General features: G+C 44.8%; 1 protein-coding gene and 1 long non-coding RNA gene across 3 annotated transcripts; one reads left to right on the top strand and one right to left on the bottom strand.

Moving 5' to 3' along the window:
• Window positions 1-331: 331 nt before the first annotated feature.
• Window positions 332-180,518, bottom strand: PAPPA (pappalysin 1). Of its 2 annotated transcripts, XM_054848962.1 has the most exons (23): window positions 180,098-180,518; window positions 153,561-154,629; window positions 128,111-128,256; window positions 123,321-123,614; window positions 119,091-119,283; window positions 112,455-112,576; window positions 106,415-106,922; window positions 89,195-89,323; window positions 87,494-87,585; window positions 74,886-75,082; window positions 56,551-56,664; window positions 56,008-56,143; window positions 52,161-52,374; window positions 42,896-43,064; window positions 36,341-36,524; window positions 33,540-33,750; window positions 32,760-32,931; window positions 29,294-29,441; window positions 26,492-26,601; window positions 19,781-19,852; window positions 15,872-15,970; window positions 3,929-4,032; window positions 332-3,507 (listed from the first exon to the last, which is right to left on the bottom strand). In XM_054848962.1, the coding sequence occupies exons 1-23, from the start codon at window positions 180,492-180,494 to the stop codon at window positions 3,450-3,452; spliced, it is 4,938 nt and encodes a 1,645-aa protein (XP_054704937.1). In that variant the 5' UTR covers window positions 180,495-180,518; the 3' UTR covers window positions 332-3,449. The 2 variants fall into 2 exon arrangements, with proteins under 2 accessions (XP_054704937.1, XP_054704938.1); XM_054848963.1 differs by having other exon boundaries at window positions 332-4,032.
• A 19,181-nt stretch (window positions 180,519-199,699) lies between these two features.
• Window positions 199,700-201,799, top strand: LOC129215568 (uncharacterized). Its single transcript, XR_008580030.1, has 3 exons — window positions 199,700-199,837; window positions 201,045-201,118; window positions 201,666-201,799. It is a non-coding gene; the product is annotated as an uncharacterized LOC129215568 (long non-coding RNA).
• Window positions 201,800-243,793: the final 41,994 nt, after the last annotated feature.

Raw genomic sequence — 243,793 nt, 5'->3', positions numbered from 1 at the left:
GAAAAAATACCTTAGCCTTAGTTCCTGGACTTATCACAAAGCACGAGGAAAACAAAACCAATGTTATAAAACCTCACGGTACTTCTAGGGAAATCTACACTTAAGTAACTAGCTCTCTACTCAGCTGGCAGAATCAGTGTTTTCCTTTCAAACACACAAAAATAGGCTTTGCTCTTCTCGGATTTGGATTATGTGGGTTTTCTTGTCTCCTTTTCTTATGTTGTTTTTTTTTTTTTTTCTTTTTCTTTTCTTCCTCTCTGTAAAGCCTCACTTGTTATTTTTTTCCCCCACTTGAATCAGTTGCAGCAAGAAACTTTTGTTGGCTATTGGGTTTTCTTTTTTTCTTTTTTTTTTTCCCTTTTTTTTTTCTTTTTTTCTTAAACACAGGTAAAACCTAGAACGAACCGACAGTTACAACCAAGTGAAACCGAAACCGGAAGGGAGGTAGCTGGAACCCGACTCCAAGAGTCCTCTGGTGCCATCCTCTTTTCTCAGCCTGGAGGGGACAGCAGAAGATGCAAGAAAAGCAGGAGGACACCAGCTCAGCCCGTCTGCGAGAGGGTGGGGAGGGAGAGGGGTAGCAGCTGATAGGAGTTTCCCACCCCACTGTGCACCATTGACCACTTTCTGCTCCAGCTTTCCCTCCCGCTGGCCATGGACACCACCACAGGAGGCAGGCTGGTGGCCCCAGGTAGGGTGTAGCCTTGGCTCACTGTCTGTGATAGAGAAGATCTTGGCACTGATGTGACCTGGAATTGATGAGCAGCTAAATTTCATCAGCTTGGGCAACCGCTCCTGTTCCCCGAAGCTTCTTGTTTGATGTTGTCCTACACTACTGGCTTGGTGGGTGGAGGTGGTGAGTAATGTCCTTCTCACTCCCACCCAATGGCCATCACATCACGGATGGTCTTTCCTAGGGCCTCCACTGGGCATTTGAGGCCCCTACAGTGGTAGAAGCTGCAAGGCCATCCAGCTGGCCTTGCTCCAGGGCGGGGGCACAGGGGACAGGAGCTGGCCACGTGTCCATGCCCAACAGCTCCCTCCTCTGCACTCCCTGGGAGCATGGAGCAGCACCTGAAACGCAGAGGGCAAAGCTTTGCCCCGGTGGGAAAAAAATGGCATTGGATTTAACACGACTCAGAGCAGAACTTCTTCTGCTCCTGGTTCTGTCAGCCCCGTTGGAGAAGATGGAGAGTGCCAACACACAGCTGGAAAAAAAATCAAATAGCAGCATGGAAAGCCTGCCCATGGGAAAGGGAGTTGGGTCGCCCCTGGACTGCATGAGTGAAGCTGCGGTGTGAGGTTGGGCTGGAAAGAGGCTACCATCTCCCCTGAGCTGAGAAGGACTCCAACTTGCTAAGCAGAGCCTGGCCCTGGCCGGGCACAGGAGCTCAGCAGGCCCTAAGCTCCTGGGAGCCCACAGCAGCAGGTGACAATAATGCTTATACCGACCTGTGTCTCCTGGGCAATGTCCTAGGTGGGAAAAGCGGGTGGAAAATCTCCTCCGTGCTGAGCTGCATAATTGAGAAGGGGATTTTGCAAACTGAGCTGCCACAAGGACGCATGCAGGACCTGAACTGGGGCTCCCTGCTAGGGCGAAACCCAGGCAGGGTGGAGAGGGGATCATGCCAAGATGTCTCAGGCATTGAGGACATGATGCGTTAGCAGTCTGAAAGGCTTTTGAGGTTGTGAGCTCTTCTGATGGGCTGGATGGCACGTGAACAAACTGCCAACACAAAAGGGGCGGAGAAAGGTACCTGAAGGAAGCAACCTTTTCACAATTATTTACTTCCACTGATAATTAGGTGCCAAGGGACAAAAGTGAAAGTTTTGCCCAGGCCCAGTTTTTGCCAATGATGTTCTCTACACTGGAGGACGTTCAGCCTAACTCCGTGGAAGGAGCCCTGATCCCACTGCACCTCCCTGTCCTGTACCCCTCACCTGCACAGCTCTGAGCGAGGCCTTCCCCAGGAATAACTAGGAGCTTCACAACAGAGCGCTCCTCACCTTCTTATTACAATCACCTCTCCAGGCCTCTAAATTTTCGTTCTTGAAATTCATCTCTGAACAGAAACAACCCCAACAGTGGGCGACAAGAGCCTGGCTCCTTGCACCTACAACACCGTCAGTTTTCCATTTCTAGTTCTCCCACCCATTTTTAAATCCATCTCCATGAGCTAAATGACCACCCTTCTGCCTTGTTCCAGTGCCTAAACATTCAATCAAGCAGGAGTAGGAAAAAGTCTTTCCAACCTGCCTTTACCCAGTAGATTGTACAAGTCAGGAGAGTCCCAAGGAACAGACAGACTTAACACTGGAAGGACGTTCTTTTGGATGTGTGTTCTTTCTAGCAGGAGCCTGTAGCAGCAGAAGACAAGCCCAAGCCGCACTGGGATTTTCATGGGATGGGTTGTAGCAGCAGCACTAGATGCACTGGGCACCTCAGTGACTCAATGTGATGAACCCTATGATGAAATGAGTCCCTAAGGGTCTGGCACAACACGTGCCCCCCTGGACTGAAACAGGAGGATGGAGCTATACAAAAGGGAAGTATGGGGTCTGCTGCAGCTAATGCCCTTCCTTCTCGAAGATTACAAGCAGCTAAGCTCCTGGTCTATCAAAGGTGTCCAACCCACTGGCCTGGCAGCTTAATACTGATGAAAATGGGCAAAATTCTAATACTGTCTCCTGCAGTCCTTTCCCCACGGCATGTGCCTCCTCCTCCTCTTCCCATCTCCTCAGAAAACAGGAGCATGAAGAGGTTGTTAGATATATACCACCATAAGAGGGGGGTGGAGGAGGTCTAGAGAACCACTTGGCTGGGTGGAGACCAGAAAGCAGATTCCTTTGGCTGGCTGGTGTCCTGTTTTCTTGCCCCAATGCTGAGGAAGAGACCAGAGGGTTTGAAAGGCAGGTTGTAGGTAAGCTTTAAGGCAGACTGTTTGGTTGCATGGGGTTGTTTTCACCCTGTCCTGACACAGCAAGGAAACAAGTTGTATGGGACATAGCAGCAGGAGTAGCAGCAGCAGACATGCTCAAATGACAAGTGCGGGGGCGAGTTATCCTCTCTGCTCCTCAGAAGCCATCATCTACGTTCCTGGATGCCAGTCCTTAGACTCCCCACTCCCTGACTCCACCATGGGACCACCTGCCCACCTCCACACAGAAACATCCCAGCAGCCCTGCAGCTTCTGGACAGGCTGCAAGTGGGCTTTTTGTTGGCTTTTTGAGGGCAGGGGGAGAAGGAGGAGCTGTACAGAAAGGCCACTGCAGTCTGCTGAGCTCCCTGGCTGGAAGTAGCATTCCTGTGAGGAGCAGATGCATCCCACATCTCGAGCTGGCTGGGCGTCTGGCAAGTCACTTGCCAAGAGGCACAGCCCTGTGGAGATCCCACCCCAACCTTAGTGCTCCGAGCATGCGATACCTTGGCATTCAGCATCAGAAAAGGCTCAGCTTGGAGTCCTCCAAGAGCACAGCCTCTTCCATGAACGGTCTGAGTTGTGAGTACTGGAGAGGGGAAAGTGTTTTTGCGTTGATCATAATCTCTCACTCTTTCTCTCTTTCTCTACTTATTTCTATAAATATGTGTACATAAATAGCTTGTTTCTCGCCTTGAATCTAGATATGAACTGTTCAAATTAGGTGGGCATAACATGCTGTTTTGATACATGAAAGTCTTCTCGACTTGACTCTTGGTTGGTTGTTTCTTGTCATCACTATTTAAGATATAGTTAATACATAAACCCCTACTTTGAGTTCTCCTTGGACAAAAATTAAAGGCAGACTGGTTGAATTCTAAGGGTCCCTGGTGCAGAAATGCCATCCAGTTGAGCAGCTAAATGTTAAAAACGATACCAAAAGGGATGTGGTGTCTCTCCTAGCCTGCCTTGAGCAGTGTGGTCCTCCATTTCACGTCACTTGGCATTACCCAAGACTGAAGCCACGGAGGTCTTTCTGATTGTGCTCTTGGGCGTTGGGGTCCCGGCAAGCACACTCTCCTTGTAGGTCACAGGACATAGGGAAGGGAGTAACCTGGGGAAGGAAACCCAAGACACAAAGTTATGAAGGTAGGAACACACCTACAGCACCCTAAGGAACAAACAAGACCTCTAGAGTCATATCTTCAGAGATCAGCTGCAGTCTTAGGCTATGTTATTTTTATTTTCAGTGATTTATTTTAGTGCTGAGCTGGTGGTGCACTGGAGGCCTCAGGTGAGCTACCTGTCCATAAGAAAGGCTGCAAAAAGTGTAAAGAAGAACCTGTTGAACTCATGCAGTTACTGGTCAGTGGATCCTCCCTTAACAGTTCACATCAAGCACATGAACATAGCTGGCTGAGGAGGCGTGTACTTCTCAGGCTGGGACTTTTTGGGGTACTTACCCACAATGCCTGGATCACATTATGCTGCCAACACCTTCTGAAAAGCTATCCTTCCCCCAAAGGCTACAAACCCTAAATGACAGCAAAGTTACAAACCCCTCATCTCACATGACCAACTCAAATGATCACCAAACGCTATGGGGTCCAGTAGGTCCCAACTCCAGCCTCCTCGTAGCACTCCTATCCACCTCCAGCTTGGGGTTTGGTGAACCCTACTCCTGGGCCATAATCTCCCCTCTGTAGGTACCACTTTGTGGTAGGGTGCTGCTGCCGTGCCTAAATCCATTTGTGCATTTAACTATGAATGTTCTTGGTTTCAGTTCCTCAGGGCAGGAACTGGACCTAGCAGATCAGTGAAGCTGCAGTCCAGCAGAGACACTTCTCTAAATACCTGCTGTGTTTAAGGTCAAGAGATGCAGCTACTGGGCACTGAGGAACAGCAAAGGAATGCAAGTGAGAGACTGCTACGTGCATGATCTGTCATCTGTCCATGATCTCTCTGGAGAAGCGTGGGAAGGAGCTGAAACAATAGCCTGCAGTGCCTGGCTAGCAGAAGTTGATTTTGGCCTATTACATCATAGTATTTACACAAAGGAAAGGGGGTGGCAGTGGAACAGTGTCTTGCTTGCCCTAAAGTGAATTCCCAAGAATTTCTCCCATCTGCACAGACTGAGCCAATGACCTCATTCCCCTCCTTTACACTCCTTCCAAGACAGTGCCACAACCTGTTCAAACGTTCCCGGTAAGGGCTGCACGTGCGTGCTCCGTCTGCTTCCCTTGGCTGTGCTGCCACATGTTTGCTCTCTCTTTCATAAACCCTTTTCTCCAGGCTATGAAGCCTGGGTCTGCCTGTTCCCTATGTATCACCAACAGCACATCTAGGAATGTGGACCAAGCACGGTGCATGAACACATAGCTGTCATTTCCACCTAGACCTTCCATACGTGTCCCTGCACGTCCATCTCTAGCATGCCTTTCTCCTGACGCACACAAGAACGGGATGGAGGGGTGTGGATCTTTATTTCACAACCGGGGAGCCTAAGGCAGGGACATGCTGACAGAGACATTAAATAGCCAACGCTCATCACCAAATTGGGGTTTAGAGAGCCGCCTCCTCTTGCTTTTGACTTCATTCCCAGAAGACCTGACCCTCCAGGTAGAATAGGGTGATGATTCTTCATCAAGTCATGGTCTTGGTGACTTATGAGCTAAATAACCTACCAGTGAATAATCGGAATCTACAGCTGTGCAAATGTGGAGGTTGCAAAGAGAAGAGATAGTCCAAAAAGTTAAAAGCAAATGAATTCAAATAATTGGAAACTAAAGAAGTTTATAAACTGCAGAAAACAATAGGAGCTTAAGGGTCACTTGATCCAACACAAGCCAGCCAGAGCAGGGCTGTCTCATATCACAGTGTTATGAATATTCTTAGATAGGAAAAAAGAGAAGTCTGCAAACAATGGGGTTTGGGGAGGAGGCTGAGGAGGGGTTGTTTAATGACTGAATTAAAATACTGGAAAGAAAAAAAGAAAAGATACACCAAAAAAAAATTGACTTTTTTTGTTCAATGCAGAAGGAAACATTTTGGTTTAGATTATCCGTTACACTTCAGGTTTGACCTTTCCCTCCAAGACATACAAATAAAAAAGACTACTTCAGAGCAAACATTATGTCTTGAAATAAAAACTTATTTCACTTAGAAAACGCTCAAACAAAACATTTAAATATGTCTGGAGTTTTCCCCTATTTTTATTTTTTATCCTGAATCACTCGGTTCAATCTGGATTTGGCAATGATTTTGACTTAAAAAGTCCTCCCCATTATACAACAAAGCTACTGGTTGGAGGCGAGACCTGGGAACCTGATTCTTTCATTTGTCTTGATCAAGCTTTTTCCTCTCCCTGGCCTGGATTCACTGCGTTTGTCTGTAACAGTCTAACAAAGGCGATTAAGTGGTCCCTGCAGTCAAAGGAGAGAGACAGGCTCACGGAGAAGGTGGATACACATTTTGCATTGAACACAGGACAACCACGCACCAAACTCAAGCATTTCAGGAAAGTGGCTGAAATTAGCCATGACGTCCTACTGCACTTTGTCTCTGCTGCTGTCCATGCGTAAGTGGAACAGTGAAAAGTGCTGCAGGCACAGAGATCCCATAACTGCTACCATTTCACGTGCAGGAACATCAAAGCCAAGAGTGAAAACCTTGCACGACTGTGTCTCCAAACTACCAGCTCACGTTCCCCATGCCTATTCTGGGGGCTGTGCTGAAATAGTGGCCTTAGAAACCCAAAATGGCATTAGTTTGACGTTGCCTTGAAGTGATACGAAGTGATCTACCTTCTTCATTCCCTCTCCTCCCATTTCTCCATCTGAGTCCCTCGTTCTCCCCTTTGCTTTCTTACAGGTCGCTGTAAGTGTGTGCTCAGCACTGCAGCAACCTTAACAAAAGGCGTATGTAAGAGACTAGATCACTGCTACATTGCAGCCAATTTCTGGGGAGAGGGAGACACTAAAGGAGAAATGTCTTGTTGCCTGATGTCCTCTAGAAACTCTCCAGTCTCCTAAGAGCAGTCTCTCTCAAGCTTTCTCTCTGGGGCAGAGCTGTGGCCCCAAGAGCAGACAGTTTCATGGCTCAGCGGCAGTCACAGCAGTGGGCAGCCTAGGTGCAAGAGGGTTTCTTCCTCATCGGATTAGCCTTATGCACTTTATGTCCCTTACGGAGGTTTTTTTTTTTATGCAATTTGATTTTTACAGTGCTATTGTCCAGATAGATTAATTGTTTTGTCTTATGGCAGTGAGCTTCAGAGATCAGTTTTCTATTATGTGAAAAGGCAGTGATTTCTATGGGTAATGAGCACACCCACAGTCATTAGACAAGACAAAATTCTCAAAACACTTAGCAGTAATACAGGGTTTCCACTTTAAACAACATCTACAACAGATACACATTTGAGTTCCCCAAGGATCTGATTTCTGCAGGTATTTAGGGAATCAAATCCACACATAGCATCTACCATAAAACCCCTTGGAAGACGGACTGTCTTCTGCCTTGGGCTCGCACAGTGATAGCCCTCTGGAGTACAGAGCCATGAATAAAGCTGCTGGATGTGCTAGAAATAGTAAATGCTGAACCTTTTTCTGAATGATAGCCCATTTAGGTGGGGAGCCCAGATATACATACTCCAAGATTAACTGCTGCTTTTCTTTTTAAATAGGTCTGTGAAAGCCCAACTTATTAGCAGAATATATGACCTGCACTGAAATTTCCAGATATACCCATTGTAAAGCCAGTCTTAAAGAATCAGCTCTTCTTCCTTCCACCCGCCAAGTCCTGCGTTCACTCTACATCTATCTCCCCTTGTAGAAAACCTGGCTTATATCTAGGATGGCGGGGAGAAAAAGCTAAAAACTAAGCTTAGGGCCTGGCTGGGTCATTTGATGAAGTAGTGCAGGATATTGTCTCCTCAGACTAACTAAAATAGGTTCAAAAAGGCACCACTGAAGAACACACTCCACATGCCTACACGCACCCCCTACACACACACGCATCTCCTGGAGATGATCCAGGACAGAGCCACAGTGTGGATCGACAGCACTCAGGGGAGCGTGGGTCACACCTGAACCACACTGGACCACAGACTCTCTATCTTCAAGAGAAAACAGACACAACCTAAATCACACCTGTCACCCCAGGAGTGTGCACTGCATGACACACCATGCTCTGAACCTAAAGGTGAAACTGCAGCAGGCGTAGGCTTATGGGCTAGGCAGGAGGCTAGCATGGACTCTAGGGTGTAATGCACTGGAGATCTGAGACACCTCCACCTCAACCAACTCACCACCCATGCTGCACAGCGTATGAACCCGTACTTCCATTCTCCACAATGGTATGGGAGCCCCAAGCATCCTCTCCCACACTAGGTGATGAGACCTTGGATAAAACCCAAGCTCCCTCTTGGAAACAGGGCAGTATTTGTCCTTAATGCCATGCTCTGGACTGTGGGAACAAAGACGACGACACAACAGACCAGTGCAGAACTGGGATCTTGGTCATGAAATGAGTGAGAGGCCACAAATCCTCGCTCCACGGCACCTATCTAAAGAGGCTGGTGACATCCCAAGACAGATCCCTGCTGAGAAAGGCCAGTCTATAGGGAACTGGTGGGAATGTTGACAGGAGAAATCCCAGACAGGTACAGGGAGGGATGGGAAAGAGTTCTGCCAAGGGTTGGAGCTCATCCCTCACGCAGGCTCGTATCAGGTTGACCTGCTGTACCTCCCACCCAGCACACTTAGGCTGGTTCACAGCAGCACCAGGGCAGGCAGAATCGGGCCCGGGGAAGGGCTCTGGTTGGAGGCAGGGGCAGGAAGCAGGGAAGGAGGGCTGCAAAGTGTTGGGAAACAGCCTGTTGTTAGATTTCAGCCTTGAAGTGTTTGCAAAATCTCCCAGACAAGCCTAACTGGAAGTATGAAGGCCCTGCTGCAGACAGAGCCTCTGCGGGCGAACACGGCGTGTCGAGATAAGCGTGGCAGGCTGTGCTGAGTGTCACAGCCCTGCGCCTCCCGAGACCCTCGCAGCTCAAACGCAGGGGAGTATTTTGTTCCCTGACAAGGCCCTTGTGGGAGAAAAATGCATCTTGTAAGGGTCTTCTCAGTAGTTTTTGGCATTTAGGTCACCAGGGCTGTTTTGAGATAACGGAAGAAGAGCGAGCCCCTTTTTAACTCTGGGGGCTGGTACGCAGGTTCACACCTAGGGCACCGCTCCGGAGGGCCTGGGAAAGGTGAAGATGAAGCTCGCAGGAAACCTCCTCTCCGTGCAGCATGTACCGTTTTAAAGGCATGAATTTTTGTTAACTGCCCTGCCACAAATCGGGCTTTTCCCTGCTGAAGCCAGCAAACATGATGTAACAGGACGTAGCTCACAACAACAGGACGTAGAACCCAACAGATGCTCCTCTCTCTCCATCGGGTATAAATCGGGAGCAGCCTCACCAGAACCGGTGGAAGCGGGATGGCCCAAAGCCAGCAGGGATCCCCGGGAAAGCCCTGCCCGCACAGATCCCTGCATCCCCGCCTGCCCGCTGAGCGGAGCGAGGGAGCCAGTTTGCCAAACCACACGGAGCTCAGTTGCTCAGCAATCAGCTGCGCTTCCTACCCTCGTGCTACTGATTGTGCAAACATGAATGTAATTAGTCTAAATAATCACCAAAGATTTAATAGGAGCCAGACCACCCAGAGGCCAAATAGCTGGCGGTGGAGCAGGGAAGGTTTGTTCGCTGGTTTTTGTAACACTTGCTAATGAAGTGAGGTCGGATGGCAAAGCAAACACCCTCCACTAGCATGTCCCCTGAGAACGCTGTATGTTGTGGGAAGCCCCATGTCCCGTGAAGCCAAGAACGTTCTCTCAGGATAGGCAACATGTGCTACTACCATCGCTGCTTTTAATTTATCGCCGCCTGGAAAGCCTCCCTGAACGATTATGAAACCAAGCTCTGAGCCCCAAAATAAGCTCCCATCCCAACCAACCATGACTGAAAACGCTCCTCACATGGCAAACAGCTAGCCACCGAGGCTGACACCAACAGCTCGTGGGTAAGTAAGTTCACCCGTATGCCTGGGTGAACCGGCGTGCTTGGAGCACGCAGCAGCGCTCAAGCGCTTCCGGAGGCATGAAGCAACACTCCGCATTGTATCCTTCCTTCTTCCGTGCTCACCCACCATTCATTGTATCTCGACAGCTAATTATAGAGCTGACAAACACACCCAGCTGGGGACATTCAAGTTGTTGGGAGCAGCATCGTGGCAGGAACATCAATTCTTCTGGATAAGCAGAATTTCCTCAGCCGGGGTGGTCACTTAGGCTGCTAATTGCACGAACTGCCTCAAAACCATGTTCCGCCGATAGAGCAAGACCTGAGATTCCCCAAGACAGGTTTGTGTTGCAGTTACAGAACTACAACAAGGCTCTCATTTCTCCAAAATACCAAGAAGTGGTTATTTTTGTTTTCTTAGGGGTAGGAGTGCAGCAGACCCCCCCCTTTCCAGGGAGACAGGGACAGTCTTTGGAAATCCCTGCTGGAGCCAGCAGCAGCCCCTTAGTTCAAAGCTCCTTTCTTTAGGCCTTGAATTCTCGGCCATAAAGTCTCTGAAGAGGTTTTGATAACTTGCCTATCTTTTAGATAAGCAAAGCTTTGGAGGAATCCCCCACGGTCCTCTATCTACCGCAAGTCCTCATTTGTTTTCCGCCGAGGCACTTGCTGGTTTTCCTCTCCAAGGTGTCGGACAGAAATGTCAAGAGGCTGAAGGGGCAGCATTTGAGATGGGAATTTTTGCCAGGATGATTTTTCTTTTTCTTTTCTAAGTGCTATGGGGCAAAGCCGTTGAGGGACAACCTGGGTGATAACTGAATAAGACAGGTTTTTCTCACGGGAGCAATAGGTTTACTCCTTACGCGATGAAAAGGAAAGGCAGAGAGGAAAGACAGATGAAAGGTCACCCTTTCAAACGGTTTAAGATGGGGCAAATTTAAAATGGCAAATTCTATTTAAATTTGCAGGGACCAGGCTGCAGGATCTTCAGATAAGCAAATCTGAGATCCGAGTCTGGAACAAAGTACATAAGCAGAGCCTAAAGAGAGACATTTCTGATTTCTGCAAGGTCTTTCTCGACAGCCTTGTCCAGGTAAAACCTGTAAAAGGGAAGGGGAAGAGAAAAGAAGTGGAGAACAGCGATGGGAGAGAAGATTTCCTGAAATGAATCGGAAAGAAACAGCCATAATCTCTCTCCCTGAAACACCACACACCCTAGGAGCTCCTTGCAGGCGGCCGCCAGCCAAGAGACAGCCAGTTATGCCCAGGTTATTTATTTTTCTCACTTTAGCAGTGTCACGTATTTAATGTTTTAAAAAATAGTACCTTCTTTTATCTGTGGCAGGATACAAAGCAAGAAGCAGCTTCCTAGAGCAGCCAGGCAGAAGGGAGCTGGCAACCTGTGCTGGGTCAGGAGGGTAGGAAGATTAAAGGGAGATGGGATTTTGCTTTGTCCTTCACGGAAGACTTTATCCCCTCCAGATACACAACAGAAGCTTTCTCTCCCTTGGAGGTTGGCCGGCAATGGCCTTCCTGTCTCTCAAAGCTGCTCCTGGGTCAGGCACAGGGCAAGCTGTGAGCAGCACAGCCCCGTCCTCTGCCCCGACTGCAAACCCTGCCGCCGGCGCCCTGCTCGCCCACGCAGCCCACCTGCCCGGGGCCGCACCGTCAGGCGCCGCAGGGCGCGTGTCCCTGCTTCCCTGGGTGGCACTCCTCCCCGCGCCAGCCCTGGCTTCTCGCCCGCTGCACGGGGACGCTGATCAATTAGTGCACAACAAATAATTAAGCTGATGAATGTCTCTTTTTCCCACTCGCTGACTGCAGTTGCCTCGAATTTATGCCCAGAATATGACTGAATTTATTCATTGCCGTTTGTAGCATTCAAAAGAGGTCTTTAATGATTTCTTTTAAGCTCTCTAGCCTGATTGTGAATAGTGCTGGGCAAATACTCATTATTTCCTATCTAGGCAGCAGCGCTGATTAGTCGGCGGTTGGTCAGATAAGTCACATCGCGCCGTTCCCCTCTCGCTGCAGAAATGCACAAGGTCGTTTGCTGCTAATGCTCAAATGCAAAGGCAAAATGTGGCCTACGCAAATGCTGCATGGAAGTCTCTTGTGCATTTTCAGGGCAACAAAACAGGAGCATGCAAAATCTCACATGAAGTAAAAGGGCTCAGAATTAAAGTGAATATGGGCTGACTAATTTTGCTTTCACGCAGCCTGGTTCACAGCATTGTGTGCAGCTGAAAGTGCTTTTGAGAGGGTAGTGGGATTGCAGTGAAATTTAAGTCTTGACAGTTTGTGGACATCAAAGATCTGAAGCCAGCTCTTACTTGACTGTTAACTCCTGAATCTTCACATGATGCAATGTTAATCTTCAGCCCTTTCCTAAAATAATGTGTGGAGTTGCTATGTTCTGTTAAATGTGAACCATGTGTCACCTCAGCAATGGCTGCAACGGTGAAAAGATGATAAATCTAAAGCTTGTAAAATGTCCTGTGACATTTTGGGAGAAAAACAGGTGTTGCATAAATGTTAGACATTTATGGGTAAACTTGCAGGGGCTTTAAAAGACTGACACATCTGCCACATAGTATGTAACCCTGAAAGAAAAGGAGCAAAGGAGTCTCTTTCATGTGCCTCGCTCTTTCTACAACCGTATGAAAATACATCCTCATCTGGTATTGGAATTAACAGAGCTGGACTCGCCCCTCCCTATGTCTCCTCCAGGTTTTTGGCTTTTACACCCAATGTGTATTTTAAAACTGTGCCTTTTTAAGTAGGTGGCAAACTGTGCTGGAAGGGTTTGGTATGCGGAGTATTTTTATTCAGCTCCCTTTTCTCTCACCTTTCATTGTTTTTCCCTTTGGAATATCTCCTGTAACGCTCCACTCATAAACCTCTTCAAAGGGAGGGCTGTATTTGAACAGCCTTGCCTGAAATCTGGTCTCAGTCAAAGGCCTCAGACGGGAAAATAACTCGCAGAGCCGAGACCCGCGGCCCCACGGCTGCTGCTGCAGGTGTCGGCAGCCGCTTTGCAGGCAGGGAGGTGCTGCCTGCCGCCTCTTCGGCTTTGACGCCGTGGCCCTGCCGGCTGGGTTATTATTCCCCCCTTTACCCTATAAATGCAATAAACTGGGACTTAGCATCTTGCTTTTGGCATGGAAGGTTCAAGGAGAAGGTGGTTTTCTCACTCCTCCCGAGTGCCTTGTTCAGCTCCCGAGATGTTGTTGGCGTTTTGGGAGAGACAAGATTTTGGAAGCTGAATGCGTGCCGAGGAAGCGATGGGCTCTGTGGTTCAGCCCTCAAACCGTGTGATCTCTAGGATGGGAGTTTCTAAAGTACAAACTAGGACAAGTCTAATTCCCCCGGTCTCAAAGATACAGCTCCCAGTGAAGTCAGTGGAAGCAGACTTAGCTCTAAAAAGCTACAAAACCTCCCCCTCCATGGGGGAAATGCATCAGACGTGTGACCAGCTGCCTGTCTCTGAACTGCTTGCTCTTTGCATTGGGCAGTTTTAGCACAGAAACCAGTAACCGACTGGGCTACAAAGCCCTTTCCCCCTCTTGGGTGGTCGCTTCGTTTCTGGGTGGCAGCGAAGCAGCAGATATTTTGAGTGTGACTTGCCTTGCTGGTAAGTGCTCACGACTCTGTGCAGATCCCACTCTGTCTCAACTCCCTGCCCAGCAATAAATTCTGCTCCCAAACCTTAATCCTATCCCTCTCCCCCTCAATTTGGCACTCACATCCCTTGTGTTTCAGTCCCGTCCCTGCTCCAGCAGTAAGTTTTGCCCTTAGCTCCTGTCCTGATAGGGCTGGTTTGGGTCAGTCCCCTCCCGGCCACCTCACTTCCATTCCTCTAGCACCTCTTGGGATTTTTCATCCCCTGTTCTCAAGCCCGGAGGCAGCAAGATGAAGTTTCCCAGGCAGGCTGTTGTAGGAGGAGAAGACCTACGCCATGCTGAGCTACCAGCTCTGCCCTCCCAGCAGCGGCCAACAAGCACGCTGTGCCTGCCCTTGGGCTGCTCCTCCCAAGGAGGTGGAAAATGAGCCAGAGACAGGAATCTCTTCTTGGAGACGACAGTGAAGATGAGCCGCTGCCTGTCACCCCGCTCTTCTCTGCAGTGGTCGTTTCAGCAGGGAGCCCCGTACGGGCTCTCCATGCCCTGCTCCACCCTTGGGAACAGAGAAGCTCACCTGCCCGTGCTTCCCTCCCAGCACGTGGCTTGCAGGGACACTTGCAAAAGAAACACAACAATTCAGGGGAAAATTTGTCAAAAAAAGTACAGTTAGGAAAACTATCTCTTCCTCACCTCCTACACAGTGGAGAAATGAACTCTTTCTACTTGCCAAGACATGTCCACTTCCCTTCCCCAGTGTTCCCAGATCGGACAGAGACAGCCCACGGTGCTGTACGGGTAAGAGATCTTTGGCTGAACCAAGGAAAAGAAGCCTCCAGCCAAAGCTGTTTTAGAAAGGACTTTTCCCTGCAGACATGTCAGCAGGCCCTCAGCCGAGGTAGAGAGGACCTTCTTCCTCAGGTGGGTGAACTGCATGATGACATATGCTGAGCCCAAGGTCCCTCTGTCTGTTCTTGAGTTTTGTTATTTATTAATATATTTCTCATACTTAAAATAGCTGGATTTTCTTCATTCTGATCTATGCTCAAATCCTGAAGACAAGATAAAAAGCTCACATGGCAGAGGCTAAAATAGTTGCTCCTTTCTTTGGGAAACAAGTTCAAAATCTGTCCTGGCTGGAAACATGAAATGTACTGCTCCAAACCACAAGCTCCATCGCTCCAATCACTGTCTCTACCAGTGGCCAGAAATGGGCGTTAAAGAAGCATAAAAAAAAGGGGGATGTGTGGAGGGATCCTACCCCAGGCTCAAGCAGTCAATGGTTTAGATATTCCTGACCCAGAAACTGCATCCAGATCAATGTTTAATAGCCACTGACGGAGCTAAGCTCCATGAATGTGCCTATTCTCTTTTTTTCTTCAAGTGTATTGTTGTTCCTAATAACACTCTGTGGCAACGTATCCTGTCAGTCACATACACATCGTGTGCATAAGCACTTTCTTTCATTTGTTTGGATCCTACTTCCAGGTAATTACCATTTCACCCCTCATTGCTGTGCGGTAAAAAACTGGATTTTATTTCCCTAAGCATCCTCCCTGCATTAAATAATGTTTTCATAAATCTCTGCCACTAACCATGCCCCCTGTCTCTTTTGCAAGATTTGCAGGTCGTGGTCTATGTGGTCCCTGTGCAGAAGATACGTCAGGTCTCTGCTCAGCCCTGCTGCCCTGCTCCACACTCCTCTGTCCCACTCTGTCCTTCTGGAGATGGGATGGTCAGCGAGCCACGCATATGTGGGTACACACGGATCCAAGCACAGACCTACAATGATGCTTTCGTGTTGCTCTCTGTTCTTTTCCTAATGACTCCTAACCTTTAGCTTCCCCTCTGAGCACTGAGGGTGGACACCAGGACAGGCAAATACACCCTTCTCAGCGTTTCTGTGCAAAGGTCTCCTGAGCAGTAGGTGCAGCTTTGCTGATGAACATGCCCCGGGGTTCTGGAGGGAGCCAGCCCTTGCCTATAGAGAAGCCAGGGTTTATTTACATGGAGAATGAATGAATGCCTCTGACTACTTTATTTAAGAACCTTCCTTGCACAGGTATAAGGCAGGTTATGATGGGAAATGCACATGCACATCAAGAGAGAACTTCAGAATGAACCAACAAGAACTCAGTGCCTATGGTGAGCTGATGCCTGGACTGAAGGTCCTTCTGAGACCTTGGATTGCCCCTATTCTAGAAAAAATAAAATTTTCCCCGGCACAAAGCAGCACTCACCAAGGAGTTCCCAGTGAAAAGAGGAAGCAGCATCCCTACCTTTTTGGTCTTGACTGTTGAGGCACAGCAGTCCCCACCATCATAGTTGCAGAAGGCTCGGTTGTTGATGGAGTCGCAGTAGTTGTCCCCCATGAAAGGCTGAAAAAGGAAAAAGCAGAAAAAGACTGAGAATGTGGACATGGATAAAACCTGTAACAATACGTCAGAAGGAAAACACGAACATTACCAACTGCCCTGAAAAGCAAGAGATAATTATTTCCTTCTCCCTTCAAAGCAGACAGAAAAAGAAGGACACTCGATGGAAGGGAAATGAGCCCTTGTTGGCTTTTCACATCCCACATAAGATGATGCTTCTGGAATATTAATTTGACTAGGCCCAGAGATAGCATCGAGGCATCTAAAATTGTGGCACTTTTGATAATTTTAAGCTAACCTTCCAAAACAATGTGGGATAAGAAGAAGGTTATGTATAGCAGCAAAACTAGCTTGCTTTTAATAGCTGTACTTCCCACCACAGTTCTAACTATGCAACAAGTGTCAGCATTGAGGGCACGAAACATATCACAGAGAGAAACGGAAGTGGTGTGAGCTCAGCACAGGGACCACGTGCTCTCATTCTCCGACCAGCAGTGACTGTGCGTGACCTTGGTCATGACACGTCATCTCCCTCCGCTCCACAGCTCAGAGCTGGGCTAATGGCAATTATTCAGAGGGACCTTGTGGAGAGCTATTAAGTAAAATTCATAAATCACCTTGAAAAAGAAAATGCGGTCACTACTCTGTGCAATGTGATCACAAGTCAATGTGCTGCACAGGACCGGAATAATAATCGCGATTCTGAGGAAAAGGCTTGAAGTCTGATTTTTCATTACACGTTGGAGCTCTCTTGGTCAGCAAGTACAGAAGTCTTTCCTGGAAGTGAAAACTGCCCATGCCAGGTATGAGAAACCCAGGCAGCTCTGAAAGCTCGGAAAAATGGATGATGCTCAGCAGAGAGCAGAATCATATCTCTGTAACGCTTCTTACACACTCCGGCTCATGGGGCCATTCCCATTTTATCTGCTCTTTGGAAAATTCATTTATTCTGCACCGTGAGCAACACACCAGGGACTTTCCAACAAGAAGGCATCATTGCAGAGTGGGTGGGGAGGCTTGTGGAGGTTTCCTGGGAGGATTTTGCAGCAGATGCAGTACTGGAATCTCCCTGATGATAGATACCTGAAGAACCAGCAGTGAGAGCTCGCCGTGCTCTCCCCAGGCAGAGCCATGGCCATGCTCATCAGTAATGAAATGGACGCTGCAGAGCAGTGCAGATGCAGGCTTTCACTGCTGATGTTTTGCAAATTTAATTATTTCTATCAGGGTACAGGAAATCCAGGCAACGATGGCAATATCAGACCAGAGCAGGACTACCAGGAGGTGACTTGTTTAGTTACACGCAAATACTACAAACGCTGACAAGGCAATCAGAGTTACTAGGTGAGGCTCCTGTCCCTGTAAACTGGCTTAACTCCATTGACTTCCACAGAGATTCACTTATTTATACAGGCAAGGACTTTGACTCGCAAATGCCCTTCCAATTTAATTAATATGCTAAGAATTAAAAGGGAATGATTTATAAGTAGATGGAGAGATATTTTGATGCCAATCGGGTCATATTCAAAACCACGAACTTTGCCCAACCTCCCAAGACATTCTGTAGGCTTCTCCATGTTTCCCTTGTATTGCCCGGCTGTGCCTGCTTGTCAAGAAAGGCTTGCCTTTAATTTCCCATGCCTATGCCTGTACTCGACACCTATAAACACTGGAAAATCAGGAAAAGAAAAAGAATTTGCCTTTCACTCGTGTTGGCACAGAGTAGGCACGTTAGTCCTTTGGAGGAAAAGAATGGAACAAATAGCATCTAGGCAGTTTGGTACAAAACCCTCACTTGGGAGACCTTGGAGGCCTGGCTGTGGAGTGTGAGGTCTCCATAGGTCTTCATGCAGATCTTAGTGCTCCCATGGTTTTGGAGGACTATACAGGTAGTCCAGAGGGACTAGTTTTCCACTGAAACACCTACATTAGCTGCCGAGAAGGATGGGGCTGACTCATAAACTCCAGCCACTAGGGAGCGACAAAAAATCACATTGCAGCAGCAGTCTGGGTTACCACTGTGAGCACCAAGAGCAAAATAACGCCCCGCTCACGGCCTTCTATTCAGGGACCCCCCCCTAATGCTAAGGATATTAATACATTAGGGAATGTATCAGCTTAACCGCCCGGTATTATTGACCTACTGGCTTATTAGCCCGTTTCCATAGTCATGAAAAAAGGCTTGGCAAAGACGGCATTTCTTCTGAAATCTTAATGCCAGAGAACGAGCACTGGCCCATTCGTGGATCCTGGAAGCATCATGCTCGAAAAATGATGCTAGAGGCCATTATCAATTGTCTGGGCAAAGCCTTCCAAGATGATAGATTGCGATGCAGTGACACTGCTGAATGAATGATGAAAAGAAGAAAGTTCCTATTGATGCAGAGGGGTCTGGCAATTAACAATGATGGAAGGGAAGAAAATGCTGAGAGAAAGCATGTCAGTAATAATGGCTTCTGGTAAATTATTACATCATTGCAAAGTTTGCCTCAGTAACAACTATCCTTAAACAGCAGGAGAATGGATACCCAATGGTGCATCAGCACCTGAATGGCATTTCTTAATGGTCCCTGGATGTTATTTTAGCTCTCTTTGGAGAATAGGGGCGCCTAGCCAGCCTGCATGAATGTAATGTGTGAGATGGCTTATGACATTCAAAGCACTGACAGCAGAATGCTTTTCATTTAGGGAACAACTAGACAAACTATTACATTGTTGGAGAGTTATTACCCTCTTGGGCCCAACATTTGTATGCGAAGGAAACCTGTCTTTCACTTCAAGACAAATCACATCACGCAGCAATGTGGTCTGGAGTTTCGTGTCAGATTTAGGAGTTCTGTGCCATGTTCTGCCACCCTGGGAAAATAACTTCAATGCGCTTGTAAAATTGGGTTACTGGGTGCTGAGAGCGCAGTCAGTGCTCCAGAAAGTCAGGAGATGTGGGGTCGAGACACAGCTCTTCCACTGCCCGCCCACATAACCAAAGCAGCCATCTATCCCTCTGCCTGTGAGCTACCCCATTCCTAAATAATGGGCGTGCGGCTTCCCAGCCTTACAGAGGTGCACAAGGACTGACTTCTTGACACAGGGGAGATTCTCACGGGCTGGCGTGATGGAAACCGCATGAGTGCCATGACCCAGAGAGAGGTGCTCCAGCCTTGTTTAACCACTGGAAGTATCTTAAGACTTCTCAGACTTTTCAAAGACTGTTGCCAGCACAAACAAAATAATTGCTTTTTTCAAATAACACACAAGACATTTTTACACAAGTAAAAATCATATCACAGCTGAAACGTAACTGCATTTTTCTGTTGGGGTTTTTTTTTGGTTCAGACAGAGATGCACAGTGGAGGGATGTGTGATTTACTCACTGTCCAGCTGTACTGTCCACCCAGTGCTATCATTTCTGCCTCTGGCTTTCCTAAAGTTTATCTGCACACACCAAAGCCTGAAGCCTAGCTGGGCTTGGAAAGAATTGGCCCTCTAATAAGATGTCAAAACAACTGAAAGTTTTTGCAACTTCCCAGAAATTCCCAGATCCTGGGAAATTCTGACAGTCTACCAATGTACTTGAGCCACTTGATCATTTAACTCCTGCGAGAGTCACCCAACCATCGGCTCTAGGAAAACCACCAGTTCCACCACTGAGTGTCAGAGCTGATGCAGGAGATGACAGTCTGGTTGGTAGGATAGTCAGGGCAAAAGCCTGCTTGCCCCACTTGAAAACCAGCATTGACAGCTCAGGTGACTGCAGTGACTGTTACCGTAACATCTAGGAGAGCAAGCACCACCTGAGCTAACGCCAAAGCTCACCTCGCAGCCTTTGACACAATGAATCAGGGAAGGGTGAGGGTACCACTTGAGTCCCGCCGTGCAGACAACGCTCTGGAGGGGAGAAGAAAAAAAACCAAAACAGGTTAAGACAAAGAAATCAGTGTAGAGAAAGTCAGCGTGCTGGCTCCTATGGCTCTCCTGTACTTAACCAATGAAGTTCAGTTCCTAACACCTCTTGTGTTCTCAGGACCTGGCTGTCCTCCAGGTATTTACAAGAAGTGTTGGACTTGACACTTGCAATAACAGAACATTTGAGATTAAAATAATATTTAAGGTTCTCCTAAAATGTCACGTCCAATATTTCACTTATGGTGGGGGGACGTGGCAGGGAAAGGCAAGGGCACAGGTCCACCGTCTTGCTCTTGGGTAGGGGGGAGACATTTTAGCAATTAATTGAGGGATTTCTTCGGTGCTGCAAAACATTGTTCTCTTTTGCTACCCATCATATCTATGCTTCTTGAAGATGCTAAAGGGGGACTTTCAGATACATTTTCGCACCATCCTTTAGATCTTAAATGGAAGCACCTCCCACTACATGCCTTCAGAATAACCCCCAGAAATGACAGCATCATCTGCTACATTATATGAGCTTTATAATAATTTCTATATTTATAATAAATTCTGAAGTGCTTAGTTTTGGGCAAAAAAGATGAACAGCCTACTCAATGACGACACATCCAGGGTGGCCATTGTTTACCTATAGACATGGAAACTTAGATTTTAAGAGTGGATGAAAAATTTGGCCAGTCGGTGGAGACGGTGATTCAATACCATGGAGATCTAGGAGACAGGACTCCCATCCGTTCACCAGGACATCAGGCACAACGTTCATTTTGGGTTATGGTCCACGGATGAAACACTACGATGTCCAGTTGGGCAAGATAAACCCACAGGCACTTGCCCAAGGGCAGGGGTCGGGGTTGGATGGAGGCCTGGGGAAGGAAGGGATTAACATTTGGGAAGACCTGATGCACTAGCCATCCCTTCCCCTGTTTATTTGAGGGCTAATTTAATCCATCTGCAGGGGAACCTCAGCATGTTTTTACAGTTTCTGTCATTTGAGGCTTACCTGGCGTGTGCTAGAAAAAGGACTTTTATACTATCTGACTTGGGCTGTTTATCTTTCCGATGCTCTCGGATTTTCCACTATTAGTCAAGCCCGGCTTGCCCCACCTGCCTCGCAACAGGGCCCGTCTGTGTGAGCGGAGAAGCGGCCGGGCGAGGGGGGAGGACGTTGTTTATCCCCCGGGAGGGAGGCTGCAAGGTGCGGGAGCCCTGCGGTGTCAGGCATTCCCCAGCACGCTCTTGACAGACAGCTGGAGATTTCCAGGCTGTTGCCTGCCACAAATGGTGAGATTCCCCCCCCCCCCCCCCTTCTGTTTATTGCACTTCAGAGGGAGAAGAAAGGAAACTTTTCTAGGTTTCAAAATAAACAAGGCCAGTCAACAGACTGGGAGGGGGGAGAGGAAAGGAAGCAGTTCAAGAGTATTCAAACCCAAGAATTAAACCAAAGTAGAAAAACTCAGGCATTTGCCTCCCGTATCCAAGGCTGGCCAGACAATAAGTAGAAGTGCACTTCCAAAGAGCATCTCACATTCCCCTGGTAAGAAGCATCAATATTTACAAAACCTCTTGATATGTGTGAATGTGTGTGAGCATTTGGAGCTAACAAAAGGAGTCAAATAGCCCTGAAACAGGCTCTTAAGAAAGGAGGTTTCCAAGTGAGAGCAATCCCTTGCAGGAGATGCACTGACTACTTTCCTGACTCCCCCCAGTATTAAAAACCCAGCACCCTCCCTTAGAGAAATGGATGGAAGGCCAAGTCTTTGCTAGGACGATGCTCTCCACAGAGCTCTTGCTCAAGGTCATCTCGATTCCAAGGGCTGCACAGCCTTTGGCTGGACAGTCTCCAGGGAAAGGGAGTGCAGCCTCGGGCCGCTCTCCATAGCGTAGGAAAGCCAGTTGACCTTCTGCTAGATTAATCACTGGGTCAGTGGGACATTCGCATTGCTCTGGAGTGGTACCTGCCAACGGCTTAGTCCAGTTACTTCGCCCTCTTCTCAGATGATTCTTTGCTAGGCTAGCGGAGACCATTAGAGCCGCTCCAGCTGAATTCAATTCTTCTAACATTCACGGAGCTGGAAGCAGAGTATGCTCAGGGAAGGGCCCTCAGCCATGGCCCTGACTCCTGCTGCTCTTCCAAACCCTGAATTCCCACCACCCAGCCTGTCTGTACCCTCAAGCTGCTGCTGTGATGTGTGTGGTGCAACGGGACGGGAGAGAGGTTGTTCACCGAGGGAGAGCCTGGGTTGGAAAGTTAAGAAACTGGGGATGATTCAGGCTGCTGGGCATCATTCCTGCCTCTTGCGGTGCTACCAGGCACAAAGGTGCCACAGGGTGCTGCGTGGGGCAACTGAGATAAACAAATGTATAAAAAGCAAGCAAGGAAGGGTATAGGCGGCAGTACCGCGGGACGTGACCAGGATCTGATGGCATCTGTGCAGACAGAAAGGAAGGCAGACTTAGAAGGCCAACAAAGGACGCAATAAGAGGTGGATGGAAGGACCATATCCAACACGTGCCAGGCAGTTCACAGGGGATAAAGCCCATCTGGCTGCTGCCTCTGCGAGCCCCATCCCTTCCCCGTGCTGCCACGTGCTCCAAGCCGCTGCGGTGACATATGCCGCCCTCATGGCCCCGGCTCCCCTCGTGCATCGGCTTCTGCAGCACAGCTGCCCTCACACACGGGCCATGCTGCGCAGCCGGGTGTATTGACTTTGGTCCTGTCCCCATCCCAGAAACGCCATCCAGCTACATCTGCGGTTTGGTGGCTGTGACTCCATCTGCTGCGAAGGGAGAGCAAGCCGGGATGCACTCCCACAGTAGGTAACAAAGAGCCAAGAAAGCAAACCAAGCTGTCATTTTCTCCTTGTGAGGGAAGACCTAGTGCCTCCGGTCACGGCGCTTCCCTCCCACGGTGGGACTAACGCAATGATGTCAACCATTTGTGGGCTGCGGAGGGGATTAGGTTTCCCCAGGAGAGGTGGGTGGAGAGCTCTCCTCCACCTTAGATGGGTCAAGTGTCCCCCAGGGCTAAAGCCCAGGGACTGGCATCTACTGGTCTCAGCTAAGTCTCTCCTCCGGCACTAAACGAACATGACAATTAACCATGGGCTTAATGTTGTGGTGGTGAGGGGATCGGCCGTTGCTGCCAAGGGAGGGGAGACGCGGCGCTTTGCGGCTGCTTCCTCCTGTAGCTACAGATGGGCTGGGAAGTCCTGCCCTTCCGGGCGCTGAATCGCCGCAATGCAACAAGTCATTTCACCGCTCCGCGACTCAGTTTCCCTGCCTGCAAAGCGAGCCCAACGCTCACAGAAAGAGGGAAGGGGAAGGAAGGAGGAGAACTGCAACGCTTAAATGAATAGGGGACTATTTAAGGAGAATTCCCTTTAATGACTTCTGGACATCCAAATTCCCAGTGCATATGGGAAAACACATCACCAGCAGTAGGGCAGCGTCCCAGGCGTGCGGAGGGGCCACGGCCACACTCAGCCCCACCGGCAGGCAGAGCCGCGGCGTGCCGACCCTTTCAAGGCTATCCCGTGCACGCACGTGCTTGCACGGTATTTGGCCTGTTCCTGCTCAGCACAAAGGCAAGGACCCGAACTCAGAAAACCTCAGAAATTAGGTGTCTGCCCTGTTTCTCTGCAGTCGGTGGGAGAGAGCTGTCAAGCTGTCTTTCTGAGACATTTTTTCTCTCCACTGCCTGCATAGTCAGCCTTGGCAGCTCGATCTATAGGTGTCTTCAACAGCTCGCCGCCCCTCGCACGCGCACAGCAAATGGGAAATCATGGGAACAGCAATGGCTGCTCCAAACGCGGCCTGCTGCACAACAACGGACACGCAGGTTTCAGGTGAATTTTTTTTTTTGTCCTGCTGAAAATACTAATTTCGAAGACTCTGCTAACGTGCACTGATTTCAGCAAACTGTTTCAGACCCCACAAAGCAACTCGGCCTAACCCAATTCTGAAAAACACAGTAATATTTAGACATTTTTCAAAATGAAATATATGTTGTTGTTGTTGTTCCTTTGAGAGGGCATTTTTTTTCATTTTTCATTAAACAAAAAGTTTAAAAAAAATCCTTGGAAATGAAATGCTAAGTTATGTTCAAACCAACATGTTTTTTTCTCCAATTTTTTGGTTCACCAAAAATCACAACAACAACAAAGTCACTTTGATTAGGAGAAAACATTTTTTTTTTTAATTTGACAGAACTTCCAGCGAACCGAAAAATCAAGTGATTTGCACAGCTCTGCTCTGAACAACCCCCAGAGGAGGGATGGTTCCCTCTTCCCATTTTGCTTCCATAACAGCTGTTGCTTGAGCAGCTACACACAATTTTTATTTTTTTTTCTTGCCAGGTCTCCGTGTCTTTTCTCTGTGTCTGTTCTCTCAAAGGTACGCTCCAGAGATCGATCCTGCCTTTATCTGCTTCTCATACTGCACTCATTTGTACGTTACTTGTGCCTGAAATTAAGTAACTAAAAGTGTTTCCTTTGCGTCATTCAAGTACTTTGAGATCCACAAAGACTTGCCGTGTAAATGCAACCAGCTGCTTGCTTTACTCGTATGGCACAACAGCAAGCTGTCACTGACCATAAATAGAGACACGTATTATTAATGATATAATACACATTGCCATGGGGACCTTCCCCTGAGGCACCCCCGTCCCGTCTCTCCAGGGTCTCCCCAGTCCCACCAGCAGCAGCATTTCCCGCGGTGGCCCCTGCGAGGCCCCGCTCCCCATGGGTGACATCCCCTTATCTGGAGAGTTGAATCAGATGGATGTTTTACAGCTACCAAAAAAACCCCCTCCAGCATCATCCCGCTGGCCTCCTACAGGCTGCTCTCCATCTCCCAACGCAAGTTTTCACCCTCTAGTTACAAAGCATTTGTGGGGTCGAACTTGTATCTGCTCACAGCCTAACGCTCTTGCAGGATCCTCACCATCAGGGCAAAAAAAGGTCTTATTTACCACTGTACTCTTGGAAACCATGATTTCTCCTCCATCTCTCACTCCCCTCATCTCCCCCTGTACTACTATATGTTTTCCCTGCTGCCTAATGAGCCCTCCAGAGACCTGCAGGTATAAAACTCGTTACAGCTCCCTCTGCATACCCGCATCAATAAACGAAGGAGCACAGCAGAGAGCGGGAGGGAAGCTGTCACTTTATTTCACCATGAATTACAAAACCACTTTAAAGTCTAGCACTCGGGAAAGGGCCAGTGAGAAATTGCCCCTAATGCAGAGATTGGGGTTTTCTTTATGTTTCATGCCAGAAACTTGGCAAAGCCTAGGCTTAGGCAGAAATATAATCTCGGCATCTGAAATGCATGGGAAGCAGGGAAGGACACTGAGAGCTTTTCGTATGCTCTGGACTTAGGTTCCCCACCTAAAAATCCCTTTCCGGGATTTATTCTATTTATTCCGTGTGAAATAGGGAAATATAAAGTGGCAGAGATTTTTGGAGCGACTCGCTATCCACAGCCGAGGCCAGATTTCAAAAATCCCAAACCGTGGGTACATCTTTAGAGAAGCAAACAGACTGTCAAAGCTGCTCAGGACATGCTGGGGCTGTGTCGGCTGCTCGTTTTCCTCCTAAATGGAGTTCAAGTGTGTAAAACGGAGTCCTGCAAAGCCGGGGCCAAGTACGTAAAAGCCGACAGCATTTGCTCAAGCACCATCAGCAACCTGCACCCTGGTGACACGTGATGTGCCAGTGTCTTCCGACATGCACGTGAGCACGTCCCGACAAACGTCTACACCTGCAGAAATACCGCGTGGGCACAAGCGCCCGGTTACACGCATTTCTAGGCAGGAGGGCACGTTTGTGTAGATAGCTTGAGGGTTTTCGGAAAGAGGCAGATGAGCGTGTCTCCCACTGCCATCCCAGTGCAGGCACGAAACCAAGCAGCTATTTGCCAGCGGCTTGTGCGTGCAGGGGTGAGCGCGCGTGCAAGGCGCTGTACACGGGTGTGCACGTCCCCATCAGGGCAGACCGATGCCGGCATGTGCTGGAGGACGCACAGGACTGTGAGCGGTTAATGCTGCCTGTGCGTTTGCAGCAGGCAGGAGGAAGAAGCGGTGACCTCTGGAAGGGGCTGTGCTGAGCAGGCATCTCTGCCATGCGGGCGAAGGGGCGGGGGGAGGACTCAGCCAGCTCTGCTGGTTCGGGAAATGAAACACCCTCTGTATCAGCTTCTTTTGTCATCCAAAAGCAGCGCAGAAATATCCAGCCCTGCCACCCAAAGAATGCAAAACACCGAGCAGGAGGAAGACAATAAAAGCTGGCCAGTGCCCTTTCTCTGACTGTCCGTCACATCTTCCTGTGTAGTGAATCATGTTTCCAGATCGGACCCGCTGTATGTGGATCTGAGCACGCTGATTTGGGGCCTTTACCTTGAACTGACTTTCACAGGGTAATCACAGAGAGAAAGCAACTTGGAGAGGAAGCCACCATGTTACCAGAACAACACGCAACGACACAACAAAAATCAGGAATTCTTTTCTAAAAGGCACATTCTCCATGCATTCCCCTCATTGAATGAACCACGGGTAACGCTGTTCACGCACTGCACGTGAACATGCAACGAGGGATATAGTTAGCGAAATCCTCAGGCACTGACCTTCACTCTCTGAGGGTTCATCCAGTGCTGGATGTCTTGCACGGTCTCGTTCACGCGCAGGAGGATGGGCTCGTGACTGTGATCCAGACATGAGGTGGTACACTCCGCGCCTGCACGAAACACAGAGAGGATAAAGCTAAAGGATAAAGCAAGCAGCTTCTGACCCTTTCAGCATCCTTCCAGCTGAAGGACAGGATTAGGGCTCGTTTTTCCTAAATTGCAATTAGCAGTCAAGCATAACTATCACATATCTTCTAGCCACACATGAAATGCTGAGTACAACCCTGCATCTCAGCAGGAGATCGTGGGGGTGGCAGATATTCCAGGGCCTTTTTGTACGAGCTGCATATCTAAGTATTTCTCTGGCTATTAACTCCAAGAAGGGGGTCAGGTTTTGCACTTTTGGATCATTAGAAAACGTGAACATTTTTCCATTTCAACTGCTCTTTCAAGCAATGGGGCTGATCGAGCAGAGGCTGTGGAACTCATCTCACCTATGACATGACAAAAACCTACCGTTTGATCTGTCAAATTTACAGTCCTTCAATAACAATCTTTCGGAGGGCGACCAAGCCTAATGATACTGCAGACGAGCTATCACCTCGGTCCCACAGTCAATAAGAAGTACGCAGAGAGGTAATGATGGCTTTGTTCACACATAAACCTGCTTTTTCTCTGATTAACTGTCATGCCCAGTGGGAATCCTGTCCTTTCTTTATTAAAACATGCTGCGATACTCTGCAGCAATATCCCAGAGCCCTGTGGTGACACAACCGTAAGCCCTAGTGTGTTGGACCATTACCATTTCCCCCCTGGAAAATCACTCTTGAATGGCACAGCTGCTGCAAACATGTCATTAGGATTTCTGCACTCCAATCAGCGCTGGGGGAGGAATTAATCTCCGCACTGGTTTGGAGAGCTGAACCTTTGGCTCAACACACACCTCAGCCTGGAAGGGCAGATTAGGTGTCTGAGGAATTACCGAAGGTGTGTGGGATTCATAGTGACCACGACTGGATGCTATTATTTTCCCCACCTGCTTCTGCCTTCGTACGTACTCCCACATGGAGGAGTGAGCAGGCGCAGAGCAGACCCAGGCTGCTGAGCCAGCGAGACGGGGAACGCTTGGGGTTAGTTTTGCTTTCCCAGCGCACACGGTAGTGGCTCCGCGGACCCGCTGGATGAGGCCCATTGACACCAACCCCATTGCGAGTGAGTCGCAGAGAGCGCTTTCTTGGAAGGACATCGATCAGGCTTCCAAAAACACAAAAAAGAGAAGAAAACCCCAACAACCTGATCCCAAAAGGTGGTGCTGGACGAGCCTAACAAAGTGTGTGGTATGTCTCCATCTGCTGAGGATAAGAGCCAACGGCCGCTGTGCCCTCGCCGAGCTCTTCCTCCCTCTCCAGCAAGAGCCACACTCTCGTGGAGGATCTGGCCCATGAATCCCTCTCCTCCATGACGGCTGCGTGGTCCCATGCCAGGATCAGGCCCACCAGACCTTGCATCTGGGCTCGGCACCTGCTGACAGCCACCCCGGCAGGGCTGGGAGAGGACCGAGGGCTGGCAGGCACCCGCTGCGAGGGCAGCTACAGACCCTCCTGCTTCCAGCACTGGGATGCTCCCTCCAAACTAGGAACTGGTGTTTCTCTCCTTGCAAAAACCTGGCCGGCCCTGGGAGGTAACCTCATCTCAAGGGTAAAACGCCTCGCCACATTAAGAGTCGCCGCAGCCTGCTTGCCCTCCCGCGCTCCACCACGCTATTTACGCTTACGGAAAGGAGCGGGTCGGAATTGTTTTGATATATGATCTGTAATTGGCATCATTACAGAGCGGTGATCTCATCCAGGTCGTGTTCTCCTCCCCAGGGAGGGAACACAAGGAGGCTCGTGGTCCCTCGCATGGCTGCAATATAATGAGGGAGCCGCGCAACGAGGAAATTTCTCCAAGTTCAAAGGGACAGGCGGAGGGAGGAGGGGGCTGGCAGGGGCTGGGAGCGGGGCTGCAGGAAGGGGCCTCGCGGGTCTGTGTGTGCTGTGGCCAGTGCAGCTCCCGTTGCAGCCCTTACAGCAGGGAGACCTCAAAAACGGGGGCTGAAAATACAATACGGTGTACAATTCAGTGTGTAGTCTATCCCTCCCTCTGCCTGGGTGACACGAGGCAAAGCTGAGCGCAGGAAGTCATCACCCCTTGCAGAGTGACCAGGCACCCCAGAAGGAAGGGAGAAAACATACTCTTACAACAGCTCCTAAACAACTGTCATACCAAAAGGGATGCTCAGCTGGTCTCACATTCTTTCTGGAGAGACCTGAATTACCCTGGTGCTGCGCTTCCCTGCCAGCTTCCTGCCTTTCAACCTCTGGGGTGTGCATGAGTGCATGTGGTTGAAGGAGAGGGACATTACAAAAGCGTAAGAGCAAATGCAGGTACAGTCTCTCCCTGGACTGGATGTGTTTCTGGCATAGTCTGGTGTGCTGGCTGCCCATTAAAACCAGCTGGCCAAGAAGGGACATGATGAAACTGGAAGCGCTGCAAGGAGCAGGCAATCAGAGCATGTTACATGATGCCTGGCCTCTCAATGCTTCACATTTCCTCAGAGCAGTTCCCTGCAGCGCCTCCCACAGCAGCCTCTCACTCAGGCAAACAGGTCCACAGGAGAAGGTGACTTCAAGGACGGCAGGTTCCTTCCTTCCTCCCTCTTGTTCCCATCCTCTTCCCCGTCTCCTGTCCCCACTCACTGCTCCCCGCTCCTGGCTGAGCTGCATCTCCCATGGCAGAGGGCCGGGGCTGATGCTCACAAACCTATGCCGTAGCCGCTGGCGCACTGCAGCTTCAGGTGGCTGTTGAGCTGCGAGGGCAGCGCGCACTGGCCCTGCATTTCCCTGCAGAGGTGAAAGGAGCCGCTCCAGGTGCCATCCTTCCGGCAGTGAATCACATTGCTTCCACGGCCCTGGGAATGAGAGAAGGAGATAACGAGGATGGTCACAAAAACAACAGCAAGGACAGGCTGAGAAACGAGGAGCGGGCAGAGCTGAGCTGGGAGCAAAGTTCTGCTGGAGATGGAAGAGCCTCCGGCTGGGACTGCCAGTCCTGGGGGGGCAAGAAGGAGTTTTCTTCCAAAGACTGAAAAAAGGAAACCTGCGTTGCAGACAGACACACACACGCCTCTTCTGTGCCCACTCCAGTTGCGATAAAGGTGCATTCACCCCAATCGCTCTTCTTTCTTGTTGTTGAGAGGTTTGTGCTGAACACAGACAACCTCTTCCCTCTTCTCATTTTCTAACTAGTTGCATCATCTTTGTCTCGAAAAAGAAAGAATCCCCAATGGCCATCTGAAGGAGGAAGGAAAGCAGGACACGAGCAGGGATGCTTAGCAGGGCAGAACGTGCTCTTTAGAGCTTGGCTGCCTTGAGTGACAGCGAGCGAAGAGGCTGGGACAGACACACACAGAGGCAGGTGGAAAGGAGAAAAAAAAAATCCTCTGGTGTGGGAATGGGCAAGGAATAGAATATGACATTTCTCTTATAGAAAAGATTCTCTGTATGATACTGAAGAATGAATACCAAAGTCCAAGGGGAAATATCATGCCCTTTAGAAACAACAAAGGAGTGCACAGGCAATCTTTTGTCAGATCTATCCTCGTGGCATTGGGGATTTCTGCGCAAGCTGTTCTGTGGGATCTGCGAGCCTAACTGCCATGGGGTAATGTGGGACATTCAACAGGAGGATGTCTGGTGTGGCTGGGCTTCAAACCTCCCGTGGGGGCCTTGCTGAGTGGGAGAACCACGCAGGATCTCTGCTTCTCCTCACCGGTTTTACATGCCAGGCATGTTGCCTGCAATCTGCCCACCCTGCTCTTGAAGATTGTGCTGGATATCTCTGGGGATCCTTTAGCGTGCTGTCTATGCTGGGATCCCAGCAGGGCTGCCGAGCTTTTCTTAAGAGCTCTTCCCCACGACCAAAAACCGTTGTTGCACAGGGATCTGCACGAGCCCCTGGTACCGGCGTGGAAGGTTGTGCAGCCTTCAGCGTTAAGTCTTGTCCCTAATATCCTAATGGTTTTTTTTACTCAGCTTTGTTGATGAACACAATGTTTAGTGAGATGCAAAGTGGCCTTATCGGCAGACTACTGTGTGGGACCGGCTTCCCCTTCTCCAGACATCTGGCCATTGCCAGAAGTAATAAGAAAATCATATGAAAGGATAATGGACCAGATGGACTCAGGGTGTGATCCAGCTTGGCAACTCTCACCTGAGGGCCAGTTTGGCAGAGACCGATTAATTTAGATCTGACTGTTCATATGATTTGTGCACAATATTCAGAAATGGAAGACCCTTGCTCTGGGTGCCAGGGGAGGTACCTGCTTAAATGACCATTACGTTCCTGGTGATTAAGAGATGCCATATGTACAGCTGAGTAATGATCTTTCAGCATGGTGACAAATTCAGGAAGAGATCGCTAAGTGATAATTGAGCACAATTTGCTGGTTTAGCAAGTGTGGAGCACTTCCATTGCAATTTGCATGCCAGGGTTCAAGCATGATTTTTAAAGGTGAGCCATGAAACCTGATTTATGTTCCCGAAGCTGGCTGTGCTTGAGGGTACTATTGTATAGTTTCTGCAATGTACTCAGAGATCCCAGGATATCCATTGCTATAGTAACATACTGTCCATCATTCCCTGACCTGCAAAATCTCTTGTGAAAATCCCTGCTGGGTTTCTTGCTTGGATGCAACGTGCATTATCACCTTATATAGCTGAGAGAGACTTAGTGGGGTTTAATCCTTAAATAATTAACACCTCTCAAGTGGTTCTGGCTTGTGCCAGGAGTCCTCCCTCTTTTTCTGTAGTTTATTTTCTGGCATATCTGGAAATACCTTTCGCTGCAAATCCCTTTCTCAAGATGTTATCTGCTCCTTTGCTCAAGGTGCTTTCGCAGCTGAACAGTCACTACGCTCTTCCTCACAGTGAATAAAGACGTAGCTTTCCCGAGCTCGCTTCATTATTGCTGTAACCCTCACTCCACTGCTTGCTCCTCTTCACATCCAGCTCGTTGAAAAGCAAACACAAACCCCTTACACCAGTTGTAATTACCCTGGTGGTCCCAGTTTCCCCGCGCTGGTAGCAATGACACGCGTCTTCAGCCACGCTGACCAGTCTGAGCAAACTGGTGGATGCACAAAGCCACAGAGCTCCCACCCAAAGTGCGCCCACGCGTGCAACTTCTCATTTCACGAGGCTCATCACCTCAGGTAAGTCTCATACAAGGAAGCCTTTTCCAGGTGCCCTGATGTGAAACCCCAGGGCTCTGCCTGTTGTCCCTGTGAAGAGGGCAGGCCAACCTGGCAGGGAAAGGGAGCAGCGATTGGCTTTTAAAGTTTGGAGCAGGTATCAGAGGTGTCTTGCAGATCACTGGCCCTAGGACAGAGTTGGTCCCTTTTTAATATGCCCACAGAATCTGGCATGATATTAAAAGGCCTTTGACAGAGCACTCCCTGCTCTCTGCAGTGCGTGCAGTAGCAGCAGCTTCTACATCCCCACTTTCTCTTCCCAAGCGTATTAAGCAGCAGCAGCACTTCTGGGAGAAGTTACTTATCTCATAGACTATAATTACCTCTGGAGAGGAAAACTAAGCATTTCAAACAAGACACTAAAGGCCAGACCTTCTCGTATCAGTGAACACACCTCCTAGGAAGTCAAAGGCAACAGGCTGATCTATGCCAGATGAGGATCTGACCCCTGGTGCCAAATGACACCTTCACAGCCAGAAAAACATGAAAGTTTAGAGACAGTTCACCTGAATAGTTGTAATCCTATAAAGTTAAATTATCATATGGCACACATACATATAATGATAATGAGAAAAAGAATTGGAGAGAAAAGCAAGGTAAAACGGAATGAACAACCAGGACAAGTGCGAGTAACTCATATCGCCCTTACTTTCATTCACTATTCCTTATTTTCTAGCTAGATCAACAGAGCCACTGAGGCAGATTTTTCAGCCACTTATTGTCCGGAAACAGTAAGTCACTCACTGCTAGTCCTCTACGGGTAATATTTAATACCATTACTACTATCATAAAAAAGTGTTTCCAGGCTCTTTGCAGTAGCTGTCTCCCTCTAATTGTGTATTTCCCTGCTCCGTTTCTCTGTCTCTGGTTTCAGAAGAGCTCAATGGCACTCGGCCCCTCCAAGATCAGGGTCCTTAGGGAACATATGATAAAACCACACTTGTAAGGGCTGAGATAATTTTGATAAGAGAGACTCACCGACTGATTGTCATCATCTTCGCACTTGATCCGGCACTCGCTGTTGAACTGGAAGCCGTTGGAGCACTGGTAGAGCCCATGGAACTTGGAAGGTGGAGGGTCACAGGTAACAGGCACGCAAGCGCCCGGCAGCCACGTGCCATCTTGTGTGCACTGGATCTTAAAGGCTCGCCTTTTCGTGCAGAAAAAAACAAGACCATTTAGTGAGTGGCTGAGTCAGCTAAGAGCCTCTTAAGCCTCTGAGCTCTGCTAGCAGGTTGCAGGGGATGGGTGTGCTTGAGCTTTTAACACTTGGGGAACAAGTCGTGAATCTGCGTCATGAAGTCTCTGAGCAAAAATAACGATTATTTGCAAAGCCAACATTGAGCTGCCCAGCCTAAACTCCTCTTTTGGCCTTGGACACATCTCCCAAAAACTCCGCTTCCCAGGCTTGTGGCCTGTGGTTGGTTTGAAGTGGGTTTGTGCAGAGTCAGAAGTACACGATAGCCCTAACCCTTTCCTGCAGAGTTTCAAAGGGGACTCCCCAGCCTGCATATCAAAGGGGTATTTCTAAGGTAAGGTCTGTTTTTCGAGCGCTGGTTAGGATTCTCAAAGAAGCCTAAGTGAGCTAGGTGCCTAAATCCCCTTGAAACTGCACAACTACCTGCATGAAGGAATTGCTCAGTGATATTCCCTACAGCACATATGTTCTGTTACAAACAGCCCATCTCTTGCCCAAAATCACTTTAACTCCTGGCTTTCTGAATCATGCTGACTGCATGGCACTACTCTTTCACGTACTTTCTTGCTTTTCTGGAGGATCCAGGGACATGGTAACCTGGTTTGCATTTGTACTTGCAAAACGAGCCCACTTTGTGCTTATCTTCTCGGCAACGAGTAGTCTGGAGATCTGCGTTAGGGACGATGGAGGGTGCTCGACACATCAGCTCACACAGGGCCTCCGGGAAGGACCACAGCCCATCCTCCATGCAGGTCAAGTTGCTGTTGTTTCCTGAGAAGAACAGTGAGCAAAGTTAACAATGTTCAACAGGACTATTTTTTTTTTTTTTAAAATGTCATTACACCCATAATATATCAAAAGCCACCTCAGTTGGTTTGACAAATTCAACTGTGTATGTCCTATGCATTTTCTCTTTCTAGATGACGGCATTAAATCATTAAGGACTCTGTTTTCAGATGACAGGCAGACAGTGCTTATTTCAGGAAATGCTACAGCATAGGGGAAACCACACGGGCTTTGTATTTTGTTCTTCTCTGAAAGGAAGCTTGCTTCATACATCAACCCCCTCCTCTTCAAAGTCATGGCATTAACAGAGGGTTTGTGCCATTACATTCTTCATTCTGCTTCTGTGTTATATCTTTTCCCTGAATCTGTCCTTTTTATTCCAATTTTGAGCCTTTTGGAGCAGCATCTGTTAGTATTAGAGTCACTACTCCAACACAATGAGGAGCCATTCTCAGCTGGGGACTCTCAGTCCTTGGGGACTACTGTGATAAATACGATTCATAATACTCATTAGAGACTCATTTTCCTTAGGAAGCTTTCTTGGCCAGCACGTCAAAGGTAAAAGGTACAACAGATCTATTTGCCTCTCCTATGACCTACTTGACTTCAGAAGGTTAAGCTAAAAGTAGCCTAGTCTTAGTGTATTTTACATTCTTTGTTATTTTATACTGTATGTTGAAAAGGAATAAGCTTTTCCTAAGAAACAAAACGCAGCTATGAGCCACTAACCCTCCAAAAATCCCTAATACTCTATTGAAATCCCCGAGCATTGCTGCAGGAACTCTACTCAACCCACAAGGCATATTTTCAACAGTAAGCCAACTTCGGAGTTATCCAAAATAACACTGACAAACTGCTAACCCCTGAGCAATGCCATCTCTCCGAGAGGGAAGGAAGACAGCCGGGGCATGAGGCTGGAATTCAAAGAAGAAGAAAACAAAAGGCTCTGGAGGGCTCAGGAAGGTATGTGGAGGAGCCCTCCTGCCCTACCCACAAAGATAAGAGAAGCCACATTAAATCAGCCCTGGCTTTCTCTCTCCCCTCCCCAACTGCAGATGATTGCAGAGGTATTTTGTGCAGAAGGGAGCTCTTTTCTAGAGCACCAGCATGCGCCTCTGCTCTGACTCATGCAGCAGCTCTGCAGACCAGCCGTGGTGATATCATACTTGCCACTGCAAAGTGATAAGCTGTGACATTACCAACAGTGGCTGTCATGACGTCAGTGATTGAATTAGGCATGAGTCATTCGAACGCCATTCTCCAGAAGCTTAGTGGCAACATCTATTAGTCATCACCGATGGCTGTACACCAAATGGTGCCTTTACCTCACAGCTCACAGAGTTTCTGGACGAAAGTGAGGTGATGCCACACACCACAGCCGCACCCCCTGACCTGGGGGCTGGTTATCATCCCTCCAGCTACCCCTGCCGGAGTCATCAGCTGAAGCTCTTCCTGGTCATGATGAATACTGTTATTTTCACTGTCCCCTCAAAAAAATTCCAGGCATTTTCAATGAAAAAACCACCTCTTGTTGAAGATGACCCTCTGAGTGTATGAACACAAAAAGGGAATTCTTTGATAACAATCTCCCCTTTGAGCAGTCTTAACTTTCACTGTGTGTTGGCTGCTTGTGGTTACCCGCCTAAGTCGGAATTAAAAGCATTAAGCAATTTGGTTATACATGAAGAAATCACCACATCCTTTCACTGAAATGAAGCCTCTTCTGGGTTTTGCAATGAATCCTAGCAGAAAAGGTGATACCGCATGTAAAAAAAAAGCTTATACAGCAGTTGTACCTGAGTTGACAACAGCAGTTAAGATCACTCCACTGCAAGATGACAAGTTAATTTGGCTCTAATGTTCCTTCAAATTAATAATGATATCTTTTCTTGTTTCCTGAGGACCAGATCAAAAAGGGTAATGTGCCAGTGAGCAGAAGAGTTGATGGTGCTGAGATGATGATGGGGATGCTAGCAGAAAAGCAGCAGGGAAGAAGATGGGGGAGAAAAGGAAAGGCAGCAGGCGTGTGTGTTATTTTTAAGAAAAAAAAAAATTGTAGAGAGTCCCAAGCAAGAAGAGGAGAGAAAGGCCAGAGGTAGAGCAAGATGAGTGTGGAAAAGGAGAGAGGTGATGGGTGGATTAGGAAAAACAGTGATGGGGAACTGTGCCACTGGGACCTGGGACTTTTCAGTCTTCTCCTGCCTTTCCAAATACATGGAGGAGGCACAGAAGGGAACAGCCACAGAAAACAGAGAGGCATGGGAAAGAAGATGAGAGAGTTCAATTTGATTTATCCCCATGACTTTTCCATGTTTTGGTTGTATGGAAGCAATATTCACTGTCATTACTGCCTGGCCAGCCGTGATCAAGGAAAGGTCAAAGGAAGGTAATAGAGAGATGCAAAGGAACTTAACTTCTAGTATAAATAAACCTTTCCATAGAGTCTCATAATTCTTCATACTTAAAATATCATTAATAATTCTAAAACAACAGCAACAGTAACATATATTACTAGGAACAGTGTGTGTTAGCTGTGCAGCTATCCCCAGGTCACTGCACAGACACCCTCCCATACCTTTCAGAAGAGCAGGAGGTCGGCAAGTGAAGGAGCATTTCTTGCCAAAGGTGGTCCCCTCGCTGCAGTTGAAGGTGGCTGGGTAGACATGGTACTGGTCTGGGACACCGCAGTCCACAGGCTCACAGGTCACCTGCTTGTTCCACTTCCCATCTGTGCAAGTCATGGTGATGCTGGACTCCATCTGGAAAAAGACGCATGCCTACAGCCACCACAGCCAGCAAGGGAGACACCAAAACCATTTCAAGCCTAGTAACAGCCATTATTTTGGCTCTCAAGTTAAGCAAAACTGGGCCTGAGCACTACCATCATCTGCCCTGTGATCAGAACAGAGCGTGCAAGTCTGAGCAGTTCGGAGCTGACAGCTATCCGCGATCCCTGTCACCTTGGCAGTGACATAGCCACTCCAAAGGGATCCCCATGTACTTCTGAGCAGTCAAACTCACTCTTGGGCTTGAAGTAAAAGCCAGCCTGACATGAATCCATTCGGGACTCCTATTCAAGGCTCTCCCGAGAGGCGTCAGTCACCCTTGGACCGGGGTACCAAGGGAGGTGGCCTGGGCCATGTCAACATTGCGTTTGGACACTGACAGCTGCTGTTATGGCTTCTACTGTGCGAGTGCCCCGAGGCTCCAAATGAAATCAGGGCCCTGCTGCCCTGGCACCGGGGACACGCATGCCTGCGAGACAGACTTTTTCCTGGAGGAGTCTGCAACGGACAGACCCAAGAGCATCCTGCCCATACGTTCACCTGGCACTTGAGAGGTCGAATACAGAGTCAGTGCCTGTGCTCTGACTTCCCTAATGTCACTCTGCCATCATAGCTACACAGAAGCTTTGAGATTTGAGGAATAATCCAAACAATGCAGCAGACTGAAATCCTGCAGTGGTAGGGAGAGAGGGAAAAAAAAAGGGGCGGGGGGAGGTAAAGGAGCCACCCATCCAAAGCTAAGACGAAGAATTTACTGGTTGACCGAAGGACAAACAGATGTTGGCAAAGAGAACAGAATAAACAACATATCCACTTTCTAAGTAAAAAGGGAAAAATATTAAAAACTAGAAGTGAAAAATCTGAAAGTAGGATTCTTCCCTCCATACCCGAATCAAAAGAGGGACAGAAGAAAAAGAAATGTGAGAAACCCAAACACAAGAAGGGGAAGATACCAGAGAGGAATCTGACCAAGCCGTACAGCAGGACTCCTCTGCCTCCGGGGAATATTTTATTCAGGACTGGTACGCTCACAGGAGATTTGCACCGACGACCATTGATCTGGGTTTATAAAAGAAAAGGGAATTTTTCTAGCACACATCAAAGGGACCTGGATTCCCTTTTTGCAAAAACACCCTAATGGTTTCAACAGAAGTTCAGACCTGTCTCCCTTTGATATATGGTTGCATTCAGAATGGAAAAAGCAGTCCCAGAGCTGAGAAACTGGACACTTCCCAAGTGGGCACAAAACCCCTTTTCTAGACCGTGGAGTTTATTTAAACAGGGAGCACTGCTGATGGAAAAAAATGTCTTTTCTACAAATTTAGAGTAGCACATTCTGGGATTCTCGGAGCGCTCAGGTGAAGTGACACTCTGTGTTCTCATTCCCAACCATTTTGCTCCCCAGTGGCTATTAATTCTGCCTTTGGTGCTTATCAGACTATCTGCACCATTAAAAGGTATATACATTCTGTAGAAAGTTGATGACTTGAAGATGCCTATGCTTCCAGGAAGTTGCGCTGTGACGGCCACAGGAGAAGCGATGATAGAGCATACCTCCATGCCTATGTAACACATACACACAGCAGCATCACCACCACCTTCGCGCTCCAGCCTGGGCTGCTCCAGCATTCAGCAAAGCCTCCGTTTCCCTTTACAGATGCTATCATCAAATAACACTCCAGCACCGTGGTGGCTGGGCACCTCGACAGCAGGAGGTTAAAACATAAACCCAAGCTATTGATGTCAGGGGCTATCCAAACGTTATGGAAAAGACATGGGGCTTACGCTGTATCTTGCTGGATGCTGGATCCATGCTGAGCACAGGGAAAATCTATCAGTGATAGGAGATTCAACTCCAAGAATTCAATTATTAGCGTCGGTGTGATCTAGTTTAGGAATAAATGACTGTTACTACGAGCTGATACTGGCTGCTGAGACACAGTATGGTGCACAAGGGAGTTTCTCTAACGACAGGGTTGCACATCAGATGTACCTCTACAGAACACCAAATAAACAGTGCAAATTCAGAATCCAGAAGATAACACAAAAATTTAAACAGAGGTAATATCTGTGCATGACAGTCACACCTCACAGAAAATGGGCGACAACGTTTTGCTCAAGCTAACACTTGTGAGAGTATTTCAGCTGCCACTGTGGTCTGAAAGGTGCAGGACACTACAGCCTGCTGGAAATGCAATGTGCCTGGGGTCACCCCTCCCTGGAAGGGATCCCTCATTAGACCTGTACTCCCACTGCGCTTTATTTCTGCCCCTGTTCTAGACCTTGATGTGAAAAAAACCAATTAGTCTCTCCATGTTTTCACCTCTGGGTTTTTCCCCATGGTACGTTTCCAACAAAACCACTAACCAAATCTGGAAGAGTCACCTTCTTCCAGACCCGTATGGCTTTTCCTCTTCCTGGCATACTGGCAAGGCCATTCCCACGCAGAGAAGCTGTGCCCATGTGAGTAGGACCCTGGCTTCTCAGCTTTTTCCAGTAATTTGTTCCACACTTTGTATGATGGAAGCTGAGGTTTTCAAGGTCAGACATAATAATGGCATATTTTAGAGTATGTCTGTCATGTCATCGATTCAAGCAATAGGAGCACACGCATTTCTGCAGCAGAACATAACAGAGAACATTCCCCGCAATGGAGACAAAGACTAGTGACTTTGATTGAAAGCACAGAGGACAACCCTAACATGGAAATTATCACAGACGGCACCCACCAGCTTTCAGCTTCTCCCTCTTGCAATGTCCCACCCGAAGGTGGGATCACTGCAGGGCAGGACCCCAGGCTGCTGAGCAGGAGCCCGGCTCTCCCCACCACCACGCTGCACCTCGGGGTATTTCCAATCGACAGCCTGAGCAGTGCCGCCTTAGGATCCGACACTGGGTCTTTGTGGCAGCATCTGCATCTCCCAGCCGAAGCCTGAGCAGGCACGTGCCTGTTTCGCCTGTCTGATCCGACAAGGTCACCCAGCTCACAGCAGTCCATACGAAGCACTTGGCTTTCTCATCTGGTTTATTAGCTGTCACTTTGGGCACTTTGTGCTGCTTTGACTGGCATCACAGCAACCGCTTCCCTTCATGTCCTGCCTTCCAAAAGAGGCTTACGCAAGGAGGGAGGGCGGGCGGGGAGGAGAAAAGAGGCAAAAAAAAAAAAAAAAAAAAGGGCCTCCAAAGATACAGTGTGCAGTACAGTGAAGAGGATGCAAACTTAAACAAATCTGGTGCCAAAAAGATTTGTTTCTTGGGACTTTTAACAGCCTGGGAGAATTCATGTCTCCTTCCTGCTGCCCAAGATCCCAGCCGGCTCCTTCTTCAAGCGATGCTTCACGTGTGAAGTTTCCTCTCCTTAAAAATGAACAGCTGTGCCCTCCCCTCTAAGTATTCTTCCACTTCTGCCCACTACTGTGCCTCTAATTGAACCCACATGAGCCGCGCTTTCTTTTCCTGGCATGATTGATGATGCCTTTGCACAACATTAGGGAGCTGCTGGGTTTTAAATAACACCTCTTGACCAGAGCAGCAGTGGTGGTAGCTTCAAGGAGAGATGACAACATGTAAGTGAATGAGCGGGGGCTTTCAGCGAAGGACAAGGGGGAGTAAAGCTGTGAAAGACAAAGGGAGGAAAGGGGGAGATGAGAAGAAAGAGCGATGGGGTTGTCAGGGGGGTGGGAAGAAATTGGGGGGAAATGAAAACATCCCGAGATCATCTTTGTTGTGAGAAAGATACATGAAAGATTTCGCTCCATCGCTATGCAAACCCTTTTTTGTTGTTGTTGCCGAAGTCCCTAAATGAGGATGAGAGAGAGCCCAAGGGTCTGTAAACAGCTCAGCTTTTTTTTATTTGCAAACAGCGAACAGTTTCTACTGTACATAGTGCTGACGGTTTTTAGGATTTGGTGATTTTATGGAGTTTTAACAGAATTTGGGAATGGGAGCTTCTCAGAGAGCAGAGATGAATGAATTTTTTTGCCCTAAGACTGATTAAAATGGTGGCTTCAGAAGACACAGAGGCCAAAAAGTGCAGAAACTGTTAAGAAGATTTTCAAAGACCCTTTAGATGTAAAAGATTGATTTGAAATGTGACTTGTGCCCCTACATCTCTGAGGTGCTTTTGAAAATTTTGCTTTTAATTCTCTGTTCACCCTTTCTTTCTGCCTTTCAGTGAAATACGGAAGACAAATGTGGTTCAGATGCTAAACCGGTGTGTTTTCACCGGTCTGTCCATCATCTTCATCAGCACGCAGTGGTCATGGGCCACTGATATTCAGTCTGCTCTTTGAGACATGGCACCTCACCTCAGACTCCTTCCTACCTAAGAGTGTGAAACATCAGCATGTGCAAAGCTATTTTCCTTCCTCCTCTTCCTCATGCAACCCTCCCACTGTCAGTTATATGAGAAAAAAAATAGCTCTAGACCCTCAAATCAGTCAAACGAACAAAACATCCAACGATAAACGACAACAGTGAAACAACCACCAGCTTTGTGCAAGGTTCCTCAATCACGGCAGAAAGTCCCTCTGACCACAGATAACAGCCCACACACCCTATCTCATCTCCAACGGCTTGTGATCCGAAGAGGAGCTGAAGCTGGGAAGCAATTGTGGGAGGAGCACAATGCAATTCAATTCAATACAACACAAGGAATCCAAACCACGGATTCCGGATTTTCTTGGATAATTCATTTCTTGCCTACATGTTCCACAAGTTCTGGCTTGAAGCACCTGACACGAAGAAATAAAACAAGACGATAGTGAAAGAAACTGTCCGTTCCTTTTCAACAGATCTCCAAAGCACATGAATAAACTTTTAAAGCACGTGTTTAATGTGCTTAGCTGAACATGGATATCTTTAAGATGCTCCACTCCTTCCCTGATTTGAACAATGAATGCACGGCACTGAGCAAAACAAAGCCATCGGCCTCAGGGTTTTTATCCGTGGAAAAAAGACGACAAAGTGCAATAGTAGACCAGGGTGAGAGGAAGCATGTTGTAATAAGCAGTGAATCACATTAACTAGGGGTGCTAAAATCCTCCGCTCCTGTCATATGAGTCTGATCAAGGCTCTGAAACCAAACTTCTCAGAGCAAAACCATATACAGTTGGTTGAGCCTCCCCAAAAGGTACTTCCTGCATTTAAATAACACGGAGCTGGTGAAACATGTTTAGGCTGTTTTATTTGGTTTGGGATTCCTGTGTGCTCAATGTACAGATCCCTTCCAACTATTTCCTGGTTCAGCCATTCAGGCTCGTTTGAGAACTTGTTTTCTGTTCTGTAAAAATGCTCAGCTGGAGCTGGGGTTCTGGTGCTGATGCCAATTAGGATGGAAGAGGCCCAGCTCATGGGGTCCTCTATTTGTTTTGTAATTGAGTTGAAAGGGCTGACTCATTCCCCTCCCCTCCGTCTCTCCCCTCCGCGAGCTGATGAAGAACACAGTATTTCACAAATACAGACAGGCTGCTGAGCACGCCTGCCCGCCCCAGCCCTCCCCGGCCCCAGATGTGTGCGCTGCCCCGACAACACGCGAGAAGGTGCCGATGGGGGAAGCTGGATCCGGCAGAATTAGAGGCGAGAGCACAAACCGAGGTGCCTGCCCTGCACCCGCGTACCCCATGCGCCCTGCTCCCAACGGCACGCCGAGGCTGGGCCGTGCCGCACCTTGTCCACCTCTCCCAGCACCAAGGACCTGCGTTTTTTTAATGTTTAAAGAAATTGATAGTTTTCCTCAATAGCCCACTCACTGCATCAAGACGTGCTGCTTCTGTAGGACCGGATTAAGATGGGGAGCACTCCCTGACCCACCGGGGTAGGTTTTCGGTGCTTTGTTTGGAAGCAAAAAGGTTTGGGTGCTTTTTCTGCCCCCTTGATACCATGTATTTCTGCAGTGTCAGGGTGTGGCTGGGAGCAGATGGACTGAAACATTGCAAAGGAGTTAAGACATTGTTAACCTCAACCCGAGGAATAAAATAAAAATTAGGTATTTTGCCCAGAAACTGGTTGTGCAAAAACCCCAAACACCTCACCCCCAAAAAAACAACGCAAGAAACACTGTTTAGCTGAGTAGAGCCAGTGAGATCAGAGAAGGCCTGAACACATATTTAAACCTTTTGGGTTGAAAATTTCTAAATTTGGGAAGCATCTGAGCTTTGCTCACTGTCAGTACCTCTTCCTACAGAGTCAGATGGCTCCTGTTCTGATGGGAAGTATTTGGATAAAGCCTTGTCCCAAGGCTGAGCTGAGATTTTGGGGTTTAGGCTGGGTTATTTCTCAATTTCTCCACATCTGGTTGCTCATCCCTGTCTTGTGGGTCATCGTACCAAAACAGCAAAACAAACCTGGCTCTTGCTGAGATCGTCGTCTCGCTGGACTTGCAAAATGTAGCCCGTCTTGCAGCTCACGTTGCACTGGGCACCATTGTACCACCCGCCGCCGGAGCAGTTCAGCAGCGCGTTCTCGATCTCCAGCTTTTGGCAGTCGGTGGCTTCGCAGGAGTAGTGGACGCAGCTAGGTGGGAAACAAGAAGTGGTATTTTTATTCAATTCATTTAATTCATTCCACAAGAGCAAGCGCGTCTGACTGACAAACTCATCGCTTGTCAGGCAGCAGGTACACAGACTGAACCTGGCTCGGCAAAGGGCTCCTCACCAATGCGCACACCTTCTACTCGTGTCTTCTGAAGGACAGGGACAGTGGCAACAGTGATGACAATGAAAGCACATTACAGTTCTTGTGGCAAAAGGGAAGAGCCTGCCAATTCTGCAGAATTACTTTCTGTTCTGCAATATTCAACTGCACTGTTGCCTTCCTATTCCTGTACCAACATCCATCCATCCGTCCATCCATCCCTTCCACAAGAGCACTCTCCCTCCAAGAGCAGTCCTTATGCCCCATCCAAATTTTAAATCTCAGCTCAATTCAGGAGTGCCCGATACTGCTAGTGATAAGTGTGCATGTGTGTACGTGTGAGGAAGGGATTTTGTGATAGACACTCTTATCTTTGGGAAACTCGATTGAGATCAACACATTCATTTTATTCCACTTCATGAGGAACACCAAACATCAGCTGTGTAGCTGCGCTGATAAGCTCTTATCAAGCTCAGCAGCATGCTGTCATTTCAGATCTCTCCAGTTGTTATCCTGCCATCCATAAAATGTTTCCCCGGATGGAAACTCTCTGCTCTCCCTACAGTGAATTATTGTAACATTTAGCACAACTTGTAAAAAGAGGTTTTTGTTTTATTTTGGTGTACACAGAAATGTCTGGTTGACACAAAATCTCTCACCATCTCTGATGACCTGAATCAAACATTATAGCACATGTTCAAATGTCCATATGGGACAGTGCCTCAGCTAAAGGGCAATGAAAAAGGGCTGAGTCTTAAAGCACGTGCAAAGACATTTTGCTGGATTAGCGACAAAATTTCTGGGGTTAAGGATTCCTACAAGGTGATACACCTCTGCTGAAAATTAAACTGAATTTAAATTAAATACAGTTGAATTAATTCTGAGGAAGGAAAACCTTGACTTCTTTCAATGATCTACGTGGGTAGGGAAGAACCTGAAACACCGAAAGTTATAGAAAGAAGGAAAACAATGCATCAATACACATATTTTGAAATGGATTACAAGTAAGCTATTCCCATCTCCTAGAAAAAGGAGTTAACAGCCACCAAAACACCGTCCACCTTAGTAAGCACAGGACTTAGCATGTACGTGGTGTTTTGCTGGGTTCAAAGCATTGTGCAGACATTATCTAATTAATTTTCATGACACTCCTGTGAGACACCTGGGCTGGTATTGTTATCCCCATGTTACTGATAGAGAAGCACATCTGCACATGTCTCTACTGAGCTCTAGATCAGATTAAACGACAGTATTATGTACCTCCGCAACTCATTTCTCTGTCCCAGACTAGTGCTATATGGGAAGTGCCCGCTGCTTGTAATTTAAGGTTGCTTGTTCAGTGGCAGCCCTTCCCTGGAGTGCGATGAGCCATAAACAATTTCTACGTTCAGAAAGACCTTATTTCCCCATTGTGCACAAAGTATTGCCGCTGGCAGGACTGAGGAAGGAGAATTCCACCTCTGTGTTGGCCAGCTCGATACCCTTGTATGCAGCAAACAGCGCCTTGTCTGTCAGCATGACAACCGTGATGTTCATTACTTCTGCAGAACGGATGATCTTCTGCCAGAGCTGACCTACACAGAGCGATCCTGCCTTCCGTAGGATCCCCTGCCGCCACACCAAGGGTTTCACGCGTGTTTTCCGGCCACTGCAACTCACGGCCTGACATACAAATTTAACCTGCCATTGATTTCAGTTTGCACCGATCAATATGACTGTGGATGAGATGGTGGAAGAACAAGCAGACAGTATATCCTAGTGCCCAGCTGGTCTTCTCTTGCAGAGAAGTGAGGTGAGGAGAACAGCCGTGTGCAATTGTAAAATCCTCACATGAATCACCCAGGAGTGTGAACCACAGACCCCCTCTGTTTCGGCAGCCTCACATACTGCAGCTCCCGGAGTGGAGCAGTACCTTACTATTGACCTCACGGCACTGCTAGTTAAGTAAGTCACTAATTAACATTAGCGAGAATATCTGAACACAGATGTCGAGTGAGAGCGTAACGATGAACGACATCTTGTCGAATCCTCCCTACGTGCCCCAGTTACACCTACCCATGACGGCTAACCATCACTTTGCTCCCCTCCGATTTCAGACGGTGAGGCTGCAATACGAGTTCCTCCCGTGCCAGGGCTCCAGTGACGAGGAAGTTGACTCATTGAGGAAAAAAGCGAGCACCATTGCCAAGCCATTCTCAGAAGTACACATTGCGAACCTTGACTGCCCATTGCAAAACTCCCACAGAATCTGAAAACTTTTTTTTGCACTAAAGTTGGAAAAATAAAATAATAGCAGACCTATTTCATTTAATATCTTACGCGAATCAATGTGCTACACATCAATGCAGCACTGAATTCAGCCTTGAATGGCTTCAGAGGGAAGGATGAGCTTAAGAAAACCTTTGCAATTTGCACAAAGGGAAATCTGAAGGAATGTCACCGCAGTAAGTGGCATCGCTTTTCAATTCCATCAATGTAAAGGAGCAAAAGAATCTGGTTTCTTGAGTTCATATCAGGACACCAGATGCGCGAGCCTGGGCTTAAAAGTCCTGCAGAACTGAAACACCACAGACAAAGGCATTAAGAAACACTTATTGTGATGTTCTTCTTTCTGTTTACAAGTCCCCTTGTGGTCTTCTTAAATGGCCAGGGAACATTTTTAGCCACCCCCTCCAGGCTCCAGATTATGCCTTGGTTAGCAGATCATCTGGGCAGCTCGCTCTGTCTGTAACTCTATATGAATGACTTCAGTGACAAACAATACAACCATTCACTTTTTGCAAAAAAACAACCACTGCCACCAAATGTTTCCAATTTAAATATTTCTGGTTCTCTAGCTACTGGTTCCAATTTGGTATCAGCTACTGTCAGCCGTAAATCCCAATGAATTTTGAAGTCACGATCCTGAATTGAGTTCTGCAAATGCAGAATTAAGGAGGAGAAATTAGTATCTCCAAGTAGGAAGTTTAGACAAAGAATCCATCGCATCCATATTGCAGAATTGTGGGTTACAGAAGCTCTTGCATGGGTATTGCCATTTAACAGTGGTTAATCATCACATGCTCCAGAAACTATGCATTCCATGGAAAAGAAACAATATGGAGTATCTGAGAATGAAATCACTGGTACTTTAACTCATGTTGATTCCTGGCATAGGACAGCTTATCCCATTTCCACGCAATCAAAACTGGGTGACTTCATCAAAACTGCCTATTTCAAACCATCCCTGGTCTCTCCTAACTCCCCAACTGCACCTGGGAATTGCTTGTCAGAGTACGAGCTGGTCTGGACAAAAGCTATGCAAGGGACCCAAGGACCACTCTAATGATTTACTGATAAATATATAACGAGCAAGGGGCAGTGCCTGACTGCTTATTTTACTAGGTCCACCTCAGGATTCACCTGTTCCTGTTCTTGCCCTGGCAGCGCATGATTTCCTAAAGCCACATTTTCACACCAAAGTGAGTGCGAGGAGCAGTGGATTTCTTGCACACGTTCCACTGCTTGCAGCGTGTTAAAAATACAGATCGAGGCAGATCGTGTCAACCATGTAAAAAGCCCTGAACTGAGTTAGCTTCATATGTAGGCTGAAGTTCCGAGCCAGTTCTTACTTTATTCAAATCCATTCTGCCCATCCCTAATCTAAATGAGCTCAGTCATTAGCCTCTGAATCTTCATTTCTCTGTGCCAATATTGGCCCCAATTCAGCAAGGCACTTAAATATGTGCTTAACTTCAAAAGCACGGTTAAGTCCCACTGATAGATCTGACTATAGGGGGATGTAAGCAAATAGCTGAGGGCTTTGCTAAATCGGGGTCTTAGTGACACAATCCTAGAAACATTTGTATTTTAACATGTTTATAGAGAATTATAACAATTAAGTGGAACTCTTCCTTCCTCACATAAAAACAATCCAGGACTTCCTCTTTCGAAAAGCTTAGAGCAGCCAAACTTTCTTTTCCTAACCCTTGGGTCAAGCGTTTTTCCAAGAACTCATCTTAACATAGCGCCCTAATTATTTGTTTCCTTCATGATAGCTCTGACACCCATATATGCACAGGTGAGCATAAAAGCTCCTGGTATCCGCTTGTTATGAGAAGAGCCACACCGTTATCTACTGTACATAGGAAAGACTTCCTTTTCCACAGGCCAGGCCTGCCTGGGCTGCAGTTCTGAAGCATACTTCGGTTTTGCTCTACACCATCATACAGACAACTCACACACGTGCAGCCTTCTGAGGGTTTTGCTAACAGATTTCTCCTTACAATGGGTTGGTCTTCTCCTCTGCAGAGATTCCTCTAAAGGCAAGAGCAGATTCTCTCTCTCTAATCCAAATATATATGCAGCACTTTGAAAAGCAAAGGCTGCTAGCCACATGCCTTGTTGTAGAAATAAAAAAAAGTATGAACTGGAAAGGTGGCAATGAATTTATCTTCTCCAGTCTTTGGCTAAAACACATTGGTCTCCTTGTACTAACATAAAATCTCAAAGAACATCTGCCCAAATCCTTGGGGCTGGATGGGGACTGGTGAACCTGTGCTGACGTGTCACTGGAAGAAGGCCCAAGCCCTTTCCTTTTAAGTGTTTGCCTTCAAACCTGGTCCATGACAGTGACCAAAAGAGGAGCATCACCTATCGCCTTCAGCGATCTCACCGCAGGACTGTTGGGCCTGACTCTGATGGCGATCACAGCAAAACCCTAATTCAAACTGATAGGGTCAGGAATGAGGATAAACCCAGCGATTTACATAAAACACTTGATCCAACCCCAGGTAAGGAGAGGTACGGGCCAGCACATCCCCACCACGGTCCCCACCGCTGGGAGGGCAACATTCTTCCTGAGGACTGGCTCTGCCTTCAGCCTGCCTGCACCCCGTTGTGTGAGAAACTGCTGCCCGGGGGGGTCCATCTTGAACCGATAAAGCTCTCCGAGCCCCTTCGCCCTGCCAGCCTGGACGCGGGACGGTGTGCCTGGGCGTTAGCAGCCCTGCAGGTCTCCCCGCCAGAGTCTGTCCAGGCGAACGAAGAAAACACATCGCCTTCCATTTTAATAAAAGCCAAATGATGCCGTTTGCCAATTACCAAAATGGGGCAAAGGTTAAAAACCCATTGAATTATAACACATGTCACGGACCAAAGCTTCTATGATTAACAGTTCTGTGAGAAATTCATTAATTTCACCAGAAGCAAGCTGACAGAGATTGCGCTTAATGACAGAACACAGGGCAGGGGAAAGGCGGCCGAATTGAGAAAGAGAAAGCTGCATTAAATCACAAAAAATGAGACGAGGAAACCTTTGGGTTTTTTCTCCCTTATAAAAAGGTAAAAAAAATAACCGGAGTTATAAAGGGCGGTTGCATTTGTTCCGCTGCTGAAGATTTATCTTCATCATTTCTTGTTGGGGAAGCTGACAGCAGGACAGAACAAGACAAAGAGAAGAGCTGGAGTGGGCTACGTCTCCCTGGGGCTTTTTTGGGGCAGCAAAGGGTGAAGCTGGGAGGACGGTCCTCCACGGGGGCCAGGGCGAGGGCAGGCCGAGGACATGTTGGCCAGGAGTGGGTCTTGGTCTACAGTGCTGGTCCCCCCCAGCTGTCAATCTCCCCTGCAGAAGCAATTTTGCAGCCAGAACAGTGAGTTCATGCAAAGATTTAACCAAACAAAGAAAAGAAGCATTTTTTTTCTACGCTAACTAGAAAGCACAAGGAGCAGCACAACGTGGGCTGTGCACGCCGGGAGCCACAGGCAGGCAGAGCCCACTCCAGGGGAGGGGAGACTTATCTCTGTTACGAACACGGAGTTAATGGAGGATTAGAAAGCTGGAAACTCCTGAAATCCACAATTCTGACAGCTGAATTGGGGTGTCCACCTAGGTTTTCACATCTCCCGTCTGAAGTTTGCAGGAGAGGAGCAAATGGCACCACGCAGGATGGAGGAGGGGATGGGTCTCGTGAACGTGGCAGGGAAATGCCACCGAGGAAAAGCAGCACTTCACACGGCCTGCCTTGCCGGGGATGGAGACCCCCAGCTGATGGCTCTTACACGGTGAAAAGGACAAAAACCTGATTTCTGAGGAAGCCCTGTCAAAGGCAGCCCCAATGCACCAGGCTTTCTTGCTGCTCGAGTGACTGCGAGGTGGGAAATTATACCCCTGTTTCTGCACACCCAATTTCACCGTCCACTCCACAAGGCTAAATAGGAAATAATAAAAGTATAATAATTTGAGCTATAAAGCACAAGGGAAGAACTAGCTGGGCCATTATATCTGGTCTAAGGATGCAATGTGAAAATAAAGCGTGTTGTTTTTACAGCACATCTCCAGCAGTGAGGTAAACTTTTGCTGAAAACAAAAAAAGAGCTGCAGCAGAAAAACCAACAACCGGAAAAATACAACTGGAAAGTACAGACTATTTTTTTTCAAATCCTCTATAAATGTCTTCAGAAGGATGGAATGGATTTTCAAAAGAGCTAACGATGACTGAGAGCAACTACCTATAAAGTTCAATGGGACTTTTGCATTTAAGCTCCTTTTTCTTTTCTAAAATATTAACTGTAATACATATTTTAAAAAAGAAGAGTGAGTGCATGTTTTATTTTCAGTTATTAAGTTGTCACTAACCCATGGGAGTGATCCATTCACCCTCAAAATAAAAGCTGTGCTAACTTTTAAGAGCTGATATATTTCTTTTCCCTCACATATTTAAAATCTGCACCCTTGCCTAGAAGTGTCTGTATCTGGCTATAAATCCTCTCCAACCAAAATAATTCTCCTTGAAGAGAGAGAAATAATATCTCTTGTAGAGAGAAGCCAAAAAAGCAGGCAAAAATATCCATGTTGACCTAAGGAAAATGAAAGCGGTAAAATTGATGCTTACACATAGGAAGGAAAGTTCCTTTAAAAATTAAATGAATATTTTAAAAATCATCTGAGGCAAATGCAACCAGTGGGGAAAGAGGAGAAGGGAAGGGTCGGCACTGTGGGACTGGCACTCACAGGGAGTCTGATGGGGAGACCGTGAACACAGAAGGCAGAAGACCCACATCCAGCTTCTGAACTGGTTAAGAACAGATTTTAAAAATCCCTCTTTCTACGTTCTTCCTGGATTGGGTAAAATAACAAAAGAAAAAGATGGCAGGTGACGGCAAATGTGTCACCTATTTCCTGGCCGCGCAACTTAATGCACAACTTTCTCTACATCTTGGATACCTGAACTGCTTAGAGTTTCTTGTACAGAAGAAGAAAGTCACCCAAAACGATCCCACCGCAAGGCAAATTGGAGATTTTCCACTACAGCACCGTCATCAATGGAAAAAAATCCCACTGATTTCAACTGGCTTTGGATCAGGGCTGTATTTCAGAGAGTTTCCAGTTTCTTGACTGACATGGGAAACTTTATGATCAATCCAGCGTTGTAACCTGCAAGACCTAAAACGTTACTTTGAACGAGCGAGGCTCTGACGGAAGTTTTTGAGAGCACGGGGCTGAGATGGTTCAGTGCATCACGGAAACAAAACAACGCAAAAAAAATTCAAGAAGGGAAAAAAAAAAAAGAGGCAAACAGCGGGTGATTCTTCTTCAAGAGATTTCTAAAGGTTAGTTTGCAGGGCTGCAGAGGCTCACTGAAGCTTTGCCTAAGGGGAAAGCATTTTTTATTAAGGAAATAACTTTCTAAACACAGAGCACTTCTAATTTCATAAGTGAACAAATGGTTCAATTCCTACTGAAAACTTGAGAGGGAGGAATGCGGCCCTGCGTCTCAGCCCTCTCGAGCTCCCTGTCGCTTCTCACCATCTCCTTCCAGTGGGTCTTTCTCGCTCTTTTTCTGTCCCGCTCCTACACTGGGATTTGGCCAAACTTCCACAACTAGATTTCACATCTGAAACTTGATCCTGCTGTCTTTGGGCCTCTGAATTTATACAACCTATTGCACAGAATGATCAGACTCCTTGAATCTAGGTCAGAACGCACTGACTGGATTGATTTAGCTATAGATATACTCTTTTTTTATTTTATTTTCCCTTCCCTCTCCCCCTTTCTCACCCTCCCCCCTTCGCTGGAATAAAAGCAGGTCCTAAAACCAAGCCAGAACATTATCAAAAAACCTGAGAGCCTGCTTAGGAGGCTGAGCAGAGGTTTGCTGGGGTATGCAACTTGTTTTACTATTGCTGCCGCTATGGTATGACGACTGCTCACAACTTTGAATTCACAAAGGGAAAAAAAAAAATTATTCTTTCAGGGGTTTTGCTAAATTCTCCCCTCTTCTTTTCACTGCCTCGCTGAAAGGATCCATGAAGCTGCCGCACCAGAGGCCACGAAAGGTCACAATCTCTGTGGGATGCTGTAAAGCAGAGACTGAGAGGGGTTGGTGGTGATCTATTGATGTGTCTGTAATAACAACAAGAATAAAACGGTAGCCATAAACCTTTCATCCTGGGGGGTCCCACAGAGCTTTTCAGAACGTGGGCCGGATCCGGAGAGGTACTGAGGGCCCTTACCCAGCCATAAAAGCACCATGGATGCTGGTGGCCAAGCACCCGCCGCATGGGGCCGAGCACCTTGCAGGATCCGGCCCCTCCGGGGCACAAGCATCACTTTGTCTCCGCACGACCGTTTCCGTGGGAGGTCCCTGTAGCACTTTAGCAGCACAAAACAGTTTAGATCAAGGCTGGCAGCGTGAGTGGCGAAAACGATGCCGTACTGGGGAATGTATGGAGAGTTAACTGGCCCCAATTCCAAGCTTGGGATAAAGGAGGGAGGAGAAAGGAAGAGGAAATAATTCACTAACAGTATACCATGCGGGTTAAATGTCCCATCCATCCTGATCAATGAGAACACTGCCGGTTTTTTACCAGCGACACAAAAGGGTCAGCAGGGTTCAGCTCCTGTGCCCCTCCTGCCTCCTCTTAACCCCCGGCGCAGGCGGGCGGCGCGGGGGGCGGTGGGTGGCGAGGCAGAAGGAAGCAAGCTGACAGGCTCACCTCTGCTCCGCCGGGCTGTAGGTCTGTCCTCGCTGGCAGCTGCTGATGGTGATGGGGTCGAAGTTGTGGAAGGAACGCAGGGCCACCCCGGAGATGGCCACAAACTGGGAGCTGAAGCTAATGAGGACAGCCTGGGTGTGATAAAAAGGGTGACTGAGGTCATGGATGACGGGGATAATCAGGGGATTGTTCCTGCAGCTCAGGACGTGGACACCTGCCAGAGGAGAGACAAGATCAGAGGAAGGGTCAGACTTAACACAATCGCTTCCCGAAGCCGTGGGCACTTCAGAAGCATTTCACCCATAGGAACGACCCTATAGAGCTGAAAAGTTATGGTAAGCTGCCTGGAGGGGCTTCCCAAATCGCTCTGGAGAGCTTAGCTGAGAAGTATATCCCTCCAGACAGCTGAAGAAAGGCTGCCATTCTCTCCGCAAGCGCAGCAGGCTCTCAGAGCAGTTTCTTTAGACCACAGCTACGTTTCTATTGTGCTCTGTTAAATCAGGAGCAACCATCACGGAGGAAGCGGAGTCGCACTATTGTAAAACCGGTTTGAGAGGACAGTTGGAGCCTTTATACCGCGCATCAAACGGTGCCGGCAGGCTGGGTGGCTTTGTGCACCACGGGCAGTGCACCAGTGGCTTGTTTGTAGCTATGCATGTCATTAGCACTCAGCGTAAAACTTTTTTGTATGAGTTCTACACTAAATGTGCCCAGTTTTGATTTTTTTTGATGGTTTTCAGCCTTAGGGTATCTTGTGCTCTGTTAAAAAAGGCAAAGATGGTTCTGGAGAGAGAAACGAGGGTGATGGACCCACTGAGGATTTTACAGGTGATCTCATCTGAGAAGAAAATAATTGTGTCTCGGGAAAATAAAAGTGTCTCAAGAGATGGACGTGCACAGAAGCACTAGAGAGGTGACAAGGAAACTTAATCTCTTTTCTTCAGCAGAGGAGGCACTCGGTGATAGTCGGGAAGAAATTCCCACCTTCAGGTAGAGGCAACCTGAATTCAAATGGGCCAAGTCCATCTCAGGGGTAACTCAAAGGACAGACAGCTGTCAGCTGGCCTCAAAATTCATTAATTGAGATTCACGGCCTGACAGCTGACTGCAAAGCCCTGCCTCCGCGGCTCCGTGGCATCGCTCCGAGGATCAGCTTGGCTCCAGCTCCATTCGCTTCACTGGAGCTCCCCCAGCAACGGCTTTGGCCCAGGCCCTTTGGCTACCCTGATACACTTACGAATTTGAAAATAAAATAAATTCTATTTGCATGTTTAACTGGCTCAGGGATTTCTATTATTATTATTATTATTTTCCAGGTCAGGTTTCTTGACTCAAAAGGGAAGGAATAAAAAAGTTTTCATTTTTCTCCTTAGAAAGTGATTTCCTGTGAATTAAGACAGACTTCTGACCACTCTCTTTAAACACCTATCTCCCACCCTCTACTTTAAAAGAAATCTTCCTGTAATAAAAAATATAAAATAAAAAAGCAAACGTCTTCTTGTTTTGGTCTTTACCTGACCCTGAAATAACCTCCCTGTCTACTTGCCTACCACAGGTCTTTTGATATCAGCTCCTTGTGGAACGGTGCACGTTTCTCACTTACAAACAGGTGCAGTTAATACTCAAAATTCCAGGTTCCCAAATTCCTTGGAAGTTTCTGCCTTCTCTGATGGAAAGCCAAGAAAGACCTTATCATATGAGGCTGTTTATTCACTTCCATTTCATTCCTCACACTCAGGTGGTGTGCACAACAAAACAGACCCTCAGAGCTGTTCTCCATTTGCTGGTGCTTTCTGACTCCAACAAGCTAAACGGGGGCTGAACAGGTCGGGTTCATTTAACTAACCCACCTTCATTAGCAGAAAACCACTCAAGATAGTAGACATGCCCATGGCAGGGCAGATAGAGCTGTCTCCATGCTTGCCCCTGTTTCTGTAGTTCTGTATCCACCTATTCAAGCCTCAACAGTTCTTGCAAAGTACCCAGCAGCTGAGCCCCGCGTCTCCAATAGCTCCGAACTAACAGCGCTGAGGTGTTTGGCACGCCAACCTTTCCATCTTCTGCTGGGACTCAGAAGGAGCTTCTCATTATCTTCTGAGAGTCCACGTGATGAAAGCTTGTTCTGATGAAGTTGGGAAACTGCACTTCTGGATAGACTGCATTTTGCTCGTGGGAGTGTCTTTATCACGCAGAGGACTGATCAAGCTTTAAATTATGGTTACTTCCTTTTGGAGGTACTTTTAGTTTGCCACTAATTTCTGCTTATGGCTGGCTGACTGACCATCTGCAGTCAATCCTGCGCCCAGTGCATGCCAAAGTTTGCATCTCAGCTGCAGTTTCTAGCTTGCCACTGTGATAATTCAAACACATCAAATACAGTCTCCAGGAAAAGGACTTAATGCCGCACCCAGAAGTCAGACAAAACAGGGATTGGGAGCTCTGCCGGAGTGAGAACTGCTGGGTAGCTTACCTACACCTCTCCTCTGCTCCAGGCCAGCCTCTTCTGAAAAGGTCAGAGGGGCTTTTCCATGATGAAGGCAGCATTTCGGCTGTGAAGATCTCCAGTTGTCAGTCTGAGCCATGCCAAATTCATGTTGCAACTTCATCGAGGATTTCAAAACCTAACCCTCAGTTTCCTCTTTGCTCCTCTTTCTTGTTCTCTTTCTCTCACAATCTGTCTGTCTGTCTGTCTCTATAAAATGTCGCATGAAGTATTTGTTGGCATGCTTGTGTCTCCATCATTTATTTCTCAAAGGGAAAGAGCTATGTGCCACTGTTTTGCGAAAGGAGGATAAGACTAATCCAGGGGCTCTGGCAAACTGGGAGCTATCCTGACTCAACCTGCAGAACTTGCTACGAATTTCGGTTTGTTCTCGGACAGCAGACACCACGCATATGTTCCTTCTTTTCCTCCACACGCCACCAAATAATATATTACCCTGGACAGTCATCCAACACCTGTCACTTGTGCGTGTCCCTTCTTCTCATCACTAGTAGGAAGTTCATTTGAGTTTCAGCTTGTCAAAATTGCAAGGTTATGGTAAAAGAGAAAGCTGGGGGAAGGGGATTATGTTTCCTTAAAAACTGCTCTCAGAATAACACGGCCAGCTTTCCTCCTTGTGGAAAAAAGGGCAGGGGAGAGCTGGAAAGGGACTATGCAAGTCCTACCCTGACATGGACTTGGGAGCTAGGGTGAGCTCCTTGGTCCTGGAGCTTAAATGCAGCCAGAATCAATTCACCAGACACAACTTGCCCAGGTTCAGGGACCTGTGCTCAGGGTACAGACAAAAATGGTCTATCCTGGCACTTCAGCACAGCTAGCAGGTCCACAGCCTCTGTCAGGGACATCTGCTTGAGGCCGTGCAAGCAGCCTGCAAGGGCCCTGGTGTTAGACCTTATCAGACCTGAAATACTTTGCATGAGAAGTTTTGGCCATTAAACAGCTGTGGAAACCTCCCTGCAAGCGGGTGTAGAGAACCGACCAACGACACCCTGCGAAGCCGAAGCGTTTGCTTCGCTCCCTGCTACCAGCAGTTCATCTGTATCACTGTCAATGTCTCTCCAGGGAGGTGCCGTGCAAGAAGCATTGGAATAGTGCTTATTTTCATGACTAAAGAGGATCTAATCACTTCTGAACATACAGTGAACAGGTATAGAGAAATGTCTGTATAAAATGATGCAGCATTTTCAACAAACTCTAGTGAAACTCAGGTTTTGTAGCATTAAGCAAGCACTTTTTTTGTCTGATCCTGGAAAAACTGAGCAGGAGTATTGGTCAGTTTGTGAATGGGGGTACCAACAGATTAAGCAAGCAATAAAGAGGGAGTTTAACAAAATACAGTCTTACCAAGATCATGGCTTTGCTCTTTGGTGTCAAACAGCTGTACACCGATGGTCTCCTGCTTCTGATCCAGGTAATAGGTCCCATCAGTGACCAAGTGAACTAGGACTGCCGCAGCTACCATAGGCTGGGAAAAATAAGCCTGCGAAAACAAAAGCCCCACAAAGGCTGACGTGGAGAACTGTGGTGGGCTTTAAAAAAACCAAACGTCAGTCCAGGACTTTTAAAATAACAGTTCCCATCCCAGGTCACACAGAAGTCTTCTCTTCCAATTTCTCCTACACAAACTAGATCAACTCGAGTCAAACAGCCCTGCAGCTGGAGGCTGCAACCTCTCAGAAACTCAATAGCCTTGTTACAGGAGGGGACACCACCTCTGACTCTCTACGCAGTGCTCAGAGGCTTCATTTTGCTATTTTGCACTAAACACACTTCAAAGAAAGGAGCAGCTTGGCCCCGGGAAGGCTGTCCCATGATATTTTGCCTGTTGGAGAAACTTTGTACAGGCAGGCAAAGAGAAGACTTCTGAATGACATGTGTGCTTCCTACCTTCAGCCAGAAAATGGTCTGTGTCATGTGGGAGTACTGGAAGTTGGCCGTGCAGGGATACCAGGCATGCTGAGAGACGCCATCGTTCAAGTCAATCACCTTAGTTCGACACATCTGCGGGAGAAAAAAGAAACACCAAAACAGACGTAGATGACAGTAAGGAAGGATTATGACTGTTTAAAGTGGGGAAAAAAGTCCAGGTGCACTGCTAGAATAAAATAACACACAATAATGACGTTTCTAAATACCATGACATTATTCAAAAGTGAAGTTTCCAGGTTTTCCACCTCAATAAGAAAAACTGAAACATGCAGAGGAGCTAAAGACTCACAGCAGCTGGATGGCAGCCAACAGTTTCCTCGTAATTTGGTACGAGGTCTTTGACAGCATTCAGAACAACTTCGCTCCCACCCAAATGGACCACGACTCTTCCCACTGGAGTCAAAGTGACAATCACTTCTGAACATACCAACTCACAGCACAGAGAGCCTGCAGATGCTCTCCACAGTACTCAATGTCCTACTTAAACCTGCATGTTGCTGTAACCCCAGGGAAGCCACAGATGGCCATGTAAACTTGGAAGCAAGTGTAGCCAGGAAAGGCCTGTCTCTACAACCCAATTCAAACAAACTAGTTTCTTGTTTTGTTAACTAGTTTCTGTAAGTGGAATCACCTTCTTCCTACACCTACAGCACTTTCCACGGCAGGCAGCAGTGGGATTATAAGCAAACTGCTCTTTTCAATAAAGAACAAGTAGATGAATCCCAAGTGCTGGCTTGGATGAAAAGTTCAAAGAAGAAAATGCCTGAATTTAAGTACCAGAGAGCCCTGCCGTGCTGTCAGTAGGTAAGATGTGAAATGCCAAGAATGGTGGGATTTACCCTGAAACCACACTGCTCAGCGTAGCTGCTTCAAAAAAGAAACGTGCATGACCATAGCCTTCATTCCCCCAACAAACATGAGACAGGAAATGCCCACCATACAAAAGGCTACAACCGCATCAGAAGGATGCTTCCAGCTGAGGCTCTCGGAGCATCTGAAGGGTCTAAGATTCACAACACTTTGGTGAACCCAGTGACTGTCATTACCAGAGTCATGGGGACAGAAGAAATTCCTTGTGGTCACACAGTACAGTGGCAGTGGAGCTACGAATGTAACCCAAGAGGCCAACCCACCTCCAGCAGTTGTGCTAGCCACAGGAGAGCCTAGGACTGGTCACAAGGACCACCTGTGCTACGGGCTAACTGGAGCTGTGCGCTCTTGGGGACAGTATTTGATTTCTTTCCAAGACCAGAGCCTGAACTGAGCAATCAGGTGGTGTGTGTTGTCAGTAAAGCCATTCCCATAAGCAATTTCCCTGATTATTAAAACAAAAAGAAAACTCTGAAGTGAAACAAGACAATTAACAGAGATGGCTTTAACCATTCAAAATCCTATGCCCGCTCAGTAATTCTGCACAGAACTGTCCTCTTGGTCTCGGCAGGCAAAGCCTGGGCAATGCAAAGAGAGCCTGGGATGCCTGGGAATGAGAAACCAGATTGGCTAAAAGTGAGGTAATCACCTCTATAATCTGAGTCCCTCAAGATCCAGCACTGAGGAATCTATGGGCAAAACATAAATCAGCTTTAATGGGCTGGAAGAAGATTTTTAGTTTACTTTTTAAAACAACTGGGACCAAGCTTCATTGAGGCTAGCCAGTGGATAGTGTTACATTTTACAGCAGAGCAAGGCTTTACATAAACTATCTTTGGCATTTGAAATCCGGGCCAGCAATTCGACATGTACCATTTCGCAATTCTCCCTTCTTGCATTTTCAGCAGCCTGTCTCTTGTTGGGAGCATGGTTTTTATTTTAATACCTCTCCAGCTAGGGAATTTATCTTACCCACATCTGCAGTTTATATGGTCGGAGAGCTCTTTGACATGAACAAAGGTCTCATTACTTTTATATGATTTTGTTCTTATTCTTATATCTCCTCCTGCTCTATTGGTCCAAAAAAGTGGTTGAAAGAAACAAAAGTCCTGACATTAGGTGCATTTTAAGTGCCAATTAATGGATGAGTGAAAACCTGTATTAAGAAATCACCCAGACCTTCACCAGAAGTTTGAATCAAACCCAAAATAAACCCTTTCTGAGGTGGGTTGGAAATCTCTGATAATTTTTAAATGCCTTGTTTGATTTGTGTGTGTGTGAACTTTAGCACTTTCTGCTTCTGCCTGAGAATATTAGCAAAAATCTTAACATTGCATAAAGAGCCTGTGTTTGAGACATGTGCACCCGAGGCGTGCAGACGCAGTAGACTGGCCTGGTTTGAACAGGTTAGATAAGCGTCCTCCTGCTGAGGCGGATCCATTGCTACTCAGACAAATGTTTCAAAGTGGTACTGGGGTAAAAAGTTCTTTTAGGAGAAGAGAATAATTGAGAAGTGCGGGAAAAGGCTAACAGACACAACACTAGGAGTGGCTACAAGAGCCTCTTCTATGCTAGCTGCTATCTAGTAAACTTAGCTAATGGCAAAAAAAGTTCTTGAAGATTTTGTAATAAAAATCCGATAGGATAAACGGTCCCTATCACCTACAGACTCCACCATCTCAAAAGGCACACGTGGTAAATACATCCCCTTTTCAATTCTACCCAGTTGTTGAGTGTCACAGCACAGCTGCAAAGTCTGAGAACCATTTGCTGGGAAAGTCTTTCACACCTCTGCTTTTAAGGCATCCCTAGAAGATGGCAGCAGCATGAAGGCACTTACTACTGCAGTACCACCACTTTTAAGCTACAAGTTCCAATGGCCTGGAAGACAGAACATCATCTCTCCTCACGGCTACAAATTCACAGGAATTCACACTGATGAGAAATGAATTATTTCCTAACATCCTCTGGTTTGCTACAGTGATGCAAAACAGCAGCTAAAAGCACCTGACAGCTGTGGAGGGAAGAAGGGATAGATGTACTTTTCATTTCAGGGTGTTACCAAACACCGAAGTATTTGCTTTGAAGAATGACAGCATCACGCAGGACTCAAAACTTCGCTCACTGGGGCTTATCCGGGTTCTCAGACCCACACAGCAACTGGGATCCACAGGAGCTTAGTGTCAGCTCCAAAGTATTCGGGGACTATTTGTGTCTTCTTACTGGAAGTCCATGTCGTACCCCTCCCTAGGAAGCTGCTTTCAATTAAAAGAGCTGATGTCTGTTCCTCTCGGAGGTTCTAATCCAGCTCGCCTCCCACCCACACATTTTGTACACAAACATCAAGAGACAGAATGAAGAAGGCCAGAGAGCACTGTGGGATCTTCCCACAAGAGGGAATGCCTGGAGGATTCCCTTTGACTGATTTATACAACCTCTTGTCAATCACAGGGACAACATGTTCTTCAAACCGCCTCTCCTGTTTTCCTTCTCTTACTCAAGGGGACCAAGGAATGTGTCAGTAGAAAGGGAAAAGTGATATATCGGGAGCACTTAGTTCATTGCCACATCTAAAACGCATTTACTATTGCAATCAACTCCATTTCCTCATAACGTTTTCCTTCAAAGTAATACGGGAAAATTTGCTGAAGAGCAAATTTTGGAAGGCACCCTTGTGAATGATTCCCAGCCATCCCACGACTGCAGGCAATGTTAAGTTGTGTTGACGGGCTCCTGTTGCAGATGAACTACAGGTTGAGGATCACTGGTCCCGTGGACTGGGCACTGGACTCAACCAGACCATGCCCAGTGCACGGCACCATTACAGCCTTCTGGGCAGCCCTTGGCTTCTCCAGGCCTGAGGCCCCATCTGTAAGACGAGATATTGTCACACGGGTATCCTGAGGGTAAAAGCCATTAGCCACAAAAAGGTGCTCAGATGTTACAAAGAGAAGGGACAAACAAGCACATACATGTGTGAAGGACATACCTCCCCACAGGAGTGGGTTAAACACAAACAGATGCCATCCCACTTGGTCCTTCCCATCGAGCGAGCACAGCCAGACACCACAGGCTTTGCATACACTGGTGGTTCTCGTCTCTCACATTGTAACATCAAAATAATTCTAAATGCAGACAGGCAAAGCTGCTATTTAAACTAGGATGCTGCCCTACTCAGCTCTGGCATACGGCTGATGCCGCGGTTGGAGTGGACGTGCCTGTCTGCATGCCCACAGGCGGCTGTAAACAGAGCAAATCTCCAGTGTGCAGATCTGTCTGCTCCCAAAATCCCATCTGTTGTGCCATGGTGGGGCTTCCTCCAGACCAGTTTTCAAGCTAAGTATGGCTGCGAAGGGCCATCGCGAGCACTTGGCCATCAGGCTGCAGGGAGCAACCTCCTTCTGGGGGAGCTGGGTGGAAGTGGCTATCGTGCCCCAAACGCGAGGCTGCTGCCTCTGCCGCCCTCCTTTCTACCAGGGACCGTGCTGCTGCCACTTCTGCACTGAGACAGACAATGCTGCAGGTTTCCGGGACGAAACGGGCTATATACTCTGTCCCATTTGCAAAACAGCAAGCACAGAACGAGCAGGAACAGGATCTATTGGTAAAACCCACAGTACCATCTATTTGTGGAGCACACAACATCCTGAGTGAGGTTGTACGAGTGCACGGAAATACTCAAGGACTGACATGAAACCTGTGGAGGCACAAACAGGACACGTTCTGTTGTTTGAAGATCCAGCGAAAGAACAGATTTCAACCATAATACTGAAACGTAATTAATCTACAATTTTTAGCCGACTGCTCTGCAGAATGTTATTTATATTTAACTCAACCCATGCCAGAGAATCCCAACCATGACATAAGCAGCATTTTAACACATCCCTTAGATGAAAACTTTCTCTTTCTCCACTGCCAGACATGGGGGGCTGGCAGTCACCCAGACCTTTTATTCTTAAATATGTTACTGTTCTTGCAGACCTAAGGTTAATCTTACCCAAGGATTAGAAACTATGGTGCAGTTGCTAAATATCAGAAAGGTTCCTGCTTGTTTATTGCCCAATATTATAAGGCAGCTTGACTGCCACATGGACACCACCCAGTTTGCCAACTGCAGCACAGACCTCCAATCTGTTCTGAAAGCTGTTGCACTGTTCTTCTCATTTAGGCTGGGAATTGGGTTGGAGTTACAGAAAAAATGAAATTGCCCACATTAGTGAGCGCTGAACCGGTAAAAAGGCCACCATTTGGGTACCAACAAACACCTCAAAAATCAGCCAATTTCTACGATCATTTCAAACCTCAGGAGCCCACAGAGCTCAGATGGATATTGTACACACAGGCTTACTCAAGGGACATCAGAACTTTTGCTCTGGGTTTTCTTCTAGATTCTGGTCAGAAACGCTTTAGTCTCTTTACTGGTGTTCTGGATTTGTCCTGTCAGAAGATTTAACAGTTGTCTGCCCAACTATGAAAGTCAGCATTGGGTCATTTCAAGTTGGCCTCTAAAACTTTGGGAAAGCATTCAAAGTTACTTTTTCCAAACTGGTACATATATTATTCTTTTTATGTGCGCTAACAATGAGTTTAAAATACTCTGTTGTTGTAAAAATAAAACCAAAACCAAATCTGAGATTCAGCAGCATAGGTTAGAAGCATAAGATGATGAGAGAAAGTTGTGTCGTCCCTCTTTCAATAGCCTTGTTACCCTCCCTTACCTCTGATGCTCATAAACTGCAGCTTCTACTCCAAACCTCTCCTTGTTCTCTGTGTCTGTAACACAGTTCTACTAAGTTTCTAAGTTTTGTGCTCTTTGTCTGCTTTTGCCTGTTTTCAATGGGTTAAAGGTCTGATGGCAAAAGATGAAAAACTGCAGCATGTCCTGCTCCAGGACAAAGGCATGCAGGCAGGTGATCAACAGAAAAGCTTTATCAACTGGAAGCTGATAAAACTTCTGGGGTAACGCACTGATGCTATATTACTCCCAGATTCAGTTGGCTCAGAAGTAAGAGGAAATCTCATCTGTCAGTTTTACCCGTGTAATGAAGAACAGGATTTGGCTGTGGGATTGGGAAGCAGATTACGTCTCCTGCAGGATGAAATAAAGCCCCGTTGCCAGTTGCAATGTCCAGTCTCAGCACAGCCACTTCCCCTTTGAATGTGAAGCAGCCAACGGTGTCTGGACCTTGCAGACTTAGTATTCCATTAGCATGTTGCTACAGCTTGCTTAGCACAGAGCCCCAGTTTTCAGCTGAAGGTTTGGCTGGGTTTTTTTGTAATTGGAAAGTGACCTTTATGTCTATGAAAATACCGCAGCTGATATGACATGGCATCAATAGTTCGTTTGCAGTGTGACATGATGATAAATTCCCTTACTTTACAATAAGAATGAGAGCGTTCCTTTGCAAAGGGAAATTTCCTTGGGTAGAGTTTTGGATGTAACACAGGGCTGTGATTCAGAAATGAGTGGGAGATGCAAAGGCTATTTTGTTTTGTCATATAAGTTGGTTTAGTTTCAGGAAAGCAAATAGCAGCTACAGGGATTTCCATTAGATGATTGCATGTGTATTCAATGTGTGTTATTAACTTTAGCTTTCTCAAAAAATGCAGTTATTTCACTTCTAAAGAGTCTGTTTGAACAATGTATTTCAAATTTTAAATCATGCAGACCTGCATTCTTTGAGCTTTCCTTTGAATTTCTGTTATCTCCAGATTCAAAGCAAACTTCATTTAAAACCAGTGAGTTCAAATCAAAATCACATAAAACCATAAACTTCACATGGTATACCTGAAAAAACTAAATCAGTTCTGACTGGCCCTATCCCAAACCGACATCAGCTTTGACATCCAGCCAGGTGTAATCAAAATATCTAGGATGCTAGCTGGACCTGTGGAAAAAAACAGTATGGAGTTTTGATTTTACAACAAAAGCCTAACCAGATGATTTTTGCACGGTTCAAAGGATCACCCCAAAGACATCAGTTGAGACGAGGCCAGAAACTACAGAAAAAAGAGTGAGAAAAATAAGAAATAATTATGCTAATGGGATTTAATCATCAACTTGACTTTTGCACAAGCCCAAAAGTAAGCACCAGCATTTGGAGCTCACCATTGCAATTTGTAGGTGCCCTTGCTTCTTTTGCCATTCAGCAACGCACGCTGAAAGGATGCGAAAGGAAGCGATGGCTCCAAGTGCACAGCCATGCAGAATACAGTCTCATATGAAGCGCATGAAAGCGTAACCGAGCAATTTGCCACGTGCTCCTGTTTATTCATATCAGATGTTTGCTATTTCTTCAACACAGCAGTAGGACATAAAGGTGCTGCTCTCAAACAGCAGCATCTTCCACCCCAGCACTGCCAGGATCTTACCTAGGAGGCATAATTCTTAGAAATAGCCCTGAATTGCATTCTGCTATTATGTTCAAATTCACAAATACGTCTACCAGTAGAAATAGCAGCCAAATGCAACCCGTTAGACAGACAGCATAAAGACACAGCGCCCAAACACCTTATACATTTAGTTTTGCAAACATCAGCCTCGTTAGAGCTAAATGACATTTTCAATCCACAGCAAAAGCTCCTTCTACAACTTCCGCATTGCTGCTCGCAAAAGTGTGAAGGCATTATAGACTGATAAGTGCTTTAACAGACTGTATATCCATCCACTGGAGAGCGAGGTTAAACAAATACAGTAGCCAGAACATTATTGTTGGCTGCGCACTCGGGTTCCCAAACTGCCTGTCTCTAACTTGAACCAGCTAGGTCCACTACAGCAAAGCTTGCGTATAACTGCGGGCCAAGGCTGGCCGTGGGGGTGCTGCGGCAAAGGAAAACAATCCCATCCCATAAGCTTTTACCACTGATGAGTAGAGCGAAAGCACGTTGTTGGTTTTTTTTTTTTCCCCTTCGACTGGAGCGTTTTGTTTGGGAGCAGCTGGCACCAGAAAATCAAACTGTCAAAGGCAGAATGTGCACCACACTTTAGGAGGATCTTAAATATATTTTTATTATTATATTAGTGGGTCCGACTCACTGGATTCATTGTAGTTTTGCTGGTTTGGCACTACTGCAAGGCAAAGCAGGATTGAGCTTGTTACAACCCCTTTGGTAACATCCCTTCCTTCCTTCCCAAAGCTGGTCCTATAAATTTCCTTGGACAAAGCAAGCACACAGCTAGTTAGAGAAAACCCAAAAGCAACAACAACAAATCCCTAGAGAACTTCAGCTCGATGAGGAGTTCTCCATCAGAATAACACACTGGCTGAGGTGGACAGAGATGCTTAGAAGCACTTGGGCAACATTTCTGATCAGAAGAGAGACAAATAGGGGAAAAAAAAAAATGAAGCCACATCTTTTGCAGCTATCAAATTGGAAAAAACCCGCAACGCTTTCATTTCCAGCACAGTAGGAGTAGACCGTAACTACCGCCCCACCTTCCCCGAACTGCCCCAAGTGCACACGGGGCCCAGGAGCAGCTTCCGCGAGATGTGAGACAAGGCAGGTGCTACCACGAGCTCCAAAGATCGCTCGCTAAGCTTCGCCTGCGGCTGAAGCAAACAGCCGTGCAGTGGTTAATGTCAGCTCTGACCACATGATCACATTCAGGAAAGGTCACAAGAGTGATTTTTCATTTAAAAACATCTGTGTGTTTAAAGAACAAAACTTTCTCATGTGCAGAAAACCAGGGGTTTCCAGCGCTTTTATTTCCAGAGTTAAAGTCATGCTTTTCAGCTTTGTTTAGGGTTATGGACCATGTAAACATGCTGTGTAAACCACACGCAACCCTCATCACACAGCGTTTCCACATGCAAGGACAATTGGGGGTGCAAATCTCTCTCACCCTGGCTCCTTTTCCCTCTCCAAGCTGCTCAGCTTCCCACACCGCACTCCCAGCGAGCCAGCCAGACACCCAGTTGTTGTCCTTCCCTATATGAAGACGTACACATGCCTCTAATCCTAAGGGTGTAAGTCTGCTCCGGGCTGTCAACAGGCCTTAATTGGATACATCCAGGGAGATGATACATTGGGAAGAGGCCCTGAATTTAATAGCGAGAGGGAAGGCTGCGGCCGGGCTCCCAGGGAGCGCGCGGGGGGGGGCACGGAGGAGAGCTACCATGTGCCGTCCCGGGGAGCCGACTACGGTTACACCTCGGCAGTCAAAGCCTTTCGGTTTCCCATCCAACTAGGCAGCCCTACGTCAGCGTGCGTTAATTAAGATTAAAAACCTGTGGCTTGTTTTTCTTAATACCTGAAGGCAGAGCTTGTGGTATGCAAATCAGAAGGTTCCTCCTTGCTTCACCAGACTTTTCCCACTGAAACTGCAGAGTAACGAAACCGCTGCCGCGCAAACAAATTCCTCTGAATGAGTTGGCCCACCCGGGGAAAGTCCGTAGAGCAGCAGCCAGTTGCCTCCTCCAGCTCACGCGCATCTGCACCCAAGGAAAGGTTTGGTTGCAGGTGTCTGGGGAAGCCCGTCGCTTCCCTCTAGCCTCAGAACAGCCCTGGTTGCTCCGATAAACCTCAAAGTCCAACAAATTACACCAAGAGAGCACTTGGAGCATTTAATCCTTGATGTCCCAGGCTAGTAGGGCAGTTCACAGAGACTCTCAGCCGCTCCCAAAAGAAGTTACTGGGGCGATTAAAGTACGAGCATCATCTGTGAGAGGAAGCTCACAGCTCCTTCAGCCTCACTGCCTCCCAGGAGCAGGCTCCAGGAGGACGGACTGGGAGCACAGGGGATGGAGGAACCCACAGTTTCTAAGGTTCAGCCTTTCCCACCAGAAACCACCACTGGGAATTAGTTAAATTTCCATACAGCGACGCTCTTCTCTTCCAGCAGGTAAGGGTCACAGTGTGAACACAGCGCAGTGCACCAGGAACAGATCTGCTCTGCTAGAAGGGCAGATTTTTCAAAGATATTTGAATGGAGAAAGGTGGAAAGAAGGTCATCTCTACCCTGTGCTTCAGCTTTCCCTCTCTGAAAAGAGACTTGTCTTCTCTGGGAGAGATGATACAAGGGTTAATCACCAAAAAATGGGACAATAAGATCCACTGCCCTAAGCGCTAAGCATAAGGATTTTGGCCCAATGACCAATTTTGGCTAAGCAGAACTTGATGTTCCCCTGAAATGAGGGCTTCTCCCAGTGAGTAGGTACATGCACAGACAGATAAGAGCCCTGATCATGCCAATAACCATCTCCTGGCACCCATTACAGTTTGCAGCCAGACCCTGAGGCTACGGTGGAAACCCAGGTCCGGGGGAGGTGCGTACTGATAGCAGGGGGAGCTGGGCCCAATTACCAGATGGGTGAATCACGTCGTCTTATCAGATTCACCACTGAAATGACCTCAGAGGAAACAGTGATCCTCCAACTTTACAGGCAGTATTTCCAAAAATGAGCACAGATTTGGGGTTCCTCAACAGTTAAGCCTCCAACTAAGGCAGCACGATTCAGGAGAGATTTAGAGCAGCTCAAGAGTTTATCCAAATGGTCTCTCCAGTTTTGGGTTCTTTTCCTTTTTAAAGCAGATACTTATTTGCAGGTGGGGATAGAGAGAGTGACTCGAGAGACCTTCAGGACAGTGCTGGGTAAGCACCATCCTCCAAAAACCATGCCTTTTAGAGACATCTCAAGATGAACACCCTAAAATTCATTGGCATGCAAAATACGAGGTCTCTTATGACAATGTGGACTAAAATGCCTACAGTTCTCCGAACAAGCAGTGCAGACAATCCTTCATTTAAAAGAAAAAATAAATTCTCTGCTCCTGGCATGAGAAAGTTTACTTTCAGGCTTAAAGAAATGATTGTGTGGTTTTGGGGATGGCATTCCGTTCTGCTGAAGAATAGCACCCTGCCTGCCTGTATATCTGTGGCTTTGTAGCTACATTACAATCCTGGAGAGCTCTGTTTACATATTTTACATGTTTTCTTGTGCAGAACATGAAACCAAATTACATAGTAAAGGCCATTACGGCTTCGCTCTTGCACCCTTTTCCGCCCTCTCCTTCCGATCACTTGTTTTAATTCTATCCAAAATAATCGACTGGGTATTTTTAACTGCGCTTGACTGACTGGCAACGCTTCAGGCAGGTTTATTCGCTCTTGCACAGGGAAATCATGCAAAAGCTGGTGAGCTACATGCCAGTGGGGTAGGGAAAAGACGGCCAGGGCGGGGGTGGGATGAGAAATGCCGAGGACCCTTCATGCATGAACAAAGCAGACGTGTCGATGCATTTATGCAAAATCATTCTGCTCTGAATGGAGAGGGACCCAAGACAAACAACCCGGATGGGATGCAGGAGAGCTATCCCACGCTTACGGCTGGACATGCTCTGCATCTAAAGGCTTGTGAGCAGCAAGAGCAGACGGAGAGACTGGCAGGTTGAGGGGCAAGGGCCGAGGAGGGGGGTCTCCTTTCAGAAGAGTGCATGCTAACGAGCACTGCCGCTGTCGTGGGGTCCGGCTTTCCAGGTCGCTGATGCCGGGGGGGTCCAACTGTTTTCTATTACCGCATATAATCTGGGTAGGTGGCTGGATGTACAGCTGATATGATCATAAAATGACAAGTTACTTCCTAAAGAAGCACATAATCATTATTATCCAAGACAATATTCCTTTCTTGCCTTTCTTCTCGCCTCTAGCAACAACAAACGGCATGGAATTCTGCTCTTGTTTCGTTAGTGGTAAACGTCTCCTGGTCCTAGGAAGACCGGACCAATTTCCGGCACCTGAGGATTTTTGGTTTGACCTTCATCTCTGAAAAGGTCAGATTGAACCTCTCTAAGAGTACCGATGGCTGCTTTGCTCTCTGCATCATCCTTTGTTTCTTTTATCTATTTTCTGTACAGTACACAAAGGGAACACAGTGTACCAGCCCCTGGTACTCACTGTTCTGTTTCCCTTAGATGACTTGCATATGTGCTCTTGAAAAATTATTCTAAAAACTAAAGGGGGAGGGGAGTGGAAAGAAAAAAATATCCCTTGAGTGTTTGGCAAAATTGCTTGGAATCTCCTCTGACATCTCATTGTGTTCTCTCTGTCCTCCCCTTACACAAATCAGCCAGAGGCTATGACATCAGCCATGGGGTCTGCTGGTTTACTGCTGCCAGGAGCAGAGCAGCACTGGAAGATGTGGGGATGGAGGGCTGAGAGGGAGGGAATCGCTGTCGGTCCTAGCAGGGAGCAGGCAGCCAGGTGATGGGCAGCATCCTCTCTTCTCTAGCCAGCTCTGAGTCGACTTTAAGGGTAACGCTCTTTCTCAGCCATCTCTCTGCAACTGAGTCTTTTTCAAGCCAGCCTACCTAGAAATCCCATTTCTCATTTTATTTTGCTTCAGAGACTTCCCCAGAACACTGAGATCATTCCTGAGGAGCCGTGGCACTGATGTTAGCACACATCTTTGTAGCATCCCTCACCTTCATGTGGGCCCTTCATAGGGACCACCTCCTCCAACGAGGCAAAGCAGCAATGCAAACATGCGAATAAGGACCAGTGGAGTTCCTTTGGCAGAAAGGTTGCAAAATCCAGCTTTCCCAGCAAGAACAGGTGGGAAACGAGGTTTCTAGCCATTAAAGCAAGGAGTTGGTGGGACAGTACTGGGAATGAACAGCCAAACTGTGCCAGGATAAAGGCTGACTAATTCACGAACGGGATGATGTGAGGTCGCTGACAGAGCTAACATGCAGACTTAATGACCCCAAACCCCTTCCAGGTCCCTGCTCCCAGACAGTGACTCTCAGCAGGCCCTGAACAGTTGTTTTTTTATCCAATATATGAACATTTCCCTTTCAAGACGTCCTGAATTTCCTAGTCCTGGGGAGGTCTAGGCTCAATAGTGCCCAGTGCCTGCAACATCTCTGAAGGATATTGAGGTTTAATCCTCAAAGCTTTCTATGCTTCCATTTCCACCTCTCTCAAATGGAACAGAAACCAAGCAGTGCAGCTGTGATAAGGCTTAATTAATCCCTGTACATTGAAAAAATATCAAAAATATCATCACTTAAGCCAAGGAAGGAGCATTCCAGCCTGAATTTGCCTGACGGTCAGGGCCAGGCTCGTGATGCAATTCTCCAGCCTTCAGGCAAAAGACCAAATTGGCTGGTCTGTAGGATCCGGGGGAAGGCTGAAATAAAGACGAAGTTTTGGACCCCCTTGAACTAACTTTAGACTTGGAGACTCTGTAACCTAAGCTGAAGCCTTTTGGTGGATCAGCCAGTACTGGAAATGAGCTCAGACGCGTACAGCAAACCTACATTCCTCTTGTGACAGCCTGCGCACAGTGTCCAGTTCATCTTTTTCCAGAACTGGTCTCTGATCGTTCATGGTTCCTCCATTAACGGTTTTTCTTAGTGGGATTCTGCCCTCATCCTCCAGAGATTAGCGGTTCAAAGACTGACTTGGCTATAAATAACAAAGACATTTGCAAAGCAAATCATCTTATTAAAAATGGGGACTTTTTTATCCCTCCAACCACAACAAAACTCTTACCGTTGAAGAGCAACAGGACTTGGCTGTGAATTGGGAAGTTCAAAAAGGGCCACTTGCAGAGCCAACAGACAGACACCCTCCCTCTTCTCAGCAAGATCACCCCAAAGGAAAGGAATGGCTTCTCCATTAAAAGTTGCAGGTTTCCTCTCTTCCCAATCCTGTTCAAGATTACTCTATTTGTTGGCTTTGCTGGATCTTTGGGGAATTATCTTCAGTGTTGTATTTATTAGACAGAATAAAACTGTGTGGCAGAGAACTTCATCATCTTTCTCTTCCATTTTGTTATGGTATTTTCTTACCACTCTCGGAGCCCTTGCTCTACCATGCTATTTCTTCTAGTATTCAGAATATTTCTGTGCTCCTGTCTTCTCCTTTTGTGGGCAATTTCAGACATACTCCAATTCTAGACATCTTTCTGCTGCTGGTGGAAGAATAGGTTTGTTGCAGCGAGTCTGGATGAGTGCAATTGTGGGAACTGTAATGGGGGCAGGAGGGGGCCTCTGTTTGTGGGAAAGATGTAATAAGAATCCTCTTCCACAACATCTTACTCCACAGCAGCCCCTGTGGGGTACCCAGAGGAGAACAGGGTGTGTTTGTCAGTCCGGGAATAAAAACGAATCCCAGGATCTGTCTGTGCCCAGCAGCCTCGGGAAACAATCCCCTTTTGGTTAACTGTGCCTGAGCTGTGTGGCTTTTTCCATACAGGGGAAAACCAGGCTCGGACAATGGCATAGGGACAAAAAAAAATAATTTTTTATATATATATGTGTGTATATATATATGGTTACTTGGTCTAAACAACTTCTGCACAACTGGGAAGAAATGCAATGAAAGCTAATGAAAGCTAAAGGCAACGCACACCCCAGCTTCCAAGTCCTGAGCACACATTGCCATGGCAGGAGTAACAAGGTTAGCAATAAGCCACCTAAAGATCCATTAGCCCCTTCTTATAATACTCTATTATAAAGGCCCAAAGGGAAACTGCAGATGAATCAGTTCTCCAAAAGCAGGAGTGCCACCAGCAAGAGGAAGGAAGAAACGGCATCTCCAGCCTCCCACGGTTGGTCTGCACCCGTCTGCCTCTGCTCCTGTCGCCCAAGCCACGGAGCGACCCTCCCAAAACAGGCCTGTCAGAGGTTTCCTCCAAAGGCACATCTGTATAGAAAAGACACTTTAGCAAAATATCCAAACCCTTCATGCTCAGTACAGCCTACTCTAGAAAGAGAGACTAACATTTAAGCTAATGCACTCATCCCAGTGAAAACTCTGGCAAAACAAAATTGGCGTGCAATGAGAGCACGGAGCTTGAGTCGACTAAGGTCAGTGCGAGACCCTGATTTCTTGAACCTTACAGGACAGTCAACCTTTTACAGTGACCTAATCCACACCGCACGTGCCTACCTAACACTCCTCACCGATGCAGCTTCACCAGTGATGATAAAACAGTTGGCTTTTTAAACTCAGGCACTGTCAAGCCCAAGCGTGCTTAACTTGGTGTCAGGAGGCCATGTCCTACCCCCTCCTTCTGGTAACGTCGACCCTAGCTGGGTACAAACTGGTCAGGGAAATAAGTCGCTGGGAACTTCCAACACAGAAAAAATTGCAGCTATTCACAAAACAGATCAGCTGAAGCACCCTTTGTCTGTTTATGCCTACTGGATCTGTCCTTCAGCTAGTATAAATCTGCCCAGCGCTACTGCCTTTTTGTAGTCTTTGCCAGCATACACCAGCTGATGACTTAATGCTAGCATCAATAATTGTTAGCACAAGAAAGGCCCCGAGAAATAAACAGTGCTGTAGAAAACCCCACACAACCAGTACATCAACACTGATAATTTTTCACACACAGCGGATGGCAAGGAGAGGCTGTTTACAAACTCACAGCAAGAGCGATAGGGAAAAGAGCAGCCCAAGAGCGTGCAAAGCCCTTATTGCCGAATTCCTCCTGCAGCTGACAACAGGTACTGAGCAGCGTCTGCTTCAAGATCTGCGGAGGATGCCAGATTAGAAATCAAACTGTAAAAATACCCTGCATCGGTGCTCACATTTCTGTGCTGGTGCAATGTTGCTGACTGGTCCTCTTTGGCTCTAAATATGATGCTGTCAGTACTGAGAATATTTCTTAATCAGCACTGAAGAGTGGCTGCCAGGAAAGTAGAAGTGGCTGTCTATCACTCTTGCTTCTGCAGAAAGAGCGATTGTTTAAAGGGAGGGGGGCTGTTTGACCTTTCCATTTTTCAAATGTGTATCTCTTCGCCAAGACTGTGTCATTCTTTGTAAGCATTTGTTGTTCAAAACAAACCTTATACTGTGAACTTTTTTTTTTTTTCTTGCTTAGTATGTTGCCGTTCAGCAGCCTCATACTAACAAGTAAGGAACCAGCATGTAAGATCCGTCTCAAAATAAAAATCAAGTGCGGGCACCCTACTTCTAAGGAACAACCAACTCTGCAGAACCCGGCAATGTCTTAGGTGAACCAAGCAAACAAGTGTGGGGTGGTCAGTCCGCAGAAGCAACCCTACAATAACAAGCAGCGTGCTCCGGTTTGTGCTCATCAATGATGCTCCAACAGCACACAAGTGCACAAGCAGATATTGCTGGGAAACACCACAGTAACAAACCAACCTGCAATGCCTACTCCTCAGCGACAGCCTAGGCAAAACTATGACAGTCATGCAGAGAAATGGGTGTTGAGATATCTGAGGATAAGAAACATTTTAAATCATGAAGGACATGCTTAAAATGCTTTAAAGCACCTTGAGAGAGCTGGGGCAATTATAAGAAACGGGGATGGCTAACAAACAGGCAGCTTATGTATTCTGTATATCACTGTGCACCGCACTCAAACATATCTTTCATGGCATTCTTGATGAGAAGCCAACACAAATGCCACTCCGATTAATCAGGAAACTACCCAGCAACAACACGAAAAGTTTGCACAACACCAACAAGCACACAACCTACTCCGAAAGATATCTGGGTGAGGAAAGGTGCTCCTTTCATCAATACAAAAACCCCCTAAGGCTCAATGCTTGTGCAGATAATGAAGCCAAACATGTTTACACACCAGTGATCATTACATGCAGTGATTAGAGGAGATCTTAGGTTAATTTTCATCTCCGCTAGCTAACAGACTGATGACCTGCTGCCCCACCTAACCTCTCCGGAGTGACAAGTCAGGTGCTTTCACAAGCCGACGAGGCTGTCTTGTTCCTGGGGAAAACAAAGACTTTCTCAACATATATGATTAAAAAGGTCAATGAACCCCATGCACTCAAACTGGTGTAATAGGACCAGCTGAGCTAAAGCAAAAATTCCTTTTGCTGGAAGTAAATAGCACACTGTTATCTCCCCAGGGGCCAGGCAATAACAGGAGGCATGTTCCCATTCACTCTGCCAGTGTGCGATATGCTAGTGCTCTGCCTATAAATACAACAGCGGGTTTTTTTCTTTTTTTTTTAACAAGGTTGTGACAACTTCATCTCATCTGGGTACATCGAACATGCTTGAATTGTGGCTACACAGCGGGGCTTTCTGCTGCGTGCGCGCGGTGGTTGTTTCTTCCACCACAGGACCATATGTTACCTACTGCATGGCGTGGCTGCGTTTCTACCAGTGCATCAGGAGGAAATCAGGGCAGCTCTCCGTAGCGGCTGCACGGGGACAGAGTGCTTGGGGACATGCACATAAACCAGCAGCCTAACTGGAGACAGTGGGCTCTGGACTGTACTACAGCACAGGGAGCTCGACCGAGAAAAGTTACGAAGGCACTGGTAGGGGTCCAGAGGAAAGTTCCTTTTACAGTGTGAAATAATAAATGAGAACATGACAAAAAGGCAACACTGGGCTCGGGATTCTGTCTTGGTACTATGCCAGCTAACCACGCTTCGTGCATTTAAAACTGACCTGGTCATTAATTTGTTACAGACTTGTGCAATGTGAACAAGGCCAAGTCTCTTGGATAAAGATGTTTTCTCTTGCAAGCCAACTGGAAATGCTTAGCGTTTACTATTCACGGAGAAATCTGCTTGTCATATCTGTGACACGGCATTCCTCTCTGCACTGCCCACTCAAGACACCTCCCAGATAATTAGACTCTAAGAACAACTTTGCTGCATCAAACCAACAGTCCACCTAATCCACTGCTCTGTCTCTAGCAGGGACAACGGTGGATGCCGAAGGAGGGGTATACAAAGCAGCTTTTCTATATGATGAGCCTTTCCCTGCTGTATCCTCTAAAACCCCCACAATAAGCAATGTGGGCTTTCCTGAGGCAGTGGGTTGCATCTGGACTGTTGCATCTGCATCATGTACAGCTCTGTTTTCCAGGCATTTATCTAAAGTCTTTGAACTCATTTGGATGTAATTCTCTCAAGGAGACAAAAGGTAAAGTTATGGTAACTGGAGCTATTTATGTTACAAAGGAGACATGTAAGAAGGGGGTTAAAGCTAATGAATGGCTTTGGGAATGGACAGGACCTTTCTCAGAATAGAACAATAGGGTGCTTTTATGAAACTGGGAGACAGAAAACACAAAACTATTAAAAAAGACAGAACACTCTTTTGTATTATTCGGCATTAGCCTTCAGAACTCATCGCCACAAGATAGTACCCTGTGCTAGCTGCAGAAAGCCTGCCTAGTCTTTTAGGTGATGATAGTTAGTCGAGGTGACTCCTACACAGTTTATTCAATCAAACAAGCCACAACTTCAGCCAGTTTTTAGTTGGATGATTGGAACTGATTTCCAACTCATCACTACTAACCAGGCTCAGAAAGAAACTGCTGTCAGGAGCCTTCCTTGGTGAAGCGGTGAGTTAACAGGCAGGGGTTACAGCACACGTGAACACTGACCGTCTAGCTAAGCTCATGAATGTTGCTCCTTGCTGGACTTCGCTTTCCAGGAGAGGACAGGGAGTGTGCTTTCCTTACCTGGGATGCTGCTGGCTGACCGATGACCACCCACCCTGGACACTGCTGGTCACTGTGATGCGAGACGGAGACGTTGGAAGCCCACTGATCGAGGAAGCCTTTGGGAGTGTAAACGCCACAGTCTTTGATGCTGGTCATTTGCTCAAATTCCTCACATACTCCATCACCATCGTGGAAATAGCACCTGCTGGGTTCATCTGCCAGGAGAAAGCAGAGAAGAGAAATCACAAAGGATTGTGATGGCACATGTCTGTAATTTAGTTGCTAGGACCTGATAACATCAGTGGTCACGTACCTGCTGGACCAGGTCGCTGGGAAGTGAAAGCATTGGTCACTTCTAGGCAACAGCAAGGTGATTTTAAGAAAGCCGAGCAACAATAATCAACTTTTGTAGTGGGCATCTCCCCCAAGATATTTCCTAATGTAAGGGATTTTCTGCTTATTTTCATCTCTCTCCATTTAAAAGGATGGAAACAGAAGAAAGCAGAGATAGAAAATACATAGAGAGACAATGTGGGTGTCGGCATAATTCCACCAACTTGGATGGAAAAATCCCAACAGAGGGTCTGGTCCACAACGTTTCCCTTTTCGTTTTTAAAAGATATCTGCAAAACGACAACAGCAACTGTGAATTTAGGGATGGCGAAAACTGCCAAATTCACAGCCATAGTGACCAACGGGCCAAACAGATCTGTTTATCCCAAGAGCAGATCCAGTATACATAGTGTGAGGGTAAGCTTGCCACATACACACACGGCTTCAACCAACATGACTCAGATTTGACCTGAAAGGATCAAAAGCAACAGGAGACTTTATTATCCTTGTCCATTTATTCTGTGGCTTCTCTAATGAGACTGCCAACAAAGATGCCAAATTTTTGAGGTTGTTTCTGTAACACTGGCCCATTAAAAACTGAACGGAGATCCATCTACTCTTTTCAAACAGACTGCATAGCAATAATGACTTTCAGTCATTAGAGTACTCTGTGAAATGGAAACCTTTGACCTGTTGGTATCCTATTTTGTATTGTATTATCATTGCCGGTCCCCAGAGGTATCCAGTTCTGACAGCCTGTTGTATTTTTGTCTGGCAAATAACCCTGCTGAAAAAACGGTAGGAAATTAGCCAGAGCTGCTAGCTGGACTGATGGAAACAATCCCTAAGGAGAGTCCTGTCGGTAGCATTGGACTATCTTGAGCTAGGTGTCAGAAAATCCAACGGCTGCTCAATTTTGAGCTACTTCCAAACTACTAAATCCCCTGTTTATTTTTCCTCCTAGTTTGCACAGTGAAATACCATCATGAGCCAGAAAAAAAATCAGTTTATTGCAATTCAATTATTTAATGACCTTCACTCCTTTTCCCCTCCCTTCCTCCCAATCCCCTGTGCAAAATTCCAGGTCCTTAAGAGAGTGTGAGTTTGAAAGAATGGAGAAGTCTATCAGGGAAGAATGTCATTATGGTTTCATTTCATCATGACCTCTGTGGCCAACTCGTGTACGTGGATAAGTGTGGGGAACTGTCTATCTACTGGGCCAGTACTCCGAGCTGGCGAAAAGGAGCCAGTGTCAATCTGGAAGCCGTTCAGCTGTGCGAGTGCAGCTCTGTGTCTGAGCGAATATTCCTGGGGTGGCCAAACTTCTTGACCCTACATGTCACATCTTAAAATCTTCATATGGCCGGGAGCCACCAAACATATACCACACACCTCGAAAGGCTCAGAGGAGGAGCGCTTGGGAGAATGCTTCACAGCCGAAAGATGACAATGGCTCCCCGGGGTGTCCCATAACTCCACGGCGGGAGGGGGCTAGGGTGGATGTGCAGATGGGCCCTAAGGCACCCCAGCAGGGCTGGCCCCAGGAGCCCAGCTGCCTCGCCCCCTCCCACGGCCGGATTGCCCAACAGCCCTGATGCCAGCAGGGCCTTGCTACTCATCTAATACTGACCCAGCTGGGAACGTGTGCTTGAACTGCTCACGAACCGTACGTGCCCTGAGAGTTTGGACATCCCTGCAACGTACCTTGTTTCTCTGCAGGGATTATTAGTGCTGGCACAGTGCTACGCCAGCGTGGCTCGCTCATCCCTGGGAGAGACACGCCATGGAGACCAGCTCTTGGTTCCCTCACCTTATCCTTCTGCATCTCTCCTGCAGGCCAGCTCTCTGCTCTGCCCAAGAACAGTGGGATAAAGCCAAGCGGCTCACCCGCCTGAGAGCACTATGTCCCAATTTGAGCGAGAGTCTCAGCAGAAATTGCTGAGAAATATTCAGCTCTGGAAAGACTGTGGTCAGCAATCAAAAATCCTCAAAAACAAATCCCAAACATATGAAAATATGTATTTTTAGAAAAAGAGTTTCCTTGCCATTTTATGAAAAGAAGCTTATTTCTGTAAAAACAAAAAAAAAAAAAAAAAGAAAGGAAAAGACCTACCATATTAAAAAGACCCAACCTTCAGCCTATAAACCCATGCACAGTCAGACAGGCACTTACAGTGAAACATCGGCACCCAAATGCATCCTGCTGCACACCCACGCTGACAGAAACATTGACACACAAACACATGTACGCTCTCTTTACACATCCCCAGTGCAGCCGCCCCTCTGATGCAGACACATACCCAGAAGCTCACAGCCTAATTTTAGGCATATGCGTTTAGACAGTGTTTCCCTGGCCTTTCTGAAGCACTGACTTATTTTCACGACAGGCACTGAAGTAAGCACAACATTTATATAGCAACATACTCCTGCACTGGCTCCAAATGTTCCCTCCTAATGCGATGATAAACGTAATGGGCTTCTGATAAGATCATGTGTTTGGGATAAAAAGAATACTCAAGATCTACTCCAATCCGATGACTTAATTCATGCTCACATGGATGGGAAGGCAGCCTCTGACTAGCTGTGATCCAGGCCAGTGTGTGATCCTAACAGAGGCTAATTTGTTCCTGATTATGCTTAAGACCCCAATAAATCTGTCTGCTTGGAGTCTGCAAAACCCGCGGGAGGAACCGAATGGAGAGACTGAGATATCTGAATTAAATGGAGACTGCCTAAATGATTAACAAAGTCTTACTGAACTGCACTGTCATGAGCCCTTCTGCCGTGCTAGTCCTGGAGAGCCGCTGCACCCTGCCCTCCATCGCAGCATGCGTTCGCTGGCTGGATGACACCTCGCACAAAGGCTGAGAGATGAGGTATCCGCTCCCTTTTGTGTGCTTTGAAAAATGATGGGGGAAAGTGGCTTTACAGCCCTAGTTTTCTTTTAAGGAAGATCTGTAAGTCCTACTACTGACACGCCATCCCGAAGCATGCAATGCCGTGCTTCGAGGGGAGCACTGGGGAGAAGAGGGGAAGGCTTTTCCTGCCCATGAGCTTCCCACTTCTGAGTCATGGGAAAAGGGGGACTTTTCTGAATCCTTCCCAGACACTGGTGAGGGGACTGATGAGAGCGCCAACCTACGACAGCCAAACATGGTGCATCACTGGGTGGGCTGCCAAAAAGAAGCAGAGGCTCTTCTTTCCTCAGGTGTTGAGCACCAGCTCCGACTCCCGATTCTTACTGCGGTCTCGGATGCTCGGTAGGTTACGCATTAGGCTTTACATTTTCATGAGCAAAGTGACGAACGACCAGATTGTTTCTTCCTACGATTGCCCTCACAAAATAAAAACTAACAGGCTTCTTCCCTTTCCACAGTGGTGTGAACACAGCTCAGTTAAATCCGTAGTCCTACAGGCTCAAAGCCGGGGAGGGCAGTGTCAGGAGTGGTGTATTTCAAGGAAGCAGTAGCTAACATCTTTATTTCCATAATGGTGCAAAATGCCTTTTCCATTCTCTTCTCGATTACTGTGACATGAAATGCGTCCAGGGCCTTGGTAATATGAGCTAATTTCTGTCTCCATAGAGGTCTGTAGGGTCCCAAGACCTGGCAGAGGTCATAGTGATGTCGTGGTCACGTACAGCTGCATCATGGGCTGTGTTCACTGACACTGTGGACTTTTCACTTCGAAGCTGAACCTGATTTGAAGGAGATATGGAGGAAGGGAAAATGAAGGAAATCTGATTTGTCCTCAAGGAAAAATGAGTTCAAAAAATTAAAAAGCAGTTGCCTGGAAATCCAGCTTAAACCTAGAACAGTAAAACGTCTGCAGGCATAGCACCTGGCAGCAGGAGACAGCGTCTCTGCGGGATTGACAACATGTGCTGAAGGATCCTGAGCTGAACTTGTGCAACATGTATTCATTCAAGTAGCCCAAGCTCCTCTTCCGTGACAAAGTTCTTACTGAAGGCACAAAAATGTTGGGGCCAAACCAAAGTCCCTCTCTTGCCATTGCTTTGGGAAAAGACAGTCTCCGGTTCAGCGAAGATTTCTGTGACATCTGGGAATCCCTGAATGCTCTGTGGCAGCTGTCAACCTGGAGAAGGGGGATTTGTTGGGGAAACAGATTGGCAAGACCTGGCTTGCTTACTATTGCAGCTGGGCTGGCTTCAAGATCCAAAATGATTTTGGGGCTCTTGTGTTGCACCAGAAAATGATGGAAACTCCATTTCCCCTTGCTGCTTAAGCTGTCCAAGCACAGTTGCAAAAAGCAGCTTTTTGTATTGAAATACAACCCCCTCCTCTGGGGTTCAGAAATGAAAGGATGCTCAAGGTAAGGCAGAGGATTTCGAGAGCACCTGGGAAGCCCCGGCCAGACCATGTCTGGATGAGCAGGTAACTCCCCACCAGAGTCACCTGTTCAAAGCAAGGCTAGAAAATCACCAGTGAAACAAATGAAGTCTGGTAGAGATCAGGAAGCAGACTTGCAGGATATACACTTATCTGTGATAAGCAGCCTTCCACCTCATTAAAAAAAAAAAAAAAAAAAAGGAGATAAAGAGATCCAATTCATAGCACAGGGCACATCCTCCAACGAGGCTTTTAATGTCCAAGCCGCATGGTCAAAGTGCTGGGGACAGACACTCGGGGCGGCTTCCTGTTTTCAGCTTGAACACAGTGATTGGCATCAGCATAGTCTTCTTTTGTGCAATAACTACTATTTTTTTAAAAGGCCAGACAAAAAAAAAAGGAGTATTTTTAAACTCAGCTGTTTATTTAGGGATGTTTCCAACTATAACAAGCCTCATGCCACATAACTATTCGTCTGAGAAAAAAAAAAAAAGAAGAAAAAAAGGGGGGACAAAAATGCAGAAGCATTGTCTCAGAGTAACAAAATCTTGGAAGAGGGCGAGCTTCACATTTTAACCCCTGAAAGGTCTGTCCAGAGGCACGCAGGCCTTTTCGGACATAGCGAGGGCCAAATCACAGGCTCACCAAAGTCAGCAACTTCTGCAGAAGCATGATTTTACCACCGCGTCACTTAATCGGCATCTCCAGCACCGGTGTTTATGTTCACAGATGAGAAGAAACGTATCCAGAGGTTTCTATCACAAAAGGAGAAATAATTCCACTGCAGATCACATGAACCCGGCAGCTGAGCGATCGCAGAACCTGCTCCATTTATTTCTATGGGAGTTTCACCTTTGGCTTCAGTGGGAAGAGAGTGAATAACATGGACTGCTTCCAGGATATCTGCTAATCTCTTCTTTAATATTGAAGAAGCCAGAGACAGAGATATTTCCTGCTACAGTAAAATATTCGAGAGTTATTTTCCTTCCTGGATATTCTGATTTGAAAAAATGGAAAACCATTACACAGAGCTTGGGCAGACCTTTCCGAATAAAGTTGCATATCAATAAATTGTGACGTTTTCCTTCAATGAAATAAAACAGACACCTCAGAAATGAAGGCAACGTGGGTGTTGCAATCTACTGCGGAACATCCAGGGGCCTCGCAGGAGGCTTTTTTCCGTACGATATGACAATTGTGTCTGAGCATCTCCTGAACCGAGCAGGCGGGCATAATGCATTTGCGGAGCGCAGCTCCCTGGTAATTCAGCTGCTTCATGGAAATACATTCCTGGGCTTGTTCTTTGTCTGGCGTGACTCGGCTCATCGCTATGATATAGCAGTCGGAGCACAATAATTATGCAATTGATCTGCGTGCTGCAGACAGATACAATTACAACTCCCTCACAGAGCCCGGCACTGAAATTTGATATTTCACCTCCAAGAACACGAGCCTTTGTCACTTAAGCGAAAGGATATTTTCCGTCGCTGGCAGTGTAGTAAGACCTTATCTGCTCTGCGGCTAGCCAACAGGAGCCAACGTGGCCTTCCCCTAACCCCGGGCAACCAGGCATGTTATAAAAGCACTACAACACGCGTCCTCTTCCCACCTAATCTTGTTTCCCTCCCTGGGTGGCTGGATAAATGAGAAAAGCGGTGCTGAGAATATTTCAATATTTCCTTAGACTTACACAGATATATTAGCTAAACTTGGAGGCTGTTCGACTGAACGTCTTGAGGTTTCTGTCACACAAGGCAGCGACCGCTACGACCAGGAGAAGGCTGGCCAGCGTGGCCCTTCCTGACACCTAGCCCGCTTGCTTGGGAGGCTGGGAAGGAGCCTGGAAAAAACCCAGCCGTGCCATTCACCAAGGAAAACAAAACTGCTTGTTTGTGCGTGTGGTTGGATGTTATTGCAAAGGAAGGTCTTGTGCTTGGCATCATCCTCTAAGCACAGCAAGCTGCTGTTGAGTCACAGAGGATGCTCTAAGGAGGGAAGCATGACCAGCCGTCGAAGCCTCTGATCCACGGAGAGTAACGCACGAGGGATGCAACAAGCAAAGGAGTAATTCTTCTGTTGGGCTGGCATTGTAGCTGTGTCCTAAAAACCAAAGCTGGATTGAGCTGGGCTGGAGTCACTGGCCTAGGGAAAAATGCAGGCAAATACCACTCTAGCCCACATTCTCCCCCACAAAAAAAGCATCTGTCCTTTGTATTTTGCTGCCTGAGATGCCTGTTCTCTCTGCTCTGTGGCTCAGCTGGCCCTGCTAAGATTGCACTATTAATGACGACAGTCTGAAAATCACTTTAAGAGACTTTATGACGATGCTGTTATTACTAACTTGCCAAATGAGTGCTTAGACATTTTAGAACATGCAGCCACACTCCCATGAGCTGCGAGAAGCAGTCAGCTTCAAAGTATTTGCCTGAAGCTGAAGGATTCACACAAATATCATCTGAACAGCCCCCATTAGTAAATTCATTGCTATTTGCTATGAAATTCTGCTGTAGAACCTCAGGTTCTTTACGGCCAGCAATACTCTTTCCCAAGCTCCTTGGTCAATGCTTTAGTCTTATTGATGCCCTGTGAGATGCTGAGTTTCTCTCGCAAGGTGGCTCGGGCTCTCCCATGCTGTTGTTCTACTGAAAGCCCTCGGCAGGGTCAGCCAAGGCCTATTTAATGCTCGTGAAAGAAGGCGAAACCACCATTAGCTGCTGTGTGGGGCCGCGGTTTCGGCAGTCAAAGCCTTGTTCCTGTGCAGGGATATGAGGAAGGGAGGGGGAGAGGATGGGAGCGAGGCGCACTCTCAAAGCATGCCCACAATGAATATGGATGGTCATCCATCAATTTATTTTAAGCACATTACTTCCCTGTCAGAAAGGGGGAAAAAAAGGAAAAAGAAAGAAAGGAAAGAAAAGACATATAAAATTAGGTTTGTGTCACTCATTTAACACTGCAATTTCCCTAGAGGATTATGCACCAAACAGAGATAGCAAGCTCATGAATATTAATCATTTCCCTGAATGCAATGCAGCCCGCCAAACAATAAGATTAGGGGAAAGTGCTATGCTTAATTTATGGATAATGGGAGAGGTAAAGGATAGAGCTCCCACAAAGGTAAGGCTCACAGCTGGAGGGAGAGGCCTCTGCGGAGGAGGACAGATCCAGATTTGTAAGGTAGCAAAAAAACGTTTGAGGCCAAGCAGGAGTGAAAGAAAAGGTGTTTAAGGATCATTGTCAAATTAAAATCATACTTCTCCCTGAACAAGCACTGGCGACTAATGCTGCAAGCATGCCAGAAATTGGTGGTAAATTCAAGAGCTAGATATATTTGTTTTCTCTCTTCCTCTACTCTGTGCCTTTTCTTTGTATTTTACATCCCTGAGGCCCTGATCCAACAAACCGCGGAGATGTGTGTCTAACCTGAAACATTCACGTTCTTCAGTGGGACCACTCACACGTGGAAGCTAGCGGGAGCGCTGCCCCGTTTTGCTGTAAAAAGGCTTTAGTGAAAAGTCCCTTATAAGCAAAGGAGATAAAGTGTAGCAATAACACCACCAATAAGATGTGACTGAAAACCCCATAAATTACCAGGCAAACTTAAGGGTAGATAGAAGTTCTGAAGCTACTTCCCAGCTGTGTTTCAATGTGTCTATCAGTCTTTACTCATCTCTTTTCATATTACTTTCTCTCCCCCTCCCTTCTTTTTTATTGATCTCTGCATCTTTTTTATTATATCCTTCTCTTTCTTCAGCACTGGCGAGCTAAATCAATGCATAATGCACATCACACTCAACAAAAGGAATGCAAATGAAAGCAGCTCTCTTTTTCAATGTCTGCACATATATCTAGACGCATGTGTACGATGTTGGTGTGTGGGAGAGTGCATACCAAGGACAAGGTGCTCAGCTGCTTGTTAGACACCCATTTCTCAATGGTCCGGAGGGAATGGATCAAGGGCTAAAAAGCTCTGGTTTCCCACAACTGCAAATCATAACTCTTATGACTGGGGCCTGTTTTATACAGGACAGGTCGGCTTGAACTTGGCTGAGATCCGCAGTAATCACAAAAATCGGTTATCCCGGGAGTAATCAAGAGCAAGGTGAAAGAAAAGCAGCCAAGAGGTAGGAGAGGGGTGCATCGGTCACAGCGGACCCGACTTTGATTCGCTTGTCTCCTACAAATCAAAAGGCAAAGTGAAACTTTCCCCGTGGGACCAAATTCTGCGCGGAGGAGATAAAATATGCAAAATGCGCTACGCAAAGGCGGGGGGGAAAAAAGTAGAGATGATAAATTTCAGGATGGGGAAGGGTGATTGTACCACAGAACTTAAAAAAGGAGCACTGCCAGATGCTTTCATTAATTAATTAATTAATCTCACTGGCGCTCTCCAGTATGTTGCAGGAAGAAAACGCTATTAATCTTATCTGTTTTCTGTTACTCGGCTTTGTATTCAGAGAAGGCCAGGACAGCCTGACAGTAAGACCACACAGTTTTCTTCCCTGCCTCCCTCCTTCCTTCCCCCGTGCCCCTCCTCCCATGGCAGAGCAGATTGATCCACTGTTATCTGATTAGAGAGGAAAGGAGGAGGGAAAACAAAACCGAGGGGAAAAAAAAAAAAGTGTAATTTTATTACAGGCACTAGCGCAAAGTGTCTTGAGAGCTTTGTGCCATTTATTCAAAGGAAAGTCGGACCAATTAAAAAACCCCATAAACCTCATGATCCTAAAAGGCAAAGGGAGCAAGAGAGACGGAGAACCGCATGCAGGCTGTCTCCATCCTTGGAGATAACCAGAACACGGCTGGACATGACCCTCAGCAACATGCTCCAACTTTGAAGCTGGATCTAACTTTGAAGTTGGCCCTCTTTGGGCCAGAGACCTCCAGAGACTCCTTCCAGCCTAAATGATTCTGTGATTCATGGCTCTAAATCTAAAGCTTGATGGTATTTTCAGGCTCTGTTGTATTTCTCTTCTACCAAGTGAGGTGACTTGCATGGTCTCTGCTTTGGAAGGCAGAAGCCCGCTTGGGCTTTGCTATCAAACCTCCTCCTATGGAATCCCCCATGACGCCCCGTCAGCCCTGCCTTTGCAAACAAAACGTTTAGTGATTATTTTCAGCCATGTGGGACCCGATCCTGCAGACAATTTGTGACAAGCATTGCATTCACTGTTGCGGTTAGATTTGCTGAAGTCTAAAGAATGCCTTGTGGTAGTTCAGAGACATGCCTGGAAGGAAGCATTTGCAAGATCAAACCCTGAGGCCCCCAATTCAGCAAAGCCTCTGAACATGTGTTTGAGGCTCACTGAATTCTTTGGTGAAGAGGAGTGATTCCCGAGGCTCTAAAAAGCTACATAATACAACAAGAACATCACTGCAAAAATAACACTGTCTGAAATAATTACTTGTTGTCCTACAGGATTATAACATGTGTTAGCCTTATAAACATGGAAATAAATTATACTTATTTTTCTGTGCTCCTCAAACAGGGATCCAAGCACTCTGTATTTTCCAAGAAAACACCCCACCAGTCTCAAAGACGACTTTTGTTTGGCTAAAGCCAGAGGATCTGGTCTGATATTATTAGATTATGGAGAATGCGGAATTTCTGCTCTTTTTAATTATTATTTATTATGTAACATGTACAGTCATTCCAACAGCTTCCCTAACATCTTTATGCTTTCCGGTGACGTTTTAATGCTTGATATGTCAAAACAGAATACAAGTCAGCACTGCTCATTGGTCTGAAAAATGAGCCAGCAGTTTCTCTCTAGCTCTTGATGTCCTCATTCATGGTGGTCCAGCACCCATAAAAGCCAACAGGACTTGTTTCACTCGTATTACCTTCTCTGAACCTTTCCTAGGACTTGATGAAGGCCGTGTCTGCCCCAAAACAACAGCAGCTGACTGACCCTCGCAGACCCCGCACGCACACTGAGGTAATCACCGCCACAACAGTCACACCACCACAACGCTAACGTCACGCAACAAAACACTCGTGAAGTCTGCATCCATGCACCTTTCCATTGGTTCATCATTTGATTCACCTAAGTGAATCCCCATATTCAGTGTTTCACAAACAACTGAATTTGATTTCATTTGCTTTTGTAATCCAGGACCCATGCACAACCATGAACTTGCAAAGCCCATGACAAACAACTTTTTGCCTCTGGAATTCCCCTTTCTTTTTCAACACAAGCAAATCTGAAAAATCACTTCCTCTGTAATGGCATAGAAGAAGTCATGTGTATGTTTTAGCAATATGATTAGAAAATGAAGCAGCTGTCAGACAGGTTTTTTCCATGCTCTTCACCAGCCCTGTTGCTAATACCGGAGATGAACATGTACACCAGCATTGAACCAGGCTCCTGCACTCACCTGGCAGGACACCGCTGCGTGGTCCAAGGCATGGGACACCCCGCTCTTACTCCTGTCCGTGCATTTATTTGGAGCATGATGCAGCTGCTGCCCAGCCCACACAACCCAGTTTCCTTGAGAACCAGTGTCCGCAGGGGAGGATGTGGGTCATGTCCTAACGTAATGCTGGGAAATGGTCGAAGTACACACCTGGACCAAGGTGCTCAGACCTGCTGCTGAGCAGGGCGATACAGCTCCAACCCAAACCCTTGCTGAAACTAGCCTTGCACTATACCTGACTTTTGGAGAACACAAAATATTTGCATAAGTGTTTATCTCACTTTCAAAATATTATGACTAATATCTTTCAGTGCTTGAGGCTCTAACAGCAAGTTACTTGAAACACAAACGTAACTTCAAGACCACCAATAGTCACAATTAGCCTCGACCATAAATACTCTCAGATTTCAATAGAGCAATTTACATATGTAAATATGCAAATAAGCACATCACCAAATCAGGCCTCAAGTACCACAGCATGGGATGCTGAAATAAAAATGTAGCCATTACGACAAGACAAGCAGTCCCCAGCTTACCACCCAAGGGAAAGATGGTGCCTGTGAGGTCCTTTACATGTTGCTCCAGGAACAAGAGATAATCATCCATTTGCCAAAAAAAGCAAATTTCAGCCTTGCCAATGCTATATTATCTGTTTAGGACTGATGCCCTGAGCTGAAGGCATGGGATCACTGGATAGGACAGAGTATTTGCTTGGTCAGTCCAGATAAGAAATCTCACAAAACATCTTGAGGAAAAGCTGACCCCTTATAAACATTAACTTTGGTTTCAGAAGCTCTGCATGTTTCATCCTTCCCCAGACCTCACTGAGCCCTGGTTGGAAAACGCAGAGCTACTCCACAGAAGGTGCAACATAAACTGGTCTCCATTTCCCTTCTCTACCCCCAGCATTCCTAGAGAGTTTAATAAATATGTAAAGCTCACAACTGCAACCCTGCTATCCCGATAGCTCGAGCATCTTCCGGCCATTGTGCCTACAGGTTTTGCTAATCAGAGCAAACCAGGCTTGCAAATGAAATCTGATTAAGTAGTTTTCACCTCTGAAAAAGGGGATTAGCTAGACCTTTGATCCTCAGATATTGATTTGCAACTCAAAGGAGGTGTGACCTCAGCTGGACTTGCTTCTGGTCTCAGTCCCTTCCCCTTTCACTCCTCCTCCTGTTTACCAGAAAAAATCAGTTCATGTCTTCTCACGTAGCCAGATCTAAAGCCTATTGAAGCCGGTGGAAAACCACCCACTGACTTCAATGGGCTTTGGATCAGTCCCACAATGGCTGACTTAGCCTTAAGTCCTGGGCTGTTTCAAAGCCAGCAGAACCAATTTCCCATCAAAATGACCAGAAGCTGGGAAGATATGTTCGCCTTTCAAACCTACAAATTCCACCCTTTTTTCTCTCTTCCATGACAACTCTTTGGCTGGAAATGCTGAAAATACTGTTGTTTTTCTTACTTGCACTCTGTGTAGAGTTGTTGCCCACCACGAGTGGAAGGGCTCTGAGCCAGACTTACCGATGCAATTAAAGGATAACTCCTGCAGGCAGAATAGGGAGCAGCCATCACCGTTGATCTTATTCATATCATCGCATTCTTCCCCCAAGTCTCTGTAGGCAGGGCACACACATGCAAAAAGGAGTCAGATGGCAAATGGCATCATCCCGATGATCACTGCAACCCCTCCGCAGAACCCCAAAGCCCTGAAATCCAGTACAGCGGCTTTGCGTGCCGACCCTTAAAATACCTCCCCCTTTCCCCTCCAGCTCTGACTTTCATCATTCCTGGTTCACAAGCTTGCCTGGCCACTTCTCTCCTGCACATGTGGATACCACTTGCTGTTCTCTGATGAAGATATGAGCAACTTCCTTCATAGCTGGTGTGGCTGCAACCCAGCAGGTGGGGAAAAAGAGAACAGGAATCTCTGAAAACTCTTTGTATTAAATCTGGAAGGGCCAGACTGTGACCCCAGTATGGGAATAACAAGACATAAAGGCTGGTGCTGGGCTGTTCCAGGTGACAGCACTCGGAGGACAGCAGTCGATAGGGAGCAGGTGGTGTCGGGGACGGGGTCCTGCCTTGCGCCAGCCTGCACGGTTGCAGCCGCGTGCAGGGAGAAGAGTGTGAACCAGATGAGAAAGGGGCTGCCACAGCTGCAAGTGGGGCCACAACCAACCAAGCTGTGACACAGTCTGGTTCCTGCTCGCTCCTGAGGCAGCTCAGCTATTGTTTGACGCTTGCTGCAAAGCCACAAGTGATGTTTGAGGAATGTGCAAACATAACAGTAGGAGAAAAGTTATGGAAAGCAAAATTAATCTGTCTTTCTCCATCTCCCTCTCCAAGACTGCCCTGGATTCATATGTCGTTTGAGTGTTCTCTTTGATTTTCCTGCCTGTTGGGCCTCATCCTGCAAATAGTTGCTGCCAGGTATATCATCTGACAGAGTTGTACTACCTGATTGCTGATCAGCATTATTTCAAGCAAGTAATACTGGCTGGATTAAGTACTTGCTTGTTGTTACTTCCATAGTTTAAATAATCAAATTACCTAATGCCAGGAAGCTTTGAAGCGGGTGGCCTTAAGGGCAAACATAGTAAAAGAATAAACTTGCGAATGATTGTTTTACATTTTCAGTGGTCTGGGGACTGGCAGCTGGCGAGAGGGAGGAGCTGACTGAGAACACGCAATACGCAGCGCTCTCCCTCCGAGGCCAAATCTATCACCTCCAAATGCATCCCGGCTCCGGCGGTTGGTCAAACAAGAGGTTGCACCAGGAACCTGTCCCAACACGTGGCAGGGTTTTACCCTCTCCACCAGCTGCCAGGCACATGGGACTCCGTGTGTAAGGACAGCATCAAAGGCTCCGTGAATTTTCCCAGCACTTACTTCAGCTCCATACAGCAAATGTCATATACATGTATAAAGATACAGATACACGAACAAACAGCATAAACAGCATATAGCGTACTTTCATATCGATCCTGCTGTCTGGACTCCATTATCTGTATCTCTGTCTGTATCTACTGGTGCCAGGATAGCAGGGCCTAAGTTCCAATTAAATGTCATCATCCTGGTAATCATCAAGCACATGAGTCATTATCTACAGATGAGAGCTGGCCTAGACTAAGGAGACATCAGAGGTCATCAATTCCTTTCTAGTCTCAGATTCTGGCTGAGTAGATGTGCCCAGATTTATCTGTTTGCTCGCTCCAGACTTACATTTGGATAATCCCGTCTCCACAGTATCCACTTCCAGAGACATACACAAGCGCGGGGGAAGGCTCGCTCTCCTCCATCCTGGAAACAATGATGACCTGGTATGTGTACGTGGTCCTATCGCTCAGTTCCCTGCAAGACAAAAAGAAATATTAAGTGATCGGTGTAACAAAGGCAGTAGCAAAGAGCAGGGAAGGAGTTACTGAAATGGGGGTTGGCTGCCAAAAAAGCAAGTTTTAGTTAAATCAGAATATTCCTGCCTCGTTTTGATGGGATTAATTTTTGGTTGGGTGTCTTTTTCTTGTGAGCACAATCAGCTCTACCTACGTCCATTCATGCACAGCTCTGAAATAGGTGCAACTCTTGACTATTTGACAGCTAAACTATTTGCTGATGAAAACCATGCAGTTCAGTGTGCTGCTGCTTCCATCTGTACCCACTGTAGAGATGGCATTGTACTGACACCACGGTGTCAATCCTCACCACGTGCAGTGGGAAACGGTGACGGCATTACCGACAGCTGATAGTCCTGCAGCGTTTGAGAAGCCAGCCCTGTGCTTCGCTCTGAAGCCTTGGATGTTTCTGCTCCCATCTCTCCGTGGCAGGGACAGTGTTACCTGCAAGTTTGTGGCATAGTTCATTTAAGGAACTTAAAATACCCTTTAAACGCCAATTACTTCCTCAACAGCCCTGAGCTCAATCCAACTGTAGCTGGAGCCAGTGGGAATTTGCCTATTGAGTTAAGACAGAATTGGGCTGGGGATGTTTCAGTGCCAGATAAGTAAGTTATCCACCTTCATACAGGTATTAAAACAGTAGAGTTAAAAAGAAGGTTTCTTCCTCTTCAGGAGAGCGCAAAAAATAGGATCCACACTACAGCACCAGATCATGGTATTAGCATCAAAATATTCACAGAAAGAACTAGCAAACTGTTAAATATTTATGCAAAGCCATAATTACCTAAATCCTGTGCATCTGTAAATGAGGAATAATTTTTTTACATGCAATAAAGAAATACAATAAGCCTAATATAAATGTTTAGCTCTTTTACAATGTCTTTTACAGTATCAGAACTCAAAACGTTCCACAAAGGAACTCATTACCGTTATCCTCATTGTGCCGATTTGCAAAGCCACGGAGTGGCCAAGGCAAAATGATTTACTCAAAGTCATCAATCAGGCTAATTGCAGAGCCCATAACGCAACCCAGCTCTTTCCTAACCCATGCCAGTCCTCTACTTACTACACTCATATTGCCCCACTTACTGACAGCAATACACGTCTTTTTGTCGCAGGAACTTGGTCAAAAAGTATGTATTAATGAAGTGCGTACTATGAAGAGATACATCCACTACCCAGAGCAACAGAGCCATTGAAGTAGGTATCAATGAACCGTAGTTACTGAAATCTTCAAGTTTGTGAAATAAGTATCTCCTTACAACACTCATTAAATTAGCAAGCATGACTTAAACTCCAGTATCACACATTATATTTTACAACAAAGCTGTCTTCTCATGGATACTAGGCCTCCAAAAAACTGTCATTGAATGAATTGCACGCAAACAGCCCTGGGATTTCATTCTTTGTTACCGCACTTGAAATGGGGAGTGAAACTCAGTGGAACGAAAATACAACACAACACAACTGCCTTTCTCATTGCTTCTTCACCTGACTCCTGTCGGCAACAGTCTGTGGCTCCTATTAGGTAGATTTGAGAGTTCACGTAGCACAAACAGTATCTTAATTCACCTACAGACTGGGGAGACATCTACCCAGATATTGGTGAGAGTGTTTATTCAACCAAAGTGAAAAAACTCAAACTTCTGCCCTTGGGACCTGTTTAAAACAACTGTTTTGAAAAAAAAAAAATAATTGTAGGAAGTAACTTAAATGGCCAAACACACACTGATGTGTAATACTGAGGGTTTCCTCTAGATTTCACTCCCAGATAAATCCACTTATTAAGACGGGAAGTTTCTGATATATACTGATGAAATCAAAGCAGAGGCAAACTTTGATTATTAAAGAGCAGTGATTTCTCAAGCTCTTTCTCAAAACCATTCGTAAAATATTTAAGATTAACAAGTATACTTGCAGAAACGTGGATTTTGTCACTGGGGATCTGCTAACCACAAAAAAGGTTCAATTCTTAGAATAAACTGTTAACAAATGAACAGTTTGAGCAGCTGTAACAGTTACAAAATAAATAAATCCCATGCTGCTTTCTGATGCGCTGAGGTCACACGTGCGAGTGCAAAATAGTAGCTTTCTGATTTTTTTTCTGTGATTTCCACCGACACTCATAGGTGATGGGTAGGCATTCAGCTCCCAGCAGAAAGTGTGCCTCTGCGAGTGTGTTTTAGTATGTGGGAGCGTTTGTGTATGCTTGTGTGTACATGTAAGCAAACGGAAAACAGGAAAAGTTCACATTTGTTTATGTACAGGGCGGGAAGTTGGCAGAACATAATGGAAGAAGACATAGTACTAAATTAAGTACGGGAGAGAATATGGTGTTTATGAATTATTAGGTGACTGGAGATGCATGCGTATGTGGGTAAGACATAAAACTGGAAATGAAAGTTATTAGGTGGGGAGAACTCTGGCACATTTAACTGTACGGACTGTGAATGCAAAACTGCATATGGGGAGAGGACCCTGTGGACGTCGGAGATGAGCGAGTGCTGGCTTTGGGGCACTGGGCTTTGGTCTAATCCTGTCGCCTGCTACGTGCTGGTGAGGGGAGATTTCCAACCACAGCCTGCCGCTCAAAAACGGAAAGCTCTTGGAGAAGTGGTATGTCCTAACAGGCATGTGATCCTTATAGTTTAGTGACAGGAAAAAAAAAGGCCATTTCTTCTCTAAAATAGAAGGTGAGCAAAATACCTGACTTCTTACGCCTACATTTAGGTATCTGCACAGCCCGGCATCCCTTAGTTCTACACAGCTCAGGTACAAAATAGCTATTAAGTTATTTATGCTCACAATACCCCACGAGCTATGAACGTCATACCCTTGTCTTAGGTCAAAATACAGGGAAAGGGAAGACAAACACCTAGAGACATATGGTCCCTGTAAAGCAACGTCAGGCCTGGGAGCCAGCGCTCCAGTCCCACGCTGCAGCCGCGGGGCCAAGCCTCCAGCCCCCAGCCCGGTTCCCCTTTCGGACAGCCCAGTCAAAAGCAACCTGGAGCTTCACAACCTCCCCCACAGTGGGGACAGCAGAGGGGCCCAAGGCTGTCACACCAGGGCAGCAACAACAAACCAGCCATGCCCAGAGATCATCAGAAATGGGAGCATGTGTGCTCCAGAGGTGCCCTCCAGCATCACGGCATTGGAGCTGGAGATGTGCCTTGACTGGAGCACCCGAAAGCCACCTTAGAAACTCAAAACTCAAGCCATCACACTCTCAGCTCACCCTGGCCTGATGCAACTGGTGGCAAAAACCCGACTGCAGCTGACTTGCCTCGATGTGGCGTTTAAGTCTCAACAACTGGAACTTGAGATGCTTCCATCCTCCTGAACTGTTAAATATATCATATCGGCAGCAACTGAGAGCTTTAGCATTCCTCCACAGTACCCACATTTCGGAAAAATATAGCTGCTAAAGGGATGATATGTGCAATACTTAGGGCAGTAATCCAGTACCATAGGGAGGGAGGAAGGAAGGAATGCAGTAACAAAGGGAAAAAAAGCAAAAAAAAATTTATTCTCTCCTATATAGTTACGGGGCACCAAGGTCGATATTACAGACTGTATCTGGAGTTGTCAGCAAGACAAACTCTGCTACAAGTGGTGATAAAAGTGCGATTTTTGACCATTTATTTTCTCTCCCGCCTTCCCTCAGAGCTGATGGCACACTAACAGCGATAACGTGCTCTTTCCACTCTGCTGTCAGGCAGGTCTGACGCATGGCAGCTTCGTACGATGCTACTTAAGGAAGTGAGACAGAAGAACATCTTTAACATTAAGGATGTGAACAAACACTCTTTTAAATTTATATCTATGGTCTTTTAATGACCTTTTCGAGAACTGAGTAAGCCGCATTGATCGCTGCAGCTTCCGCCCGTGGGGAGGCAGTCTTATTAAAAAGCAATGACTCAAGCCCTCTGCTTAGAGGGGGAATTAGAACGTGCCGTGTGAAATACCACGAGGGCAACTTTCCTGTCTGCTGTGGCGAGTGACGGATCCAGGGTCAGAAATATAAAACCCTCTAATTCTTTTCCTGTTTTTACTGAGGAGGCTGGGCAGTTGAGTTAATCTGGCTGTGTCCCCCAGGCAAGGGACCTCTGCTTTCAGTTTGGGTGTTCCTGTAAAACTTACAGGAAAAATTATACCTCTGGGAAGTAGTTTTCTACTCAGATCACGGTGGGTTTAAAGGATCATTGAATTTACAGCAGCAACACGCATGCCCTTGAGTGCCAGCACATCTGCAAGGACTGACACTGCCCCAACCGCATGTGTGCTGTGCCCACTGTAGGGCTTCAGCATCTGAGGACGCAGTGCGGCACTCGAGACGCAGTGAAAGCACCGAGGGAAAGCAAACGTCCCACACCCCTCTCCCTACTACAATGACATATATGTTTTTCCTACTACAAGTAACAGCAGGGAGGGGTTTTATACAGCAAAGACTTGTTTCCGACAAAATTGAAAATATCCTTAAGGCTGATCCCAGTTTCTGCCCTATGAAAACATAAATGGCCAGAAAGCAATGCAAACAGACAGTGTTCCTATCATTTAAGGACAGGACAACAAGATCTTAGGTATCCCCAATTAAATTATGGCTGTCAGAGGCACTGTCATGTGAAATAGGCAAATTCTGCACCTCATGTATGCTCATGAAGGACCCATCTTTCTCTGACCTTAAATAGCCACCAAACTCTTGAGCCAAAAGACGTTTCCCGGACAGCTCTCCGCAGCCCAGAACGAGCCCTGGTCGGCCAGCAACGTGCCTGTTTCCCTCTAACACTGTCACCTTTGCTCTTCTTCCCTAGCAAGGAAGCCTTGCTGAGCAAGACAGGAAATCTGCCGGTAGCAAACAGCAGCAACCCCACGTCTTCACTTGTTGCAATGCTCTGCATCGGCTGCTCAAGGTGGACTGAATACAACCACACACAGAAGAGCGGAAGTCTACGCCATCTCCTCTCCTGTCCTCTGCAGCCTGGAGCTGTCCAATCCGTTCTCCATGGGCTGCTCACAACCACCGAAACACCCAACGTCATTTACAGAGGTTCTGGAACACCCCAAATATCCAGTAACCCAGTGAAGCACTGCATCGCTCAGACGTGTTTAGAGCCTCCCGGTCTTGGGCACTGAACCAGGGCTCAATGTTTCTGCACTGGAGGAGCTAACACTGCTCTCTTCATTGCTGCTTAGCGAGCGGTCATTAAACTGCCCTGGGTTTTACCTCTCGGCAATGTCACCGGGTGTTTGCTCCTCCATCCTCAGGTGCTCCAAAAGCAATTGATAAAGACTAACCCAGGGGATGAGGTCGCTTTAGGACAACCCAAATAGATTTGCTCCCCAAGTCCCATCCTTTTTCCTGTACTGCCATTGACTGTACAAATATGACCATTTTCTTCTTTTATCTCCTCTCGCACACGCTCCCCCTCACCTTGCCTTTCTTTCTTTTAATAAAAATGGCATGAGAAGCACGGCAGAAGATAATGAATAGAATTCCTGCCCGGCTCTGCAGTCAGCAGAGAGGAGGGGCGGGATGCTGTAAACAAAAGAAGGACGTCAAAAATCCCGAGCTCTTGCAACGGGCTGTTTTTTCAGCTGCGGTCCGATCTCTCGCTGTTTGGATAAGCCCAGCGACATGGCAGGTGCAAAGGCCTCAAAACAAGTCTCCTGCCTCTCTCTCAGACGCTGACCTGACTCAGAAGACATAAATGCCGAGGAAGTGGCCTCAGAGAGGCTTTCCTCTGTACCCATGATAAGATAGGTCCCAACAGGGATGGTGGGTTTGCTCTGCGCCCTCCGGCTTTCTTGTGATTCGTTTGTTTACAAGCAAATCAAAACAGGGTAGTTGAAGTACGAAAGGAACACTGATGGGCTGGATGTGAGAGTGGGGACTGGACAGTGGATTTCTGCTCCCAAACCCAGCTTAAATCTAAACTGGGTATTTCTGAGGAAGAACAACAGAGCAGCCAACGACCTGAACAGATAATGTCAGCTGAAGACTTGATGGGGTGCATTTTGTACCATGAGGTGGTTCTCCTCTCTGAAGCCCAGAGTCTCACCACCCAAAGCAGTGGCATCAAGACTATGCCCAAATTCAATACTAGAAGGTATTTCTAGTAACATCTAAACCAACCCTCTTACACACTTGTGCAATACCATGGAGATCCTATGTATTTCAGATTGAAGTCAAAGATTGAGGGATCCAGTCTATTAGGAAAAGGAAAACATCCTTTGCTCCACGAAATACTTCTACAAACCAGTCATCACCAGCTCTCCTAATTACCATAAAATCAAAACAGGCAATTGGTGTGCAGCTCTGCTCTTGCTTAAGTTGGTGTAAATCTCAAGTAACTTTAGACCTCAGCAAAATACTCCAGATTTAACCCACTGCAACTCAGCTGCTGCTCCTCTGTTCCTCTGAGTTGCAAACGTTTGCACTTGCTGCTCAGCTCCTTGCCTGCACAAGACGTCCTGGTGCGGGACTACTATGCCTGGCTGTAGCACCTCTGCTCTGAAATCCAGGCCCTCTTTAGGACCTTAAACACCCTGAATGCAAACATATATATATTTATATATATGCAACTGATTAACTCCAGCAGACTTTGATATAATCATCCAAGTATTTGCCCTGGTACCAATTTAAAACACAGTAGCACGCTTAATAAAAACCAAAGTTTGCAGCCAAAGCCTTAAAGATATTTCTTGGTTTTTCTCTAAAGAAAAAAAATTAAATGTCAACAGACAATTTTCTACTTTCATGTTTAAACAACAACAACAATAAAAATTATGAATTTTTAAGGTGGATGATACAAATGAGAATCTAAATGAGATTGGGTTACAAATCCTGGGATAAAGTAAATCCTAGAGGCCCAGGGCCCCACATGGGTGTTTGCGCTAGACAGGCAATTTCACGGCAGCACACAGGTTAAGTGTCGGAGCACCTGGTTGCTATTAGAAGCAGGGAAGGAGGGGGAAAATCTCTCGTGTTTGCTTCTTCACCGCTGCGAAGAGACCCTAAGCAGAGACGGGAGCGTTTCTCAACATGAAGCTCAGACATGGCCGCTGCAGGAAGGAAGGCTGTTATGGTTTGGCTGAGGAAGGAAAGATCTGGGACATGAAATACAGAAAGCCCTATTTCGAACCGGTGGAAGCCAGCACTTCTCTATTGCTTTCAAGGGAACAGTGCTGGTATCACCATCTGAGGATAGTGTTCCGGTGTACTGGCGCGGCAGGGAGAAAACAGTAACATGACTGGCAGGCAGGTTAGGACAGGTTAATTGCTTTAAAGGCCATCATCGTCACTGGCAAACCTTTGCCTGTTGCATCGTGCCTCTCAGTGAGCGCTGCCTGATTACTCACACCGTTACCAACATCCCGGTTGTGCCATGACTTCTCCGTGCAGGACCGCCAATGGCAGCATCTGCACAGGCTCCAGCACCGGTTCAGACCACGTTGCATGGGAAGTGCCTGAAGCACACCCTGCACGGGGTCTGGGACCCCAACAACCATCCCTCAACTTTTGCATGTTGATTATTCGTCACCGGGGCTGGGAGTGTCTCGGCTGCTACCCTCAGCCCCATGCCAGTTCGTCAGGCTCAGCTCTCCAGGCGGGCAGAAGGCTCTTCTCAATTTAGGGTCATCGACTTGGCAGAATAATGTTCTTCAGCTTCTCTGAATCCAGACCCAACCTCTAGGATTTCCTTTCAACAGGCCTGAGCCAAGACCCGATTTGCAGAACTTAATACCCTCCCGTTTCCATGTAATCCCACCAAAATGGTAAACAGAGCCATGGGAGCGGACGCTCGCAGCGCCTGATCCAAAGGCTCCTGAAGCCAGTGGAAGTTATTATGTGCATTTTCAGTAGGGTTTAGATTGGGCCCCAAGCGAACACAGATGTTTGCAGTTTCCTCTGGTTTCACCTCTACCATCCCTCCTCGCCAAAACTCCTCTTTGGAGGGTAAGGGCGCGGGGGCCATGGCACTCCTGGGGTGCTGCTCCTCGGGAGGAAGGAGGGAGCCTATACTACATGTGCATATGCGTGACAGAGACGTACGTGCTGTCACGCGCACCACGCAGCAGAGCACAGAGAGATGGGTGAGGAGATGAGGTGACTATTCCAAAGGAACATTTTGTCATTTCCCTCCTTAGGGGCTCTGCGTTTTGCCTTAAGCCACTTCAGATTATGAGAAATCCTACTAGCTGGTCTCCAGTGGGATCTTTAATGGTTTAATAACTGAACATTACTGAACATATTTCCACTAGCCTCTTTCTAAAATCCCATCATGAGCTAATTTCCTCTATTGTCATTACATCTGCAACTGGTCTTACATTTTAAAAAAATCTGTACCACTGTGAATAAATGATCTGGTTTCCTGCACTGAGCTCTCAGGGCCAGTATTTTTAGTAGTGGCTGATAACTCAGGGTGTCCAATTCAAGGCACCCTCTTTGGGGTACAGTTTGCAGAGAAGAATGAACTTTATTTCCACCTTGTCCCTCCTCTCACAAAAAGCTCCAGGAAAATGCTGGAATTGGGGCATCAGCATGGAGCTGCCCTATGTCACCATACATTTGAGAAGATCCTGGCCAGAAAGACTAAGATCAAGTTTGGGTGAAGCAATGGCATGATGGGTGCCTTGGGCCTGCAGGGTGCTCAGCGCATTGCAGGCCATGCAATGATACACCTAAAGGGCTTCTGTCTTGTCCGTCGCTGTATCCAACAAGGTATTAAGGACAGTACAGGTATTTTAGTCTCACTGCCGCGTTGTTTTCAAATCTTTTGCCTATTTCAGTGTAGCTCCAAATTTAACAGAGACTCGGAATTTATTTCCTAGGAAAATATATTAAAATAAAATGCCCAGGAAATGATCAGGCCAATAGTTCAGTAAAAGTAGCTGAAAAAAGCTGTACTGGCTGACACTGCTGATAAAAAGGTAGGTAACACATTTCTGCTTCTTCTGCGGTATTTGAGGCTCACTCCAAGTTTTACAAGAGAGTTATTTTTAAATTGTTGCATAACACATGTCTGTCCAATATTTCTTTCCTCAATCAAGCAAAGAAAATGCATTTGTTATTCCTGGGAGATTTCTGGTGCTTCTTATCTTATTTAGAGCCCAAAATAAAGATGCACACAAGAAGGCAAACATCAGAGAGAAATTATTATCCATGAGATAATGCACAGCCTAATTTACCACATATCTGAGACTGTTTCACCTGCAATAAATTATTTTGCCCAGCAGGAAAAGTCCTGTTTGACCTTCATTTTTTTTCCCTGCAGCTGAAAACTCTGCTACTACTTCTAGGTCGTGAGTTCAAATTCCACCCTGGCTGGGAGCGATTAAATATATCTATTTCTAATAGTATCTATTCGGTTAATAATAGGACAGCCATTAGAGATCACTTTTTCAGGGACACTTGCATATGGCTAAGCTGTAATCTATGGGTCTGATCTCTCTCCAGCCTCTGCGTATCGCCCAAGAGGCACACTGGAGATGTGAATCCAAGGTAGCAGCAGTCCTTGGGGGGGGTCCCTGGCTGGAGAAGAGCTGGCACAGCCGATCCCGAAGCAAAGTGTCATTCCCCAAATGGGGCACTCCCTCTTCCCTGGCTCTTCCCATGCTCTCGAGTCATTTCTTTGAGAGAGGCAGCTGGGGGTCATTCAGAGCAATGCCACCCTTCAAAGATACACCCAGGCTGAAAAACTCCTCTGGGTTGCCCTGTCTCAGGATCACAAACCCACAAAGATAGAAACCCGCCCTTACTACCTTATTCTTGCATCATGTGCGGCCGAGCCAGAACAGGAGCTACGGATTTTGCCAAGTGCCAGCTATAGTTACAGCGTTACATAAGAAACCGCAACAGCGAAGAATCACAAATCTATCACTACAGCTGGCACCAAATGGCATCTTTGCACAGGCTTAGCAGAAAAGCTGCCTACTGAATGGGCACAGACCGTCAAATTGTTCTTTCTCTTCTCCAGGGCAGGGTTAAGGCAGTTTGGCAGAAGGTGGTAAGGGAAAAAATTGCTCTATCTGTTCTGTGTGTGGGGTCAGGAAGCAGGTTTTATTCTTTCGCAAAGATAACCTGGCACCTTTAATGAAGAAAGCCAGAAAGAAGGAAAGCCATCAGAATGTGGCTTCCAGCTGTCAAGTCACATCAGCCAAGCGGAGGTGTATAATCCCTGAGAGCAGCAGCACTGCTAGCCTCTAACATTTAATTGTGAGCTCTTTGAAAGAAGGCACCTGGCGTATTTCTTCTGTAAAACACCCAGCACGCTACTGGTAGCTATAAATAATAACAACCGCTACCTCGGTATTTAGCAGCACAACATATGTGAAGGAAAGACGCAGTAGATAGAAAAGAAACAGTTTTCCTCTTCCTGGCTTCCCGAGCCCTCGGTGTAGAGCAGGGGAACAGGCTCCTATTTGGCACAGGGAGCAGAATCAGTCACCCCTGCTGCCTCCCTGCCCGGTCCCAGCTCCGCGCTGCTGTGCAAACCAGAGGGGAGGCCACGCTGTTTGGGAAAGGAAAGAATTTCCCCAGGGGGATGTTGGCGGTGAAGATGCTGCTGGGTGGAGCACTCTCCTTCCTACCAGCCCTTCACCTCTGCTAGGGTCAGGCGAGCCTATGACCAGTTTCCTGCTGTTGGAAAGGAAGGTGTGGCACAGGCAATCATTCCATATTTTTCTGTTCTTTCATCAAAGGAAATTTCCAGGTTCATTAAGCAGAAACAGGGCAATCAATACTGGCTGCACGAGGAAGGAGCTGACACTGCAGCCAGGGTTAGAGAGGGCCTCAGAGAGGCGTGAAGATGGACGATGCTTGCTAGAGGATCGCCAGCAGCTCTGCTGAGCTCCGGGACTGCTACGCGGTCCTACACCAGCTGAATATTAAACTTCACGACTTTGCCAAAACTGACCTCAGGCAGCTCCGACACACTCAAAGCTCTTCACTGACACGCAAAGGCTTTTGGACAGTGACAGCACAGCCACTAATCCAGCTGGGAAGCTAGGGTCAAAAAGGAATGACTGAAACATTAATGCAAGGACTCTGGATGAAGAACTAGGCAAGAACTAGCAGTGTTAGTACTGTACCTGAAACTGGAAATTACAGGGGTAAGAGAAACCCGGTGGGACGGAAAAGTGTTTGCTTCTTGGGAAAGCTCAAAATAGCTTTGTCCACGCAGCACTGCAAACTAATGATAGGGAAGCTCTCAGGAACAAGCAAGAAAGCGTGAATAAGAGTAAATCTGTTCCTGTTGAAGCTTGGTAAAAGTGTTTTTACTGGAGATGAGCTGTGAAGTTTCATGTGGATACAGATAGGGACCTCTAATGTATTACTAGAGAGAAATAATACAGAGAGTTGTGTAATTATGGGAGAGAAACCTCCTAGATGTAGACTAAAGAACAAATGCTTTTAATAATGGCAGGTCTCTGGTATTGCTAGGCGTGAGAGCAGGCATCAAATACTTAGGGACTCAACAAGAGATGACACTATTTTGCACTTACTTCTAGTAGCTGTAATAGGTTGGATTGAAAGAGACATTTGAATGAAATGGAAATTTATCTTTCAGTTATCACTTTGAGGTTAACTAACAAACATTTCCTGCAAATAAAGATCTGGACCCCAAAAGTCCAAGTGTCTGCAGACAACACAGAATTGGTAAATATGCTCAGTCAACGCAGAAAAGGATGGAGTTATAATGTGGAAATGACTAATTTACAGGACTGGATGTCTCAAAGTGGTGTATATGTTGGTATAAGACAGTATGATGCATGTAGGATCAAGAAATTCAGAATAAGCTGGGAGCTCTTCATTGCAAGTGAGAGGGGAAGAAGCAGTTGGTTGTATTTATTCAAGTGCAAGACAACTATGTACCATCAGTGGGATGTATCCACAAAAAAAGCCTACGAGGTCCTTGCATGCATCAAGGCAAGGCATTTCCAGGGTGGCTGGGTAAGTATTCGTGTACAAGGACATCTGGAATACCATATACAGTTCTAAAGCCTGTTGGGAATCCAGATGTGTAGCATGCCGATATCGCACAGACAACCTAGCAGGTCTTGCAGATAAATCTAGGCATGCAAAGTGCTTTCTTAACATTTCAGTCCTATCTTAGATACTCCCCAGTTATTTCCTGGCATATCAAGACAGGTTTGGCATGGTAACTGTGGAGGAGGGGCGAGCAGAAGATGGTGATAATATGGGCTTCAGCTTTTGGTGTCGGGAGAACATCCACTCAGCGATCTGTATCTTGTTTGGGTGGAAATATGGTGTTAATTATCTTCATGACAGATGGATCTGGCAATTCATTTCAGCTGCTTTAGATCATACATTCCTCTGGCTGGTAGACCTTCAGAAAATAGAGAAATAGATCTTCAAGATGAAGGAAGGAATGCCATAATAAGGACAGATGTTGCCATGAAATTTTAGTGTTGCATTCAGCAGGGACTTAGGCTTACATATCATCATTGTGATACACGTATTTTTCCAGTCCTCTGTTCAGCTGGGCCTGTGTCCTGTAAATGCAACCTTCCTGTTGAGCTCAGGGGCTAAAAGGCACGCCAATAATTGGCTGTAATGAATTATTGCTCATTATCAATAGCCACTGCTGATTCTCCAGCCTCTCTGCTCGGTCATATCTGTAGGAACTTTCAGACTAAGAACTGTTTTCCATCTCCTTCAACTACTCATTGTCTGGGGTTTCTGACAAGTCGCTTACCATATGCCCTTCTGACTGGATACCAGTAACAAACGGCAAATGCATCAATAACGCAAATTTTGAAACAAACAATTGTTTTGGATAAAGTATAATGCTAAAGTACATGAAACGCTAAAGACCCACGAACAATGCCACAGCAGCCCTCCAACTACCTGCAATCTTGATGACGGTAATTTCTCAGTCATTCTGCAATTACTCCAAGAAGCCTGAGTGAGACCTGCACTCCACCGTCACAGGGGCAGAGTTAAAACACAGTAAATGACACGGAGATTACAGGAACTCCTGATTCTAACAAAATATTTTAAAATATTGTACTTAAACAACAACTGTACACAGATGACAACCAGTCCCCTCCAACTATTACTGAGCAACAGAAAAGGGTTAGCCATAGAACATAGGTGTAAAATAGCCAAAACTGAGAAGAAAAACATATTCCCTATCTGAGAAAATGCAAGTTTCCCTCTTAGTCTCTCTTCTTTCTTTCTTTTTCAAGTATGAATGCAGTATCTCTAGGTGTCACTTAGGTGCTAAAGCTCTAGTTAGTGTAGGAATAGCTCAGATGAATATATCACAGGACAGCATAATTACTTCTCAGTGATGCCCAACTCTGCAAAACCTCGTACCAGGGCTTTCTGCTGGGATTCTTTCTAAGGTTATTTCAGTCGATGCCTTTGTCTTGAAAAAAGCCTACAGGTTAACTCCATAAAGATGACACAATCCATTGTTGTCCACCACATATTGAGGTTTCCTACAAACCTTTTCTGTGGCAGAAAAGTTGGAAAAATTTCCAATTCTTTAGAAACTTTTCCAGTTACTTCAACAACTTTCCAAAACTAACGTCAGTGTCTCTCGGCTTGGCCTGCTAGAGGGGAGAGAGCAGATCTTTCCAGCACACCCTGCTGCCCACTGCTCGCAAATTTGGTTACTGAGAGTGTAATGGAGAACACGGGCTGCTCACCCCAGACTGACACCTGACTGTACCTGTGACATCCTCAGGAGAGCATCTCATTGTGGGCACTCCCTTCTCACTGAGCTCTTTAAAAAAATCAGTGGTTGCTACAAACGAATGCAAGAGCAACGATTACTTTCCAACTGCAACGATGTGAGCGTAAAAGCACTACAGTAAGGGCAAAGCGAGGGCAAAGCAATTACCACATTCACCATTGTGACTATCTTGCACATTATTTCTAGAGAACAGCCAGAATGAAACCCTCTACGTATGAACACAACCTGAATTTTGGATTAAATTGTGAGCTGAGACTTTGAGACTTGCAGATGAGGCTCCTTCCTTATCACTCGCTGCGGTGTGAAGACTCAGCAGTTCTGCGCTGCACCTGGCCTGACCTCTTTTTTCCCCCCACTGATTTATTTAGCTTTCTGCTCTCTTCCTAGGCTCTGACTCTCATTCTGTATCACAGATACCAGCAATTCCGGCTGATCATACTCAGTGGAATTGAGTGTATCTCGCCTGGTTTCTGTAAGGTCCAAGGATAAGGTCCTGTCCCTTAGAAATGATTGTTAGCCTCAGCTTGAGCCAAGAGCTGAGATTAAAATTCAAGCTTTAGAACAGAAGGTCTGGCGTTATTTTGCATTTCTTAATAAAAGGTTTCCACTGTTCTAGCTATTTACTCTCCTCCATGGAGCACCCAGTGCTGACTAGGCAAGGGCTATCCATTAAAGGCTGTCTCTCCTCTCAGCTTAAAGAGAAGTTCCCTCTCTTTGACGGGAAGAAGGTAGGAGAAATTAATTTTTCTTTCAGCATCGCCACACCTGGGGAAAGGATCTTGCTCACAGATAACAGTGCAAGCAAATATTTTCTTTGGGAGAAAAGAGAATGTGAAGATCAAGGTCAGAGGAGGCAAGAGTAAAGATACGCCACTGCCTTCAAAATAACCTGCCATGGAACATGTGGGGGTGTAATTTTATTTAATATGGAAAACATGCAAAAGCATAAAGGAGGGGTAACTGGCTTGGGGCTTACAGAGAGATAAAGGGGCTGCAAAGTCTGGCTGCACAGATATGCTGACTTCCAGCTGTACAGAATGAGACAAACAGGCAGATGCAAACAGGTCAAGAGAGATTGCATTTACCTCTCTACATACATATATACATAGGAGCACAGCCCAACACCTCTGTCCCTGACTTCCCTAAAGCATCTTCCCTCCTTCCTGCTTATGGAGTATAAGGACTGTGGCTACTCTTTGCACAAGGTGCTAATACAAAATGCAGCCTGCCTTTGCCTCCACGACATAACCACAACTCTGTGCAGAGTTTCAGCGAGTTTGCTGCGTCTCAAGGTGGAGAGATATGCCTGGACATACAGCAGCAGCCTACGAATCTGCATGACCCCCACCACCAGAGGATACGGATCAGTGCTGTGCACATAGGCATGTTAGGATCGAAAAATCATCCTGCTTTTCAAGATTTCAAACACATGCTGAAATCCCGAATCAAAACCAACTACAAGTGCTTAAGAATTCCCGTCTTTGACTCCTCACCCAGTGACTAAAAACTTCATTTTAGTTTTCCAATCATGTCATCGAAGCTCACTGGCAGGATTTTTCCTGTACGCTCTGGAAAGACAGAGACAACCTGAGGCCAGCCACACTACAGACTTTGGTTGGGTTGGCCGTGCCGGCCTCCAGGAGCATCCGTTTCTGTCTACTGATCACAGGTAGAGCCCACAAAGACTAACATAAATTTTATGTCTGATTCTTCGCTGGCGATGTAACTAGGTGAGACATTCAGACAGGTACAGTAATATTACCCATGTGATTTATTCAGTGACGCACAGGAAAACCGTCATTAATCCCTGGCTATAGATTTAACTATTAGAGCACCCTTTCACTACAGCTGGCTATAAGCTAGAAGTCACTCACAAAATCATAATAAAAGACCAGGGAATAGAGCTCAGAATACTAGTTTTGTTTTGGTTTGGGTTTTTTTTTTTTCATATTTTGTTATGAACTCAAAACTGGACCTGTTTCTGTGGGAACTTGTGCTAAGGTATGCAAATATTTCAAACCAAACCAGGCCCATTTTCCAACGAGAGTGGGCCAGGTTTCAGGCAAAAATGCTTTCACAGCAAAACCATGGGAAAATTCACCATTTTCCATGTTTCCAATATGTCAATATTCATCTCATGTTTAAGTGCCAGCAATTGTTGGAACAAGGGTACAACCCAAGAAAGCACTTAAGCACATGCTTAACTTTCAGCACATGAGAAACTTCAGTGATGTCCTGGGTTTTTTTATATTCACTATTGTTAGTTACCTTGAATTTTTAAACCCATAGGGACAGTTTGCATCTTCTAAGCTGTATAATTGGGCCATGAAAGGGATGGTAGCTCATGATTACTGAATTGTTAATTAATCATTTTTATTATATTTAAATATGCTTTAGAAAACCATAATGATGTATGCTTCCTTGATATTAGCTGTACTAATTAGATAATCTTTTCTAAATTAGAGTGCAGTTTTCTTAGCAGGTTTCCTTTTATCTGGTGTTCATTTTTCATAAGAGCTTCATGTTGTTCCCACAGATGAGTGAATCATTTCCAGGGAATCATGTTATGCAAAAGATGTTTTTCTTGCTGCTGTAGAATGCCTACGGGTAGATCATGGATCTCCTTGAAATTGTTAAATATTTTGAAGTTGGACTTTCCTCAACAATCATGCGTTCCTTGACTAGATGAGTGTAACTGCATCTGGGATAAAACTCAGTCCCTACAACAAACTGGCGCGTTTGGTGTGTTTGCTATGTTAGAGCAATGCCGCTCCAACACAATTTGTTTCAGTGACACACGAAAGCAGAAAATGAAAGTGGCTGAAATACATTTATGTACTTGAACATGCAAGTGTACTTTCATGCATCCTTTCTTTAGCAGTTAATTGGTGCTGCAGCACTGAAAGCCATTCTGTCTCCTCTATCAAAATATTACTTTCAAAAGATTTCTAAAAAAATGATGACCAAGTTACTCCAGAGGCCCTCATTTAGGTTACCTTAAACATTTAACTTATCATAGCTCAGGTAGTCTGCAATATCCTTTCTGGTTAAGGAAAGCCTGAATTTCATGTCTCTGCACAACTAGCCCAGAAATTTCTCAAAAACTGTCCATGAAATCCCAGGCTATTTCACCAGGAGTGCGATGCTCCTGGTTCCAGAGAGAAACTATGAGAACATCCTCTCTTGGTAATACTTGGTACATTTATCTAGTTCAAAATCCTCACAATCAGTTGTGATGCTGGACATTAACAGGATGAGAAGAACAGGTTATTGCTTTTCTCTGAACAAGCCTATTCAGCTCTCTGGAAAGAAGTACTTACGTGTCAACAAATCTCCTGCTGAGGTTGGAGATGACAACTGGAGATCCAGACTGGAAAGGAGGGTCCCGAATCACTTTGTACTGGATGGGTTTGCAGTCTGCGCACAGCGTGCTGTGGGGAACGGAGCTCAGCATGGCAGCATCAATTTCCAGGTGCTCATCCAGAGTGTAGATCTGGATCCCATACACCTCCTCGCCCACTTGTCCTGCATCCAGCTTTATGGTCAATGGGATGTCACAGAAGACGTTCTGCGGCCCGAGAGAAATATTCTTCCCGCTGATCGTGAGCAACTTGATGTCATTCACTGCTCCGCTGGAATCCCAGTCCGGGGAAACAAATGTCACCCAGACTGTGAGGGACTCTGGAGTCAGGGGATAACGAAACTCCAGCTGCAGGTAGCAGCCCTGAGGCTCGGGACAGGCGGGCGGCACCGTGTGTTGGTTGACTGCCGAGTTGGGACTCCATGTTCTGACACTGGATTTACAAGGTTGCTCAACATCAGGGTGCCCTGGAAAGAAAGAAGGAAGCAAAGACAGGGCACAAAAGAAGTTAGTAAACATGGGTTATCATTGGCACCAGTCTTGAAAGATAAACTGGTGGCAGCAGAGCATATCTGTCCTGGAAACTCGTTATTTACTTGAGCAGAGCAGGTGTTGCCAGCATGGAGAGGAGGAATAGAACATAAACGACTCCTGGCCGGGTGAGAGATGCAAACTCAGTTTAAGTGCTCAGCTGGACTGGACTCACACAACACATACTGTGCAGTGCGTCCGGTCCTGCATTTCCTAATTCTAGTGCCTTCCTTCCCCTGTGCCAAACAATGGTATTTTCCACCCATTCCACTTGGTACTTTAGCCAATAAATAGTCATTTTGCCTTCAGTTCACCTCTGTGCTCCTACTCACTCCCTTGCTTGTCACTCTAAAATACAAACATTATCTTGTCTCTAACAAAGGCAAAGAAAAGAGCTTTTGGTGATTCCAAGAAGCTGTTGTGCTGTGCTGTTGAGGGCCAACTCCTACGCCACTTACAGGTTAATCTAGCACGTTCTGTAAGACCCTTTTTTTCAGAGGCACACGGAACACAGGTCTGAGCTGGCTCTTTGTGCTCGCCGTGATGAAACGACAGGCACTTGTACTTTTACATTTCTCACCGTTGGCTATGTTCGACTACATGGGAGGTATTACTAAAAACTAATGAAAGCCACAATGCTTGCTGGGTTCCCAAATACTATGGTAACATTACAATTTGGCACAGTCATGGACTGCAAGATCCAGAGAGGTCAGATGGGTGGAACAGTTGGTAACAGAATCCAGTGAGAGCTATAAATTCCCTCTTCCTTCCCAAAAAATCACACGAAAAGGGAGCAAGCAGGACAGGGAGAAGATGAAGTACAAAAAAGAAGAAAGGGAAAAGTGAAGATAACGAAAGGTAAGAGGAAAGAAATGGAGAAGACAGAGAAAAAAAACAGAGAGAACAGCTGTTTGCAACCGAGGAAGAAAGCAAGATAAAGCACTGGGCAAACATGAACAAACAGGACATCACTACTAATTTAAAGAGAAAAGGGCAACATGTGAAGGTTATTCTTATTGTCTGTGATCCAATGAAGTGTTAGAAATGTGTCTTTTTTGTCAAGGATAAACAACAGAGGGAATTCTCCTGTTCATACCAAATGAGCCCAGATGCAGAATAGATTTCCCAGTATCTCAGGCAGTCCTCCCCGCAATCCAATGCAATTGTCCTGCAGATGCTCAACTTTCAACGCTTCTCCCTCACCCGCACATATCCCATAGCCCTCCTTTCCTCCTTGCATGCCACGGAGCAGCGGGAATGCCACTAACCTCAGCATCTGGAGATACCACAGCAGCGAAATATTTTGAAGAAAGCCAGAGTTCCATTTAACACACTCTAGTTTTTCCCCCTGGCAAGCTTGCAAGTACTGTGTAGAATCATTTTGAGTAGCCAATACCCCACTCGACTGATGTTATCTCACAACATTCGCTGCCGTCCACACGCGCTTGGCTGGGCCCTCCGATGACTTTCTCGCAGGCTCACAGCGAGCTCCTGACTGCAGCCCTAAGAAGGTGGTTTTTAACCCTAGTATCTCAGAGAGCTTTGGAAAGATTTGTGAATCTTATCACTGCCACCTCGCAGATAGGAACACAGAGTTGATTAATGGCTCACGGACTCGTATGTTTTCAAAAGTGGTCTCCACTTGGGTTTCTGCAAATTCACCTCTGCCAGTTCAAGGCCTCTGTAAAACTTAAATAGTGAATAAATCTACATGTTTTGGTAGGTCAGGGCGTGATGCCCGGAATTAGATGAATTGAATTCAGCCTTCAGGGAGATTAATGCAGATCATTACCCCAAAATGGGAGCTTGATTGTAGTCTTCCATAGATTGAAAACCTCAATGAGGTTGAGGTACAGAGTCCCTTTCTTAAATATCATCAGACACTTAGACCTGGGTAAGAAACATTCATTTAATTGTGGAAGAGGATGGAAACCTTATTACATGTAACTCTAGATTTCTAGAGATGGGTAAATACTATGAAAATGATAAACATTTGTATATGAAAAGTAATGGTGTAGCAGTCATTCTGCCCCTGTGCACTCAGGTTCTGAAATCCTTAAGCTTATGAGATCATCAGCAAGGTCGGTCATAGAACATCATGCCTTGCCTAACACAAACAAAATGTGAATGTGAAGTTTGTGAGGAAAAGCCAAATCCCATCTCCTGGTTAGAGAGCAAGGATGGTAGGCTGGGAGGGAGGCTTCCCCCAAAATGTCAGCCACAGCCACAGCCTGGTGTGCCACGCAGTTAAGTGAAGTGGCTGGGATGAACGCCCCTCCGTCGCCCCGGCACACAGAGAGAGACTTGACGCACTCGTACAGCAAGGCCAGCTGGGATCAGCAGCTTCTCGGGATGCAGCCACTGTCACAACTACAACTCATCTGCCACCTTTCTTAAGTGGTCAAGACAAAGGGATGATCCAGTGGGACTCTAATGTCCAACGGAGACAATTCCACTTGCAAATACAGAGTGAATCTCTCGAGTGAAATATTGGCTACTGGGAAAGGCAGGGCACTACCGCAGCCTAAAGCAACAAGAGCAAGTTTTATTATATTCTCACACTTCTTTTAGTTAATAGTGAGCCAGGCAGTAGGATTGACTGATATATGCATATATTGCACAGTAAGCAAAGGTACTTGGGTTTGATCCAAAATCACCTTTCATATATAAAAAACCCCTTTGACCGAGTTGTGGAGGTGCTGTAAGGTTTGTTTATCTAGCTGGTGTTGCTGGTGAGAATCCAGGTAGGTTAGAGCTTTCTTGCTCTATGGTGAAGGCAAAGAGTAAATCAGAACTGCCTTCCCACAACTGCTGCCGAGGAGCAAACAGCCACTCATGCAAGGGGCACAACTGGCTGAGAAAGAATCACAAAATATCCCAGCCCGGGGGGGTCGTACCCCACCACGCTCGGGCACAAGCAGGGCACTGGGCAAGACACAATCCCCAGGGCAGGGTTTTGCAATGAGCACGGCTCACACGTAGTCAAGGACCACAGGTGGTGTCAGCTACCTGGGATAACTGTGCAGCCTAACGATGCTATGAGACCTCCGGAAAATGAAATCAGACCAACCAGGTCCAGAGCTGCTTCAGAGACACGTGAGAAATGTGGTTTTCTGGTAAGAAGCTGGAGGAGTACTACAAAACATTTTCCATGAGTGTCGTCTCAAATTTTAAAATGAGTTCATTTTGGCCATGCTTCTGCCTCTTTTGTATTCACTTTCCATGAACATTCAAGCAGTGGAGATTTACACACATGAACGCTTGCAGAAAGCGAATTTAAAGCTTGCATGCTTGAGTACTCGCAGATAGACAATTAAAGCAGCCAGACAATGATCTAACTGTGCTATTTGTAACTCAGACCAAGTGCAAATAGGCAGAGATCCTGAACGTCAGGGAGTGTGGTAGTGATGACAGAAAATTACAGAGCAACAAATACCATACACTTGGTATATTTTCTACCCTAAAGTGGAGACAACTTATTAACGCAGTAAGACGATAGGATTCCCAAATTTTCTTTTCAGAGCAATGGCACAACAGCAATTGAATGAGGCAGATAAGGATCAGACTGCACCCTTCATAGTTAAGAACATGCAGGCACACACTCTAAGTAGAGGAAATTAAATGCAAAATGCAGCTGAGTAATAAATCTTAGAGTAGCTTAGTTTCTCTAGGAATGATGCCGCTGGCAAGACGTGTGAGATCTAGAAGTTTTCAAATCAGAGCTCGTTGGAGAAATTTTGACAGAACTGCGTATCTCAATGGAATATGCAGTTCTTTCAAAATCAAAACACTTTGCAAAATTGGGTTTATTTGGCCAAAATTTTATTCTGGAAGAGGAAATGGGAAGAAAGTTCTAACAATATTGGAACATTGTGTTTTGACATTTTTGGAAGAAATCATTTCACTTTTGCATTTTGAAATACTTTTCATGTTGATATTAAAAGTTGCTTTTGCCCTAGATTATATACTAAAAGGGGATATTTTCAAAACCAAAGTTCATGAAAGAAGAATTATATGAGCTAAACAAAACATTTTGGCTGGCCTCAAACACTTTTTGTTTTTAATTTTCCTTCATGGAGAATTTCAAAAGTTTCAAGTTTTGTTCCAAATGAAACCAGGTTTCAAAGTCTTGTCATCTTTGGCTAAGTGGAAATTCCACCTTCCACCCTGCACTACTACTGCAAGTGATCCAAACTTTGCTAATCGTGTTTACTTGATAATCCAGTCACACTCGTAGCCAGAGCGCTGCTTCCCAGGTTGAAGAGGTCGAAGTTCTTGAACAACATCCACGCAAGGGGCAGGTGCCCCCTGCACTGTACCTGGCAGCCTTGGCCTGTGGACGCCCAAACTGGGGGGCTGAGCTGGACTGAACCACAACCTCTGTCAGGCCCCCACCCTGGGAGATGGGCGCACGGGGCAGAGGACACTTGCCCACATAATCTCGTCCCATCGCACAGCACGGACGTAGCTTGCTGCACGTGTTGACCTTAGGACTAGGGATATATACACCAGCGCTGCGCATATCACCATATTAGCTTACAAATATTCTTCCTTGTAGAATAACTCCGACATATTATAGCTGCAGGACAGAGAAGCCCTTAATGTAAGGAGGTATTTGTATAATAAGTTTGCAAAATCCAGGGATTGGCCTTTGAGTTTACTGAGCCCACCTGTGTGTTTACAGTGAAGTCTGGGCCCAGCGTGCTGCTCCCGAAGGAAGAGCTCATGATGGACAGATTGAAATAATATTCTGTTCCTTCCAAACCATAAGTTGTGATTACTGACCTCTGCCTGGTATAATCTTAAATATGCTCTACCATATCCACCTATTTACGTAATGGAAAGTACATATGGAGGAGAGTTAACGATGGCGATCTAATGACATTGTACAACCAGCACACCGTTCTCCCTCCAACGTGCTCTGGAGAGGAGCAGTGAGTATGACTTGAAAAACACCCTGAACTAGACTGGGCTTGACGTAGTCACCTGCGTTCCTGCTGCAGAGTACTTGCCCAAAGGGCAATCTCCTTTCAGCCTGTCTGCTGGTGCAACCTGTTACGATTCAATGCAAGTGAAGGCAGCAGAAATCAGGCCCAAATAAATAGCATGCCATTCTTTACTTTCAGAGTTGGACTAGAAGGAATAAACAGCTCCCCTGAGGAATACAGCTGGCAGATGTGAATGGTCAGCATTTCTTGGCACTCCACTGCTTTCTGAAATTCAGGTTCAGCTCCCGGAATTCATTTAATTCATGGGCAGGGTCAGGACACGGGGGCCAAAACACAGGTATTTCAGCCAGTGGCATTACTTCAGGGCACAGTGTATTCATCTGTCCTCTAGTTTTGTTCATGCTACATACAGGTATAATCAGTCGCTCTCTCCCAGATTTTCCCAGTCTCTGTGGCTCTCCTTTTGCTCTGGCCCAAGGTCTCCCCTGCCATGTCTTTGTCCCCAGCCCTGTGACTCACCTTCTGCTTCCCGCGGGCTCCAGTGCCCCGAGGGATCGCAGGGCATCGGGGAAGAGGCGCTGAAGGCGTATTGCACCAGGACTCTTCCTTCCGCACACAGATCACATGCTGATCCCACTTCTCTAGGAGGCCAGGAAAACAGGAAAACACACCAACTTAGTAACAGCTGAATGAGCTGCTTATTCAACTATATTAAAAGCAATAAGACTTAGAATTCAGTTCCACTTAACCCTCTTTTCACAGCACTGACAAGAGTGTTTTCTGACGCTGACCTTCTGTAGGTTTGGGCTAACGGCATCTGTGAGTCCGCCATCCAACACAAAACGACAGCAACCTGTGAAATCACGCTCAGCTATATCTTTTTTTTCCCCCCCTCTGCACTACAACTGGATCAAACCCTGACAAAAGGAAATACGTGTTGCTTAGTGGTTAGAGAAGAGAAACTGGCCTCGGGAGATTTCAGATCTATTTCTGCTCTCCTACCGTGGATTTATTGCTTGAACTTGTAGTATCTTCAGGATTGTAAAGGCCTTGGGCTTACTGGTGATTAGAGGAGAGGGCAAAGTCCCAGGCTCTGAGAACATCAGACAGAGCGTCTCTGCAAAGCACGGCTTTGCTAAGTATGCAAGGACCTGCTTTTGGAGCTGTATCACAGCCCAGATCATTACATGCCTGGAAAAGGGGTGGGTTATGAACATACAGAAAAGAACATGCCCTGAATCCTTTTCACAGGGGAACCTGGATTTGATACCTGGCAGCTTTGGCACCAGTGGATGGCTTTTTCTGAACTGGAACATCTTATGGCTCCATACCATCAGATGGCATGGCACGGCATTGAGAAAGGCACTTCACTGCCCAACGCCAACATTGCTTCACCTAGACAATACACCTAATACCAGCTACTGTCAATAAAGTACTATCAGCAGAAGTGGTCGAACAGGAAAACCCAGTGAAAATGTGATTCACAATTATTTTTGCTAATACATTCACGAGATCAGGGTTTAAGCTGATGTAGACTGGAGTAATTCTACTATCTTCCATAACATTAAGCTGATTTGTATCAGCTGAGGATGCAACTCACACAGTGCAGCCCTACGTTCCTTGGGGTCACAAAACTGGGAACCGTGTATGACCCAGAATGTGTGGTTATTCATCCCAGTAAGTTGCTTATTATTCAGAATTCACCATTCTGCTTTTAGGAACACTGCCCACTCAAAAAGAAAGGAAAAAAAAAATCTTAATGATGAAATGCACCTAGAAAAGGACAGAAGTTTTAGGCAAACAATTTGTGCATAACACACTGTACTCTCTCAGCTACTCAAGTAAGTATGGATTGAGTCATCAATTATTATAATCAGCTATGCAAATTTTAACCATCTCCCATTGCACAATTTATTTCAGCCCTGCTTTGCGAAGGGCGCTGTGTTCCTCAGGCAGAAGTTATTTTGGAACCTCAGTGAGGACAGCGGGACTGTGAATTTACTCTCCCGGCCCTCCCACGCTGGGCCATCTCCTTTCCCTTTGGTGGTAGGGACGACACATGCTCAGCTGCTCCACAGCTTAGCATCTCCTATTTGTTGACAGGGATCTATTTGAAAGTCAACTTTCTGTTGGCTTTATTAGGCGGAAGCAGGGATTGTCAACAGGGGGGACTTGGAATGAAATCGGTGGTAAAATCCGTATCCATTTCGATATGGCTCACAGCCATCCCTACAAAGAGACGGTAAATGATTGAACTCACAGACAGTGCAGAAAGGGATGCACCTGCTGAAAACATCTGAAGAATAAAATGTGGCAATGGGGTAGGATAAAGAAGAGGGAGGCAAAGGTGCCCTCCTCTTCCTTGAACAATCTGTAATGCTGGTAATGAACAAATCTGGGCATGTTGCGAATAACTTCTCTCTCTGTCTCACTTTACCCACCTGCGCTATTGGTATAACACTGCCTCTTTCATTGCTCAGCTGTCTATTTAGCAGTGGTTTAAGTGTTTAACTCAGCTTACCTAAATAATATATGCGAAAAATTTCAAGAATCCAGAATAAAAGGTACTGAGAAATCAAAATGCAGAATTATTATTGTGCCGTTGTTTTTCAGACACATCCACCAACAGTGAGGATAGAAGTCCCTGCAATAATAATCTTTCAGTTTCTCTACAAAGAGACTCCTGCATTAGCGCTTGGTCCTGGATGAGGACAGGACTTTGAAAGCCAAGTTTCCACAATTAGGACTGCTTTTTACTCAAATTAGCAGCTATACAATTTCATCACAGGCTGCCATGGTGGAAAAAACTGTAGGCTTATGGACAAACATTTCCTTTTACCAGCAAGGACTTGGAGGTAAGAGAAATCACAAGGAGCATCATGTGGGAAAGGTTATGAGCAAACTTTCTCTTTTTACTTTTCCAACTTGGGAGCCAAACTCAACCCTGATGTAACTCCACTGGCTGAAAGGAGTTACACAGGGGATGACTCCTGGGTTAAAGTTTTTGGTCTGCAGACTCTTGCACACAAATCCTACAAACAGCCATGAATGTCAAAACTAATTATGGAATCGCATTTACAGGCTTATGAAAATCTAAGCCAGATCCTTACACCTTATGCAGCCACTGACATCAAGACAAAACGAGCGTAAATTGGTTCAAAACACTATTAATTAGGAACGATAGCATATCTGACACCTTATACACCGGTGCACATGACTCCCTAAAGTGCAGGGTAATGGAAAATCTAGACTTCTCTGTTTTCTAATAAGCCAAGTACTGGGGAAATTCCAGTTTATGAAGTTCAGAGCTCAGGAGGAATTCATTCCTACAGCATGATATTTCAGTGAAGTGGATTCAAAATCTAAAGATTACTAGTGAAAACCAGACAATTCTCTTCAGGGCCAGCACCAGTTCAGTGGGCAACTCAAAACCAGTAAAAATCTGTTGTCCTTCCAGTAAAGAGTGCTTGTTTTCAGAGTAAATTGTATCTCCTTACTTGAAATTCAGAATTGCGTGTTCTCCCCTCCAAGGCACTGAACCTTTCCAGCAAGGTTTAAACAAGCGATTATCAAGTGTAGCCATCTAGATCTGGGACACCATACTGACCAAAATATTTGCTTGCTAAGAACGAGATAGCATCAGATTCATGGAAATTAATGCAGTCACCTCAATGAAAACTTGGAAGAGCAGATGCATTCAAAGTTTTCTGTCCAAGCAGAATTTGCTGCAGAGCCCTATTACAATAACTGTTTACATCCTGCCTACGCATATCAAACAGGAGGCGCGTGAATGGATGCTTAGCGACAGCAGATGAATGCATCTAATAGACGCAGTCAGGAAATGAATAGAATTTTCTTTTTCTCACTTGTTTTATTGGCTCTATTATTATTTTATTATTACATAGTATTATATGTGCATGCGACATTTTTCATGCTTTTTTTTTAATGGGAGGATGGAAAACAGTAAGTATTCCAATCCTGTGTGTAGTAGCTACAGGAAGAAATGCTGGTTCTTGACATATTTGATTATTAGAGATGTTTAGAAGCTCAACCAGCTGCTGGAGTTTAGGGTCAAACACATGTTGGCAAATTTATGTGCAGGTAAATGACTAGAGGAACATAGCAGACATCAATTGAACACACTAAGCAGGTAAGGAGGGTCTGTCAGGAAGAACATTTTGCTTCTGTGCACAGCTCATGTAGCTACTCTTGCCAAGGTGTGAGGACACAGGATAGCCAATCCCAAATTTACAAGAACTATGAGTTAGCATTACTCTCTGTCCCCAGATCCACATAATTAATCATGTAATTTCCAGAACTGAGGTCCTAAGAAAAAAGCACCTAGCACTGCGGCACCTGCCGCAAAGCTGCATCTAAGCAGGGAAGAGGCACATGGTCTTTACCTCCACGCTCCATCTCCCTTCAAATGCAGACCTGTCAGGACCTCACCCACAGAGACAGCCAGCCCAGTGCTACATTTTTAAACACAAGGCTAATTTTCCCTTCTTGACTTTCATTAAGCAGAGGTCACTGCCTATGCACAGCTCTAGGGAATGAAAAGGACATGAAAGGAACTGGAGTTACACTGCGTGCGCCTACAGTAGCATTGTAATTTGGATCAGGAGCGAGCTTTTGAAGTGAAACTCTTCGTCTTCCCCACTTAGAGCACTCTGCACAGTCCGGGAACTGGAAGCTGGACCCAGTTTTGCCTGAAAGCAGAGCGGAGATGTGCTCCAGGACCACACCTGATGTGCTCCAACTGCTGAAGCCATGGAGCCAGGCCAGAGCTCGGCTGAAACAACCCCCCAAAAAACCCCCACAGTGTTGACGTCAGGTCTTCATTAACAACTGTTTTGCGCTAGAGATCTACTTATATTGGGCCACAATACTTGCTAATGTAGCCAGAGCCATTCATCCCTTTAAGGCCCTTTTACACTGTCAAAACAGCATGGAAGGGGCCTCTGTGCACGAGAAACCAGGCCCAAGGCACTCAGCAGCTGAGTATCAGTCCTCTGTTTTTTACATGAATAGTCCCATTGAAGTGAATGAGTTTATTCATTCAAGTGAGGCAAGTAAAATTTGGGCCATGGTGTGCACTTTGTGTAAAAATATCTGCAAAGATTTACAGTATTCCCACACACAGATAAGATTATACTTGGCCAATTTTACCTCCTACTTGTCTTGCACAGTGACCCAATTTTACAAATTGATACAGGCATGTATCTCTAGCCGAGCAGCGCTGGACACATCGGTACTGGAAGTTCAGCATGTGAGCTTTTCCACTATTAATCACTATAATACTATTATCATCCTTGTTTTGATTAATATATCAGAAATTTGGGCATGTTTTAGACAGGATCATTCATGTATTTCAGTGACATTTTTAACTGGTCACAGCAACATTTCTGTATCTCATAGTGTTGGGAATCTCATTTTAACAAGGAATTGGACTCAAAGTATTTGAGGCTGTCTCTTTAAATCTCTTGAGTAATACTGAGCACACAGATTTGAAAACCCAAAGGACTTTTTTTTTCCTAGAAAATCACTATTTATTTAACAGATAACAACTCTGTTATGAAATTTTAGATTTAGCAGGCTATCCACTGTGTGTTATTTAAGAAGCAACTAACTAGGTGTTATTAAGAACATATTGATTGAGTTATAAGAAATATGTAATAAAGACATATTTGGTTACATAACAATTAACTCTGCATCAATGTGTTTTAAGAGGCAGATGGTATTTATTTAACACACAATACGTATCTTCTGAAATCTAAATTAAATTGGAGAAACTTAATTGACCTAAAAATGATTATGGGCCCAAAAATTCTGCATTAATTTTCAGAACTTCACATAAGTCATTTTCACATGTAGGGAATAAAAGGATTCAGTTGCAAAACTGCAATTAAAGCAAACACTGTTCAGAGCACAAGACCTCTCTTCATCAACTCCTAATATGATTTGATTGCTCTCCCCATATTAATCTGCAATAAAGGTGGAAAATGTCATCTGAGCAGAAAATAACAGCTATCTGCCTACTTAGATAAAGTGCAAGCCGGCCACTGCAATGGCCATGGTGTCCTAGCCGCGCTGGAAGGAGTTTCATCCTTGATGGAGGCAGTGGCTTTCAAGGTGCTCTCACTGCACAAAGCAGCAGTGCTGAGACAGCTCTTTGGGCGCTAATATGCTTGTAAATTCGGCCCCTTGTGATACGTACTGCTACAGCCCTGAAGGACACTCAAAGTTTGTTCTCTATAAAATAACAAAGCAAAAAGCGGAGAAGAAAGGCAAACAGGGAAGGTGAGTTAACAGGAATGTGAGAAGGTCAATCATTTAGGAACTTCTCTGCTAGAACCCCTATAGCTCCTGCAGCCCATCCAAGTGCTGTGTAGAGTATTTAGATGAATGACCCAGTTGCTCAGATCATCCTGGGGCAAGAGTTGCTCCAGCTATGAACTGCAATGTGGTGCAACTCTTGTCCAGAGCCCTGCATTCATTTCATGTTTATTGGTACCGCGTAGCTGCGTGCCTATCAGACACGAACACGCACACATACTCTGACCTACGTGCTCTGCTGAGGGTGCAGCAAGATGATGCTTGCACGATACTCAGGGTTTTGGGTCTTTGGTTCAGCTCCCATCTCAGACCTGCAGCTCAGGGAAGGAGGCAGCATTTGTCCCTCTCCCTGGCTCTGCCACCTCCTTTCCCTGTGAGAGACTCCACTGCCCATGAGCTCTGTGATGCCATGGGAGTAGAAACAAGATTCACCTTGTCCTTGCAAAAGAAACGTGAAAGAGGAGGAGGGGGAACGTGCAGGCAGAGCTGAAGCCCACAGGTATTTGTAAGGAGCAATAACAGCAGGAATCGCAGGGCCAGAATCATTGATTGAAAATTCCTCCCGTAACATATGGGAAAAGATTTGCCCTTTACATGGCAAATCAATGGCTCTCCACAGAGTGCTACAGGCTGAGAAAGGAAGGGCAGAAAACAGATCAATAACCTCCTCAACATGAACCAATTTAGGAAAGAGCCTTAACCCAGACTGAGCACAGCACACGATAAAGCTGTGCTCCTGGAGTGGGGCCCCGGGTTGTTCCCCTGTTTCTCCCCTTCCCATTCAATTCAGTGCAAGAGTACAGAGCAGCGCGTGATCACCTTTCAAAGTAGTGGCCATCAATGGGTGGAAACCACTCCAGGGTGACAGCGGTGGAGGTCCGAGCCACAATCTGGGGGGCGATTGCAATAGGAGCCGGTTTCTTCGCAGGCTGCCAGCTCTGATAGACGAGGTCCAAGTAGCAGTGCATCCTGGCCACTTGGTTGGGTGTGAAGGAGTCGGTGCAGTCATCATCTGAAATTAAAACAGAAGCTACATCAACCACGTGGGAGATAAGGCGGGAGCAAGAGAGAATTACGACCCACTGAATGGTGGCTTCTTGCAAGGGCCGGGATGGGTTCTCCCAGCACTCAAAAGTTAATGGCCTGTAAACAAATTACTGCAGTCATCACTTGTGGAGGCAGGTGAAAGGAAACAAAAGTTAAAAAGGAAAATATAAATCAATAAAACATTCTCTCCCTCTGGTCCGGGATATACACGAAGCCCCTAGAGATCATCCCTAGATGAGACAGAGACAAATGGAGGTGAAGAAACAGAAAGCCTCAGTGTAGCACCTGAGGTCAGAATCGGGACTACCAGTGGACCTTTGGACTTCAAAGAATTTCATGTCTAAAAGAATATGTCTGAGAGAGGATAAAAGGACAAAGGACAGCTAGTGTTAGGATAAAGCATTGCTGAGATTCATACAAACTGTGTGCAATAGACTTTGACAGATTTCTTCGATTAAAAGAATGCAGAATTTTAAAAAGACATTTTTTTAAAGTTCTTAAATTTTCTAATGAAGAAATAAAAAATGTTCTGCAAGATCAATTTAAAAGAAAATCATTACAAACACTGATTAAAAAAGTAGATTTTTGGTGCAGTAAAACAACTTTATTAAAAAGCTCCCCCATTACCATTATGATTTTATCCCCTTTCTGAACTTCTTATAAACATTTTTGGTATTTCAAATTTCTTTTTCATTCAAAATGGAGAAATAATAGTTTCCCATAAATATCCATTTCTCATTTCGACTGTTTTCCCCAAACACGATTTGGCAACAAGAACACATCTAGTGCCCTCTTGAACACCATACAACTTTACAACTACAATGCCCTGGGAGAAGTAGAAAATTACTATTTCTCTATTGTGCAGATCACAGAAGGAATAAATATGTTGTGCAAAGTCACCCAGAAAAGCTATGCTGAAGAACTTATTGCTAGCACTTTAACCGTTTTTCTGGTACTCTTCCCATCAGATGAAAAGCTCTTGAAAACACAGAGTGTTTCTTCACATGTGCCTGCAGAGCTCCCAGCCCAGTAAAGCTCAGTCCCAGACGGGACCTCTGCACGCTGCCGCAATACGAACAACAATGACAGTTTTGCACAGGTCAAGTAGTACGCTTTTCTGGGAAGATGCAGGTCACCGAAGGCTGTTCAGAGAGTTGCTTGCGTGCGTGTAAGTTGGCAGTTCAATATTGTAATAGCGTTACTAGATGCTCTGATGTCTTCAAGTCCATGCCCTGTGGAACTCAAGAGGAATGAAAAAATATGAATTTGTTCTAAAGAGAAGTGTGAATTCGCTGGCTAATTTAAAACCTTAGCACATCTTCCCTGAGATGCAAGCAAAAGGAGACAGCTTCGTTTGGGACCCTGCTCAAATCACAGCCCCAAATGCAGTCCTTCCACAGTAAGGACACGACAGTTCACATGTTCTCCTGTGTCTCTCCTAATTCCACTGAGCAGTGAACCTCCCCTCATCAAACACGCACAGCAGAGAGACTGACACCACCAGCTTGAAAATATCTACAAAACCCTGTGTGTATGCAAAAAGCTGCCTTAATATGACATCTCTGGGTTTCCTCGATAATTATCGATGGTCTATCCCTGAGCATGTTGTAAAAGCCATAAATATTCTTCACGGAAGCCCAAAAGGAGACAAAGGCCCTTAATAGCCATCATAAACGAACAATAAAATATAGATAGGACAAGGCAGTGAGACAATGGCACAGGAGAAAGATGACCTGCATTCTCAATCTGTTTAAACATCAGCACAGGCTGTGTCCTGGGGGAAGGGAAGGGAGGAAAGGCGAGGGAGAAAGGTATTTCACTGGATCACTCGATTTCAAGAAAGGTTCAAGATCCTCCAGTGAAGTAATAATTAGAGAAATTCAAGAGACTGTGCTGGGATGATTATTCCAAGAGAATTCAGAGGCAGAATTCCTGCTGATTTCATGGAGAGTGGTCTAAAAGACTAACTTATCTTTTTACTTGGGAACACCACGGCGATTTGGACTTGTAAAAATAATTTACAAGTCCAATTTCTCACACTTGATTTTCTGGACATCATAACTTATTATTTCAGGGAAATAAAAGTTATCTTTTAAGTCAGTGCTTTGCTACAATGTTGGGGGTAACTAGACAGATGGATGCTACAGACAGACAGACAAACACAATATGATCAAGCTGTATATAAGCAGCAAAACAGAAAGGAAAGAAAGGCAATGTTCAGAGCTGCATGACCTCAACCTACATGTTTCAAAGGTATTTGATATCCTGATATATTTTTATTCCACTGGCAACAACAGAAAAGCAAACAGATTCATGCATGAGCTCTAAAGATACCTATCATGTCACTTTATTTAATTTTTCAAGAAGAAAAAAAAAAAGGTTTCTGCTCAGAACACCAGCACATACTTAGCTCCCAGGAGCAGATAGGTATCTCTGTGGTCTGCCTCTCTGTCCCAGCTCTCGAGAGAATTGGCGAGGCAAGTTCTCTTTGGAAGAAGAGACCTCAGCGTTTGGAAACACACACGCTCCTCCCCTTGTCGCATACACACAAGCAGATTTTGTGGAGGGATGTTGTCATCTGAAGTGGCACTGACTGATTTGTGTGATGTTACCAGGAGGCTGTATCAGGCAGTAACTCTCTGCCCTACCGCATGCGCTAAAGCACACAACATGCTGAGGAGCTGACTCAGTGCGTGTATGCTTGTCCCTGAAAACACTCTCTAAACAAACAGAAAAATAAAGAGAATACTAAGCATCACTTTTAGCTAGCACCATGAAGGACATAAAAGCATTTCTGTTATAAATCATTTCAATCTGTGCCCCAGATGACATCAAACACTTTGCTTCTCTACAGTTTTATTACAGAATAAGCACTCCTATGACCTTTTGAGTGGGCAATCTGTGTTTTCGCCTGGGTATAAAGGTGCCCTTCAATGGCTATAAGTATACTGGTCACCTTTAAAATGTTGTTGATGCTGTCAGCTCAATGTCACAGACCTTCATCACAGCTAGACCCTTTGACCCAAAATAAGGGGAAATATGAGCCAAGGTATCCCCTGTTCTTTCTGGGAAATATCAGAGGGTCCTTCAACTCCCCTTGAACTTCCAGGGGTGCAGCAAGGAGCCCACCCCACCCTCGTCCGACGGGCAAGGGTGACAGGAGCTCGTGCCCTCTTTGTGTTACGCTCTGTGGGTAGGAGTGCCACTAACTGGCACTCTGTGCCGCCAGAAGCCTGCAGAGTTATAACTACAAAATCAGGCTTTTGCTTAAGCAGCCTATTCCTCTTTGAGGGGTGGTTTTACCGCAGTGATATGGATGGAGCCTTTGCAGTTGCACTCCCAGCACAAACCAGCACAGCACACTGGTAGTCTTTGACCAGAAGAACAATCCCAACTCAGGTACTATCCCAGTATTCACACTCTAATGATGAAACTCAGATGCGAGTGACTCTAGCTGAACCACAGTGACTCCAAACCAAACAATAAACATGGTATTTGAACAGACACCTGGAGCAGGGTCTCATTAGATGTCTCCCTATCACAGATTTATCCTACAGCCTTGGTGGTATCAATATTCATCTGACATTCAATATCTCCTTTGGGAGAGGGTAAAGAATCTCTGAATTTGTGTTTTATCAAAGAAGACCTCATAGATCAGGCATTCAGATCCCAGGGAAATAGGCTGTCAAATTTGCTGTAGAGCCTTTAGAAACTGTTTTCTTAATGCTTATCTCATTTCTTCCCTCCCCCAAACCTTCTGCCTGGTCATCACATTAAACTATGTAACGTTGGGGAAGACTGGGAAAAAAGAACAGGAGAACTGGGAGGGATTCCTGAGGCCATCAAGTTTGATCCCTCATCAAGGCTGGTCCTAGACCAATGGGCACACATGTCAGCATAAGGCGCCGCATGAAATGGGCTGTAGAAATCAGAGCTAATACTGATACTCTTTGTTCCTGCCCAACCACAGACACCACCAGCAAACCAAGGAAACCCAAGTACCTGCGTAGCTCATGAAGTTACTGAATGGCGTGTTTAGGAAACTCTGAAAACCGCACGTGTCATTGCCAGGTCCAGGATCCCCACACAGCTTGTGCTTAGGAGCGGGGTTGGTGTCACTGCAGAGGTCTCCGGTCTCAAAGGAGGGCTCGGTTTCCATGCACGGATCGCTGCAGGAGAGGATCTCTGAGATTCCCCGGAAGACGTGATAGAGCCCCAAGCTGTGCCCAATTTCATGGATCATTGTGTGTGTGTGGCCAGGGATTCCATAGAAGGAGGGATTCAGCACAATGCCACCTGCAAGGGGAAAAGAGAATAGTAGCTTCTACATTTGCCTCGTCTTCCTCAGAACAGCAAGAGAAAGGGAAAGGAAGACAATCCTGAGGGCAGATCCACTGGCAGTTCATTGGATCCTCTACAGCACAGACTGCTTTTTGTACATTGCCTGCTCAGAGAAACCGCACGGCAAGGTTTAATCTCACCTTTAATCTGGGGCTCTAAGGATGAGGGATCGTGGGACAAAGTCCAAGATCCTAAACCAAAACCACAGTGACAATCGGTCTTTAACTGAATATGCTGAATTTGGTTTGTTTGTTAACTTACAGAAAAATCCTGCAAGCAATTACTTCGTATTATGCAATTTCAAATACTTAATGTGCTAAAAGAGAAAGATTCTGCCCAGATAAGTGTAAGCAATGTATTTGATACCACGAGTCAAACAAACCATACATGGAGCACTCTCTGCATACTATTCCACAGGGCAAAGACATACTAGAAGCCTATTAACTTCTGAAACACCCTAAACATCGCAGTAGGTTGCACCAATATTTGCAAACTAAAAGCTGGACAAAGAAAACAGAATACACCCGAGGCTGGAACAGTTTTTGCAGGGTGTGCTCTGATCACATAGACAGCTTTGAAGTAACTGTCAGAAACACACTCTGTTCATACACTCAGACAAGTCTAGTTTGATCTGAACTGCACGGTCCACTAATGAATATGCATAAGTTGAATGTGTCAAACAATACGAAATCCTGGAATGTGATAATTCTAAAAGTACTGCGTGGTTGTTAAATGTGCACAAAGAAAACCAATGGTGATTTTTTTTTTGTTGTATGTGTTATGGGATGTGTAGGTAAGCAAAGAGTGTATTAGTGAGGCTTTACAGTATATTGAATTAATCATAAGAATTTTATTTTTAGCTCAGCTAGATATACCTTTGGATTTATGATATGCTTCATATTTTCTTTATTTAGCTTGTTGACCTCAACTTTTCCAAGCCTTTTATTTAAAACTGTTTGTGTATATTGCCTACCATGAGAACGGCAGAGTGCTTTGTAAAAGTTATAGTGGGAAAATAAATCTTGGATATGGTACACTAATATTTTAGTGACAATGAGGAGAGAAAAGGTTTTGGCAGGAGGAACTTTATCAGTGACTGTAGCGCAGGGAAGATGAGACCGCTGGGTTCTGACACACCATAGACTCTTCCTTCTCATCTGCCTGGAGACTTGATTGTCATCACCATGGAATTACAAGAAAATAAGACCAAGAAGATCTTAAGTCACCTAATTCCACTCTCAAACAATGCAGGACCAATTAGGTCTATACCATCCCTCACACGTATTGGCCTAACGTCTTTTCACAACCCCTGATGACACAACTACCCCAGCAATCAATTTCAGCCCTCAGTATCCTTACAGCTGCAAAGATTTAACTCACATCTAATCTGAATTGATTTTTTGGCAATTTAAGTTCATGACTTCAGCTCCTGCCTCACACAGATATGAAGAACAGAAGATTCTCCTCCCCTTTCATCAGCTTTTATGAGATTGTCATCATTCCCACTTCAGGCTCTTTTCCTTCACTGTGAATAACCACAATCCATTCAACCTTTCCTTGTAGCTTAATCCTTCTTCTATACCTCCCTGACTGTTATTCTCCTTTGGTTTTGCCAGTTGTCTCACATTTTCCTTCAAGTACAGTGTCCACACATGATACAGTGTTCCAGTTGAAATTTTATCAATGCTGAAGACCACTTTGGATGTCTTGCAAGGACACAAACACACACCCACACATAGCAATAGAGAAAAGACTTTCCCTTTGTGCGTGGGCATGTGTGACTACACGCACACAGTGGAGAGGAGTCACATGTGCATGCACAAATACATACATAGTATTAAAAAAAATGGACTGCAAATTTAAATACAGACACAAAAGAGTGAACAAAACTAATCACACTACAACATCATGCCTGTTATGCCACGTGCAGCATCTGTACATACTTCTCGCAGCACTGAACTGGTCCTTCCGCCAGCTCTCCGCAGACCCAATTAATTGTCTACAGACCTACTCATATGCAGGCACTGCAATCCCATGTTCCTTCCGTGTTCCTTCTTACAATACGTGCTCTGAGTCCTCCAGTGCTTGGGGTGTACCCATGTGGAGCTGTTTACATCCAGAGAGGACCCTGGTATATGGTTTTGTGGGGGTCTCTTTCCCAAAGATACTTCCAGGGTTTGTTTTCCAATGCCAGGAGTATTGGTGAAATTCCTCAGCAGGACGTGCCTTCAAAATAAAGGCTGGGTAAATGGTTCTGGCATTGGACAGCCCTGAGGCAGCTGGAGAGGGAGATTTTATTTTTGCCTTTGTTGAAAATTTATATTTTTCACAGCTGTCAAGAATCTAAATCAATTGCAGTTTTACAGAAAAGATAAACTCCCTCACCCAGACAATCTCTATCCCAGCCTTTAGATCTGCACAACAGGACATATTTCATATTTTTTATTAAGTACATATTGGATTTATAGAAGAGAGTAAAAAAAGATTAAAGATGAATTCTTACAGACCAAGCACAGGTCTGGGAGGGCTATTATGACAGGAAATTATGACCATTATTTATTTATTTTTACTTTTTTGCACTGCAAGTCAACTTTAAACTGTTGGCTAATGTCTTTTTTCTCGTGAGATCTTTTTTTGGTCAATGAATTCTGTCAATACACTGTAGGAGCTGAATTTAAATTGTTTTGCTCAGGCATGATGTTGACAATTAGCTTAACGAAGTGACAGAAGAACTCATCAGGGCTTTGGGCAAGCCCCAGCCCTCTTGCAGAAGGTTCTTCTTGGCACTCTGGTGCTCTCCCCTTGTTCTCTGCTCCCTCCCATGGCAACACCAAGGGAAGCTGTGAAAATACTCATTTAAGGAAGGATAGGCTATATTGCAGCCTGATTTCACTCCAGCAGTGGCATTAGGGCTAGTGTTTCCCACCAGCAACCCATCCCGTTGCACAATCAGAAGCAGAGTTACTGCTAGAGGGCTAGAGCAGGAGTAGGGGGTTGTGGTATTACACAGTGATAGAAATCACAGCAGCGTGGGTGCTGGTTGAGGCTGGGGTTAACACCTATCTTTGGTTTTGCCAGAAGACATGGGGAATGCTCACTGGTAGGCATTTACAGCATCTTCTGTTTTGGGTGCTCCCAGCAGGAGCCCAGGGAGGCAAGTCAGAGTAGAAGTGACTTCCCTTCCAGCCTAGCTCGGCAGGAGACTTTTGGGTGTCAGTGCCGGTCTTTGGGAAGGGAAGTTTGCTCACACTTCTTCCAGAGCAGCTGCAGAGCTGGATGTCGTAATAAAACATTTACTCGGTGAAGTAGGGCAGCCAGCTCCAATTGCTTGGTCTGACCATGGAGCCTCTCAGCTATGGAGACAGGTGACTGGAAGGAAAAGTTAACATCTAAGGTCTGAGGGTAATGTATTTTTGAACATGGAAAAGCCTCCCTGACTGATGGCTCAAGTTGTAGTTCAGCTCTCATAGTATGCTTTAGAATAATAAACACCATATTTTGCTACCCTCGTCTAGCTTTACATTTGCCACATCTTTTTTGTTTTGCTCAACGTGGGGTTGGGTAATATAAAAACTGGCTGAAACAGCCTTTCACAAAGACTGAACTTGGCTGAAACTAGACTTCACTTCCAGCCTAGGAAGGTCTGGACAGCCTGGAGAAATATCTGGAAAACTTGTGAGAATCCCTGCTTTTATGACCAGATCAGGTTTGCAGCCCCAGGGAGGTTTGTGCAGTTAAGAGAAGTACATACAGACTCAGTCGGTGCCTTCTGAACCTTTTGAGGTTCATCTGACATTTTGCAAGGAACACAGGTCCGGCAGCACTGCAGGTGTCAGGGCAATGAGTCATTTGGGAGGTTGCACAGCTTTGTCTGGAGCCCTGGGTTCCAGCAGCCATACTCAGCAACCCAGTTATGAAACACGCAGGGCAATCTGCAGGGTAGCGAACTCCTTCCAGTTCCACTCAAATGAACATTAGAAACACAATCTCTCAGCAATTTGCTCTTTTGCACATTGGTAGAGAAAAATAGCAACAAATGGTAGCTGTACTCTGTGAGGACAATTAATTGAACACTAAATAATGAACTAAGGATCAGAACATAACAGGCTAAGGTTAAAAATTCATTTCTGTCTAGCATCCCCCCACCTATCCCCCCAATCTTCTTTGCAAAGTGCTCCCATGGAGTGAATGCCCTGTAAAGTAGCTTCACTTAAAAGGTGAAATACTTTCAGCTTGACATCATCTACAAATACCATAATATGCTTTGGGTTTATAACCTAATATTTTCCTGGTTGTGAGCCAGTATCTGGGAATCGTGAAATACTTTTTTTCCCCTGACTATATATTAGAGGAATGATAAGAAATCAGAACAGAGCTTAACGCATATTTGTCTTTCCTTCTTAGCGCCTCAAAAGAATGCTTTACAAAGAAGAAACATCTTTATCACTCACCTAGATGCATCAAGGCTTCCTTGTCCCAGGGCCAAGTTGCCACTCCAGCCAGCTCTTCCTCGGAGGAATTGGCAAAGAAGATGTTGAGGTGTGTGGATCCATCCAGTTTGAGTATGTTCTTCAGTTCATTGACATCTAAGTATGCTCTGTAGAAAAAGAAAAGCATTTTTTTTTTCTAAAGGTGACACAAAAAGCAACAAAGTATTGAAGAAGTGCTGCAATCCAGGCAAAGATCTTATAATATCCTGCCTATCAGTCACCTGAAATATTTTAATAACCCACTCCCAAACTTCAATTAACTTTGCATTCATATAGTAAATCTCATCTAAGGACTTCAGGCCATTGATTAACTGAGGCCACAAAATCCAAGGTAAATACATAAAGCTGTCCACATTCCTAAGATAAGTATAGGAATCTATTTATTATGAATGTAATTAACCACGTATTATGGTCAGTAAATCTTTTTATATCAGCAGTTACCTTGCACATTTCCTCTGAGATGTTTATTATTGTTACCTCTAATTTTCCTTCACAGTAACAAGTTTCACATCTTCAGGCTGGAGCAACAACTAACACCAGCTCACAAAGTTACTCCTTTAGCACAAGTAGCAGTCACTTCTGCTGAGTTGCACTTGGTCTAATCCTGACATAGGATGCTTGTTTGGGAATTGCTATTTCCAGCAAGCAAAGTTGTGCCAAGAGATGTCCTTGTGAGAGACCTCCACAGGAGTGGTACCATACCATGACATAAATTCCTAAGGCTCCTTAAGGTGAGCAGTGTTTCTTCTTAGCTTTTGGGATGTCTGGAGGTTACAGAGCAATCTGCTTGCAGGCAAGCAAAGCCAATCCCTTAAGCTTGATGGCTGTTGGAAGTACTTTTAGCACTGCTTTGAAGGAGTAGACTTTGTCAACACTGGAATACAGGAGTTGCTACTTGCCAAAGTGTGTACCATGGTGCCACGCTGCTTTCAGTGGCACTGCGATGCTCTAACTCCGAGCAAAGCTGGAGAACGTGAAACATAAGAGTAAACCCATTGCTTCTCTGTCTCCAGTTCACATTGTCTTTTGATATTAAGTGTTGTGTATCACATAATCTAAAACAAGGATGAGTTGTGCTATCTTCACTGGACAGGTGGAAACAATGGAACGAGATCACACTGAGCCAAGCACAGCTGACAAGCTTCTAAGGAAAGGACACCATGATGGTCTTGAGCAGGTTGATACCTGCTTCTTGTAGTCCCCCTTTCCGTATGTGCATGGGTGTGTATAGGGCTCATGTAGCTCTCGCAAACCAAACACACTCACATTCACTAAGTAGGGTTCCTTGCATACTTTGCAAGGCTTTCGTTCCCAGAAGGGTGAAGAAAAAATAGGGGAGTTGGCTCAGCATCAAGATCTTTCTGTCCTTCCCTGGAGGACTCCCCAATGGAAAACACATTCATATTTCCACAATAGCTTCCCCTGCCACTTGCTGAAGTCATTGCCTCCAAAATAGTTCATGGCTGGGTGTCCCCAGGCCCTCGCTGACTCATGGAGGAAGACGTGCTCTTTGGGGACACCAGTGGAAGGGTATGTTTCCATTCCATACAGTGTTTATCTTCCGATCGATGTGGATGACATCCTGAAGGACAGGTCAGCACTGTGACCCTTTACACATTTCTCATCTCTCCACTGTTCCCAACACATCTATGGAAAATACACAGATCTCTCCCTTAGCTCCTCAAGCTTGTTCTGCATGTATCTGCACAATGTTCTGAGGCTATGCGTAATCTATTTCCAGGATCTTCTCTGTGCCTTTGAAAACATCTTTTCCGAACATAGGCTCATACTTGCACATGTCCGCGAGCAACAGTTTGAAGTTGCATATGAGAGCTAACGCGCATTTCCAAATGAAAGCGTAAGCGCATTGGGGGAATATGTGACGGAGGACACATGCATGGGAAGGGGTTGATGTGCACGTCTGCACGTATGGCACCATCGATAAAAGACAGCGAGCGAAAGTTTCAGAGAGAACACGGGAGTGATGTGATACTTTGTGTAAGACAGAAAAGGACAGAAGCAGAAGCACTGCGTACCTCTGAGTAGAAAAATGTTTGTGTGTTTTGTATCACAGTGGGAAGGAAAAGCCCGCTGTCTGTATTGAGACTGCGGTTGTTGACTCTGGATGCAGATACTTTACGGCCTATGCAAATCCCTGTAGGAGTAACTATAATCCAACTCCCCTCCTGAGATTACCATTTTTATCCTTGCTCTTCTCTTATGGTTTCAAATAATCTAAACTAATATTTCTTTATTCTCAGCCGTCTCTTTGCTTATTGTTTATACAATCCAATCCCCATTTATATCCGCAGTTCATGGCCACAATCGCTCTCTCACTTACATACCGGCTATGTGCTTCAACATCTAGGGCTATTTTGTACGTGGATTATTACTGCAGACAACATTCAGAGCAGGCAGCATTTAACTAATTGGCCAGTGATGTCAGTGCATCACTGAGACTGAACTTATGTCTTACGTAAATCCACTGTATTAAATCAATTGGACTTGGTTTTACAGTATTTCTCTGACCACTAATTCTCTGCTAGCCAATGAAAGCCTGCCAATGAGCAGAATACATTCAAACAGTGTAAGAACAGAACGCTAAGATGATTTTTAGCAAAGGGTCTGCACAGGAGTAGATGTAAACAGATCACGCTTGGGAGGAAGTAAATGGAAACCCCTTTGTAAAAGCAGTCAGCAACCCCCAACACATAAACATGCTCGAGCAGTTAGCGCAGGCAAATCCCTTGTCAGCATGTGAACATGTGCCTGCATGTGCGTGCACGAACAGAGGTGTGAGTGTGTAAGCAAGGGTTTGGATTGTGCACACATGCAAGACAGCCAAGAGCATGTATGCAAAGGAACCAGCGTGTGTGTGTAAGAGAGAAAAACACGTGCTGGAATTCCGTCCTCTCCTTCCTCCCCATGTTTCTAATAACCTCCCATCCCTATCCATCATCACCACATTCCTACACTCAAGGAGGCATAAATTAACTACTTTTGCAGTTCATGTCCAACTACGTAGCCGCAGGCAGCAGACCCAAGAGTTACCAGGTCAAAATAGTTTTCAGTTATTGTGTTGGACTAGGCTGACTCCCCCCTGCTGCCGCGGCTGCTTTGTTATCAGCCCAGACTATCTGACCCAATGCAATCCGCGAGCATTGCTTACACTTCTCAAGGTTATGTGGGTCCCCTGATAGAGGACATAATGTCTGTCACATGGGCTCGTGCCAAAGACAGCCAAAGAGCCCAGCCTTTCCAGCACTGCCAAACTCGCATTTCAAAGACGTGAGTGCAGTCTTGGAAAGGGATCAAAGCTTTTCCAACTGTCATTAGAATATTTCCTTTCTGCATCTCTCTGTGAGTGCCAGCAACATATTTCATAAAATTCATTGGCTCGAGATGGTACCTCCAATATAAACCTGAATGGGGGAACTGTCAGGGCAAGTCTATGTGGAAAACAAAACAAAACCTAAAGCACAACAAAACACGTGTAATTCCTGTAATGGAAAAAACATATGATGCTGTGAGCGTGCCTTGCCCAAGAAAGCCTAATGAGCCTATTAGTGCATCATAAAAGGTCTCCTTTGCTGGAATCTGGTTTAGACATAGAAATTCTATGGGCTGTTTCAGGCCATTTGGGACACCAAATCATATCAGGCAACGTGCACATTCCCACCCAGATCTTTTCATCGACTTCTTTGTCCAATGCACAGCTTTGGTTTGCTTTCTCCCTCCACTGCAGTGTAAATAACCCTCTGAAACTGTACTGTACAGCAGCTCACCCTTATCCAGTAAGCCCCAGACCTCACACCGGAATGCGTATCCCGTACAGCACTCCAGTTTCAGTCTAATGGAGTCTTTAGCTCATCCAGCGGTGCCTCGCGACCGCCCTACCCGCCACGCAGCCTGCCCCATCACTCACACCAGCCATTATCCCCGCGCCTGTCTCATCTGTCAAGCCCGTTTCCTGTCCATTTGGGCTGTGGCTTCGCTGCAGAGGACTCGTCCCTGAGGGGAAGGCCCCAGCCAGCAGCCCGATCTGCCCAGGGGGCCACAGCGAGGAGCTCCCTTCTGCTGGCCCTCAGCTCCAAAGCCAAACCCAGCCACAAATCTCTGCCGCTTAGCTACAAACACATTTGACAATGGCTTTTAAACTCGGTCGGTATCAGGTCTGATTGTATTAAACCTGGCCTTGATGACGACAGTGGAGCAGTTTTGTAACTAGGTTGGAAACTTCCTCCCCCATTTTCTTCCAGGTCAGAGTGGCTTTCCTGTGTTTCCCTAATGTGCCTGGGGTGCAGCCTCTTGCACTCGTGGTTGTTTTTGCAAGGAACACAGAGCCTTCCAGCCCTTATTGTTAGGAAATGTTTTGCTCTGAGTTATTCTCTATTTGACTTTGTTTTGGTTTTTTCCTTCAAAGACGAGCGTCACTTTACAGCAAGAAAACAAACAGGGTACTTAAGGGATTATTTGCAAGACTCCACCCAAACATAGAGTAGGAATTTTGCTATCTGCTCACTATGGAGTCTGGTCTCCAACTGACTGATGAGCTTGTTAGGAATAAAAGGCACTGCATTTCATCATTAAAAAAATAACAAAACGGAAACCACCAGCATCTTCTGAACTGGGAAGTCAGCCTCAAAAGTCTCCATTTTATCTCTTGACATGCAATGTCCTATCCTTTACCAAGCAGGTTCAGCGTATGGCAGGACAGAGTAAGTCTGCTGGAATCATAGGGACCCAGTACCATCACTCTCCTTCCCAAGGCTCCGTGTCTCTGTTTTCATTTGAGGCTCTCAAAAGAACTGTCAGCCCAGCTTAACCATGGGATACAATTAGCAAAGAGAAGGCTTTTCTGGACAGCCCTGGCAATACTCGTCGGCAGCCTGTGACAGATCCAGGAGTGGTTCCCAACGTGGTGTGGCCGATACGTCTCAGTTGTGTTCCCTTGGTCCCTCCAGTTCTGATCTTGGCCCCAGGATTGACACTAACTCATTAGAGCAGCAAAGACCACAGCACTCACCAACTGTGTCCCATTTGTTCAAGCAACATGGGGGGCCCAAGGTTTTAGGGTGCTGTGTCCACCTACAGATTTTCAATATCTGCAGTAAAGAGCAAGGACGGTTTTGAGATAAATGATGTTCTTCCTGAAGATAATGGCAAGAGCTGTGACTTCAACAGCACTGAAAGCTGACCTTGAAATGGGGCCATTTGGCAGATGTGCACAATTGTAATTTAGCTTTTCTCCCTGTGATTTCTCAGTCTTGGGTGGTTAGGCATGGGGGTCTCCTTTTGGAAACGCAGTGCTGATGCCAGTGTGTAAGCTGCCTTTTGCCTTCTGCCACACAGTCACAGAAAAACAAGTCTAGAAAGCATGTCCAGAGACCATGGCTGCAAGCCCTCCACCCCAAAGCAGGCGCATCTCTGTATGTCACACCAAGCTCATACTTACGCATGAGAAGGACTCTGCAACTGCCCCAGCAACCGGCAGCCCATGTTTCAACACCAGGAAGTTTTTCTGAAGGTCTACCTGAATCTTTTTTGCTGCAAAAGATGTGCATGACTGTTTATGCCATTCCCCACAGACAGGGAGATTAGACAATTCCCTTCTGCTTTACCAAATCTATTACTTATTTGAAAGCTTACCATATCCCCTGTAAACTACCTCATTTTTAGGCTAAAACCACCTTATTTCTTCAGTGTCTCCCCACTGGTTATATTTTTTAAGACCTCTGGTCATTTCTGATGCTCTCATCTGCACTCTCCATATCTTTCTCAAAGGCAAGTCATCAAAAGAGGACACAGTCCTCAAGCTGAGAGCTTATCAGTGCCATGGAATTGCTACATTCGTCCTGCGTATCACCTCCAACCTGACATAAAGTACACAGTAGAGATTTCAGACCTACAAACATTTCTAACATTTCTTTCTTCTTCTTTTTTTTTTGCCTAAAGAGCTACAGGTCTGTCAAAAACCTAAACAAAAAAAGACAACCTACAAACCCTCTTTAGCAGTGGACTTGCAATCAAATTTTTGTCTGACGGGATGTTAAAGATCTGCCTTTGCTGGCAAATTTAATTTTGCTCCTCATTTCAGACGGATTGCTATAAATCATGTGAAGCAGGAAGCGTGCCTCATCTACATTTAGTTTAGTGTTAATTTAAGACACTGGTGTAAGTGTAGTAAAAGTCATGATAATTTATTGATAAAGGTATAAATCTTTCAGTGATTGGGACAGAGCCTGAAAGAGAGCGGAGCCAGAATATTACAAGTGAAAGGCTTCAGGTCCCAATTTAGATCCAGATCACTGCCTGTGTTCACACTAAAATCCAAATGTGTAACTGTAATTCTGACCGCATCCAAACCAGGCAGTCACCAGGTCATGTCCACAAGCATAAATTGCAAGCACTGTCAGCACATGTAGGCTTGGCAGCTTTTAAAGAATTTTGGTTTATCCGCTGTAGCAAAATATCCTCAACAGCCCCCAAATCTCATCTCTCGTTACAAGAAGAGAGAAGTGTTTTTGGGAAAAAAAAATAATAAAAATTATAAGGATCCAAAAGAAAAGATACTTAGGATAATTGTTCAAATATAAACCCAACTTCTTGGGTAGGTTTGGTAGCCTGTGTTGAACTCCGTATTACTGTGACATTGCTAATGTATTCACGTTAGCTGGTTAAAGCTGGACAAGGGGGGGTTTTTTATATCAGTGGCCAGTCCTGCAGTTAAGACCAACCCTAAGCAACATATATTAGAAAATAAAAGCCCACATGGCTACAAAAGTCTGGGTGTCTGTTGGTCCTAGGGTGCCCTCTTTTCCTAACTGAATTAATTCTACCCTTAAGCTAGTGACTCGGGCTTTACTCAACCGATAAAAAGTTATTAAAAAAATTTATAGAAAGAAAATAAGAGTTTTACAGTGCAAAATATGGGAATCCTTTGGGTCTGGGTTTTCTTTATCCTGCAACAGAGAATGAGAACAACTCCTTAGTCTGAAGTCGGGAATTTTTACAGTTGTCAATTCATCATTTTCATTCCATTTGTTTGCCAGCAGGACAATCCTAAAAATAAGCACATTTCTACTGTAACATTTTGCACTATAAATCTATAGGACTTCAAGGGACAAAAAAAGCAACCCATACATAAAGGAAACTATGTGTTACTAATTTCTAAAAATCAGTATTATCTTCTATAGCAGCTTAATGGCGCACTCTGGCTCAGCCCTACCTGACTTTCTCATAGAAGACCTCTAATAAACGATATAGCTGTATTTCCTACAATTGCCTACAGATAACTTTCGGATGTTGTAAGTGCAATATCTGCTTAATTGGCTGAACCACAGCAACAGGTTGGAATAAACCTGATGGCTGGACTGCTCCAAACCTACCTCCAGGTCCTCTTTGGGTTTGGTGCATGTGAGCTTGCACTTTGAGCCAACTTCTGTTCTCACTGGGCTGCACACAAGCATCAGCTCTGACTGTGATGTATTTGCTCCAGTGTAAATCTAGAGTTAGTCAGAGCAAAATTTGATTCTCAAAGTGCAGCTTCAGGTTCAAATCCAAAATCTCAAAGGAAACCTCAGTTGAAATGACCAATTTTTGCCCAATTTCTGGCCAACGCAACTTGCTTTTTTAAGGAGGGAGGCGGGTTTCCTCAGATCTCCACACAGATTCTCTCAAAGGTTTGTAAATCCTTGCCAAATCCTTCACAAACCTGGGCTGAGATTCAGAAATACAGTGAAAACAGATTATTTTTTTTCCGGCACTTTTGCTGCTGGTTCTGGCCAGGATAAGAAAGAGTAGAGGATCAGGGAAAAAGAATGGGGAAAAAGATGATGTAAAAATTTTCAAACGTCAAACATGTTCTGTCTGAGCTCTGGGCAAAAGTTTGGGATGGCTGTTAATGTACACAAAATGATTTGTTCCCTCTCTCCCTTTATCCTCCCAGCCTTTACTACCCACTCTTATACCAGAGGCCCCACCTTTATATAACCTTTACGTAGGTCTACAAAGAGTTGCAGCGCTACAGACCATAAATATGTGATCACCGAGCCTTCTTCCTTTGCAAGGTCTATGTCCAAGAGAGGAGCAACGTTTGAGTTCACTTGTGCAGCAGGAACTGAAAACCCCCGTTTCCTCGCACGACTATAAAAAATAATTAAGCTAACCAACTACACAGAACAAGGAAAAGATATGCTGGCTGGCTGACTTGCAGGAAGAAAAAAGAAAACAAAGGGAAAGCCTTGGCAAAGAGAATTGTGATCTTACTGTACAATTAACTTCTGAGACAGCGAGTAGGATTAAAGCATGGAACATTTCAAGACACATCTCTCTAAAATAGCAAAGCATTATGAAGCATATATGCACATTTCACAGACCTTTGAAATCAGCAACACTGGCAGGTTTATTTGTTTTGATTGTCTCTCTTTCTTTCTTTTACTACTTTGGGATTTTTTTTCTCTCTCCTTTTCAAGACTAGAGCCAAATGACCCATGAGAAATGTACTGTAATTTGTCTCTTATCCATCCCTCATCTCCATCTGATATTCCCTCTGCCCTGGTTACCCTGATGTTTTTCCAGACTCTACAGGCTGAACCACTGTAACAAGGAGAAAAGTCAAACGATAAAGAAAGAAGTGGCGTAAGGATATTTTCAGGAATCCGTTCTGTTAAAACAGATTCCCTTTGCTGCTTTTCCAAAAACCCCTTTTGGCTGCATCAAACCTCATTCACGTATACTCGAGAATTTAAAGCAGTATAGGAAGGTATATACATTTTAAGCTATTTTAACCATCAGTTATACTGCTTGGCACTTCCACAGTGCTTCCCCTCCGGGCCTCAAAATGCTTCCTAAACATGAAGAGAGAAATTCCACTCTGGTCAAAGCCCTGACACAAGCCCTCTGCACCGCTCCAAACCCCGTCCAAGGGCTTAAGTGATACTAAAGTGGGACAAGAACCCTTGTGCTGGGCCTCCCCTCAAGAAATTTTACCATGGCTGAAGAAGCCATGAAATAGGCAAACGGAATAATTTTCCTTGTCTTCTGAATGGGAAAACTGAGGTAGAGAAATGCAATCATTTGTTCAAAGTAACAAAATCCTTCCGTGTGACAGCAAGGATTAGAAACTCGATCTCTTGAGCCTACATTCTGTGATAATATGGATAGTCTTTCTTTTAAATAAGCGGTGGCTTGTGTTGCTGATCCTTTAGGTTTTCTGCTGGTGGCCACTAATCATATTTTACAAGCCTTCACTCATATTTTACAATCTCCAAAAAAGTCCTGAAGGTCTGGTGCTCAGCAGATGGAAAGCCAGAGCTCCCTACAATAAGCTGGTCCTTCCTGAATTCCTCAGCTTCCCCGTTTCTGAAGACAACATAGCACATTTACTTCATAAACAGATTTTCTTGTGGAACCAGGGCTCTGCTTTCAATGAGCGAGCAGCCACCGTTCTAATAATATTTGGCATTTACATACCACCTCTCATCCCAAAGCTTCCAAGAACAACCAACAGATACGTGCACAGCACACTGCACAATAGTTCAAGTAAAGGACATTTTGATTTCAGTCACCAGAACAAACCTGATTTTTTTATGAAAAGCACCAGAGACCAGGAATGCAGCCTGTCATCACTCCCTTGAATCAGGTCAAGAGTTAGGTAGAGCCTCTGTTAATCAGACTGGAAGATAGAGATCAAGAGGAAACTTGAGGCTTTGACACTGAATTTTCTTTAATTATAGGAGTAGCTCATAGCAACTCTCTACACTAAAGTTGTCTAACAATTTCCACTACTAATATTCAACTCCAGCTTTGTCTTTCTCACCTCCATCCCAGTGGCTGTGGGGTCAGGCTCAAGGTCACCTTCACAGCCTGCCCAAACAAGCGTCTTGCTGGTCTCACCCTGGGGAGTCACGGCTGGCGTGACCCAGGTTTTGGCACTTCTGGAGCACTGGGAAACGCTTTGCGTCCCCTCTTTAGAGCCCACGGAAAGCGTGGGGTTATCCCACTGCGTGGATAACGCTCTGGCCCAGGCCCCGTCGACCTGTGCCGTCTGCCCTTGCAGTAGGCAGCCGCAGGCAAGATGGGTCAGGACCCTGCCTGGGTGGGCTCCGGTGGGTCACCTCCCGTGGGAATATTTGGGATTTTTAGGAAGCTGAACACAGGCCAGAGTAGGAGCACTGTGGCCTTGGGGTGCTCGCTGTTCAATTGCAATTAGTCACAGCTCCTGCAGAAGGGAGACACATGGCACCGTCCCTGCTGAGGTGTGCAGCTGGGACTTTAAGGGGCTGGTCCTTTAGCATCTTCCCTAATTAACACACAGTAAAAAATGCAGGATGAAAAAAGAAGATGAAATTCTTTGCTCCTTTCATCTCACTTTTTGACACTAATCCTCCCTGCACATAAACTCTGTGCCATAAAGTGAGATATACATTGCTATTGGAACGAAGAGCAACTTGGAATCAGGCCGACATCAGCAAAAAAATAAAATAAAATCATATATAACCACAAAGGACCTAGCATGTTTAGTACAGATACTTCTGGAGTTGATGGGCCAAAATAACAAGTCCAAATATGCATCTTGCAAAACATCACTTTTACTTTGGAGATGCTGCTTCTTTTTCTGGTTTTGTTTTTACAACTCAAGGACTCCCAAATCTCATTTCTTAACCTCCTGGCAGGGTTGTGCATAAAGTTGGTCCTGCTGCAGTGGGCAGATCATCAACGGCTTATGGTTAGGATAATCCCAATTTTCCTTTTTTCTGAGAAAGAAATGAAAACCTGATTCAAATGAGGCTGGTTGAAATTTCCTCTTATTTCATCTTATGCAGGAAAGGGTAGGAGACACCAAAGTGAGATCACAAAGAACATAGTCTGGTGATGGAGACTTCAATACAGGGAAACCAAGAAAAGCTTGTGCCCTGGCACTAAAGCCTCACATTTTCAAAGTTCATGAGATTTTTTTGCTCCCTGTTACAACAAAGGACTCATATTTAGTTCTTTCTGTGTTCTGGTTTTTTCAGAGTGTATTGGTGGGTTATACCAGTAAGTCTTAATCTTTAACAGTGAAGTCTTGAACACATTTTTTAAGAAAAAAAGAAAGAAAATTAAATAGCTTCAAGGAACCACTAAATATTACGAGAATTACAAAAGCTGGATACTCTTGTTCTTTCCCAGCAGTGAACAGATTACAAGGAAACAGAAAATGTCAGCCGCTGAAACAGAAATTTCACATAAGAACATTTAGCTTTGAAGTTCCCAGAATCCACAGTAAATTGCCAGGTGATCTGGCAGAAAAACCAACACACCTGCAATGAAAATAGTTCAGAGTTGCAGAAAGAAGATATTGTGGGTAGTGTATTTTCCAAATCCAACTTTTTTTTTTTTTTAATTTCTATTCTTGTTCACTAGGAAGACAGAAAGAAAGGAAAAGAAAGAGCAGGAGAAAAGACTTAGTAGATCACGACTTTGTCAAGCGACTACTGTTGGGAGACAAAACGTGGCAGCAATGGCTGTAACAGACACTGCTAACATAATTAACTCCCTGACATCAAAATCCTGCCCCTCATTTCCCTCTGTTGAGCTAGAGACAAGGAGCAGGAGGAAAGATGTAAATGCGCCTTTTCCAAACACTCAAGAACTTTCAGACTTTCTGGTTTTTAAACCTATGCAGGACCTGCAACTTCTGCATAGATACAAGGTAAAGCAATTACCATTGTACATGTGTGCTTCCGAGAGTGGATGTTTCTTGAACTGACGGCTGTATCAAGCAGAAAAAGGTCCTCTACCCCTTAAGCAAACAGTGGGCAGCAGACACAGCTAATGCCCAGGTTATTAGTCAGATGGAAGGACATTTGGGTTGCCTCACATATGGATCTGCTAACATGTGTACCAGAAAACAGGCACTATCAGTCCAAAACATAAGGCTGATTGTAAGCATTCCCTGGAGGACACATTTCCCAAGACCCTACAAAATTGGACTGGCAGCTTATGAAACGTACAATACTGATCCAGCACGTAACAGTAAACTATAGGAAATCATACCCATATATCTGGCCTTCAGACACGAGTGCAGAAATTGCCTGTTTTGGCACCACAAGCTTGTGGATCCACTTGAATCAAATACAGACCTCTAGCAAAGGGCTACGAGAATGCAAAGATCTGTTCTCCATTGTCAAATACTAACACAAGAGAGGAAAAACTCTGATTTTCCTTTATGGCAAATTTCTTGACTGACTTTTGCCACGAGTTCGACCACTGTAGGGAGGCCATGCAGTCTAACTTCCCCATAACATTTGCACCCTCTGTCACTCGACGTGCATATCTCAACCACACATCGACTTTCGCTCTGGTTTGCTGCAGTAATTTATTGGTAACATGTCACTAACAACTACAACAGGACTTAAGATCCTCATGCCTACAAAACTAGCTTTGCAAAAGGTCCAGCAAAAGTTGAAGGTTGTCCTTTTTGTCCACAGTTTCCCACACATAGACCCTGAATTATACAAACCCGCGTTTATAAAACGTATGTTAATGTTAGCATGGAATGTCTTGCAGCTCCCTGTCAAGGACAGAGGGGGGCTGTTATGAATTCCCTCACTTCCAGAACTCCGCTGCTGCCACAGCTTACGAACATCTCAAGAACTTTCCAAAACCTGACATCCTGCCTTACTGAGGTGGGGGAAGGCAAGAGAAGGCATCCGGGAACCACCTTTTGGACTATCTCCTCCTGATGGTTTTCTAGATCAAGAACTGGAAGTGCTTCAGGTATTGTTCCCAGATGGATAAAAAAAGAACTTTGTTTCTGATCAAGATGAGGATAGCTAAAGGTTTAAGCCTTTATTTTTACGACAAAATAAGACATTTTGAAGCAAAAACACATGAATAAATCTATCCCCAGAAGTAAAACTATTAGAGGAATTCTGAGTGTATGAGGAGGAATCCGGGAACTCCTAGCCCTTTTCTGAATCCAACTGGGTGCAGGGGGGGAATCAAACAGCATGGATTTCTTCAGGCAAACTGGGAGAAACACTCTGATGTGTCTGACGGAAGCATTTTACTCTGTGTTTGGAAGTTTATCATGACCGATCAATTCTGGAAGAATTAGTGAGTGAGTTCTGGTTTTTGGCACTGACACAGCAGTGGTAAAAAAGCTGGAGGCAAAAGGGAAGTAATTTTCATAATGCTGTGAACTGTTGCCATCAATCCTTACCCAAAACATTTCTTCTACTTGCTCTAGTGCCGTGCTGTTCTGTAGAAGCTTTCCTCTTAGCTATTGCCCTTGGTCTCAGGAAGGCTCTTGATCTCTCTCGTGCTCTGGACGTGGAGATCCAAGGCAAAGACCCAAGTCTTTGGGAGTTCAATCTTTCTACAGACTTCAAAGAGCTTGGGATATGTAACTTAGTTCAGACAGAAAGCATAACAAACATTTGGAACAACATTATATATGTAAAAATAGAAAAGATTGAATGACTTAAGGAATGCAGTGTGACGGGGAAGCCTGATGTAAACTGTGCGTCGCATTATACAGACCTATTTTCAGCCTCTAACCTAGGTGCTCTGAATCCTAGTGGAAGCACCTACCTTTTCTCCAGTAATTATAAAGACTTTAAGATTTAATTCTTTAAATCATGCCTCTGCTGTGTGTCTGTACCTGCTGCGAGCAGATGGCACGACTGCTTCCCTAAGGAACTAACTGAGTAGCAACTGCAAATAGCCAATGCTTATCCTCAGCATTTAATGCGATAACGTTAAGACTACACATTTTGGGAGGAATCAGCAACTCACAGAATTAGTCCCTGACAGAAAGCAAGCCAAACGTGAAGGCAAAATAAAAACCCTTAATCAGAAATGCCAAGTCCAAACATATTCAGGTATTCTGAATAATAAAAGTTTACCTAATTCTTAATATTTCTCAGGCACACCTGTGTTTGTCTCCATTTGCGCTCGCTGGTATCGAAGACAGGAATAGAGCATCATCAAGCTCATGGAAATCAGGAGATCACAGAAAAATGCTGGTTTGTAATTGTTCTCAACTAATTTTGCAGACTTCAGTAGTTCAGACAGTTTGGAAACGTTTCTATATTCTCTGACGCTCACGTGCAGCAAACTAAGCTCTGGCCTTCTTGACATCTACCCATGTTCTCTAAATGAGTGTATCATATTTCTTTCTCAGAATTTTTCACCAGTTAATCTCTCCCAGTCTCATTTTTAATTAAACGAAACAAATGAATAAACCAAGCAAACACAAAACAACTTAAGGCAAAGCTTTTCAAAGTGTACAGGGGATTTCGATACCCACAGGCTACTGAGAGTCAGTGGGTCTTGTCTTGGGAATATAATTCCCTTTTGTGCCTTTGGAAGGTGCACAAAAATGTGTAGATGATTACACTGATGGATCTATTAATTGATATCATCTGGATTTTATGTTATTTAATCAATGTCTGAGCTCTGACTGCAAAAGAAGCTTAAATTGACACCCTCATTCCTTTCTGCTCAGTGCTCCCTAACCTGTCGTCTTCGATATACAAATATAATTTGCAAGTCTGACAAGGGCACAAGTCTCATTACATCACATCACGGAAATTAGAAATGAATCAATAAGAGGCAAACTCCTGATCGGCTCGTTCCTACCACACAATGTGGAATTATTCACATTTTATCCCTAATCCCACATCTGATCAAACTGAAATGTCTTCAGGGTCAGGAAGGCCTCCGCTTCCTTTTGGTATTTCTTTCACAGTCTCATCACCTCTCAGAAAAGCTGGTATTTTGCGTCTATGTGTCTTGTCTTTATCCTTTGTATAATTTGTGCTGTTTAATGCTGAAGAAATAATTCAGCAACATACTTCATGCGATGGGGCAGATCCTTAATGGAGGAGAAATGCTGGCATGGCCCGAGTAACATATTTAATCCCCTTCTTGGCATATTCGTTTTACTGTGTCTTTCAGTATAATTTTGACATGGAATTTTCCTGGCATAAATCACACAGGTTTCCCTCTTCCCCTCCACACCACGCTGCGTAGCTCTGTGTTTTGGTAAATCTCATCTATTAATAGTTGCCCTCTGTGGCTATAAAAAAATACCTCAGTAGTCAAAAGCCAACCCTTGCTATGGAACAGCTGTGGATGCCTGAACGCACGCAGGACCCAGCATCACACAGCAAAGCCCTTTCTTGGCCCCATGTCAGAGCAAACCGATTAAATAAGGCCATAGTCAAGCTAACGGAAAAGGAGCCCCTTCCCTGCAACGGAGGGAGAGAGAGGCCGACTCCAGCACCAGGCTGGAGAAACATCAGGGTATTTCCATTTTCTCACTGACATTTTCTTTTTCTTTTTTTAACTCAGCAAACCCCCCTCCCGTGTCTTCCTCGCTCCACCCTTCTGCCAAGTCCCAATAAAATCTTGCACTTAAAGAACTAGGACAAAGACGTCACCGCAGTGAGTATCAAAGGTCGTGGGGTAAATTTTAAGGTCTAGTCTACTTTTTTTTGTTTGATTGATTTAACTGATTAAAGCATTTCTGCTCTTCCTGTGCTTTCAGCAGCATCCTGGGTAACTCAGGGGAAATTCAAACCAACCAGCTGTGATCTGTATTACAAAGTCAAGGCTGGAAATACAACACAAGGATGTTGATGGGGCCATACTGGAGAGGGTGAAAGGACAGGAATATTGTCTCCTGGTAAAGTGTCAAAGGGCTTTTATGTGTCAGAATGAGAAATATTCAGCTTAGCAGAGGATACATGGAGTTCCTCATCCTCTCAGCGCTGCAGGGTACCAGTCGCATCGCAAAGGGGCCAGTTGGTGACAAAGTACCTGGCTCCAGGAAGCAGGAATCCTCCCTGGATTTCACTTGGAATTTTCATTTGCATATACTTCTTGGAAATCCTCAGGAATTGCTGAGTTTCAGGGATTTCCACGCAATGTGTACGATGCCACAGCCATCATGAGGGTCAGTGGGGAAACGATACAGGAATCTCCAGTCCTCTGGAAACCAGGCTCGGGCTCTCAGCACTTGAGCACACCTGGTCTGAGGCTGCAGGCACTTACAAAGCCAACGCCACATAACTTCAGCACTTTTCAAATTTCCCTAGGGACATTTCACTAAGATAAATTCTCCTTGCAAAGCTAATGGGAATGATTTGAAAAACCAACAGAGTCTTGTGCTGGGGAAACCAACTACCACAGCTCCTCACTGAAGTCCTCGATTTATTGACACAACATGGATATAGCACGAAAAGCAAATTTATTCCATATTATCTACTGGCACTGTAGCTCAAAAGATGCATTTTGAGGCAGCAGAAAGAATTTTATTCTCCAAAGCCTTGTAATTCAACCCTGCTGAAGCTGCCTTCACACAAAACAGTGATGACACATCTTTTCAACGTCTAGGGCCAAAATTATTTTTAAAAGCATTGCAGGTAATTGCCATTGCTGTCATTCCAAACCACTGCTGTTTCCACTATTTTACCATCACTGATGTAACCCAACAAGTGTCAACAGCAAACATGGGCTGCTTCTGCAATTACTGAATTAACGGAAATAATACATTTCACAACAAAAAGCTCACACATATCGCTGGCCATGACCAGATCTTTAACTAGAATTTACATGAGATGTTCTGTGTTTCCACGGTTTGTTATATACTACTCAAACATCTGGGTACCTTCTAAAATAATTGGTCTGCAGGGTGCAGATTTTATCGATCTTTTTCACCGGGATGGATTGGCCACAAGAGTCTTTAAAACAACGGTAGAAAAAAATTTGCTGAACCTAGTTCTCCTGAAGAATTTCAGAAAGACCAAATTAGGCCAAAAATGGTAATCTTAGTTTCAGTGGGGTCCCTTTTTAGCAGGAGTCCCTCTAGCAGGGTCCCTCCTTTAAAAGAAAAAGGAAATTAAAAATGAAAAACAGCACTGGGGAAAAGTTAAGCGTGTACTTCAAACTCACACATGCCAGGAAATGTAGAGTTAAAGGTGAAACTCCACCCTAAAGAGCTCCATACTGGAGATATTTCAGCGAACAAACATAACGTGTTCTGAAATACAAAGACCCAGTAGGGTGCACTAGGTATGGAGTTTCAGCCTTCACTCCAAATTTCCTGGCTTTTTGGAGGTTTATTAGAGTTTCATACCCAAAAATTTAAGTACTCCAAGAAGTTTCCTCTGTGCAGCTCACCCTGATCCTTTTGGAAGCTGAGAACAAGCACTCCAATGGTGTAGCCACCCAGCCATTATTAATGAACCTGAAAACACTTTCTTGCAAATTTATGTTAATTTGGAGTGCTGAAATTATGTGCAAACTGGGTAGTTTCAGTTGAGTTACCCTGAAAAATTCCAAAATTGCAAATCTACTCAGAACAAAATTGAAGGACAGGATTTGATTGACGCCAGCAGAGCAAGTGCTCGTCATCTTCCTCCGCTGTGTGTGGGTCCTGTAACTCCGCCTCAGCCAGGGCTGGAATCAAGCAAACACAGAATTGCTTTTGACAGTAGTGGTTTGTATTCCTGGTCTAAACGCTCTACCATGTTGTGGGGTGGGGATATATCCATCTTACTTCTCAATGAATCTGGCTCTAATGGATGAAAAATGACTATAGCTATCAGCATCATGCTTTTTTACAACATCGCTTTTATGAACACGTTACAAATATTGAAGTGGTTCCAGCGTATCTCAGTAATCCTAAAAGATTTGTTGTGAGGCTCTGCATCATTGCATTTCCTGATAGCTCTAAGGAAATTACTACCAGCAACTCTCTGGAGCCTCTCCTGATCACCCACACTCTTCATCCTTCTCAGATATGCACACAGAGAAAGTTTTAGGACTGTATGATGATTTCAGTGTGTGTCTAGTGGAAAAGACACCACACGTACTTTGAAATTGGCCTCGCCAATCACTCTGCACAAGCACATCTTAGTGGTGGACAGGTGCAAAAGCAATAGTACAGCTCCAAAAGTGATGGGACAGCTCCACGGTGTCCTTATCCTGGGGTGTTTGAGAGACAATTAATTCTCGCTGCTGCAGTTAAGAGAAGATAAACCGAGACATCCACTTCTTGGGTTTCCCTAGCCCCAAACTGGGCAGAGGAGAGAGCCTGTACTGAAGGGATGACCTGCCTTCAAAAGGAGGGAAGGAAGGAAGACAGAATAGGGAGGAGGCAGACAAGGACTTAAAACATCAGGATCTGATGCCAAAGAAGTTCAAACAAAGGCCAATAGACACAGACTGTGCTTCATGCTGTTGCCTACAGATCTACCTCTGCATCCTTCCTCCTTCAATCTTTTCCAAGACCTTCCTCTTTTCCATCACCTTTCCATTTAGTTAATCCTCTCCTCACTCTGTTCCAGATATCGAATTTAAACATACACACCCAAATCCCCTGACAGACACTCCTCATACCTCCAAAATCCCCCAAAAGGCCAACAAAGTAAAAAAAGAAAGACTACCAAAAAAATCACAAGCAATGATTTCTTAGCAGAAATCTTTATTATTATTATTTTTACCAGATCAATTGATTAATTTTTTTGGGAAAAAAAAGGACAAATTTTCAAGCCCATAAACCCTTCTTTGTATTATTATTATTATCTTTTTTCCCTAACACTAGTAATTGGCTTAAGACATCCTCCCTGCTGCTGAAACCTGCCTTACTTGTAGGCTTCAGCTCTCCCAGCTACATCAAGAACATCACTGCTCTGAAAATCACAGCACTGGCACACTATTATCTGTTTCTTTTACTCAGAACTTGCACCTCTTTTCCCAGTCTTTCCATCACATCTACTGAGGCTGCAGGCAAGTCCTCTGTGGCACAAAGGGATTTTTCTACCCAAAAATATAAACTACTTATAGAAACTGCTATTTTCTGAGTAATCACACTTTTGGGTTGGCTTTCTCCCCCCGCATTAAGCTCACAGATATCGGGCAAAGGCAGAGCTGCTAGGCCAGTATTCATGCCTCTGCTCACATCAACATTTTCAGCTGAGACTATATAAAGAAAATGCACCTTATCCTTCTCACCCCTTCTCCTGAACCCTGCGAACCCACCATGTGAAGGCACCAGTAATGCTGAGGGTTTGAGGTGTGGCTACACAGAGCAAACTCCCCCAGGACATAGCACAAGTCAGCATCATCTCTTCTGAAAGATTTCTGTACATTTCCACTGGCAGCAATAGTGAAGGGATCGTTAGAAAAAAAAAAAACAAACCAACTGAAGTACTGTTTGCCCAAGTCCAGCGATCCACGTGGGAGGCGAAGTCAAATGCATTGTGTTCATGGATGCCGTAAATGGAGCACGGTGGAGGTGGCTGCTTTGTATTTCCCCAAGGGGCAGCTATTGCTTGGCAGAATTGAACTTAAATTCCTATCAGAAGTCTGAAAGATAGGACAGGAATTGCAAATACAAGTATTGCACCTGGTTAAGCTTGCCACAGAAATAGCCTGTGCTTTGCATCTTTCTCTGTGTGAAAGGTGCAACCTCCTGAATTTACAGAAGGTTTCAGCTGCCGCTAATTAAAAACACAGAGGGCACCTCACACCCACTGCTAAAGAGAGGTTGTACACAAATGGGTATGGGAGGAAAACAGGGTGATTAATGCAAAGCCCCACAGCACTTTAAAGAGGCATGTTGGACGTGATCAAACTGTGGGTCTTTGTGTAAGACAGTATAATTTGAATTGATCAGCAAAGAGAATAAAACAGCTTACACACACTGCTCCTTTTCCGAACTTGGGAGGGGATGAGCTCCACCTTGGTTGCCTAAACAGAGGCTGGTAAGGGGTTGCTGGAGAGCGTCTGTGCCCACAGGGCATCTGGGCCTGGAGGACGCAGTGCTGCAGAGCAGCGAGGGGCAACCTCGGTCCTTGCCAAATCTGCAGATTCTGCGCTTGCAAATGTGGAGTTCCAGAGCCAAACGGGTCTGCATTAGCACTGGAGAGTATAATAATACTTTAATCTATTGTCTCCCACAAGGATTCTTAATGATCTCTGATAGTTTACTCCATAGATTTTATAGGCTGTCTTCATTCCAAGCATCCTGCAGTTTGACCAGACAGTGATCTTTTTACATAATGGATAACGGCCATGAAACAAACCATGAGTCCTATGAGTCTTGGGGAAAAAATGTTTCTTGAAAAAAACTGTTGGAAAAGATGACTGTGGGTCAAGCTAAATCGAGCAAACTCCTACTGTTTCTAGGGTGTGCAATTGTATACGTAGAAATAGTTTCTGTAGTACCGAAGTCCTGTCTATATCAGAATTCAATACTAGACTTATAAATGTCAGTTGCTAGCATGGGAACAGATGCAACTCCTCCCAGCTGATTAACATCCCTGACATCTGGAATAGAGGACAGCGTAAACACAGGGAACAGAGGATTTCCTGTGGGGACTTGGCTTTTGGGTGACAACTACCAAGATACAGTAACTCTGTCCTTGAGAGTGTTACCTCTCCACCTTCTAAACAGCCCTGGGGCTGGTAATTAAAGAACTGGACATTTAACGCCGAATCCCTAGACAAAAACTCAGCTATTTGCTACATGTCTGTCTGATACCTGTGTGAATGCAGGAATCCTTGATGTCAAGAGCTGCACAATGGTCTCTTCCAGGCAGGGGATTAAGTTCTCAAGCTTCCTGAATTGAAGAGCTTTGATGAATTTCTTCTGTTCTTTTTAGTGTTTAGGATTAGGTGGAAATTAATCCTTTATTGGGAATCAAGGAGTATTTCTTACAACTCTTCTAGCTACTAGAAAAGGGCATTAAGTATGCCTCCCTCCTCTGGAGTAATTTGCCCATATTTTGCAAAGAAGCCTTGTGAAAAGATTTCCAGTGGAAAAGAAGGAAAAAGAGTTAAGAGGCTGACCTGATCTGATCAGAAACTCCATGGAGGAGCCCTGAAGTGCAGCCACAGCTCAGTTACCTGCACAAAGTTGACCTAGGCTGCAGATTAGTCAGCCATTTCCTGCTTTTAACGCTACTGCTGCCATCCACATGGCATAGCACTGTGTGCTCTTCATACCTGCCCTGCCATACCCATTGCTGTTCAAAACCACTATTTCTACTAATTTCTACAAATTGTTCAAACGTGTATTCAGAGCCTAGTTTATGTATGACCGGAATGTGCCAATGCCCTTAATCTTGAGCAAGCTGATATGCCCCAGCCCTAAGCTTTGCTGACCTGCACAACACAAGCGTTGGAAAAGGCCACAGAAAAGGTTGGGACCAGCAGGGCACTGGACACCTGCTCGTTGGGTCGGTGTCACCCTTAGTCTGCAGGCAGGTGCTGCAAATAGACTCTGGAGCGTGTACAGCTCATCCCTGGCCCTTGTTCAGGCAGAGCAGAAGGGTTGCGGGAGCCTTCAGGGCACACATGTGGATGTTGAGAAAGCCTATCCCCAGGTCAGTTATTCTGAGGGGATTTCCAGCAAGTATTCAGTAGATTGTATGAATCGAGGGAGTCTGAAGACACTCCAGTAGCTTTTACTGTTTCAGGAATTTCATCAGCATTTTCCTAAGAAGGCATCGAGGGGAATGCTTTCTTATCTGTCCATGCGATCCTGTGGTGAAGCCTGATGTGCAAGCCCAATATTACATAAAAGGAATGGCTCAGTTAACCATAGTATGGTGCAAGAATTTGCCACATCAAATGGCACACACAGAGCATGATTTCCTATTATCCCTTGCTGTTTGTTTCAAGTTTCTTGACAAGGAGCCATGGTAGGTGTCATGAGCTCAAAGTCTTCCCTATTTTGTAACCAGCAATATCCCAAACAACACAAGGAATGTGTCTTTCTGGCAAGTGTGTTTATCCTTGCTCCTTCCTTTTGTATTGGGCCAGAGTGTATGATCTTAGCATGTTTTAATTTCCCAGAATTGCAGAAATAAAGAAAAGCTCCACAATATTTGCTGGGACTAAACACATTTTGTCTCACTCTCATGAAATTATTAAAAAGAAGTGAGGCAGATATTCTTGGATAAAGCCTGCTGTGTGGCTAATGATAACCAGTCTTTTGGTTTTTCCCCGTAGGCTATTAAAAAAGAGGACAGATGATCTAGTTGGTACCACAATGTTTACAGCTTTCTGCTGAGCAGCTCTGAGAGCAGAGTTCCCATCCATTGGTGCTGTCTCTCTGGCAAACTTCTTTACGGATATGCCACTGTATTTAAATCTCTGTGCACCAACATCCCGCTACCTAACTATGGCACAGAATATCAGCTCTTTGCAGGAAAATGTTTTTTAGAAAGATGCCAGAAAGAGAGGTTGGAGAGAGGAAAAAAAAAACCAAACCACAACAGCTCTGCTGCTGGCATCAGCTCTAAGGTCACCAAGGTTGAACCACAACAGCAACTAAAGGATGCCATCAAAGTAGCTCAGCACTTTGTCCAAGAAACTTGTAATGCAGATCAGAGGTGTCTTGAAATTGTTCCAGTGATATCACGTCTCTGGTTGCACTTAGTCAAGAAGCATCCAGAGAGTTTTTTGTAACAAGACCCATAGCAACTTTGTCCCAGGACAGAGGTGTGATGGACTGGGACTGAGACAGAAGAAGGAAAGTGACTGGAAATGGATACATCTTCTTTTGGGGATGAAGAGGCACTGAAGAGAGTTCCTGTTTATAACAGCATTAATCAAGCATTAGCACTTTTTGGTTGGTTCCAGAGGACAAAAGTATTTCAGGAATAAACTCTGCATGGTGAACAGCTGGCTACAACTGCTGACACTAAGGGTGTACAAGGAACAAAACCCAGTAGCGTCTGAGGCCCCCCCCAGTACCAAGGAAGGCTGTGAAGAGTCTTTGCAACACAAAGCTCAGTAAACTTTTTACTGGTACCATTTCATCTTTTTCCCCCTTTTTATTTGATGCCTCACCAGACTCTTTTCCCTTTCTTCTGCTGTTGTTAGACCGAACTTTGTCAGAGGAAATACCTGGAATTAGATGTGAGCTCTCAGTGGCTGTGGAGATGTCTTCATTGATGTGGTGCAAGGCCTGCACTAGAGGGGACTGAGGACTCTTTGCCAATGAAAGTGATGACAAGAGGGGCTGGTGATGCAAAATGGACCCAGATGGTGCCAACTGAGTCACAGATTTTGACTGAGTCACTAATTGGCATGGAAATCTCTCTCAGGGGATGATGCTGAGGGCAATACCAAAGCCAAACATAGGGTCTGAATCTTCACCCTTTTAGTCAATGAAGGCTCCGCTGCCAAAGCCACTGCCCTAAACCTGTATTTGTTAGCCTAAATACTCAGTGTTCAGCCTTACAAACCTCAATGATCAAGTCCACAGGCCTAACTGCTGTATTTTGCCACACTGAGTGCAAACATCCATCATAGCGGTGGGTATGAGCTCAGTCTAAGCACATCAGCCACCAAATAAAGGCTCCAGGGAGATGAAGTATCTTCTACTGCCCTTCTTCATTCATTGCAAATGATCAACGCTGCATTACGATGTCTGTGCAAAGACAAATAAATGAGATCTAACCGTTGTAAAAAAATCTTTGGAGGATCTATGGATTTTCTTGGGCTCTACACTGTGAAAAAGGACCTTCAGGTCTCCCTCACTGACTTCAGTGTGTCACTCAAGAGGAGGTGCTTCTCAAGCCAAAATGAACATGTAGAAGATCTGTGAGCTCAATGGCACGAAATGCAAATCCTCCAGACAAGTTCAGCAAGGTGGTTGTCTCCAAAAGGAACATACAACTGCGTATGAAAAGCATGCTGTCTTAAGGTAACATCAGATTTTGGAACTACATTTCTTGCTTGGGCTTGTGCAAGTACAATCTGTGCAGCAAAAAAGACTTTATTTGAAATAGAAACATCTCTGTACGTCAAAATAACATTAAGGCACAGTCTTAAATCTGTCAACTAAAATTTACAAGGCTTTTCTTGTTTCATTTTGTATGGGTATTATGCTGGTCACAGAACAAGTGATAAAAGGGTACTATCAGATTAAAAATAATGTATTTTTCTAAAAATTGTCATAGCTGTTATAACTAACACCTCGAGTTCTCAGAACTATGGTGTTAAAACAATCCAATTTGCATTATGCCTTTGATGATATTTGCTTAGTTGTGTTCCTCTCCAGTTGAACAGTATTAAAAGATTGGTATTTTTCCTTTCAATATTTTCCATCGTTAGTATTTAAAGTATTTCCTCATTTGAGCTTTGTTCACTGGTAACTGACTGAAGTCAAGCTGAGCTATAAGGGTTTTTTAAAAAACAACCTCACTGGAGTTTAAAAAAAAACCAACAAAACACTAGAAAGGAAGCATTTCTTTGCAGCCTAATTATGTGTATTTAAAGCTCCAGTAGAGCTGATAATGTTGTTTAAAAACTTCCCTCTACTAAGGAAGTTACAAATATAGCTGGAATTGCTATAACGGAAGCAACTCCAGAACGGCTCATACTTTCCTTCTTAACCTGAATTTTAGTGTTGACAACACAGGGTGTTCTGACCATTTAGATGTTTTTCCCCCATGACTCCATGAATTGCCCTAAAAAAGCCTGCAACACGGGATACAGGCAACAGATTTTCAGCTTTGACTTTCATCTTCTGTGTGTTTATATTTCTAACTCATTCACTGGGAACACTTTTTTGCTTAAACATACTAACTCTTATCTGAAGATGACCAAAAAACAAGCTGGAGTAATTGTAGGTACGTGGTACTCAACTGATGTAAGTTATTCAAGGATGCCCCTCTTCACGCTACGTCACAAAGAAGCCTTTAGCTGAGGATCTCAGGATTTTATAAACTCACATCCACCCACAGAAAGTAGCCCTGCCATTTGCAACGAGGTAGCATTACCCCCATTTTCATATATATATACATATATATATATACACACACACACACATATATATATGGGGGGGGGGGCACAGAAGAGTTCAATTACCCACCCAACGTGTGCAACAGCACTGCCAGGAACCTGGTAGCCACCTCCCTCCTCATAACCCACAGACTCAGCTGCCCCTCCACAGCAGTGCTTACAGAAAGCTGTACTTATAGCATTAAGAATATAGAATAACCTACCTGCCTTCAAAGAAGTCCTACAGACTATGAGTTTTCTATGACATCCAATCCCCACTTAAAAGTCCATGCTTAAAATAAACTGTGCAATGCTACAACATACTGCTCATACCAACAACTAATGGGGCTCCCAAAGTTGGCTGCTTTGGTCTTTAGCACTTTCTTTTTTGCCCAGATAGAGAATACCAATTCAATGGTAAGATGCTGTCGAGACCATTACCGAGACTGCATTTGGATAACTGTAACATGAGCCAAATACTACCAAAAAAAAAAACCCTACAAATTCCAAATCCCATAATGACAACAACACAAGTGTTCAACAGCCAACAGGCTGATCAATACCTAGACAAATATTCATTAATATGATCATAAAAAAGCTTGTTTAAGAAATTGCCTACCTGTAAGGAGAATATGGGTCAAAGCATGTCTTGGTGACTTCTGTTATCTCTGGGTTACAGCATTCCCCACCATCGAAGTTGTATCTCTCATAATTACAATCCATGTCACACACACCGTTCTGCTTCTTCTTGTTGAAGAGCGTGTGGCGTACGTGTCGGCAGTCTCCACCATCATACCCAGTCAAGGTGTGGTTGCACTCAGGATCACAGTTCTCGTCCCCGATCTTGCTGATATCACAGTTGGCCAGGATGAGTCGATGGCGAAGGGAAGAGTTCTTCACCTCCAGCACTTCCAGCTCCCAGGTGATGTTGTAGCGGCTGAAAGCCTCATTTAAATGCTGATGCTGGAACTCAATCTGCTGCCGGCTGACGGTGGGGTTCTGGTGTTTGTCATCATAGAGATTTACCACACGGTAGCGAACGATTTTGTTGCGGCGGAAGCTGGGGAGCTTGTTGTAGCTGGCAATTACGTCCGTGTTGTCACAGACTGTCTGTCCGCAGAGAGGAGGGTCTAGGCTGGTATCCAGCAAATAGCCGTGGTGATAGCTGAACTTGCTCTGAGGACTGCTGCCATCCTTCATGGGAGACCAGGTGTTTTTCACATTCAGTAAACTGTCTTGAAGAACTAGCTGAGGTAGAGGCGTGTCTTGTCTGTGAATTGCCTGGCCCATGTCCAACAAGATCTCCTTCTGAGACCGGGCTGTCCTCCAAAGGCTGAAGTGCTCTACGTAACCCCGATAGTTCTGGTTCAGGGCATTTCCTCCAACCATGAGCACCTTGCACTTCAATGTCAGAAGACTGAAGATGCTGCCCACTTGCTCTCCACTTGTGGCCACCTGGGCACCATTCACATAGAGTTTCATCAGGTGCCCATCATACGTGGCAGCCAGATGCACCCACTGGTTGGGGAGGTAGCTGCGATGTGCTGCAATGGTGGTTACTTTGCGAGCACGGTCCGTCTTCAGAGAGAAGAAATAGCGGGGGTCTCTATTCCCCTGGTCACTGACGGTGTTAATCCCCAGGACCCATCCTCGGTCACGGGAGGTGTAAGAACATTTGTCATATAGTCCTATGTGCCGCCAAAAAAGAAATACGAATAAATAAGGATGACAGAATAAAGAAATTAGACTTTAAATTGTATAAATATATCTCTATATATGTATATACACATACTCACCTACATATGTTAGAAAGTTAGTGTACGAGAAAGACATTAAATCATCTAGTGTATGATTGTGAGAGGTCATGTTAAGACTTGCTATTAAAGGTCCAATTTTGCCAGTGGCATGTATGAATGGGATTCCCCTTTCTGGACCAAAGACCAAAACCCTTTTGCGAATTCCTATCAGGAAAAAGTCATACCGTGCATTTCATTCTTACCTTCACTCAAGCCATACATCACTGGTTGAAAATAAGAAGAGTCTTGAGAAGCAATCCTTGTTGACCTCACTCATACCTCATACCTCTGAACCCTGTATCTAATTAGGTCCAGAGGAGAAATAACTGTGAAATCTAAGTACTGCACAGTTTGAGCAACACTGAGCAGCTGCAATAATCCAGGTACGATCAAGCACCAAATCCTACAGACAGTGAATGGGATGTGTTCAGGCTACCTTCAAATTCATACCCCATAAAAAACAGGAAGGAAATGGCATACGTTGATATGCTGGATGTGCAGAACAAGGTATATACCACACCAGAAAAGGGCAACAGACATGCACGGAGGGACACACACATTCAGATTCTTGCCCCCTCACACACACTTCATAACAATTTGGTGCACTGCAGCGAACATACACTAATGATTTCTCTCACAGACAAAGTGTGGATCCACACCTAAAGCCCTCTCAACCAGTCTTCGGACATCTCCAAGTGGTGGGAAGAGTCTGCTCCTTCTCAGTTTGGGACACGAGGTTTGGCAAGTTAAAGACAAACATTTCCATCTTTCAGTTCCAAAAGGCCAAGGGCTGCAGGGACACCCCTCAACTGAAGAAATAATCGTTAGAGCCTTCAGCACCAAACGACCTTTCTTCTATCAGCACATAGAAAGCAATCCTTCCCCCAGGCCTTCACTTCCAAAAGCCTAAACAAAAATCATAAATCTCTGACAGCTCAGTCCTCATGAAAAGACTAAATATCCCCTTACCTCACCCCTGCACCCTAACCCTCCCAGCACTACAACCAAATAACATCTTCTGCTTCTGACTAAGTTGCTCAACAGCCATCTGTTAACAATCACTCATTAACAGTGCAGTCTTGTCTAGTATCAACAGAGCAAAGGTTACAGGAGCATTCACTGTATTTTTCCTCCCCTCTCCCAGCACCCACCTTCCCCCCTCTCCTCACACCCTTCCCCTCTCCTCCTCCTCCCCCTGTAAAAAAAGTCTTCTGATGGGAAAGTTAAAAAAATTTAAACAGGCCTTTTTTTCTGCACGCTGGTATTTTGCTAGGGACTCTGAGCTCCCCCTTTTCCTGTTTCCTTTGGAAGAGAGATCCCAGGGTTCGGAAGGTAATGTGTTTATTCATCTGTAGGGCGCACTCAGTTCAAAACCTTTTCGAGACCAGCTTCTAGTTTATACTGCTACTTCTGATCATGAGAAAGGAGAGGAGGAGAACCAGGGAAGGAAAAAACCAAATATGCTAAAAAAAAAAAAAAAAAAAAAAAAAGACATCTGCTGGGATGGATATTTACCTGAGAAATTCATGATATGAAAGCCAAAGCTACCAATGACCTTCTGGAGTCTGTTTTTAAAACTTATTTTAGTTTTTCTTTATGGAATAAATGCTTTTACAAAACATTCATTTTCAGACATATGAGAGCCCATAAACGTCTGCATTTTTATGAATCTCAAATGAAGGTATTGTCCAATGATAGTGGGTGGATAATACTGCAATGAATGAGAAGACAGCTGGCAAGACAAGTCCCTCTTCCAAATAAGTCATAAAAATCTCAACTTATTGTAATAAGACCATTAGAGCTGGTCAGACATTTTGTAAGAGAGTTTTTGCCTGCCAAGAATTGCCAACATGGTGAGGGCAGAAAAAGTGATGCAGAAATGGGCTAGTCCCAACGGATCTCTCTGAGAAGGTGCAGGTCTTCAATATGGCCAGGGGAACCCCAGGGACTCCCTCAGCTGTTCTGACTGCAAGCACAGAAGATCCATCCATCCCAGCTATGGTCCCCACCATCCCCTGCCACCTTTGCCGCCAAACGACTGAATTCTCCAGGCCTGCAGACCACAGGGCAGCTGCACATGCAATAGCTGCTCCACCTGTTTCTTAAGGCATCCAAGATCCCTGCTGTTAGACGGGTGGCTGGAAGTCCTGGAACAGGCTTCTGGGGTCTCCAGCTCTGGGGAAGTCCACCATACAGTCTTTAAGGGTCAAGTTTTTTGGCTTTTTGTACTGTTCAGGGCTGGAAATATTCCCCCAAAGAACTAATAAATTACTGTGGAATGGAAATTCAGTTTCCTAGCCAGGATTAAAGAACATCTTCCTCTCTCTCTGAAGTGCTGCATGATGCTAGTGATTGACCTCAGCTGAACAGATGGAGCTGCTGGAGGAATACTACAGAATAGTAGCAATCCTCCCTTGCCTTTGAGCATTTAAACCCTGATGTGATGCAACGTGTCTTGAGTTTGGCTCAAACAGCTGCCATCAATTCAAGATTTACAGGGAGCCAAAGGAGGGCAGAAAAAGAAGAAAACCAGTGACAATAGGGACACCACTGAACATGCCAGTATGAAAGCTGCTGAACTAAAACAGTCTACTATTCCAGTTCCTTACATTTTCTAGTTTAAGGCAAAGGTCATTACTGAATCCATATGCCACGCACAGTACTCTTTTCTCAAAGTTTTACTATTACAGACATCCAACTCTTGATGAAAAGATGGATTGAACACAATCCCTTCAGCAGCAAGGCTTGTTTTATTCTTAAGAGAAAGGAAAAAGAGTCAGAAAAGAGATAAGAAACTCACACTCCCTCTAACTTGCAAGTCGTACCAGTTCTTTATGACCTTCTTTTGCTCATATGCTGTACCTACTTTCCCAATCCTTCGCTTACTTTTGGCTTTAGACTACAAATCCTCCGGCTAAGGGAGTGTCACTTTTCCGTTTTGTCCCCAGCACAATGAAACTAATTTCAGCTGGGACTTTGGATGTCATAATAAAAGAATTTATTACTTCTTCTATGACAACTAATAAGGGCAAAGCCATTGGAAGAGGGACATGTGAAATAATTGCCAGAACTTCTGAAAACTGAATAATTTGATGTTTTCACAATTTATTTCAATTTAGTAAAAGGTTCCATAGCCATGAGTTATTTCTCAGACATAATTAAGAACATTTTAAACAAGAGGCCTCTTTTACCCCAAACAAGGCTGTTTTTGAGCAAAATCACCCCTCACAATGGTTGACACTCTGAATTTCAAAATTCAGCTGTGACCACAACCAACATTTACATGAAAAACATACAGAGTTTAGATTCTCATTTACACTGAGAATTCTTTACAATAATGTGGTAAAGGACATTTTTAGCTACTTAATATCCCTTTACAAACCAAGAGTGGTGTAAAGAGGCCTCATGGTAAATGAGACTCAAGCCAATGACTGCAAAACCACAATTTGGCGAATATGCCTGAAGTTTCTGAGCCAAGAAATGGTGCGAAATAAAACTGATGTTTGTTTTCCCCACAGCAATTAGATTAAAAAAATATGTACAAGTTTCATACAGCAGCAAACAGTTTTCCTCACTTCTGCTTACCCTGAGTTGCTAGAAAGGGATGGAGCTACAGCTGAGAAGAATACTGACAGCCCTTCTAACTCCTTAGTCTGATTTTTTCCCTGTAAAGCTCCTGTTCCTAAAGCCCAAGGGATTCAAATGGAATTTTATCTCTTATTAAAAAAAAAATAAGAGGTGCTAGTTCAGCTTTCCAGTAAGAGGCATTGGTAACCTTCCTTCCCCACAGAGGAGTGAGTCACTTTTCAGACAACTCTGGAGAAGTGCATGGACAGAATAAGATGCCACATTCCGGTATGCCTGGCCAGAGACAGACTTTGATGGCCCATGAGGCTCCTTCCAGTCCCATAATGTTTGTCCCTTATAGGAAAAGTAAATTCCTAGGCATCAAAAGAGTGGGGAAAGCTGGAAAATTAAACTCCAAAGGTCCAAACCCAAAAGCCAAACATGGAAAACCAGAAACACAGTCTCTCCCTTTTTTTTTTTTTTTTTTTTTTTTTACAAGTTAAGTCTCAGTTCTTTGGCTACGGAGGCACAACTGCTCTAGTATACAACTGTCCATCTGACCCCTTCTAGGAGGCCCTAACCAAGGCCAGCGTATGATTTATAACCCAGTTTGTTCTCAGGACTTCACTGGGGACTTAGAGCCGCATCCTCACGTGGGCCCTGTGCGCTGGGCAGGATTTGGCAGCACAGCGTGTAGCATCAGCTGCTGAACTACTGGAAGAAAGTCCAGGGTGAGGACACGAGGCATTGCTGGAACCAAGATTGTGATGCTGAGACTGGAGAAGATGTTTATCGGCAGCAGCCACAGAGAAACGGGAAGTCACAGCTAGAGGCTGTAGCTGCTGGAGTCATAAGTAGCTCTCTCTGCGGGCAGAATTTGAAAGAAGAGAGGCTGAAGTAGCCCATGCAAGCTGCTGTAATCCACTTAAATATTATCAATAACAGACTCCAGGCCTCCCTCATTCACTTCAGTGCAGTTTCTTGTGTCTTGCTAACAGCAAGCTTCCCGGTAATCAGCCCCGCCATAGAATTACCTAAGAATTTAATTCTTTATGCAGGAAAAGTTTCCTCACTTTGCTGAGCAACGGGAAGGGAAGAAAAAAAAAGAAAAAAGAAAAAAAGAAAAAAGACTTGTTATGCTTTCCTTTCCAGGAGCCGAGAGGCTGGGGGAAGGGGAAGAAGGAGGTCAGTTTGACTTTGAACACATCAGGTGTGCTGCAGAGCCCGTCACAGTCGTGCAAGGCAGAACAGAAAACAGTGCCCTGCACTTCTGAAAGTTGGCCGTGCCTGTTTTGCCGGGAGACTACAACCAGAGGTGACAGGACTCAGTTATGAAAGGGGAATTTAGGTCAACAATCAAAGCTGCAGTCAGGGGGCCCAAGAACAGGGAGCTAAAGGTTGGGGCTGTTTTTTTTCTTTAGCATGCTTTAATCGTTTAGTATCAAAGCACAGAGGAACGCTTGAAAGAGCAAATATTCTACAGGAACCTATAGAAAGCTTTTATCTGTCCAGAGGAAAATAATTAAAACCGACAGATTCGGGTTAAGTATCCCCATGTTCCATGCAATTGGATAAGTCAGCGAAGATCCACTGGAGCAGTTCTTGAGTTCTGCACTAGATATTTCATGGTATGACGTTGAACCCAATATAGTTTTACAAAGGGGAGAAATAATCTCTCCTTTCCTTTGCCATGCTTACCCCAGCCCCCACTTCCTTCCACAATAGTTAAATAATTCAAAGTCCAGAGTACTTAAGGCAACATCTCTGTCTATACCATTTCCAACACAGCTAAGAGGCCTCCTGAGGTCGCCCCCTGAGACGAGGAGTGGCTCATGCAAACCACCTGAGACTTGCTCAGGTGGCAACGTACTACTTAACCGAGCAAAAAGGGGATGTTTGCTGCTGCTATCAATCTAGCTGAATTCGCACCAGATATTATCATTTACAAGCAATGCAATAGGATTCAGATCCAAGACAGTAGGATGCAATTCTTTGTGTTCTGACATGAAAGACAAAATCGTCATCATGTAGAAATACAGAGTCTAATACAGTTATGCCTATTTAACGTTGAGAATTTGGCCCAAGGCTCTTTGCAATACCAAAATCTTTCTATTATTGCCATTTAGCATTAAATTAAGCATATATTCTTACTGTTTCTCAGATTCCCAGTCACTCACATGCTCAGTGAGATACCTTGAAGCCTGAAAACAGGGAGGTGAGAACGGCTAAACCAGCAAAACATGAATTTGTAGTGGCTGGTTAGTTATGAACATTACATAAATCCTTCTCTTCTGATAACAAAATCATGTAGGCTGCAACAGAGCAGCCACTGGCATGGACAATCATATTAGTGACACTTCACTGAACCTATTGTGAGAATATACCCGCTAACAGTATATAAGAGCTTACTGCAAATAGATCTGGTAGGCTGGGGTTAGTGAGAAATTATTAGATTGTGAGGATTTTGAGGTGTAAGCGAACACACAACACTGCATAACCAAATGGCACAGAGCAGCGAGCTTCAGTCCTTGCAGTATTATAACAGGGTCATCCTTGGACAGGGTACTGCTTTTGCAAGGGCTCCTTTGTATACAGTATCAGCGTAAACAAGTATTAGTGGGAAGGTTGGCTTCTTATCTAGATCTCCCTAAAGATTTCACAATAAAGCTGCAGAACCAGCGGAGACTGGTACTTGGTTAACAAACTGTGGCTGTTTGTGATCTAATAACTAGGTTTAGGCGGGCTTTTAGGTGGATAGCAAAAAGCACATCCTTTGCAAGGGTCAAACTTCAGTCCCTGATATAAAGTCTGGGACCAGAGGAACATTCCAGAGAACAAGGGTAAGGATTTTCTAATATCTACAAAACAATTTATTTCTCCTGCCTTGTTCTCAGAAACAACCAAATATTTTTGGTTGAAGCTTGGAAAACCAGTATGTGTCCATGTTATTAGAGACAATCATAACACATGCAGACATAGGGACAGTGTTAAGATAGTACAGGCAGGCTTTGCTTGGATGGTACTTAAAGTCATAAACTCTTCAGCCATCAGCATGTTCCTTCAGAGAATCATGGGTGTATGTCATAAATATGGGAAGCTTTGCATCAGGCTTGATTCAGACAAGAATTCAGGTTGATGGCTGCCAGTTTTAGACACTCTAGTGTGGCCCACTGATAATAAAGCAGAATTTCGTGTTTATGAAAGCCCAGATATCCTTCAAATACAGGAAATGGAAAGCCCTCAATAAGTTTGTTGGTTTGGCTCAAAGGGACATTAACACACCTCTCAACTTCCAAGCTTATCTATGCTCAGTGATCAGCAGAACCAGGTTACGAATTAACCGTCCTATTGTAGCTGAGGCAGTGTATTCACCTTTAGAGAAATCCAGCATTAACATCATTCTCACTTTAAAAGCAGATGTTGCAAAACACAGGGATACATATCGAGAGGCATGCATGAAAATCATCCATCTTTCACAGATGCATGCACAACGCACACAAAACTGGAAGCACACACAAATCTGCAAAAAAGGACATAAATACAATGGCACACCAGCAGAAGGGTCGCTCTACACACCCAGATGAATGTACCCAGCAACATGCTTGGTGGAATACACATTACCTCTGCTTCCACATCTCCTCCTCCTCCCTGCACTACTAGCCAAATACTGATTAGCGATCAAAGCTCTACAGAGACATTTTCTCTTGTGCATCCTAATACAGAGTGGTTTTCCTCCTTTTGTAAGTGTTAATGCTTGAGAGCAAACACAGAGACTATCTTCTACAGAAGGAACAGACACGTAAGTGCCATAACTTCCAGGCAATCTAAATGATAAAGTGGTATTTCTGGGGTCCTTTTAGAAAACAGCAGAGAGAATTGATCATAAACTGGGTCAAGACAGGTCAGCATACCTCAGAGCAGATCAGATGGCCAGAGCATCCCAGGAGGAAACGTCCTCCTGGAAGGATTATTAGGGGCACATCTGTGCCATCAGATGACCGTGCACAATACCCATCAGCTCACTGGGAGTTCAATATGGCATTTCCTTTCAAAATGTGCTTTGTGCCTGACAAGCACTGCAAGTCAATCAGCTGCAGCAGCGGCCAAGCCCATAGCTGTGCTGGAAAAACGCCCGACATGCTGCCCTGTGGAACCCCTCGATGGCCAGAAACATGGAGCAGTGAGAAGTGGAGGTCTATGCATGAGCTTGCTTGTGGTGCTGATCAAAATACACAGCCAGGACTGAAGGGGGGACAACACCACAGCTTGTTTTGCTTTTTAGAATTCCCTTGTCTCTGACCTTTACAGCAGCTTTAGGGCACCACTGGAACCAGCTGAGCAGTTACTACTCCCAGCTGCAAAGAGAAGAGCTTTTACACCATTGCACAATGCGTGTGTGTTTGGGGGGGGGGGGGGGGGGGGGGGGAGGTTAGGGCTGGAGAACAAAGAAGGAAATCTAGTGGCACCTAAATCAAACATTATGATCAATGAGGGAGTGGGAAGAGGACCTGGGGAGCGGGGACAACCTTACAACCTTTCGAGGATCAGACAGATGGCCAACATCCACATTATTACAAAAACAAAACAAAAACAAAAAATTCCATGAATGCAAACTAGGGCACCCTGCAAGGAGACTGTAAAAATCACATCATGATCGCTTAGACTTGTCTTTGTAATTGAGGGGCATTTCCACATGAAACAGTTCTAGTTATTTAATTGGATTTTGAGAACATTCTTGGGCAGATACTTTGTGAGTGCAAAACTGAGTAGTTCCAGTGCATTTACACTGATTTATACCATGCAAGGTCTTTGCCTCTGTGAGAATTAAATATCTTATTGTAAAAGCATCTTAGATCTTATCCAGACTCAAATATCTTATTGCATCTGGCTTTCCTATATGACTGCATCTTTCCTGTACTAATAGAAACAACCGAGGAATTTACCAACCTTAAAAGAAATGTCTCCCATACAACACAGAGAAGAGCATGCAGTGACAGCAGGCAGAATGGAGCTGATTGTGCCTGTTTTCTGCTGTCACTTTGGAAAGGGATCCGGGCCTTCTCTAATCATGACTGTTTCATGCCTCAAATTCCCCGCTCCATACTTGCATACAAGTTCCAAACCCATACACAAACCACAGAGATATTTCTGCTTTCTAGGAAACATCCTGCTGAAAAAACCTGCCTCTCTAACATGATATAACTATTATAGTATGCATTCCAGATAGGCTGTAGTCACCACATACTAACCTAAGTATATAATTTTAGAGCTCTATTTTTCTGCTCGGTTTGAATCCAATTTCATTTGTTTTTGTATGATTTTCCTCCTGGAAATACCTGAGCCTGTATTTCTGCTCTACAAGTATCAGTGATCACTTGATCCGTGAGCACAAATAAATAAGACACTAAAAGAAAATTCTCACATAGATACTCACGATGTCTTAGAAGTGTACAGAAACAAATTCACACCTATTAAACCAAAGGCTGTAGCTGAAAATTCAGCCTTTAGCTCTTAAAAGACAAGATGGGACAGCGATGGGCAGCCCTCCAAAAGGTCATAATTCTACTTCGCTTTCCATAAGCGTTGCCAAAGTCAAATGCTTCTCAAAAGTAATTGACCTTCTCAAGTCTGCAGAACTGGGAGAAAAATGTAGAAGAAACAAGCTACCTTGGAAGATTTTTGGCAATTCTTGTGTTTAGCTGAGCAGCAGGAAATATCGTATGTCCAACCTTTCTTATGTTATTTCAGCCCTTCCACTTCTGGTTAAATTTGGAACCAAAGAAATGAAGACTAACAAAATAGCATGTACATGTACTACTTTCTCTGTGCATAGGCCTATATGTGCACGTGGGTTTGAAGCAGCAGCATTTTGAGCACTTGGTTTAAATTTGGATTTTGAGGAACGGTCTCCAGCTGGGAATGGCTCAAACGAAATGAAATCCTGTCTCAGAACACCAATTACCTTCAATAGGTCTTTGGTCTATATTTTTTGTTTGCAACTCAGCCAAAGTCCTAGGAATAAGTCATTTCAACATACAGCCCACATACCCCTCTGGACTGCAGTTCTGCCCTGAGACTGCAAGACAGGCCACCCAGCAAGGAAATGACAAGCAAAAGTCATCTCAAGCTTATTCTCTGCTGTCTCATCCCCTTCTTTGTTTTTAATGGATGTCTGTGTATTAGCTTCACAGCCCTGACATTGTCAATGCTGCAGTTTCCAGAGGGAAACCTTGACTTTGCTCCCCGAAGGTTGTATTCTGGAGGTAAATTCTTGGCTTCATTGAAGTCAACAGTAAAACCCTACCTTCAATGACAAAAGATTTCAGTCTTGTTTTTCAGGTTCTTTTCAGACTAGCACACTGGACTGGGGAAAAGTCAAGTCGTTGCTCAGCACACCATTCTGGTTAAAGGTGACAAAATCTAAACAAGATTAACATCATATGAAACTAAGCCTGACAATTCCACTGTAGTGATGCCAAGGAAATCCTACAAACAGCTGGAGATATTATGGTGATTAGAAATATCCTACCAGTGTCAAGGAGAATCTGTAGAAATACTGGAAAATTAAAAGATTTCAAATTAGCATCCTAGTGGTACCTGTGCTTTACAGTTGGCTTCAATTATTTTTGCAGTAATAGCTGAAAATCCCAGGATAATCTGATGTTAGAAGCACTCAGACACAATATGGGTGATGACTGAATTAACTCCTCTTTAAAGACCTTGTAATTTGGAAATCCACTGAATTTTACTTTGGAAGTTATGGTGACAAATATTCCACCATTCTACTCAAAGGTTTTTCAATGATTGACACTCTCAGGGCTAAAATACTGCATTTTCACTCTGTTCTGAAGTTGCTTAGTCTCCATGTGCATCCATTGGATTTACTCATATCCTCTACTGTTAGATTTCCAACCTCCAATTATCAGATTAATATTCCCCAAACATATACTTAAAGATCATGCAATCAAGTCACCTCTTAATCTTCTTGAGTCAAATACTTTAAGACTTGTTACAAATCATATCATTATTGTCATTGTTAATTTTTTTTCTCTAAATCCTCTTGCATGCCACATCCTTCTTAAACTGTGGATACCAGAACTGGACAAAGTGCTTCAGCAGCAGCTACTCCAGTGTCACTACAAGGATAACACAACCTCCCCAATCCTGTTCAATGCTTCCTTGTTTACATAGCCAACGATGACTCTAAACCTTTGGCCACAGCATCACATTGGCAGCTCACATCTACATACTTTATCTATTCCAACAGGCAGTTACTCCTACACATTTAGCTTCCAGGTGAAAGACCCTTCCCCCACCATCCATCCTTTATGCAGGACCTCCCGCCTGTCTTTCTATATGTATGACTTCACATTTGGCTTTATTCTAATGCATACTGTTTGCATGTTCTCAATTTTTGAAAACACCCAAATGAGAGTCCTGTTTTGGTCATTGTTTACCACTCCCTGAACTCTGCAACATCTGCAAATTTTATCAGCACTGATTTTATGTTTTCTTGCAGGTTGTTGACAGAAAATATTAACTAGTAAAAAGCCAAGATTGCATTGTGCTGAATAGGAGGGAATGTGGCCAGAGTCACACTGTTCAGGCAACAACTCTGTTTTTCAGTAGGGGAAAATAAATACCTGTGATACTGATGAATACGAGCTTACACAAGTCAAGAGAAAAAAGATGGGACAAATAGATAAGTATGAGATTGGCAAGATAAACCCTCTGTCTTTTTGTCTCTTCGGCATTCCGCAACCTTAGTCTTCTCTTTATAGCAGCACAGCACTGCAGGGACCTAGCACAACCCTGGCCAACAGGACTTCTTGGATGAGCATTTCTTCCTTTTGGTACAATGGAGTGGCATTTGCCATTTACAGCATCATACATGATCAAAGCACTGTTGTTATTACCTCATCCTTACAGACAGCATCTCTCTGAGGGCTGCTGAGAAGCATTATCCCACCTTCACAGATGGAAAGGACAGAGCTGAAGGCACCTCAGAGCAATTGCAAAGTAAGAACTAAAATCCCAGAGCAACCTGTGCACCTCCAACCACTCTGCCACAACATAAGCAGCTTGAATTAGCAGAAGAGAGCGCCTGCTTCTCTCTCACACAGCAGTTTCATCGCTGCTCAAACAAACACTTTCTTTCTCCCAAAGCATCTAATCTATCACTGAAGGAAATCTCTGTTCTCCTCCTGAAACCACGAGCCAAAAAGAAACTTCTACCCTTTGCAACTGCCTCTGTTTTCTTCTCTGCCAGCTAGCCTCTGTCTCGCCTTTCCTTACAGAACATCTTGTTGCAATGCCCTTCTAGAATAATTTTCACATAAAAGCGTGTGCCTCGTCAAGCTTGCCGTGTCACCAGTGTTTGACAAGTGTCAGAGAAACCCCATAAAAGCCAGGCTGCGAGCTCGTCAGTGCAAAGGACACCATGTGTTGAACACATTGACAGTTCTCAATAAATAACATCCCTGCTGAACAGCTGGCTGGATTGCTTGGGTTTGGAAGAATGTTGGCCACATTGCCTACTTACGTGCATCCTCCTCAGTGATGCACAGAAGATCCTGTGCATGGGGAGCGGAAATACATCACTTCCAGAAGATACCAAAGTCTTTTAAAAAAAAAACTTGTATCTGAACACAAGTTTAGATCCTGACTCAAGGTTTATGGCCAGTTTCAGACATACGGATGTGCAATAATGTGTTGGTTTCTTGAAATAGGTGCAGGAGACGTTCATCCTGAGGGAGGGGAGGTGAGAGATGAGCGATGGTAGGAAGACCTATCCTAATCTCATTTCCTTCTTCCCTCCCTCTCATGAAATACATAGCTCCCATTTCATTTACTGCCTTCTTAAGTATTAGAGCACAGAAACTTAGAGGGCATGTTCACCAGAACAGTTTGGCCATCACAGCGTGACACAAAACACACGGTTGGGGCAGAAAGGCCCTTGCTTCTCTGCCTCTGCCAGCAGCGCTTGAGGCAGAGGGAAGAGGTTAGTCCAGTGCTCAGCCTCCTCGCTGCAAGGTGCCTTCCTCCATGGGTGCAAGTGCTCCTTGCCCACCTTTACTGCCAAATCCCAACCCTGCAGAAACCTTCGGAGAAGAAACACAGACCCCTCATAGTATCATTTTGCCTCTGTGAGATGCAGCTGCTGTTGCTTCCCTCTCTGGCCTGTTCTTTGCAGCCTGCAGGTGTTTGGATATGGCCATTTCCCAGTAAAACTGGTGGTATGCTGATGTTTAAAATAAAATAAAATAAAATAAACCCCTAGTATTACAGCGTATCGCTGAAGACCACCCCTGTTTGAGCATTGTCTCTGGTGAGACACAGAATGTAAACAGTCTGTACGATTAAACCATCTCAAGCAAGAGGACTTTGGGGAATTCCAGTCTTTCCCAGTGCAAAGAAGAGCAGAAGATACTCTGCTCTTCATTAATTCAGAGCTCTTCAAAGGGCAAGAATGAATCTCTCGGCTTTCCTCCTAGGAGGAACTGTTGATAGTTATCCTGGAATTCTTGGAGGAAGCTCACCAGTATAAATCAGGCCCATTTCTGCCCCTCTCCCTTTATTTAATCTGTTCACAGGCAAAGGGATTGTGCAACAACTGATAAACTTGGTCCATGCTGCAATATGAAATGCTCATTTCTGATTGTCTTTCCCCCCTGTTGGGGTGAGAGGTAGAGAGACCGCACTGGAATAGTCTTACAGATAAGGCTATTAATTACATGCCAGAAAATATTTGTACAATAAGAGAAACTGCTCTTTCAACAACAAGCAGCAGATAAGACTATTTTAAACCAGCCCATTTTAAGGTACAGAGATTCTGCCAGCTCTGGAAACCTTTTGTAATACATCTAAACCTTCAAGGCTCTTAGAACTAAAAGTGGGAGCACACCTTTCATATCTATTATATCTGTGCAAATTGCTTTATTCCCAATTTCCAAAGACACTGCTTACGGAAAAGGGGGAGCCTGGGACGTTGACATGAGCACTACATTGATAACACAACTCTGCACAAGTGAGGAACCACAGCCCTGACCAACTCCCAGAGCTTTTCTTTATTTGACGATTTTACATACGCATTTTGAATAGCCAGAAAGGCTTCTTAGAGGATCCCAGTCGTTCCTGGAAGGAAACAAACACATAATTCCCTCACCTCCTATCTGAGACCACCAAGGTGCAATAAAGGTAAACCCAGGAGCAGTCACAAGAAAATGGACTTTTTCTTGGGTTGCCCCTGTGCTACGAGGGGTTTGGGGGACATCTGGAGCAAGTTAAAGCATTTTGTGTTTTCCAGCTGACAGCACAATTGCAGTGCCTATCTGTCCCTTCCTCCAGAGCTCATGGTAACTACACAGCCCCGTGTGATCTACTTCCTTGGGTCCTGCTCACTCCTACCTCCTTATGCTGGTGGCTCCGTGAGGGAGATGTGTGACACCAGAAATATCAGCCTCGTGCTCAGACTACAGCAGGACAATTATCCTTTAGGCTATTTTAGTCCTTTTACAGCCTTTGCACAACTCAAGAGCAACAGTTTTGCCAGGAGCCAGAATCTAGATTTCAGTGTTTAAAAAAAACCCAAAACCACAAAACCCAACAAAATCAGCGGATTTATCAAGAAGAAATTCTACAAGTTCATTGAAGCTAGCCTCCCTGCTCAGGGTTCCTAAATACTGTCCATGCTGATTTTAAAGCAAATTGAGACTATAATTTTACTCCCTCTTTTTTCATTTTTTCCATGACGAAGGGAAACAAGAGAAAGACGCATAGTTAGACAGACAGGCAGACATCTCATCAAAGAAACTCCTACAAGCAGATGCAGAGTAGGAAACATCCAGCAACCCTGCTGGCTCCAACCCACAGCCTGGACCTGAGTGCGTGGTTGATTTTCATTAACTAACTTCTCTTCCTGTGAACTTCCTCTGAGGGTGTTTGTTTATAAACAGAGAAGGGGATATTATTGCTGGAGATGGGACAGTATGGGAGCGGGTGAAGGCGCTCAGGCCCACAAGACTGGAGAGCAGAGTTCAGAAGCGTTTGTTGCTGGAAACACCAAGGTCTCACTGTAAAAATGGTATACGGCCTAATTTCACAGTCTAGAGAGATTACGATAGGTATATGCAGAAAATGCTCCGAAAAGTAAAAACAACCTCACATTGTACAGACGTTTCCCACTGCATCACCATAACCATTACACACCCAAATTAAACCATCAACAGCGGTGACGGTGGTTAGAGGTTGTTCTCCATGACATCGGCTTCTCAGCTTGTTCATTTTCCCCATTGCATGCACTCTGTCTGCCTCAAATTCTACACGTTCATCGGTCTGGAGCAGCCCCCCTGATTTCCTCTCCAAAGGAGTTACTCTAGGTTTACATTGGTGTGTTCAACAGCAGAATCTGGCTTGTACTGCTCACCCTTCCCTCTGCCAAGTACATGTTTCAAAATCGTGTGCGTAATGCATTTAGTTAACATTTGCTTTGTCTCCCAGTACTCCTTTCCTCCCTGAACATCTCCATTCATGAGCTACAGCACAGGAGGCTTCCAATTCTTGTCTAGTTTACGCTGAAAATAATTCCCATTAAATTATCACTGGTGAAAGGTGCTGTTTTGACCTCAGAGAGGCTGCTCTGTTTATCCACAAGACAGATGTAATGTAAGACAGTAGTAATGCAAGCTCCAGATTTCAGCCTTAGCACCTCAGTCTGTACAAGCACAGATGCTGCTGAATTCAGAACAAAATTGTGTGGATTGTATGATGCACATCCTCCCTGTTGATGCTCCTGACATAAACAGCGTTTGTTTAGCCCTGAGAGCGTGCACGATGACCCTCCCCAAAACAGTCTGGGGCACTAACATGCTGTGTGCAAAGCCCCTTCTGCAGCCACCTGGTCTGTATTTAACTATAGGGTCAATGAGTTCTTTTTGCCCTTAATTAATAACCTGAGATATCCAGAGGCAGAAAGCTTAGCAGTTGCAACTTACATATTTTACAAGCTGTTTCAGCAAGCCAATACATTAATCAATGTGCAGATATATCAACAATATCAAAGTATTCCAATTTAAATAAGAGCACTCTGAACTAAGGGGCTTCGGTGATATTTGCTTTTCTCTCCCATTTTGGGCTGCATGCGCTGCTCCATTTGAGAAATACAGTAATTTATGCTGATTCAAACATCACCAGCATGTCTAGGTCGGAGATATTAATTCCAGACCATCTGATTTTCTGCCGTCTCCAAAAAGCTCATGTCACAAATGCCAGATGCCTTCTTCACCCGTCCCCCATGTTGCCAGTGCTTTCAACACTGTGACACCAGGTGAAAGACTTCGTAACCACCATCAGCTCAGTACAACAACTAACCAGTGAGGAACCCTCAGCAGCCACAAGGAAACATCCTACAGGAATTAGGGTGTGTTGTAGAGAACAACCCAGGCCGAGGAATAACTATCATTGCCCCTAAAAAAAACCCAAACAAACAAACAAACGGAGTTTAACAAAAGGCCAAGCCTGCTAGGATTTGTTTATACCTCTGTCACCAACACACAGCCGAATCTTGGACAAATCAGAGCATCCCTCTGTTCCTCAGTTTCCCTGATTTTAAGGGCAATGTTCTCTCACGCCTGAGAAACTTACCACCATCAGCAGCAGGATGTTTTGAGGCAGTTATCAGGACTACAAAACCACAATCTTATTACAATGATAAGGAAAATAACCATACTAGGATACATTAGAACAGGAGGAAAAAAACCCTACATTCAAAACTAAGTAACACTGGTAACAGTGAAGGCCTTTCCTTTCCATTTCTTTCCCTGTTTTAAATAAAACAAACAAAATAATGGTGATAAGATCTCTTCCCTCAATCCAATGGATGATCTTTTATGAATACGCTTCCAACACTAACAGCAGAGAATAGGCAAGGAAGAAAAGGAAGAAGAAAAGGAGCCTGCAGCTGATGCTTGGTGTCAGGAACAGAGCTGCTCTTCTCCCAATTCCATGACGACAGAAGACTCCTGGGAATCAGATGAGGGAGGGGAAGATGGGTCAGAGGAAAGAAATCCATATGGGAAAGTGATTTAAAGCAAATAAAGAGACAATAAATTAGATAAGGACAAGGAGGAAAAACACAGCAGAGGGGAGGAAGGAGAAGAGATAAAAGAGCCCTAAGTATCACTCAGAAGGAAGACTCAAGGAAAGCCTACCAGACCCCAGGAGTTAATCAGCAAAGAACAGAGTGGTTTTCTTCTCTAACACAGCAATTCTTTTGCTTTCATGAGCTGGTATCATATCTCTCAGATGCTGCTTCACCAGGCCAATTCCAGATGCTTCTCAGTTTCACTTCACCCTCGTTCCCTCTTTGTGAGAACAACTGCTCGCTCCTTGTTTGTGTACCGCTAGGATGGATATTAAACAGAACAATATCAATAATTCCCAGAAAACATGCATGAGCATATGCCTAAGCACACAAACACACAGCCTGCTTACCCTCTGTTCCCACAGCACTTCCAACGCGAGTTGGCTGAAGCCACCAACCTGCTGGCCACCCTTGGTCTGCAAGGAGGGGACACCACCCTCCTTTGGCAAAAGAAGATGAGAATTACAGAGAGTGCAGGGTTACCCACGGCACATGCTTGCCAGGGAGGAGGAAAAGCAGTAACTGTGCGGAGCAGGAAGAAGGGAAAAACGGGGGAATCAAGGACACCAGATAGTAGAGCAAGAACCGAGACTAGGATGGTGATAAGAGAGGGTGGAGGGATTGGACGGGAAAGTTATACACTTACATCACCCAGCAAAACAGAAAACCGGACAGCATGTTTTGAGTAAGTGCTCGTTTTAACATTAAAAAAAAAAAAAAAGAAAGAGAAAGGTTGAAAGAGACAGAGGCCAAAGTGGGATTTGGAGTATAGCAAAAACAACTAAAATAAACATGTCCCCTTCCTCTGGCCAACTTCTCTGACGTTAGGGCTTCGCAATTTTTCTTCTCTTGTATCCAAAGCAAGAAAGGACCACAAAATAAAGGATGTGAAAGCAAGGACCATGGAAGGGTCCAGGCTGCAGAGGAGGGATGCAGAAGACTCTCTGAAATTAGAGCGTAAGCCAGAGTCAGCCGAGGTCAAGGATATTTTTTCATGATCTTGAACAGGTTTAGGATCAAATCCATGTTGCCTGAGTAATCTAACATCATGAACCCAGCCCCGTTCTCATCATGGGATACTCTGACTTGTATTTAATGATGATACATACTGCACCCTCACTTGGTGCTGGCAACCTTACGGATGGTGAACAGTCCTCAGCTAAGCAAATTGTTCTGATCACTGTGAGCAAGGATAGTAGAAAGCAAAAGTCTGGGAGAAGATATTTACTCTTGCTCTCTTTTTAACTTGCCTTTTTGAGTTCTGCTCTGCTCATGTTGAGAGCAAGAGTACTTTGACTTCATGGCTGGCTTTGGGGAGAGTAAACTTTATAATAGGCACTAACATCAAATCAAAGCAGTTTACAAGATCTGCCACTTGTGTCAGAATATGTGGGGAAATAAACAAGCTGCTCTGCCTTGATCATTGGAGTTTAAATGCTCTATTGATCTGGGAAAAAAATCAAAGGTGCTTTGGAAATTGCGTGTGTGTGCACATGCATGCTCACACCAGAGAAAATGAAGAGAAATGTAGGGACAAGCAGAAATTAGCACAAGAACAATCAAGCATTTCTCCTCTACAGAAAACTGAAACAAAACGAAGATTCATACCCAGATGTCAGCTACCCCGAGGTAGGGAAATGCCCATAGAGCAATGTAAGTATAAGGTCAGAAGCAAGGTACACCTTCATTTTTAGAAGTCTCCTTTTGGGGAAACAAACAAACAGGACAGCGCAGTCCATTGTTCCGTGCTCAGAACAGGGCATGAAACAGAATCTAGGAAATAGAAAAGTCCAATATATTTCACGTATTTGAAATAGAGTAATACGTACTGATCATGTAAAGACAGTATTAAATGAAAAAATTGGTCATAATTAGAGGAGATTAAATGAAGAAAAAGATTATATTAGACTAGCTGATATAGTTGAGAGAAAAATGTAGAGGGTTTTGATTAAACAAGACTTTTCGGATCCATCTTCAGAATAATCTGGAATATAAGAGTTGAAGAAGTAAAAATGTAATAAAGTGAACGCGTTCATTCTTCCTACAACAGGATGTAGGAACTGCCACACGGACTAAGACCAGAGAAGGGTGGGAAATGTTTGATAAAATATTTTTCTCAGGAAAAAGGGAAATTAATCAAAACAGACTATCTGTGGGAAAGGATCAGTTTTGGCAAATATTCTAATTTAAAATTTCAATAGAAGTTTCATAACTGTCAAAACACCTGATTCTTTTTTAACTTTCTGAAAATAAGAAAGCTGATATCTTTTACCAGCAAATGTTTTTCTTTCTCATACTTAACACTTTCTAAACCAATGCTTTGGATTTTAGGTACTTAAGATGGTGTCAATCTGTCCTCCTCTTTTCCTGTCTTACATTAGAGTGGTGACTCTTGGTCTTAGCTAAAGATTTTTGGTTTATAGTAGAGCACTGGGAAATTTTCTCTGGCCTGTGCTACATCAGAACCTGCAAAGTGGATATTCTGTGAATGTTTGGACTAATTATGTGCTGTTATAGCCCTGACACTGCAGGGGACTGAATTTGGCAACCCAGGTGGTCCCTTCTCTGCTTCTGCTCCTATAATTTCTATCAGAGAAAAGAAATGAGGAGCTGAAAAAAACAACGGCTAAAATTGGAAACAAAACTATTATACGGGAACATTTCAGCTGACCCCAGCCATGGAGGGGTTTATTTTTGTTTTTTCAATATGTCTTTTTGAAAAAAGCCACTATATTTGGTTCTTTTTTCTGGCTCAGGCCAGCATGAGCAATGGAAATCCAAGGTGAAAGCGCTCAGTTAATCCCCTGGTCTCGAGAGCACCTAAACCCCATTGGTCCTGCAGTATGTTTGTGCTGAAGCTGCTCAGGCAGGCGTTGGGGCTGCACCTCTCTTGTAACAGACCTGGGAGCCTGGCACCTATGTCCTGACCAAGCCAGACCTGGGCTCCAAAGAAGGCATTTCTTCACCAAAACACCCTGCTCCACCCAGCTGGCATGCCCCTGCTGCCTTTAACCGGGGTCAGGCCCCAGTGACCAGGGAGGTGCCCGCCGGCAGTTCAGCTCTTTGCCGTTCGACGCACTCAGCCAAGGATCTCTCCCGCCCTTGGCAAAAGCTAATGAACACACAAAGCTCGTGGAGCGGCATCAGCAAACTCCTGGGCCCACTTTGAAAGTGGAGACCTGTCCTGTTCATCATGAGAAAGGTGAGAGGCACCTACCTTTGTGGGGGTGGTTGGGGTTAGGGTCCCAGGGTAGCCAGAATTGCCCCTCCCAACTGCTCCAGTGCTCAGTGAGGCCTCTGGGATTCAGGATTTCAGCGCGTCCCTCACTAATGCCCTGCGTGGCTGGGGCTGATGGTGGGCACCTCCGCCTCTGCTCGGCACGGCTGTGGCCTTGGGATCTCCTCGGCCATCTGCAACGCTCCCCTGGCACCGTGCAGAGAGGTGATGTGGGGACCCAGAGAGCAGCGATAACTTTCAGACACCTGAATCACCAACCAGGTCTGTCTTTCCACAATGGCTTAGCGTGCAAAGGCTCTCCAAGGGCTGCTTCTCACTCTCACCACCGAGACCTTCCCACCGCAGCTCTGCTCTTCTCCAGACGTCTCCGTGAATCCCTGAGAAAAGCCCCGCTCCTGCTCTCTCCCCCAACACCATCCCCTCAGCTTGCTTTCTGCCTCACATGACTTCTTCTAACTGAAGCAGGCTGGCTTGAAATAAATCAGGCTGAAATGAAGCTTGGAGAGGAGAGCTCAGCCTGGGACACATCTCCATACCTACAGGAGACAGCCATACATTATTTAGGAATCTAAATTTGCCATCCTTCACACACACAGAGTCAAATTTCCCTCTTTATTTTATTACCATTTTATTAATTATAGCAGCCTACATGTAAGTGCTTTAAGGGAAAAAAAAAAAACCCCAAACCCCAACTTTCTTCTAACTGTGCTGTTCTGACTCTAGTGTGTAACTTGTCAAAAGAATGAGACTAGTTAAAAGTGGAAATCATATGGAAAGAAAAATTCTTCTTGTTTTCCAGTTTCTGACTCCTGTCCCAGCTTCTGCAGGCTGAAGGAAATGTGCTGTTCAAACGCGAATATTTAGTAAATGACAAGCTATGCCATATTTTTTCAGTGGCCTATTAGTCACGCCTTATCCAGATCCATAAACATGAAGTGGCTAATCATCTGAACCCATCTACAGGGACACCAAAACCACACAGCTACCAGTAGCCTTCAGCAATGGTGTGTTGGAGACTTGTCACTCTGAAGGAACATCTGGGCAGGTGTTCAAGCTCCTGTCACTTTGGTCCAGCCATTACTCCACTCCGCCCATCATTCCCATCACCCTGGGACCTGGCACATGCCAGAGCTAATTAAACAACAGAACCACAAGCTTTACGTTTGACTTATTCTATAGTCCTTCATTCTAGTACTTCACTACAGATCAAAACAAGAAAATTCATGCAATTAAAAGACAACAGGCTGGTGAAGATGAGAAAATGCTGCATTATCTATCTACCAATTATTTTAATGCCTGTGAAACTCAGAGTAAACTCTCTATTGAAGATGCCCTTAAGTTCCCAACACACCTGCTACCAGAATCGGCTCTGGGGACAGGACCCAGCTCACCGATTCTATCTGAAGTGTATTAATTCAGTATCAGACTCCAGAACTTCAGAAGGGAACCAAATTAACCCTCAAAAGTAAACATATATTCTTAAACCCTGTGGAGGGAACAGACCTACGCAGTGTCAATTACATATCTTTGTAATTGCCCAATTATTGGACCCTGACACAGATGTTTCTCAGTCTCTCACATGCAAGAGCTGTGGCTTTAAGTGAGCTCCACTGTGCTGATTTTGGCACGTCTTTCCCTTTGGATTCTGCTGCAGTTTGATGTTCACCAAGGACCGAAGTTGGGAAAACATAGGCACTCCCTTACATATGAAGCTTTATTAAGTTGGGATCATGCTCTCTGTTGGCAGGCAGAGGAATAGAGAGACAGAGGAGAATGAAACCAGGGAGGGGAAAAAAAAAAACCCAAACCAAAACACAAATAACTTTCACTCTTCAGAGCAGGCACGCCTTCTTACTCCAGCTCCCGCTGCCGATCATTCATCCTGTTCCTCTCAGCTCCCAGCCAGTAAAGAGTCAACATCTCATTCCTACAAAAACATGAGCTATCCCACTCCTGAGCCATACACCAGAAAACACACTGACAGGGACTCAGGAGGATCCTGTTTCTTAGGATGGAGTTGCATTTCCACAGTAGAACTGAAATATCTTTGATTACAACAGAAGCAAGGTCAACGGTGCTTTGAAGCGTCTTATTTTGCATGGCATGTGTATTACCTAACTTGACTACAGTCTGGACCTTAACTCCTTCGTTCACAACTACAGACGCATTCAAAGACTCTACAGGGGAAAGTGCACAAACTTGCATGATTAATACCATGTGCACATGTGTGTAAGAGGGATGTACTGTGCTGTGTGGTAGGTACGCAAATCCCAGGAGTATTTGTCCAAAAACTATGTGGCCCAGGGAGGGAGGCAAGTACGCACGAGCTCAGAGCTGTCTCTGCTGGAGAGCCACACCACAGGAGCCGCACAAACGAAGCACAGCCCGGCTCCGAAAACGCTTCTGTGCTTTTGCGTAACACAGATCAATGGGTCAGACTTCTAGTTTCCCAACAGCTTTCCCTGACAAATGCCAGAACAGATATCAGTGAAGTCAAACAGGGCAGCAATAACATCACTGCCAACCAGCGTGAAAATTGGCAGAGCCTGGCACCAAGGACTGCCTATCATCAGAGACGGGGCATGGCCCGGCACAATGACGAACCCACTTAACAGCGCTGTAAAATTAGCCATTTATGAAAACAAATTGAATACTGCAGCAGAGGGTGACGTAAGGAGAGTTGGCTCCAGACAGAAACAGAAACTCCTGTAGCCTGGATTAGCAGAAGAGCTCCGTTATATCAGAGCTCAGGCATAGAAGCTGATAACAACTTGGGTCCTACATGAGATTGTTAACAGACACAACAGGCTTCCCCTATAGACACACATGTGGGTCCTATACGATTTGCACTGACTATATGCCAGCAAGGAGGGATGGAAGGGAAGCAGTCAGCACAGGCAGAAGGTGGGGGGCAGAAAAAACCTGAAGATACAAGGAGGACTGCAAAAAAGAGGTGTCTTCCAGTCAGTCCTGCCCTCTCCCTCAGATCTGTACAATCACACGGCTTCCCACTTTGCAACTGGGATGGAAGTTGGGGAGAAACTCACTTCTGGCACCGTCAGCAAATCTGACGCAGTCCCTGACCCCTCCCAAACACCCAGAATGGCTCCTGACTTCAGTGGGGTCCTACAGAGGCAACTCCAATGGCAGAACAGGGCTCCTGAGTCTGTCACATCCCAAAACAGTGAAAATGAGAAGCCAAGAGTTTTGGCAGCCAGAGCCCTTATTTCCTCATTGAGGAAAGCGTAATCTCTCCCTAAGCTTGCTGCAGGTCTGGGAGGCTGTGGTGTGCGGAGGATACTCCAAGTGAGTTCCTCTTGGACCTCTTCCAGGTGTTTACACACAGAGCCAAACCTGGCTCCTCTTCAAGAGTGCGTGCGGGGGGGGAGGGGGAGCTTAAAAATAAAATAAAAATCACAAAGTCCTCCCGAGCTAGGCTGCAAGCTCTACGGTGCTAAACTGGGGCATTTCTCTTCATTTTTCATAGTGGAATGTTATTTCCATGCATAAAATGGGTCAAGTGTTTTATACAGGCAACAACCCAACCTCCCCCATCCAATTGAAGTATTTTACTACACATGATCTTTGTGTGTGTTTGTTTAGGTTCCCTGTTGTGTGAATTGGAGATACTTGCACCAAAGATGGAGACAGGGTCTTAGGTGTTGGATTAAACACATTAAAAAACACACTGACCGTGTTTTGCCACTGATGAGATCCGTGTAAACCCAAATTCTGCCTTCCCTAACTTGAAAAGGAAGCACTCTGAGCCCTGGGGTTTAGGTTAAGATTGGGAACCAGAAGAGTGGAGTATGAGAAAGCCAGGGGAAATAAAGCAAGCAATAATCTATTTCACCTAGGAAATTACTCATCTGCCTGTCCTACTAAAGGCAAAAGGGACCAGCCCATGCCCAGCACCTCCTGCCCACCCCAGCAGCCGCACACCCCTCGCATCCCCCTCACAAGTGAGCAGAGCAGCTGGGATTGGGGAAAGTTAAGGCAATGCACTGCTGAGTTCATCTTCGGTTTTGTTTTCCTTAGGACAAAGCAACTTTCTTGCGAGACGACAGTCGCGCAGGTCAGGGATGGGGCAGCGGAGATGGAGAAAATCGCAGGAGGAGGGCGGTAGGGCAGAGGCGGCCGGGCTGGTGCGGAGCAACCGCGGTACCACCGGCACCAGCATCCGCTGCCTTCTGGTGGGAAGTGACTCCAGCTAAGGGGAAAGGGGAAATCCTCCCTGTCTCTTTAAGGCATCCTAGGACATGGAAACTTTGTACTTTCAGGGAATCTCCTTGCCAAAAGAACTGTAAAACATGTCTTCCTCTCCCCCCCCCACGCCCCCCCCGGTTTCTCTTTCTGACTTTTTTTTTAAGGGCATTTCCATTTTCTATGACTTCCTTCAGAGCAAAGATGGATGTGGCAACGTTTATAAGGGTTTGTAACCCTCTGAAAAGTATCCGATTTCACGACAACTTCGCTGCACTTTATCACTAAAGCGGGGAGAGGGCGGGAGGTGGCGGGAGGGAGGGGGAGAGGGAGCGAACGTGGGGGGAAAGGACCCAAATTCATGATGGGCTCATAAAATTTAAATTTAAAAAGTGCAATATTGCTCATTATTGTTCAGCTCAGAGAGCTTAGACTGGTAGCTGCTTTGAGTACTAAATGATTTTATAGGGCTATTTGACCTTACAATCATTTGTGTTACACTTGCCATTGCTAAGGGGAGACAAAAATACTCAACACATCCTCTAGCTGCAGTGCTAGTCCCAGCCCTAGCTGAGTGTCGAGGGGTTGGGAACTTTATAAACTCATTTGATTCATCTGAGGTTTCACAATAGCCAAAAGTTCCTTTATAGCTTTTTGGAAACCACATGCTAACATTGCGTCTACAAAGGTAACAGTGAAGTAGACTAAAGAGCTAATAAAACTAAGGAAATCGTATAGGGACCTTAGATATGCATTTCTTTGCAGCCACACACTAGACAGACACATTTCTTTTCATACATACATACAAGCTACTTTCAAATGCTCTATTTACAGGTTTCCAACCTGGAAATTAGGTAAAAACCCACCGTAAGAGCACTCTCTGTTATCTGCACCTTAATCCGTACACACAGAAATAAAGAAACTACCCAGGATACTGCCATTTCCCTATGCAAAAGTTTACATAACTTTTTCTGCGAGCACACACTTTCAGACAGTTTGCTGAGCCCTGGTATTTCACCAAATATATATAATAAACGCACCCGAGCGAGTTTCCACATGCACTCCCATATATCTGTATGTTGCAAGGCACACACGCACATTTAAATGTACACACACATATACTATACACACGCACGCCTACAGCTGGCTGTTCTGCCGGCTCCCGAAACGTAAAAGGGATGCTGCAGCCACAGGCACGACGAAGTACCTACCTGCAATGACAGCCGGAGATCTCTGTCCTCCTTCAGCTTTCAGCCACACTTGCAAAGTGAAGGCATCTCGGGGCAGCTCAATATCTGCCTTCAGCCGCAGCTGATCACCTTGTCCACTGAAATAGAGCGCCCTGCTCGGGGTAAGGGACTCCTCTTCGTCCTTTACCTCCCGCTGTTGCCTCCTGCGGGGGACATGCCCAGGCTCCAGCCCAGCAGTGGAGCGCCTTCCTCGGGCTAACCTGGTGGCACAGGTGCCCGGGGCAGTGTAGCGGAGCTGGCGGCTGTGCCTGGTGTCCCTTCTTGCCCTGCGGGAGCGCTCGTCCATCCCACATTCGGGTCCACTGGCTAGGGCTGTACAGAGAAGCGCAAGAGGCAGCAGCAAACTCCAGAGCTGCATTTCCAATCTTCCCCCCCCTTCTCCCCTGCAAATCCTCCCGATCTGCCAGCTTTGGGCTCCTCCTTGCCTTGACTTTCTTCTCTTGTTCACCCTTCTTGGTATTTGCTCTTTTTATAACCCTTCTCAGTTGCTTTTTCTTTTCTTTTTTTCTTTTTCTTTCTTTCTTTTTCCTGCTTATAGATTATTTTTTTCCTTAAAACACATAAAAATAAAATAAATCAAAACTCCTCCTTGGTTGAAATGTATTTCTCTGTTCTTCCTCCTCTATCTGTCTTCTTCTCCTCTATTCCTCCACAGCTGGAATTCCTCTCTCTCTTCTTTTCTCTGCTGGATTTTCTTCCCTTTATTTTTTTCTTCTTAAAAAAAACACACACACACTCTCACACACACACAAAACAAAACAAAAAAACAAAACACCCCCCCAGCTTTCTCCAAGACTCAGACCCACTGATTTCCCTCCCCCCCAAAGATGCTCTAATCTATTTATTTTTTTGGCCTCCTTTATAACATAAGCCACAACCCCCTCCTTCCCCCCAACCTCCCCCCCTCCCTTCTTCTCCACAAAATGAAAGAAAAGAGAAAAAGCCCCTCAGAAGATGAGTAAACAAGAATATGCTAATCTACTCTAGGGTGCTCCACCTTCCCAATTGAATGATTCCCATTAAAACTGCAGGGATCATGACTAATCAATCAGCTTGAAGGAGCAGATAGCTCCAGAGGTTCAAACACTTTTGCTGTTTTCTTTTTCCCTCCTTCTTTCCCTCTCTTCCTCCTTCCCCCTATCACTTTCCCCCCTCTTATTTATTTTTTAAAGAAGACAATCAAGATGAATGGATCAATGTGACAAAAATCCTGCACCCCCCTTTTTGCAATCTCCCCAGCTTTCTTTCTCAGTCCAGTCCAAAACACACATTCCTATTTTTTTTTTTCTTGGCAAAAGAGAAAGCTATTTCTCCTCTCAGACTCCCCGTTGCACTTTGCTGGTAAACCTTATGCTCCTCTGCAGCACATAAAGAGTCTTGAAACTTGAGTCTCAGATATTTTTTAATTGCTTTCTTTCTTTCTCTCTTTTTCACTCTCTCTCTCTTTTTCTAATTCTTTCTTTTCCTCTTATTATTTTCTTAAAGTTATGCAATCAGCCAGGCTCCCCCTTTTGTGGTCCCCCTCAGGGCAGTTGTGTGCAGCTAATCCAAATGTTGCATCAAAGGTCCCCATCGAATCATCAGGAGCTAAAAGGAGAGAAGCTTTTTGAAGAGCATTTGCCTTCCAGAAGCTGTAGCAACAGAGCAGGATTTGGCTTTTGAATGCTCCAAAGACTCCTGGGTTTTTTGAAATAATTAAAAAAAAAATATTAATTTTATTGGTGGGTTGAGTCAAAAAATCCTCTCTCAATATTGCTAATTTTTCAGCCTAAGGATTCAGCTCCCCTGGTTTCCCTGGCTTAGTTGTAGCCACAGGTAAGATTCTGGCTGCTTGCTGGTTTGTAGATCTCTGTTTCTGAGCTGGGACGTTTCTTTTTTTTCTCCTTTCTTTTTTTTTTAATATTTTTTTTTCACTCTTGAAAGATCTCAAAAGCTCCCCCTGATGGCAACAAAAAGGATTTTTCTAAGTACTTAATAAGTGGAAATGACTTAGCAGTAGCACGCTCTGAATCTACGGGCCACTATTCCACTCAGAAGAAGTGCAGTAGAACCCACTTAAATCGCACCAAATTCAGTCACTAACCCAGTAACCCACATCATCCTCCTTTTCCATCGCAAAAGTAACAATTGTCACACCTTACTTTCTTATAAACTTTTAACAGCAATCACGTAAGAAAGTTTTCCTGAGACTGTAATCTTCCTGCTTTTGCAGATTACTCTGTTAGTATGACTTTGTGATGCCTACTAACACTTAAAATATATATGATATAATTAATGAAAGTTAATTTTTCAACAAGAAAGAGTTGTTGCATGTTTGCAAGACTTCTGGGAGATGCTTTTTCAGTTCCTTACTAATTCGCAAACGCTCAAGAATGTACAACTGGCGTTTTCAGAGATGTTGGATATATCCACAAAGTCCCACCAGAAGACAAGCTGACCAGCCCCTTTCTAACCGTACCGGCCTTCCCTCCACAACAGCTCTACTTACAAGACAGACACGAAATACTGGCAACATCTCCAAAGTTTTCACTAGAAGACCTCAAAGCAATTAAGCCTCTCAACAACCAAGAGGAAATTGTTAGCTAAGAAACAAACTATACCACGGTCTAAACTCCCATACGTGTCCCGAAGAACTCTGGAGGGTTGCAAAAAAACCACCTATGCGTACGTGCCTGCTTGGCAGAAAAAAATCTAAGATCAGAGCTAAAGTACTACACTTTACTATTCTAATTTAACACATAGAATACAAGGCAAATAAAACAAAAAAAATCAAAAATTTAAAGTGAACCTGTTCAACTTCAAATAAGAGCTAAACCAGGAAGAGTCCTTCTGCTTTCTCCAAAGTCCCCGGGAACTTTGCCCACATCGCGTCTGGAAGAACAGGCTCTTTAACTTGAATAACACAGTTCCGGTTTTTCCAGTGGAAAAAGCTAATTCTGTGAAATCACAATGTTTCTTAGGGACATTATGATTTGGCTGAAATCATCAAAGAAAATTATTGAAACATTTCAATTTGATGGCACTGCACCATTTCATTTTGAACATATTTGACCTTCTATCTCTTACAATATCACTGGCAAAAGAAAGGGCTTCACTGCGACCAAAACACAACACTTCAATGCATCAGACTGCAATTACACTAACAAATACTGGGGTATTCTTGCTACAAAGGAAGGGCCCAAAGCTCAGCTTTCTGTATTCACAGTAGACAGAGAAAGTAGGAAAAGATGGAATTTACCATGAATTACATGTTCGATCAGTATTATTTCTAAGACATAGCAAAAGCATAAAGAAAATGTGACACACAAACTCTTGAGTCCTGAGTGATAAAGAACAGAGAGTAGAAGAGATGTGATTTTAGGAATAGCGAGTAAATCTGGGATTCCTTAAGTCTGTGGGTCAGATCTAACTTCCCTGACAACAGATGAAATTCTACCCTGCACAGATGGACATTTATTCTCTGCTTAAGCCAGTACTTAAGTGATGTACGGGCCTTCTGGCAGAGGGGTTTCTACCCAAGGAGAATAATCCTCCTGTTGAACTCGAGTGGAGTATTCTCCTAAGTAAAGGGAGCAGGATATTGTCCTGCATCTAGAGGTATTTTCACAAGAAAAAGGAAAAAAAAAAAGCACCAAACCCTAGATACACATATAGAGACAAGAATTAAAATAGATATTTATGATATTATGCCAAAAAAATAGCATTGAGCTACATGCTGTATGCGGTCATTATAAGTAGAAATACTCAGCAGGAATCTTAGCTGAAGCTGCCAATAACTCCCAGGTTCAAGACTAGAGCTGAGTGAATAAATCATAACAAATAATGGTTTTGTCAAATTTCGACTTTTTTTCTCCTATTTGCAAGCAGACTGCAAAACCTCTCAAATATGTTTGAAATTATATGCCCATTTCTTCTTTGTATTTAGTATTTCTCTAAGGCCAATTAGCACACAATTTACTGTAATGTACACATTTTCACATTTGTTCTGTGTTAATTAGGCAAGGAAGTCACAGAGCATTATTTTTGGCTCCCTGGAGGTCAAGTTTAATCACTCATGATATAGTAAAACTACAAATTTTGCATATGATGGGAGATTCCACCATTTGAAACTCTCATTGCGAAAAGCAGCATTGGCTCTTCAAATTACTCACATGAAGGTCAATTAAAAACAATGTTTCTTGAAAGTCGAGCTGAAAAGTCTGCCAGTTACAGCTGAATTGAGGCCCTACTATTTTGGGCAAGTATTTGTACATATTTGTCCTCACTGTGCACAACTCCATCAATCACAGCAGAGGTTTGCATGGTTTTTACCCCTCACCGATATCCCAATCAAGTCTCTCCAAACTTGGCTTGGCTTGAGGATCGCTGAAACGCAATCCAACAGCTACTCTGTTCAGAATCAGACAGGACCCAGACAGCAGATTTTAATGCAACGTGTTGGATTCAGGGAATATTTTATGCAATCAACAATGGTATGATAGGAATCACACTGCCTCCACAGAATAGCGAGGAATGAAATCCAAAGAGACGAGAATAGCTTCAAAGAAAAAGGGATTTGGGCATTCTGGGTTGTGAATCCCATGAAGTCCAGCACCTCTTAGGAGACAGAGCCACTTGCTTGGTGTCAAGACGGTGAGACAGGGTTGCATTAGGTGAGACAGGGTTGCGTACAGGTCCTCGTGAGCACAAGAAAACGCAGAATGCTAATAATCGAAAAACCAACAATAAAAAAATGTCAAACATGTTCAGTCCTGGAAAAGATTTAACAGAAGACCTAATTGGACTCAGTGTAAATTCGCCAGGTTTTTAAATGTTTTCTCTATCTGTCCTTCCTCCTCCTATTTTAAAAAGGAGGAACAATCAAAAGTCTGTGTGCTGCCTTTACTGTTGCACTCCATACTAATAACAATCCTGATTTTAAGGGTCCTTTATAACTATTGCCTGCATACTCATGATTCCATAAACTACACTAACTTGAGCAGAAATCAGAACACCAGTACTACATCACCTTTACTAGCGGATAAGAGCTTCTTCTACTGCTGTTCCAACCAGTTGTCCCATATGTAAAATACATGCGATGTTAATTTATAACAATAAACCAGCTTCACATCAATTTGAAATATACCACTTAATCTAGAAAAGTTTACTGAACAATTAAGGAGGGCAATAAATGACAATCAAGACTAAACATATAATTGATGACTTTATGAAGGTATCAGTAATTTTATAAGGTAATTTGCAGTCAGTGCCTATAAATCCCTATTTAAACCAGGCATACCACTCTTTTTTGCCCTGCAGAGAGCTGTATTTGCTAACAATACTGATGCCTGTTTGCCTGGAATTCGGTTACTTTATCCTTCAAATTTCCCTCATGAAATATCATATTTCCAGAAAAGTTACATATTCTTTGTATTTTTTTCACCACATTCTTGAAATACATTCTTGGGGGTGGGGCAATAATCTCTATTCTACAACATTGTGGTGGGAGCAAAAACACACTGTACATGATGTAAGCAACGCGGCACATTCTTCCTCTTCAATTAAACCATGTAAATGCTGGTTAATTCAGTGGGTCCATTTTAATTTGGACTGTATACTGTAATTCTGGGTGTTTCGGATAGACTGCCCGGCTGAAATCTTTGCTCAGGTGTGAAGAGGAGAAGAACCACCGGAGTTCACCGACATGGTGCCCAGTCGCCACTCCAAGGCCACGTCCCTGTGACCCAAGACGCACACGTGAGGATGCACGAGGCTGATGTGAGCAGCCCCAGTGGATCCCATGGGGCAACTTTGGGGCCAAGCCCTTTACCTCTCCCTTCTGCAGGGCCACATCCCGATCAGGGAGAGCACCACACAAGCAAAGGAGGCAGTCTCCTAAATCAACAGACTGATGGGGGCAGCAAAATCACAGCCTAAAGCAAAAGATACTGAGAGGAGGAAGGACCTCCTGGGTCTCAGCAAGTGCCCACAGCACCATGCCCAGCCGGCCCCATACCACCGAGGTGCTGAGGGACATCCCCGTGCGCCCGTGGCAGGAGCGAGCTCCCAGCTCCCCAGGCCCTCCTGGCATTGCCCCTGTATCAAAAGCCCTGCTTGGAGCCCCCTGCCCCTCTTGCACAGGTTTAAAACCCCAACAAGAACACAAGAACTCTTTGCCTTGCTTTCTCCTCTCATTTAAGGAGGCTAAAATAATGACTATTTTAAAAGTCTGTTTGCCCAGAGATTTAAGATCCTCAGATGAAACCAGGATGGTGAAACCCAGAACTGCAGAACACAGTTTTTATTGCTTCTGCACTGTTTGCCCAATGGGGAATTCCTGAGGGTGTGAGGAGGGGATCCCAAATGTTGCTCTTGAAAAAACAGGTAAAACCCAAGTGCATGAGGAAATCCCCTGATTTTCCAGAATGCAACATGTGTTATGTGGTTCCCAAACCATATCACCCAAAGGTTATATGCCCTCCAGTATTTCTAGGGTTGGGTCAAATGCTGGGGGAAGCAAATTGGACCTGGCTGGGAAGGAAAGGGGAACAAGACAAGCAGTCGACTGACCAGGAAGGTAAAAGCTCCTTATGATTTGTATCTGCATCTCCTAGTGATTTGCAAATACTGGTAGCTGGTTTATGACCTGCAGAAAGAGGACTGCACAGGGCCATTGCTTTATGCATCCCTGAGCATTTTCACTTTGTTTGGGCTGCCCTGCTGCAGCCTGTGACTTGAGGAGCTGCAGCCATGACAGGACCCACAAGCCCACCCTGGTATCTGCTGGGGCCACCTCCAATCCATCTCTGGGATGCACAGGAGTACTCAGGCTCCCAAAACAGCCAAGACCAAATTGGGAAGGCTATGGGGGAGGAGAAAAAAACTATTTCACTGAACCAAAGACTTATTGGACAGCACCAGCCGGTCAAATAACTCTAAGACAGAAAAGACAGGGGCTTGCTTCTTACACAGGGATCCCCTGCCTTTGTAAACATATGGTACATTAGCAGATACCTTCCACCCAAAGAGGCATGTATCCACAATATAAAACACACCACTACAGTTGCTGTTAATTACTCACTGCCCCACAGCAAGTCTCAGCCCAGAGGTCAAGGAGTGGGTGAGCTCTGGAGCCTAAACTATCCTCTTAGACCTACTAATGTTTTCCTCACAAGATAAATAGTATGCATGGGTGCAGGGAGAGGAGGGGGCTGCCTTGAAAAGGCATATGGGGCCTCTGCTAGCTGGGTACCTTTTCAGAAGATACATAGGAGGTCATCAGTCTTCCAGTGCTCTGGCTCTGACATCTTCCTCTAGCCATAGATAACTTTTAAAACATTAAAGAGAGAGAGGTCATTATCAGCTGTCCTGGAGGAGGAACACAGCATAAGCGGCGGGGCAGCTCTCCAGCCCCACATGCCAGGGTGGGCTCCCTCGGGCAGGGTGGCATTGGCCACTGGAGGAGAGGTTGGATGAAGAAGAGGGCTCTCTTTGCTGCTCTCTCAGCTCCCCCAAAGTGCAGTCAGTGCGTTGTGGTACTGTATCAAAAGAGCCACACAAGCTGCTCTGAAAGCCAGAAGGAAAGTCTGGTGCTAGCATGTAAGTATGCATGGGGAGACACAAGGAGCAGGACTCAGACAGACAGATGGAAATACACGGTTCAGGGATAATCTAGAAAACTCCTACATATCAGGCCATGTTTTGGTATTCACAGGCATCATCTACAAAAAAGTTTAACATACCCAAATGTTTTTCCTAAACTAAATTTCTGCTCCAACGCCAGTACTAACAGGATTAACAAGAGAAACCTGTCATGTCTTGCTATTGTAGAAGATAATCAAGCAAATGATAAACAAATTGATCAAGAGAAAGACACCGTGTGTCATTCTGCAGCAACAAAGCCAAAAGACCAAATTCAGAGGAAAAGCTTCTCTCTGCATTTGAGAGCTATTCCCAGTGAAACGGGATTTCCCCTTTCTGCTTTCATTTGAATGGCATTTGAAAAACACAGCTGCAGAGTCCCATGCACACGCAAGGTATGGAGCCAAGTGGGGAACCCTCCCAGCCAGGCCGTCACAGCCTTCAGCAGCAGATCTGAATTTAGCAGTTTGTCCTGTCTTCACAGCACACAAGGCCCACGTCAAGTCATTGACTCCAGTGCTAACAGGCACCTGATCCTCACCCGGGCTCGGGTCCTTGATATCACCCAGAAATCAGCAGTTAAGGGCTAGCTTCTGGCCCAAGCTCATGCGAGAGGCTACGTCAGTCCAAACACAACACAGTCGGCATCTGAACCAACCTCTGCCAAACTGTGGATTATACCTTAAATCTGAAGTTCAGAGCAAGGCAGGTGGGATCTGGCATCGCAGAGCAAGGTGATTACCTACCTGCCTGCCTGGAAGATATATCTAGTCTTTTCAGTTATGTGCTTAGCTTCAGAATTTGAAAAATCTCCTAACTTTATCTGTCATCCCCTTGCAGCTGAGAGAGTCCTCCCTTCCTGATTCCAGCCACACTGCCAAGCTTCCCCATCCTCATACCAGCCTTGCACCCCAGCTGCCTTATCTTTGTGTAACCCCCAATACTCTGCCCCCCCAGAATCCACAGACATTAATTGATCTGTCAAAAGAAAGTTCAGGCAGGGATGTATTAAATCAAAACATTCCACTCATACCTCCCAGGCTTCTCAGTGCAACTGAGATTCCTCAAATACGGTAAAAAAACAAAACAAGACAAAACAAAACAGAGAAGGAAAGAACAGAAAGAGTGGAAATAGAAACCAGACAGATGAAAAGCAGAAGGAAAAAGAAAACCAACAACAAAACACAAGTAAATTGGAGGACAGCCTTCACTAAAAGCTGCAGGTTGGGGTTTTTTTGGTTAAGAATTTGGCATCGGTGGCTTTCTGTGATATGTCACTCCATGAAATAAATACAATATAGCAAGCAGTATAGGAAACGATTGCCATATGTGAGGGTGGTGGCAGCCTGTGCTTTCCCCGCCACCCCCTATTGCTTTTGTCTGCACTAAAGCTGTGTTTAAACTAGTGAAATCCATCTCTATCTGTCTTAATGTATAAATACATTTTCAGCCAAGACCCACCACTGGCTACAGTTGTATGGCAACCCTCAATCGAAATGTCTAAGCAGGGTTTTGACTTTATCCCCAGCTCATCGTTAATGCATTTAACACAATTTTCAAAAATTCCCTTTGCTCTTTGAGGTGATACCCGGATCCCCAGTGATACGTAGCAGATCTCTCTGATGCAGTACAGCTCGCTATTGAGTGTCAAACCCTGTTCGCCCACTAGCATAGAAAAACAGAAAACATCATATGGACAGCAATACAAGCTGCAGAGAACTGGATCTGAGAAAACTATTAACCTTGTTTGTATTGGACGATATTTCACGTATCCTAGTTTTAAAACTGCTTGTTATTGCACAAGTACATCTGTGCACAGAATTGGACACACTAAACGGACTGGCTGTTGAAATGGCAGCTCAGATACACTGCTAAGGCAGGTAATTAAACCGATGAGTACGTGAATGACCTGGTTAAGAATCTCAAGAAAATAGAAAATTCCTCAGGAGGCCAAAACTGGAATTGAAATATCAAAATTTATCCTGTAGCAAAAAATAGCCTCCTTTCATTCCTTTGCCACCAATGCTTTAAAAAAGAATGAGGAAAAAGAAAAATGCATCAAATGAAAACCCAAATAATACATGAAAACATTCTCCAAAACTAAATAGGCATAGAAGCACAAAGCCCTGTATATATTCAATGCTATTTTTAGAAAACATTTAAACCTACAGACTTCAAAATTAATTCTCTAAAGTACATTTCTATAGCGCAATACAAATCTCATTAAATTCCATAGTTCACAATATTTATACAAAAAGGTACCCCTTGCTATTAAATGCTATAGGACCTGCCCAGAAAGGTTAGCAACTCCTTCTAGGATACCAAAATCTTTTCAGTTCCGTTCATCACTAAAAAAAGGTTGGACTGATTTTAATTCGATCAGACTTTAGTTGTTGTCAGAATAGTTTACTGAACAGTTACTACAAAAAATAGGGAGGATTTTTGTTCACAAATGAAATCAACTTTGTTAGGAGTATTCACACTGTTTCAGCCCTTAAAATGCTACGTGCTCCAAAACTGTGCACGCTTTGTGGCAAATAATGCATTACCAACTTTTAACAGGAATATCTATGTACATAGAGTTTACAGCAATTACTTTGTGGGGAATGAGGGCAGCTTTCTTGCTAAAGGTGAGTGGGATGATGAGCTCCACTGTATAGGCTGGGGCAAATCAATCAAAATCCAGATCTATATAGGTATGTTGGTGCCAACCCTTCCAATTACGTCAGTGGACGTGACAGATTTAAATAGGAGTTGATATTTACATATTCAACTGCTAAGTTTCTACCAGGTTGCAGTGATAGCTGTTCTTTTTCCAACCTTGTAAAGTATGGCCAAGGTTATCAAGTTGATCTGATCCTTTTTGATTGCCTTCCATGACGCGATTTGTGGGAGGACATCGTGAGCCTTCACTCCTCAAAACCTCACCTAGAATCCACCTGAAGGTAGCAGGAGGTAGCAGAGGGACGAGGGCAGAGGTACTGCAGACAAAACCATGAGCTGACATATATTATACAAGTTCAAGCCTCCATCCGTCTATGTGTAGCATCTTTTGCCAGCACTAAATTCACCAAGACTGCTATCAGAAAAATGCAATTGAAGAATGAGAAAGATTATCAAACTCAAGAACCAGTACATTAAACGGCATCGTATATTGGGTTTTTGTTTCCTCGTTCCACTAACTTACTTTTAATAAGGCTGATTGTAACAATGGCATGAAGAGAGAGAAGGAAAAATAAAAAAAAAAGAAAAAAAAGGAAGAAAAACACTCTCTGTTTGTTTAGATTGGGTCACGTTGTGAATTTAGGTTTCATTTTTCTCTTAATTTTGTGCAAAGATTGGCCTTAAGAAGAAACACATTTCTGGAACTGGGAACCTACAGCATGGTACAGCTTTCAAGACACCATGCCAAAGTGTCTCTTTAATTATTTTTTAGATGAATTTTCCTTGTTCTGAGCTAATGGGTAACAGACCATGTCACAAAAATATTCCACATCCCTATTTATTCAGCAGAGGAGAGTTTTTTCTGAGAGTTTTCAAGGGGTTTAAAAACTATAGGCAGAAAGTCCTCAGAACCGATGCCTACAGGCTGTAGGCATCTAGTTCAGGTTCACTGGAGTTGCATTCGGCCAAGGACTTCCAGTTTCAGCTGCAATTTAAGATTAAACTCGCGATGCTCATGAGGCAACACAGACCTGTTTGCTTTCCTCTTGTCCCTCACTGCTTTCACACCCCAGAGTAAAACCCTAAGAGAGCTCTCAGAAACTACAGGTACAGCTTCAACAACCCTTTAAAATGTACAAAAGAAACCTGCTTGAGTGATTAAGATGTTTTTGATTACTGAATGCATGAAAATTAACAGATATCCCTGAGTCAACATCAGCGAAAAAAGCCATAAGAAACCCTGGAGCAAGTTGTTTTCAGCTATGAAAGGCGCTGAGGTCCATGGCAGGAGTCACTGCTGAGAAGCCTGGCTCTGGGAAGCTCTCAGCCCCTCTGGGTTCAGCCTTACTCTTCCAGAGCCACTTCCAGAGCAGCGTGTTGGCTCAGGGCACCTTAGGCAAGAGAGAGGGCTGAAAGTGGTGTAGGATGCTGACGCTAGGGAGAGGGCAGCCACCCAATGCCCCAGCTCTAGGGGACCAGGTGGGATCCTCTTTCTGGGAGGAAATCGCACTTTTTTCTAACATAAGTCCTTCCCAAAACGGCTGCTGAAGCCAGCCTGCTTTTTGTTCTCAGTAATCACTTTACCAATATTTCAAAGGCATTATATAACTGAAACAGTGTAAAGTTATTGCTACCGACATTGTCAATAAATCATTAACATTTCTTAACAGGAACAGCACAACTGTTCATGTCATGGCTGTCTCATTCACTTTCAAATCAAAGCTTTCAAATTAAATATTCATTTAATATTAAAATATTAATGCAGTCCCACTGTTTCTGTAACAAATATTAATTTCTTATGGCATTTCCAGGCAAATGCATATATTATAAACTTCATCTCCCACAGGAGGTCCCTCAGCCTTCCCTTTCCCTCTTTCAGCATTATCCTGATACTGGGCCAAGAAGGGACTTTGAGAGAAGGAGGGGCTGCCCGATGGAGGGGAAGCAAGGTGGATAATTTAACTCAAAGTGTACCCCATTCCTCCCCTCCCACACAACCTCCCCACCCTTAGATCAGGATATCGAAGGCTGCCATTATATCTCCCGCCTACAGAATGAGTCATTCATACATTCAGCAATTCCTGTTGGAAAAACAGTGAATGCCTCTGTCACCAGAGCCCATTACAGAAATTAAACTTTGCAAATCATCAGGGAGGGGCAAGATTTAAAGTCTTTCAAGGCGCACTCCTGGTCTCTCCGGTCTCAGTAAGAGTGGAATTGATTTGACAATAAGCTTTTACAGCCTTAATGTCTACAGTAGGCAGCACGCACATACCCGGGTAGGAAGCAGGTCAGAGGAATAGAGTACTTCTCTCCTGGATATTTTCTTCTTTTTTTCCAGTGGTTCATCTCAGGCAAGACGACACTGAATGGAAATCCACAGTGGCATTTCCATTGCTGTATCACAGGTCAACATCTAAGACTCGCATGACGAGCACCCCACATCCATCTGGCTGCTGCCGGGTGTCCCCTGAGGCTCCCTGGAGGCAGTGAGCTGGGGAGGGCAGTGGGCCAGGGGCAACCTGCAGCACCCTAAGGAAAGCTTCAGACTTTCCAGGATTTCACTCTGTACGAAACTCTGATTCAGAGGATCCAAAAGAAAAGCTAAGATTATTCACTGACAAATGGTCAAGACATAACCCCATTCAGAAAGGCTAATTTTCTGCAGTTTACTATAATTACTTCTGTTGCTTGTAGCTTCCTCATCCCTCCTCCTGAGACCATTAAATCTATGCTACTCTTCTTCAGACTGAGGCATAAAAGCTCTTTGGCCTTCAGGCTCTTTGGTATTTTCTCTCACTATTTCCTTCTCCAGACATGAGACATCCTGGTTTTTACTTGGGGATTTGTTTGTTTGGGGGTGTGAGGTGTGTGTTGTTTTTTTAAACCAAGTACTTCATCTGCATAAAATTCCTTCACTTGCATTCTTCAGGGGAAGGGAAATTATTTCTTGTCTCAATTTGCCAATGGCCCCAGACCTCCCTATCTCTACATCTCTCAAAGGCCTGTGAGGTCTCTGAGACAGAATTATCAAGGCTTAACAAGGAGCTTCTAAAAGGAGTTAAATACTCTGGCGGTGGATTTCAGATTGGTTGTTGGATGTTGGACTTTCAAATGATGTTGAGCGATTCCTTCCTCAACAGGAAGCGCAGCAGATGCCACCATGGAGGTACCATGTCTCTTTTGGCCTTCTAATCCTGCTACATGCCAAGCCTTTGTGTCTGAGTATTCATGGCCCGAGTGCTCAACGGGGTTACCAGAGCTACTTTCTCAATATATTCAGAATACAAGAAAATCTGTTAGCTCAAATGGGCTCTTGCCTTTTTTTGAGGTTTGCCATCACAGGGCATGTTGCAGAATCACTTAGGAATAAACCTACAAAATATTATCTTTGACAGTGCTAACTTTGGGTACTCTTATCACTGAGAGAGGAGTTTGGATGCTTGGTGTACCTGAGAGTGTTTCTGCTTAGCAATCTCTTTCCATGCAAATCCCATACAGAGACCATCTTTGGAAAGAGTGCTCCTCTGCAGAAACTAGTGGCACGACCAGTGAATTTAAGGAATCACGTTTCCTTAAATTCCCAGAAATCACATACCAGGGCACAACCACCACCTCCAGGAGAAGCACAGAAACCCACCAATTCGGTCAGGCAAACATCTTGCCCAGCCATCATCCCTCCCCTCACAGCTCTTACCCCTCTCCTTCCCTTCTCAGCAGCCACCTCCCACTAAACCCATCACTCTTCCCTCCTCCCAAAACTTGTTCCTCCACATCTAGCCCCAAATGTAATGTTTACCTCCCCTCTTCTTTCCCTTTCTATAATTGCATCCTTCCCCTCTTGCACTGTCCAACTCCTCCACATTCATGTTCTTTCTGCCATTACTCTCACTTTCCATTCTCTGCCCATCATCCTTCCCATTTGTAATGGTACCTGTTCTTCTTTATATACCACTTCGCCCTTTCTCCCTCCAAAGCAGCATCCAGCTCCTGGAAGCATTCACTGCCTATTTTACCTCCTCCCTGTAAAATACTTCCTGACTGACTTTTTTTTTTTTTTTTAAAGGATGCTGCATAAAAATAAACTATATTCTTTTTTGAAAGTCCCTGTGACCATTAACTACCACACTCAGCAGTGAGTTTTTACAGCTCATCATAAACCTCCTGCAGTCCCATTATAGTTGACTAAGGGAATAAAACATGGTTTGAAAATAATCCCAACAGTCTACCATTACTGATTTCCTCCTGTGCTTTTTAACCTATTTAAAAAGTCAACATATTAGAAGCACTCTGTCCCCAGGTTTTCAGAGCAGCACCCAAAGCAGACAGGGGAAGGGAGAGCGTGCAGGGCTGCTCCTGCTGAATCCACCACGTTGGTTACCAGTCCTTGTGCAAAATGGAGAGCGGATGCAACACTCCCAACCACTCGCCTTGCCCTGCACCACAGAGGCATCCAGTCACACATTTGCTGCCGATTAGGACACCTTTGGGTAGCATCAGCCTGTTTTTTCCACCAGAGATTACAGAGGATGTATTGAGGCCTCCAGAAGGGACGCAGGAAACCAAAAAAGAAAAAAGCACAGGAGCAGCCTCAGAAGCAGACGGCAATGCTGGAACAGGGCTTGGCTGCAGGACCAAGTGGACAAGGTATCATGGGCCCCCCCTCCACGAACGTGTTTTGAGGTGGGTGTGCAGGAGGAAGCGGTACAAATGTGAAGCATGAGTCAGAGCCACACCTCGCAAGTGGCTGTCACCAATGTCTGTTATTGTTATGCAGGAGACTCCGGCATTAGTGGGACGGTTTGCTGGGTTGTGGCCGATGAAGCGATTGCCATGGAGGATATTAGGTGTAACAGGATGTTGTTCTAGCAAGGACTAAAGGCAGAAGTTATGTCATTGCTTTGGCTTCCCTCCTTCCACACCTCCACTAGGGAAGAAAATGGATCCCAAGGTGGGGAAAAAACTTTGAACGTGCAGTCCGCAACTCACCCTCCCTCTTTTTGAACAAGTTATTTAAAAGTACTAATAATTACATTAAGGGTAAGCACATTTTCCGGCTATCCAGCTCACTCCCCTTGCCTAATGCTGACATTTCAAAGAGAGTGTTACAGAATTATACCATTACAAGATTAAAAGGATGTCGCAGGCAGCCTCAATTAGAAATTCAAGTGATTGTATTAAGTGAAAAAAAAAATCTCCTGAAAATAATAAAGTTTTATAACATTATTCTCTGCAGTTGTAGCATGCTCTAAGAACAGTATGGAGAATTAGAAAAGATCTACACCCTGTATCAGAAGGTTGGTAAGGTTGGTCCAAAGTTTCTCTTACCTCTATGTGATCATTCTCAAAAACATTCATACAAGAGAAACACAAGACGACCAGAAAAATCTATAGTAACACAGACTTGCAATTGTTCTCAGCTGATATATGGCTTCTGTCGCTTGAAAAACAAAACAGTCAAAAATCTGCCACTAAACCACCAAATCCCCAAATAACTACCAGCAATACAAAGAGTCCAAAGGATCACGCTGCAGCATCATAGCACGTAGCGAAGCAGGGTAGGTACGCGGGTATCGAGATTTACCCTTAGTCTCTTGCCAAGGCCTCTTCTGCTGCCTGCACTGCCGCTCAAGCTGTTGGGATCTTGAGCTTGGACCAGACAAAGCTTTTCACCTGCCTTCTCACAGACAGCGAGCAGGGTTCCGCATGCCACGTTAATGTCACTGCCCTACTAGCATTCTGTGAACAGCTCTGGTTTTGCTTCTAACATTGGTAATATTCTCCTTCAGCTATTAAGCGTATACAGGCACTCATTTCTCCATGTGCTCTACTAGCCCATATAGTGTCTACCTAGAAGACTTTGGAATAACAGGGGACACAAAGACAACATTGATTAACGATGAGCAAGAAGTATCTTTAATCAATGCATCACTTCCAGATAACTGCTCTGCAAAGCTAAAATGCAGCCCCTTTCTGCATAACTTGCAAAATGTATTTTAAAGATAATTATGATGGGCAGACATCATTTGGAGCAGGAACGTTTCTTCCCAACACTGGGGAGTGAGGGGTTGCTCCCTACCTTCATTCTCTAGTTTTCTCCAGTTTGCTTATCCCAGCATCAAATTGGGTAAACTCTGACATTTTCCTTAGGTCACTTACAGCCCCCAAAAAGTTCAGAGGTTTGTCTGGACACTCCCAAAAAATTCAGATGTTTTGCTGCCTCTGCTCTAGGCTCTCCAAGACTCAAAGGACGGCAGGAAACCTTTCCCAGGATTTACACCTTGCATCTCGTTGAACTATGATGCCATCAAAACAGCCTCTGACATGCTGTTTTGACGTACCTGGTGCTGCGAAGCCAGGAACTCCAGAGGTCTACAGAAACCGAAGCTTTCTGAAAAGGTAACTTGAACCTCCTCCAAAACACCGGGCTCACAATGTACACTGAGTTAAGTCAAAGATTTGGTGGAAAAGTTGTGTTTCCTTTCTCCAAACTTGTATCACCTATCCTTAGCTTGCAGCCTGCAAGACAGACAGGATTACACCTTCCTACATCATCTGTGCTCTGTCTCAGCTCAGTGTGGGTATGCTAAGGATGATGACAGAGTCACATGAAGCTGCCATGACAGAGATGTCAGAGTCATTGCTGTGTCAAGTGGCTACTACCGGGCCACTACGCAGGAGAAAGTAGTGTATTGTGAGCTATCAAAAGCAGGGATTTTTATAACATTGATTAGGAAAACTGCATTTTATAGCCAGGTAATACCAAATGTATATTCGTACCAGAACCTGACACTTCACACAGTGTATAACGTCATAGACCCCAAGACTCTCAATTTTTTACTATTTCAGTTTTTTGCCGTATCATGGTTTAAAAAAAACCCCAGCCATCTGTTGCAATTATAGCAATGAATTACACCACCACAGATGGAAGAAAATTCATAAGGTTGCAGAGTCAAGATTTCAGTGATTAGGAAATCCCTGAATTATGCTTGATTGTGCAATCAAAATTTGTTCCCCATGTGCACACACACTACAACAATGTCCCCAACACTACGATCACATGCTCCTTCATCACATGCTGCTTTGGGCTGCCTCACTCGGGGCACGGATCCTCGCTGCAGGAATGAACCAGGGTGGAGAGCAAATGAAGCTCTATTTTTGGTATGTAAGCACAGACAGCAATCTCTTCCTCTTTCATGGACTGATAATTCAGAAACAGGGGCTCCAAAACCATGCAGCATGCACAGCTGGAGACAGTATTAACTGCAAATTTAGGACCAGAAAAATGCACATCAGCAGAGTGATGCCCCCATCTCCTATCAACAAATGTCAAATCTTTTTGTGTGGACGTTTGAGAGTTTCACATTGAAACAGCTGTGAGATTGTTTGGTTTTTTTAATGGGTAATACAACATAATTTCCTCCCAATTTGTTCCTGGAAAGAGAAGACTACTTTGGCTCAAATGTTTTAAGAGATGAAGCAGCAGGAAAAATTTCAGCCTGCATGAGTAACTAAAAAAAAAAAAGTCATAAGTTTTATACTGAAAGCACTAGAAAATCATAACCATGGCTGTTATCTCTCACATAGCCGTTTCTCAGAAGCAGCTACACCTGAGGGCATTTGTTTTAAGGTAGGTTTGGTGTTTTGGTTTGGTTTGGTTGGGGTTTTTTTAAGCAGTAAGTGAAATTCTGGACCATTCACAATTTCTCTTGAAGCTATATAAAATTAAGCTAATGGTTTTGTCCAGAAGAGATGAAAAGGAACAGAAAACAAAAGCTTCTGAAACAGTCCAAATGTTTCGGTTCCAACTTTTCAAAGCCATGGGATTCAATTTTTCACTCCATGTGAAGTTTTAAGACCAAATTTAACTCCATTTAATTTTAAAGCACTGAACGCCTACATTCAATGCTTTATTTCGAGCTACACAAAAATTGTTGTCTAATCTGATGTCCTCCACATCTTGAGGGGAAGGCACTTCACGAGGTGGTAGTGACAAGAGGCCATGCAACAAATGTCAGCAGAGCTTTTCAGACTGAAATCTTTTCCATGTAAGATCTGCAGGAGTCTCTCTCCAGGAGTTTTTGGACATACACTAGGCAGAGGAAAATATTTCCAAGATTCTGGTTATCTGAGACTCAGCTTTCCTTCTCTGGGTGTGGTTTGGAAGATGCTTTCCAGAGACATCCTCCTCAATCATGCTGTTGACTGCATTAACACCTCCATATTTGGCTAAATTCTTGGTTCAAGGTACCTTCTGGTGGTTAGTTGTCCAATGCTGACCTCCATTTGCAGCACTCGATTAGTTGGGACAGTCCTCTGCAAGGGTGTTTCGGTTCATCTCTGGAAAGTTTGCAGAAGATTGGGGAAAAGGTGTTCATTGAAAATATTTCAATGTGGTGTTTTTGCCTGTCCTTGGAGTGGCCCAGGGATCACTTCTTCCAGGGGTAACTTCTTATCCTCCACAAGTTATTTCAGAAGATGCATTTCTTCCCTGTGGGAGGGGAGGAATTTCCCAAATTCATTGTACAACGCTATCATCCTGATTCTAATTGGGCCTCTTTATAAATGAAGGCATCTGTCACCCTGCAGAAGAGAGGTCAGCTCTAGACTTAGGGAGGATGCTCATTCCCTTTGCCACGCAGGAAGCACAAGTCAGATTGTGCTGTGCTATCAATATACTCAGTCTGTTTTTCAGAAACAAACTATAAATTTTTCCAGCAAGTGCACTTACTATAAGTTTGTTTGCCAAGTGGAGTGGTGTTGCCTCCCTCCTTGATTATGGTTAAGTAAAAGTGGTTTTGTTTTAAATGAGAAAACAAATGGAACAGATTCTCTGGCCTTCCAACCCTCGCAGGCACCTTCGGTATGAAGTTTATCACTCAGCAAGGGTGAGGGGGGAAGAAATAACTTTTTTGGATGTCCCTTGTTACGATATGGACAGCTGATCATAATACAGGATAATCCACAATGAATTATCTCTGACAATGTTTTACAAAACCGTCACAATGGTATGCAAGTCAGAGAAAAAAGCTCTAGGCCAAATCCCTAGCAAACATAAATCGATTTATATTGGAGAATATGCCCCTTTGTCTATAGCTTACAGAATTACTCATGCCAAATCACTTCATAGAGAAGTTTGAGCTTTTTTCTTGTTGCTGGACAAGTTACTTAGGGATACAATTTTGCTGGTTCCTGCATAAGAATAACCTCATGATCAGATCCAGTCTCCATCTAGCTCAGTATCCTGCCTCTAATTGTGTCCAGGGGGCAAAAGGCAGCGCCTGGACCATAAGATCCTTCATCCACATAACAGAACAACAGATGAGACCTGAAGGTAAACCAAAGCATCTTTATGCCAGAGGAAAAAGGAGCCAAGTTCCTGCATCACTGTGCGGCTTTTGGTATCGTAGTCCACAGGTAAGTTATTTCACAGTTCCCTAACAACTCTCTAATTTTCTAGCCATGCATCCATTTCTGCCTGCTATATTCTGCTAGATCAATGCTAAAAGCGTGTGTGCACATGAAATGCTGAGCTACGGGCACCTCGCTTCTGGGATTTTAGATGAAACAACTGTATTTCACTGGCAGAGTTAAAAGAAAGCATTACCTATTTCTCTCATCTGAGACTGTAAGGAACAGTCAGAGTGGGATTTCTTATCTACTAAACTTTCCGAGGGCTGGCCTGAAGGACATGGGCTCCGTTTCCTTGAAATAGCACACAGCATATTACAGCAGGCTCATGTCTGTCCCAAGCTGAACCACAGAGTAACTGGAGAATGGAAAAACGCTGCCAGCGCCCAAGTTCCCTGTTGCCACCTCCCACTGTAAGCTCCTTATCTGGGAAATGCCTCGTGAATCGGATGGCAGAGTTTCAACTGAAGAGCCTCTGCCTCTTCTGGTACCCGTTCTGCCCAAAACAGCCCACAGTGGCCACAGAGCTGATCTCAGGCAGGACAGCCCTCACACCGTGTCGTGGGAGGAGGGACAGGGTGAACAGGCAAGCGCACCGAGGAGGATCGCCCTTTCCAGGCTTTCGTAGCATTGCGTATAATGCAACAGGATTCTGATAAGGAGGGAGGGGGAACGACTAATTTTGCCATCAGATGGAGTAAAATTAGCTTAGGTGAGTAAGGGTGTCTGGCTGGCAGACAGCCTATTTCAAATACAGCCCAGTGAGCTCAGCTCCACGGCCAAGAAAACAGTGGGATTTGTATTTTAAAGTGCTTCATTAGATCAAGTGCTTGTAGCCAAAGCTGAGAGCAAGTCGTAGGGGGAGGAATAGGGTGGTGGCAGCTGGGAGTCTGGCAGCTGTGTGATCTCTGGGGGCTACAAATGAACATGTAAATATCTATATTAAGCAGCAAAAGCATCTATTAGAGTAAAATTGCTCCAGCTTAATTGTTAGATAGGCATGTTTGTTAAAATACAATTTAAGCAAGATCGTATCGTTCTTCCTCACTCAAGAGTGTATGCTCGATAACGTCGTTTGTCAGCAACTGCCTATTATGTTAAATAGCTGAGGAATTGCTGGATATCTTTCTGCTTAGATAATAACATTAAAGTTTCTTGAAGCATTTTAGAAGTCTGACTAATCTCTCTGTCTCTCTATTTTATTTTTCTAAAGTGAATTTAGTGCTGGTGAAAGGTTCCAGATTGACAGCCCTGGAGACAGGAGCTGATTGCTTATCCACATAATAGGTACAGTCCAGACAGCAGCAGTGTGTGTACCGCTCCCTCCCAGCCACCAGGTCCAGTCCCTGCGCCCTGCACTGTCACTCTCAACACTGAAGAGTGGCCGCAAGGCTTTGCTGCCTGTGTGATGGTGCTGGGCATTCACACAGGTGACCCATGGTTTTGCCAGGTTAACCTTCTCAGGTTGCCTTTATAGCCCGAGAAGTGGCTATATCAAATCACCCTCCAGAAAAAACAGCAAGAGCCAAACTTCATCCTATCTACCTCCTTTTGATTATTAAGGGAGCCTTGGGACTTCAGGCTTTCGAAGGTGTGGTTACAATAGGGAGTCTATGTAGCTCACTGATCTCCTGGGAAGTGACAGCTTTTGTGCAGGGGCCTTTCACTACACGCAAATACCCACAACCTCAAACCAGTCTTGAAGTCCAGGCCTTGAGAAATGCCTGCAGCTGAGAACTGGCAAAGACATGGAAAATAGTCTTTGGCTGAAACTGCCTCAAAATGCAACAACTGGAGCCAGCCAAACAACAGAGAATTTGTTTGCTTCTGACAGGTACAGAGCTGAAACCACCTGGATGCCTGGACAATCATCAGCTGGCAACAACGCTCAGACACCAACAACCCAAGATGACAACGTAGTTACAGGAAAGCTAATGATACGTGGTACTAAAGTTACCCAAGTCCCTGACTCACAATTCACTCTCCATTCAGCTCTCATTACTGCACATTCCCACATACTGAAAGATATATGCATTTGTAGGACGAAAATCACACTGCAGGAGACATGACAGCTTGTGGGAAAGTACTTTGGTGAGGATACAAGAAAGAAAAGGCACCTCTGGAAAATGCAGTGAGCTAGAAAAGGCCTCTTGAGTGCTTTGCATACTGTCAGATTTTCTCCTGCTGGCACCACCTGAAGGTCTGCTTTGGCACATCCTACTAAATCCACGCAGTGCATGGAGCAAACAGGTAAAAAAGCAGCGAACCTAACCAAAGCGGGTAGATCTGGATGCTATCTTAAATAAATGAGGAGGATATTTCATTTGGCTGTCATTCCTGTTTTCATTTGTAGAAATGTTACTGCTCTTTGGATACCAATATGGCAAGCAAGGAGGTAACAAACTGAAACAGGCTATTTCTTCTTCATAGTGGACATGGCCTTTCCCTTCTCCAGCCAACTGCCTCCAAACATCCACATTCAAGCTCTGTATTAGCAAGCTTACTTCTATATTGAATTGCGGCAGTTTCCAGCATCAAATCTTTGTGACAGCCAGCGAAAAACAATCCTAGGGAAAACCATACAAGATAAATGACCTTTACTCAACAATTCTTAGGTTGCTCTTGAGAAACTGTAATTGTTTGGGAGGAGGATAAACCACAAGGCTCAACAAGGAGAAAGGTTTTACACAATAGTTCCTTGTTTTCCAAAATTTCCCCAAACAAACATCACAGTGGCAAATTCTATACTTTTATTTCACTCTGTTTTGGCGCTCAGAGGGAGAATATCTACATCCCCAGTCCTGTAAAGACATATGTACATTATTAATATATTCCTTATGATTGCTATTTCATGCAGCTACTCCCAGGCTGCAAAGTTCTGTTTACACACAAAAGCCTTTACAGAAATGGGGTTTTGTCCTCTTATATGCTTATTCAAATGCAGTCAGACATTATCAATTTCATTTCCTACCATTGGAATATTACAATTGCAAATAATTTCTCTTTTATCCCAAATATTGACTATTCCAGGGCACAGAGTGAAATTGCAAACATTTTGGTTATAGCTCTAAGCAATACACGCATCCTAAGTGCAATGAGCTGAGCTCACTCCAGTCCCAAAATTGATTTGGCTTCCACACCTCTGCAAATTAGGTTACATATTTCCATGCTCAAGTGAAAAAAACAACCTGCAACTTCAATGCTTAATATTTAAACAAAGTGCTTAATGTTTACACACTAACGTTTTTTTCTAAATTTAAGCCTTTGCCTAAGTAAGACAGAAAATAGTAAAAGGTGAACCTCAAACCATTGGAAGGTTGGGTCCAGTTCAGAAGCTTATCCAAACCCCTTCTGTGTTTAAAGAACATTGGCTTAGAGACTTGCAAGAACATGAGTCATCTGAATGCCTCTCTGACTTATTATAGGCCATCAAACTTTGAGTGATGGTCCCCAAGTTCTCTTTCTGATCAGCAATTTGGCTATTGCTTTCAAGTTTAATGATGCTGAGTCACACGGATGATAAAATCTTTTGGAAAACCAGCAGAGCCACAGACCCAAGCGTAGGTCTGTCTGAGCCATGCCCCAATCTGCTCCCATCTCAGCCTATTCCAGTCCGCCCTGGAACATTCCCCAAGGCCAGGACTGATGCAAAGGTGATAGAAAATTAACAGATCTGTGTTTGACTCCCCAGTTGTCCTACTACCAGGGGTATTCCAGAAGGGCCCTAAGATTTCACCTGCAGCATCTCTCTGTCAGTTCGGTTTATGTTAAAAGCCACAGAAAAACGTCTGATCAAACCTTGTGGCTAACGCAAGATGTACGTAGTTGATGCAGTAGAGTTAAACAAACTCATGACAACTACATTCACCCAAACTACACCCCAGAGCTGGGCAATGCACCATAGGATGAGCAGTTTTTCTCCAGACTGAACGTATGTCCACTGTAAGGAGAAAGCTGCACACTCTGCAACCATCCTTAGTGACTTATCTCTAGAGACTATCCAAAGCCTTAAAAGGCAGCCGTGGCCAGGTCTGGCTGAACTAAGGGGCCTTCAGAACATCACATGGAACTCTTGTTCTGTTAAAACTCACCATTAATCCACCAGGTTGAGGCATCCCATCTCACTTTATCTAACTGTTTATTGTAGGATGATATGATCCACCACAAAAATCACATCAGCCTTTATACACCAATAAACAATTTAAATACTCTTAGCTCAATGGTCCAGAAATAATAACCATTCTTATCATTCAGAGATAAAGGGAGACAAGAAAAGTTAATAAAAAAGGAAAACCCAAGCTTTCTGGAGCCTAAGCAAAACTTGATACAGCTCAGAGTTTCAGTTAAGTCATGGTTGTCTTCAGCTTCAGTCTTAGTGGAAATAAACCTCCATAGTTAGCTGGTCCCACTGAGTTCATTAAAAAAACCCCATCAGCCAGGAGTGTTTTGCAGACAACAGTGAGCTGGTAAAGCGTGATTTTTAACAGAAAAAAACAACCACCAAAAAATCCTGTTTAAGCTCCTCCAAGGCTGTATTCAAGGCCACTGACATTAACAGAACTCTTCACTGCCTTTACCTTCTCCATCAAAATTGCTCCGCCTTCATGGAATTACCTAATTGACAAATAGGCCAGCCTCACCTCTCTGCAGTCGCTCATTTTAGGACAGAGGACTGCGATCATTCACATGCTTCCAGGAGCAGAAGATTGCATCCACTGGCAGATCATCAGATTGCTGTGACACGGTGAACCTGCTGGGGAAAAAGTCCACCATAGCGGCAATTTGTCCTTAGGTATTTATGCTTACGGTCATATCATTCCAAACAGAAACAGAAAAGACCACAGAGAGACCAGGAGTTTAAGAAAAAATTACTGCCTTTAAGTAATGGCAGTAACTTACACCAAAATTATCCATCATATGTGACACTTCTCCAAGAATTTCTGGACCCATTCCTGTCACAACTTCAGAGAAGAAACGTGGGCTATGAAAGGACACAAGTTGTGTCCTCTGATGGCGACACCACAGAGATCAAATTCAATCAAGGGAACCCAAATAACCTATTTTTATTCCTGCAACTTCTGGTAATTTTTTTTTTCTGTGACTCGAGGTGATTATTTTTCCCTTTTGATACCATTTTCAGTGCATGCCCTTCATCTCCCCTGTGGAGCCAGCCCAAATGTCACAGAGACTATTAATGGTGTATACTTAACACACATACTTACAGTATGTTCATTCTCAGGGAGACTAAACATTATTGAAAGGTTACAGCATTTATTTTGATGTGTGTCTGTTTAACCAATTCTAGAAAATGTTACACAAACACAAAATGGGTTTTCCTTCCCTGTTCCTCACAAGCCACCCTGAGCCATTGATTTTTAAACAGAAATCCTCCCTCAAATCAATGAGGAATAAAAAAACCTGATGCCACAATATGGCACATGGAGATAGTTCGAACGTCCAGCAAACAGACACGTAAAGGAGAAAGAAATATTTCATCCTCACTCCCTGTAGCCCTACTACAGTCAGTTTGTAGCTTCACATCCATGAGTTGCTATCAACGTCTGGCTGGTTTGAGGGACCACCTCTCTAGCAGTAATGCAACATTAGGAAGAATCAGCAGTTTGATTCCTCACTATTTTGATTCTTATTTAATGGATGAGATTTGGATAGATTTCTTGTGATTCCTAAGGATTTCCTGTTTTCAGTGGGACTGGACATAACAGTCAATAAATGCAGCCCTTCCTGTGGCCAGGTCCCTAGCAAGAAGCACAAGCATGGAGAAAACACCAAACCTGTAAATCACTGGTTAGAATTAAAATTTTGTATTATCTCAGCTGTGGTTTACAGAGGATCTAACCACGCATCCATCCTTAACAGTCACCACTCAACTGCAAAAGTGTGTTTAATAATCCCACTGTAACTACTAACATCCTTACTGACTCTTACGTGTTATTTCAAGAGAGTTAGACCTTTAGAAAAAAAACAGCAACAAACAAAGCCAACCTAGTAGTTTCCCCCTCTCACCTCAAACTCTGTATAAAATCGCAAAGATTTAGTGCTAGGGAAACTCCACATCACACCTTGACTGACTGCAGAGAGTCAAGGGCATATGAGGCCATAGCAAAGTCAGGCGGTTCCATTTATCATGTGCTAGTTCCACCTTGTTTTACCATACCTTAGAGCTGCTCTTGGGGAATACATCTAATGCCATCAAAACAGAGTGCTAGCATGAACGCTGTTCACACGAAGCCAGGATCATAAAGCAGTAGCAGCAGGTAATATTCAGAATATTGGGAAAGCTAATGAATAGGTTCCCTCAGTATACATCCCCAATTCAAAAATACAACCTTCCGCTGCCAGTCGCCAATTAAATTCAGTGTCTTGTCTTTATGCTGGAAGAAATTAGACTGACTGGACTCCTTAACCAAAAGGTCAAATGTGAAAATAATCTAAGAAAAAACAGGCTGTCCTTTCCTCAAGCATCGCACTGCTCTGACACCTTGTCCTGGGACACCAAGCTGCCCTTTCTTCTCAGAAACTCATCTTCAAGCAACCAAGGTTTCACCCCCTGCTTCTTACCTTCCTTCTAGCTGCCAGCCAGCACAGGCATCTCCCCCGGCACTCCCGAGACCTGGAGAAGCTGGAGCAGCAGGGAGGTTTGCTGCTGCGGGCAACACGGAAGTGGTGTCAGAGACCTCATGGCTGGCCTCTTAATTGCTCCCAAAGAGACCTGTCATCCTACCTGTGCCTTCTCCAAATGGACCACAGCTGTATCTTGGGTGATATTATGATGTAAAGGAGGAGCCTGGAGTTAGGCCAGTAGAAGCAGAACAAACAAGCAGCCACTGCTCTCCATAGCATCCTTGCATTCACACCCAGCATGTCCCAGCCCTCCCAGTCAGTCAGACTGGGAATCTATCAGTGCACTACTTCCAGCCAAGCAACCGTGGGGGAGAGAAGTGTCCCTTGTCTGAACACAGCAATCCTTGGTCTTTGAGAGATGACCTTGAAAGAAATGTCCTTCACAGGGCAGGCAGCCCAGAGATGCTATGGAAGGGAGCTTAGCGGCTCTTGCACAAATAGCCATTGGCATTTTCCTATTGCCAAGACTACAGCCTTAAAAATAAGTAAATAAAATAGAAACTTAAGACTGGCAATATCTCCATTTCTTTGCCAATCCTGAGGAGTAACAGGGAAGGTTGCACCCTCGACTACTGCAGAAGAGGGTCAGTGGGGCAGTCAGTGGTCTCCAAATGTTTTACCAGTCGCTCCACTTCCACCTGAAGCATCATTTCACATGACCTTGTCACAGGCTCGTCAGCCCCGTTGTGCCAGAGTTGTGCTGGGAACACAGCAGCCAAGTTGGGGGACTAGTGCCCAGGGGGTTCACAGTTACTCTTTCCTATCATGGCATCCCATGCTGTCCCCGTTCAGTAATGATGTGTGGGGTGGGCTTGTGGGGACACCCCCAGCATAAAGAAATGCCTTTCTCTCACCTCAAAAGATGAATGAACGAGAAAAGTACAAAAACTTCAACCCAGCTGGAATAAAACAGGAAGTATTCCCAAACACGACACCAAAGCTCTTACTGAAAGTTAAAAAGCAAATATTTTCATAATTCATTTTTCAATTTCATGCCACCTCTGCACTAATTAGTTGTGGCCAAGATCCTGCCTGCCAAAATGTTACAAAATGCTACCAACCAATGCTAGGAGAGAAATCTTTAGGGGGAATTCTCACACAACAGTCCCTCAGCCACAAGAAACAACGGGGGCAGATACGCTTTGAAAGGGCCACCCAGAGCACTTCATCAACGCATCCCCAAAGCAGGTCTCCAGCCCCCCAAAGAGTCCTCCCTCTCCTCCACCCCCTCCCCATGTTTGCAGCAGGACTAGTCCCTGGCAGAGGCTGTGCTATACGGTATATAGGGCCCTACGGGGTCTGAGGCGACTGTACGTGTGCAGAGCTGTTTAAGCAGAGGAATCAAACAGCTGCATATAGTTTCTCACCATCTCAGCACAACAACCCCATGTCGATACGCGGAGAGGAATGTGGAGACCTCAACGGTGCCTCTCGACACCCATCTGTTTTTTAAAGTCAACTTCCCTGAACTCCTCTGCAAACTATTAGCGTGCTGAATGTCCAGTCGAGGGCTATGTTTTGTGTGTGCGCTTTAATTCCAAAGTAAACTCTTTTGCCTCGAGAAACATGCAACACAATAAACTAATTTGAGTTGAGCTTAGTTTAATCTTTCTGGGCTTTTTGTTGTTTTGATCTGATCCCAGAAGTGGAAGTCTGGTTTAGGTATCGTGTTTTTGTTTTGTTTTGGGGTTGAGGGTTGTTGTTTTTTTCTTTTTTCTCTTTCTGGGATTTGCTCTCCACAAGCCAGATTCCTGGATTTGACAAGTTCTGTTTTATGCTACTTACACTGCCACCTGCGCAGCCGGAGAGAGATTTAAAAGGCCGACTTCCCTGTTGGTAAAAGCAACAAGCAAACAGAGCACTGTGTTCAGGACAGGCTGAAAGGAAATTTGCTTCCTTTCTTCATATTTATTTACAGATGTGTCCTTCCCCATTTTTCTATGCCCTATCCTTGTACCTGGCCAATGCTTTTCCTCTTTACAGCGTGCTTACCTCATAGTCGTTCTGCCAAATTAGTTTTGTTTAATAATCCTCTTTTTTTACACTTACTAATTTTGCCACTGCCTGAAGACAAAGTGACAGGGAGCCACACAGGTACACAGGCTGCCTCAGGGACGCTGACGCGGCAGTTTCAGTTAAGCAGTGTCACCTCCGTGTCATCTCACTGCTTTTCTCGCCAGGCCAGGAATACCCAGAGACCACAGCTGTCCCATCAAGAGCCCAGCGATGTAATTTGCCCAATATTCAGGCAAAACAAGGCCAGACCTCGCTGACTGGTGAAGTGACTCACGTTGTACAGAGAGCCCTGCGCAGGGTCGAGAGGAGGTTCAGGAGTCCTGATTCAAAATCTCTTGCGTGGCTGAACAGACCACAGCTCAAACAGGAAGGGTGGGGAGCAAAAGCAACAGAGCAGAGAAGAATGAGGCTCACTGCAGCCCAAACCCGGCAGCATCAGCCTGGATATTTAGGCGATAAGCCTAACGTACACACTTCTGCTGCAAATTTTAATTTTGGAAAACCAAAGGTCAAGGGATTGGGAGTTTTGCTCAGTTCCTGGTTAGGTCTGCCAAGCACTACTGTAACAACCCAGCTTTCTGAGTATCTTACAGGCACAGAAATACAGAAGAAAAAATAATGATGATAAAAAAGGAAAAAGTAATCACTTTGTATAAAAATAAAAGCAAATGATGCACTGTAAATATAAAAGCTATTTGGAGAGGTGAGATTTGACATTACAACTCAACGGGATACTTCAATACAGTGTACAACTCGGAAAGCTGTCTTAGAGAAAAGTGTTTTTCTGGACTTCTGATTCTTTCACAATTGTATCACTATTTAGAGTAAGTCAATGAAATAAAAATAATCTAAAAAAAAAAAGAGGAAGCCAACTGTTTCTCAACGTCAGTGGAACCTTTCCTTCAATCTGTGCACCCTTCCCACTCCCTCCAGGTTCCCTCCCTCCCTATTCAGATAAACCAAAGTGAATAAGCACACCAGGATGCAAGAGGAGAACAAAATGACTAAGACCTCGATGTGTAATAATATGTCTCTACTGTAACTAGACATAAACCTTTTAAAAATTCAAAATAGGTGACTCAAAGGTATGGAGACTTTTCCAAACACCAGACAGAACAAAAAAGCCTGCATTAGGATGTTTTCAGTTAAAGCAATTACATTTAAATAAAGCTGCTTATTATTGTAATTGCAGAAAAACTCTACAATTCAGTTTGGCTTTGATAATGAGGCACTGACTGAGAAGTATCCAGGACACACTCTGCCTTGGTTTGACATCTGTCTCCCTCCAAGTCACTCATTTTCACCCATTGGAGATACAAGGACAAGACTGTTATTTCAAGCAACTGCAAATTAGATGCTGTTTCAAAAGACCTTTGAATTTGTACATAAATCACAGCTTCTTGTAAACATTACAGTGCTCATTGGTCTGCAGAGGAGGAGGAAGTGCCAACTGGTAAGAGAGGATACGGTGACTCCTGTGGGGACTAAAAGCATGAGTTGCTAGTCTGGACTCAGCGTAGGACTGACACATGTAACTCGTGTGCCAGCCATGAGCAGACTGCTGCACAGCTTACATAGCAATGAATGGCACCCAATCCCTGAATCCCGCAGAGAGGCAGCTTGGCAAACCAAATTCTTCTTCAACTATCAACTTTCAGTTAATGAACTTGTAAGAAGACTCACATCCACAAAATACGGTGCAGAGAATAACTGTATTCAGTATCAGTTGATCAGATAGGCCCTAAAATACCTTTAAAAAAAAAAAAAAGGAGTGTAATTGACTATTCAATCTACAGTTGACAAAAGATAACTCCACATCAAGGTACTCCCAGAACACAAGAATGCAAAATATTCTGCTCCAGGCCTAATGCTGATTGGGTGCCTTGGGCTAAAAGGAAATACTTTTTATTTCTCTTACAAAACATGAATAAACAGAAGCCCTGGGTAACACAAAGTGAAAACTGAATAGGGATTCCAAGATTTACCCCATTAATCATAAATTACTAAGAAAAACAAAATATAAAATAGCTCGCTTTGTTTTCTTTGGTTTTCGAAAGAAGCGGCAACCACAATAACGTAAGAACAGATGATCAAATAGCAATGATTGTATGTAGAAACTGCGTCTAGGATGTGCATGGTTAATTGTTCACTCGGATGGCTCACTTCCTAATGGAAGGGCCAAGTTGTGCAACAATTTCGTACACAGGGAAGAATTACCGACACAGTAGTCCCCCCGGTGTGGGCAGAGCTGGGAGACGCCCGTCATGAGCCAAAGGGGCTGTGGGTCTGACCCAGCAGCTGAAGTGATTCAGGCAGTAATGCTTCGGCTTTCCTCCTGGGAAGCTGCGCTCAGATCATCAGAGCTGGAGGTGGAGAAGTCCAGTTAGATCATCCAGCTCGTTTCCCTGCCAGTGCAGGTCTGTCTTCAAAGACGTTTTCTAGGATTTTGTCCAGCTAGCTTTAAAAAAGCCCTAAACAATGGGATTCCACCATTGCGCTGCAGTGACTATTTCATAGCCCAGTGCCCTTCACTTATAAACATTTCCTGATAACCACATTTATTGTGTTTCTTTCCTATGTTACTCCATTATTTGTAGCCCCTGACTGCTCCCTTTGGCAAGGGGATGGCGTAGAATTAAAATTCAGAAGGATGCACCTTGTTGGGAATGCAGTGGCTTACCCTGTGGTGACAAAGTTTCTCTTTTAAGGAAATAAACACAGCATTTTGCTCCAGGAAACTGATGTCCCCTGGATCTTTATGATCTAGGGAGGCCTTCGTCCGCAGCTCAGCACATCTGGAAAGGGTCCCTGCAATTGTTGTTTTTCCAGTCCTTTACATATTGCCCCCTTGATTTAAGAACATTTGGGAGGTTCTGCCCTCTCCCTGCTCCCTCTCATCCTTATTTACAGGCTGTATGTCCCACAGTAGCATTACGCCTTCACCTTGTATTTCTTGCTGCCATTACTCTATAAAGTCTCATTTGGTCATGTCAATACAGAACTATTCTTCTTTTGTTTTTGTTTTGTTGTGGACTTAGGGTTTACACCCCAAACCCAGTGCATACAGTGTAGCTGGCACAGTCTATTTAGGCTCTCTGTATCAAGCAGTTCTTCACTACAATGCTGTAAGAATCCTAAAACTCTTACTGATAAATAATGCATTCTAGCAAAATATAAATCCATTTCCTTCTATTAGCTACAATTACAGCCTAAAATAGTAATGGAGGTATTGGGTTACTAAAGCAGCCATGCTTTCATTAAGAGCATTCACCATTCAGATCGCACTTTGAGCCCAAATAGGATAATTTCACATTCACCTTTCCTTTGGTCATTGTCTGCCTCCACTTATTGGCACGGAGAGGTTTACCCGATTTGCTCCTGCGCTCCTTCCAGATCCTTGCAGGGGCTAATGACTGAATCAAGCCTTCCTTTGCCTGGGTTATTTAATCCCACCTGGGCATAATAAATGGGAAATCCCCAGCACTCTTTACAATATTTGTAGCACTGGGACACTTTTATGACATTATTACAACCGGAGCATTGTTGTACCTTGAGATTTTGAGAGAGGTCTCACTACTAGGAATTTTCTCTGAGATTTTCTTATTTTCTTTCCACTGCCTACAGTGGCTCAAACTAGACATTTCTGTTTCTCTCTAGTATTTATGTGTTTGAAGATAGTTATCATATACCTATGTAGTCTTTTTAAACCAAGCAGCCATATTTAGCTCTTTTAAATCTTCTACTCATAAATCATCCCACCCTGGTCTCCTTTGCCAATGCCAGGAATGTTTTCCTATAGCTCCAAAAGTGAAATATGCCTCTGTTACAAAATAGCTTGTATCTGATTGCAGAGAAAAGAAAAAATGGATTCAGAAATTACAAGAAAAAGAAAGCCGAATATCCTCTGGCAGGTAAAATTCCCATGAGTCCAGAGCCTCATGCCTTAAGTTCCCTGCTTCAAAATCCTTAAAGAACCTCAGAACTAAGCAACGGTGTATCAAAATACCCAATAACGCACCTAATCACTCATGTCACTCCTGACCCTTGCCACTTGGGATCAGGGCATTTCCTTCCTTGCACTTTGTTAAATGTGTTTTTAATCTGCTTAAATTGCATGACAACATGGCACAATGCAACTGGGCGCATGACCCAAGTGATTTTTAAAAGACGTTATTACAGAGGTGGTTCTTTCCCATTTGGTCAGTGAAAAGGATTGGGCCACATCTTGTCTTGACCTTGTGTAGGCTCTGAGTGAGGGAAGGACAGACAAGAGTCCCAAAATCCTCTTCCCACATTGCTGACCACATACTCCCTCCACCTACCCTCGGACATCTGCTGTAGGAGCAACCAGACCGTCTGTCCTGCCTTTTGAGCACGGCCAGCACTGCCCCAGGACAGTGCAAGTGCCCCTTCCAGGGGCAAAGACGTCTCTCTGGGAGGCAGAAATGCTTCTGCATCGCTCTGCCCAAGTCTGGCCCCGAGGATGCGCACACATCCGTACCCACACATGCCCGGCTGCCCTTGGATCCTCGCCCTGACCTTTCGTCCTCACTTTTCTAATGGGATGGCAGGCAGGGAGCAAAGTTCCCAAGGTAATTATCCTGTAAAACAAACCACTCTACATTTCCTTCTTTTATTTCTCTCTTTCCTTTTTTCTTCCTTAAAAGAACTAATACACTGGATTTCCGTATGCAATCAGGCAAACACTGCAGTACAACTCTAAAAGACAAAACGAAGGGTTTTTTTCTTAATAGGTTTCTCCCACTGTTCACTTGTTTATAGGATTCAGTCATTCTCATCAAGCCAAACCTGGCACAACTAACTCTGATCCCACATTTAACAAAATCGCTGCTGTGTTTATATATCCAGGGGGACTTTTCTGAAGGGGAGAAAAGCACCTCCAGTATGTTAATTCCCAAGGACTCGATGATTAATGAACTAATCTTATTACACGTGCCGGGGGCGGAATCCTGGTAGATGAAACCTGAGCTAATGAATTAAAGCCCAAAAACTCCTTTGGCTGCATAAACGTGCTTTTAATTTCAGCTAACCTTTCAATAATAATCCTTCAGGATTTTTTTCCATGATGCTTATACTTTCTGAAGATATGTGACTCCTCTTGGATACAAGCTCCTTTGTTATTTTATTTCTTGGAAATATTTAGCAATGTCCCAATAACTTTCTTGTTAAAAGTGTATTTGCTTTTCCTGTCCTGAAGGTTGTAACTGAGTTTTCCTCTCTCTATGGAAGGCCCTTGGCTTTTTACTGAATTTTTACTGCTGGGAGTAAACACAGAATAGGAGAAATGTTTGCCATATGTTGATATAATGGTCACATTGTGGGAGGGGAGCAGAGAGGAAGGCTGGCCCCCTGACATCATGGTAGAAGTGCCCTTTTTTCACAGTTAAAAGTAGGTAAATAAATTATGGTAAATAAAAACCAACTTGAACTTTCACTAAGGACTTCAAAGGAAACCTAAATCCCATGTGATTACATAAGTTGAAAAAAGACCAATTAGCATTCCACATGTTTAGAGACATTGGTCAGAAAGACAGACACATTATGAGCAACTTACACTCACATAGGGACTCACCACAAAAGTCACTTTTTCCTGTGAATACCTCAGATGCCATATTGGACAGCAGCTGAGGAAACGGAGGTAGAGATCTTCGAAAATCTCTCAAACCCATTCCTGTACCTCTGCACTTTCTGTTCAGTTTAGACCCTCAGCAGTCTCCTTTCATTTACTATTTGTATCTTGTCCATGATAATGCACCCAGTACTCTCTTAGCACTTTTGCATATTTCCATAACAAATGATGATTGATCTAAGAATTTGTACTGGAATATATTCATAGAATCATAGAATGGTTTGGGTTGGAAGGGACCTTAAAGATCATCTAGTTCCAACCCCCCTGCTGCGGGCAGGGACACCCTCCACTAGAAGGAAGTCACAGATTAACCTGCTGTCGTCATCTGTCTTTGAAATTGTTTGGAAGTTTATTCTGGGAGCATCAAAGAGATTTTAGTGTCTTACTGTACAATACAAGTTGTGAATGAATAGTAAACATGAACAATCCTCTACCTCCACTCGATCCATCAAAAGGACTGGCAAAGGACCAGGAATTTTATCTCACCTGGGTGGAAAAAAAAAAAAATCAAAAAAATTCCTTTGCCTTTATATACCAAGACAACTTCTACCAAGTAAAACACCAGGTGGACAGGAAGGATCATCGCTCTCGTGTCCACATAGCTGGCAATGAAAAATCTGCTTGGGAAGAATCAGTGGAGAGATCTTGTCAAACTCTGGAAAGAAGACCTCCTCATGCCTTCTGTACGCTTGATGTTAAACATTTCCTTTTTCTTTTTCAAACAGAGACAGTTCAACTTTTCCCCACAAACATACCTCACTTTTCTGAAACCCACCCTGATGAAACAGACACACACTCACCCACTGTCTTCATTCCATTTTGATTTGGTTAACACCTTTTTATAGCTTACATTTATTTTACACTTCCTGGCCCTGTAACTTTCAGCCATGATTTTCAAATACTTTTTGAGTTCTGCAGCCCCATTTATCAAGACTGGGAAACAGGTAGGCAACTTTTGGTCAGCCATCAAAATGTCAACCTTTCAAAAATGCAGAAAATTAAGAATTAAATCCTATAACATCAGGGAAGCACTTCACAAAGAGAGGGGAGGGAAGCACCAGGGAAACAGATACATGAGGGTTAAGTAGAGATTCTGCTGACATACCCATATGCACACCTTGACTGTTTTGATAAGGTTTAAGGCCCTAAAATACACTCTTTCAAGAGGAAAAACTCTATTCTTTTACAGAACAAAGCACTCATCAGTGTGAGAACGAGGCAGAAACAGCCATTCAGAAAATAGTGAAAGTGCGAAATCCCGGAGCAGCCTCCAGGCACCGCGCTGGCAGCAGAGCAGACCTGGCTTTGCCACCAAGCTTCGGCGTGGCCCTCAGCGAGCCATGCCAGCCTCCCTGCACTCAGTTTGTCTGTCTTGCCCATGTAGACCTGAGTGTCAACACAGCGCTACGGACCCGAGGCCCAGACTTCCACAGGGACTTCAAGGTACTACTGCAAAATGAGCATTCATAGCTTACAAAAGCCTTGCTTCAGACTAAACGCTGCCCCACAGATGGGTGCAGGTTTGCTTGAGAATAAGGGAGGTGTTTCCTCATGGCTTCTCTGCCTCTCACTCTGTAGCAAAAGTCTTCAGCAAAGCATTAAAAACATGCTAAAAGGAAACGAAGAGGGAGCAGGAATGGATGTCGTAAGGGATTCCTCTGACATACAAGAAACCAAAACGCTGCTCCTTGTCTCAAATGGGCAGCGGCGGGGGAGGCCCCGCATACCAAGAGCGGCACAACCGCGCCAGACCGAGCAGCTCCAGCAGCACCGAGGAAATGCTGCACTCATTTGATACCCTCTCCTCACACACCACACACTTCTTTTTCCAGGCATGCCACTAGAAAATATCACTTCTAATGATATGCCTCTGCTGGCAAAGTTTACAAATAATTCTTTCAGGCAGGAGGGCGGGGGCGAGGGCGCCTGCCCCAAGCCCTCCTGCGGGCACTGCGTGGGGAAATGGTGGTTTTTGTTGGCAGCCCTGAGGCCCAAGCCCCTCATGCCAGGGAGCCGCGGGAGGAGGATGGTGGGCTCACGTAAACGCAAGGGCAGGCTTTGGCAAGCTCACGGCAGCCACCTTCCTCCCAAGATGCGCGCACACACGTGGGTTTATTCCACATGCTGCTGTTGGCTATTTCAGCTATTTCTCCCCCCAGACTCCCCCTCTGTCAGTGCCATAAAATAATACATAAGTATGTGATACCTCAGAAGTTGGATGGGGCAGTTGCGAGCAGAAAAACCGCTATTTTAAATTCTCTGGAAAAACGGGTTATAGATTCTATATTTAAATAAAGGTTAGAACAATAAAGCTGCAGGGTTTTTCCACAGTAACTCTCACCTTCTCAGACAGTAAATGCTGAGTAACTGCTCGGCCCTCCTCGCCCCGGCCACGGGGCTCCAGCTTCCCTCGTGTTTACTGAACGTCTGCAGCAATGTCCGGGCAAGCCACAAGGCCGCTGTTTTTCGGAGACGGTTCCACTTGTCACCACGTTAGGAAAAAAAAAAAAGGGGGGGAGGGAGTCAGGAGCAGCCGCCCGAGCGTGGGCTGGAGCAGGCAGAGGGCTGCTCCAGGCCGGGCTGGTGGCACTTCCACCTGCCTCCAGCCGGGCCCGGCCACGGCTGCGCTGACGGCCCGGAGCACAGCGAAGGATCCCTGCGGATGAGAGAGGGGCACTGCCTATTTTTAGGCAGCTGGAGTTTCCACGAGGATTCCTAAATCTCTAGTTTCATTAGGGCGTGTGTGCTTTTTTAAGAACAGGTCATTTAAAATTGTGGTTGAGTCGCTCTACTTCTTTCCCTTCCACAGCGCGAAGCTCGTGATATAAATAACAAACGCATTAAATAAACATGCGAGCCTACGGTAAGACACAAAAAAGGCCCGGTCGAAGGGCTGGAGCTGGTGTGATGAACAAGGGCAATGGCAGGGGCTGGTGAGAAGTGGCCAGTGCAGTCCCTGGTTCGGCGACAGCCCTTTGCCTGCTCTGGGCTATTTTTCCCAGGCTACAACAAAGGCACTCCACGGTCCAAACCTGACTGTTTCCCATATGCACGCAATTTCTATACGCTTTGAAATAAACAATATACATTAGAGTCAAGCTCTCACGCCAAGTCCTGTGATGCTTTCACTGGGGTCTTCCAGTTTTAAGCCTCACACGGCACTTACAACTGTCCAGTGATTTGGCTTGTCAGCTCACTGGCATAGGCACTTGTGCACATTACCCTCCTGACCTCAAAATGAAAATCCACCCCTCTCCCACCCTTTCTATTTTTTTATTATTTTTTTTTCCCCTGCCTGACAAGGCTAAACTGTCTACTTACCGTTCCCCACACAGCAGCAGCAGCTGGGAGCATCTGGCATGGGACATATGGAATTTAATTTCCCGATATTTACATAGATTGAAACAATTCTGACTCCAGACTTCAGAAGGCCTATTGCACCAGACCTCAAGGCAAAAGCTTTCAGTTCATTTCATTTTCCTCCTCTTCTTTTGGTGAATGAGCTGGGAATACCAGTTTAAAGTCTGCACGGGCTTTAGGATGTTGAAAGATACTCAAGTCCTTGATCTATAAGGCTTACAGGGTAAATGCTGCTTTTTTGCTTCTGGGGAATCCAAAAGGACTTTTAAGAGCCCTAGCCACTTTAAAAATATCTTTTTTCAATGACCTTGACTAGATTTGAAACAGCCCATTTGAGAGTTTTGCACATGTGGCTACAGATAAAAGTTTCTTTGTAAAAAATAAAATCAGTAAAGGGAAATATTCGGTCACACAAAGGAAAACGAAAAGGAACGTACCTAGTGCTGACTGCAGGGCCAGCGCTGCTGCTCTGCTGCTGTTGAGCAGAGAGTTAAACCAGGACACGCTCCCGAGCAAGACAGATGCTATATGAAAATGGCAAAGCAAAATGTGGCTGAAACACTGTACTCCTCCAAAACAGTTGGTTGTCTTTACTTTGCTGGTCAGTTACCATCCATGACATTTCCAATAATTGCAGAAACAGAGACTTTAAAGGTGATGGAGTCCATTATCAACAATGAATTGCCAGGGATGGCAGCACACCAGTCCAGCTTTGCAAAATCCCTCTAAAATCCCTCTTGTAACAACACTTGAAGAGAATGGCTTAAAAATCCCACCTTATTTTAAGGACGTCCACAACAGATTCATCAATTAGAAAAGCAGATAGGATGGCTTGTCTTCTTTATGGCTCTAAGTGACCAGATTCTTCAAATGGCAGTGGTGCAAATGTGAATACCAGCAGTATCAGTCATGGAGCTCCTCCAGCATACAGCATCTGAGGACCTCACACGTTGATGTGCAATTTGCCAGTAAAATCCCGGTGGCTGAGCTAGAAAGATGCTATGGTTTCCTGGGAGAGTTCATCCAACAGAAAGTATGCCTGTTGCTTGGTGTATACACATTTTTTAAGACAAAGGTAATTTTTTTGAGAGCGCTTCAGGACGAGGCCAAAACAGGTCTCGGATCTTCCACTTTAGATTCTGAATTTAGATTCCTATGCTCAAAGTGGCAACCTGAAAACTTCCACCAACCCTAAAGGTACCTCACTTGGTTCCTTTGAACTCCCCAAGCTCCTCCAGTTTTGCTGCTTTGCTTGCTCAGCTGTTCCATGAAAAATGCTTAAACAACCTTGGAGTTACGGCTGGAACTCAGATCTTCTACCACTGGCAAAAGCACTTTTTACAAGGCCGCAGACTTTTTTTCCCCTCCTCCTCATCCGATGACTCCTGCATTCTTATAAGGAGACCAGTAAAACTGCAGTGCTGGAAAATGCATCCAGTGCAGAGCAACCAGTGCCCTGGGCAGAGCTATTTCTGGAAAGGAGGAGATTTGGGTCTGAATTCTCCCAGACAGAAGAGAAAACTGAATCTGGGTCTCCAACATCCGGGGTGAGCATTCAGACACAAAGCCGTCATGTAAGAAAGGGCCAGTTTGGGGAATCTGACCCACCATGAGAATTTGTCTTCATTCTTTTTCTAAACATGCCAATCTCTCTGATAAGGCCACTGTTCAGGTATGGCCATCACCAGGGAGGGTTTGCAATACACAAGGCAGATCTCCACTTTCGCTAAATTAGAGCAATTGAGACTGGAAAGAAGTTTAAGATCCCCACTCATAATTGCTTATTTAACTTGCTTGTTAAATTTGATTTTATACTCGCGTGCCAAAGGATCTCCTTGTTACAGACTTTTAAAAAATCTAATAATATATAGTGTTTTAATGTTGGTTTCGTTCAACTTTTGTTACTCTATTTAGAGGACCTTATTATACTTTTATTGCTATTAAAGAACTGTATTCTCCTTATGGTTATTTTACAGGGCTCTAGACAGTTGATCTGGATGCTGTCTTATTAACTGTACCAAGTGGCAGAAATGCCAATTATCCTCTTTAATATCAGTAATTCAGACTACATGGCAAGGCTGACCTCAGCGTCTCTCATGCCTCGGGAGGAACTACATTATATCACCGCATAAGGGGTCAGAGATGAGAGAGCTTTTGGCAAGGGACTTTCACTGTGTAGATGAAAGCATCCTGATTAAAAATGATGCTTCCTGCATAACACTGCTGTTCTCACACTTTCCAAACCCACAAGAGGCTGCTTTCTAAAGATGGGTAAAATGATCCCTGTATGGTTTATGTAATATATTTGCTGTGTAGTTTTAGGGTTTTTCAGGATGAAAGATACTGTTGTACAGTCAGGCTTCAGGACAGGTTGTTTAGCATCCAAAAGTAATTGGTTCTGAGAAGGAATAAAAAGATGGTGAGATGCCCCTAGGCTGCTCTAAATTGGGCTTCAGAATGGGTACATGGGATTTACACTGTCTCTATTAGCTTAGTTCCCAAACACTTTTTATGGCGTTAATGCATTTGTCTTCACAAATCCCTAGGAGGGAACAATTTTCAAAAGCAAACAAACAAACCAAGAAGTCAGAGCATACCAACTAAGAACGAAACCCTGAGCAATGACTCTGAGTGCCTCCACTCTCACCACCTAATTTGGCATATATCAAAGGGCAGAGGTAGGTCTCAAAATCAGGTCCTTTCAAAGTATCTTATTTTTAGGACTCAAAAGCTGAATCACTTCCTTTTGACCCTCAAACATCCATTAAACAGCCTGAAAATCCCAGCCAAAGACCCTGAAGGCCATCTGTGGCGGAGCAGGGAATGAAATGCCCGTCTCCCGTATCAGAGGCCCCTTACCACTTCCTCCCATAGCATCCCACAGGATGTCACGCCAGCCCGGCCACTCATGCTGGATGGCGTCACACCACTGGAAACCCCAGGACTGGGAAGGCAGAATCAACCCCAAGGTATCCCCAAACATTCGTTGTTTGTCCAAGAACAAGAAATTTGAGGCCAGCTTTCTTAAAGCCTTGAGCCCCAGAGTAGATGTGAAATGGAGACTCTATTTTCACAAGTGTTCAGCACGCAATCTGTTGAGCTCTTCTGAAAATCTGGACCTTATTTAGATGGGTAAATGAGAGCCAAGCTCTTTTTAAAAAAGAGGGTTTAATAGAAATGTCTGCCGCCTCCTATTCTTAGGCCCCTAAGTAAGTGGTGCTGGCTGTGGTGGAAGCTGCTGGTGCATGGCTGGTGACTGGCTTTGTCATCCCAGGAGATCCAATGGGTTGCTAAAACGTTCATGAAAAGCCAACAGAAAAATGTGCACAAACAGAGCAGACAGAAAAAAAATCAGCTTCACGCTACAGCAAATGTTCAGGGAAAATGTTTGCATAGGTCTAGTGTGAACTGGTTAAAAGTCAAATCCGAGTACTAGTCTCCTGGCAGCTAAACCCGTATTACAAAATCCCACTGCTTTAGTTCACTTCAGAATTGTCTCAGCTACTCATTCCTATATCAGTGGGAAATTTGGAAGTGACTTTGGATTTGCAGTTTCTTTTTGATAAATGTATTAAAAATACCAATATAACAGCTTTTTATATCATAATAAAAATACATGGAGGATTAAATCCTGCCTAACTCTTGCTGACTTGGAAGCAAGTTTGCATGCTTTCCTCACATCCAGATTCGATTACACTAACTCTTAATGTACAGCTTTGCCAGAAATGTTTTTATTAGAAGAAATTACACTTGGTCCAGAATGTGGCAGCAGGAATGATCTCTGGCATGCATGGTAACAGGCTTTTTTTCACCAATCTGAGATCTCTACATTGGTTTCTAATTTCAGCCGGAATTGACTTGAAAAATTGGCTTTTGGATCAGCAGGAGATTGGACATGATTATAGGTAATGCTGGACTTTGGAAGTCTTGGACAAAAACTTTTGGCCAGTAGGCTTTTTTGCATTATATTCCTCAGCTGGGAAGCTCTCTGCCAGAGTGTACTCACATTCACTCTTGACTTGCCTCCTCTCGTTACTAGTGTGTATTGTGTTCCTTAAAACAACTTTTTTAAACCCTTTCTTTCCCAAAATAATTTAGCTGCATCTGGAATTGTACTATCTATCCCAAACAGCTTTTAAAAGTATTGATAATTTTGTAAAGGGCTTTGAAGTAACAGCTGTGAAAGATACTGCAGAGATGAAAAGAGATTGAATGGTTGACAGTCTTGCTTCTTTTTTATTGGCTTACTTTGTAGTACTACTTAATTTAGTCGATCAACCAGATATCTTTCCAAAGTGTTTTTTACGCAAGCACCTTTGGTATTACACACAGCCAACAAAGTGAGCCAATGATTGTTTCGAATGGTGAATGATGATCATTGCATTCCTCTTTCCATCAGATCTGTAATTTTAAATAAAAAGTACTAGAATCGTTCCCATTGCTTTGCTGGAAGTTGGCAAAGGCCAAGGGAATGGATCTCCATGTGTTTGCACACTGATTCCTCGTGTCTTCCTTGGGGCCTGCGGACAGGAGTATAGTACCACTAAAATGAGACAGTTGCAGCGCAAGACTGGAATTAACACAGTGCAGGGCTGAGATCTGTCCATATCTTCTAGTTGACCAAGTTCTGCGTGGTTGCAGACTCTGAGGAGCGCAAGCTGCAAGATCTGTAAGTAACTGCAAGAATCAGGTTGGGAGTTGAGATTAAAATGAAGGACAGACTGAGGTTTCTGAAACCAGCCAAGAAAGCCTAGGTCTCAATCTTGCTAGATTCCTGAGGCAGTCAGAAGACACTTTAATTACATGATCAATACAGTTTCAATGTAAGCGCAGAAGCCACAATGACTCTGAAGGCACAAACATTAATTGAAGGGTAAAGTGAAATCCCGTTGAAGAAAAATGTGCGATCTCTGCTTTAGAGAAACCAATCAATCCTGCTCAGTCTCCTACGTGTTAAGTTTAGAAACATTTGAAGACATCTGAAATAGAAGTGTAAAGACAATTATGCGAACACTCAGCAGTTTCCCAGATCCCTCGGCCACCATACAGTGGAACAGACAATCACCAGCAATTAATTCATCCTGCTGAGGCAAAGCAGGTGACCAAAACATTGCATTGCTCATTGCAAAATCATGGGACTCCCATCATGCAGAACAAGGCTTGTAAGTAGCTTGTCCCCTTCTTCACAGGCTGTTGCTTCCTTGGACAAATTAATGAAGATTTCCTTTTTCACTGGGAAAACTCTGGAGCCAGTATCCCAAGAGAGACATTAGACTGAGATGCTAAAGCGGTAAATACATAACCTATCCCGTCTTTAGCAATTAAGCTAATATTCCATAATTAAGGCATATACAGCAGACAAGATAAAGGAACAATAGCAATGATCCCTATTAATATTTATTTGTTTTTAGAGAAAATGCTGATGTGTTGAACCAAACGCTGTAGTGATGTTTCAGTTACACTATTGTTTTAAAGGAAGATCAAGATGGGATTCATGAATCTATTCCAGAATGCCCTCTAACATGATTAAGGTACCCACCTAGATTTGAGTCAAGGCCTGAATAAAGAAAAGGAGGACTCTGAATGTGAGTCATCTCAATCCAAGCCACTGGACAGTGATGGTTTGGGAGGGATGTAATCATATCCTTCCATCTCCCCCATCTTGAAAAATGTTAAAAGTTTTAAATCTGAGAAAAAATGAAAACAAACATTAGAAAGTCAAAAAATGTTTTCTGTTGAACTGAGTTCTCATTTTCAGGCCAACTGTAACAATAACATTGTAGAAATACATGAGCAAAGCCCAGACTTTCCAGGCTGGAGCACAGTGCTGGTCCATCAAATCAAGGCCATCACAGGTCCCTCCTGTAACAGACAGCTCCATCATTTAATCACATGCAGAAATCTATCACTCTCCATCCTAAAACCACTGTGATTTTCAGCAATTAAGTAATGCCATCACAGAATAATGCACAAGACTGGTGTGAGAATGAGCAGCTCTGCAAAGTAAATATAAGCTTGAGAGAAATTTAGTTGATAAGGTTAAAAAAAGACAAGCTGGTAAAGAGGAGCTTTTTCTGATATGCAAACCCTCTGACTCTGCATTCTCTCTTCCAATCCTTTTTATATTCTGCCTACTTGAGAAATTAAACCTTTGTGGCAGGGATAGTATCAGACTATACATCTGGAGCAACCAGCTCCATCCCACATGCCACTCTAAGTCAGTCCCACTAAGTCTTTACACAGAACACCCAAAAAGAATGACACTCATCCTTGGTCATGCCCCGTAGGGTTTGCTGAGGCTTTGAACAGAGCAAGAGGCAGTGGAACTTCCACTGAAATTCAACAGGATCCAGGTGCTAGCTCCTCAAAATATCCCCAAGAGTACAAAAATTTCAAAATACTTTTCCCTTCACAGTTAATTTCTCTTGCCCAGAACTAGTCCAGAGTTAAATTTTATGGACTGTAGATTTAAGGGCAGACACATCCAACAGAATGATAAAATATGTCCCTCCCAGGGTGTCCCTAATTCCCTGTGATTACAGAATGAGGACACTGCAGGTTTTTATTGCTGATGAACTCCAAGAGCAAGAAGTTTTCTCTGTACTTATTGAGAATGATAAAGATGCAAGAATGATTATTAGTGTGCATCTCATGCATTTGAAATTATGCAAATACACATGCAAATGAAGCACAACCTTTGGGCTCCTGTCATGTTGCCAGTGCTTCCCTCTGTGGCACAAATTTTGGACACGGTCTTTACTTTAATATCAGCTCTTACACGCAGGGCCCAGATGCTGTAGGATTCTGAGCATCTTCCAGCCAGCCTTTAATGACATGGGGCTCCCTCCGAATTCAACAGATGCTCAAGGCTCTTCATACCATCCCCAAGTCTCAAAACTTCTCTGGGGCAGGTTAGGAGGACACTGAACTCACCACTCACAGGGGAATATTTGAGGTAAATCACCAATATGTGAAGAAAGGCAGTAAACAGTGCCCCAATTTGCTGGGTCTGTAATCATTCAAGAGATTATTTAATGCTGCGGCTCACAGAAAAGCTGGAGCATATGCCCACCTTTCTGTTTAATTAAAGCACAAAATGTAATTGGTAATTTGTTTGGGGGTTCTCTTGGGATGCTGAAGAGCAGACCTGCTAAGGAAGCCAAGGCGACGCAGTGTGCGTGCTGAGGTGAAACTCATCTGAATGCACCTCACAGCGCGCTGCCTTGGACCTACAGGCACAGCTCTCCCTCTCCCGCTACCCACCCCCGGCCAGGAACTGCTGAAACAGGATTAACCCACCTCCTAAAGGAATAAATCTGTTGCTTTCATTCCTCTCCAACCGTGCACACATTGAAAATCTTGATAAATGAACAGCTTACAAACTTCCCACAAGAACCGCTGACTGTACATCAAAGTTACTGTACTCCCACCACCCCAGTGGTGGGGGGAACCATTGCTGGGACAGACCGTGACCCTCTACATCGAGAGCCAACAGGGGCTGGAAGCATATCCCAAGCGTGTTTCTCAGCCCCTAAAGGTGAGGCGTTGGTTAAGTGACTTGGGCTGAGCCTGAACCTGCACCCTGCCCTCTCTTCCACTCTTGCACCAGAAGCGCAGGTAGACTCGACATGGGAATCTCATGGCATCATACTGCAGGTACGGGAAACGTGGAAGCCCGCTGTTTCTTCTAAATGTTGTGCAAAGCACAAAAAAGCAGAAACAAAAGGCTATATCTTGTTACAGCGAACAAGAACTCTTCTGACTTTTAGTGACTTCGCTCCTGAACAGGGGCAAAGAGAGGTTGGTCCCTCAACTCAAGGAACGGTAAGAACAAAGTGAAGAACAAGGAGTGAGCAAGCACGTGATGTGCTGGGTATTTTTCCCTGCAATGCAGTCTGTGCCGCGCATTCCCTCTCTTCAAGAGATGTTGAAATCCAACCCTGATTTGATTCCCATCAAAAAGTGCTAAATAAAACTCCCAGATCACAAATGTGTGCAGAGAAAAACAGTGCATGGGAGTACTTGCAAGCTGACTACTGCTAAGGCAGTCTCTGTATGAGTCTCCTACACATCCACCTCTTAAGGATCATCCCCCAGAAGGGAAACTTTTTAAGGGAAGACAGGGACCCAAAAAAAAAAAAAAATCAAGAATCAAGAGAGTGTTTAAATACAAAAAGGTCTAAAAAAATTAACTGAGCAAATATTTGGCAGAACATTTTTAAGCTTTCTTTGGTGACTCTGGGACTGCAAGTGTGGGTGGAGGTGGAGTATAAGCCCTGAAGAAATCCTTTCCCAGCCAGTTATCTGCAAGACAATGTCAGTGTGCAGAGTTTTCTAGTGTGCTCAGGACAGCAAAGGACTTCAGGTCCTAGCCAGGGCCAGGAAGGACTGCGCAAGCGTCTTCTGGATCATGCTTTCATTGTCCCTCTCATCACAGCAGTGGTGGACCAGTCCCCTAATTCTGTGGGGTCAGAAACATGCTAAAGTTTTCTTTAAAAAGGGACCTGGATCTGGAAGAGCTCTGCTCTCAAAACATCCCCCACAACTATGCCTGGTTCCTAATTAATGCATTTCTGGAAATCTTGCCTTGCTTCTTTAAAGCATGCAAACCCATTTCTTCCTCTCCTAGCGCTGGGGTGCCCAGGAAGAGTCTTCCCTGCTCCCCCCCATCCCAGTAGCTCAGGTTAAAACAAACCAACAAAACCAGTGGCAAATAGAAGATACTCCACATCCTTTTCATAACCTACCCAATCATTCACCTTCTAGTGTAATTACGAGCAAGGGCTGTGAAATCCCTGATGAACCACAAGTCCTTTCTCTTGCCCTCCCTGGGACTGCCACAGTGCTTATTGCTCCTCCAACAGTGCCACCACCAGTGACCTCCCCATCTTTCATGCCGGGCAATGCAGAAACACATGGGGGAAGGAGAAAAGTGGAGAAAAGTAAGCCAAGATTTAAGAAGCCCTTCTCACAACAAGACCAGACACGCTGCTGCAAACTACACTGACTTGGTCAGGATGGTGTCTTCCTCAGCTATGCAAAACAGTTGAAAGGAGAACACCATGCACCAGCCAAAATTCTTCATGTAACAGGATGTCATCACTAAAGCCAGAGACATCAGAAATGTGCCAGATGACACCAGAATTTGAACTCTGAAGCAGTGCTGCATTGGAACGCACCCGTTAAGATAGCCCCTTGGATCAACGTAAACCAGTGTGTGTTGAGAAAGTTGTCATAGGTTGAAATTCAGAAGAAACTGTCTCCGTCTGCTGATATACTTTGTTGAGTCTACACTTCACAAAAAATGCAGTGGCACCATTCAAAGCATGAGCAGCATAATTCATCATCAGCTAGATACCGTATATGCTGAAGTAATGGATGCAATTTTGCCCTCAAAAATCCAGGTGCAGCAGTGGTATGTGCTTGCTTAAAACTGTCAGAAATCTATTGCTTGTTATAAATCAGGGCTGGAAATTCTATATAGGAAGATATTGTACTCTTACCCAGAGCATGTACATACCCATGTCTATTCAAACTCCTCTTTTGCCTGTGTCCCCTAAAAATATATCAAGAACAGTAAAGAAAAAACAGATCATAAACCAAGATTTTCAAAGCAATTACAGGTCTAATTCTCAAGCACCTACAACTCATTGTCTGAAACAGCATTTCAAAAGATCTCAGAAACAGAACCAACCGGACATAATTTTTTTTTGGTCCCATGCGACCAACTCCATTAGTCAACCTTTTTTCTTGTCCCAACAAATGGGATAGAGTGCTAAAATCAGGAAAATATACAGATGGTTTCAAAACCTGAGACTGGAAAATGCCAAACATATTTTTCAAAGAAAAATTGTACTTTTACAATTTTCCATTAAAAACATCAGAACATTTAACTGAAACAGACAATCTTCCTTCCCTTTCAGAAGTGTTCGATTTGGTCCAAAGCCCAACACGTTCTCAGGACCCACATCCAAAATGGTTCAACCAAAATCTATTTAAACACCTTGGATGGGGAGTGGTCAGTTCCTACCATCTCCTCTTGAGACACGACCTCACCAAAGAGCCTCACAACATGCACCACCACACAGACTTTGTTGGGAAAAAAACCCAAAACTCCAGGAACCAGAACGATGGCAACTTCAGTCTTGCAGCTCTTTCACGTTCACTTTCTAAAAGGAAAAGTAACAGCCTGGGAAGCTGCATTACCGCAGGCACCGATCCCTCAATATGCATGTGAACTCAAGTAACCTCCTATTCATCCCAGCCCTAAAATAGGAAGGCACAGTTCTGGACAAGCATATTGATCTGGATTCCTGTAACTATCCCTTTGAAACACAAATAAACTATTGTTAAAAAAACCCCAACAGATCTCAGTGTGTGCTCTGGTTCCTTTGCAGTGTGTACTATCTGACTACAATCCATCTTGGCAGTGGAACAGCTACGCAGACGTTCTTCTGAGCCAGCTCTAATGTAAAGGGATGCCAAGTATGTCTTCCCTTTTGTATTTACAGTAATAGTTTCAGCTTTCCCCACCGCTGGGAGTGCTGTTGGGGATCAGCTGGCAAAAATATACTTATCTAAAAGGACCACTGTAATTCCACTTGAAGCTGAACTGTTTTGCAGGGGTTGTCAGCAAGGACCTTCTCCCACATTAATCTAGAGCAAATAACGTCGTGGCGCTGTCACGGGCACGAAGCTGACAGCAAATCCTGTTTCTGCCTCCTCCCAAGCCGGACCATCTGCTGACAGACCACTGGCCTGAGTTTGGCTCTCTTACGCTGGTCTATGTTTGGAGTGAGGCGCTCTCTGGTGTGTCTGAGCTGTGCTGACTGCTCTGGAGGTGGAAAAACAAGGGTTGATCTATCACAGAAGCGGGTGCTTCAGAGAGACAGGTACGCAAATGTTTGAGTCAGTGCTAAAATGCAGCCGGGGTATTCTGACCTCCAGGAACTATCAAAGAATAAGGATATGGGATGTCCATCACATCACTGCACTGAGCTACCTGCAAATAAGGGCTGTTTTGTGCTAGTAAAATTTTCCAACTTCAGGGCTGCTTTGCACTGCAAAGCCCAGAACATGACACCTACAGCAGATGTGACAACACAGCCGGCAGGTCTGTGCGCCACAGACAGACAGACAGACAGACTGGCCGCTGACTTTCATGAGGACTTCCAGCATCTGAGCAATAGAAAGTTTTGCTGCTGATGATCTTAACTATGCTAAAAACAAGAGCTAGAGACTAGTTTTCCTCTAGCTTGAACTATGGATGGATTCACAAGTCTCAGCGCTGCCCTAAGCAAAGCACCTAAGGGACCACAGACGACCGGCCGTGGGTTTGCCGGTAGGAGAACAAGCTACTTGTGAGGACTCGGACCTGGCAGATTGCTGAGCTGGATTAACATTACCATTTTTTAGCACAGCACAGATGAGCAAATCTGCTGTGGATTTTGAGGACTCCCACTATTCTACACATCTTTTCTGAGCTCCTACATGTGCATGACAACCTGGATTCCATGGTGTTACCATTTGTAGCCTTATTTGCAGTCATGCGAAGGAAAGGTACAAGTCCTACACCAGCACGACACCACATCAGGCTTGCTGCAGCTCTTTTGCACTCTTCCACTCTGTCTCGTCTTCCCAGTTTAGCATTACATTCTGTCTTAGCAAAACAGACAGGGAACGCATTGAAGATCCTTTTCAAAGGAGCTGAAGGAACGAGAAATTATTTTATCCTTCCAGGATGTATTCCTAGGTGTCGAAGCTCTGCCCCAGGTACTATGCAACACAAAGCAATCACTGAAGTCTGTGGAAAGGAATTGCAGGGAGTAATTTCCCACTGCTGACAGCAGACTCAGCTTAGAGAAGTTTGGGGTATGGGAAGTCTGAAACCAGCCCATGTCCTCTCCATTAAAACGGGGCATAACCACCATATGACTACCCTGTCTTCTCTGCACTGTAGAATAATGCACAGTTTCTGCCACAGAGCTGAAAACTCCCACCAGGATTTCAGAAGGACTTTTTTTGTTGGTTTTTTTTTGTTTTTTAAGGTGATAATTCATGTAAATAAGCCACCCCCCACAATCATTTAACATTTAACTTATTATACCATTATCCTAATTTATATTTTGTTAAGCCTTAGGGGATTTAGCTGAGAATACAGATCCATTGCAGCAAGTGCTATAAAGACACACAGTAGAAAGCAGTCCCTGCTTCAATGAATTTACAGTCTGAATAGACAAAAGGCAGGAGAAAGGCAGAATTATTCTCCAGGCCCCACCAAAACAGCCAATAAACTTACCCCCACTTCCTGCTGACTTGTGCTCCAGAACGTCAGCTTTCATTAAAAAAAGGAACAACAACAAAAGACATTTCTAGCTCCTGTGGTTGTAAAAAGACTCTTGAAGACACTCTAAATCAATGCAATCACATTTACTCAGCTATGCAGATGACTTCAGAAAGAGACACAGCCATTCATCTCTGACAGGGCCCAAATAATTACAAATCTCTGCAGCCACAGACTTCTCCATTTCCGTGCGGTGACTTTTAGTCCGTATCTCCCTCTCTTACTTTGTCCTACCTGAAGCTGTGACTTATCCTCCAGTTTTCCTACCCCAAATCCACGCTAATATGCATATTTCCATCACTATTGCAGGCAGTCAGCAACTAAAAGTTTTGGCTGCCATAGCTGGTGTCCTCCTTATGTTCAGCAGCAGGAGAAGCACAGCATGGTTAAAAGATGTGAGTCTGAAGTGAACGGCACTGGAACCAGGACCCGGAGGTACAGACCAATGGGGATAAGCAGAAAGGAAAAGAAAAAACAACAAAAACCTTCACCATCCACAGCAATAGCTCCTCCTGAAAGTGTACGTCCATAGAACATCCACAGTCTGGGGAACAAAGGGAATATCATGGAAAGGAAATAGAGCAACCTTTACCACATTGTTTAGGTTTGTACCACAAAACACGTGAGTCACCGGTGAGCATCCCCACTGCACAGACAGAGCTCGTGTGACTTCAAAGTCAGCGCTTGAGCCAGAACTAGATCTTCCTGAGCGAAACCAGTAGTGTACCCACCACCTTATCCTTCTTTCCCATTAGAACATGTTGCGCACCAGTAAACCTTCCTACCCATATACAGGTACGTTTGTTGAAAGCACAGACAGATGGACAACAAAAAAACCAGAACAGCCCTGTCTTCTCATCTTGAAAGGACACAGCCAGTCAAGGTGGGGTTGGGAACGTCACACACTTGGGAACACACCGGTGCTTTCACCACCTGCTGGCATACTCGAGGCTGATCTAGCTCTGTGAACTTCACTTCCCCTGCCAGCAGGAAATAAATCTTGTGGTTTTAGAGTTGGAGAGTGAATCCATATTCAGTTAGGAATTTATGGTGACTTTATGGATCCCACAAATGCTTCACTACCACCATTTTCTGGAAACTGTACAATTCCTGCAGTTCATTCACTGCGTTCAATTGCCTTTTTTCAGGGAAGCACTTCTAATTGCTTTTTTACAGATATGGGTTTCTGTAAAGAATAGAACATGGCTCATACCGTATAAAATGTTACCATAGCCTTTTCAACTATATATAGCTTTTATAGCTAGTTTTAATTTCCCCTGAGTATTCATCCCAAAGGGTCAAATCTGTCCCTCGTGTAACTCCCATGGATATGCACCAAGGTGTATTTGACACAATAATCACAGTGCTACAATTCAAGCACAGTTTTCTCATACAACTTCTACCATCTCACAAGGGCCCTTTTCTTTTAGTTGCAATGAAATGTATAGCAGTAAGCAAATACCTGTGCAGTCTGCTCTGATTTACAGATATCCAAACACTGTTACCAGCCCCTATATCCCCACGGCTGTTTGTTTGTTGTTGGGTGGGTATTTTTTGTTTTTAATATTGCATTGGATTGTTCCAGTCTTTCCCTGGGAAGCATTTGTACACATTTCTGCACCACAAACACTGCAAAGCCAGTATCAATTTTCTTCCTTTATATTAGCCCCTCTGGTACCTTTACATTAACCCAGAATGAATCACTGGCCTCCCAGTCATTTCTTGCTACATACAGTTTTGAGAAATGGTATAACTCACATTTCAGAGAAGGCCTGGTTTCTGTAGACAGGTTCCTCAACTGCCAAATAGCTGGTGTGATGGCTCACGCTTCCTCTGTACACGCATCCCATCCAGACGGCCCCTGGCAACTCGTTCCCTTTTTCTCCCAGCTCTGCATCCAGTGTGCTGGCAGAGAAACTCCACTTCAGCCGGTGCAAAACACACAAGGAACGGCAAGGTGACTCCAGTCCTCCAACCAGCATTATTTGTTTCCACCAAACAGGGTCAGCTTGTACCGTCAGTTTTCACTGTCAGCTTGGTGTTCTTTTTCTATCCAAATCCCTCATCTTTCTCACAAACTGGGTCTGTCGCCCTGTACAAAGAGAGACATGTTTACCCTGTATGCTCCTCACTGATAGAGCACCCTAGTCTATCAAAACAGACGAAAGAAAGACAGAGCACACACGAGCTGAGCCAACATTTAACGAACTGTCCATCCATGGCAAGCTCCGGGTAAGCTAATAATAAAAAAAAGCCCATAAGTGTCTGTATTAGACCAGTGAAACGTGAGTTGTGTTTTAGATTGCAGCAGACTCCAATGGATGAGAGTGTCTTTAGCCCAGCATAAAACCCAAAGCTCAACATATCCTTCACAGCAGTGGAAGAAATATGGGAATACAAAGGACGTATCAGTGACCTGAGGATTTAAGTCCTGCTCGGTCCCCTTCTGCCTGGCCAACAGAAAAGAAGAACCCAGCTGTGAGTGCAGCAGCATCTCCTCTTCTCACAGGGGGCCCAGAGCAGACAAAGCTACTTGACAGTCAAGACTGAATATTTGTCGTATTCCTCTGCACTTCCACCAGCTTACCATAGAAAGACCCACGTTGAATTTGCTAACTTCAGCCTCTCTGCTGAGCCCACTGAGTGTCACCCTCAAACCCAACAAATACTTCCACGGTGCCTTTTCCCCTCGCTAAGGGAATAGTAGCAGCAACTGGGAGAGACACCAAATGACCCACAAAGTTGAAGGGCGTCTAAAAGGTGTGGTTTTGCGTACCAGAACAAAACTGAAAGGAAGTTAAAGTGACTATTTAAGGAAAAATGAAAACAGCAAAAAGGAAAGAATTCATTTAAACAAAATAATAGGCCCTTGCAGAAAAAAGACATTTTTTTTCCATCTTCCTGGTCAGAAGTCTCCTTATTTCATCCGTCTTATTGACTCCACTCTCAGAACTGTTGTTACCCCTGTTTAACTCATGAGAAACTGGGGCATAATAGAAGTTGTTTTTGAAAGGCCATGCAAGGTTTGTGTGGCAGAGCAAGAATAAAATATTCACAGCATTAAATACCCAGCCCTTTTTTCCTTCAGGCACTGGCGGGCTGAGAGGTATTGACTTCTACAGCAAATCTGTCTTGACAACTACAGTAAATCTGTCTCACGACAAGGGTATTAGGATCAGCCCACTACAAAACATGGCATAAATCTGTCCCTTATAGTTTGAGGGGAAGGTGTAGATTTGAGTATTAAAATCATTGAAATCTCCCTTTACAAAACCCCAAACCTCAGGAAATGCATCTGTTCCTTTCAGGGCCTGACGTTCGATAGCTGAGGTCCATGAAAACTGATTGGGGTTAATACATTTAGTTGGGAAAATACAAGACTGAGATTCAAGAAATGCAGTTTTGGTCCATAGCTTTGACATGAATCTTTTGTTGCTTTTGGACAACTGACCCCCCTTGTCTGCCAGGTTGGAATAGCTGCCGTCTTGTCTCTTTAGCTTCTGAGTTCTTCATGGAGAGGGTCATCTCTACAGGAATACAGAGTGCACTGGAGCTCAAGCCCTGAATAGGATCTGGAAGTCAGATCACTTAAAATACTGCTTAAAATGACATCAGATACATTCTGATATCCTGTGCAATTCCAGTATTAGCTAAGGTTTCGTTTGTTGGGGTTTTGTGTGAAAATTCTGGCTGGATTCCCATGGAAAATGCCCAAGGGCTCCCCACGATGGGGACTCAGCATGAAGTGAAAAAGCAAACCCATTCAGTCCACGCTGGTGCCACAACCCCCCCCAAAGCCAGACTGCTGCTGCCTGCCCAGCTCCCCCCGAGCCCTCCTCACCCGCACAATACGCTCACGGCGATGGGCAACACATTTCCAGGGGGGTACTACGCAACAAAACTGAGTGCGTTTAAAACCAAATGTGTTGCTAGTAATTTAAGCTGCATTAAAGAGCCAGTGTGAGTACTCCATTGGTAATATACTGCATACATTTGTCAACCAAACACAAATCCATTTGAATAGATTTCTTGTGGCCTGTTATTTATGAGGGGAAAATATCCCCTAGTCTCCGGGCTGATGAGAGGCCATACTTTCCCTTCTAATCTTAACTGCCTATTATTAGCAGCCCCATTTATAGAACGCCCCTCTGCCTTATATATCCCAAGTACCCCAGTTTTCCACTCGGCATGGGTATGCGGCAGGGGAAGACACAGAGCAGTCAATTACTGGCATTTCAATGTGCCTTTTGCAGCACACTCCTACACTTGGGATAATCTAATTACACAGGGCAGAAACCTCACCCAACCATATATTTTCCTTAGACCCTGTTGCCACCAGCTACTTTTACTCCTCATTCAAACAGAGTCCCCCTCTTTTTTTATTTCCTCCTCTTTTTTTTTTTTTCCACATCGTTAAAAATTTATTATTTAGACTGATGATGACATCATCTGGAAAGGGACCCAGGCTGTGGTCATCAGGGCCTTTTTCTGCATTACAGAGAAGCAGTTTCTCCTCTCTCCCTTGCAGATCATTAATTTTTAAAATAGAGCTTTGCTTTAAATATATACAGCTCATTTTGCTTTCAGCTGATGAGTCAGAGGAGCTGTCTTTCAACCAGGTCGGGTCCCCCCGTGCCATGCTTCCTGCCCAAACCAGCACGCACACTCTCCGATGAAGCTCCGGCTTCAGGGCTCCGCAAGGAACAGGAGTGAGTTTCTGTGTAAATAAACAAATAACTGCATTTGCAGGCTGACCAGCTTTGCTCTGCCACGCATCCTGAAATGGCTTGGAGAGTACAGGCCTGGCCCTGCAGGTGCTCCTCAGGGTAGGCTTTGCCTGCAGATATTCTGTTTAAGGGAAGACTCTGTAATGTGGCTTTTCCACAAGGAACGTGAGCAGATTTCAGCCTAGCACAGGCATATTTCACCGCACCACATCGTGTTTTTATGCTGGCTATCCCATGAATCCTAACATCACCCTTTTGAGAGCTGTGGTTTCATCTCCCCAGCAGACACCAAGTCAGGTCTCTGCGTTATCTGTAGGATTACACAAGGGATTAACAAAGCACATGCTAATCGTGGGTATTCACTGCTTGCATCCTGGACCCGAAGGACTGGACCACATCCCTTTCAACCAGGTGGAGCAGGCAGATGTGTATGTGAGCATCACAGCTCTGCGGGCTGGCTGACAGCAGGAGGACCAGCACCCGAGGCAGCACGCAGAGCCCCCCCAGAGATGCCAACGCTATCTGTCATGTGCGCCTCTCAGCAGGATCCAGGACAGAGCAGGTGGAGCCTGGCAATAGCGAAGCTGCAGAGAAGCGTATGCCTGTAGTATCCTGGCTTGCAGGGAAACACCTCCGTCCCCGCAGAACCCATCATACAGATCTCACCTTGTCGGGAGCAGGAGCTCTGGCTAGGCAGAATTACGCATTCATCCACTGAAACTTTAATCCAGCCCTAAGTCTGTAGGTAGTGATTGCTAATTGTATTACCTGGGGGGGAACTATGGTTTTCCTCAACGACATGTATTTCGTCATCCTTTAGTATGCACAGATCCTAGCAAGCATTTCTCTGTTTAAGGCAGTACTTTGCTGCTTGCAGGTCCCTTCAGATAAAATAGATTTTCCCATGCCCATACACATCTGGGTATTTACAGAAGCACAGGGGATCATGACGGATGCGCAGCCACCTTGGAAACGCTTTAACATGACATAGCAATTTAGGAGGAAGGGACAATGCATATCTTAGCTGAATGAGGATGCAGGAAACACTTAGAGAATGGGCTTTAAACACCACTTACTTTTAGATACCCATCTTAGCCTACGAGAGTAATCTCTCTAGACTGCTTACATACTTAATGAGGGGAAAAAACCATACTTCCAGAAGGCAAGTAAGAGAAGAAACTTAATTTAGATGTGCTCTCCCTTCATTGACTCAATGGAGAAAGAAAGCGATGGAGAAAGCCTCCTAAACAAGTTGTTATAAATAGCCACAATCAACACATAGAAGAGACTCACTTGACTAAGAGCCTGACCAGGGCAAGGTGTTGCTCATCCAGCACAGTGAACACTGCCACGGGTTCTTTAATGAGCACAAGTGGCTTCAGCTTTGGTTTTAGGTTTACTCCAAGCACAACACCAGTCCTCAAACTGTGCTGGGGCATGAGTTCAGGACAGGTCCATGAAGAACAGTGCTCCTCATTCAATCGTGTCCAGCTATTACTTTCTTTAATGCCTTGTTTTTCACTGAATTTTCCACATCCCAGAACAGGCCCATCCCTTAGCTTATGGGCACTCATAAGCTACTGAAACCCTACTTTCATACGTGGTATGCACAGATTCAGGTTTAAGAAAAAGAATTTGATAGTCCTTTATTATGTTATTATATTATTATTATTATTATGTTATTATTTTCCATACGACTCTAGTAGATAGGGAGGGCTGTCAAAGTTCGTACATAGAAAACAGTGTCATACTTAGCTTCTGAGAAGAATATGAAAAGGTCAGAAATACATACTGGCTGTTACACGGACATGTGCTGTAATATTTTCTTGGACTCAGTGATCCAGTAACACAGTTCAACAAAATCTGTCAGAACAATCCACAGTGCCTTGCTCACTCTCAAAATCACTGCTTTCCCCTCCAGCTCCTCCACCTGACTGCTGGCAGGTCCTGAGCTCCCTCCCCACCCTCCAAGCTTCCAAGGGATGCGCTACAGAGCACTCAATAATCCTTCCTTTTTGGCCGAAACAAACAAAACAGATGGGAGATGGAGATGAAACAATGAACAGAAGTAGACAGCACAATCAAATACATTTCACTGCACTTAGACTTATAACTACAAGAAGTATTCTCCAAACGGAATTTCTCCAGGGAATGGCAAGGGCAGAGAAGGGAGGGTAAAATGCTATACAGTTGTAGATGGAAAGGGAGCAACCTAGAAGACAATCTCTGGGTGCAAGTAGGCTCTATACTATGTACATTTTTAAGAAAAAAAAAAAAAAGTATCTCTATTTCAAATTACAGCAGAGAGCCTACTTCAAAATTCACTGCTTTATCTACACCTCCTGGCTCTGATTCTCCTCTTCACTCTTCAAACTCTGAATCCCCCTTTCCCAGACCTCCTGTTACCCTCCACAGAAGATCTCTGCCCCCTCTACCATCGCTACTCTGCCCTTGCCAAGGGCCTCCTGTTCCAAACCCGCCTCTTAGCCCCACTGTGCGGGAACCTTCCCATTATCTGCCACCAGCCTGTGAATTGGGCCCTAAGTGCACTGCTGGAGGAGAGAGGAAGGTTTTATACGCAGCAAAAAAGAAGTTAAAATGAATTAGATTATGGTCATATTAATTCAGGGCACCCACCCAATCCTTTCATTAGCTCGATTCTCCTGCTACTCTAGCAATCTATAAATGTTATACGCTTTAAATGCTCTACAGACTTTAAGTTTCATAGGAGACTACTACTATTAAGAGTTATACAAGTTGGGAAGAAAGGGGGATGCTATACAGGGTTATATATGGGCCTGTCAAGGCGACGAATATCCAGTCTTATGCTAAGCACTCCCAGAACTTGGAATGAGACTTCCAGGTACTTCACATCAAACAGCTCCCAAGGTGACAGCTAAGGCTACATTTCCAGGAGTGCTCAGGTCCCACCAGCAGCGTGTCAAGCCTTCCACCTTTTTGGCCATTCATTGCCTCGAAAGACGACGTTACATGACTGTGACCAGGTCCGAAACACTGAGCGATTCAGCATAACCCTTCACCCTGCAGCCCAGACAACCACAAGCGTGTGGTTAGCAAAAGAGTTCCTTGAACTTCTGAACTCTACTTTTTTCTCTTAGGTGGGGGGAATTAAGTGGACTTAGTCACGCAGAGCTTCAGTCAGGGGTCTTTGAAGACGAGGAGCTGGCAGTGATAACGCTTTGTGCGTATGTGTGGGGAGGCATTTTTTCCTCTTAGTCCTGAATACCACGTTCAGCTTCTCAATGAGGAAAAAAAACAGGGATGAGGGCAGCAGCCTTCATATGGCGATGAAATCACTTCTTCCTAATCACCATTGGAGCCTCAGCAGCAGGAGATCATCAGGTCACAACCTAATACCTTTTCCAGTCATAAATTTCTAGATATCTCCAGTAAGAGATCTGATCTTAGTTTACTGGAGCTGAGCTTTTTTTGTTCGTTTTTCTCAGAATAGCCTTCTGGAAGAACAGCTTCTATACAACCAGTACCCTGAATTTACAAAGCTTTATCTCAGTCACTGACTGACCATTAAATGCCATATTTACATCTATAGCCAAATGGGTAAACATGTAAGTACAGTAATTTTAAAAGTAAAATCTCCATTAACTTTTATGTAACTGAAGACGAGATGAAAGTATGTAGGCATCACGCTTAGCCTCGGCATGCTTTCCAGGAATAAAACTATGCTGCTCTGTTACCTTCCATAAAGAGATCAGGACAAAAAATAATCAGTAATGGTTTCACTCCCTTTTTATAAATTAAGAGTATTTCTCTAAACCAGTGTTTTCTCTCTTTACCACTGGCTGCATTACCAAGAGTTGCCCATTCTCAACGTTCCACCTGAACAACAGAAAGTCTCAAAAAAAACAGTTTCGGAATAGGATACATTTCGTAACCAAAACACACAACAGCAATAGGGGAAAAAAACCAGAAGCGCTTGCTCACAGTAATAGGTATTTTCCTTTCCTCTTAAAGCAACACAATGAAGCAATTACTGTCCGCTATACTTCCACGGACTGTTTCAGCCAAAGCAATTGGCTGGACGGCTTGGAGGGGGCTGGAGGTGTGGCACAAGAAAAAGAAACAACTCCTACCAGATATGATTCACTAACAACAAAAACATCCCCATGGTACCTCTTACTTTTCATAGGATGAGGACAGGTTTTCCACCAGCAGGGTTTTCCGATTAGAGGAATTTTTCTGTAATGGGATTGATGACATAGGTGTCGGTATGAAAATAGGAAGGACCTCAAAGGTTACAGCTAAGCTGGGAGTCTCCTTGTACCTGAACCGTTGCAGATTCTCAGAAAACTCCTTGTGGTCTCAGGAGGACGTACCATATGGGAAACCCTTTAATTTACTTGAGAAAGGAGAATGCGTTCATGGGTAATTATCTCTCTGGAATTACACTGAACGGAGAATATATGAATAAAGATAGAACGGTCCTTGTTAGGCGAGCCGTTGTGTCTCGCACAAACGTGAACCAGCCATTGCTGGACGCACGGAATGGACAACCAACAGATTAGACCAAGGAACATCACATAAATTAGAAATAGATTAAAGAACATCATGTAAAGGTGTTCTGCCTCCAGGCATGAAATTACATGAATCATCAGACCCACTTTGTACATACATATTCTAAAACATGTTTTTAGTTCTGATGGCCTTTAGCACACAGCTTTGGTATAAGCGCTCCTGTAAATCTGTATTTGTTTTAAACGTATCAAAGGCAGAATTGGCAGCAACTTCTGCATTTAGCTTGCTTGGCACTTTCTTTTAAAAAAAAGATTCTTTAAGTCTTTTTTTAGAAACATAAAAAAAATTATGAGACACCCGCTATAAAATTAAATTGAAGGACAAGCAGGTGGGAGAGAAATACTATTACCATTTTTCTCCATGTCAGCAGGCACTAATAGTAGAACGTTTCACATTATAACACATGAGCTTTTGTAATTGTCTCACAGAGATGAAAGTCTGATGAGACAGAGCTGGGGTTAAGAGTGTCTGAGATTTCTGTCTGTCACCCTGTGGAAGTTTTCCCAACATCCAGGTCGTTGTACCAAGGCAGGGAGTCTGATGCTGCAACATTGAATGCAGTGAAAGTTGTGTTGGTCTGACAAATGATTAAATTACCGTATAATATATTTGAAGCAGTATTTCAGTATGAGGTTACATGTTTTTGCAACTTTTGACTCACGCATGCTACTTGCAGCTCCCAGTGAGTTCAACCAGAGATGCGAGTGGTTGGTACATCATAGAGCCAGACTTTTTTAAACCATCAACCAGTGGGTAGTATTCCTGTAAACAATTAAGCAGATGATTTCTTCTACCCCACAGCTGTGCTACCACAGTAAGTGAAGTGATCATTTTACACCCAAAATGTTCTTTGGATGAATAAACAAAGAGAAGCATGAAACTAAGATACGAAATGTTAATATTGCCTAACTTTTTTTTTTAAATAGATAACAGAACAATGTCAAAAAATATAAATAATAATTTAACTGCCCTTTCATATGAATGAATTTGCTGTAGGATAAAGGTCTATTAATACCAGATTTCTAGTAATGGATAAAGCCAGACCTAGATAGAATAATTCATAAAGGAGAAACAATACCCATGGCATTGGCAGGAACAGTACATGCTGTCAAAAAATGGCAGGAAAAATCATAAAACTGCTACAATAAAATAGCTTCCAAAGACTTTTATCTTATAAAAATATAAGAAAATATACTAAAAAACAACATTTCAAACTAAAATATGCCATTTCATGCCAACATTTATTTTCTATCCCATCTGAAATTGCTTGCAAACTTTGAATAGCAAGGAGTAGAAAAGCAGAGGAAAAGGGAGAACATTTTCTTTTTTTCCATTCTTCAAATCTCATATATTTTGATGGCATTTAGAAGAATGAGAAATTTCTATCACCACAGTCCATCAATTATACATTAGTCAGTGTAGTTTATCCTCTGCGGATATTCCATCCCTAAACAGGCGTGAAAAACCTAAAAGATTCTCACACAAATGACTATACGTGTCTTTCATACAATTATTACTGCAAACGGTACCTTAACTGAGCAGGAAGAATCACACCTGCCCATCACAATCACGTAAGAGCACATCACCTGCTAATGCCGTATTGAAATGTAGTAAATACCCAGCACTGTCTTAAAAGATCTGCTGATTCATTGATGCTCATGCTTTCACTTCAATAGCAACTATCTGGTTCTGTCTCAAATAAACACGTGCAAATAAAGCCACCCTTTATGTCAATAAATTATGTTTTGTGTACTTCATTTTCATGCCAATGGGAAAGACGTTGTAAGAAAAGTAGTTTGAGGATGGTCAAAGAGAATTGCGATTAATCTGCCAGAAAGAGTTATGGTAAATATTATTATTATGATTATTAATGATTTGTAAAGCACTGTAAATCTCCATGACAGTAATTATGATGCTTTGTATATATAAATTTGGCATTCTGCATATACAAGCACTTGGGCTTGAACTCTTCCTAGATCATTAGGAAATTAGAGGTCATATCATCGGTCACTTGAAAAGTAATTTCCTGCAGATTTTCAGGCGATTCTCAGATTTATCCTCACTGTAAAAAAAGGTACTAATGATTTCTCCCCAGGCAAACAAGCTTAGAGGGAGGATGTGATTAACAGCATTTTAAGTGCAGCGACCTAGAGTTGCAGAAGACACAGGGAGTTTGGAACCCCTTTTGTGTCAGCCCCAAGGGAAAACAGGGTGGGTATGGCCCACTGGGGACAAGGAGGTGGCAGGCTGAGGGCCCATGTTCTACATATGCTGGTAGAGTTTCCAAAGATAAACTGAATCTGTGGAAGGCATTAATCTTCAGGGGCCTCCTCTAGGCTCTGTGTCACTTAATGTATTGAGAAAGGCAGTGGGATTGGAATGATCTGTCGTTCTCATGCTAATCCTCCGTGCCAAAAAAATTCTCCAAGAGAGGGGTCTGCTTCTCCCAACTCCCTTTCTCAAGAGTTAGACTCAGATCTTTGGAAATCCGTGATTCCAGGTAGGGGATTCCCACAAAGCATAACTTGCTGTTAAAGAGGAAAGAGGCAGGTTCCTATCGCCTCTTGCAGGGAATCAGTAACCTTTCTGCTGGCAGTGGTTCAGCTGCATTTGGTGCTCTGCCCTCTTTTTCAGTAGATTCCTCCTCTAGCGATAAGCAAAAAGGACATCACCAATCAAGTCCATTGAAGGTTAAACCCAAGCGCCCTCTGCTCAGCTAAATAAGCAGTTTCTGCAGTCTAAATGCCAGACAGAAATAATGCACCTATTCCATCTCTCCTACTAAAACGCCCTACCTTTCATCCCAGCCAAGACCACTGTCCTCCGCACCCAGGGACGTGCTGGGGGAATACGCAGTTTGCACCCCCCCAGAGTACAGCTCCTGTAAAGGAACGTGCACTCGCAGCTTCAACTGATGGCAGTGTCTGCAAAGCAAAGCAGTAATACTGATGTTGAATCTCACTGCTCAGTGCTGGCTAAACAGGGAGTGCCCAAGCAAGCTGGGCTCTGACATGACATTATTTCTCTATCAAAAAATAAAAATAAAATAAAACAAAACCATTGGGAGTACTTTAGCCACTCTATTATGACTGAGTTCAATAGCCTTGCGATTCCAAGCTTTGGAGTGATGGCTTTACGAGAACATCAAAAGCAGTGAGCCTGACCAACCCTCCTGGATACACGCACGCTTCTCCTACAAGGAGCTGCAAGCGGCTGCAGGCAGCGTCCATTGGGAGCTTCCCAAAAGAGAACCCTTCCTGAATTATGAGCGGGCCCACACACGCACACACTCAGCTTCACAGTCCATTGCTTTCCCAGGAGCGGAGTCTGTGCTGTCTGCACCAAGGCAATATATCTCTTTATGGCCTGCCAGTGACTTTACAGAGAGATAAACAAAGCTTTTAAATCAAAAGGAGACGGAGCAGAAGAAAAAGTTTGGCACCCCAGAACACGCGTCGCTATTTATTTTTTAACCCTTCACAACAAACAGGAAAGCGAAGAGTTTCTTACGCAGGACCTGCCAACCAACAACCAACGGAGAAACGGGGAGCCCAAGGGCAGAAATTACAGAATTCTCCTAAGTTTGAAAATCTATGGCAAAACCTCTGTTCAGCGAAGAGAGGGCGTACGTTCATTTCAAATAATCTGAGCAACGGACGTGGCACTGAACTGAGGTGCAGGATATGGCACTGAATTGAGTTGTAGGGTAAGTGGTCTTAAAGTAGAACAGTCTGAATTTGCTGTTAACCAAGGATGTGATGTAAGACTCTCTTTGCCTCACCTATATTGACTGTAAATTTGGGGGGGGGGGGGGGGGGGGCCAAGGAGGAACATCTACTTATTGTGCACAGCATCAAGAATGAAATCCTCATCAAGGTCAGAGTCTATGGAGGTTCTGTCATGTACGTAACACCAAAATAATACCAAATCATCACACGTTGCCCTGAGCTGTTTTTCAACTGTGGAGCAAAACTTGGACAGCCAATAGCAAGTAGGACTGTAGCTCCATCAACGACTGTGTTTAATCATTTTCAAGTTGAATGGAAAGTTGAGATTTTCAAAGATAAAAATCCAGAGCTACTACAAGTTGGAAAACATCAGGAGGACCCAAAGCATTCTGGTGACTCATTTCTTTAGAAGTTTCATCATTTCCCTACCCCACAACCTGACTCATGGATCTGGGACATAGTTTGTACATTTGGTGCTAGAGAATGTCTAACTCCGTTAAACACCACCCCTCCTGCTTCACACAGAGACTGAAAACTCCTTCACCTTCTCACTGCAAGTGAGTATGCATGAGGTTTCCTTTCATTCCCTCCTAGAAAACATCCGTCTGCAAAGACAAAAACTCCACTTGTACCCCAAGAAGAAGTAGCCCAAATATTGCCCAGCAGCTACTACAGTACAAACGTGAAAAGAAAGATTGTGGGGATAGATTTCACGGGACCAGGTCACTCAACTTCAGGCAAAAAAAAGGAGGTGAGGGCTTAGCGGTACCCACTCACTCATGTAAGCCAGGATTTGCTTTTTTCATACCCACCAGGACCAAGCCAGACACTTTCAGATATGGTTGAGAAGCCACCAACTCGCACAAGCGAAAAGGTTATCTATGTGAACACGTACAGGCCAGTTCTTCATCTTCAGACAAAAAGTCTTGTATTTACAAGAGA

Source organism: Grus americana, chromosome 20 (genome assembly GCF_028858705.1).
Source record: "Grus americana isolate bGruAme1 chromosome 20, bGruAme1.mat, whole genome shotgun sequence".
Lineage (NCBI taxonomy): Eukaryota > Metazoa > Chordata > Aves > Gruiformes > Gruidae > Grus > Grus americana.
The sequence above is the reverse complement of the archived record's forward strand: the minus strand, read 5'-3'. Positions and strand labels throughout refer to the sequence as shown.

Bases quoted from the DNA above. Each gene is read 5' to 3' on its own strand.
- PAPPA (XM_054848962.1), bottom strand. From the start codon at position 180,494: ATGCAGCTCTGGAGTTTGCTGCTGCCTCTTGCGCTTCTCTGTACAGCC. The intron at 43,065-52,160 runs GTGAGCCTGTCA...TTTCCCACCTAG, and splicing joins TACAGCCCGGCGGAGCAGAG to CTGCGTCCACTACTCCTGCG. The intron at 33,751-36,340 runs GTATGGGAGGGT...TGTTCTTCTCAG, and splicing joins ACCTCCTGCTCTTCTGAAAG to GAAACAACAGCAACTTGACC.